Below are 228,450 nucleotides of genomic sequence, written 5' to 3' on the forward strand. Positions count from 1 at the left end.
GAGACGGAGGCCAACTTACTTTGTAGGCTGGCTCCAGGGACAGTTAAGCAGAACCACATTGATCGTCTCCATTACCAATGGTTTGTTGTAACATTTGGTTCAAGGCCTTGTAGCTATGGAGACAAGATGCTCTGTCTCGACTTGGGTTTTGTCCTGTGCTTTTTAGGAACCATACCAGGGGGCGCCTGGGTGGCTCAGTCGTTAAGCGTCTGCCTTCGGCTCAGGTCATGATCCCAGGGTCCTGGGATCAAGCCCCGCATCGGGCTCCCTGCGCAGCAAGGAGCCTTCTTCTCCCTCTCCCACTCCCCCTGCTTGTGTTTCCTCTCTCACTGTGTCTCTCTCTGTCAAATAAATAAATACAATCTTAAAAAAAAAGAAAGAAAGAAAGAAACGAAACCAGTAACAATGAGGTGCTTTTTAAAAAGAGTAGTGCAGCATCTCTGCTTCATTCCCGGGGTAAGCCCCAGTCACGGAGCTCAAGTGAGCGCTCCCAGCTGGTAAGGCCAAGCGAGATCCTGACCTTCCGCCCTGGCTCCCCTGGTCCCATGGAGCCCGCCAGTGGCAGCCCTGGTCAGGGCAGGTGCACAGCTCAGCGGGGAGCAAAGAGGGAGCTTGCAGGTGACACCTGGGCTCTGTTTAAACCCACAGGCAGTGGCATCCTGAGCCTTTGATGTATGTTTTATGACTGGCTGACTGGGTCTGTAGCTGGCTAGGGCTCTGTGGTTCACAGCTCCAGGGGAACAGCAACAAGCCCCTGGGGCCCCCCCGCCCCTGAGATTCTTACTCTTGTGCCGTGTCTTTCCTACCCCTAACACCCCAAAACTGGGGTAGGGGCTCCTGTGGAAGCATCTCCAAGGGCCCCCTGGTTTGGAGGTTGCTACGTTCCAGGGTGCCTGTTGAAGAGTCTTAGCTCTAGTAGAAGAAGACAGGCAGGCCCTCCTTGCCTATGAACTGGCAGAGCGTTTGTGGAGTGTTGGAGAGCTGGGATGCAGGGACCACTTGTTCACTTGGGGTGAAAGTGAGAACGACACGACCACTTGGGCAAATAGGTCATTCGTCCTCTGGTAGAGGTGAAGATCTACAGATGCTGTGACCTAGCAGTCCTGCTCCCCACGCACATGCTCTGCCTTTGGAGACGTAGAAGAATGAGCATAGCTACCCTCATCCTAATAGGCCCCAAACTGGAAACCACACACCGTCCCTCGCCACTTATAGCGCACGTGCTCTAAATGAACCGAGCTGAGCTGTACGATGGCATGCTCTAGTCTGTAAAGATGAACCAACCCCGGCTTGGTACAAGGACGTGGCTGCAACTCACACACACAGTCAAGTGAAGCAAATCCTAAAAGAATGTGTACAGCATTATTCCACTCATGCAAAGTTCAAAGACAAGAAAAACTGAATCATGTTTCTTAGGGATGTATATAAAAGCGGGAAACATATGAAAAAAAAAATCAAGAAAAACACGATTATAAAATTCAGGATAGGGTTGCCCCGGGGGGAAGGAGAGGAGTCAGAACTGGCCTGGGTTCCAGAGTACAAGGGGCTCCTGGGGTGTCTTTCAGCGTTCTCCCTCTTAGGTGGTGGTGACGAGGATGTTTGCTTTATAATTATTGATTAAACTGCTTACATTTCATGTGCTTCTCTGAGCATGTTATAGTTCACAATAACAGTGTTAAGAAGACAAAAAGCAAAATGTAGTAGAGGGATCTTCCAGGCTCCACGTCGAGAAACGGCCTCTTCTGTTACCCGTAGGCTTCCTTTATTTCAGGGACCCGAGGCAGCGTCTTTGTCCAAGTCTCTGACCAGGGTCATAAATCAATAGGCCCTTATTTACCAAGTTCTACTATGAGCTTAGTCTTGTACCAGATCCTGGCGAGGGTCAGGGTGGGATGTGTGCTGCTCCTGAGAGGACAAATCATTGGAAATAACGGTGGAAAACACTAGAGCAGGCTATAGACTTGCAGCGCCGGGGAAGTCCACAGGAGAAGGAGCTCTGTGAGGGTGGGGGTGGAGGTAGCAGTGGGCGTGGGAAGCCGGGGAGGGTGTCAGGATGAAGGAAAGGATGTCCTCAAGGGTCATGCATGCCGTAGCCTGTATCTACGTAGGACTCCAAGAAATTATGGAGTGTCAAGGAGGCCAAAGAGGCCTGCCTGCTGGCCCAGATGCCCAGGTCCCCATGGGTGAATACTGGAAACCAAGTATTGTGGGATTGACAGGGTGGCTCAGGAGGGTTTGGAAGACCAGGAAGTTGAGGCTTCGCCCCACCCCACCCTGTTGCTAGTCTGTCAGTGAATAGATCATCAGTCTGCTGCCCCCAGACACATTAAAGTCTAAACAGACAATAAAAGAGAATTGAACTAAGGAAGACCTGCAGAAAGCCTTGGAGAAACATAGATGAGTGAGTGTAAGAGAATTAACAAAGACCGTGATGCTCATGGCCAAACTCCCTTGGAAAACAGTCCTCAGCTGCCCCAGGAAAGCTACTGATCCTAAGTCCACAAATGCTCACTGTGGAAAATAGCATGACACTCCTCCAAAGAGTTAGACACAGGATTGTCGTATGCTCCCGCAAGTCCTACTTCTGGGTATATACCCACAAAACTGAAACTAGGGACCCAAGCAGATATCTGTACACCCGTGTTCACAGCAGCATTATTCACAGTAGTCAAAGGTGGGAAAAAGCCAAGTGTCCATTGGCAGATGAACGGATAAATAAAACATGATACGTACATAAAAGCAATATTATCCAGCCTTAAAGAGGAACAAGAGTTGATACAGGCTACGGCATGCATGACCCTTGAGGACATTCTAGTAAATGAGATCAGCCAGTCATGAAGTGACAACTACTGCATGAGTCCACTTATCTGAAGTACCTCGAATTGGCAAATTCCTAGAGACAGGAAGTGGAAGAGTGGTTGCCTGGGACTGGGGGAAGAGGGGTAATGGGGAGTCATTGTTTAACGGGTGGGTTTTTGTTTGGCATGATGAAAAAGTTGTGGAAATAGTGGTGATGGTTGCGCAACCTTGTGAATGTACTTAATACCATGAAATTGTACATTTAAGATAGTGAAAATGATGCATTTTATGTGTACTTTACCACCCACTGGAAAAAAAGTTCACAGGGGTTATTATGGACGGAATGTGTCCCCAAATTCATATGTTGAAATCCTAACCCCTACTGTAATGGTATTATGAGGTAAGACCTGTGGAAGAAAATGAGGTCATGAGAATGGAGCCTTTCTGAATGGGAGTAGTGCTCTAATCAGATAAGACAAGAGAACTGGCTTCTTCTTTCTTCCATGTGAGGATCCAAGAAGACCGTCATCTGTAAACCAGGAAGCAGGTGCTGACCAGATACCACCGGATCTGCTGGCACCTCGATCCTGGACTCCCAGCCTCCAGGAGGGTGAGAAATTCATGTTGTGTAAGCCGCCCCGTCTATAGCACTTTGTTTTAGGGGTCCAAACTGGCTAAGACTGGCTCAAAAAATTGTTCCTGCACGTTGACCTAAAGGAGAGAGCGAGGGCTGTGGAGTCATTTACCAAACAGCAGGGAAGGTGGAAAATACTGTGAAGCTTCCTCATTGAAGATCACAGGAGAGGAAAAGTGCTGTCCTTGGCCTACCTCTAGAGCTCCTCCCACTCTCGGCCATGCAACCTTGGAGATGCCCCCAGGAACCCCCAGGAATCCAGGCAGATCTTGCTGCTTCCTGAAAAGGAGCCCCATGCTCTCCTTTCTGCCTTCAGGCCTAAACAAAAGCTGAACCCCGAATACCCTCCAAGGAGCTGTCCCCTGGAAAAGTACCTTCCGTAATTCTTGGGATGTGTGAGCCCACCCTGGATGCAATTTGAAAAAGAAAACGAGTTTAAAAACTAAAGATGCTACAGTATGTTTACATATACACAATGGAAAATTTGCTCTCACACGGCTTGAGCAGAAAACCTCCTATCCCCATGGCAACCGGATTCCACCGTGAGCACGCATCTCTGCCAGGTCACCCACCCATTCGTAAGCCTCAGCTCCTCAGCTGCTCCGGGAAACACATGGGCCCCAGATGGTCCCACGCCCTGTGGTCATCCTGTGGCCCCGGGACTTCGGGCTGAGGGTAGGGGCCTTCCCAGAGACCCATCTAACCTGGGGCAGCAGGGGGCTCTGGGGCAATGTGAGCCTGTGGCCTACTCCAGGGTTCAGAGCACTGGGGTGAGTGGATGGAATTCAAAACAGTTCTGTGCTGCTGACCAGAAGATCTGCCCCTGGGTAATCACAAGAACTGCAGGTCCTGCATTCAGTAAAAACTCAGGTGACAACTAGATCCTTAACGCTTTATTCCCTTGAACACAGAGTTTCCATCATCTTCCCTTTGATCTTTCAGAACCAGAACTTCCTTCGGTGTATTTTTCTCAGTGCCATTTTCAGAGAGTGGTTTTGGAATGGCTGGCCCGCAATAACGCCACCGTGCACTCCCTTAGGGACCGGCTGAGGTCTCTCTCCCCTGTAGTCGCCCTCCCCCTGCTGACACAAGGAAAGCCTTGTGGGGGTGGGGGGTCAGGAGTTGTGGTAGAAAAGAAAGCCTGCAATTTTGATGTTTCAGGGCCCCCAGCCCCTGGCTGACCACATTCTCTTCTCTCCTGTAATACAGTTTTTATAATCAGCAGGTTTTGTTTGTAAATTCCAGACCTGAAGTCTTTTTTCCCCCACAGCATTGTAGAAAAATGTGGGCACTCCAAGAGCCGATTTAGTATGTTTGTCCTTTGGATTATATTTGACTGGGGGCCAGGCTTTTGGTACAAGGAAAACACACGCGAAAGAAAGCAACTAGCCGTGTTGTTAGTGGACCATATGGGTTTTCTGCCTTTCACCACTTTTCCTTGCCTTTGAGCTGCTTTACAGAGTGGGCGTGGGAGGACATGCTTCCTGCCTGAGGAAGCTTCCTGCATCTTGGGCTAAAGTTGGCCTGGGCCAGTTCTCTGCTGGACCGTCCCCCAGGCTTCTCAAAGCCCCACTGTCCAGCAATGCAGGGCCCTTGGGCACTTATTCCTTGTGAGAAATCCCCAGCTCCCCCTCAGAATGATTTTCCACTGAACCCTTTGTCTCCCCCCATCATAAAGTTGGAAAACGAAGAAAGAACAGTGGTTCACGGGGGTGTAGGCAAGGGAAAAAAAAAAAAAAAACTTTGGCATAATCCAAATTCAGCTCAGTAGACTTGGAGTGCGACGGACATTGTGGGATGAAAACCTCTGACTTCCCTCTGCAGAGAGACAGCTACGTGATCCGAGAAGTGCGCTGTGGTACAGGGGATCACATGGGGGTTGGGGGGGGCAGTGTCCCAGGAGCCCAGACCCTAGCCCAAGCCTTGTTAGGTAAGGTCTGGCTTGTCTTTCCCTTTCTTTCTTTTTTTATTTATTTTACTTTTTTTTAAAGATTTATTTATTTATTTTGAGAGAGTGAGAATGAGAGAGAGAGAGAGAGAGAGAGAGAGCACATGAGAGAGGGGAGGGCCAGAGGGAGAAGCAGGTTCCTCGCTGAGCAGGGAGCCCGATGCGGGACTCGATCCCGGGACTCCAGGATCATGACCTGAGCCGAGCGCAGTCGCTTAACCAACTGAGCCACCCAGGCGCCCTCTTTCTTTCTTTTTTTTAAAGATTTTATTTATTTATTTGACAGAGAGAGACAGCGAGAGAGGGAACACAAGCAGGGGGAGGGGGAGAGGGAGAAGCAGGCTTCCCGCTGAGCAGGGAGCCCGATGTGGGACTCGATCCCAGGACCCTGGGATCATGACCTGAGCCGAAGGCAGACCCGTAAGGACTGAGCCACTTCTTCCCTTTGGCAGCTCTGTGTTATCTTGCTTCACCCAGCTTAGAGCTATAAGGATTAAAGTCTGTCTTCAGATGTTTCCTCTTAATCACTATAATTAATATTAATGGTGATTAATTTTTAATGAGGACATATCAAGGAGCACACTGGCACAATGTCCACTGGTAATCTGAATAACCTTGATTTTGTGAGGCCAGTGGCCCTCTTTTCTTGGCCACCTGTTTCACAGACAATGCACTGGATCCTGGAATTCTCTGATCGTTTCTTAGTTTCTTCTCCTCGATCTGGGGCAAAAGCAGGGTTTTTCCAGAGAGGAAATAGCAGGGAAGTTAGGCTTCCCGACTGATGTCTCCTCCCTGCTCTGAGAGGGCTGTGAAGGGGGCAGCCGGGGATTTCCTGGGATCTTCTAGTGGCCCCACCAGGAGCAGGAACTGTTCTCGGGCAAGCAGGCACCAAGGCTCAAGCCCGGCTGAGTGCACCGGCTTCAGTGGCTTCGGGAATCCAAGGCAGGCGGGTTCAGTGGACGCCCTCCACACAGACCGGTGGATTCCAATAAGCCTTCTTCATCGATCATGTAGAAACCATTCATGACGTGGAAACTCCCCTCGCCAGGGCAGCCGGTTCAGTATGGAGGCTCTGATGGGCGGGTGAGGACACTTGCAGGAGGGGGAAGCCAGGGTGCCTCTCACTCACCATTAGCTTCTGGGTTATACTTTATATACTTAGTACTTCTTAATTTCTCTTAAACCATTCATGCCCAAATCAATGTTTTACAGGCCGATGTTGAGGGGGTGGGGAAACGTTCTTAGAGGAGTAAGTTTGCAGAAAAACCAAGGCTTCCTATGCACAAGCTGCTCGTTTGCTTAATATCCTAAAGTTTTATTTTTTAATCCAGAATTTTCAGAAACATTATCATTCTCACATGATTGCAATCGTCACGAAGGTAGAACTGGTATATAGGATTTCCCAAACTTGACTACAATAGAGCCCTTGGCTCTTGAAATCACTGTTGAGCTTCCTGATAAATTATCTGACTGCCTGCAACTAAAGCAAAACCAAGCTTGTTGGAAGCCAGGGTGCTAGTGGAGCAGGTCAGTTTTTATGGGGTTTGGGGGTTCTGGGTTCAATGGTTACGATGTGTCTTTCAAGGTGGGGGGGATATGGTAGTATAAGGCTGGCGAACACAGCAGGGGTCTTGTAGGGGGTCTTAATGGGTAAACTGCTCTTCGATTAGCCATCTGTTTGCCCAGGTGAGCAGCCCTTTGTCTCAGGTAGATAGATCTGCAGGAACTTCTGAAGCAAGCAGTCTCAGCTTCCTTGGGCAAAGGTCTCCTGGAACAAACAGCTGAGCCGTGTTCACACAAGAGGTCCCAACTCTCAGACCTTCTGGCTGGGTTAGGCTGAGGCGGGTTGTGTCCAAGTCCTCAGAACAATTTCCATTTCTTACATTTTGTGCAAGGCTAGTCTCATCAACTGCAGGCCAAGAAATCGAAATCCTTGATATGATTCATGTTAGAGCCCATCTCCTTTTTCTGACTTGACCTTTAATTTAGGTTAAGCTGTGTAGTCTAGAATAAACTTTAGTAAAAGGAAGTATTGAGGACACAGGCTTAGGTCATAAACTAGGAGGGGGAGATCCTGAAGGGAAGCAGAGGTAGCCAACTACTGACCATATTTTCTTATTTTTTGTATTCTTGATGCTCTGGTATTTGGGGTGTTGAACCTGGGAAGACTGCCCCTCTCAGGGGTAGCTAATTCCTAGAGGCAAAGGACTCCCGTGCAAGTGCACCTGTGATATACTAACCAACCACCCGAAGAGCCCACATCCCCGACAATCTCCTTTATCAAACTCACACACCAAACCAGAATCCCCCTGCTTATGTCACCCCAGGGCCAGGTTCCAGACAACTAGGGATCACCCCTAGAGTCCAGAGCCTGCTGAAATTCTTCAAACTATCCAATACTAAACCGACTCAGGGAACCTACCCTATCTCCCCGTTCCTTCCCAAGAGAACCCCAGGAGAGTTTCTGGGCTTTGCTCTGCCCTCCCCCGTCTGCCTGACTGGCCCATCCCTATGTGGCCCTGTCTCCTGTTTCTGGAGATCTGTGAGTATAACCTTTCTACTTCCTGACAATCCTGTCCATGTCTGCGAGTCGCACCATACCTGGTTAAAACAAACCCCGCGTGCATTTTAACACGCTAACAGAAAATGGAGCTGAGTTCCTGTAGCACAGCAGGGCCACGTGAGAATCACCTGGGGAGCCGCCTTCCCAGGCCTTGCCCGCAGAGCATTTGGTTTAACTGGCTTGCCGTGTGGCCCCCGGTGAGCCTCATGGGCAGCCAGGGCTAAGACTGAGCCAGTGGTTCCCCAAGCGTGACCCCAGGTGGCAGCAACAACATCACCTGGGAGCTTGTTAGAAATGCAAATGTTGGGGTCCCACCCCAGACCTGCTAATTCAGAAAGTGCAGGCGGGGCCTTTATCAAGTTCTCCAGGTGATCCGTGAAAGAGGCTCAGGTTTGAAAACTGCTGCCCTGGGTAAGGCAGGGTAGCGAGAGAAGCGGGCCCGCCGCGGACGGAGGGGCCGGGGCTCTACGGTTAGGGCTTACACCTTCCATGCCGGCTCAGTAGCATCCGTTCCTAGAATCTTGCTGCATCCCACGGATTTTGGTAAGTCATATCTCCGTTTTCACTTGTCCTGAGGTATTTTTTGATTTTCTTCTTTTTTTTATTTTTTATTTCTTCATTGACCCGCTGGTTGTGTAGTAGCATGCTATTTAATCTCTACATATTTGTGAATTTTCTAATTTTCTCAAGGTTGATTTCTAGTTTTATACCATCGTGGTCCAAAAAAATGCTTGATATGATTTCAGTCTTCTTAAGTTTATTAAGAGCTGTTTTGTGGCCTGACATATAGTCCATCCTGGAGAAGGTTCCATCTGTGCTCGAGAAGAAGGTGTATGATGCTATTGCTTTTGGGTCGGGTGTTTTATGTATCTGTTCAGTCCCTCTGGTTATATATCGTGTAAGGCTAATGTTTCCTTATTGATTTTGGGTCTGGATGATGTATCCACTGGTGAAAGTGGGGTATTAAAGTCCCCCAGGACTATTGTGTTGCTCTTTCTCCCTTTAGCTTTGTTAATATTTGCTTTATACATTTAGGTGTTCCTATGCTGGGTGCAAAAATATTTACAGATGTTATATCCTCTTGTTGGATTAACCCCTTTATCATTATGTAATGCCCTTCTTTGTCTCTTATCACAGTCTGCTTGAAAGTCTATTTTGTTTGATGTAAATATAGCAGCTCCAGCTTTCTCTGTGCTTCCATCTGCACAGAGTATCTTTTTCCATCCCTTCATTTCCAGCCTGTGTGTCCTGACATCTTAGGGGAGCCTCTTGTAGGCAGCATAGAGATGGCTCTTGTTTTTTTACCCATTCAGCCACTCTGTCTTTTGATTGGCGCATGTAGTCTATTTACATTTAAAGTAATTGTTGATAGGTGTGTACTTAGTGCCATTTTGTTAATTGGCTTCTGACTGTTTTGTATTCCTCTCTGTTCCTTTCTTTTGCTCTCTTTATGATTTGATGACTTTCTTTGTAGTCTGCTTAGACTCCTTCATCTTTATCTTTTTGTATCTACTATAGGTTTTTGCTTTGTGGTTACCCTGGGGCTTACATAAAACAACTTATATTTATAATAGCCTGTTTTAAGATGGTAACCACTTGAATGCATTCCAAAGCTCTACATTTTTACTCCCCCTTCCTCCACATTTTGATGTCACAGTGTTCCTAGACTCTGGGGATGGAGAGCTGATGTACTTGAACTTAACCTTTGTATGCCTGAATCATCTCCTTTCTCACATAGTTTGGATACAATTTTTTAAAAAGAAACAATAAGGTATTGCTCAATATTATGAATTTTCGTTGGCAAAAATAAAAACTGTCTTAGGAAAAAGTCCACTCATAGGAAGAGGCATCCAATGATCAGCCCAGGCCTTGATACTTTTTTTTTTTTTTTGGCACGGACAAGACTTGGCTTGTGCTCAACTTGTACTTATAGGCAATATCAAAAAGGAAACTCACTGGTCTAAGATTGACCCAGTGCAAACCAAAAGATTTTATGGTTTTAGAACATTCCAAGTTTACAACATTTTTACCTCTAAAAGATCCTTTTTGCTGATTTCCTTCAGTGAATCATTTTAATCTTTAAAACATCCCCTCTGCTTTTTGTGTTACCATAGTGACACAGGCAGCTAAGTAGTTGTTTCAGAACTAGAAAAACCACTCCTAGGATTTGTAGCCTCACCTGCTGATGTTAATAACTGTGACTGTGTGTGAACAACAGTAAAACCCCAACACTTGCAAGTGTTCACGAGAGCACCAAAAACTAGGTCAGCAGCATGGCGTTTGTACTGCTTGTGCTGTTTTGTGCTATTGGGTGCAATAAACAAAAAAGGAAAATCTTGCCATTGTGAAATATGTTACGACTGAAAGATTATTAAAATATATCTTCAGCGGAGAAACAACATGACTCATAAATCCGGGTTTTCCTTCCAATTTGGTGATGAATGAATCCTAATTTTTAGCTTAACTTTTCCTTGATTTTTGGTTCCAGTATGTGAAATATCAATTGATGTGAGATCCTTGTGTGAGATGCAGGACTAGTGAAATAATTTTACTTTAAAAAAATTTTAAGTATTTGCTGAGAGGTCCTGATGACTTGTGTTGAAACAAATGTTTGGAACTATGATAAAATATTAATATAACCTTTATTAATAAAATTGCTAGTTGGTCTTAAGTGGGACTTGGTATATGTGTTATGACCTAACTCCTTGACTGGACAGAACCAAGAGAAAAGAACAACTTTGGTTTTTTCCTTTCACTACTATTCAGTAAATATGAAAGATTGTCAGTCTGTTTTAGATGAATGGTGACTCTGAGCTGTCAGGTTGAGACCATCTCTTATTCCCGAAGGACCACCAACTAGGCACAGAATTGGCCAAAATCAATGCAAAGGACCACTAGCAGCGCTGCCTAGACTCGAGCGATGCGGGGACGTCAGGGGCGAGTGGACCTACGGCAGAGGATGGGATGGCGCTCCTTCGTGCTCCGCCGTCCCATTCCAGAAAACACACTCGCCCACAGGGACCGGCAGCTAAGACCTTAGGCTCTTGATGCTTCCAAGTAAGCTCATACTGAGTATGTGTGAAGTCATTTTCATATTTTCTTTGCTTATTGGTCAGATGAATGTTTACAGTCAACTTGAAAGTATCAGTGGTACTGTAAGAGTGTGGCTTGTGAACCCACGCTTTCCCCCAAGAAAGGCAAATAAATCCATGCTGTCTTTTTTTTTTTTTTTTTTTTAAAGATTTTCTTTATTTATTTGACACAGAGAGAGACACAGCGAGAGAGGGAACACAAGCTGGGGGAGTGGGAGAGGGAGAAGCAGGCCTCCCGCGGAGCAGGGAGCCCGATGCAGGGCTCGATCCCAGGACCCTAGGACCATGACCTGAGCCGAAGGCAGATGCTTAACGACTGAGCCACCCAGGCGCCCCAGCCATGCTGTCTTGTTTCAGCTTTCTGTTGACGTCTAATGCTGAGGCCCGTAAGAAATAAGATACTCGGTGAGAAAAAGGACAAAATCCAAGTCTGACGAGGCCACGTTGACCTGTTAAGTTCCCTGAGAACTGGAACTGACCTTGTTCCCAGGCCTAGCACAGTGCCTGGCCCACCGGGAGCAGGCAGGAAATGGGAGTGGAATGAGGAGCGTAGATACACCAGGGGACGCAGGACTGGGCTGCGTTTGGACAGAGCGTGCAAGTAAAAACTAGATCTCTAAAACTTAGAGAAGCTGACAGATGCCTGGCAATGCTGTCTTCTTAGGTGTCTTGTACATTCCACCACAGTGTGAGCCAATCAAGGGTCAAAACGGCCCAGACGCTCAGCGGGAGCGTGAGGTGGGATGATGATGTATGTGAAGATCACTATTACTTCAGCTCCTACAAGGACATGCCATTCACTTAACACTAATAGACAACTCTGAGTACCACATAGTTGTTACAGGCAAATCAGGTTATAAAGGTCCTGAGAGTTCTATATAGAAGTTGCCCTCCCAATGAGTAAGATGTGCAGTTGGGAGAATTTTGGGTATCCTGCTTTTCCAATGTGCATTAAAAAAAAAACAAAAACAAAACTTTTTCTCTTTAAATGGAATTACCAATAATACCTAATCAGCTCTGGGGCTATAAACTCTAAAATATTTTGTTAAATGAATAGTGTTGGAACCCTGAACCTAATTTATTCAGAGGCACTCCATTTGAGCTCATCAAGTAACCAGAAACATTTTGATAAACATCCATTCTTCCACTTAGCAAACATTTTAAATATCAATTCAGTGAAGAACGACTTCCTTTGGCCGGCCGGTATAACTGGCATTAAAAACTAACAAAATGTAAAGAAGAGAGATTGATTTCTCAATAATTTCTTTAAAACTATATATAGCAAATTCGGAAGAAATGGACCTGACATTCAGGGCAGAGTAGATAGAGTGCTGCCAGGTTGGTGGATGATCACGGGGAGGTTTATGTGCCCTCCTTCACTCCTGCCGTGGAAATCAATAGAAACTTTTGCCTCATCCTAAAAGGTCATGATTTAAGAACTCTCCCATTAGTCACAGATAGCTATGTGTAAAATCTTCTGGTAATTATTAAGAGCCTCCTGAGCCAACAGGGAATTGTTTCTTCATTTTAAGGAGTGCCACCCCACGGTCCAAGAATGCTCACAGATGATGTAGCTGTAATTTGAATCTGCATGTCCTGAGGGGATGAACTACACATCCGGGTCTTTAAAAACATACCAACTGTGCTTGTTCACAGACCTGGTAAACAAGGACCCTGTCTGAAGACTTGGAAGTTTACCTAAACATCTGCTGAGCATTTACTATGATCAGGCATTGCTTCTGCTCCAGGTATATCTCTCATTCTGGTAAGGGCCTCCTTGATTTCCCTGGCACCTACCTGTCCCCTGCACACACACGGAAGCTGTTTCCTTCAGGTGTGTGTCTCACTGCCTTTGGTCTGACATTGAAATGGGACTGATTCATCAGGTGACTCGGAACCTCCCGGTAATATTCACACTTAACCCTGAACATCTACTCAGTCCTGCTGGGGGAAGTCTACAGTGTTACCTCAGCACCCCAGAACTTACGTCTATACCTGTGGAAGACAGAAGTGATTTAAGTGGCATTTGTGTGTGTGTGTGTGTGTGTGTGTGTGCGCGCACATCATTCTATGGCCTTTTTAAAAATGTATCTGAGACCTCTTGAAGGAAGGCACAGTGTTAAATATTTCTGCTACCTGGATTTTCCTGGGTAATTTTATGGAATATTTTAAGTTTCAGTAAATCAGGACAATAAACGAATTTTCCCCTAGAAAAGAAAAAGTGCCCACTCGAAAGTCACCCATATCTGTTCCTTTTAGGAAAAGGACAGGGTGATTACATTCTAATAAAGCATAGTTCTTTACAACTGGATTTCTCCTTTAAAAGGACTTTGTACAAAATGAACATTAGCCGTGAACACATAGTTCAGTAGCCTTACCTGACCTGGGACAGATTTATGTGATCAGATTTCTCTGGCAAATGTATTTCATGAGTCAAGAGCATTGACTTAAGTGTATAGTGCCTTTTAGTGGCCTCCATTTTAAAGAAAGTTTTTATGTTATACAAATCTCTGTAGCCTCTGAATCTATGCATCCAATGTTCAGTGTGATGACATTTTCCGTGGGAGACTGGGGTTGAGAAGGCAGCAGTGAGGGACTAACCTTTGAACAACCGCACTTTTCTGAACACATACATTGCTAGTTAAACTATCCACTTCCTATTAGAGTCCAGGGGCAAAACTAGGAAAGACTCATTTCTGTCGGTTACTATTATCTTTGAGATAGTCTTCGTAGTATCAAGGATTGAAGTGGCAAAAACACAAAAATGTGCCTTGCATTATTATTATTTTTTTACTCTTAAAAGCAGGATAGAACTTGAGTTCTGGAAGGATGCTCATTCGACAGACAAGGAAACGGACCTGGAGGGTCCTTAGTGCAAAGGCACATGGGTGGCTAGTAACAGTAGCAGGCCCACCGCACGCACCCTGGCATCTAGATGTATGTGGACCAACTCCTCCCCGGCAGCCTCGTCAGCCCCACTGCGGCTGAATGCCAGCATTTCTGACAAACCAAACGTGGAAGAAGTCACTCTTTTTTTTAGTCTTTCTTCTTCTGGTGGCTTGAGAAGGAACTCCTTCCCCCCACCCCCCCCACCGAAAGTTGAGAAGATAGTCTAGCAAGAAGAAAAATCCAATGAATGGGGATTTTAATCCTAAGCAGTTTTAAATTATTTGAGGAACTGAGCACAAAACCTTACTCGGTATTAAATAAATGGCCAAACACATTTTCCCAGACATGCTCAATCATGGGGAAAAAAGTAAGCTATCAATATTTTTTGATTTCTGAAAGCCAAATTTAATAAATTAGTAAATGCATGCCAGATAAAAACACAAAACTGCAACTAAAAAACCAGTAATAACAGAAAATGTTCCGCATTGTACTTTTTTATTGGTGGATAATTGACTAAAGTAACAAATCTGAAAACACACTTTGCTTTTGCTGGAAAGAAAGGACTCTGTTAGAGAAGAACTAAGAGAAAGCAGGAGTGAAGCATTTGCGAGGAGCCGGCCTACGTTCTAGTCTATGGGAAGGCGGCACAGCCAGAGGTGCCATGTCCTCCATTGGTGTGCACGTTCATAGAAGCGTCAGAAACCAAGGACCTAGAACCCAAAAGCGAAGTCACGACAGATTTACTCTGCGAAACATGCTGAATTACGACCACAGACTACCCGGGACAAAGAGGCGGTGCAGGCTTGTTGTCTCCTTTGTGTGGGGTTCCCTTGCCAAAGAGGGGGCTAATCATGCAGTAGCTTGAGTTTCTCTTAACATGATAAACACCCAGGGTTACTCGAACTGGAGCGCGTGTGTTCACTGTTTTACAAGGACAGCTGAGCGGTGCTACGGAAGCAGTGGGAAGTTCCTTCATTTTAATCTGGCTATCTGCCCAAACTTCTAACCAAGAAATAATTCAGCTATAAGAGCCAATTAAATTACTATAAAACATTCCTTCATCTGTAAAACATTTTTTCCCCTGCAAACTAAAATTTAAAATAAAATGTCTTCATTTTTGATAAGCAGCTCCACCACCAGTCTCTGGTATCGTATATCGTTCAAGGCGGCCATGGCGTCTAGTTCTGGAGACCTCATCAGGGTCGGGCCGAACACAATGCCAAGGTTCTCGGCGTTCATAAGGTTCTCCTTCTCGTGGAGGGTCACTCTGGAAAATAAAAGCAAAGGAGCGCACCTTCGTGTGAGTGCTGGCACTCTGCACGGTGCTCAAGCACTAGAACAAAAACCAGGTTCACAGTCAAGGTTCCTGCCCACTTAACTCTTCGGCTACGTTCTTTCTCTGTCCCCCTCTTCACTTCAAAGTAAATCCTATGGATAAATTAAACTTCTGGTGGTCACTGAAGCCCCTGCCCGAGCTCACTGCTGGACTGGGGGGGGGGGTGCCTGCCCGTAGCAGACCAGGGGCTGGGTCGTCTCGAGTATTCCATCAGCCCTCCTTCCACATTGGCTGTCCTGTTCCCTGGATTTTTACTGAGTATCTGGGGAGGGTGGTGGCGGTGGCACGGAGAGATGGCTGAGGGCAAGCGACCTGGTCGGGGAGCTGAGTGTTCGTGTTTGCTCTCCTGCTATACAGCAAAGGCCCAGACTAGGATTTGAGAGCCGTTCCTTTGCTTTAGTGTGAAGGATTTAATTGCATCCGTATATGAAGCAAACTTGAATTTGCAAGTGAAGTTGTAAGCATATTGAACACAAGTTTTAGCTCATGCTGCTTTTAAGGGAGAAAATCATGTAAATGTTAAATGCGCCATCAGTTAAATATTCATTTCTGGGTGGCTCTTGCCGAGAGGCATACAAAATAGATGTCAAGTTCTGTCTTTTTTGTTTCTAATTGGCTTTATATTTTGAAACTCTAAAACCACTAAAACTTGATCACATAATTTAAAACAGTTTCCTTCAACTGGTAGAGAGTGAGAGTGACCGAGCAGGGAAATGAAGTTATACCACCATCAGTCTACTTAAGACATCAAACCAGAAGTAACTGAAATATTTTATTTTCTATTCCTCCCTCTACCTCTTATTTTACTCCATTTTTTTATAGCAGTTTTCAGTGTGGGAGACATTAATGCAATAATCTAAAATCCTGTCACCAAGTGTCAAGTGCCTATTTTGGAGCAAGAAGTAAGAAAAGTGAGCCTTCTGGCGAGTTGCTTTGCTCTTTATTATGCTAATGCTCATGTCCTTACAGCTACAACCTTTTCTCTTTCCACAAAAATTCAGTTTATGTCCTTGGCAGAACATCAGTATCTCACATATTTGCAAACAGACTGGAACTGCAAATACGTTTACGTCAGAATCCAGTCTGTATTCGGCACCGTAGCGCAGAATATTTTTAGCATTCCTTCAATAATCTGTCCTTTCTTTCACCTTTGGTTTCATCTGATTCTTAAAATTCGGTTGCAGTACAAGGAGAAGCTTCCGAGTCTGTTAACTTGCCTCTTGAGATGCGCCATGAGGTACCGCAGGGTTTCGCAGTGCGCGGGGGGCAGCAGCTTCAGTGCCTCGTGGAGGGTTTCTAATTGCTCGTCGGGATCCATAATTTCTGAGACAGCAAGGTGAATACCAAGGAGAAGAGCTTTAACAGACAACTTGTATAAATGCTTCACTGAATTCTATTCTTGTGGTGATCATCTAGGACCGGTAAGAAATGCTTTCTCACAAATCCTTGCCCACAGCTTTGGAAGATATTTTTAAGGTTCAAGTCTCAGATTGCCAGAAGGTTTAGTTTCAGTGCGGCAATACCACTTGGACTTTTGGGGATGGCACCCACTTGATTCACTTGAGTGCCTTAGAGTCTGGTCACCGTGGACCTTGGACACTGGATAGGTAGGATGTAACCACAAAGCGTTCAGACACATGTATCCACGGGCTAAAAACTTAGACATTCAAATGAGGTCATCTTACAACATTACAGACCTACTTAAGGGATGTTAATTCGTTCAAGATATTTTGAACATCCCAGTTCAGCGACGGTATACAAGCCCTGCCAAAGTCTTAATGGGTATTCATGCTCTTTTCTTTTTAAACCAAGAAAGGCATCACCCAGTATTTACTTCCTTGGTTTTAATTTACTTTTTGTTATATAAAAAAAGTCAAACCTACCCTCAGAGGACAAAAATATTCTACTACTTAGGACATTCAGGAGAAAGCAATAACCCTGTGGAGGCAATTCTAAATGTTGGGAGTGACCGCAGGTAAATGTGGCTCTTCCGAAGTGTAAACTTCAAAGGGAACCATCCTCATTTGGACATTTTAGTTCTGCTGTATTGGCCAAAACCCCAGCACGTTCCTTTGAGGTCACAGATTGCATTCAGTTCATCAGTTATTCCCATAATCAGAAACAGCAGACGTCTTTGAAATTCTGGGCTCTCAAAAAGAGCACCCTAGCACATTCCTGCTTCTCCTCCGATGGCAGGAAGATAGGGGGCCTTTCAATGTCGGGTTGCAGGGCAATTGCAAGGGGACCCCAGAGTGCTGAGTCTCAGTCAGGGGAGCAGCCTTGAAATGCTGGAAGGCCACAGCAGACCACAGTATATCACTGAAGACACAAGACTGAGAATCCTAGTTTTCTAATGTCTAAGACAAAACGATTCAATGGCAATGCATCAGAGTCCGGTTAAAACTGATAGAAAAATGAATGTGAGAGTTCCTAGCATTGGCAGTGCAGATGTGATAAATGTCAGAATGGGAAGAGTGAAGCTTTTTAATTCAAAGAAACTTTGGCCATTTTAGAATTTCAGCCCAAAGCTTACCCAGGGTTCCTGGTTCGTTTCTCAGTAATAAAGGATGTATTATTTGCCATGATAATTGATGCATGGTCTTTGAAACTTCGGGTCTTTAAAGAATGTCAGTTCATAACAGCAATACCATCTCGGATACTGAAATTCAATCATTTAATTTCTAGAATTAAGAAAATTCCATTTACTATAGAAACCATTACTTAGTATTTACTTATATTTTTTACCATAGGACTAATTAATTTGAAACTGTTGTTTTGGAAATTGAAAAAAGTAACATAGTTTCCTTTTAATTTTCACATTTAATCTTTGCAGGGAGAATCTTGAGATGGGGTGAAATTAGGGATAGTGTTGGTGTGCTAGCAAATAAAATTCTCTGCTCAAAGAGAGCTTATTTTCTCTCTTGGAGGGTGACTGACAATAATGAACACATACCTTCCGGTTTGTACTATATTAGAATGAGGCCAGTGCTATGGAAAAAAACAGCAGGGTAAGAAACACTGCAAGTGTGATGGGGTGCAATTTAAAATGGGGATCAGGGGCACCTGGGTGGCTCAGTCGTTAAGCATCTGCCTTCGGCTCGGGTCATGGTCCCAGGGTCCTGGGATCAAGCCCCGCATCGGGCTCCCTGCTCAGCAGGAGACCTGCTTCTCCCTCTCCCACTCCCCCTGCTTGTGTTCTCTCTCGCGCTGTGTCTCTCTCTGTCAAATAAATAAATAAAATCTTTAAAAAAAAATAAACGGGGATCAGCATAGACCTCAATGAGAAAGTAGGTCTTGAGTAAAGACTCTGAGGGTGTGGGGGAACGCACCACACGGAGATCTAGGGGAGGGGGTTGCAGGCTGAGGAGTAGCCATGAGAGGGTCCTGAAGGGCCAGTATGCCTGTGATGTTTGAGGACACGTGAGGAGCCAAATGCGGCTGCGCTAGAGGGAGCGAGAGGGAACCAAATGCGGCTGCGCTAGAGGGAGCGGGAGGGAACCAAATGCGGCTGTGCTAGAGGGAGCGGGAGGGAAATGGAGGGGAGTGACGTCAGAACGGCAAGAGGGCCCCGTCGTGTCCCGGGCCGTCAGGCTGTTGCGGAGACTTAGCGTTTACTGAGAGAAATGGGAAGGTGCTGAACAAGGGCATGATCTGACAGACATCGCTCACAGTATCTCTCCTCTGTCTGCCATGTGGGAAACAGACTGTGGAAGGGCCAGAGTAAAAACCATTCTAGTAACTATTTACAAAAATCCAGGTGAGCGGGGAGCCTGGCTGGCTCAGTTGGTTAAGCATCTGACTCTTGGTTTCAGCTCGGGTCATGATCTCAGTGTCGTGGGACTGAGCCTCCCAAAGGGCTCCTGTGCTCAGTGGGGAGTCTGCTGAAGATTCTCTCCCTCTGCCCCTCCCTCCATGCTCGTACATGCTTTCTTGCTCTCTCTCAAATAAATCTTAAAAACAAAAACAAAAACAAAAACAAAAACCCAACCCAGGTGAGGAATGACTGACTTTAGCTTAGACCAGGTGGTGGCAGTGAAGGTGATAAGAAGTTGCTGGATTCTGGAGATAGTTTAAAGGTGGAGTCCATGGGATTTCCTGATGAGGGATGTAGGAGAAGAAGAATCAAGAATGAGCTAAGTTTTGGGGTTAGGCAACTGGGAGGATGGAGCCTCCATTAAGATTATGGGTGGAAGAGATTTCATGGGAAAGATCCAGGGTTCTATTCGAGATGTCACTGAGACGTCCAAATGATCGTGCTGATGGTGGATTAATCTGGTGCTCAGGGAGAGGTCCAGATTGGAGATATAAATTGGAGGACCTATAATAAACTGCATTTGAATATTCTGACATCAAATTGACAGAGATTCTTCCCTGGAATTAATTTTTCTCTATTTTTTTCCTACTTAAAGGACTATTACCCATAATGTTTTCAGAGAACACAAATCTTTTGCCCTAAGAAGACCACAGCATAATTTAAGAGAGAGAAAGACAAAATGGAATATTTTTAGAGATGAACAACCACCATCGGTTGTTTTAAGTATGTGAAAGGCTTGCATGCGGAAGAGGGTGATATTAGGACCATTGCCAACGGGAGGGAGTTGAAAGCAGGCAGATCTCTGTTGCGCACAAGTAGGGTGACTGTTGCATCTGTCCACCAGCAGCTCCCTGCTGAGAGAAGCGGTGATCCTACAGTTACTGTGTATTTAAAAAAATGTGCTGTAGGAGGAAGTCTTGTTAACATGACCCTTTAGAAGATCTAGAAACTCTTAAGATTCTATGGTTCTCGATATAAAATTATGTTTACTCATTCAACAAGTATTTACTGAGCACCTATTTTGTAAGTGCGGGACTCTCGCAGGTGCTGTGAGAAAATAAACACGAGGGCGAGAACTCCCCGTCGTAAAGGCGTTAGTCTAATAAGGAGGACGAGACATAAGTGCAACCTTCCAGCATGAAGGAAGGAGGCTGTAGAGGAGGTCCTGGGGAAGTGTGATGGGGAGATGGAGGAGAAAGATGGCCTGGGGGCTGAGTGGAACAGAGGGGAGGAAGAGAGGGCATCGGAGGAAGGTCTGGAAGGATGTGGCAATGTGGACATGGTGCGGGCAGGAAATACGCACCTGAACCTGTATCAGTATCTAGTTAAAAGTTCTTTTTGAAGTATGTGCTGTCAATTCTTTTAGGGAGAAATTCAAACAGAAGAAGGAAAAAGACTTAGCCAAGCATAAGGGGTGACTCAGTGGCAGAGGTGAGGGAAAAACTGCAAATTCTCATCCCAGGCTTCCCTTCAGGACATTTTAAGTTGCTTGGGACAAAGAACCCTGGGTTTTATTTCTGAGTTTATCTGACTCACTCAGGGTTACACTCTGAGTCATATTTTCTAAGATCTTCTGGGAACAGAGGTTGTAGAGTCCTCGGCCAGAGAAAGATTCCCGCACACGTTCCTGGCAGCGCCGTTTTCGCCGTGGTCAGGAAAAAGCCGAGTGCTGGCTTACTGAGCAGGCCTGTGAGAGGCACCTGTCTTCTAGCCTTTGCACCGGGGGGTGGGGTGGGGGGGTGGGGGCAGCAATGTCTTCACTTGGGGGGGGGGAGAGGAAGCGAGGAAAAAGGGCTCGGTAGTCTGACACTTCCAGGTGGTTCAAGGGCAGTTTCCAGGGGATTATGAGGACCTTTGGGCCCTTAGATGAGATGCCCTGGCCTCCACCACCCATGTGTCCCTTTTTCATTTCCCGTAGTCACTCCCCTCCAGCTTCCAAGCTGCAGCATGTCCGAGGGAGGCTGCAACAGCAGAGCTCAGACAGCTTTTGCAGGAGAAAGCTTTAATGTGAACTCCGAGTTTCTGTTGGCAAGAAATGCTAATACATGCCAGAGAAACCCGAGCCCTAGAGAACAGGGCCCCTGTTTCCTAGGGACTGAGTGATAAAAAGGTTCAAGAACACCTGCATCAGGAAGGGTCAACTAGCCCTGACCATCCTTTGGGAAGACTTCCTGCCCTCCTGCCTTCCTCCTGTGGGTAAGTCTTCTGTTCCACCAGGGAAGCCAGGCACTGGGCTGAGCGGAGAGAGGGGGGGTTGGGACTAATTAGACAAAAGTGAGTTGGAATGCCAGGGCCACCTCCTCCAGCGATAGGACCTTGGGCAATTTACTTAAACCGTGTAACATCTTCCTAAAATGATATCCTGGCAGAGTGCCCGGCTGGCTCAGCTGGAAGAGCAGGCAACTCTTGATCTCAGGGTCATGGTTTGAGCCCCACGTTGGGTGTAGAGATTACGAAACTAAACTAAAACTAAACTAGAATGAAAAAAAAAAAAAAACAACCCTAAAACGACACCATGACTGTAAAGCGCCTAACATGACTCCCGGGACCTAGTATATGCTCTGTAAATCTTAGCTTCTCTCGTCTCCCTTATGGGCCCATAAAGGTAAGAGAAAGGCTGTATCTATGTGTCTAAAGAATGAAACAGACTCTACTGCTACAAGAGACGCAGACAAGGACACAATGTTCCATAAACAATTAGATCAAAAGCAAACACGTACAATAAACATTGATATTGTATATAAGTATTAGGCCATGGTTTTGGTGTCATGGCAATCACACATCAAAACAGTTGAAATTATAAGAAAGAATCTACCTTGATTTAGGGAAGTTTCTATCCTATGATGTGCTTTGAAGAGCTCTTGGAGGTAGGACAGGGGCTTTGCTGATGTGAGACAGGACGCCTGTTTCAGATACAAACCCCAGAACCCTGACAAATGGTTTGGAAGGTTAACCGAGGCAGCTGAGGTGGGTGTGGGGAATGAAGGTGAAACAATGTGTGGGTGTTGGGGGGCAAGAGGCCTTGAACCCCAATAAGGAAGGCTTGGGTTTTTCTTCTACATAGATGAGGCGGTTGTGTAGAGTTCAGAACCTGGGTTTGAAGGACTGCTTTGTCCTCTGCAAATGGGGTGCCCTTGGCTTTGGCACAGAAGCCAAGTTTCAGTTTTACTCCAAAGTGACACTGGGCACAGGAACACTGTCCACTTGGCCCTCAGTGTTGTCCTGGGGATCGGGGCAAACTGTGGACTGAGCACCCCTTTTGTGATGTAAGTGTGTGTCAAGTGCTGTCCATGTTCACAGCCATCAGACTTCTCTCTCTGGGGCAGAAACGTCTGGCCCACAAAACAACCATAAGCTCCCGCAGACAATTTTCAAGATCAGCACTGAATCCATCCCAAAATAAGAGGACTTAAATTCCGATGGAAGAGATCTAGAGTCTTTCAGGCTCCTAACATGGACATTTGTACAAATCAGTGTAATTCTCCTGGCTGTTCTCTACATGAGAGCTGGGCTGACCCGCAAGAAATCAGGGCTCCAGGGAACTAACCACAGAAATTCTCAACAAAAGCACTGAAGGGGAAACTAAAAATTAGAACAAAGCAAGTCTGTACTTCACGAAATTTCCAAGTCAAAAGCAAATCAGTGTTACTAAGAAAGTGATGTTATTATTTAAAGATCAAGACAACATATGGTTTTTAAGAGAGAAAAGCGAATGATAGAAATAGCCTATCTTTTCTAAAAAAGGGCAATGCTAACACTTAAAATCTGTTAAAAATTCCCTTCTTTAAAAAAAATGAAGTGTGAATTACAGGTATGAGTTTTGCACCATAAATAAAATTTGGCATATGAGCCTTTGCTTTTTTTCTCATTTGCATCTCAACTAGAACTTAAAAAACCACTTCTTGATCTAAAACAGTGCTCCTTAAAGTATGATCTACGGACCAGTGCCAGTTCACAAATTGCCTGCTAATGGTCTGTCACAGGGTAAGGACAGAAATTGAAAGTAAGAATTTAGAAACTTTTATGGGATCTCATAGAGCAACTTTTATGACTAGCTGAATCTAGTAACAAAATAGTTTGGTCCTGTTTTTCAATTTTATTTTTCTAGTTATTCATTTTTATTTTGTAGAAGTGTTGGTCCTTATCTAAGGAGCACTGGGAAAAGCCTTATTTTGGAAAATGAGGGTTAGCACATTACAAAGAGGCTTCTGATGGCAGAAGTCACAAATAACCGACATTAGAGAGGAGTTCAAAACTCTTGAGTATATTAGCCGTGCAGAGAGGTGAGGGGAGATATTTAGTACGCGTTCAAGACACGCAAAAAAACTGGAGAAGTGAGTACCAGGAGGAGGCATTCTGTGAGGTTATTCGGAATTCGCGCCTTCATACTTACTGGCGGACTCGATAAACTTCGGGTAGGCATCATACGTGATGAGTGGGATTGGGAGATCCCTGAAGTATAGTTTCAGCGCGCCGGTGATGATGTTGATGTCTTCATACATGTTCACAGAAATATCTGCCTTCTCACCATCTTGGAAGGATGTTAAAAACAGTAAGAGTTAAGTACCTGGATGCAGAGCACTGTTTTCATAACATCTCTTTGTATACAGTCTTTAGAGATTGGCAATGCGTCAGTTTTTAATATCAAATTCAGTGTGCTGATGTATATAAATGATCAATTTTCTGTGGAAAGCAAAACCTTTTTTTAATTTTCTATTCTGAAGTTATTTTTCCAGGTTTAACTGGGGGGGGGGTACAAGAGGACAGAGGTCAACAGCAATATTTGTAAATTCCAGCAGTACTTGAGAATTCCTAGGGGAATGATGTGGGATTGCTTTTTCTTTCTTTTTTAAATAAACCTAGAGGTTTGAAAAATAACAAGAAAGGCACTCCTAACTTAAAAAAGGCCACCTCTGACTCACCCTAGGCTCTGACACATGACCATGACTAGGGATGTTGTCTAAGCCCTGGGGGTAGGCAGATAGTGAGAAGTACGAGAATGAAGTGAAACAAAACTTCAGAGTGCTGAAGTAACAAGAGAAGTTATAAAAGAGAAGAGTATTTTAGAGGTGCTGCGCCTTCAGACTCGAGTTAAGCTGGCCTTCCTTTACTACCCTGCATTTAGTCACTGGTTAAAATACCTGAATTTTCATCTACAAAAGATTTAATTAGCGCCTACTCTGAGCTGATCTTATACTAGATTTCTTTTATTCCGTTTGGCTTATGAATGATTTCTAGCAATTAAAAAGCAGCCTCTTCCCTACACAGATATTAGAATGGCGAAAATCCAGAACCCTGATGACAAATGTTGGGAGAGGATGTGGAGCCACAGTACTGTAAAGTGCTGGGAACGCAAAATGGTACAGTCACTTTGTGGGGTGGACGGTTTCTTACAAAGCTAAACATACTCTTACCATATAATCCAGCAATCACACTCCTGGGTATTTACCCAGAAGAGCTGAAAACTACTTATGTCTTCACAAAAATGTGGTCACAAATATGTAACACCACTTTCATTCATAACTGCCAAAAAATTTGGAAGCAATTGAGATGCCCTTCAATAGGCGAATAAACTGTGATGTATCTAGACAAAGGAATGTTACTGAGCAGCAGCAAGAGAAGAGCTATCAAGCTATGAAAAGGCATGGGAGAACTTTAAATGCATATTGCTAAGTAAAGGAAATCAGCCGAAAAAGGCTACATACTCTATGATTCCAACTATATGACGTTCTGGGAAAGGCAAAACTATGGAGTCAGTAGAAAGAACAGTGGTTGCCAGGGGCTCAGGGGGAGAAAGGGAAGGAAGAACAGGTAAAGCACAAATGATTTTCATGGTAGTGAAAATTCTGTGTGCCACTGTAATGTGGATATATGACATTATGCATTTGCCAAACCCACAGAACTGTACAACATAAAGAGTGAACTTCAGTGTAACCTACCGACTTTAGTTATTAATAACGTATCAATGTTGGTTCATCAGTTCTAACAAACATAACTAAACTAATGCAAGATATTAATAACAGGAAACTGGGCTGGGGGGGCATGAGAGGAGAGCTTATATGGGAAATCTCTGTACTGTCTGTGAAATTTTGTAAGCTAAGACTACTGTTAACCTAAAACTGTAACCCTAAAACTACTCTAATGAAGTCTGTTTTTCTTTAAAGAAGTCTCTTTTAAATGCAAAATACCATGGCCTATCAGACACTCGCATTCAAGTGTTAGAATTAGATCACTGGTATCTGTCTTTCATACTTGGGTTGAAATCACGGGCAGTGGCAGTACAAATTGGGATAGACCACTTTCTGGGAAGAAAAGGCAATGAAGAATGCTTCAATGGGGGACCTTAGGCAAGTGTGTAGGTCCTGGGGGCCCAAAGACCTGGAGAAGAGGATGGGAGAGCACAAAAGGAAGGTAGAAGAATTAAGAAGGCAAGTATCACCTCTATCAAAATTTTTATTCAGGAAAAAAGAAAGAATACTGGTATTCTCTCCTGCCACACGGTTCCTGTTTCCATTATCTATTATTTTTCTATGAGAATCCAAATTTCAAATATCCTGTCTCATTATAGGGTACACATCCAATTTTTGGTTTGGAAAATAAAGTCGCCAACCTTATAGTTCAGTCATATGACAGGTTAAACCGAATTTGGAGGGTGATCTGAGAACCCTTCTACCATTCAGCTAGTTCTTTCTATAGTAAGATATTATATTCATTGTCTCTTAGTCCACTTTCCTTTCACTTCTTACGTTCTACGCCACAGCACTTTTCAGGGCCTTGACAAGGACAGCCTCAGGGTTTTTGCACACTCTTTTCTTGCCGAAGTCTTTACATATCCTGTTTCTTTGCTACTCAACCATTATCTGGTCAACCTCTATTCTCTGGAAAAGCCTCTTTTGATCTCCAGCATCCCCCCAACCCCAACAAACTAGGTTATGTTCCACAGTTACAATTTTCCTTTATGGCACTGATTAAAATAAAATCAGTGATGATTCTGTGGTGGGGGAATCTAAGTCATTAGATTCTGGCAGACAGCATTGTTGTCCTAAGTTAATGAACATGCTGAAGAACATACCCCTGTCAAAAGCCATCTTGACATCTTCAATTAAGTCACTAAATCCTGATACTCGATACAGTCCTTCAGAATTAAGACCTGTAAAAATAAAGCAAGGGAGCTAATTAGTTTCTTTGGAATTACGCCTTTTCTCCAGAGTTTAACTTCTTCCCATACTTCAGGCTGGGGAAGTAATGTGCCTGAAAGAATGATTAAATATACTTGTTTAGAAAATAAAACCATTGCACTCAGTTTTTAAACTCTGACCTATTGTTACCTGACTATTTGTAATTTGGCTCATCACTTAGTCTAATTAGATCACTTATGTTGAGTCTTAAGGGAAATAATTCATCGCCCCAATTATACCATAAATTCTTTTACATAACCGAAGACTAAGATAACCATATTAATAGGCCCATACCAGAGTTTCCCAAATGGGAAATAATAATGAGGATGCAGCTCTGTGTTTTGGCTTAGGATAGTTTTAACAGAGCATTTACACCTTTGCTTCTTGGACCTAGAAAAAAATGTAAAAAGTGAAAAACAAATTGCTATCTACATGTCAACTTTTATAGACTAGAAGATCCATCATCCGTAAAAATATTTAAGTATATTTCCTATAACTAGTTAAATGTACCTTAAGATCAAGCTGGTTCGTTATTTGCTAAATTAACTCATTTCAGACTTTCAGATCTTTTGACATCTGAAATCATCCCCCCCTAAACTTACAGAAGACAACTGGATTATGTCAATGAAGCACCCAGAAGGGCATTAGAACTTGCATTCATGGTGCATTACAACTGCTGAACCACACTGGAAACGCCTCACCTCTAGATTCAATTTCCCTGATGCACATGTCCACCACCATTGGTCGCTTAGTGATATGGGCTTTCACGAGTGTTGTAAGGTCACAACTGTATACCTTCTTGACATGTTTCAAGTCTGGCTTACAGTCATTTGGGACCATCTTGGAACACTGCTTATGAACATTCAAACCACAATCTAAAAAAAAAAAAAATAGAGAAAGGAAAAATTCATCAATGTTTTCAGAGTTTTGAGCATCCTGGATTGTTTATTTTAGCAAAAGACACTCCATCCAGCTTGAGTTAGGCTTAAAAGGGGACTAGCTTCCAGTAGTTTCTGCAGAGTGTAAAAACATTCTTCCCATCTTTTCTCTTGGAAAATTTTGGTTTTAAGTCAGCAGATGAGAATTCTAGCTCATGCTTCATCGCTTACTTGCTGTGTGATCTCAGGAGACATTCAACCCAAATAAAACAAAATTAATAAGTGTTTAAATGTCTACAAAATGTAATATTATGCCAAATAGGCAACTTAAAATTGTCCATTTCCTTAAAGTGACATAAAAATTATATTTGATGTGGGATATATAATTATATTTTAATATGTTGGATATGAAGAGGAATCAGATCTCCAAAAGTAAGAGTATCCCAGGGCCCTCTTAAAATCATGCTGCTCATATTCATATGTATTCATAAGCCTCGAGATATATATAAAATAATTTAGTGGCTAAAAATAGCCACAGTTGTTATTTACTATTAGCACCAGCTTACTGATGCCAAGCACTAGTCCAAGTGCTTTACATTATTTCCATCAAGCTCACAAAACTCTATGAAATAGGTACTATTTTTCTTCTCATTTTATAAATCTGATGAAACCAAGCACATAAGTGTTAGGTAATTTACCCAAGGTCATGCAATGAGTGTGTAGTGGAGCTGAGATTCAAGCATTATAGATGTTTCTATGGTCCACGATTTTAATACATATACCATCTTGCCTCTCCTGAAGTGTGGGCCTTTGCTTTGTAATTTTACAACTTCTAAGATGCTAGAACCCAAACATCTTCTAGTTAATGTTAGGAGATATTTGATTTTCAACAAGAGAGCAACGGAATTCTAGAAGGGACAGAGAGGAATTCAAATATTTTGCTAAATTAGAGTGAAGAGTGTTAAAACCATCGCTGAATAATTTAAAATAAATGTCATCTTTGTTTTTAAAAACATAACCCATTTGATGTTTTTCTTAAGAACTTGATGTTGACCCCTTGTAAATATGATTCAATTATATCCAGGTCTTAACGAAACAATTTGAAAATCCTACAAGTCCATGACCACTGCTTGTGGTCACTGGGCAAGCTTTAGTTTTGCTTGCTCTTTCAGCAAATGTTGGTGATTATCATTGTAATAATGACTTGGTAGAGCTGCGGTCTAGTTCTATACAGCAGTAACAATAAACAGAGATAAGGAACATTTGCCAAAATTTATAAATGGAATCATTCTTTCATTAACTATGTAGACACTGCCAACTTGCAATGAGTACGTAAGGCCCGTGTGACTCAAAGGGAGGAATTCCTATGTAGCGAGCACCTCCCATGTGCAGACAAGCTAGGTATCGAGGGACACTGAGTCTTTGCACACGTGTGTAAGAGAACAGCACTGGAGATGGCATGGCCAGTGCCAACAATGCCCAACATTATCATCACTAAAGAATAGCAGCTGCTTCTTTGAATACAGAAAGGGGCTTCCAGAGCACAGAGCTTGATCTATACTATCAGAGGAAATGACCCAACAACATTCTGTATACTTAGACAATGTCCAAATGACTACATTACCCAGACCCCCAATTCCTCTTTATATCTCTATTAGCTACAGATAAAATTTCTGATTCAATCATAAGGCATATCAATGGCAAAAGGTCCACTTAAAAGACCTTGTTTCCCCTGAACATTTTAATGTTTTCTATAACTTCTATAACTTAGAATTAGCTCTATCATCTATTAACTGTACGATTTTGAGTGATTTACCTTTCCTGTGCCTCAGTTATGTAAAATAGGGATAATATTTATTATTATCTATCCATTATTATGTTCATGTGAGGCTTTAATACTAATATATGCAATTTCTTATGTGTAGGAGGTTAGAAGTGTTTACCAGGACTATGCTGTTGTCATTATCAAGAAGAAACTTTTGAGAGGCCTTTTCTATGCAGCACCCCAGGGTCCGTTAACATGGTATTGTCCTAATCAACTTACGGTCAGAAGCTAGGTGGAACTCTGAGCCAGTTCTGTTTGTCACATGTGAATGTGACAGGACCTGGATGACTGGGGTTATAGCTGCTTCCTCTTTACTGTTCTCATACATTTCATTTACATAAAAGTGTCTCCAAATAAGTACTTCATTTTTCTTGGCTTTTACCAAATCTAGGGAGTTTTCAGCCACTCATTTTTCAAATATTTTTTTGGCCTCTATCCTCTTCTGGGGCTCCAGCAACGCAAATGTTAAATCTTTGGCAATTCTGCTACAGGTCTCTGAGGCTCAGGTCACTTTTCAAAATCTACTTTCTCTTGTTCAGGTTGGATAATGTCTATTGATCTATCTCCAGGTTCACCAAGTCCTTCCTCTGTCACCTCCATTCCGCTATTGAGCCCATCTGTCTGGTGAGTTTATTGTTAATAAAATTTTCAGTTCTAAAATTTCTGCTTATTTTTATCGTTTTCTTTTCTTTTTTCTTATTTTTAAAGATTTTATTTACTTATTTAGAGAGAGTGAGAGAGCACGAGGGGGGGAGGGGCAGAGGGAGAAGCAGACTCCCTGCTGAGCAGGGAGCCCGATGTGGGACTCGATCCTGGGACTCCGGGATCATGACCTGAGCCGAAGGCCGTCGCCTAACCAACTGAGCCACCCAGGCACCCTTTATCTTCATTTTCTAATTCCTATTTTTCATTTGTCTCAAGAGTGTTTATAATTGCTTGCTGGAGCAGTATTATGATAGCTGCTTTCCTTGTCTGAGAATTCTAGCATCTAGGTCATTTCAGTATCGGCACCTGTTGATTGTCTTTTCTCGTCTGAGTTGAGATTTTCCTGCTTCTCAATATGAATTCAATTTTGAATTGAATCATGCATATTTTTGAGTGTTACAAGAAGACTCTGGTTCCTATTGAAAATCTCCCTTTCAGCAGACAGCCCGTTGGTATTTAGAATGCATGTCCTTGGGCACTTCTGTAGGCCAGGGTTCAAACATCAACCTAGTTTACAGAGCCTTTGTAGTGCTACTGTAGCACTTTTTTGCCCCCCCCACTTGTATGTTACCCCAATGGCAGGACTGTACCCCACATTCTTTTTTTTTTTTTTAAGATTTTATTTTCCAACAGAGAGAGGGAGAGACAGCGAGAGAGGAAACACAAGCAGGGGGAGTGCGAGAGGGAGAAGGAGGCTTCCCGCGGAGCAGGGAGCCCGATACGGGGCTCGATCCCAGGACCCTGGGACCATGACCTGAGCCGAAGGCAGATGCTTAACGACTGAGCCACCAGGCGCCCTGTACCCCACATCCTGGGGAAGGAGAGGGCCACCTCCTAGTTACTGCAGGGTGAGGATGGAAGCCAGGGTTTGCCCAGAAACCTGCCTGAGAAGGAATGCCGAGCTGCGTGGAACTATAGGGTACATGTGGAAGACAAGTTAATGCTCCTGGTCTCGGCTGCCCCATTACTGCAGGTCAGCATCAAGACAGGGCTCCACCCAGACTTGGGCTGAGAGGGTGCTTTTTCTACTACGTGGTAGGGACAGAAGTCCAGGTGCCACCCACAGGCTCAGCCAGGAGGGGTACCACTTTCTTCCTGTGAGGCAGTGAGGAATGACAGGGCTCCACTCACTCCCGGGGGAGAGGCGCACCCTGGGGACTACAGGGCGGGGCGAAACCAGGTTCTGCCCATAGACTGCGGCAGTGGTGGGGCAGGGGGAGGGTGCGGTGGCAGCAGCACTGTGCCTTGTTCGTGATGCTTTCCTGGAGGACAGCAGGAAGGATGGAATGGTTTGGCTGGCTGGGCTACATTTTCCCAGGGCTTTGGCTAGGAAGAGCAGGCTTTTCTGTGGGTTATGTTTTTGTCTGTGCTTGTTGGCACTGATGGGCTGTGGGCTGCTCCCGTGCCCAGGCTGGGGGTACACGGGAGGGAGGAAAAAAAGCCAACCCCCAACCACCAGGCAACTTGCTGCTGAGTTCCTTGGGTTAGCCTGCCTGCTTTTCTCCATTTTCAGAGTCTTCTCATAGTTGACGTATAGATTTTGTACAGGGTCTTTTGTTACTAATATTGTGAAGAATAAAATGAAACCTATTTATTCATCTCATCCAGAACCAGAAGAACTCCTACACGGGATTTTAAATGTATAAAAGCAAAGCTTCATAATTTCATATTAGTGTGTCTTATACTTCGTGTACAAAGAAGCGACAGATCCAGTTGGAAAGGGCTGTTGGTAGCAGCCTATCCCAGTGCCTTTACCTTACAGATAGAGGCAATAAAGCTCCAAGAGGCTAAATGACTTGTTCAGGTTACTCAGCCAGAAAGTGCTAGAACTGTGATGTAGCCTTGGCCTCCGGATGCCCCGCTTGTGCTCTTCCCACCAAGTGATGCATGCCACTCCTCACTGGCAGTGTGTCATACACTCTGCGTTACGGTTTTCAGCCCTTAAGATGAATTTGCTAGTTTCAACCTCTTATTCAGTAATGTTTGTTGTACCCATTATTTGTTGTATATACTTAAGTTTAAAAGACATTGCTATATTTTACTGTTTTATATATATATGATTTGGCAAGGACTTTTTTATATCCATGTACTATTTTAAGTTTTTATTTTAATTCCAGTTAACACACAGTGTACAATAGAGTGATTCAACACTTCCATACACGACCCTGTGCCCATCACAAGTGCGCTCCTTCATCCCCATCACCTGTTTCACCCATCCCCCACCCACCTGCCCTCTGGTGCCCAGCAGTTTGTTCTCTATTGGTAACAATCTGTTTCTTGGTTTGTCTCTCTCTTTTCTTCCCCTTTGCTAGTTTATTTCCTAAATTCCACATATGAGTGAAATCACTGGCAAGGACCTTTAAAAAGCAGTGGTAGAAGCTACCCATTATATTCTTGTTATTGTCATATTCTTTCCCTATGTATAAATTCCATATGGAAAACCATTACAAAGCAAACCAGTAAAATTTTGACACAATATCAAAACCTGTGAATGGCACTAGTGGTCTAATATTAATACTAACCTTTTTACTTTCAATAATTGGAGTTACCTACCACTTTAAACATTAGGCTCCTAGGATTATTTGTGACTCAGTGAAAAGTGGGTAAAGTGATGACTGAGCTCAGATTTAGGAATTAAGGAAGAGGGAAATGTTTTCTAAACTGACATTCTTTCTTCTATTTGAATAAGATTGAACTATGGGACAACATTCTCAATTTTAGAAATAAATTTCAAAGGCCAAATTTTTGGCGGCATTGGATACGAAGTCCTTCAGACAAACACAGGATAGGGCAAAGTCATGAAAATAAAGCATCTTTAATACCCTTAAGTTCACGGTGCAATATACCAGCTCTGAGCTCGCTCTGAAAATCGCTCCTGCAGGGACTAGCCATACATCAATATTTCAGTTTGCCATTAAGACTTTATTTGGTTTTCATACTTATTTATTAACGTCATATAACACCTCTGTCGTTCCATTTCTCCCAAGGAAGCTCTAGACTATAAACAACAACAAAAGTCCATAGAAGATCATTTCCTTTGTTGCATCTCTTGGTTTAGTAGGTTATTTTTATGCTACAATTAAACCACATTTCCCCCTCCTAATCATTCAAGTTAATAAGCATGGACTAAACCATATGAAAGGAAAAATGAAAAAGCTCAAACTGCATTTTATTCTGTCCTTTATTAATGTTTCTATTAAACTACTGACTTTAAGCTACTCTCAGATTTCAGATTTCCTGGGGCTTGATTTCCCTAAAAAACATGTTTCATATCTAGAAAGCACAAAAATCTATCTTTTGAAAAAAGGTGATATTATTTACATTATATTGATAGACTTAAGGGGTAATGTTAATGTGTGTTTTGAAAGGAAAGATAATTGCTCATTCTTTGAGTGTTCATATTTTATTTATTTTTTTAAAAGATTTTTTTAAATAATCTCTATACCCAACGTGGGGCTTGGACTCACAACCCCGAGATCAAGAGTCGCATGCTCTACCAACCAAGCCAGCCAGGTGCTCCATGAGTGTTCATATTTTAAATAATTGTGAATGAAAGTTTTATTCTAAAACGTATCCCTTAGATGTCCCCCCTCCCTGAATCCCCATCCAGGAAAAGTGGGAATAGCCCAATTCTAATATGTATCAGAAGTCACTACTTTCATAAGCAAAATTAAAAAGAATAACTTGTTCTCTGGGATATTTGTGAAAATACTGCTATATGAAACTTCTAAGCAAGTCTAATCAATTTCTCACTGGTAATTTACAAGGACAGCAGGGGCACCTGGATGGCTCGGTTGGTTAAGCATGTGGCTCTTGGTTTCTGCTCAGGTCATGATCTCAGGGTAGTGAGACTAAGCCCTGTGTGGGGCTCTGTGCTCAGCACTGAGTCTGCTCAAGATTCTCTCTCCCTCTCCTTCCCCCTCTGCACCGCCCCCCCATGCTTGCTCGCTCGCTCTCTCTCAAATAAATGAATAAATATGATCTTTAACAAAAAAAAGGACAAACATAACTTTTTAGGTACAATCAAAGCAGTAATTAAAATATTATTTCCACTCCTTCTCTTCAACCTAAAAGCTAAGTCCTTGTATACTTTAAGCAATGAATATGCTTTTATTAGGAAAAAACTCCCATTCCGTGTGTGTGTGTGTGTGTGTGTGTGTGTAACAGCATGCTATTGACACACTGGAAAAATAGAGTCACTTGAATAACCAATACCAAGTTGACGTGTGATTTACAATTATTATCTGGCTTAATTCTTAGACTATTCTGGCAAGGCTAACTTGAAAACAACTCAGGAATGCTGGTGGAATAATGGTCTTTTTGATGGGAGGGGTGTTTGGCAGTCTCAATGATTATAAAACAACAGATTATTTTAACTTACAAGCTTACATTTCGTAGAGAAAGGACAAATGGTTTGGGGAAACTATTTTGTCTGAATGAGGCTCCTTTGAACTTTGCTGTTAAAAACTACCGGTTGTGCTCATAAATATTTTGGTCGGAGCCCCACTCCCAAGCTGCAGTTCCATAGCCCCCTGCACCCTCCTTGTACTCTTTCAAGCAGTTTTTTTTTTTTTTTAAAGATTTATTTATTTATTTGTTTGAGAGAGAATGAGATAGAGCATGAGAGGGGGGAGGGTCAGAGGGAGAAGCAGACTCCCCGCTGAGCAGGGAGCCCGATGCGGGACTCGATCCCAGGACTCCAGGATCATGACCTGAGCCGAAGGCAGTAGCTTAACCAACTGAGCCGCCCAGGCGCCCTCAAGCAGTTTTGAGGGAGGAAGACGTTGGTAGATGAAGAGGATGTTTCATGCCTGCTCCGGAATCTGGTGGCTGGTGTCGCAAAGGCCCTGTCTGCACTGACTGGCCCTCCGTGGCCCTCCGTGGCCCCCTTTGGCAGCAGCGAGCTTAGCAGCCGGCCTAGAGCTTGTGGGGCGGAAGGGACAGCTTGCCTCTTACTAGCTGGATTCCGTCTGCTTCCGACAGTAACTCTGCCAGCCTGGTGACTGGAACACCACCCAACACTTCACATGATGTTTAACAACAAAAAGTAGAGGGGGTGGGGAGATATAAAACTGAGGCTTGTGGGAAACACTCCCTGAAAAATGCCTGACGAGCTCTCTTCTGCCTTGGTGGATTTTGAAACAAGACAGCAGAACAAAGCAAGCTGTCTTAGGATCAAAAGCAGATAAATACATCTCCTCTCTGGTAGACAGCTAGCCTGCCCTCTGCCTTTGGAAGTGGTATGCTGAATGTTTAGTGGCTAGTGTGCTAGTTCCCTAGCGGTGCGGTGACAAATGACCACAAACCAGTGGCTTACAACATTAGGAGTTTATGCCCTAGTTCTGGGGCGCAGAAGTCCAAAGTCAGTTTGCCTTAGGTGGCTATCAAGGTGCTAGCAGGCCCGTGCCCCTTCTGGAGGCTCCAGGGGAGGATGTGTTCCTCTCCCCCTTTTCCAGCTTCTAGAGGCTGCCCACCTTCCTCGGCTCCTGGCCCCTTCCTCCCTCTCCAAAGCCAGTGGTACAGCATCTCCTCCCTTTTCTGACCCCTGCTTCTGTCCTTTTTTTCAGACTCTGCCTCTTTCTTGTAGGGACCCCCGTGACTGTGATTATACTGGGTCCACCCCAATAATCGAAGGTAATCTCATCTCAAACCTTTAACTTTAATCACACGGTTCCTTTTGCCATTAAAGGTAACATATTCACAGGTTCCAGGGATTAGCAAGTGGACTTCTTTAGGGAGCCATTTGTTCAACCTACCAGAGTTCTCTCTCTTTATAGTCTTAATTCTTTGCATTGTGTTTTAAAGTGGAAGGCTCAAAGGTCAGGATGAGCCATTTCAGATCTAAGGATTCGTTGTCAGAGAAAACAACTAATTCAAATGCCAACCTTCACATTTAAAAAAGTGAGTTGACTTGTTCTTCTACATTAATATGGTTCAAATCACAGAATATAAAATGTTTTTACGGACAAGGCATAAAAATGAAAAATTTCCTCAAGGCTTTTCTTTCAATTCCTGCACAGTTGTGCAACAAGCTGTAGAGGCAATTAAGGCGGATGGCTGTGGGAGGGGACAGATCACTTTCTCTTTCCTTTTCCTTCATATTATTACTATCATAAAGGTTCCAAAGCATTCTTTCAAACATGATTTGGGATTGTAGCATATTGTCAAAGATTATCCATACACGTACCAATTCTCTGCTAACATAGCAAACTCAGAACTCTTATGTAGATGGGCTTCATATTTCAAAACTTAAGTGATACACATCATTATTCCAGTAAAAGAAAAGCTTTTAAGTTAGTGACACAAAGTCTTTAAGAAACTGTTGCAAGGTCTTGGCTGGTCTGGCTGTGTCATAAAGGCAAAACATGCTGATTGAGACCAACATTCCTTAAGCAGGTGATACGTGCTCTGGAAAGAGCACTCCATTTACCTCTGAAAACCCACAGTGTAGATGGTCTTAACATTACTTTACGAATACTTGAGGTTCCAATGTGTTCTCCTCCAGTTCAAAGGCTTACGCCCACAGCCTCCTTAATCTCATCCTGACTCGGTAACCACCAGTTGGAGGCTGACAAGATTATCCTCATTTATTCTCCGGACAGACTTGCAAATGGGGTTGTCATCCCTCTAGGATGATGGAGGAGTCAGACTGACAATCTGAGCTGAGACACTCTTTGACAGATACCTCTACACGGTTCAAAGTCAACACATGGGGAATTCTTATCCGTGTGTGTGACAGGGAGGTCCTTGAATGGATTGGGCTAATGATGTATGCCTGGAATCTTATCATGCCTTAGTGATGCTAAGGGGATAATAACTGAAAGAAGGACTTGGAACATTAATGTGCAATGCATATTGTACCTTTTTTAAAAAATGCAGTTTAGAAGTAAGAAAAATCAGACCCTAGAAATTTCTGCACATAATGGGCAACAAAAATATTCCGCTAAAAATCATGCCATGGAGTTGGGGGTGGGGGCGCCTGGGTGGCTCAGTCCGTTGAGTGTCTGACTCTTGATTTCAGCTCAGGTCATGATCTCAGGGTCATAAGATCGAGCCCTGTGTCAGACTCTGCACTTGGCGGGCATAGAGTCTGCTTGAGATTCTGTCTCCCTCCACCCCTCCCCAAATAAATAAATCAAAAAAAATCTTAGAAAAATCACGCCGCAGGGGACTTCCGGGGAAGATGGCAGAGCAGGAGGGTCCTTACAGTACACTTAGCACAATGAGCACTTCGGAATGTGTAGAATTGCTGAATCACTATATACCGTACACCTGAAACTATAGGATACATGTATGCTAATTATACTAGAATTAAAAATGTTTTAAAAATCATGCCACAAAAGAAATGTGGGTTTTTAGCGATAAACTTGACAGAATTACTACAGTTACCGTTTTGAAATACTTTACTTTTAGTATATATTTTTAAGTGTTAAGCTTCATGCTAAAAGACATGTAAGAATGTATTTTTTAGTTTTACAATTTAAATAGCAGAAAGAAATGTCTTTGACCAAACACTGTAATTTAAATGTTTATTTTTAAGCCTATGTCAGAATTTAGAGTAGTTTGAATAAATGGCCAATTTTGGTATAGTTGTTTTATACAAATGAATTTCACATGATTTTGTGAATAACTTATTTTCATAAAGCATTTCAATAAATCCCAGAGTTGGTTATTTCTTTATGTGTAAATCTTCAAAGTTTCTAAATTTATAATCTAAAACTACTATGGTCATATCTTATAAAAAGGATTTGGCATATTCAAGATTTCAGAATGTCACAAACAAAATATTACTGACTAAGTGGTTTTTCAGAATTTGGTAACCATCTTTGAAGATAAATTCACAGATTTTTAAAGCTTCAATTTGATTTTGCAAAAAATGTAGTAAGGACAATCCAGCTTAACAAGTTATCTTTAAAATTCAGTTTCCAAGGCAACAATCATAGGTCCCTGTACACTGCTTTAAAAAAATCATTTTTATAAATTTAGTTACTGTAACATCAAAGGCAAGAGTTAAATATAACTGCCTTACTTTTATCTCCTTTTATCAGACTTTTTGAACAGGCCGACTTCTTTCTTTTTAATGGACTAATACCAGATCCCTAGTCTGCTGCCCACTAAGTACAAGAAGGTTAAGGGCAGATAAACTGCCAATTTCCAAAGTGGCTGTCTGTGAATCTAGCCTACTGCATGTGTGTTAAGAGCAAACCAGGATCCAGAAGCCCATTGTATATGCATAACAGCAAATCTTATAACTTACTCCTTCTAACTTTGTAACTCAATAAAGCAAAAACGGAAGAGCTCTTACCTGCACATTTCACTCCCTGAGCAATGAGACCCCACATGAAGTTGGCACAGTATTCACACCAGTGTGGCCCTCTGAATGTATGGACCTGAAAAAGAGTAGTGAGTGACAGAGTGGCCAGAGGGGAAAACACACGGACGAGGAGATTGTTTTCTGTCAAAGCACTGAAATACAAACCATAGTTAGTACCGAAGAGGCGCGGTGTGGCTACATTTAGAAAAACCTTGGTTGACTGGAACTGACAAGCAGTCAAAATTTCTGCCAGAGCTCGATTTCTTCTTTGTTTCATAAATGGTGATACATTAAAACCAGTATTCTGTGATTTACTTTGCAAAACAATTTCTACAGTGGTTTTCCAACTTGTCCCCTCCAGCTGTAAGCCTTATCTCTGAGTTACACAAATACTGGCATTTTCTGAGTGCTATGGCATGGAGGAGGAGGAAGCAGTGACGAAGGGTATGTCTGGGTCCCATCAGGATTTTGTTGGATGACCTACCTTCTGTGACCACAGATGGTGAACGTGATACTTGGTGACTGGTCACAACTGGATCATCAAAAAGGGCCAATTTCTGTTCAAAACCATTTGATACTTACTGTGTTAGTTAAGGGAATGAATATATTTTAGAAACTGCAGAAGCTACAGTTAATCAGAAACCCTATTTGAGTGTAGCAATTATGCACGAATCATTCCAGCCTCAGAAATGTTTTACTGCATTTGATTCCTTTATCCCTAAGAAAGGAATCCCCAAAGAGAGGATTCAAACACTAAGATACCTCTAGACTTTTCTGTATAGGAAAGAGAAGCCATTCTAGCTTAACTCAGATGAAAAAGTATTGGTAGAAAAGAGAAGCAAGGAATCCACACCCCAATATTAAAGAAAAAAAGAAAAAAATCTGGAATATTATCACAATACTTTGAGACTTCTAAGGAAAAAAAAATTTCTGAGCAAATATTGGCTGAAAACACACTCAAGAAATAAAAAGGGAGAGGGAACCAGGAAGTCACTGATCTGTGTGTCAAGGTACATTTACCTGAGAAAATTTCTTATATGTATGATTTCCTCCTGCAGAAAACAGAGTGAAAATCACAAAGTGTGGCGATTTGGCTCCAACATAAATATCTGCCAAAACAGCTACTGAAAATAATGAAATTCGCCATTAAGATGGTCATTTTTGCTACTGTTCTTTTTATGTATCAAGTAGGTAAATGATTTTTAAGATAATATATAACTTATTTTTTCAAACTTAAGATGCTATTGAACACAAGACTTATAATGAATGTAAGATGCATATATTCCATTTAAAAAAACCAAGCCAAGTAAATTATGACAAACCATTGATTATAAGAGAAATCCCAATTCCAAAGATGTTAAAATGAAAAAAAAAATCCATATTATTAAGATCAATGAGAAAAGGTATGTCAGAATTCAGAATACTAATACTGGCTAAATAAGGCTATCATGGATAACCTGGTGTTGGTTCCTTCCAAGGAGGTATGTGCTTGTGACTCTGGTCACTGCCAAGGGAGCTTGAGTACAAAATGTGTTGATTTTGAAAAGAAGGCCATAATCTCTTCTATGTCTTTTATGGAAAAGCATCAGGAATGCAGACAGTTGCTTCCGGATTGTTACTGATGCTCAGTGCCTGTAAATTGAAAGCATTTCCTAGAGTTTCTAAAGCAGAGCCCAGATCAACATTCAGATAGTCTGTGATGTCTTTGTGTTTGTGTTCCTCCGAGTGAATAAAACTGGATAAAGTATGCAGTCTTGCTTTGCTTTGAGGGGAATGAGTGAAACAGCACTGACTTGTATAAAAAAAAAAGTTACGTAGGGGCGCCTGGGTGGCTCAGTCGTTAAGCATCTGCCTTCGGCTCAGGTCATGATCCCAGGGTCCTGGGATCGAGCCCTGCATCAGGCTCCGTGCTCAGTGGGAAGCCTGCTTCTCCCTCTCCCACTCCCCCTGCTTGTGTTCCCTCTCTCGCTGTGTCTCTCTCTGTCAAATAAATAAAATCTTGAAAAAAAAAATTACATAATCACAAAGTAGTTATAGAAGCATGACGTTAGCTTTAGGGAATGTCTTTGGGATACCTGCTGGCTTAGATGGTGCCAGATCTCGGATACTCCAGTATCACTTGACTTGGTGAGGTTAATAGAAATGGACTAGAAGCAGAGAGGAAGTAAGTCCCAGTCTCGTACCTGCCAGGTATCTCATGATGAGGGATCGTAAAGTTCCATGTGGGAGAGCAAAAACAGAGTGGATGAGGTGAGGTAACTTAAAACCGGGCTTGTGGCAGACAGCACTGCATATTGAAAGGTTATGACGGAACCAAGTCCCTTCCCCACCTGTTTGGAAGGGTGGGTGTGGCATCTGGGAAATCTTGGGACGTTTCTTCATCTGACAAATACCGAAGGAAGGATTTGAACGGTCTGAGCAGGCTGGCGCTCTGACTGAAGGATCACGTGTGAGATCAGAATGCAATCTCTAGGAAATGGTTATTTATACCTTTCCCCCTTGGACGGTGCTTTATAAGGGTGTCCTGAGCCATGTGGGACTGCTGCGTGGTTTTCTCTCTGTTTAAACCACTTGGAAGGTAGCTTATACAGCTCTCAGGAAACGGTTCTAGAAAGGGGACTGAAGCACCGGAAGCTTATGAAACATCTACTTGTGTAACAGGGTTTGACTGGATTCCCTTTTGAATCTTTATAATTCAAAATTCTTAAATTTTGTTTTGTGACCTCTATGGCTCGACAATGGACTCTATTTGTAAAAATGGAATACGGTAGCCTTTTTTGTCTTTTTTATTCCCCTAGAGGTCATCAAAACAGGGACTTCATTCAGTGGTCATTCCTAGTCATGCATGAACATTTTTTAGGTAATGACAAACACAAAGATAAAAAGGATGCTGGCTCGAGGGATTCACTGTAGGTTTCTCCCATTACATACAGTGTGAAAACGCTCCGGAGAAAGTGCCTGCAAAGTGCATGGGAAGCTGGGGGAGAGGCACTGTGCAGGCTTAAGATACACCCCAAGAGATGGGTCAGCCGGGTGACCTGTGGGGCAGGACTGGGGTGTGTGTGTTGGATGGGGTGCATTAGGAAAATTCCTTGATTGTTCCAAGGAAATCAAAAGTACCTGGCTTGAGCCAAACAGTGGTATGTTTAGAGAGTCATAAGGAAGTTCAGCATGGGCACAGGTGGGGATGACCACATGGCAAGAGTCAAGAGAGACAGGGCCTTTCTTTTCCATGCCTACAGATTCATACTTTGCCCAGTGAACAATGCAGGGCCACTGAAGATTTTTAAGGTGAGTGACACAGGCAGGCAAGGCTGGCGGAAGACAAATCGGGTGGGAGGCCATGTGTGGCAGGAGTCCAGGTAACAGACGGTGTGGGCTGGAACTCAGGCAGCGGTGACAGAGGAAGTGGTAAAGGAGTTATGTAGGCGGCAGAATCAACAGGCCTTGGTGACCAGCTGGATCAGAGGCACAGCAGAGGGGAAGAGCGCATCAGCAGCAGGAACAAAAGCGGAACAGGCTTCGAAGTGAGGAGGGAGGGGGATGGCAGATTGCAGACTTCTGGGAAAGAGGGGGTAACTAATGGAGTAAAGTTCCTGAAGGTGGCAAACGGAGACAGGATCCAGGGCAGAGGGATTAGCTTTGAAGAAGAGAATTATTTTCCCCATTCCCTGAGTTGGGAAAAGGGAAGGAGGGGAGCGGATGGCTATCAGGAGTCATGGGGCCTGGAGGCCAGAAGGCTACGGGAGTTCACTAGCCAGAGTCTCTGCATTACAATGGGAGTTCGGGTACTAAGCAGATGAGGAGTTTGCGGAAAAGGGGGGATAGGAACTGGAACTGGCCAGAGATTCAGAGAAGGGCTGCTGGACGTGAAAGCAAGTTTCTTTCTTGGATGACTCGAAAGTCATACAATAAATGTCAAGTGCATTAAAGAAAAAGTAACAAATACTTTTTTATTTTTACTTATTTATTTAAGATTTTATTTGAGAGAGAGAGAGAAACAGCATGACAAGGGAGAGGGAGAGGGAGAAGCAGACTCCCTGCTGAGCCAGGAGCCCGATGCGGGACTCGATCCCAGGACTCTTGAGATCATGACCTGAGCCGAAGGCAGTTGCCTAACCAACTGAGCCATCCAGGTGCCCCAACAAATACTTTTTTTTTTTAAAGATTTTATTTATTTATTTGAGAGAGAGAGAATGAGAGATAGCACGAGAGGGAAGAGGGTCAGAGGGAGAAGCAGACTCCCCACCGAGCAGGGAGCCCGATATGGGACTCGATCCCGGGACTCCAGGATCATGACCTGAGCCGAAGGCAGTCGCTTAACCAACTGAGCCACCCAGGCGCCCCAACAAATACTTTTTAAAAGTGCTTTATCTGAATGTTTTATTTTATGTGCAGTTTTACATAATCCGTGATGTTTATATCATATATTTACCAATTCAGAAAAAGGTATCTTTAAAAATTAATCACAGAAATCATGCAACTTCAAGCAGGACAACTGGAGAGCTGTTCCTCCCAGCACGATGGAAATGGGGTGCTGTTCCTGCACACAAAGTTCTCGGGCACGGGTACCCGCAGATCATTCTGTTTGATATGGGTATATTCTGAGTACCTGTCATAAAAATGACTAAATCGGAATGTAATGCGCATTCAAAATATAATAACTAAAAGGTCAAAAGTTGCACCTTAAGGAATTTTTCTGCTTAGGAGGATTCTGGGGTGGAATTTGGGAGACAGTAGGCTTGGAGCGGTTCTCAAGGGGTCCAGGGCTTGGCCTGAGGCCCCACATTATAACAGATGGCAACTTTTGCCTGGAATGCCCTATAACATAGTAGATACCTTCTTAGGGAGCAGCCGCTGGTCAGCATTTAGGGTTCAGAATTACTGATGTCTTCACAACAAAAACAACTGGCAGACAATCATTAGGGACATTTTCCATAGGATTTTGATTCTAAATGGGTCCAGATTTTTTATGTTTTCAAAAGTTTGTGTTTTACTTTTCCTGTTTCTTATTCTCCAAGGCTGTCATGTCAGCTCTTTGTCCTTCTTCCTTACCCCCTTGTCCCTTTTCCCATTCACTGATTCTTAGATCCAGATGAGGTCATCTCAGAACTTGCTAGCACTGGATGTAAATCAAGAACATATGTAATCTATATTCCTTTTGAAGGCCTTTTAAAAGAAAAACACAAACTTCTGGCTTCTTGTCTGTGCTTTTTATAGGTGAGGCTGATGGACAGTGGGGACAGTGGTCTTAAGATTAAACGAGGTGTTAGTAGTGTCTTATTTAATTCTATGACATCCACTAATCTTAATGTTTCTTACAGTCTGTTTCTGCTGTTTACTGTGTGACCTTAATGACATATGCTGGCTTTATAAGGTGGGAAACTGACCATTATTTCTTCCTTAGAGTTATTTGAACAAATCACTTGATCAATTTACGCCCCCCCGAAAGGGGATCCCTTTGGGGAGGGTGTTTTGGTAAGATAATCCAAGAGAGCAAGCAGCTTCAGTGTGTAACATTATCAGGGAGGTCAAGGATGGTCCTGAGAAAAGCAACCTTGTAAATTGGCCACAGGTTTTTTTCTAGGCCACCTCCAAACCTCTGGTACATCTTGACAAATGAAAGCGGCAGAGTACACAGCATGAATTATACCTTCATGAACAAAGAGCACTGCAACTAGTTTGAAGGTCCTTTTCTATAACTGGAAAGAAGACAACTTTATTACCATGACATCTGAGATTGCTTTCCACCTGTGAACAACTCCCTTCATGTTAACATCACGGACATCACTGAGGAACAGAGATGAAAGACCGAGTTAATTAACGGATCCCAAAAGCCTATCCCAGAGAAGGAGCTGGTCAGAACCAGGCTGAGGACACACAGGGAGGGAAGTGAATGGGCTACTGAGAGGCCCCCGTGGCACAGGCTGAGGGCCAGGTGTCTCCCCGGCACTGACCTGGGTAGACACTGAAGCTCTTCACCACTGGGCCTACTGTGATACTGTCCCAAACCCTGGCTTCTGTAAGAAAGCCAGAACATCTCATCATGCTTCTGACATTCCCATCTTCAGTTTGAATGTCAATAATAAAAGGAGAGGAAAATAAATCTATGCGTTGGGCAAAGAAAATTTCAGCCTATCTTCATTGTCCCTTCCAAGCCATAACACTCCCTCTAGAAATAAGCATGAATGCAAACAGCCAAGGAGCATGCCTGCAAAGCCTGCTGCAAATGTAAACTATATTGGAGGCGATAAAAACATTTGGGGAGGGGCGCCTGGGGGGCTCAGTTAAGCATTTGCCTTTTGATCTCAGCTCAGGTCTTGACCTCAGGGTTGTGAGTTCAAGCCTCGTGTTGGGCTCCACGCCCAGCATGGAGCCTATTTAAAACACACACACACACACACACACACACACACACAGACATACACACATTTGGGGAAATGAAACTTTGGGGGAAGAGGACTGACATTTGGGAGGCTCTGGTGAGTCAGCTCTGCAGCCTGGTACTGGGCGATGATCCAAATCAAAACGAAAAGCAATGTAGGTAGAGAGGCAGCTGGGCAGGAAAGGTTTTTGCTCCTCCCCCCCCCCCCCCCCCCCGTTTTTATCTTTCGAGCAACCAGAATGTACTCTTTTATGTAACCAATTTAGTCTCACCAAGATGGCTTAATTTCGATCCAAAATATTTGAAATTTAGAATTTTAGGCCTGATTTTGCCACCTCAGTTAATGTATTTTGATTTATACTATTAAGTCATGAGCAAAGAATGCATAATGTTGGCTGTGATCATTAGCAACAAATATATAAAATTGTGTAGGGATTCCCTGCAAAAAGCAGTAGGGAGTAGGTACTCAAAATAGGAGTATCTTTAGTATCAAGACAATACCGTCTTGTCCTTTTATTAGTTAAATCTAGTCAAAATGACTCGACTAGTGGCTTCAAAAATTTTTTTTAAATTTTTTTATTTATTTATTCATGAGAGAGAGAGAGACAGAGAGAGAGGCAGAGGCAGAGGGAGAAGCAGGCTCCCTGCCTAGCAGGGAGCCCAGTGCGGGACTCGATCCCAGGACCCTGGGATCATGACCTGAGCCGAAGGCAGACGCCCAACCATCTGAGCCACCCAGGTGCCCCTAGTGGCTTCAAAATTCTTGACGAAAGATCTCTAACAAACAGTGAGGTTTGGCTATGGTTAAGCCCCCAGCACTGACATCACACTAGCCGTGCCTACGCTTCTTGTCCTGATGGAAGGGATGTGTACTGTAGTGCCCACAGCAGGGAAGGTGGAAGGAGTGCACCAAACACTTGCGGAAATAGTGCCTGGAACCAGAGGGGCACACCCGTCGCCCCATGCGGTGCCCCCAGCAGGCTGAATGGGGTACTGCATGGAGGTCTGGGACCTCGGGGGAAGCGGCCCAGGTGCGAACAGCTTCTCCACCTCGCTGCTTATAGAGGAGGACGGTACAGGGGAAAGCTCGCAGGGGCTCTGTGAGGCTACACTTAACCTCACAATAGTTAACAGTCAGAAGTACCATTTCGGAGAGGATGACAAATGACAGAAAATCAGTGACCCAAGGTTTTAAGAATGAAAAAACGGTGAGATACCATAAAAGTCTGTGAGACATACATTGGCCAGACCATTAATAAATGATGTCTCCTTGAATATGAAGAATAACAGTAGGAAAACGCTGGTATAATAACTGTCAGACTTTAATACTAGTCTTAATTAGTAGGGCAACTATTAGGGCAATATACTAAGGTAGTTCTTCCCCATCCAAAATATTATAAAAATGGTTTTTAGTGGTTGGTATATAAAATGACACCTTAAGTAAACATGTACAGACAAATAAGGGATTCTTACCAATTCCACACTCATACAGTCTATTTCCCCTAATTCTATGCAGGCCTTATTCAGAGAGTACATTTCTTTATGGCTTGCTTCGTGATCCACCTTTCTCTACCCCACCTCCCAAATGAACACGACCTCAGTGAGGGAGAAGTATCTCTAAAACTACAGCTGAGTTAACTGTGGTGTAGACCAAGTGAACTTAGAATCACACACAACCATATTCATGCTAGGACACACACACAGTTTCTTGGGTCTGTGTTATGTTCTCAGCTGCCAGAGTAGCTCCTGACACAGAGCCATCAATCTGAAACCTAGGATTCAGGCAGTAGTTTCAAAGTTACTTTGAAACAGCAAAGTTTTCCAGGGATTCCACTTATTTATTTATTTACTTTTATTAAGTTATAGGTACAGACTGTATAGTAAATAATATAAAAATAGATATGAAAAAATAAGACCAGTAATTTAAAAATACTTTGTTTCAAAATATGAGTGTTTAAAGTATTAGAAAACCCATGATTTTAATGTTTAGACTTCTTTAAGTTTCAGAAGCAAATTTCTTCCCCCCCACCGCCACAGGAGCTTTAATGAGAACCTTACCTTTAAACTGAATCATAGTTAAAAGTTTAACACTGTCAAATGCCATAACCTAAAACACTTCATATTGAAAGTTTAGTTTTATTACTTGGATTAATAGGTTTGCATTCAAGTACCAGTCATAAAAAGTCAACACAGTGAATCAATGATACTTCAAAATACCAATCTCCTAAAGTTGTGCTATGAAGGTATGACAGGAAAATGAATGAATCATACTTGGATGTGCAATAAAAACCACTGTACTAATCCATAGCTGACTGACAGATAATCTCTATACACACATGATAGCCAGGTAAACTGAATACCAAGAGACAAAGAACCCTCAGACCAATCCACATTATCTTATGATCCACAATTCCTTGAAGCCAATATTGTACTAATGTATAGTTCCACATAACCAGGTTTCAATTTCTCTTTGGCTTAGTTGTTAAGAATGTCACCTGAAGTTTACTGTTAACATACATTATGCATGGAAGTGTTTCTATAATATACTAGGAAAAAGGTTAGAATAAAATGCACAAGAAATTATTAAACTATGTAGTTAAAACCCTTTTTAAAGCTCTAGTGAAAGAGATTCAGATTTTCTCTTTCTCCTATTTCATTAATTGCTGCTCTCATCTTTAATATTTCCTTCCATTGGTTTAATTATGTATTTTTCTAGTTTTAGGTGGAAGCTTAACTCACTGATTTAAGATTTTCTTTCCTAAAATAAGCATTTAGTGGTAAAGATTTCACATAAGCACTATTTTAGCTGTATTCCACAAACTTTGATATGTTGTAGTTTTCTTTTTATTCAGTTCAAAGTATTTTCTAATGTCTTCTTTAATCCATGAGTTATTTAGCAGTAAGTTGTTTAATTTCTAAATGTGTGGGAAATTTTTCAGGTATGTGTTATTTTGAATTTAATTCTGTTGTGGTACAAGGATATGCTTTGTATGATTTCAGTCCATTTACATTTACTGACACTTGTTTTCTGGGCCAGAATACTGTCTATCTTGGTTAATGTTCCATGTTCATTTGAATAGTACATGCGTTCTGTTGCTGAGTAGAATACTTCTATAAATATCAATTAGGCCAAACTGGTTGACACTATTGTTCAAGTCTTCCATCTCATTATTAATGTTCTATTTGTCCGTTCTGTCATTGAGAAACAAGTGTGGAACTCTCCATCAACAATTGCAGATCTATTTCACTTTTTAGTTGTTGCTTTATGTATTTTGAACCTGTTATTAGGTGAATAAAAATTCTAAATTATGTTCTCTTGATGAATTTTACCTTCGCTACTCCCATTAATATTCCTTGTTCTGAAAACCACTATATTTAATATATATATGGCCACTCTATTTTTCTTTGAATTATTGTCTCCATGGCATATCTTTTTCTTTGGACTTCTCTGGGTCTTTATATTTAAAGTGGGTTTCTGTGGATAGCATATAGTTGGATCTTGCTTTTTTATCCAATCTGACAACTTTGCCTTTTAGTGGAGTGTTTGGGTAGTTTCCCTTTAAGGTAACCATCAATACGATTGGATTTAAAATCTGCCATCTTGGTTTTGTTTTCTATATACTTTGTTTGCTCTTTTGTTTTTGTCTCTTCCATACTTTTGAATAAATTGCATATTTTTATGAATCCCTTTTGTCTCCTATTAGCTTATAACTATTTTATACCACTTCATGTGTAGTGTAAGAATCGTATGACAGTATGCTTTCTTCACCCTGTACATTATGCTAGTGTTGTCATATACTTGTATAAACTATGTAATATTACTATTTTTTTGCTTTAGTCAGTTATCTTAAATATTCACTAAAACGAAAGAAACATCTTTTAGACTTATCCACATGTTTACCATTTCTGGCATTCTTTATTCTTTTGTATAGATCTAAATTTCCATCTGGTATTTTCCTTTTGTCTGAAGAACTTCCTTTAACATTCTTGTAGTATAGGTCTCGTGGTGACGAATTCAGTCAGCTTTTTTTTGTTTCAAAAAATATTTTTTGTCCTCATTTTTGAAAGGTTTTTTTTTTAGTTGTTGTTGAGTACTTTGAAGATGTCACTCTGTTGTCTTGCATAGTTTCTGATGAGAACTGTTGTATTTTTCATCTCTATGTAAAATGTATTCCTTCCCCTTCTCCCCCTGCCTTTTTAAAAAACTTTCTACAATGTGTAAGTGTACCAGTGACAAAGAAAAATAATTTGTTTCTTCCTTTGACTTATTTTCCTTACACTGAAATAAACTTTATAGATGTTAATAAAGAAAACAGTGTAAAAATCAATTCTTTAAAAAAAAATGTACATTGTGTTTCTGTGTATGAGTGTGCACATTTAAGATCCTATAAAGCCATAAAATTATAAACACATTCCGAAGCTGGAATATGAAAACAAAATTCAAAAGAAACTGATAGATGTTTAATTTCTGGATCCTAAATATGTTGTCTACACATTCTGATGTCATATGTGAGGGATGAACAACTTCCCCAGGCTGAGGTAAAGTACCACTTTAGGAATAAAATTTTCCTTTCCCATAACCTGGTTTTCTCCTCTCTGGCTACTCCTGTGATTTTTCTCTTTAGTACTGGTTTTTAGCCATTTGATTATGATATGCCATGGTGTTGTTTTCTTCATTTTTTTTTTTTTATTTGTAGCTTATTGTACTTCTTGGATCTGTGGGTTTTCATCAAAATTACAAACTTTTTGATCATTAGATCTTCAAATAACTGTACTGTTCCCTGGCCCCTCACCATTGCTCCTTCTGACTCTAATTACACTTCCAAGCTAGATTGCTTGATACTGTCCCCCACTGGTCACTGATGCTATGTTAATTTTTTTTTTAAACTTTCTATCCTACATTTTGGATGTTTTCTATAGTTGTGTCTTCTGGTTCACAAATCTTTCCTTTTTGATGCCTAATATGCCGTTAATATTATGCAACGTATTCTTCATTACTTCTTAAGATTTTAAAGATTTTATTTTTAAATAATCTCTATACCCAACATGGGGCTCACAACCCTGAGATGAAGAGTTGCATGCTCCACTGACTGGCCCAGCCAGGTGCCCCCATTTCAGATATACTTTCAATCTCTATAGAGATTCCACTTAGATTCTTTCAAATAGCTTCAATTTCTTTCCTCACTGCAGCCTTTAGTCTATTGCTAATTTAGTCATGCTACCAAGATGATATCCTTTTGAGGACTTTTAAACAATGCCTCAATATATTATCACATTTTCTTACTCCTACTGGAGGGCAAAAACTATTCTCAACCCTGAGTGAATTTCAGTAATTGTTCAGCCTATTGCTTTCTGGTGTGTGTGCTTTTTTTTTTTTTAATAGGCTCCATTCATGCATATATAGATAAGTACTTGCTCTAAGAGTCAAGAAGACCACTGTGCACATCCCCAGAGCTCTGTGTACAGCTCTGTCCCCGCAGGGACACTGCCCTACAAATTTTAGCTGCTTTGCCTCATCAAACTCCAATCTCTATGTCTTCAACTCAGCTAGACCAATGGATTCTCTCTCCATGTGTTGTGGCCAAGAAACTGCCTCCAAGCAGTAAATGAAAACAGTCTTTTTTTTTTTTTAAGATTTATTTGAGAGAACGAGAATGAGAGAGAGAGAGAGTACATGAGAGGGGGGAGGGTTAGAGGGAGAAGCGGGCTTCCCGCTGCGGGACTCGATCCAGGAATTCCTGGATCATGACCTGAGCCGAAGGCAGTCGCCCAACCAACTGAGCCACCCAGGCGCCCAAATGAAAACAATCTTAAGACTCCTCTTATTGTATTCCTTTTTTCCAGGTATCACAGTACTGTACTACCTGTTCAATATGAGTGTGATTTTATATATATTTTTTTCTGGTTAATTAAGATGGGAAGATAAATCTAGTTCTTCCATCATGGCTAGAAGTGGAAGTTCAGATTATATTATTTCTAAAACTGATCTTTCAGGTGAGCTTGAACCTGGGACTTCTGGACTTTAGTTTCTACATGTGCAGAATTAATCAGTAATTCTCAGTATCCCTTTGAACCTCTTGAGGATTCTTATGTCATCATGCTCTATGAACATGTCTCTCCTAGAAAAGTGTTACACTGTTGTATTCAGTAGGTTGTATACTAGGATCTTGAATTAGTCACATCATTTTGTCATTTAATGTTGTGGGCATTTATTTTTTTTTAGCTACACAGAATAAATGTCTTCTCTTTGGGTACCAATTTTCAATTCATATGAATTTTCTGGAACTGACCCCATCCCCAGTTCCAGGACAGAGTATATGACCTTGCTCTAAGCCAAACAGCACATTCCATTCTCCTGCCTAGGAGCTGAGTTACTGGTTCAGAGATGGGCATTTAAGATAATTGGGCAAATGTCTGCCAGGCCCAGACTTTTTTGTTCAGTCTCATTTTGAGCTCACTAGAATCAGAGACTATTTAGAGGTGGAGCCTCTGCAGGCCATCTTGTCACCCAGAGGAAGGCTGCAAATGAAGACAGAGCTAGAAGACAGGGTTCTGGTGTCATTTTAAGCCGCTTGGGCAAAGGATACCAACCACCGGCAGACTTTTCCTATGTGAGCCAATAAATTCCCTTTTTACCTTAGCAAGCATGAGTTAGGCTTTCTGACACTTGCAACGGAAAGTCTTCAACTGTTCCATCAAATGGTAAATATCAATCATGGGTTCCAAATAGATTTTTAAAAAGACACACTGAGGCAATGTGATTCAAATGGGGAGTAATGAGCTATACTAGCGACCACCAAAACAAAATCGCATGCTTCCTAGAGATGGACCTTTTCTTTATGAACAAGGGTACTGTGCACGCTCATTAGGCAGAGCCACGAGCAGTGCTCTGGGTGTGGCACGTATAAGGCTAGAGCTCCAGACAAAGGGAGTTCTATAAATGAGAAAGAGTGAACATGTTGGGCCTGATTTGGGCAAATCCATTCACATAACTAGCCAAAACATGTCATTTCTCATACAACAGACTGAAGGATATCACCTAATACAACAAGAGTCGTCAGACATCCATGACCTAAAAATGAATATATTTTTTTGTTTTAATTTTTATGTCTGCATAATACTTAAAAAATGCACCCAGCTCTATTTTTGCTCCCTAAGGAATATAAAAATATTTTTTAAATGAGTAGTTGATGATGTCCCTTAGAAGTGTAACATCACTGGGCTATTTCCCCTTTCCTTTCTAGCTATCCCTATTTTGCAACCCGAAGAATGTTAAGATAATTTAAGAAGAGGGGCTAAAAAACCTGAAAAAACAAAAACACTACTGGTGTGAGGTTTATTAGAAGAAGAATTTGTAGTGGTCTCTCAGATGCTAGCAGTACTTGATAAAATATTTAAGAAAGAAAAATCAATATTTTTGTGTATTCTCTTCACTTAAACATTTTTTTTTCCTAGACCTATATTCCACTTATGCATGTCTCTCTACTCTCTGTCCCTTGGGTTCTTTGATGAAGGTAATTTACTATTACATAAGAATAATGAATGCTGCCTAATGATGACTGTCAGTGTACTGAGCTATAGGGAACTTGGCAATACAGACAGTAACTGGGTAAGATGTTATGTACATATTCTTCAGTCATATACTTTCACTATCTTATTGCAGCCATGGTAAACTTCACTCCTAAGAAAGACTTTCCTCTGAGGAAGGCTGACATGGTAGGTCACAAAGAAGATGAAGTAGGACAGTGTAATTTGTGAATTAAGCAAGGTTTAAAAATTAGAGATCTAAAATATTACATAGGTATGCTATTAGATTACAAAATAAGCAATTAATACAATTAAGACTAAATCCTCAGTTAAATCTGGAAGGTGAGTAGGGATATGATACAAGTGACTACAAAAAATTGCCTTTAACATACCAATGTGTCCCACACGTGCGAAAAACTCATCCTTGAAGGTACGATTATTATGTGGACACATAAAGTATTAAAAGAACTGTGGCAGAGGTGACTTATTATTGTGTGTTCTTCCTATGGGTTTATATCCTTATCTTGTTATTGCAACGGGAGTCACATGCCAGGCCGATTCTCTACTTTGAGATAAATTTTGGAGATGCCATTATTTTTTAAATTGAAGAATAACCGACATACGATGTTGTATTAGTCTTACGTATACAACATAGTGATTCGGTATTTGTATATATTAAAACATGGTTGCCACACTAAGCCTAGTTGCCATCTGCCACTATACAAAATTGTGACAAGACTATTGGCTAGATTTCCTATGTTGCAGATGTCCCCATGTCTCATTTAGTTTATACCTGGAAGACTGTACCTCTTAACTGCCTTTACCTATTTTGTTCATCCTCACCACTGCTCTACCCTGTAGCAATCCTCTGTTTGTTTGTTCTCTGTATCTATGAGTTTGCTTCAGTTCCATTTGTTCATTTGCTTTAATCTTATTTTTATTTATTTTTTGATGTCTGATTTTATTTGTTACTTTTAGAAAATCTCATTGTTGACTGGCCTCAGAACTAGAGCTTTCTACCTCCGAGAGGACAGCCTCTGTTTCTTGGCAATCTGTTCCCGGAGTTTTTCTTTGGCCTCCTTCATTCTCTTGGCCAGAAGTTTAGCATGTTCTGTAGCCTCTTCCTTATTTTTCCTAGTACGCCGTTTCTTCAGAGTAGTATGCCGACATTTCTGTGGTAGAACACATGCAGTAACAAGACACACAACTGTGGGTGCTTCGGTTCTAGGTTTCTTACCTTCTTTGTTTAGGGGCTTTCTCACAACATACTGGTGGACATCATCTTCTTCTGAGAAGACTGAAAAGTCTGTGGATTCTGCTGGCCCTTTTGGACCCCAGGTGACGAGGCACAGTCGTATCAGTGAGTCCAGGAATATCCTTTTCTCTCTCTCTCTTTTTTTAACAATGACCAAGTTGAGAACACTGAGATTGGCGTCCACAATGCAACCCCAAACAGATCTGCACTCTCTTTCTCCAGTCCTCCTCGGTTTGTAGCAGGAACAGTCCTTGCTCAGCAGCAGGTGGGCATGGCCATGGATCAAGACACCCTGCTTCACGGGGAAGCGTGGTTTGTGATTGCCACCACTGATTCGGACACTGTAACCCTTTTCCTGTTCACCCAGAGCATCAGCCGCAATTTCTGTGGCCATACGCTTCTCATAAAAGGTATGGAGTTTGCGTTCATCATCCACTTCAGTGAGTTTCTGGCAGCCAGTAACTGAGAAAGAAAAGTTCAGCTTCATCCTAAAATAGCCTACTGCCTCCGAGGTGCCATGGAAAAGAGCTGTTTTGATTTTAAATTCCATATATAATGAAATCATATAGTATATGTTTCTCTGACTGACTTAGCATAACACCCTCTAGGTTCACCCATGTTATTGCCAATGGCAAGATTTCATTTTTTTATGGCTAATATTCTATTACACACACACACACACACACACACACACACACACACACACACACACACACACACACACACACACACACACACACACACACACACACACACACACCCTACCCCACCCCACCCCACATCTTCTTTAGCCATCTATTTTTTGATAGACATTTTAGGTTGCTTCCGTATCTTTGCTATTGTAAAGATTGCTGCACGGATCACGGGTTGAATAGGTCTTTCTGAATTAGTGTTTTCATTTTCTTTGGATAAGTACCTAGAAGTGGAAATACTGAATTGTACGGTAGTTCTGTTTTTAATCTTTTGAGGAAACTCCATAGTGTTTTCTAATGTGGTTACACCAATTTACATTCCCACAAACAGTGCACGAGGGTTCCTTTTTCTCCACATCCTCGCCAACACTTGTTTTTTCTTATTGATTCTAGCCAGGTGTGAGGTGATACCAAATGTTCTAAAACATATCAGTAGGATGGTTATAAATGTGAGAAATAATCAATACAATGTTAGATGTAGTTGTCTGTCAGACGGTCTCACATTAGGATATTGGTTGGGAACAAGCAGCAGAATTGGTTCTGGTAAGAAAGCCCAGATGTTTAAAAGTGACAACCCTAGGGGCGCCTGAGTGGCTCCGTCAGTTGGGTGTCTGACTCTTGATTTCAGCTCAGGTCATGATCTCAGGCTCATGAGATGGATGGGAGTCCCATGTTGGGCTCTGTGCCGAGCACGGAGCCTGTTTGGATTTCTCTCTCTCCCTCCCCTCCCCTCACTCGTGTACATGCACACTCTCGCTCTCAAAAGAAAAAAAGTGACAACCCTATATTTTAATTTCAAGGCTGGCCTGAGGTTCTCTTTTATTTGCTTTTTAATTAAATAAAACAAATAGTGCACTATCGACACTCTCCTAGTGAGAAAGACAAACTTCCAAATCTCTCCAAATTTTAAAACCGCATAAGCAAAAATAGACAATTGGGACTACATTTAATGATAAATCTTCTGCATAGCAAAGGAGACAATCAGCAGAGTGGAAAGGCAGCCTATTGCTGGATTATAAGGTAGTTTTTAATGTTTTGAGGAACCTCCATACTGTTTTTCATAAGGGCTATATCAATTTACGTTCACAGCAACAATGTACAGGGGTTCCTCTTTCTCCACATCCTCACCAACACGGGCCATCTTTTGCCTCGTTTATACTAGCCATTCTAACAGGTGTGAGGTGACGTCGTGGTTTTGATTTGCATTTCCTCAATGATTCGTGATGTCGAGCATCTTTCCACCGACCTATTGGCCATTTGTGTATCTTTTGAGAACTGACTATTCTCAGGTCCTCTGCCTGTTTTTAAATCAGGTTGCTTTTTCCTAGTGAGTTGTATGAGTTCCTTATATATTTTGGATACTAACCCCTTATCAGGTATATGGTTTGCAAATATCTTCTCCCATTCCATAGGTTGCATTTTCATTCCATCAATTATTTTCCTTTGCTGTGAGAAGCTTTTCAGTTTGATGCAATCCCACTTGTCTATTTTTGTTTTGGTTCCCTGTGCTTTTAGTGTCCTATCCGAAAAAAATCACTGCCCACACCAATGTTTTTTTCCTGTTTTCTACTAGTAGTTTTATGGTTTCAGGTCTTATATTTAAGTCTTTAATCCATTTTGAGTTGATTGTTGTATATGGTGTGAAATAAGGGACCAATTTCTTCTCCTCCCTTTTTTTTGGCATATAGATATCCAGTTTTCCCAACATCATTTATTGAAGAAACTATCTTGTCCTTATTTAGTGTACTTGGCACCCTCATTGAAGATCAGTTGACTGAAGACACATGGATTTATTTCTGGACTTTGTTTCATTAGTCTATATGTCTGTTTTTATGCCAGTGCTATCCTGTTTTGATTACTGTAGCTTTGTAATATATTTTGAAATCAGAAAGTACAATTGCCTCCAGCTTTGTTCTTCTTGCTCAAGACTGCTTTGGTGTTTTGTGGTTCCATGTGAATCTTAGGAGTGCTTTTTCTGTTTCTGTTAAGAATGCCATTGGGATTATGATAGGAATTGCACTGGCTCTGAAGATCATTTTGGGTAGTATGTACATTTTAGCAATATTCTTCCCGATCCATAAAACACGGGCTTCTCTTGGGTTAAGTATAACATTTTATTTTATCTTATTTTTTTTTAAAGGATTTTAGATATTCATTTGAGACAGAGATACAGAGAGAAGAGAAAGCAGGAGCAGGGAGAGAGGCAGAGGGAGAGGGAGAAGCCAGCTCCTTGCTGACCCCGATGCGGGGCTCGATCCCAGGACCCTGGGATCATGACCTGAGCCGAAGGCAGACGCTTAACCATCTGAGCCACCCTGGCGCCACAAGTATAACATTTTAAATTCTCTAACCTCATAAAATGGCTACAAAGAAGTATAAGCAACTACGGGCAAAGCTTGTGAAATGTTTCTTTTTGGATTATTAATGGCAGGCAGTAACCTTCTTTGTACTTGAGGCATCATAACCAGTTCCTCAGCCAACATTACAAACCATAAAAAGGACAGACAGGGCTGAGAGGGTCACGATGCTGAGGGGCAATGTAGAGGCCTGGATGGAAATGCATGATGAGTTTTTGTGGTCCTCTTCACCACCTTTAGGGACAGAGATAAAAAGCAGAGTAGCGTGTGTCCATTATTTTTGGCTTCCGTAGCATCTGGTAAGTACTATACCAAACAGCAACAGAAACAATGCCTACAGGGATCTTACAGACGATCTTATCCAGTCTCCCACTTTGCCTCCATGACTGCCCTAAGGAGAGAAAAACCCCTGCTCTGCACTGAGCTCTGTTATTTTTATCTTCTCTTACAAGTGACCCACATTAAGAATTGAGAATTTTGTGTGTATATACACAGACACATATAAATATATTTGTATAACTTAGAAATATATACGTATATATTTCTTTCTATAAAATAATAGAATATATATATAATTCAATTGAATCTTCTATTTGAAGGAAAACATTTATTCCTTTAAAATGTCTGTCACACACTCCATGCTCATACCCATAGGAAGAGCAATAATGTTTAATAATGAGACATTCTAGGTTGCCTTTTCCATTAGTCATACTGCATTTAACTTCTTTTATAATGCTATTAATTCAAAACAATATTCAAATTTCTGACACTTAAAATGTGAACAGATTCTCCAGTCAAATATAAGACAACATGATGATATTGTTTTACTGCATTTAAAAAACTCACATGAATTTGATTAAAAATTGTAACAGTGTGTGTCTTAAAATCATTAGAAGAACCTATTTTTATGTTAAAATATTCTGCTGTAGGAGAAGTGATTTCAAAATAACAATCACCAGCACCACAAAGAAAGTCCCTCCTGTCATATTGTATGCTCATTTAGTCATTCAGCAGATGTTTCTGGAACATTTGTATCTTACTAAATATAGGGACAGGGGAAGGAAGAGTGGAGTTGGGTAAAGAAGTGGGGGGGGGTGGTGTGATGGTTGGTGGGGCGAATGCACAGGTAGCCCCGTTGGCGAATATGATAGTTCACTGTTAATATAACCAGTTTTAAAAAAATATTCCTTCATATATAGGTTATTTTCTTTTTAAAAAGAAACATTAGTATCTTTTCCTCATGGGCCTTAATAAAGTTTTAACAGTGGAAAACCGTAATTATCTTAACAAATCTAATGCTTCTCAATATAATGTAATCAAGAGAACTTTAATTCTGGGACGCCTCGGTGCCTCAGTTGGTTAAGCGACTGCCTTCGGCTCATGTCATGATCTCGGAAGCCTGCTTCTCCCTCTCCCACTCCCCCTGCTTGTGTTCCCTCTCTCGCTGTCAAATAAAATCTTTTAAAAAAGAGAACTTTAATTCTGAAGCAGTCTCTACACCCATTGGAGGGCTCGAACTCACAACCCCGAGATCAAGAGTCACACGTTCCACCACCTGAGCTAGCCAGCCGCCCCAAGAGAACTTCAGAGCTGCAAAATAAGTTCTAGATCATGGAGTTTAGCTCCACACTTCATACTAACTCTATTTGCTGGTTCATTTTGTGTTTATTCTCAGATGGGAATCAAACGAGGACCACAGGTCTTGGATCTGTGTCCTTCGGAGGAAAGGAAAGACCACTTTCAGCAGGAGAGCTGGCCATTTCGATCGTCCCGTTTATCTAACAGCAGCAGGTCTGCTCTGCCAGGATCGACGGGTTCACTCTCATCGGTTTAAACCCAGTAGGTCTTGAATCAGTAATTTTAGTAAATATTACAAGGCTCATGTGATAGTCTTATTTAATTACAATACCAGTTCACATTTCGGGATTCATTGCTTGCATATTATCTTGGCAACATTAAATCTATTAATATATGTCACATCTTTCACTTCTAGGCAGAGTGCACGTATCTGAGACTCTAACATGAACCAGTCGCCGCTTCAAGACTACCTTAAAAAACGACTAAAGTCATATTTTAAAGTATTCTCTCACTGTAATTCTTACTGTTCTTTAAATTACTTAATTTGCCTAAGTAGCCAGGTTTCTGTGGTTTTCATTATATGGAATCTTGATTTTATAGTTATCTAAATTATACCAAACGAAACACCAAATAGTTAAATCTGGAAGGAGTAAGAGCCACACAGAGGATTTCACTGTACTCTGTGGTGCATGGAAATGCAACTGCTCTTACATAACCTCTAACTGTGCCTGGGAGCTAAGAAAGAAGCTAGGGCTTTCTTTAGCCCCACAGTCATGGCGGGGTTCTCAATTGCATCACGACCTCTGTACCTGGGCAAGAAAAAGCCTTGGCATGGATTCAGAAAAAATACCACCTAGGGGTAATTTGTAATAAGGAAAATAGTAGTTACCAGGTACCTAACACCTACCAGGAACTCAGTTCTTCTGATGTAGAACCAGTGGTTTAAAGACCAAGCAGTCTGCCCAAGGTCCTATAAATGATGAGCAAGCTCCTGAGGGCCAGGGCTGGGTCTCCGTTAGTCCGTCCAGAGAACCTCAGATGTAGGGTGTAAGGATATAATCACTGCTGCTGGAGTCCCTCCGTCTTAGTGTCAGAGGTGTTTTGGTTAACACTTGTGCTCTCGCTCGCTCTCTGTTGTGTTAGCACAGGGGCAGTCCTTAAAGTGAGAGGTTGATCCCAGAAAGAGTTAAAATTATTTTTGCTCTAAGTTATGTTGACAAATTATAATCAGTTTTAAAGGATGTGGTACATTTATATTTTAAATGATGATCTCCCTAAGAGAGCTGTTTCTTGTGATAGATTCTTTATCAAATCCTTATAAATAATAGAAAAAATTTAAAAGGCCATGTTACATAACAGTAAATGGGAAGCCTTCCTGCTTCATTTCATTTTTTCTATTTAAAAAAAAAAAAGGCAAAAACAAAACACCTGTCTGGAGTTAGGCCTAGTTGATTTTTTGTTGTTGTTGTTGTTGGGGGGGGGTCTCAGCTTGGTGAGTGCTTTCACTGAAGGCATAAGGTATTCTTAGCTTCTCCTTCTGAAATGTGATCTGGCAACTTTTCAACGCCACTGAGCAATGTTACAGAGCAAGGCAGTTCAAGAAACGAAAAAGAAAGCCACACTGAAATGAGGCTTTGGAGAGTGGGCTTGTGGATAGCAGAATCCACCTTTACCAACACAGAAAACAGTCAAGGGCAAGGCCGTGTGAATGATTATCATCACATAAATGCTGAGTTCTTCCCACCGTAAATCTGAGCTGTACATACTCACATACCATAAGCAGTGACCTTCTAAATGAACATTTGTGTGGGAGAGAAGCGCTCCTGCCACAAAGTCTGAATTCTTTGGGGGTGGGGATGTTCTCGGAAGTCAAGTTTGACTACCCCTCCCACCTTTCTTTTCTCATTTTTATAATGCCACCCCATAGAAACATTTTTTAAATAACAAAGGGTAATTTCAATGGAAGGAGTCAAATTCTGAGACTTCTGACCTTATTAGTAACTATAAAAAAAATATGTAATAGAATTTCACTTTCTAATATGAGTTCTTTCCTGAGCGTAAGTACTTTTTAAAAAATACAGCCCACTTGATTTTAATTGTTTAACTCCAGTGAAGGAAGCAGACTTCTTTTTATATGTGCCCCCACCCCCCGCTTTTTTAAAAACCACAAGTATCTTTATAACAGTTTGGGTACCAAGTGAAGGGTCACAATTGGTCCCAGAGTCAGCACTTTCTGGCTGTTCAAAACTTGCTCATTAAAACCATGTGTTAAATTAAAATTGAAAAATTACTGGAGGATACAACAATGAGAGAATGTGCTTGTTTGTGTAAATCCCTGAACGGACTTACTATTTGCTTTTGATCAATGAACTTGGTTTAGCACTAAAATGGCATCCTTAATAGGTCAGTCTGTTCCTGCTGAACACACCAGAGGGGACATCTTTAGAGATGTATTTTTAAATCTCAGCCATTTCTAAACAGTATGCATAGTTTCTTGCTTAGAAACCTCAATGGCCATTTTTTCGACCGAGCATGCATATAACTTTATACTTTGGGGTCATTCTCTTACAGGAGAAAAACCCCGTTAAGACTGATTTGTCATACAAGATGAAACTGAGGCCTAGTAACTTGCAGGTATTGTTTAGGTTCAAAAATGGAAGAGGTGGTTGAGACTGGATGCACATACTGAATTGGTCTCAGTTTCATTTAAAATCAAAGATACTAGTTGAAAGGTAAGGTCCTTAATAATATGTTTAAAGAGGGAGAAGAAAATGCTGTTTGGTTTACCTTGAAATATTAGCAATCTTTATATAGTCCAGTTTAGAATTTATCCTTTATCCCCAAATGATCTGAAGATAGTAAGAATCTATTCCTCGCTAAAAAAGTAGAGCATTTGGGGGGCTTGGTATTTAGCATTTGAGTAAAATAAATGCTAGTGTTAATCAGGATGAGTTGCAAATGTGAAGTGAGATTTTCTACTACAGAGCCTGGTACATTCTGAATGAATATATCTGCTGAAGAAATGCTGAATAAATGGAAGATCAGGGTTTCCAGCCTATCATATTTTGAAACCATATGCCCTCTAACATTAAAACTGATGACATCTTATCTAAAGACAGAAAACTTGATCATAAAGTTGGGTAACTCCTGTGAAGGGACTGTAGAAACGCCGGCGCATCCACCCACTAAGTGTACCTGGTGTATGTATGTACAGCCTCACACTGCGTGCTTCCCCAGTTAGGCTGCAAAGGACCCAACTCTGAGGCCTTACATCATGCTATGCATGCAGGCACCTTGAATCAACACACATATCATCTTGATGAAAGATGATTAAAGTATAGTTGGTAAAACACATTAACACAGTAATTAAACCCTCTCTCACACACCCCCGGAGAGCAATAGTCAGAAAGTGAAGAGGGGCTGCTTATATCAGCAGTACCGGTCCCGGAGTAGCCACCCTCCCTTCATCGTGGTCAACTCATTAACAGAGGAGAAAAGACAGAAACTGGGGGAAATGCAGGCCATCTGCTCAATCCAGATGCAATAACACACGCCTCTTATAGCCAAAGCTTTTTACCAGAAAGGAAGGGAGATAAGATCTAATCCTCTCATGAAATATCCGACAAAGGTAATCAGATATATTTGCATCCCAAAAATAATGCCAAAATCATTATTAAAGGAGACCTTTTAAATGTCAGCCCAGACTTTTACCATTGAGTGTATACTGATTAAGCAGAGCACTAAATCAGCATTAGATAAAATGGAGTTGGATTCTATTAGCTTTATCCATTCCTTAAATAAGGAATGAAGATGTTTTAAGCATGATTTTAAATAGCAAGAACATTTTAGTCCAGTCATCGTAGTTTTACAAAGACCTCAAAAGAGATCCCTTTAACACTGTATATTGCAAGCAATGTACATTTTCTCTCTTCTAAGAAAAGGTTAAAAACAAACATTCTTACCTTGAAATTGTGAACCTTTTCATATTTTGGAATTTGCTCGTTTTCTTTCAGAGTTGCTCTTCTAACAAGTGATGTCAACTGCGAATAAGCAAAGAGTTTCAGAGGTTGCCAGATTGTCACAGACGACTTTTGAGAACCCAGTTTCATTCCCAAGGCTGCTATCAATAAATCTTGCTGACGGCCCTCTGGTTTTGACTTGTGAACTGCAGCTCTATTAGCTTTCCTACCCGACCAAGACTCTTTGGATGGCATTTTGGAATTCAGGAAAGAAAGAAGACCTGTCCTGATCTACGTCTGTCGGTGAACTCTCTTCAGCTAACAGTGAGCATTCTGCCGGCCAGCGCAGAGCCCCGATCTACAGAGAGCTGCAGAGGAACACCGCGGAGAGGTGCAGGAGGATGAGGCACTTCTTAAAAAGAGGTCGACTAACCAGGAAAATTCTTCTTTCTTCTTCTTTTTTTTTTTTTTTAAAGGGCTCTCTATTTCAGCTTCTGAAAACTTAAGAGTCTGAACAGAAATAGAGAGTCGATGCTAACATACAAAACATTCAGCATCTCTCTATCCCTTTTTAAAAGCCATGCAATTTGGACAAATGATACATTTCTAAAAGCTTCCTTCTCTAGTCAGTCTTACTGTCCATTCTGGGTGAAAGATGCCTACATACTGCCTGCAAATCAGCTTCTAGCAGCAGACACCCTGTGGAGCCCCTAGCAGGGAGGGTGGGGAGGAAAGGGATTTGACAAGGAAGGCTGGATTAGACTGGTCACCGTAAGAAAGGAGATAACCAATGAGAATCGAGCAACAGTATTCAAGTATTGTATTCCTCAACTCTCTTTTCCTCCCTCCTCTAAGATTTTCTTGCTGGCTCAAGGAAAAGGAAAAAAACAAAAAACAAAAAACAAAACAGTGGGAAGACAATGAGCCATGAATGAGTCATGCATTATTACAAAATGGAATATTTCTTTTACCTATTAAAAGCAAAGGAAGATTAACATACAGCATCAGGTGTCAAAGGAGTTTACCATTACTGCCTGGTAAATTATGAAAGGCTAATCTATATCCTCCTTTGTGCATTATGGACTGAGGTTAGCAAACAAAAACCCAATTTTTTTTTAAGATGAGCAAAAGCTGGTAAAAAGAAAAGGCGTTCAACTAGATAGCACCCTATTTTCATGCAGAACAAGGAATGTGCATATAACACTGCTAACACCCTGCAGTGGTCAGTTTTGTCTCCCTATAAGGAGGATTTTGTTATAAGTAAATGGATCTGGTCTTTATTTTAATTATTCGTCTCAACATTCTTAATTCAAAGAGCTTGAGGCCAGATCATAGTGGGAGCCAGCTAGGAATAATTTCTCATGCACACAGGTCAGAGATGTAGTGTAACTGTGCTTATATTTGTTTGCTGATATAAAAAGGTGGGAAGGGTGCTGGGTAAGAGACAAATCCAGCTCCGTTTAAGAGCAATACCTGTACTTTTTGCTCAACTGCTATAAGAAGCTGAAGTTTTCCCATATTGGTTCCCTAAACATCTCCCATTTGTTTCCTCATGTTATAGTAATTAAGTTTAACCCATTATGATTCCAGTTGTTACACTACTATATTTAAAGAATCAAAAACTATATTTAAATGAATTCAGCCCATTTTCTGAGCACAATTTATCTCAGATTTCATAATCTATAGGGGGTATGTGCCCAATGCAGATTCTAGTTTAATTAGGACATGAAGTTGTTCTTAAACCATGCTAGATATTAGAAATATTGATGACTGATTTTCTAAACATCCCCCAATTTTTTTTTATTTACTTGAGTATATAGTCTCTTCTTTTAAAATATCTTACTCTTTTAAAAAAATTTCTAAGGGCATCTGGTTGGTTTAATCGGAAGAGCATGCGACTCTTGTTCTCAGGGTTGTGAGTCTGAGCCCCATGCTGGGTGTAGAGATTACTTAAAAATAAACTTATGAAAAAAAATTTCTAATAAAAGGCAGAAGTTAATATTTACATCTATAGATATTTCATTCCCACAAATTTATACCCTAATGTGAGCAAGACCAAAAAAAAAAAAAAAAAAAAAATGCTCCTGTTCTAAGAGAAAATACAATGGAAAGAACTTTCCTTGCCTAACCTAAATTACTTTTCAGTTTAGACCTAGTTTGTCATGTGATGACTAAAAATATAAACGCCAACCAACTCTTTAGTCATGCACAACTGAAGGTGAAGTTTATCCAATTCTCAGTAGACACTAGAAAAGATTCCAAAGGCAAACTGAACAGTAATTTTTTTCTCTCTACAATGTTTAATGCTTAATGTTTACATTACTATAACTTGAAGAAAACAATCACCCATGTAACTCAATAAAGCAGCTTTTTTCCTCCCCTGAGTATTTCTGATCAAGGTCCTTTATTATAAACCATCCCCAGTTCTTCAGCTGTAGTAACTTAAATTCAACCAATGCATAGAAAGACTGAGGGTAGAGAAAATTCATGGCTGGGCCAAAGTGCACATTTTGTCTTTGAGAGGCAAATCTACCAGAGACGCTGCACGGTCACTCTTCTTCCCAAATAATTTTGGCACCTAATCGAGACATACTGGATTAACTGCAATTTGGTCAGCTACCTAGGGCAACAGGAGATAGAAAACAATGGCACAGGATGAAGTTCTTAGCTACTCTCAAAGGGCTAGGGTTTTTTTGGTCACAGGATGCCTTCAATAACCTGCAATACTGTGCTTCTGCATTAGTTTTGGTGCAGCAGCTCTCAAGTCATAAGAACTGCTAATTCTGAAGTTCAGAACTAATATCAATGTTCTGATGTTCTAGACAAATATATACCACTCATCCTTATATTTATCTGGCCCTATTTAGATAGCTACAGAATCTATTAATGATGGCTATCATTTATTATTCAATATCCATGTTCCAGGCACCTAGCTAAGCACTTTACATACAGAATCCCATTAAATCCACAGAAAGATGCCTATGAGGTGTATTTTATCCTCACTTCATAGTTGAAAGAAAAGAGGCCTACAGTATTTAGTTTTTCATTTTGACTGTAACTTTTTGGCCCGCCCTAGACCTAACTCTGGCCATCCTCGATACTGATAGCACTTTTGTACATTCACGTAAATGAGGGTGACGAGCCTGGGAAAAAAAATGGAGAACAGGCAGATTCTACAACCGTCTCGGTGTCTACGTCTGTCCACACCATCTACAATATAGAGAAGTGGACTACAAAAATGGTGTGTGTGTAGCAGGAGGCAGCTGTGTGAGGAATAAGAAACAGCAGGGGGAAATAGGTGACCTTCAAAGGGAACACATTTGCTGTTTTTCAAATAAAGAGATTTCCACCACTGACCCCTCTACCCGGTTGTTTGTCTAGTAATAATACTGAATTTATGTGAAACTAGTCTCTCATTTTCACCAAGTGTAGTACGATAGGGTCAGGGGTCGTGGAGCCAGACAAAAGTGCTGATCTAACCCTGTCATCTACCAGCTGTGGCATGTCCTGGTCAAGTTACTAATTTCTTCCAGTCTTTGTTTCCTTATGTGTATAAAAGTACTTACATTATAGAATTAGATGAGATAATATAGGGGAAGCATTTTGTATTATTCCTGGCACCGACAGTAATCAATAAATAGAAGTTTCCCTCCTTTCCTTGTATCTAAGGACTTCTATTTCCGAGATCAGGGTTAAGATAGTGGGACTGTGAAACATGTAAACGGCCCAAGGCCACCGGCCTAAGCAGTATAAGCTTCGAGTCAAGCTGTAACCAGGTGCTTTAAGGACACGTCATAAGCATCACTGTTGTGCAACCCTTAGCTTATCCTACCCCGGCGGTCTGAACCCCAAGGCTCAAACCCTGAGTAATCCTTGTTCTGTCCACCTTCCCACCTCAAAACGTGCTTACAGGAAAGGATCTTATCAACTTATTCATGCTAAGGTACAAATGACTGATTATACTTCCTTTTCCACAAATATCTGGTTTTTAATATAGGACCAAGACTTCTGCCAAAGGAATAAATCTAATTATTGTATGTCAGAACTCGGTAACAGTAAGAGTATTCTGTAGGAAACTGAAAGGACCTCACACAGCCAGCCACCTCCTTTGACTGTCATCATGATACCACAGACTCATGAACACAATGTTCCAGTTAACTAAGTCAAGTCAACATTCCATCAGAAAAGCACCATAGAGGAATGTTCTAGCTGGCATGGCCCAAGGCTTGGAGAGATGAGGAGTAACTAGATTAACTATTGGGTAAACCTGGTTCAGGTTTAGCAAAATTCTGCAATTTCTATAAAATATTAATATTCAGATATTAAGAACACAGCTTTGATTTTTGGGGTCCAGGATGGTAACACAGGAAGACCCTGAACGCACGTCCTCCATGGACATAGCACATCTACACCTATTTATAGAGGAACCGCTCCTGAAGAACTGAGGGTTGAGTGAACAGCTCCTGCACAACCAAAGACAGACTTCACAGAGAACAGCCAGACAGACTAATGAAGAAAACCACCCCCCTTGAAACTGCAAACTGCAGTGGGAAGGGACAGTACTGAGGGGCTATGAGCTGGTCACAGTTTAACAAAACAACAAGAGGGGAGGTGGATGGGGGGATGGGGTAACTGGGTGATGGGCATTAAGGAGGGCACCTGATGTCATGAGCACTGGGTGTTAAATGCAACTGTATGAATCACTAAATTCTACCTCTGAAACTAATAAAAAAATGAAAATTAAAAATTAAAAAATTAAAAAACAACTACAATATGAAAGATCCAGCCCTAGAACTCTCTGGCAGGGTAGCTGCTGGAACTCTCCGAGTTGAAGGGGCTGGTGAGTGCCATGGCTTACGTTCCCCTCCACCTTATAGCCCAGACAGGAGCACAGCTGGCTTGCCATCTCAGTGAGCCTTGAGCCTCCCACACCAACCCAAGCTGTGCCACCAAGGTGGCTCCAGCACAGTGTATACTGGGCCATCCCCGGTCACTGTTCACTCTAGCTCCAGCTGTCTTACTAAGATGACACAAGCATAAAGTACCCTGGAGGCACACCAGGCCCACACTACTTCAGCTCCCAGATGACCTACTGGAGCAACCCCAGTGCAGAGTGCTCTGGGACCTCCTCGCTCCCACCTCCTTTAGCTCCAGCTGCCCGCCAGGGCACCTCCTTTGCTGAGCACCCCAGGACACCCCAGACTATACCCACTTCAGCTTCAGCTGTCCTGCCAGAGTGCCCTCTGTACGTAGAGCCCCAGGGCCCTCCCCTCCCCCCACCACTTGCATGCACTTTGGCTTCAGTTCTACTGCCAGGTTGCCCTTTGCACAGAGAGCCCCAGACCCCCTGGCTTACACCCATTTCAGCTTCAGTTGTCCTATCAGGGAGCCCTCTGCACTGACAGCTCTGGGACTGCCCCACCCCATGCCCTCTTCAGTTCCAGCCAGCCCATGAGGGCACCCCCAGCACGGAGTACCCCAGGACCCCCAGCACGGAGTAACCCAGGACCCCCAGCACATGCCAGCCACTAGGCACACACAGTCTACACAGGGGATGACCATACACAAGACTATTCTTGCAAGCTTAGAAGTAGCTGTTCTAATTCATAGAAACAAACACAGAAAGTGAAGCAAAATGAGAAGACACAGAAATATGCTCCAAATGAAAGAACAAGACAAAATATCAGAAAAAGAATTAAATGAAACAGAAATAAGCAATATGCCTGATAAAAAGTTTAAGTAATGATCATAAAGATGCCCGTGAACTGGAGAGAAGAGTGGAAAAACTCAGTGAGAACTTCAAAAAGAGACTGAAAATATTAAAAAGAATCAGAGTTGAAGAATACAATAACCAAAATGAAAACTACACTAGAGATAATCAGCAGTAGATTAGGAGATGGAGAAGAAGAGATCAGCAATCTGAAATACAGGCTAGGGCAAAGCACCCAAGCTGAACAGTGAAGAAGAGAAAAAGAATTTGTAAAAAGGAGGATAGGTTAAGAGATCTCTTAGACAACATCAAGTGAACAAGCATTTGCACTATAGAGGCCCCAAAAGAAGGAGAGAGAGATGCAGGGGCAGAAAACTTATCTGAACAAATGATGACTGAAAACTTCTCTAACCTGGGGAAGGAAATAGACATCCAGGTTCAGGAAGCAAAGAGAATTCCAAAGATAAATCCAAGGATGTCCACACCATGACAAATAATCATTTAAATGTTTAACATTAAAGGTAAAGAGAATTTTAAAAGCAGCAAGAGAGAAGTAAATAGTTACATACAAGGGAACCCCATAAAGCTATCAGCTGATTTTTCAGCAGAAACTTTAAAGGCTAGAAGAGAGTGGCATGATATAGTCAAAGAACTTAAAGAAAAAAAACCTACAACCAAGAATAGCCTACCTAGCAAGGTTATCATTCCAAATGGAAGGAGAGAGAGTTTACCCACAAAAACAAAAGTTAAAGGAGTTCATCACCACTAAACTGGCCTTACAAGAAATGTTAAAGGTACTTAAGTGGAAAACAAAAGGTGATAATTAGAAAAAAAAATTATAAATGAAAAGATGTAAAATAGGACAACATATACATAGAATGTGGCAGAGGAAATAAAGTAGTTTTTAAAGAATGTTTACTTTAAACTTAAGTGACCATCAACTTAATAAGACTAATACATCCTGAGGATGCTATATATGAACCTTATGGTAATCCCAAACCCAAAACCTACAATATCTACACAAAAAATAAAGAGAATGAAAGGTAAGAACAGTCAAGTGTCAATCAAAAGGAAAGGGAGCAAGAGAAGAAGAAGTAAAAAAACAACCAGAAAGCAATGAATAAAATGGCAGTAAGTATTTAGCTATTAATAATTACTTTAAATGTAAACTGTCTAAATGCTCCAATCAAAAGACATAGGGTGGTGAAGTGGATAAAAAAACAAGACCCATCTATAGGCTGCTAAGAAGAGACTCACTCCAGACCCAAACACACAACAGACTGAAAGTGAATGGAAGGAAAAAGATATTTCATGCAAATGAAAGTGTAAAAAAAAAAAAAGCTGAGGTAAAAAAACTTAGACAAAGAGACTTTAAAGACTGTAACAAAAGACAAGGGCATTATATAATGATAAAAGGATCAATCCAACAAGATATAACAATTGTAAACATTTGTGCACTCAACATTGGAGCACCTAAATACATGAAGCAAATATTAAAAGACATAAAGGGAGAAATTGACAGTAATACAGTAATAGTAGGGGAGTTTAATACCCCAATTACATCAATGGATAGATCATCCAGGCATAAAATCAATAAGGAAACAGTGTCTTTGAATATCACATTAGACCAAATGGACTTAACAGATATACACAGAACATTGCATCCAAAAACAATAGAATACACATTCTTTACAAGTGCACATGGAACATTCTCCAAGATAGATCACATGTAAGGCTAAAAAACAAGTCTCAATAAATTTAAAAATACTGAAATCATATCATGCATCTTTTCTGACTATAAAGCTATGAAACTAGAAATCAATTACAAGTAAAAAAAACTAGAGAAAAACCACAAACATGTAGAGGCTAAAGAACATGTTACTAAAAGACCAATGGGTCAATGAAGAAATTAAAAAAAAAAAAAATACATGGAGAAAAATGAAAATAAAAACACAATGGTCCAAAATCTTCGGGACACAATGAAAGCAGTACTAAGAGGGAAATTTATAGTGATATAGGCCTACCTCAAGAAAAAGAAAAACATCCAATAAACAATCTAAACTTACACCTAAAGGAAGTAGAAAAAAAAAGAACAAAGACCACAGTTAGCAGAAGAAAGGAAATAATGAAGATCAGAGCAGAAATAAATGAAATAGAACCTAAAACACAACAGAAAAGGTCAATGAAATCCAGAGGTGGACCTTGGAAAAGATAAACAAAATTGATAAACCTTCAAGCAGACTCATCAAGAATAAAAGGGAGAAGACCCAAATAAGTAAAATCAGAAATGAAAGAGAAGTAACAACCAACATCACAGAAATAAAAAGAATTCTAAGAGAATACTATGAAAAATTATATGCCAACAAATTGGGCAACCTAGAAAAAATGGATACATTTCTAGAAACATACAAACAAAACAGAATCATGAAGAAACAGAAAATCTGAACAGACTAATTACTAGTAATGGAAGAGAATCAGTAATCAAATAGGAAAATTCCCAACAAACAAAAGTCCAGGACCAGATGGATTCACAAGTAAATTCTACCAAACATTTAAACAAGAATTAGTACCTATTCTCCATAAGCCATTCCAAAAAATAGGGGAGACAGTTTCCAAATACATTCGATGAGTCCAGCATTACTTGGGTATATAAAAACCAGACAAAAACATCATAAAAAAAGAAAACTAAAAGCCAATATCCCTGATATAAAATATCCTTGAACATAAAGGCAAAAATCCTCAACAAAATATTAGTAAACCATATTATACAATACACTAAAAGGATCAGTCACCACAATCAACTGGAATTTATTTTGGGGATGCAAGGATGGTTCAATATTTGCAAATCAATCAGATGATGCGCCACATCAATAAAACGAAAGATAAAAATCATGATCATTTTGGGCCACCTGGGTGGTTCAGTCAGTTAAGCATCTGTCTTTGGCTCAGGTCATGATCTCAGGGTCCTGAGATCCAGCCCTGCACTGGGCTCCCTGCTTCAGCGGGGAGCCTGCTTTTCCCTTCTTCCTCTGCTGTTCCCACTGTTTGTGCTCTCTCTCTCTCAAATAAATAAAATCTTTAAAAAAATCATGATCATCTCAAAAGATGCAGAAAAAGCATCTGACAAAGTGTAACATCCATTCATGATTAAAAACCCTCAACAAAACAGGTTTAGAGGGAACATACCTCAACATAATAAAGGATATAAAAAACCCACAGCTAACACTATACTTAGTGGTGAAAAACTGAGTTCCCCTAAGATTAGGAACAAGCCAAGGATATCCACTCTCATCCTTTTGATTCATTGTAGTGGAAGTCCTAGCCACAGCAATCAGACAAGGAAAAGAAACAAAAGGCATCCAAATTGACAAGGAAGACGTTAAACTGTCACTATTTGCAGATAACACGATACTATACATAGAAAACCCTAAAGATTCCACCAAAAAGCTATTAGAAGTAACAAATGAATTCAGTGAAGTCACAGGATACAAAATTAATATACAGAAATAGGTTGTGTTTCCATACACTAATAATGAAGTAGTAGAAAGAGATATTAAGAAAACAATTCCATTTACAATTGTACCAAAAAGAATAAAATAACTAGGAATAAATTTAACCAAGGAGGTGAAAAACCTATACTCTAAAAACTATAAAACACTGATGAAAGAAATTGAGGATGACACAAATGGAACAATATCCCATGCTCATGAATTAGAAGAATATTGTTAAAATATCCATACTTCCCAAAGCAATCTATAGATTCAATGCAATCCTTATGAAAAAACTAACAGCATTTTTCATAGAACTAGAACAAATAATCCAAAAATTTGTATGGAACCACAAAAGACCCCAAAAAGCCAAAGCAATCTTGAGAAAGAACAATGCTGGAGGTATCAAAGCCCCAGATTTCAAGATATACTAAAAATCTGTAGTAATCAAGAGTATGGGACTGGCACAAAAACAGATATAAATCAATGGAACAGAACAGCCCAGAAATAAACCCATGCTTAGATCTCCCATTAATCTATGACAAAGGATATGATAAGAATATAACAGGGAAAAGACAGTATCGTCAATAAATGGTGCTGGGAAAACTGGACAGCTACATGTAAAAGAATGAAACTGGACCCCTTTCTCACACCATATACAAAGATAAACTCAAAATGGAGTAAACTCTAAATGTGAGATCTGAAACCACACAACTAAAAGAAAACATAGGCAATATCTCTTTGACATTGGCCTTAGCAACATTTTTGTAGATGTGTCTCCTCAGGCAAGGGAAACCAAAACAAAAATAAACTACTGGGATTACACCAAAATAAAAAGCTTTTGTGTAGCAAAGGAAACCATAAACAAAATGAAAAGGCAACCTACTAAATGGGAGAAGAAATTTGCAACAGACATATCCAATAAAGGGTTAGTATCCAAAATATATAAAGAACTGATACAACTCAACATGAAAAAGCCAAATAATCTGATTTAAAATGGGCAGAGGATCTAAACAGACATTTTTCCAAAGAAGACAGATAGATGGCTAAAAGACATGAAAAAGATGTTCAACATTACTCATCAGGGAAATGCAAATCAAAACCACAATGAGATATCACCTTACCCCTGTCACAGTAACTAGAGTAAAAAAGACAAGAAACAACAAATGTTGGTAAGGATGTTGAGAAAAAGGAACCCTCATGCTCTGTTGGTGGGAATGTAAATTTTTGGTGCAACCACTATGAAAAATAGTATGGAGATTACTCAAAAAATTGAAAATACCATATGATTCAGAAATTACTGGGTATTTGCCCCCCAAAAGTGAAAACACTAATTTGAAAAGATACATGTACCCTTATGTTTACTGTACCATTGTTTACAATAGCCAAAATGTGGAAGCATCTGTCCACAGATGAATGGAGAAAGATCACACACACACACACACACACACACACACACACACACATACACACACACTGGAGTATTACTTAGCCATAAAAAAAAGAATGAGATCTTGCCATCTGCAACAACATGGATGGACCTAAAAGGTATTATGCTAGGTAAAATGAGTCAGACAGAGAAAGACAAATACCATATGATTTCACCTATATGTGGAATCTAAAAAACAAAACAAAACAAAAGCATAAATAGACCATAAATAGAGAACAAACTGATGGGTGCCCAAAAGGGAGGGGATGGGCAAAATGGGTGAGGGGCAGTGGGAGACACAGGCATCCAGTTATGGAATGACTAAATCACAGAGATGAAATGTACAGCATAGGGAATATAGTTAATGGTATTGTAATACAGTAGTACAGTTACAGATGGTGGTTAAACTTGTGATGAGTACAGCATAACGTGTAGAGTTGTAGAATCACTATGCTGTATACCTAAAACTAACGTAACATTGTGAGTAACCATAATTCAATTAAAAACAAAACAGCTTTCCCGACCCCCAGTATCAAGTTATATCATGAAGATTTGTGGATCCAAGCAAAGCTCACCCTAGATACACAGATTATTCATACCTTTTCCCCTGAATTATAATCTATAACCTAATTTCTCTCCATTAGAGCCAAGAATGGAATATATTCCAAGGTACTTAGCGACAATATGTCACATTACATTAACTGATAACTGCATGTTACTGTACTAGGAAATGCTTCAAATGGATGATGTAGTTTAGTTGTTAAAACAATCAATAAGGTAGACATTATAATTCTCACTTTGTAGATGTGACAGAAGCTTAGAAAGGTTAAGTACCTTGCCCAAGGTCATTCAATATGTGGAAGGAATAGGATTTGAACCCAGGCCTATGGGACTTCAAATTCTGTGTCTTTCCTCTAGAACTGTCCTGCTTCCTGTATTATCTATTGTTAACATGCAATTCTGAAAGGCTATCATTTGAATAAATTTCTAGATCACTTAAATTCTGGTACCGTTCAGATCACTAGCTATTTTAGTACTGCTTATATTTGAATTTATAGTATCTTCCATATTCATCACTTAATCAAAATTTTCCAATGCATTTTAAGTCAAACAGTAAAAACATCCATACAGAACTTTATAAATTCCTTTAGTTATGTTGGGATAAATAACTTTTAATGTTGTAGAAGAAACCCTTACATTTTGCTAGGGCTCTAAATTTTTATGCTACTGGCATCAGTCACATTCCTAACTTGGTCTTCATTACAAAGCTCCTCTAGCATTAACATAATATCCATCTAAACAGATAATAAAGCACATCGGTGCATTAACATAATATCCATCTAAACAGATAATAAAGCACATCAGTGCATTCATTTCAGTGTATAATAAATTTAAATTATACTAACACTGACACCACCAAACTCTGTATACTCTAACATGTTCCCTAACAGACTCATATGTAATCATTTTAAACACAGTACTTTTGAAAACATAATGCAAACAAAAAAGTACAGCCCTGCATTCCTTATTCTTTCAAGAAACAAAAGAAATGATCAAATTTTCCAAGCAACAGTTTTGAGGGAGTGTTTTGCACTCTGCACGAAGAACACCAGGCCCTGAGAGGGAGTGGAATGGCGCACAGCCTGGTTTCCAAGCCTGGCTCTGACTGATACCAGCCAACTCACCGAACTTTTCTAAGTCCTCGACTAAATGAACTCTGTGGTGTTCTCTATATTTGTAATAGAAAGTCAAAGGAAAAAGGAAGGTTCATACTCATTCAGCACACAGGGGTATAAAGACTTGGGTGTGTCTACTGGGAAAGACCAGCTTGGCCATCTCCAGTTCCCCACAAGGCAGCTCTGGCTAATTTACTATGGGATTTTGTCTGGTACCCAGTCTTGTAGGCTCAGAAACTCAAGGTGATCATATCTATTTCTCAAGAGAGAGTGACCGTATAATACCAAGCTCATAAAACTGATAAGGTAAAAGCAGAATGACAGTAGTCTAGTTCATAGTAAGGGATGAGATAGAATTATCATAAGGTGGGTGACCAACGTTCTCTTTTCTGGTAACAAACCTATACTGGAAACAAAAAATAATTAGGGTGCTGATGAGAAAGGAATCAGAACAAGTGGAGTGGGTTAGATGAACTGGTACTGAATGCAGAGTTAAGCCATTTGTTCAATCCTATACAATTAGGATGGCCCTGCTAATAGTCAAGAACATTAATTGTCTAGTTGGTGGGGCTCCCTCACTTTAAATCAGGGCTTAGATGGACTTAAGCAACTTCCACTTCTTTGAGTCTTTTTCCAGGTGTCTCTTTATGATGGTTTTGCATATTTCTGCTCAAATATCATAAATGGCTATTTTAAAGTTAGTTCCTAAGACACAGTCCTAGGTTTTCACTTACAAGTTCTTAAAGGATACTAGACTGTAGCCCTGATGTACTGATAACAATTTATATAATAGGTACTTTGGGAAGATAAAATAAATGGAAGACGTTTTCTGAGGTATGTAATTACAAAGTAATATATACATGTAATATACATAAAATTACCCATTAAACATTCTAGTCTAACACTCTTCAAGATTCAGCCACTGGCAACGACTGGTTGGATGGTGATGATCATAACAACATTCTTTTCTGGTTCTTCCTAATGAAAAGCTGAAATTGACCTCCATGGGAAATTCTCAGTTCTTCCGCCTCAATGAACCTGAGGGGCTACGTAGGAAACGTATCATTGATATTTTGACTTTTGTTTTACCCATATTTTTGGTATCTTTTATCTGCAAGACTTAAAGAAACACTATTATTATTCAGTAACAACACAGATGAAATTAGAGGAGCACAAACACTTTATGAACAATTAAGGGACTTGAAATCCAGTGCAAAACTCTTGAATCACAGACGTTTCACTTTTACAGAAAGCTTTTAGTTATATATTTGGAAATTACAACTAAAATGCCAACTCAGATCGATATTATTAGGAGTATTTTCAGATTTTAAACTGCCACGTGAGGTTATTTCAAGCTATTGCAGTCCAGTAAACATTTTGCAGTCAACAGCGTATCACAATATAAGTTTAGTTTTCTCATTCCTCCAGTGACTTATATGGACTAGGCTGGGATGAAGTCCTTGTGTTTTGGTTATTTTAAAAAGGACCTGTTACCAACTTACTTAAACTTAAGGTATAAAAGCTTATTTCCTTTATGTGTAGTCCGATTAAAATATTCTAATTATAATTTATTTTAATATTTTTTAAGCCTCAATAAAGAAATTCTGACACATGGTATGAAGTATATTTGTGACATTCAAAGATATCTATTTTGAAACCCTGTTTTTATTATTTGAAAATGACAAGAGTGGCCTGAAGGTAAAAAATTTAACTTTCATAACAATTACCCTGAGAAGAAGTGTAAGCATGAGCATAATTCATAGATGTGTTCATTGTTCACCTCAGTGCTAGACATTAATGTGTGTTTTTTTGTAATGACCCTGCCATGTGGCGTGTTTTACATCAAGATAATGATGTTAAAAAAGTAAAAATAGCCTGTTTCTGGGCACTTTTAAAAATCAACCTTTTTATATCATGTCCACAGTATTTCATTTTCTGAAATTCTTGTTAGTTCAAAGGATCTTAATGAAATTAAGAGAAAACTTTAACACTCTCTAACTTAAAAAAGGTAGATTCTTTTACATATATATGTATCTTACATATTCTTTGTTTTTAAGACTTTATTTACTTGAGAGAAAGAAAGAGAGAGAATGCACACGAGCGGGGGCGAGGGACAGAGGGAGAGGCAGACTCCCCGCAGAGCCGAGAGCCCAACGTGGAACTCGATCCCAGGACCCTGGGATCACAACCTGAGCCAAAGGCAGACGCTTAACTGACTGAGCCACCCAAGCGCTCCATGCTTTATGTATCCTTATCTATGTATATTCATACATATGTATAGGTACGTGTGTATATATATGGTGTCCCATATGGAGTTGGACATCTGAAAAGTAATCTCAGGCATGTGGACCAGGCCCAGAAGTGATCAGTACATTAGTCAATAGGAGAAAGTCTGCAATTAACTTCCTGCGAGGAGGAAGAAGAAAAGATGAAAGGAGAATTTAACCTCCATCTTTTGGCAACATTTTCTTGCACTGAGAGGGATCTACCCTGCTCCTTTCCTCCTCCACAAAGGATAGGTTAGTGGAGAATAATTTAAGGAGCAGGCGAAGACCTTTGGTTGAGAAGGTCAAATATTATTTAAGGCTCTCTAGCTAGCTTGGGCTAGAGCTGTACTACCTTTCCCACCAAAATGTCCCCAAGAGCAACCAACAGTGAACAGGGACGTGCAGGGACCCAGGGGTGGCTCTCTAAGCTCCCCCATAGCGTACCCATATAAAAAATGTTTTCAATCAGTTACTACTGGGTAAAAGTGATGGTCTAGGAAAATGAGTCATATTTCTCTCTAGACTTAGCATATCCCTGCCTTGCAGCAAGAAGCTCACAGCTGGTTTCAGGAGAGCAGGCCTGGGTGACTGAGGGAGGCCCAGGAAGATCCTTTTCAGCAGCAGGCCTTGTTCGAGGGTCATTTCACATTGCACAATCTGTGAGGTAACTGGCTTCATGATCCTGTTCTAGTCTTACTTTACAAGAACTTTCATTACTGTATTCTTCTGTGTATTTTGGTTAAAAAAAAAAAATTTCCAAGTCTGGCTCTTAGGCTGTACCCAGCTCAGTAACACTTACACAGAGCTTTAGATTCTACAAAGTGCTTTGTCACATAGACTACTGCATTGCATCCTCACAATCCTGTTCTTCAGAAGGAAAATTCTGTGATGCTAAGGTATTTGCAGATAATCAGTAAGCAAAGGAGCCATGATGGAAACCCAGGCCTCCTGACTTCACACTCTATTCTCTACTCTGCTCTGCTTCTCTGACACCAGGGATATGATCACTTAACATGGCATGTGACTGACTCTCACCTTAGAAGGCCCAGGCTTACAAAGACCCAGAACCAAGAGCAAGCAGAAATATTTACAGCTGAAAATGACCACCCCCAATTCAGTTCTAAGCTTGACAAATGGTTTACAGATAAGTATGGTCAGCCTTGGTGATTAATTTCTGGCAATTAAAAGCCTTCTTCATTATTTAGATGGTGGTGAGTAAAGTTATATGTTGCTTTTAACTAGATACATGCAGACCCTTTGACAAATGTCTATCAGGGCTTCAAGGAGCATTATGGGGCAGCCCGCTTTTTTTGTCGTTGTTTTTATGTTTGTTTTTGCGTTCACTGGCTTTTCGTGTTCCTTAAATAAAAACAAATCAACAAAACCACCCTCCAAACCAATGGATTGAGAGACTAGGCTCCGGAGCAACTAATTAAGCTGTCTTTAGAAAGAGGTAATTAAGCTTTCCATTAAAATTCACCAAAAAGACATACATGATTTACAAGGTGGAAAGCCATTTCAATCTTATGGGTAAACAATTAACTAAGTCTTATATTGATTAAGAGAGATTCCAAACTGGCCAATGTAGTGATTGCATGATTAGATGCATTTTATCTTTAAAAGAATACAGTATAAAAAATTAAGAATCTGGGGTTCTGGACATGTGGCCTGAGAAAGTATAAATACTTCACAGAGCCCACTAATTCATTAAAGGAAAATACAGAAATGGCCAAAGTATATATGTACAATACAAAGTTCTCCTAAATAGCTTTCATTCAAAAAATATTTTATTGAATATCTAACTATGTTTTAGGCATTAGTGAAACTGGTGAGTACCAGAGAATAGACCTCTAGCTATTTTCACAAGGACCTGACCTGATATTAAACAAATAAATACATACTTAATGAATCAATTATAATTGGAATAAGTATTGGATGAGTAGTGGATTTATTCCATCGTGTTTTAATCCTGATGACCACATTCTTTAACAAAAGTTGAATTTATTTATGAAATCTACACCCATGTCCTCCTTCCAAGCTGCTTCCTCCTCCCCCATTCCTTCTGAGACTCTCTCAGGTGGCTTCTACACGTCGCTCCATCCCAGATCTCTTTCTTCTCCCAATCTGGGAGTGCCTTGGGCAGCCTCTAACGCTGAAACCACAGGGCAGTTTGCTGACCACCTCATACAGTCCTTTGATCAGAAATAATGCAAGCAGGGAGCTGCTGTTTATAAACATTCCTCCTCAGGGCACCTGGGTAGCTCAATCTGTTAAGCGTCTGCCTTTGGCTCAGGTCACGATCCCAGGGGTCCCGGAATCGGCCGCATGGGGTTCCCTGCTCAGCAGGGAGCCTGCTTCTCCCTCTGCCTCTCCCCCTCCTTGTGCTTCTCTCTTTCAAATAAATAAATAAAATCTTAAAAAAAATAAATGTTCCTCCTCAATCTGCCTAATAATTCCATCCATAGTTAATTAAAAAAAATTTTTATGATGTTATTTATTCACTTTAGATATATATAGAGAGAGATAGCAAATGGAGGGGTAGAGGGGCAAAGGGGGAGGGAGAGGGACAAGCAGGGGCTTGTCTAAGACACTGATAAAATATATTACTTTAGGCACCACAAAGGTGCCCCTAAAAAGTTTTTTTAACTGAAGTTCAGTGTTATCTACAGTTAAATAGGTAAAAGCTTGGCTCCTGAGTAAAGACCATCTGTAAAAGATCTCCGCTCCACTTACTATAGTTATGGGACCTTGGGGGGAAGTTTCAAGTTTCTTCATGTGTAAAACTGAAATGATAACAGTACCTACCTCACAGCGTTATTGGGAGGATGAAATGAAATAATGTATGTAGAATGTATGAAATATATGTAAAGCATGCATTTTCAGTACCTAACATGCAGAGAGCTCTCCAAGACTAGGTGTTGGCAACCATACTGATACTGCTATCTTCAGCAGCATCAGTCTTATCACCTAACACTGTGCTTGGACCGATGTAGGTGCTAAATGTTGAAAGAAGGGAAAGAAAGAAAGAGAGAGAGAGAGAGAGAGGAAGGAAGGAAGGAAGGGCAAAGTTCATGGCACAGTTGTAAGACTCAGTGAATTCTTCAGACTCATAAATGAATGCCTGTCAGGATGACTCTAGCCTCCTGCCCTTCAGATATTTGATACAAAGAAAATGGCTACTTTCTTATAATGATCATTCCTTAAAATATCTGATATCATGGGTTTTTAAAAAAGTAATGGTTGGCCAGGGGTGCAAAGAAGAGGGGCAATTTAAATACTGTTTCCCCATTTGACAGCCAAAATGTATGCAAATATGAACTGAAAACATGTTAGGAAATTTGTGACAACATAGGTATCTTAGCAACATAGCTGACTAGAGAATGAGACTGAATTAAAAACATTTGTTGTGTTAAGAGAACAGGGGCCACCTGAAACACAAAGGACGCTCAGGATTCATGACCTGCAGTTTTTGATTCTGAAGATGGTTGAAGCATTGTGTTTAAATGAATATGGAAGACCAAAACAATTATTATTGGAGGAAGAGTGCAAAGTGCAATGAAAACTTATGGATGAATAAACCCCCTCTGTAATGATGTTAGAAAGAAAAGGGAATTTGCACAGTATCTACCATTAGTAAGCTTAAAGTTCGATTATTTTCTTCCCAAGAACTCAAACCCACAACTTGTTATAAAACTGCAAGATGAAACTATTTTCAAACGCATGTCTTAATAAGGAAGACATTAAAATAAGAAGTATGATATTTAAAAAAATAACTTGCCTAAAATATCTCCTCCTGCAGGATCAGCTGTAGATTTTTTTCCTTTGGATGATTTTTGTTACATTTTTTCACTGTTAGAAATATCAAACCATGTCATCAGTTGAATAATGTTTCCTTGTTGTTTCCATTTTTAAAAGTACCCAGTCTTTGAAATATTAAGTACAGCATTTAATGCATTATTTTATACCAATGGTACTGCTTTTAATGAACAACAGCATGTTAAATTAGTTATTGCGGGTCACATATTTAGACTTTTTTCCTCCTAACTGTCTCCTCTGTTGTTTTTGCTGTAGATTACATTAAGTTTAGAGTTTTACATCTCCACATTTAAAAAACTCTCCAAAAGAGAGTTAGTGTCATTCAAAATGATGTAAAATGTATGTGGATTCCTTTTAGGGATGGTTTTCTTGAGGGAAAGTATTGTTTGAGTTGCAAGCTGAGGTAGCTGCTTTTCCATGCAATACCATTTTTAACTTGGAAGAATAATTAACATAAATATTATTTAGACTTGGCATTTTCTCAAAAATGAACAAAGTGAGCCAGCCACCTCAAGGAAAACAACTGTCAATGATAAAATTCAAACTTTAAAGTGAAAAAAAAGAATTTTGGAAATTCTCTGTCATCCTGAACATATCACCCGTTTCCCACCACTTAAATGACTTTTATGATGAGATCAATGATGATATTAACAAATGTGATTTTTTGATATCGTATAAAGAAATGTGTCCATGTTTAGAAGATATACAGAACTCAGTGAACCAATATTTTCCAAATGACCAATGCATGATACTACAAAATCATGCATAGTTGGAAGATCCAGAGTTCAAAATAGATCAATGGATTTTAGTGTAATAGAATAAGAAATCCTTATTGTGAAGGTTTCAGCTACCACCACTGTGAGTTAACTTTTAAGAAACTGTCACTTATCCAGGTATATATACACACAGACACACACACGTGTGTGTATTACATATATATATATATATATATATATATATATACACACCACTTATTCAGGCGTGCATGTGTGTGTGCACATGCACACACACACACACAGAGGCACATAAATATACACACACACAATGGAATATTAGCCATAAAAAAGAATGAAATCCTGCTATTTGCAACAATACGGATGGACCTGGAAGGCATTATGCTAAGTAAAATAAGTCAGAGAAAGACAAATACCGTATGATTTCACTTATATCTGGAATCTAAAAAAAAAACAAAATAAGTGAACAAACAAAATAGAAACAGATTCATAAATACAGAGAACAAACTGGTGGTTGTCAGAGGGGAGCAGGGTGGAGAGATGGACAAAATAGGTGAGAAGAATTAAGAGGTACAAACTTCCATTTACAAAATATGTAAGTCAAAGTACAACACTGAGAATATAGTCAATAATTTTGCAATAACTTTGTAGAATGAAAGATGGTGACTAGACTTTTCATGGTGGTCATTTTGTAATGTAAATAAATGTTGAATTACTATATTGTGCACTCGAAATGAATATTATTGCATGTTAACTATATACTTCAATAGAAAAACACATTACCATTTACGTAGTTTGGTGAGATATCAAACACAAATACCCACAAACATCTGAAAAGGCTATTTAAATACTCCTTACTTTCCCAAATGCACATTATTTGTATGAGGTCAGATTCTCTTCATATGCTTGAACTAAAATAACATATCACCACACGGCGCGCCTGGGTGGTACAGTCTGTTAAGCGCCTGACTCTTGCTTTTGGCTTAGGGAGTGATCTCAGGGCCCTGGGATTGAGCCCCGCGTTGGGCTCTGCACTCGGCACAGAAACTGCTTAAGTTTCTTTCTTCCTCTCCATCTGCCACTGCCCCCCATCTCTCTTGCTCTCTCTCTCAAATAACTAAATCTTTTTTTAAAAAGTAACATATCACCACAGATTGAATACAGAAGCATTTGAGAATCCAGTAGTTTCCTCAGTACTAAGACACTAAAGAGATTAACAGAAATGTAAAAAATACCACTCTTCTAACTAAATTTTAGTAAAATACGATTATCTTAATAATAATGCTATTACGTTAACATGCAATGGGCTTATTGCTTTTTAAATGAATTACCAGACATTTAAAAAAAATGTTTTAATTTCCAATATGGTAAATGTCAATAGGTATGACCCAAAATTGTTGAGGTCTTCAACAATTTTCAAAGTGTAAACAGCTCCTCAGTCCAAAATGTTTGAGAACCACTAATCTAATCCATTACTTATAATCTTTACTGTGCAACAGGATCTCACACACACAGTCTCAGTCTGTCTCTCTCTTGTTCTCTCTCTCTCTCTCATATAGAAAGACACATATATTGGGGCACCTGGGTGGCTCAGTTGGTTAAGAATCCGACTGTTGTTTCAACTCAGCTCATGATCTCATGGTTGTGGGATAGAGCCCTGAATTGGGCTCCATGCTCAGTGGGGAGTCTTCTTGTCCCTCTCCCTCCAGCTCTGTCTTTCCCCCACCCCCACCCCCACCTCCCGCTCACACACACTCTCTCTCTCAAATACATAAATAAAATCTTAAAAAAAAAAAAAGAAAGACACATATATTAATGGGTGTCCGGACCCCATATTGAATCTACTCAATCAAAATTTCTGCAGCCATCTTTATTGTATATAAAGTTTCATTTGTGAGAACTTTGATCTGATTTGACTCTGATCAAAAACTATTTATGACTGCATATTTTAGAACTTCCCAAGTTTATTTTATATTATTTTTTCACTTTCATTACTTTATTTCTCAAAAATATTATCATTAGTAATAGTATCTTTAATTTTTTTCTTTCATATTTATGAATGCTAATCCTTATAATTTGTTACTGGTTTCCCTGCTTCTAAGAGATACCACAGAAAATGATACCACTGTCAAACTGTGTTAAAAAGACAAGAGGGTTTTTGTTTGTTTCATTTTTCTTTTTATGTTTGCTTCTAAATTATAATAAACTCTCTATAGTTTTACATATAGTCTCTAGAGTATTGATTTGAAAAACACTTCAGCTGCCTTCACAATCTTATTTATTTAGGAGGCGACTGTCAACTCAGGTCTTTTGTCAGTTTCAAAGAGCTAAGTAAGCTTCAACTTTGACAAAGAAATGTTAATGAGCACTTTGAAGACTGAAATGATGAAAACCTGAAGATGTCAATGTAAATAAGTCAACTGTCGAAAATGTAAAAGTGTGCTGACTTTTCTTAAGTAAGTGCAACATGCTTATCCTAAATCTTAGTTGCAAGTATATTTCATTAATACACAAATAAGCTATGTTAATCACTTAATATGGTCCGATTATAAAAACTTTAAAGAAATTTATACAGATTCCATTCTATTAAGTATACTGTGTTTAAAATTCACACGTTGAATTATTGATGGTTTTGCACATTTATGTATAATTACACTATCATATAAGTTTAAAATCCTTTCTTACTTATTTTTGTTGTTGTTCCTATGAAAGGAACAAGACTTTGGATTTGTACCTTTTTGTGGTAAAGATAAAGAAAGGAGGCTAGTTCTAGGTTTTCTTATTCTGTAAATGGGAAGCTTTTTATTCTTTTGACATTTGATAAGTTTATTAAAAATAAAAAAGGTGAACCTAAGCATTGCAGTTCTAGTGTGATAAGCCTCAGTGGGTGAAGGACCCATCTAAACCGTGCTTCAACTGCCTTTGGGCAGGCTCCAAGGTGTTTTAATTTCTTTTTTGAGTAATTCAATTACTCAAAATATAGTGATCTACTTAGTTTAAATACTGACACAGTCCAGTGTTTCATCTCTATGATGACACCAAGGGACATGTGGTGGAAGGGTCTGGTTGTCCTTTGTGATTTCATTCTTAAAAATGAAGTATGCACTATTAAAACACACCCCCAGAATCCCCTGATAACTCTCCATAAACCTATCATCCCCAAAGATACCCATGTTATTATAATACCTACCCTCAAAAGGATTGCTATAAAGATTAAAGCAGATTATCTGGTGAAGTACTCAGCACACTTTCTGATGTATAGAGGCTCAATAAATGTTAGTTATTTCTATTATTATTTTTAGTTTTACAATCCTTAGACATGTTTATTAGGGAGCTAGAAGAGACCTTCAATTTCCTGAGGCCACAGGAAATTATGTCACTGGCTCAAAAACTTAACAATCCTAGTTAGTTTCAGAGCCAAGCCTGTACTTAAATCTGCATGTTTTCAGCCTGTCTTCCTCTTAGAATAAGTTCTCAGAAGTACAGAATCTTAAGTCTGAAAAATCTCTTGAGGGTTAACAAAGAGAACTTATGGGTTGTGAACCATGACAGCGGGAAGGAACCTGAATGTCAGCTATGAAGCTGAGTTCTTCGTCTCAGGCCTGAAGAGGTTATGATGTGCTTTATCCTGTTCCAAGTGGATGCCCAATAAAAAAATTGTTTTAGGTGTGTGCTGGAACGGCTGGATAAATAAGAGATAACACGATAATCAAAGCTCCCTTTGAAATACTTGTTTTTGAGGAGCAAAGGTAGATCTTTCTGGAAAACAAATCTCAAAAAATAAGGAATTAAAGAAAGAAATAGCATAAAGAGAACATTTGAACCAGATGCTGTGGACTGCTCCAAAGCTATGAGCAAACACTAGCATACATGGCTACAGAAAATCTTTCATGAGTCTTAACACTAGATCAAATGTTAAAGATTCATTACTATTTAAGTTCTTTAAAAAAAATTTTTTTACCTTAAAAGTTTAGAATATTTTTGTATGAAACCAAAAGTAAAAAATTAAAAACACTTGTTTAGAACCTATTATCACTGTGAACTAAAAAAATATATATGAAAAAAATGACCCCCTCCTCAGTAACAATAGACGCTGCTTCCAAATAAAAGCATCTGTCACATTCACTAATTAGGCAAAGGCATTTTAGGGTCTCTACCTATAAGGGACAAAGGGAATTCCCTATTCAAATTGAAATAAGTGATAATTAGAATGTTATGTACACAAGATACCAAAATAGTTCTGGCTTAAATAATAGTGAACATAGTTGTGGATAGTGGGGCTACGGGTAATCATCTCTTTTTTTTTTTAGTTCCTATTTTTCAAATTTTTTATAAAGAACATGTATTTCTTTAAGACGGGGGAAAAACGCTCATAAATTGATTAATTTGATATATCAACACATGATTCCTTTTTTAAATTTCAGAATAGTCTTAGGGGGCGCTTGGTGGCTCAGTCGGCTAAGCGTCTGCCTTCGGCTCAGGTCACGATCCCAGGGTCCTGGGATCGAGCTCCGCATCAGGCTCCCTGCTCTGCTGGGAGTCTGCTTCTCCCTCTTGCTCTGTGCCGCCCTCCCACTTCGTGCCCTCTCCCGCTCACTCTATTTCTCAAATAATAAATAAAATATTTTTTTAAAAAAAGAATAGTTTTAGGTAACATGATTGGACTTGTTCACACACACACACAGACACACACATATAGGTATAAATAATATATATAGGCATAACATGGTGAACTAGTCCGTGTAAATAAAACATTTCTACAATTCTCTACTGCTTTCACACTCTAGTACTCTCCTCTCTCCACCATTACACCCAGTCCTCCCAGTCTTAAGAAACACTAGACCCCCGCAAGGTGGCCAAAAAACCATGTGGAATTCCAAAAGAAGGTCACAAGAAACAAGTCTTTGAGCTCCTGAGATCCGTGTGGCTTAGAGAACAGTTCCAGATCACTGGAAAGCCTACTTTAGTCAAACTGCATTGAAATTGATTACTAAGATTAATATGCAAATGATTAAAACTATTTTTAGGAAATTAGAGTGAAGTCAAGGTTCTGTATCTATTAGCATTCCCCTCATTCACTCATATACCAATAGTTTGGGGAGACAGGAAAAAACTTAAAACTATTTCTCCAGGAATTTATACAACCCACAGTCCACACATGGGAGCCTGTTATACAAGAGAGTATCAATCTTCACTTGAGACTGGGCAGAGAACTCTAGTCTACAGGATTCTTGAGTGGGTTGTACCTGCAAGCTTTTAAGGATCATAGGGAGAGATATCTAAATGCTTTAGTGGTCTCAATAAAGCTGCAAAAAAAATAAATAAATAAAGCTTCAGGGGTATTCCACAGGGAATTCTGCAATCCTGCCACTGCCACACACAATGCCTTTTCCCTTCTGAGTAGACGGAAAGGAGGGAAGCGAAATGGTAGTTTTTCTCATTGTGATACTTGGTTCTACGTGGAAATTATGGAAGCAGCTCAAATGTCCACTAATGAATGAATAAAGAAAATGTTATACATATATATATGTGTATATATGTATATATACATATACGTATATATATGTATACGTGTGTGTGTGTGTGTGTGTGTGTGTGTGTGTAATGGAATATTACTCAGCCACAAAAAAGAATGAATCTTGCCATTTGCAACAACATGGATAGATCTAGAGGGCAAAATGCTAAGTGAAATAAGTCAGAGAAAGATAAATACCATATGATTTCACTCACGTGGAATTTAAGAAACAAATGAATAAAGAAAAAAACACAACCCAAAAAACGATACAGAAACTATCTCTTAACTATAGAGAACAAACAGATGTTTACCAGAGGGGAGGTGGGGGGTAGTGAAAGAGGTAAAGGGGATTAAGGGTACACTTATCTTTTTTTTTTTTTTTTGAGTGACAGAGAGAGAGAGCGTGCATGAGAGTGGGGAGGGTCAGAGGAAGAGGGAGAGAGAGACTCTTAAGCAGGCTCCATGCTCAGCACAGACTCCAACTCAGGGTTTGATCTCATGACCCTGGATCATGACCTGAGCCAAAATCAAGAGTAAGATGCTTAACTGACTGAGTCATCCAGGTGCCCCAAGGGTAGACTTATCTTGATGAGCACTAAGTAATGTACAGAATTGTTGAATCACTACATTGTACACCTGAAACTAATATAACACTGTATGTTAACTATACTGGAATTAACATTTTTTTAAAAAGAAAAAGCTTCCTAAAACAAAAAAAGAAATGATCAAAGATGATGCTTAAGTTGTAAAATTTAGGTCATCAGCAAACCTAGAGCATATAGTGAATTTTCACTGAATGGTTTTAGAAGCTAGGGAAATAGAGGATAACAGAGCTGATTCATTTGAGTTACTGAACAAAACAATGAACTAACGTAGCAGCACACCTAAAAGGAGACATAATCAAGGGTATGACAAACTGCCATTATAGATGTCTAGAATTTCTTATTGAAAGAATCAATTTTTGCAATATAATGCCCAGGTTTGAGCGTTTCTGACCACACGTAGTAACTCAGAGAAGATCCAAGAAGAGTTAAGGACTAACTTATAAGGCCAAATGAAAACAATTAAGTTCTCTTAAGGGCATGGCTATGATTTCAAGTCTCTGAGAGGTCTAAATATCAGAGAAAGAGAAAGGACTCCAAATATAAAGGGAAATAGGATGGAGCAAAAAACATAAGATGAACATTACAGATCCAAATCATTTAGCATGAGGTCTAATACAAGGATTTATTGAAACTGGCAAGTTTTATTTTAGAATTGCCCACAGAATTGGTGTGTGGACAACATGGGAAAGCCAGATTATTGCTTCATAATCTCACCTTGTTTTGGACCCCAGAATTCTGTTACTCCTAAAGCCACCAGAGCTGATTTCTGTTTCACAAAGTTAAATGGATGGGCCACCAATGATTATTTCCCCACCAAAATGCTAAAGACTACTTAAAAAGCTATTGTGAAAGAATTTCTAATAGCTTCCTTTTCCAACCCTCAAGCCAGTAATTTAAGATTTTATTTGTTTAATTGGCTCATGTACCCAAATCTTCCAAAACTGCAGCTGGCTCGGTAAATTACAATTTGGTCTTCTGTTGGCCTGGTTTTTGGAGCTGAGGAATTGATGTTTATCTTCCATTTTCATCTTTCCATCTGGTTTTCCCTAATAGCTTTCAATTACTAATTCTTTTTGTGGGTGATAAGATGGAAGAACAGATGAGATTCATGCAAAAAATGTCCTGGGCCCCCCATTTGAGTTTTAATTATTTTGAGATTCTCTGGTGGGGTCTAGGTTGTCTCCAACACTAAGTTTGGGGAGATGCCACTCTACCGTTGGCTTCTTTGCATGTATCCCTGAAGAGGTGCATCTAGCCACCACCTTTCACAAACTATTTCATGTCACAAAGACAATTTTTCTGTACCTCAGATGTTCTGTGGAATTAGGAACATTCTAAGGATTCTGAGTTCTTTTTTTTTTTTAAGATTTTATTTATTTATTTGACAGAGACATAGTGAGAGAGGGAACACAAGCAAGGGAAGTGGGAGAGGGAGAAGCAGGCTTCCCGCAGAGCGGGGAGCCCGATGTGGGGCTCGAACTCAGGACCCTGGGATCGTGACCTGAGCCGAAGGCAGACACTTAACGACTGAGCCACCCAGGCGCCCCAGGATTCTGAGTTCTTAAAGGAAAAAATATAGAGTAGGAAATCAACTTGAATTACTCTACTTTCCTTTCTCAGTCTCAGGACTGATTATATTAGGGCCTTGGATTTGGCTAAATTAAAAAAATATACTCATTTGTTCATTTGGTTAGTCAACAACTTGTATATAAAATCCAAGGTGCTGAATCAGAGGCGAAACAATAGGGGACTTAAGCTGGAGTGGAGTGGAGTGACATTGAAACTGGAGTGGAATGACAGAATGTCGTATTGATTTCTGATGCACAATTCTGAAAAATTAGTGTGCTTGTCTACAAAAGTGTTTTTTGTGATCTGCTGGGCTATTAGAGAAGCAAACTCAAATCAGAGTAAATCCAACTTAATACTTTCTGAACTGTAATACTATACAGATTATATAGGCAGGTTGCCTCTTGCTATCACTATGCCTAAGTGCTAATTAAACAAGGCAGAAACAATAAAAATATTAACATGTAAGTTCTTTGAGGCAGGGCTATATCACGTACATCTTTTATCCCTTCCAGAGCCTAGCCTGTTTCCTTACAAACAGGAGTCATGCAATAAATGTTGAATTAAATGCAATTAATTTTGACAGGAGATGAGTTAGTTCATGGAGACGAAAGAAGAAATGGGGATGATATTTCTGCAATGCTCTTTTTAAAAAAATATTTTATTTATTGAGAGAGAGCACAAGCAGGGCAGAGGGTGAGGGGGAAGTAAACTCCCCGCTGAGCAGGGAGCCCGATGTGGGACTCGATCCCAGGGTCCTGACCTGAGTCAAAGGCAGACGCTTAACCGACTTAGCCACCCAGGCACCCCTGCAATGCTCTTAACTTATTTATGTTCCAAGATAACTCTTGAGTAACAAAAAGAATTTATTTATATAGACAGCTCATGGAAGACTATCTATAAAATGAAGTGTGGAAGATGTTAAGGCAAAGGAAGGAGAGGGTTTGCCTAGCTGGAGTTAAGGGAATTGTTAGAAGTCAGGAGTAATCTGAGAGATGCTAATGGGATGCACATTTAATAAACGTTCACTGGCAGGCAAAGAAGCCAGGAGACTTTACTTGTCTTACATTCAGGGAAAAGTTAAAATACTGGTCAATACTAAAATGCAAATAACCACAGAAAAATAACATTTTAGCCTTAAAATCCTAAGCACATTATTGGGCAAAAACACATGCCTCTTGATTAGACACAATTAGATGTGTCACAGCATTACTAAAAGAGAATCTCCACTATTGGATGAAGGAATTAGGAGCCGTCTGATATTATCTTGTGAACCTGGAGGGCACTTTAAGCAATGAAAACATGCATCTTCAAGAGAAACCTGAACATGGTGTTTCCAGCATGGGCTGGGGGAACAGTACTCAGATCCACGAATGGGCATCTGGGTGGTGATCGCTCTGATCACAAAGGGCAATAATGTATCACATACAAGGAAGACCACTTCACAAAATTTCATGAATATTCATAACCACCAGTGTAATGGAATCCACAGTCCTCATTTTAGAGACTGAGGTGAATTGAGACCCAGAGAGATTTAGGGCTTGTTCAAGACCACACAAATATATACTCAGATACTGACTATGTAGGATTTTTTTTAAACTCTACTTGATTTTTTTTTTAAAGATTTATTTATTTATTTGAGAGAGAGACAGAGTGCAGAGGGTTGGGGCAGAGGGAGAGGGAGAGAGAAACCCAGGCAGATTCTGCGCTGAGCTCGATCCCATGACCCCGCATTCACAGCCTGAGCCAAAACCAAGAGTTGGGTGCTCAACTGACCGTGCCACCCAGGCGTGCCATAACTCTTACTTGATTTTTAAGAAGGATATTGACAGAGGACAAACCCACTATTAGAAGTTCTGCAGGGCAATTGCAGTCTTCCTCATAAATTACTAAACTGACTTCTTAATACAAATAGGTGATCCTGGGCACATCTGGCATCTCTCCAAGGGTCTATGCACTCCAGGAATGAACAATCCTAACCCTGAACAAGCCACAGGGGAAATGTGAGCATGGAAATTCAACTAGGGAAGAGAGGGATGGATGTGGATAAAGGCAGCGTTAGGAAGGAGATGAACAAGAGGAGCACAGGTTGGGGAGGAATATGGAAGGGGAAAAAAAGACAGGTCTTAAAGAGTGGGAAAGCACAAAATCAAGAAATCAGTTTTCTATAGATTGCTTCATATACATATAAATATATGTGTGTGTGTATATGTATATACACACACACACACACACACATATGTATATTTTAAGCAAAGTAAAAACATTTAGAAGAGTTGCTTTGTGGGACATAAGACAATTAGCAGACCGGACCAACTGTGCCCCATTCAGCATTCCCAGGGACATGGAGTCCCATCACTTTATGGAGGTACCCTTTGTGACAGGGCCCTGATTACAATTCAACTTCAAATTTCACAAGGCTTTTCAATACATTCTCAGTCTGGTGATCCCCAAAGAAGTCTTTAAAAAGTGGAATTTAAATGTAAAAGAAATTCCTTAAGAATAAATTAATATGACAGTATGCCAAGCATCGCAACCATCCCAAACTTCCAGGGGAAGAAAAAACTATACACACACATACACATACACACACACACACACACACACACACACACACAGGTTATTTGGCTTGGGTGCAGTTCCATAAAACCAATAAATGGATTCTGCACACCCTTGCCATCGCAGGTCATTCTAACATGTGAGAAAGTTTCAGGGCTTAGAAGACTAAATCCAAAAGTAAAGAGGTTCTGGCTAGATTCAGAGTTCTGACTTAGAGCACACATTTCTGAAATGCAAATTATATATTTGACAGTTTATATTATTAACAGTTATGAGGCATTTTTTAAAGCATGCCCTCAAAGAATTTAAAATTACATTAATAATAAGTATAAAATCATCATAAAAATTGTTGCATTCAGCCATTGGTCCAGTATCTGTTGAACATACTATATTTACTACTTAAAAAAAGAAACTATTCAAATATAGTTCCAAGATAAATTTTTAAAAAGCCACTAATAAAAGCTGAGCTCATGGCCAGTCTGGATGCTAAAGTTAAGCCATTTTTAGAAGAGAAGGAAGTCTGGCTTTTCAACATGCTACAACTTCATGATTAAATTTTTCTCAATGTTTTTTGAAAAAAATTTTAAGTTTCAGACTGATATTACAAGTTAGAGAAACAACTTAAACAATTAAAAAAAATGACAGAGATGTCACTCAGAAAAAAAATTTCCCCCCTCACAATAGGCCACGAAATTTCCGAGGGACAGCTAAGAAACTTCAGGATTCACTTCTTGTGGCAAAAAAACTTTATGGCCATAAAACCATCCTGACAACCTTCCACAAAGGTCAGATGCTCGGCTTACACTTTAAGGACTGAAAAAAAAAAATACACATGGAATTCTTATCCTTCAATCTTAGAACAAGTGAAGACCCTAAGAGATCATCTGGTTCAAAATTTCCCCAAGTGGATTTCATGAAACATTTTTTTCCTAAATAACTTTCTGAATAGTGGTGTGGTGATCCAGATGAGTTTGGGAACACTCTTGGAGAGTCAATACGTGTTAGGTTATTAGTGAAACTCAGAAGCCCAAAGAAAAGAAATAGGTAAGTTTAAAAAAGACCTATTTTTTATCAAACTTATTTGAGCACGGGGCCCTTTCTGCAGCAAGTATTTGTAATGAAAATCTTGTAAAATTACTATCTAATAGAAAGCCCCTTCTCTGTGAAGAACCTGAAGTCCAGACAGGCTAGGGGATTGTCCCAAAATGATACAATTAGTTGGTGAATAAGCTAAAAACAGATCTCCCTTTCAAGACCCAACTTCGGTGCTGTTTCTAGTGCCGTGTTCTCTCTCTCGCACAATACCTACACTCCTTGAAGGATCACAGACTATAACAAGAACCACATCTTGGAGATCATCTCTCCAAAGCCCTCTTGTTAAAGGTGGGGGAGTATCAGTCTCAGAGAAGTGAAGCAATTTGCCCAAAGTGACCCATGAAATCAATTCCTGTAGTAGAAATGGAAGCTCTTTAATTCCAATACCAGACACCTTTCCACAGCAGCATACTAGCTCCTGCAACATCAACACTTTTTGCCTCTGCAGAAAAGGCAAACCCCTCATGGACAAGAGGGGCTTTAGCTATTCAGGACCCAGTAAAATATTTATTAAACCATACTTGTGGCAAGAGATATTTTAAATCAATTAAACATGATTGTCTTTACTTACAAATGTCATCAACTGTGACAGGGAATCAATGTTTCAAGCTCTTGAACAGGTCATCATCCCTGTCCTGTTGGATGACACCTATAAATAAAATAAATCTATTTTTGAGTGAGTAGATTTTAAGCCAACTAGATTTAGCATGCAGTTTAAAGCAAAGAGTAATTTTTAAAGTGATTCTTAATCATGTACTGCTGGAGAGAACTAGTTTCCAATGCCAGCTATTTCGCTCTATGTGGCTATCACTGGTCATCAGCACAAGACAATCCAGGCGATGTAACATGTAATGTTACCAGAATACACGGGCAATCATGGATCCTAGAGCTAAAAGGGTCCTCTAGGCATTATCTACCTCAGTGTCTTTCCTTTGTGAATACTATTTTCTCTTTGTAGGAGGGACAACCAAGACCCTATGAGGTTAAATGACTAGCCCAGTGGGAAATAGCTAAGTGTCTTTAGCTGAAGTTTCTTGATGTTGAAAAGTATATCCAGAACACATTAGCAAAGGTTATCATTAGGCTGATCAACTCTAAAAAGCCCACTGCACACACTGTAAAAATATTTCACAAATGTTGACTTAGAATATTCTATCATAGCTGCGTAAAATATATTTTCAGTATTAGAGATATTTAAATACAAGCATTACTGAAAAATGCCATGAATGGAAAATAACCAAAAGTGAGAGAATGGGAATTAGAGAGTGAAAAGAACAATATTAAATATAGCATGCTTTTAGGATTCTAAATTCTGGTTGCTTCCAAAAAAGATCTGGGTTCCTAACAAATACGAATATATGAAAACCATTTTCTACAATATAAAATTTCAAATCTTGGTTTCTCTGTAGCCACAAAGTATCACTTTGAGTTAGATTTGCCAAAAACTAAAATTTAGGCTAAACAGTGATTATAGATTTCCATTCTGTACCTAAATACTTTAAGACGATTGGAAGTATTTTAGGATGCCATCTTGAGGTAATACTACAGCTGTTAAAATAACATTATCACCAAACTCAAGTGCTTACTATGTGCCAACCACTGTTTGATTATTTTACACATACTATCTCCTTCAATCAATTCTCACAACAATTTGATTATTACTATAATTTTGCAAATAAGAACATCAAAGCACAGAGAAATTAAGTGACATGAAGTAAGTTCACACAACAGGTAAAATGGCAGAATTTGCACACGAATCTGTTTGATGACACACTCCAAGCTCAAATCACTATGTAATACTGCATTCCTTTAACATGGCAACTGGAGAGTCTCAAAAATATAAGAATGGATCAACACAATTCCAATTAGAATACATAAAATTCTCCCACCTACAACCCACACAATATAAAACATCAGGAAATTCACTCTTTTTCTTGGGGATAAGGAGGCAGCTATGGACAATTTTCAAAATGAAATAATATTAATGCCAAGGAATTGAAACTTCTAGTGTTAACTTTAAATATATTACAAGATATGCCAAATGAAAAACTTAAATTGCCTTTTATAATTAAAATAAATCTTTCTGATTCAATTACTTCTTAAGAGTCCATAAGGAGATAAACGCTCCTGTTACTCAGGACTGACTGATTCTCTAAAGAGTGTAACTGTTATTGATAGACTGAATTTAATACTATGTATTTTAAAGTATGGATATATATCATTTTGCTAAAGAACAGAACTACTTACAAAGAACGAAAAAGTAGTCTTGATGGATTATGTGACCTCCTCAACTTCTCATGTAATACAGTTATCTTTTCTTGACCACAGTTATGTTTCTGACCCGAAGTCCTGAACTTTTTTTTTTAAATTAGGGGACATTTTTTTTTTCAACATAGTTTTGAAGCCATGAAACTGATGAAATAGGAAATAATATGGAACACAAACATATACCTGACATAACTGAACAAGAATTAGATATATGCAAAGCTCAGCACCACCGAAACCAGACATCAGGGAAAATGCACATCTTTTTCAAAGCTCTGTGGAGCCACCCTCTTCTGGAAGTCATGGCTTTTTCATACGGACCCCGAACGGAAGAAGATCAAGTGTGGTTTCATGGTAGCTTACCCTTTTCTCTGACACCCCATCCTGGCCTGTAGAATCTCTCTCATCATGTGTCTCTTTCAGGACTGGCATATGTTTTTGGTATGCTGGCTCTCTGTTTAAGGTTGTGTATCCTATGTGCTCATAAATTGGGTTTATCGTCATCTTGGCAATGTATTCTGCTGCCTTGGTTTCAATATAGAGAGTAATCAATCCATCAGTCACCAGATCGTGGATGGACTCAAAGCGCTTCTCCCCAACGAAGTGCTTTCCATCGTAGTACAGCCTGAAGTTTCTGGTTTGACTTCCAAATCTGCCTCAATGAAATGGGAAAGATGTTTTTAAGAAAAGCAAGCAAGTGAATTCTTTCTGAAAAAAAAGAACAAAAAAACCCTTTTGCTTTGTTTGTGTGTGTCTTCTTTGTTAAATAAACTGTGGCTAATCTCTATGAATCGCCTGGAATATAGAAAATAAAACTTTTGAACACAAAGAATGAACTTGCAACAACTAGGGATAACTAGCCAGATGCATGTCTCCTCTAGAAGGAAAAAAATGTTCTTGTTTATCTTTTTAAACCACTTCATTATCCTGTAGGAGAAACAAGGAAAAATAAAGCTCATATCCTATTAGAACACATTCTATATTCAATTGGTCAATTCCATCATAGATGAAATTTCTATATTAACATGTTCTCTTCAAGTTGATCAATAAAAATATTCAACATACTACAGACTCCAGCATTCATGTCTTTTAATGGGAAAGCTCCATTTAGGGCTCACCTAAGTATGATGCCAGTAATCATTTAAAGTAGAGCTGATTCCAGAACCTGAGCCATACAAACAGGACAGGAGGCAACAGAAACATAGTTTTGTGATTTCTAGCCACGGGTCAATGACTTGCTCTTCCCTATTACACAGTCATTTTTCTGTGTCTCCTTGTTGAGTCTAAGCAAGAAATATCTGCAATGTGTGTGTGTGTGTGTGTGTGTGTGTGTGTGTGTGTGTGTGTGTGTGTGTGTGTGTGTGTGTGTGTATAGGGCATAGAAGTCATAAACTATTGGACTCTAGAAATTCTGTTCTCACTTTTGGGTCATGTTTTGGAAACATACTTTAAAAATTGGAGAATAATGGTTTAGTTTTATGATAATTTCAGTATTTTGCTTCCTGACTTTATGAAAGCTGATGTCACAAGGCACCAAGAACCAGTATCATGGTCTCCTAAAGGCAGTCCCAAGTGAGCCTAATTAAAAACTAAACAAATCAAAAAGAGTATATTTAATTTCATTGTTTAAAATACACAGAACAACAAAAACAGAACAGAGGTGAACTAAAACACTAAAATAATACCCTGTTTAATACTAAAATAAAGTGTTTAATTAGGACCGCAAATGTATGCAACAATATTATTCTGGTATAGGTTATATTCCAGAAGGACAGGACTTAGCAACTTAAGATTCTACTTTTAACGTATCCTTAAAAAAAGAAAAAAATTTTATAATGGTTTGAGGGTATCTCTGTTTCTGCAGTTCAAACTGAACTTTAATAATTATTTAATCTAGAACCTGACATTCTATGGTCCTTCTACTAAAATAAAATTTATCCACCTTTTGGTTCTTTAAAAGCAATTACATTTTGATTTATACTCAAGTAAATGATCCATATAATTGCAATTTCCCATTCTCTATTTTCCTGTAATGTTACAGACATATTTCTCCTGAGTAAATTTTAAGTCTGAAAAATTGGAAGGTAAAATTTCTACACCAAAATTAAATATAAAAGTTTTTTTCAGTTTAAAATACTACTTTTATAATTTCCTTTTTGCTACATATTATCGGGTTTTGGGAAATAAACCATGGAAAGCCACTTTATAATTTTTATAAGATTCTTAACAACAATAATCAGTCATAACACTGTTTAACAGGAAGTCCTTTTATATTTCAATTGTATTCAGAGGCATTTCAATGAAAGATTAGACAATTTTACTCCTTCAGGGGTTTATGATTTTACAATGCATATGACACTTAAACCAAAGACTATCTGGGGCGCCTGGGTGGCTCAGTCGTTAAGCATCTGCCTTCGGCTCAGGTCATGATCCCAGGGTCCTGGGATCGAGCCCAGCATGGGGCTCCCTGCTCAGCGGGAAGATTGCTTCTCTCTCTCTCACTCCCCCTGCTTGTGTTCCCTCTCTCACTGGAACTCTCTCTGTCAAATAAATTAAAAAAAAATCTTTAAAAAAAATAAAATAAAATAAAGACTATCCAAGCAGTGGTGGCAGGAATTTGTCACTCGAATTTCTTCTAAAATCTGAGCAGTATGGGAATGTCGGGCAGAAGGGAAGATGGCTGGCTTGGCCGCAGTTAGACTGAAAGAACAGAGAAATCTAGGGTGCTTCACAACGGGCCTATTCCTAATCCAGCCAAGGGAAGTATTTCCTGGCTACCTCTAGGTACTGGGCAAAAGAGACTAAGTAAATTTGTCCTTTCCTCTTATCATAGCAACTTTAAGAGATCCTACAAACAATTCCCAATTTCTCCTGAGTCTGCACTTCAGCTTTGGACTTCCAGTCCAATCAAAGCTCAAGTCTTAGGGAAGGTGATCAGATAACGAAAATAACTCATAATATGGGTTGATTTAAAACTTAACCTCAAAGGACAAGAAAATGAATTTCCATTTCGGAATTATGATTGATTTTTTAAGAAAGCTGCATTATTTTTACTTACAGGAACTGTACGCTTTCTTTGCCTACCCTGTGCCGCCCTCTCTTTACTTTGGAAGTTACATAAAGAACAACATCACAGCACAGACCGACAGAGTCTTCTTCTCTTCTGTGATTTGAAAGGCATGATAGAAAAATCTTTGAGGATGAGGAATGGATGTGTCTCTTCTACAAAAAAAGAGCCATAAAAGGAGAGATGCCAAATCTAAGGGCAAAGAAAGAATCCTTCCTTGTAAAAGTTTACCTCTTACAGATTGTCATTTGTGCAACATTTAACAACACACCCAGGAACTCTGTTAAATATTGGTGCTTCATAATAAAGTTCCTGTTCCCTTGATTACCTCAATAGGAAAAGGATATACATAAAAACAAGTCAATACAAACACAAGATGAAATGCTGAATTTTATTTATTTTTAGAAGTCTGTTTTGGGGTGCCTGGGTGGCTCAGTCGTTAAGCGTCTGCTTTCAGCTCAGGTCATGATCCCAGGGTCCTGGATTGAGCCCCGCATCGGGCTCCCTGCTTAGCAGGAAGGCTGCTTCTCCCTCTCCCCCTCCCCCCTGCTGTGTCTCTGTCAAATATTTATTTATTTGTTATTTATTTAAACAAAATCTTTTTTAAAAAAGTCTGTTTTAGTATTTTTTTAAAGTAAACTCTACCCCCAACATGGGGCTTAAACTCATGACCCCAAGTTCAAAGTTACATGTTCTACCAACAGAGCCAGCCAGGTGCCCCAAAATGCTGAATTTTAAAGACTTCATCTTTAGTTTGATTCCTAAAAAATGATTATAAAAATGTGTATAGCCTTGGTCTTATATGGAAAAGTTACATTTCTGTGCAGTGATTCATGAAAGCAAGTGAATCCAACGTCTCTCTCAACACTATGAAAACGAAGGAACTCACTGCTTAATAAGGTCTCAGAGCTATACTGCTTATGTCCAAGTGCAAAAGCACCATTGCATCTTGAATTAGAGTTTAACCAGGGAAAGGCAACCGTGGGGTCCTGTGTTTTTAATAGAAAACCTTAGGCTTTGGGATCAGACAAAATAAGTTTAAATCCTGGGACTGCCACTTTTTAGCTGAGTGATTTGAGAAAATCATTCTTCAGATTCTGCATCTAGAGAACAGGAATAACGTTACTTCTCTCCAGAAGGTTGTGAGGATTTCATAAGCATATTTAAGTCAAAGCTAAGTACATAATAGGTTCACGGAATGGTAGTTCCCTTTCTCCTTCTCTGTTAGGTAGGCTTCTGCAGAGGATGACAGAACATGTATCAAACAATGAAGGAAAAGAGAAAAGAGAATAACCATGCACTGAAGGGGGCTGGATGAATGACTGCTAATACAAATAACTTGTACAGGCCCATCTCTGCACCGGCTGCTTCTACAGTCAACCCAAGGCAAGGACAAGCACTCTGTGAATTTCTTTCGTGTCCCTGAATAAGTTTATAGCACCTGATTGAACAGAGTGGAATCACAGCAGAATGCAGAGAGGGGAGGAAGGGAGAAGCAATGAGTCTTTGCACTACGGCCTGCGAGTCAGGTCTCTGAATTCAAAGACCGTAGTCAGACCGAAGGCAGGACATGTGAAATGGATCTGGTGACACCAGCTGAACTCCACAGTATGGAGAACTGACTTGTAAAAACTGTTAAAGCTAAACCATTTTCCTCCATTTTTATAGGAAAATCTTTCTTTTCCTCTTTTCTTATATTTATTACCTGCATCTGCCCTTGCTTTTTTATAGCCGTTCCCTCTTTGGTGAACATATTTGAGACGAACTCTCACCTAGTTAGAGTTCAACAAAATTCACTGTCTCCAAAGTGGTACTGTGGTTAACAAATAGAAAAGAGAGACTGGGATAATGTGCTTTGAACTGCTACTGTTGTAGTACATAATTACCACTTTCTAGAAATGTCTTTTTCTCCAGTGATTTCAGGTTTGGGTTTTCATGTTTTAAAAAGCTGTTTAATGCTGTGCCCAGTTGCATTCAGATGAATTTCAAAATATATAATTCCAACATCTAGCTTTAAACAGCGAACAAAACCCTTAATACCATCCTTTCTATTTTTTAGAAGTAAACTGTACTCAAAAAATTCAGTCTAGAGGTACAAAGTGATGAAAATATGTACAAGGAATAGCCTTTGGGATTTTACTTTACTTCTTCTAAAACCAAGAATCAGTTCTGATTTGAGGTTAAAGGATTTGAAAGTATCTCTTCAAAGGAAAGCTCCAAGCTAACAGATGTTTTCTCTTAACAAAGAAACATATACAACGCACTTGTCTAAGTTAACAATAAAATGTTAGAACTATTTCCAGAAACCAAAATGCAAGAACAATTTTATTTGTCATAAATACATATTTGTGTACTGTTTACCAAAGTTAGAGAAGCTAACCAAATGATGAAATACAAGAATCTCATAAATTTAATAGTATACACACCCTTGAAAGAAAGGTTAAAACAGACACAAGAATATGATGAGGTGGGGCGCCTGGGTGGCTCAGTTGGTTAAGCGACTGCCTTCGACTCGGGTCATGATCCTGGAGTCCTGGGATCGAGTCCCACGTCGGGCTCCCTGCTTAGCAGGGAGTCTGCTTCTCCCTCTGACCCTCTCCCCTCTCATGCTCTCTATCTCATTCTCTCTCTCAAATAAATAAATAAAATCTTTAAAAAAAATAATATGATGAGGCATTGAGTTAAATACTAAAAAATGAAAGGCTGAGGAAGAGAGAGTGTAGCTATATGCAGTTTAAAAATACTTTCTCCATCAGAACCTTTGTTAGGGTATTGTGTTTGTCTATCCGGTCCTAGAAGTTTGGATGGTGGAATGAGGCAAAAGTATTAAAATATGTGAACTCATGATGATATTCCCTTGGCACAGTAAATCATCTTCAGCGAACAAAGCAAGCCAATGTGCCTAACTAAACCTCAAAAGGTGGCACCAGGCAAGCTCTGGAAGGTGGAACTGATAGAGAAGAACGAACTGAAGGTCTGCTTAAGCAGCAGTAAGATCGCTCCGCCAACACACACCTTTTCCAATCCTATCTCCAATGCCACCCCTTCCCCCACGCTGATGGATAGGGTAAAACAAGGACACTGTGAGCTGAGGGACACCAGACAGAGTTGAAGAGAAAGGTGCTATCCTGAAAATTAAGTGAAAGTTTTAAATATTGAAGATTGAATCCCCCATCTTTCTTTGTTGCCAAATTCTCAAAAGGCTTGCACTTTTCACGATAGGAGACTGGGAGATTCTGCTCTGGGAAATCTGATCCACCCAACTGAAAAGACTTAAGATCACCCTCTACTTGGCTGGTTTCTTTCAAGCTCTTACAACTACCAGTCAGCTTTTTAGTGCCAAGTAAACTTAAATATGAACAGTTAGCCAAAGACCACCTGACATCTGAGGAAAGACTCTCTCACGAAGGACAAAGACAGATAAACAGAATGGGAGAAAACTGAAGGAGAAACACTAGGATGCTATAAAAGAGAAATAAATATAAAATGCATAGAAAAAATGAAGATAGCATAAATGAGAACTTTAAAGGAAGAAATGAAAGAAAGTTGAGAAAATTTTCAAGAACAGCAATAAGATGGAAATAGAGAAAAAAAATAAGATAATCAATCCAAGAAGTCCAACATCTAAATAATAAGAGCTCTAAAAACAGGGAGCAGAGAAAATCGAAAGGGAAGAAATCCAAAAAGATAATTAAAGAAAATTCATTAAAGTTGAAGGATACAAGTTTATACAATGGACAATTAAAATAGGCTCACACCAAGAAGGGAAATATGCAAAGGTCTTCAGTGAGTAGTCCAGTAAATGCAAATCACATCTTCAGATTGGTAAAACCTAACAAGTCTGAAATACCATGCACCAGCAAAGATATAGAGTACCTACTATAACTGGCCCCTGGCATACTGTTTAACAAAAGGGTTTTATATTATCTGGTAAAGTTGAATAGATGCATTCCCTATGACATAGCAATCCTACTCCTAGACAATGCCCTAGACAATATGATTATATGGACTAGGAGACACATACACATGCACACTCACACCCTAACAGTAATGTTCTTAAATGCCTAAACCTAAAAACCACATATCCCCAGTAAAACAGAAAAAAATGTAGTACACATACTGTGATGGTTAATTTTATATGTCAGCTTGAAGGGTGTTTTCTGATGATATTAACATTTATAAGTGCACTTTGCATAAACAGACTGATCTCCATAATTGGCAATTGGGTGGGCCTCATCCAGTAAGTTCAAGGCCCGAACAGAACAAACAGATTGGCCTCACTGAGCAAGAGGGGATTCTCCAGCACACTGCCTTTGGATTTAACTGCAACACCGATCCTCCTAAGTCTCAAGTCTACCAGCCCACACTGCAGATTTAGACTCGCCAGTCCCCATAACCACGTAAGTCAACCGCTTATGATAAATCTCCTTCTCTGTATGTGTATATCCACACACATCCTATTCATTCTGTTTCTTTGTAGAACCTTGATTAATAATGAAATACTAATATAGCAAGGAAAACAAATACATGCAAAAACATGGATGAATTTTATAAATATAATGTTGGGAAAAAAGAACAAGTTACAAAAGAATACACACAATATGGTCTGATTGTATAAAGTCCAAAGGCAGGCAAAACCCAAATGCTATATGCAGTATATGTAGTACACAAAATCGTATGTCTGGATAGTAAGACTACAAAGAAAAGCATGAAAAAGATTAACTATAAAGTGACCACAGTCGTTAACCATTGTGTGGAAGTGGGGGACAATGACAAGCAAGGGAGATACAGGGAATTTCTAGATTACCATTAATATATCTTGATGTGACAGGGATTATATAGATTTACATATATTTATGTGTAACCAATTTTTAAATTGTATTTAAATTTTACATGCTTTCCTATATGTTTTATTTTATAATAAATTTGTTTTTAAAAATATACCATCCAAATGACAAAGAACCTTAACCTGGAAGAAAAAGCCATCAGAAACAGATTCCCTCCCTGTAAGCCCTTTACACTACAGAACTTAAGAATATAAATTTAAAGATTTTATTTATTTTATTTTAGGGAGAGAAAGTACGTGTGTGAGTGGGGGGAGGGGCAGAGGGAGAAACTCTCAAGCTGACTGCGCTGAGTGCGGAGCCCGACCTGGGCCTTGATCTCACGACCCTGCGATCAAGACCTGAGCCAAAACCAAGAGTCAGACACTCAACCGACTGAACCACCCAGACGCCCCTTAAGAATATAAATTTAATAATAGAATTCAATGATGAGTTTTTAAAAGAATGAGGTAAGATTATAGAGCTAAGAAAAAAAATGAGTACCTACACAGTTACTACAAATCTAATAAATCACTAGAAATGACCAGAAATACAATCAACAGGACTGAAAGGCCAATCGAGGGTGTAGAGATAAGGGCTTAAATCATCAACTGCATGGCTAAAGAAAAATCAAAGAGTAAATCAACTGCAAGTACCTGATAAACATAGACGACTAAGACAATCCAACATAAAAACTGTGCCTCAAGTTCAGATGCCAACACATGGAACAGAAAAATTATTCAGAAACAGAATTTGGGAAATACTCCAGCAAGGGGAAAAAGGAACTGAATCTCAAGACCAAGAACACACTGTTTCATGGATGAGCTTATAAAAATACTATCAACATTAAGACAAATCCTGGTTTAAATTACTAAATTTGAAGAATAAACAAGGAATTTCTCAGATAACCAGGCAGGAAACTGTCACTTTCCCTTATATAAGGGGGTGGAAAGCAAGATTGTTCTCAGACTTCTCTACACTCACAATAAATGTCAAGAAACAGTGGATTACCATCAAGTATTGAGGGTAAGAAAAAAATACACTGAAGATATTCTATCCAAACAAGCTGTTGTTTAAATTAAAGACAACAGAAGACAATCTTGTTATAAAGTTATAGCTTCCCTAAGTCTTTAGAAGCCAATGAATGAAGATGTCAGTTTTTTTGGTGCCCCCCCCCCCTTTTTTTAAGCAATACTGCACTTAGGAGGAGCAATTCAACATTTTAGAATACTGATGCCTTTAAGAAATGCCTAGAATCTTACTTAAGCTAATAAATGACCATTCTTTACAATAGAACTAGAGTTATTAGAATTTCACTTCCATGAAATGCAGTGACTCTCTTGATCATGCACTGGTGAATGAGCTTGCTATGTCTTTAGGATACAACAGAACTGTTGTAATGAAACCCAATTCAAGTGAAAGCCTGGTGAGACCTGTTCCATTACACTAAATGGTCTTCATAGAGCCCGAAAGGCTCAAGCCTTAAAGGTGTCTTAAATTCAGGGAAGAGCTTATTCACTGGTAAAATCTCTTGTTAACAATTTTAATGAGAGTGCCTTGCATCTTGGAATTCATAAAATCTCTCCTACTCATGTTTTCTTCCCATTACCTACTCATTCTTGCCAACACCCAACTCACAGCCTTCCTCATTTCTATCATAATCTCTTAAACAACAATTGTTATATAGAATGTCAAGGATAAGTTAACGGATGTCACAGTCAAAAACATGAATAAAAACTCACTGCTATACTGTACTTGTAACACAGTCAGATTTTTTTAATTTTTTATTGTTATGTTAATCACCATATATTACATCATTAGTTTTTGATGTAGTGTTCCATGATTCATTGTTTGTGCATTAACACCCAGTGCTCCATGTAGAATGTGCCCTCTTTAATACCCATCACCAGGCTAACCCATCCCCCTACCTCCTCCCCTCTAGAACCCTCAGTTTGTTTATCAGAGTCCATCATCTCTCATGGTTCGTCTCCCCCTCTGACTTACTCCCCTTCATTCTTCCCCTCCTGCTATCTTCTTCCTTTTCTTTTTTCTTAACATATGTTGCATTATTTGTTTCAGAAGTACAGGTCTGTGATTCAACAGTCTTGCACAATTCACAGCGCTCACCATAGCACATACCCTACCCAATGTCTATCACCCAGCCACCCAGTCACAGATATTTTTTTTTAAGATTTTATTTATTTATTTGAGAATGAGAGAATGAGAGACAGAAAGCGCGAGAGGGAAGAGGGTCAGAGGGAGAAGCAGACTCCCCGCTGAGCAGGGAGCCCAATGTGGGACTCGATCCTGGGACTCCGGGATCATGACCTTAGCCAAAGGCAGTCGCTTAACAAACTGAGCCACCCAGGCGCCCCTCCGTCACAGATATTATTTTATTTGACCAGTGATTCAGTAAGGTTAGAAAAGATCATTTATTTGAGCAAGTATATGTCAATGTCATTCCAAAAAAGATGTTTTGGGTCATCACAAAAACACACCTATTTCAGTGTACTGTTCAATTTGATAGCTAACTAAATTATAATAAAAAGATTTTAAAAATGAGAATGACTATGTTAAGATAATAAAATGCATATGGCCCAATCAAACCTTTATGGAAGAAGAGAGGATGGCTTAGTTTTCTGGAACTATAATGCCTGGCGGAGCTATTAATTAATAATGTGCTTTGGTGAACTTTACCTACAGCTACTGGCTCATCTACCAATCATGAGATAAAACTGTATGTTGAATGAGTGAAGTACAAGAATTCTGTCTTCTCTTATTTTACAAAAATCTTAAGTCTGAAAGATGAGACTCTGTGATTATCTAATTCTTTGCTATTGCTTGTTGTAGATCCAGGCCCCTAGGCTCTACCCCAGACCATCAGATTCAGAATCTCCGTTGGTAACAAGATCTTGAGGTAATTCCTATATGGCTTGAAGTCTGGGAAACACTAGCCTAATTCGACCCCCTCACATTATCAATGCAGCAATGAAGACATTCAAATTCCTAAACGGTAAAATAGAGAGGCTAATAGAAATAACCCCGAAGCTCAAAACAATACAAAATTAAAAAAAAAAAATTCAACCCACTGTTTAAAATAAAATGGTTCTTTTTCTAAATTAGTACCAGCTGCTTTTTAGTCTCTTTCTGGAAAGCCTCCCAGTCCAACATGAGTCCAAGTGCACTGTGCTCCCCAGTACTTCTAAGCACTGCCAGAGCAGCAGGTCCCCAACCAAACTAATCCATCCTGTCATCTCTTGAGAAAACCATTCCTTCTCCAACATCCCTTAATGGAACCACCACCCACCGTCAACCCCGCCTAAACGTTCATAATTATTTGAGATTCTTCAATCTCCCTCTACATTTAAACTTTTATTTATTGACTGATCTTTCTGAGTCTATGCAAACTCTGCCCATTCTGCCTACAGCCATGAGCCTTTGTTCCAGGAAAGATCTTATCACACTACCTTCCCTTTTGAAAACTGTTAATGGTTCATTACTGCCTATAAGAAAAAGTCCAAACACTGTAGCAAGTCCTGAGCCCTTGAGAATCAGTTATTAGTTTTACTTTGAAAGCAATGGAGACTGGCAGTATGTGGCACATATTAGACCCTAAGTGGCAGCAGAAAAGAATTAGTAAAGGGTCCATTAATACTTTCCCCTAAGTTGGCCAGCTGAATGTAACAAAAAAAAAAAAAAAAACACAAAAAAAACCGCAAACCCAAAAAACAACTATTCTAAAAAATACATGTATAACAGAGAATTGCCCAAATAGAAGCAGATTACTAATTTTGTGATAATTACCGTGATATAGTATTTGTCATGTATAGAGCTGTAATGTTTTCCATATTGTTAACTGGGAGTAAATAAATGAAGAAATAACTTTTCTCATGCAGTGAACCAATTATAATAATTTCTCCTACCTTGTTTTCATTTTACCATCAAATCGGAGAAACAACAGTATGTCTAGCCAATAAATAAATGGATGTGCTTACTTATGGAAAAGTATTATACACACATTTTAATCTTTTTAAAACAAGAATAGGTCCAGAAACGAAGAGTGTATTTGTATAATTAACAACATATTTGGCTTCTTCAAGAGCTGGTAATTAGTCCCACTAACAGCTTATTAAAGTCTTGTTTTTGTGAGTATACTACTTCAGGATAAAAAGTCACTCTATGATAGGAGTTTATAAGAGCATGGAGTTATATATGTGTGTGAGTGCTTATAGAATTCTATACATATACATAAGGGCATAAACACACACACCCCCACATTGTTCATATATAGGTTTTTCAGATTCCTACTATTTAATTCTCTTAAACAACAAAATGTTTTATTTAATCCTTCCTGTGTAAACTATACAATTCTAAATATCACACATGGACTATAATTTAATATTTAAAATATTAAAGTTACTAATAATTAACAATAGTTTAATATTTTCTTAAATATTAAGGTTCATTATCATGAATATAACTAAAATTCTAGTGTCTGAATATCCCACAGGCTATTTGTAATGTATTGAGTCAGCCTTTCCTTGGATCTACATTGCCCCCAATCACTGAATTTTTAGTTCTTGAATCTAGTTTTATATTTTTAAATCCTCTTTGTAGGTTACCACCTGTGTTCACCTTCTAACTTGCTACTTTTTATTGGCTGTAAGCTTGGGGAAAAGATACGAGGATTTATTAATATTTTATATAAAACTATATTAAATAAGACTCTAATGGGGATTACTGACCATTCCTTTGCAATCAACACACAGGCTCCATGGTAGCTAGGTAGCCACTCAAAGACATTTCCCCTGATTTCCAGCCTCCTGGCTGTATTTTAGAGATCCGAGGTTGCCAACAATTTGACTTCCAGACAAATAGGATGTTACTGTAGCGGAGGTAAGCCTAAATTTGACTAAATATATACCTTTAAGTTTGTTATCTAGTGGTCATTAACAATCAGATATTACTAAATAAAATGGATCATAAAAATGCCTCACTCTAAAAAGCAATTTATTAATGTATATTCTATAAGAAACTGCATCCATTTGAAGTGCACAATTCAGTGAGTTTTGACAGATCCTATCACAGATTCAGAATATTTCCAACATCCCCAAAGCATCCCTACATCCTTTTGTGGCCTACCCTTTTTTTCCTTATCCTATTCAACCACTTACCTTTCTTGAACTATAATTTTCTACCATTTTCTGTAAATGGAATCATACAGCACATATTCTTTTTGTGTTTGGATGTCTCAGCTTTTATAAACCATCACTTTTAAACTGATGGATACTGTTCTCATTGGATTTTAATTGCAACTAGACCAGGATTTCAGGCTGCGGAGAAGCAATAAATGAAATTTGTAATTGCTTTTTTGCTTCTAGGGTTGTTCTTAAATAGCCAATTACATCTGATTAAGATGTAAGTACCAAATATAATCAACCTGTTAGTTGGAAACAAAGAATTATCAACATAGCCATGGTTGCAAATCACTGACTTTTAAATGGCTAATAAGCAAAAGGCTTAAAATGTAATGCATGATATATCTATGTGTGTACATTCTTTTAAAAGATTTGTTTATTTGAAAGAGAGAGAGAGAGAGAGCACAAGTGGGGGGGCGGGGGCAGAGGGAAAGAGTCTTAAGCAGCCTCCGCGCAGAGCCCTACGTGGGACTCGATCTCATTATCTTGAGATCACAACCTGAACAGAAACCGACTGCACCACCCAAGCGCCCCTATGTATGTTCATTTTTATAATACTATTTAATATTTTCGAGTGTTCTGTGCTAGGCACTATGCATGCCTTCTCCCAAAGAATCCTTCCAATAGTATGAGGTATTATTACATTCTCATTTTATTGATAAGGAAACTGAGACTTAAGGGAGGTAAGTAATTTGCCCAAAGTTTTACAGAAAATGCTGGAACCAGAGTATGAATATATCTAGAACTGTCTGACTGCAAAGCCACGTTCTGAACCACTGACCATATATACTGATTTAAAACCACAGCATCAAAAAGTTCATCAGAAGCTCAATAATTGGGTTATGTACGTTTTAGAGCAGCATGGCAAAAGACTCATGAATACCTATCCACTTAAGAGATCCTTAGATAGGGGCGCCTGGGTGGCTCAGTCGTTAAGCGGCTGCCTTCGGCTCTGGTCATGATCCTGGGGTCCTGGGATCGAGCCCTGCATCGGGCTCCCTGCTCAGTGGGAAGCCTGCTTCTCCCTCTCCCACTCCCCCTGCTTGTGTTCCCTCTCTCGCTGTGTCTCTCTCTGTCAAATAAATAAATAAAATCTTTTAAAAAAAAAGGGAGATCTTTAGATAAGAGCAATAAAGAAAATGAAAAACGGTTCTTTAGTTCCTACTTCAACTGTATCACAGGGAGGCATTCTAAGTCTGATAATTATCCAATGCAATTTTATTAAATAAGCCAGTATATTGGGGCACCTGGGTGGCTCAGTCAATTGAGCATCTGCCTTCAGCTCGGGCCGTGGTCCCGGGGTCCTGGGATCAAACCCCACACTGGGCACTCTGCTCAGCAGGGAGGCTGCTTCTCCCTCTCCCTCTGCCCCTCCCCCCTGCTTGTGCTCTCTCTCTCTCTCTCTCTCTCTCTCGCAAATAAAAGCTTTAAAAAAATAAAAAAATAATAAAAATTAAAAAAATAAGCCAGTATACACCAAGCAGTGCAGGAGGTTCAAGGAAACCAAGAAGACTAGTTCCTGCGTTGGAGGACGTCAATTTACTGTAAAGACAGACATGTAAATAGATGATAACTGTAGGTGGTAACTTGTTCTTAGGTATACTCTGGGAACATGTGAAGAGCTTTTCCCAAAATAAATGAATAACCATGTGATCAACAGTACAAGGCATAAATGTATTCAGTAGAAACTCAAATATCATCTTGCACATTAGGTACCATCCCTAAAAATAAAAACACCTGAGTCATGAACAGATTTCTAAGTGATCCTAAAAACCTGGCAGCAAACATCTAACGGAAACCTTAAGAAAAATTTTGAAAGACCTAGCAGGATGAGTCAATCTGCAGCTTGGAAAATGACCACAACTGAGAACAGAAGCAGGGCCAAAAGCTAACACAATTGTCTGAAATGAGCAGATGAGGAGCAGAAGGACAGAGAAGCACTCACTCAGAACAATGACAAGAGCCATAGGGCAGCTATTTTAGCCTAAGAACATCATGAGATATTCATAGGATATCTGTTCTACTAGCCTCAGGGAAGATAGGACAATTTGAGGGGGTAGGGATGGAAAGAGAAACCAGAAGAAATATTCAGTACACTTAATAAGATAAAGGTAATGTATATAAAAGATATAGAAGAGCAAGATGGATGAACAGGAAGTCCCAGCCCTCCTTCCTCCATAGAACCATTGAATTAAAAACATATGGACTAGAATTCTTTTATGAAAACTCCAGAACCCATTTAAGAAACTGCATGCAGGGGCGCCTGGGTGGCTCAGTTGGTTAAGCGACTGCCTTCGGCTCAGGTCATGATCCTGGAGTCCTGGGATCGAGTCCCACATCGGGCTCCCTACTCAGCGGGGAGTCTGCTTCTCCCTCTGACCCTCTTCCCTCTCGTGCTCTCTATCTCTCATTCTCTCTCTCTCTCAAATAAATAAATAAAATCTTTAAAAAAAAAAAAAGAAAGAAAGAAACTGCATGCAGTACTGCCAGGCAAGTGCAAAGCCAAGACAAGCCTCACTGGAACAGCTAAGAAGGGCTATTTCATGTTATCTATGACTGTTCCTTCCCCAAGACAACACAGTTCAGCTTGGCTTGTGGCTTCTCCCCTAACGGTGGGTGTGGAGGAAATAGAGTGGGGCATTCTGGCGTTGTGGAGGGCTGCCCAAGGGACGGGTTAGTATCTCACACGATTCAGCGTGCTAAGGTAACTGGCATGGTTTGGATGCCTGGGGGCTTCTGAAAGCAAGGGATAATGGGAGCAGCTTGCTGCAGCATCAGAGAGCCTGCAGTGTCACAGATGGGCTGGCAGGGCTTGGTGCAATCCGGAGAAGGTGCCCAACTTGTTGTTTCTCCCTCAGAAGGGAGAAGGGGCATATATCCAATGTTCTGGCTTTTCAGAGAGCTTCCCAAGGGAATGGTGTCTGTCTTGCCTGATTTGGGAAGCTTCCAGGGAGCTAGGATGCTTCAGATGCCTGGAGGCTAGTGAGAACAAGGAGAATAGGGCAGCTTGCTCCTGTAGCACCCAAGAACCCGCAGTACCTTAGACAGATACCAGATGGTACAAGAGTACAAGGTCCTGAAAACGAAACTGACAAACCTCTTTAATTGAGAAATCATATGAGCTTCTCCCCTATGGGGAGAAGTCACCCCCCCACCACCACCCAAAAGGTGTCAGAGACCTCCAAAATCTATACATGTGCTGATTGGTGAAGGCTTCTTCTGTATGAAACCAGTCCATAAAGCCTGGAAAAAGTGGGTATATTTACAAATGGAAAAAAACTCAGAAAAAAAACAAATACAAACCACATAAAGAACCAGGGAAACATGTTCCAATCAATGGAACAAAATAAATTCCCAGAAACCAACCCCAAAGAAACAGAGATCTGTTAATTATATGACAAAGAATTACAAATAATTTTCTTAAAGAAGCTCAATGATCTAAAAGAGAGCACAGTTAGACAATTAAGTGAAATAAAATCAGGAAAAAGATGCATGAACAAAATGAGAATATCAAGAGAGACAGAAACCCTTAAAAACAACCAAACAGAAATTTTGGAACTAAAGAATAATTAGAAAAATTTGGTCAACTAATATTCCACAAGGGATCTAAGAATACCCAACGGAGGAAAGCACAGTCTCTTTAACAAATGATGCTGGGAAAACTGGAGAAAACACATGCAGAACAATGAAATTGGATCCCTATCTCACACAACAAACAAAAATGAACTCAAAATGGATCAGAGATTTAAACATAAGAACCAATAACATAAACTCCTAGGAAAAAAAACATAGGGAAGAAGCTCATTGACACTGGTCTTGGCAATGACTTTTTAGACATGACACCAAATGCATAAACCCCAAAAGCAGAAATGACAAATGGGACTACATCAAATTCAAAAGCTTCTGTGCAGCAAAAGAAACAATCAACAAAATAAAAAGACACCCTACAGAACAGGAGAAAACTTTTGCAAACCACTTATCAAATAAGGGGTTAATATCCAAAATATATAAAGAACTCATAAAACTTAACAACAAAAAACCCCAAACAATCCAACTTAAAAATGGGCAGGCGAACCAAAAAGACATATTTCCAAAGGGGACATCAAAAGGGCCAACAGACAGATGAAAAGATGTTCAATATCACTAACCATCAGAGAAATGCAAATAAAAAAACCACAATGAAGTATCACTTCACACCTTATAGAACAGCTGCCATCAAGAAGACAAGAGACAAGTGCTGGTGAAAATGTGGTGAAAAGGAAACTCTTATACACTGGTGGTGAGAATGTAAATGGTCCAACCACTACAGAAAACAATATGGAGTTTCCTCAAAAAGTAAAAATTGACCTACTGTACAATCCAGCAATTCTACTTCTGGATATACACCCAAAGGAAAAGAAAACAGGGTCTTAATGGGACATATGCACTTTCATGTTGATCACAGCATTATTCACAATAGCCAAAACATGGAAACAACCCAAATGTCCATCAATGGATACATGGATAAAAAAGATGTGGTACATATACACAATGGAATATTATTCAGCCACGAGAAAGGAGGATATCCTGCCATTTGTGACGACAGGGATAAACCTTGAGCACATTGCACTAAGTGAGATAAATCAGAGAAAGACAAATGCTACATGATATCACTTATATGTGGAATCTAAAAAATTTAAACCCATAAAAAACAGTAAAATAGTGGTTACCAGGGGATAAAGAGTGGGGGATAAGACTGACAGTGATTAAGGGTACAAATTTGTAATGAGTAGTAAATAAGCCATAGAGCTCTACTGCAGTGTACTGTACTGATGTAATGTGATAAATATCACTGCCGTGGCAATTATATCACAATATACAAGTGCATCAAAGTAATAACTATACACCTTAAATTTATACAATGTTACATGTCAAATTTACTCAATTTCAAAAAAGGTTCAGCATCAGACTTGATCAAGCAGAAGAGCCAGCAAAACTGAAGGCAAGTCATTTGAAATTATTGAGACAGAGGAACAGAGAAACAAAAAGAATGAAGAAAAGTGAAGCTCCTAAAAGACTTATGGTAGATCATCAAATGGACCAATACATGCATTACAGGAGTCAGAAGAAGAGAAAGAGAAAGGGACAAAGAACTTATTTGAAAAAACAATGACTAAAAATGTCAAAAATCAGAGAAAGGAAATGGATACTCAAATTCAAGAAATTCAAAGAACTCCAACCAGGATGAACCTAAAAGAGGTTCATACCAAGATTCATTATAATCAAAATGTCAAAAGTCAAAGACAGAATATTAAAAGCAGCACAAGAAAAATAGCTCATCATGTACATGAGAGCTTCCGTGATACTCCCAGTGGCTTCCTCAGCAGAAACCTTACAGGTGAGTGGGAGCGGGATGGTATATTCAAATCGCTGAGAGAAAAAAAAATACTGCCACTAAGAATATTAGATATGCTAAAAATGTCCCTCAAAAACGGAGACAAACAAAAGCTTTATCTTTCCCAGATAAACAAAAGCTGAGCGAGTTCACCATCACTAGACCTGCTTTATAATAAATGCTAAAGACTTGCAAGTTGAAACAAAAGGACACTAGACAGCAGCATGAAAATATATAAAACTATAAGGCCTGCTGGTAAATGTAACTATACAGACAAACACAGAATGCTGTGATCCTGTAACAGTGAAGCACAAAGCACTATTAATTTTGATATAGAATTTAAAAGACAAAAGCTTAAAAATAATTATGACACTATGTTAATGGATACACAATATATAAAGATGTAATTTGTGAAATCAGTAACATAAGTGGAGGTGAGGAGGTATAAAAGAGCTTTTGTATAAAACTGAAGTTACGTTTTATCAGCTTTAGGTTATAACCATAAGATGTTTCATGGAAGCCTCATGGTCACCATAAATACCAAAACACAAAAAATCAAATGAAAAAGGAATCAAAGCATGTCTACACAAAAACATCAATGAAACACAGAGAAGGCAGCAAGAGAGTAAAAGGGAGACAAAATAGTTCTAAGACAGAGAAAACAATTAACAACGTGGCAATAGTAAGTCCTTCCCTATCAGTAACTGCTTGAAATGTAAATGGATTAAACTCCCCAATCAAAACACAATGAGTGCATATAAAAAGCATATGTAGCAATTTCTTCCTAGAAACATGGCCAAAGGCAAGGGGAGCAAGGGCAAAAATGAACTATTGGGATTTCAGCAAGATAAAAAGCTTTTGTACAGCAAAGGAAAGAGTTAACAAAACCAAAAGACAACTGACAGAATGGGAGAAGATATTTGCAAATGACATTATCAGATAAAGGGCTAGTATCCAAAATCTATAAAGAACTTATCAAACTCAACACCCGAAGAACAAATAATCCAATCAAGAAATGGGCAGAAGACATGAACAGACATTTTCCCAAAGACATCCAAATGGCCAACAGACACATGAAAAAGTGCTCAACAACGCTCGGCGTCAGGGAAATCCAAATCAAAACCTCAATGAGATACCACCTCACACCAGTCAGAATGGCTAAAATTAACAAGTCAGGAAACGACAGATGTTGGCGAGGATGCAGAGAAAGGGGAACCCTCCTACACTGTTGGTGGGAATGCAAGCTGGTACAGCCACTCTGGAAAACAGTTTGGGGGTTCCTCAAAAAGTTGAAAATAGAGCTACCATACAACCCAGCAATTGCACTACTGGTTATTTACCCCAATGATACAAATGTAGGGATCCGAAGGGGTACGTGCACCCCAATATTTATAGCAGCAATGTCCACAATAGCCAAACTATGGAAAGAGCCAAGATGTCCATCAACAGATGAATGGATAAAGGTGTAATATATATACATACACACACACACACACACATACATACACACACAATGGAATATTATGCAGCCATCAAAAAACCAAAATCTTGCCATTTGCAATGACGTGGATGGAATCAGAGAGTATTGTGCTAAGTGAAATAAGTCAATCAGAGAAAGACATGTATCATATGATCTCACTGATATGAGGAATTCTTAATCTCAGGAAACGAACTGAGGGTTGCTCGAGTGGTGGGGGAAGGGAGGGAAGGGTGGCTGGGTGATAGACATTGGGGAGGGTATATGCTATGGTGAGCGCTGCGAATTGTGTAAGACTGATGAATCACAGACCTGTACCTCTGAAACAAATAATACATTATATGTTTTAAAAAAAAAAGATAATAGGAAGGGGAAAACGAAGGGGGGGAAGTCAGAGGGGGAGATGAACCATGAGAGACTATGGACTCTGAGAAACAAACTGAGGGTTCTAGAGGGGAGGAGGTGGGGGGATGGGTTAGCCTGGTGATGGGTATTAAAGAGGGCACGTATTGAATGGAGCACCGGGTGTTATATGCAAACAATGAATCATGGAACACTACAGCAAAAACTAATGATGTAATGTATGGTGATCAACAACATAATAAAATAAAATTTAAAAAAAGCATATGTAGTCTACTAGACACTCACAGTAGATGTAAAAGACACACATAAGCTGAAAATGAAAGGATGGAAGAAGATTTTCTATGCAAACAGTAACCAAAAGAGCAAGGTTGACTGTACTTATTATATCAGACAGACTTTAAGTCAAAAATGGCCACAAGAGACAAAGTCATTATATGATGATAAAAGGATCAATTCACCAGTAAGACATAACAATTCTAAGTATATATGTTCCTAACACCAGAGCACCCAAATGTATGAAGCAAACATTCACAGAAATGAAGAGAGAAATAGACAGTAACGCCATGTTAGTAAAAGATCTCAATAATGGACAGAACAACCAGACAGCAATAAGGAAAGGGAGGACCTGAACAAAACTACAGACTGACAGGACCTAACAGACATATACAGAACACCCACTCAACAGAAGCAGCATGTATGTTCTTCTCAAACACAAAGAGAATATTCTCCAGGATATATTACATGTTAGTGCACAAAAGAAATCTTGACAAATTTAAGAAGATGGAATCATACCAAGTATTTTTTTCTAATCACAGTGGAATGAAACTAGAAGTCAACAGCAGTAGGAAGATGGGAAAATTCACAAATATGTGGAAATGAAATAACCTACTCTTGAAAAGAAATCACAAGGGAAATTAGAAAATAGTTTGAGATAAATAAAAACAAAAACACAAAGTACTAAGAGGGAAGTTTACAGTAACAAACACCTACATTAAAAATGAAGATCTCAAATCAACAACCTGACTTTACACCTCAAGGAGCTAGCAAAAAAGAAAAAAGAAAGAAATCAAAGTTAACAAAAGGAAGGAAATAAAGACTAAAAGATAAAATAATTTAAAAACAACTGAAAAACAATCAATGAAACTAAGAGTTGATTTTTTTGAAAATATCAACAAAATAGATAAGCACTTAACCACACTACAGACAGACATATAGGCAAATGGAACAGAATGAAGAGCCCAGAAATAAACCCCCATGTATGTCAAATGATCTTTGACAAGGGCGTCACGATGGGGCAAGGATGGTCTTTTCAACAAATGGTGCTGGGAAAACTGGATATCCACATGCAAAAGAATGAAGATAGACCTTTATCTTACACCATATACACAAAATGGATTAAAGACCTAAATGTAAGACCTGAAAATATAAAACTCCTTAAGAAAGCATAGGGGAAAGCTTCATACAGTGGAACAGGCAATGATTTCTTGGCTTTAACACCGAAAGCACAAGTAACAAAAATAAAAATTGACAAAGGGGACTACATCAAACTTAAAAACTTCTACACAGCAAAGGAAGCAATCAACAGAGTGAAAAGGCAACCTATGGAAGGGGAGAAAATATTTGCAAGCTGCATATCAAATAAGGGGTTAATATCCAGAATATAAAAAGAATCCATACAGCGTAATTTAAAAAATAATAACCTGATTAAACAAAGGACTTGAATAAACAGTTCTCCGAAGAAGATACACAAATGGCCAACAAGCATATAAAAAGATGCTCAACTTCACTAATCAGAGAGATACAAATCAAAACCACAATGAGGTATATCGCCTTATACCTGTTAGGATGACCGCTATCAATAAAACAAAATGACAAGGGTTGGTGAGGATGTGGAGAAACTGGAACCCTTGTGCAATGTTGGTGGGACTGTAAATGGTGCAACCACTATGGAAAACAGTATGGAGTTTCCTTAAGAAATTAAAAATAGAACTACCACATGACCCAGCAACCCCACTTTTGGGTATATAGTCAAAAGAACTGAAAACAGACTTCCAAGAGATATTTGCATATCCATGAACACTACAGCATTATTCACAATAGGCAATATGTGAAAGCAACCTCAATGTCCATCAAAGGATAAAAGGATAGAAAAAAAATCTGAGCCAAATACAAAAGGCAAACACTGCACAATTCTACTTACAGGAGGTATCTAAAGTAATCAAGCTCATAGAAACAGAAAGGAGATTGGTGATCGCCAGCAGCTAGGGGATAGGGAGGGAGAGTCACTCACTGTTCAACAGGTACAGAGTTTTGTCATGCAATATGAAAGAGTTTAGAGACCTGATGTACAACAGTGTGCACAAAGTAAGCAATAATTTAATCTACACTTGAAAATGAAGAGGGTTAAAAAATACATGTATGTGTACATAAATATAGTTCAGGAAAATGAGGGTGTGGTTTAGGACTACCAAAAAGACAATCCAGTGAGACAGATTAGTAACTGCTCTTTCCTGAGTAAATCCAAATATAGTTCTTCATACAAAACAGCAGAAGTTATGATTCTTAATCTATATACCGTACATGTGGCTATTTGAAAACAGTCATCCCTATCCACGGCAGAGGAGGTTTCTGAAATCTTAAAAGATACTACTATAATTATTACGTATACATAAAGTTTCCATTTTCCCCTCTGAGCAACTCATGGAAATTGTTTATTTTTATTGACAGTGGAAAGTTGAAGGTGTATTATATTTTCAGTCAACAGAGGATAGAAATGAATATGACTGAAATCTAGACATTGAAACATTTCTGGTACAAGGGGAAAATGAAAGCCTTCACCAATTAATTAAAAACAACACCCATACTGGACTCTAAAACCACATCCATGAATGCTTACATGACATTTATAAAGTCCTTAACTATTTTTGGCTTCACTATTTTTTACTCATATAAGTTGGAAAATTAAAAATTAAGTTAAAAAATAAGAAGTCACTAAAGTCAAATCTAAAATGAAACAAACCAACCATATTCTTTTATATATGATTTTATTTATTTATTTATTTATTTATTTATTTATTTACTTACTTACTTACTTCTACTTGCCTGCCTGCCTGCCCCAATAGCATATAAAGAACCTGGTTTATATTCCTGAGATAGAACTGGATACTGCTACAGAATTCATTAACTTCCCTCTATATTGAATATAACAAAGATTAAGTTTGTAAAAGAAAAACCCACAAACCTCTTTTCTTCACATCTTCGTCTGTGTTCTCTTTCTTCTTCCCAGTCAAAAGTACATACTTGATTTCCTTCTGTTTTCAAGATATATCGTCACCTACTTATCATCTCTTTCTAAACTTTGTTGGAAGGTGATATTTGCCTGGGGCAGGGAGTGCAGTTTAATTACGTGCAGGAATTTAATATATATCTGCTTTTAACATCACTGTACTTAATTCTGCTTACCAATAAATCTTCAAAACTCATTTGTTGGTCAGCTGTCGGGCTCAACTAGTTAAATTCTAATGTATATCACCAACTATATATATAATATCACATAATGGTATAAATCATACTTTATCCACACTACAAATGTCATATCAACATTCAAATCACACATATACTTTAATAAAATGGTTTATAAATATGAAAAAATAGGAGAGGGAAAAGGGAAGCAAAGAAAGATATTTTCTTTTCCCATTTTCTTTCAATATATTCTGGCAAATTCTAAAATTGGTGTGTTATGAAATTCTGAAATCTGTGTTCTGGCAAAATCTGACTACAAAAAGTTGGATAATTTCTTGGAACTTTGTGCTTATTCAAAGAATCTTTCTTATTCAAAATGGATCCAATTTCTGAAATCCGCTGAAATTTGGAGAATGGAAAGATAGTTTTTCTTGAAATAATAAACACTTTGTATACTTATTGAATTTCTATTATTTTGTACATTATAATCCGAGAGAATACGCATTTATTCTTCTGTATTTTGGCAGGGCAGAAGCGTATTGTTGAACAACTGGCAGGATAAATGACGGAAGATCAATATTTGTCTTAGGATCATGACAAAATTATCTTTAGAGAAAGAAATCTGTGTGGGGAGCGGGTAAGTGTGTGTGAGTGTGTGAGTGTGTGTGTGTGTGTGTGTGTGTGTGTGTGTGTGTGTGACATACATATATATGTACTTCTATTTTGGAAAGAAAAAACCCCACATAACTTGATAAAAAAAAAAAAAACACAGAAATAACTGCAGTGGAACTGAAAGCTTACTAGATGAAATAGCTCTGGCAATCTACAGAGAACAGGCTCCTCTGAACCGATCACAAAATATTCTCTTCTGGGATTAATTCTTCCGGGATCAATAAAAGGAGATGTGTAGTGAAGCAGGCAGGTGGTGGGGTGGAAGGAAAGAAAACCCAGCTTTTACTATTTCTCAAAAGGAACAACCTGCCTCTAACTAAGACAAAATCTGACAAAAACTCATCTTATGCTTCTGCATCAGAGACTGATAGTCTTCCAATTATCTGATTGTTAAGCTGTTTAATATCTTCCTCCATAATAGACCCTTCACCCTTCAGCTGTGAACCTGGCTCCCTAAACTGCTGACCCCGTTTCTCAGCTGCCTCTGCCTTGCTTTTAGGAGCAGCCAATGAGAATTAAGTGAAAGTGGCACGAATCTTCACCCCTTCTGCCTTATCAGCTGGAATGTGGATGTGAAGTCCGGTGCCACCATAAGATAAACTGGGAAGCCACACACAGGAAAGCAACAGGATGGAACTAGTCTGGATCTCTCACCTTGTTAAAAAGGGCCACACCAGGGCGCCTGGGTGGCTCAGTTGGATGAGCGACTGCCTTCGGCTCAGGTCATGATCCTGGAGTCCCGGGATCGAGTCCTGCATCGGGCTCCCTGCTCGGCGGGGAGTCTGCTTCTCCCTCTGACCCTCTTCGCTCTCGTGCTCTGTCTCTCATTCTCTCTTTCTCAAATCAATAAATAAAATCTTAAAAAAGGGGGGGAGGCCACACCAGCCTCAAAATACCTCCAGATTTCTTGAATGTGGGAGAAAAAGAGCCACCTATTTTGTAGAAGGAACCGTCGCTTCTTATTCAGTTACTTACACTCAAACCTGATCCCAGTTCTCATTCTCCACTGCACAGAATAATCTACTTTTGTTTCTGTTATTTGGGAATCCTCTCATTTGAGGTCATGTTTTTCTGGGCATAATATAAAATTTTTAAAAAGTAATACTATCAACAACTTTCTTCTAACAGCTGCCACTAGCGAGCCTTGTCTAAGAATTCTACAACAGTAACAAAATAAGAGCTAAAATAACATGTAAATAGGAAGTCCCTAAAATATTTTCTGCTACCTGAATGTTACCACCCCAAAATATGCTTTCCCTTGTCTTTTATAATAATATAGTAAAAATCAACAGCATAATAACTTATTTTGCTGGGGACTGAACTTGCTTGTTCAATTCCTAGAGAATTCCAGGGGAGTCAGAGCTTTAAGCTTCTTGGCTTGCCTGTGGGACAGGCTCCTTTCCCTCCTACGCTCCCACACTGCGTGTGGTTGCCACCTTTCTCATTTCTTTCTAAATGTTCATTTTAAGCCAGTAGGATCTTTTTGGGGGGGGTGGGGCTTGAACTCATGACCCTGAGATCAAGACCTGAGCTGAGATCAAGAGTCAGATGCTGAACCAACTGAGCCACACAGGCACCCTGGATCTTTCTGAATGAAAGTGTTACAGGAGGCCTAGCAGCAGAAAAATTTTGGTAACTGAAAAGGTAGGCCCACAGGAGAGAAAAGACATGGTACACACAAATTAGAAAAACAAATTAGAGTCATGGTATGGATGAGTTTTCAAATCACTAATAATTGGTTTTCAAATAACTGATAAAAATAATAGAAATTATATTTCAACAAAAGCAAAGCAAAAGTAAAAACATTAACATTCTATGAATAACTTCTCCTTGTGGCCGTGACCCAGTACATGTGTCAACTCTAGGACGCATAAGGAGGTCAAAAATTTGCGAAGTAGCAGTTACACAGAGAGTAGTCTACACAGCGTCCAGCAATTTCGTTCACTGGCTAAATCCAGGCCACTACCTGTTTTTGTATGGCTAACAAGCTAAAATTGGACTTTATATTTTTAAATGGTTACATTTTAAATGGCTATATAAGTACCTACATAACAAAATACTCTCGATTGGCCTGCAAAGACTTTAATATTTACTATTGGATCCTTCACAGAAAAAATTTGCCAGTACTTGATCTACATGACTAATCATGTCTTTCTGACTAATACTTAAGGACAGAACAAATAAATTCAAATTCGAGAAGCTTGTGAAGCCCCACAATACTATAGTCAATATGATGTTAAGAATAATCGCCACAGGGGCGCCTGGGTGGCTTAGTCGGTTCAGCAACCAACTCAAGATTTCAGCTCAGATCATGATATCATGGGTTGTGGGATGGAGCCCTCTGTTGGGCTCTGCGCTCAGTGGGGAATCTGCTAGACACTCTCTCTCACCCTCCCCCTCTCCCCTGACTCACCTGCGCTCTTTCTCTCACTCTCTCTCTCTCTCAGGTAAATAAATAAATAAATCTTAAAAAAAAAGTTCCCACAGTTGGAAAAGAAAGGTCTATTTAGAATTTGAACCACTGGTTAGCAATTAGCAAATAAATTTACTTAGAATTATATCTTATGATATTCTGTGAGATGTTAATAAGGGCTATTTGTGGTCAAAAATTAGGAAAATACAGAATGTTGAACAAATACGGTTTGTATGTGTATATGTGTGTTCATTCTGCTTTACTGTAAGACTTCTCAGAGCCTTAAAAAAATCTCCTAGATAGGGCTATATAGTGTACACCAGTTCCTAAATTTATTTTACTTTACTTCTCTGGCACCTATTATCTTGAAGAAAGTATAGATACAATAGAGTTTGGGAAATATTTACCTCATATGATACCAAAATAAATTAGCTGGAGATTAAAAAGTTAAATGTATAAGATACATCATAAAATCCAGAAGAGAACCAATTTAACTATCAAATCTCTTGTGGAGTTAGTACTCTCTTGGCTAAAGAAAAATGGAGTTAAGTCATTAAGAAAAAGATTCACTGAAAATGTGACCATGAAAAATTATTTTTATGTCAAAACCAACAAAAACAGAAAAAGCATACACAATAAACACGATAAACGGTTGCATATATAATACATTAAAGAATTTATAGGACAGTGGACATGAACAAGTTGCTAAGGGAAAATATAACAAGTAACTTGCTTGTGGGCCTGCACTAGTGACCCCCTTTAGCTGTTTTTCCTACTGAAATCTTAAAACAAATTCAAACTTGGGTCATATGACAGCCTGGCTTAAAACTTGGCCCAGTTGCCCATGGCCCTTAGGATAAAGAGCAAACTCCTTAACACGGCGGACAGGAAGCAGATGGGGCAGCCTTATGCCTTCACTCTCCAGCTTCCTCTTCACAACCCCCCCCTCCCCGAGCCACAGAGCCACGGTATAGGACACTCCTTCTGCCAGGTCATTCTCTCCCCATCCTCCCACTCTTTTATCTTAGTTCACTGGCACATAGCCTTCAGTTCTCACTGAAGAGCCTTCTTTGACTGCAATTTCGTGGACTTAGATCCGATTCTCCTTTCAATAGTCTTGGCACCCTGCCTTTTCCCTTCACAGCGCTCACCTCTGGTTTTAATGGTACAAGTGTGGGACAACTGCATTAAGGTTGAACCCTCTGACTACTTGATAAACTCCACAAGGCCAAGGATCTTGACTGTCTTGTTCATCTTTGTACCTCCAGCGCCCAGAAGAGTATCATAATAATTTTTAAAAAACAAAGCAACAACAAAAATACTTCTGAAAAAGGATAAAAATACTACTTGTTTTGGGGACAATGAGACCATAGGTAACATTTTTCTTTTCCTACTTTTCTGCATTTTACATATTTTCTATAGTGCATGTTAATAAAAAAAGTTTATGATGGACCCACATTTAAATAAGTAAATATAATAAGTGAAAATCAGGCTTTTAAAAAAATTGAGGGGGGTAAAACCTGATCTTATGCAGAATTAATTCAAACAGAAAACTTAGCATGTATTTATTGACAAGGTAAATGTTCCCGATGTACAGCTAACTGAAAAAATATCCCATAAAACAGTGTGTATTTACATATGAAAGCCACACAACCATTATATGATTATTTTATGATTTATGAAACCTTGGCAAGTACCAGAATTTCATACACTACAACCTTTAACTGTGATTATCTCTGGGTAGTGAAACTAAAAGGTTATTTTTTGCTTTTCTACATTTTTAATGTTTTTTGTTTGAATACATGTTAGGAAAAAACTAATCTCTCTACAAAGCTACTTCTCTTCTGCATTTACATTTTGGTTCACTTTGCAGCCCATTTTTAGGAATACATCTACTTTTTTCAAGTAAGAAATGCCTTACATTAAATTACCTACTCCTCACTGTATCATATCAATTATTTTCTATAGTGTGTTTTATTAAAGCATACTTGACCCGAAGTTACTTCATATAAACTGGATTATTACACCAATATTTTTTAAAAGCTCATGGCACTGATAACATGGTATTACATGTTTAAGTAAATTATGCTAGCCTTTTAATCAATATCAATTTTCTGATATTGCAAGCCTTCTAGATTCTATTGTTGTCATGTGAGTTTTCACCTACCCTTACATCCAGAAAACTTCCCCAAAGTGATCATAATCTTAACTAAGAGAAGCAGAATAACATTTTTGAAAAATTATTCTGCAGAACATTATTTTCCACTTATTCCAAATAGCACAAGGTTTGCAGGAAATGAAACAAAACCATGGTAACCAACTAAACCTATCATGAGCTATCAGATCAAAAGAACACATAGTACATTACACGTCAACGCCTACCAGCAGCATAATCTTTCCCCAGTTCTTTTTGATCCTTCTTCCTTTACATGAAAAAAGCTTTCAACCAGTTTTTATCTTTTAAAAAAATGTGAAAGCCCCTTTACCAGTATCTACTGTAATTCTCTGACTTTAACCAGGAACTCTGAGTTTACCTTTAAGAGTCAACCTAATGCTCTGAGATTCAATTAAGAATTACTGGGGGTTTTTCCCCCAATCATTAGCAAATTGAATTTTTTACTTCAATGAATTTTATCATTTTTTTAAATGCAGGAGCAATAGTCTCTTCATACTAAATTTTCAGGACTGTAAAGATAAAAACACATTCTCACAGGAATTTCTTCCTTATTAGAATCTTATCAGCATTCCAAACTCAAAGCCACAATAAATTAAATCATAACTACTGCACATAACACAGAAGAGCCCCATTTTGTCCTCTTGCACATTCTATCACCAATCATCAACCCCCATCACAGGAACTGAAGCTAAATCCACAGAATCTAGCTCAACATGTTCTTAAACTACCAACCATCAGTTAAAACTAAATAAACAAGGTATTGATGGCTTTTGTCAGGCATTAACTGCTTACTACGTAACTATTTAGCCAGACAGGCAATAGGGCAAGCCTCTGTAAAGACTAGAGATTATCTTTACTGCTATGGTTAGCCACTCTCTAATAGTGATCACTTAAAATATTTTCTTTTACATAAAAATATATGACTATGTAACATGTCACAAAATAAAATGTATACATGCCATAAAAATATGTATATTTTATGCACAACGAGTTTCTGAAATGATAGACACCTAATTGTGAATGATGTCTTTTCTAAGGAGTGGAACTAGAAGTATGTGGTGGAAAAGAAAGGTAATTTGGCATTATATAAACTTCTCTTATTTGAAAAAAAAATTTAACCACATCCACGTGTTGGTTTCATAATCATAATAGATGTAACAAATTATATAAATGCAAATATGCTATTATTTTTATTGATGACTACTGCTGTTTTTCTTTATCCAAGCTCACTTACAAAATTATTTTTGTAAGTACAAATGATCAAATGATTTTATAATGAACTTTTAGCTTAAATAATTAAACTTTATATATACTTGATTTAGCTTTTTTTTGGGAGGGGGGTCAAAAGTTAAGGATTAGTTAGAGTAAGTCTTATCCTAAAAGGCTTTAAACAGGGTTGGTAGGCTTTATAAAAATCATAATGTGTTAACTTAAAAATCTTTATTAAAAAATTCAAAAGCTAAGAGTTTACTTTTGTGCCACACTCCCTGTCAACTTATAGAAAGTGCTGCATGGTTTATTGTTATTTTGGATGTTGTTTTTAACAAGTTATAGCCTCTATTTCTTAGCTTCTTGTTCTTTAGCAAGTTAAGCCTTGGTTTCCTCATCTGTAAAATGCAGAAAATACAATATATACCACATGGGCTTATTTCGTAGATAAAACTCAGTTTTCCAACCTGCATGCCCCGAATAGAGGTTGCAGGTTAAAAGATACCAAAAATGTCCAGCCTTTTTAAAGGCTGGGAAGGCATGGTGCAGCTGAAGTCCTTGGACTGGTCATGCTGGGCCACACTAAGGTAAATATGGCACATTTACCTTAGTGTAATGTGCTATATTTACCTTAGTGTATCATAGAACATCGTAATTCTCAATGGGTGCCACAGTATGAAAAAGTATTGGAAAATACTGAAAGATAATGCACATAAAGTATTTACCATAGTGTCTGCCTGACTCAGGAAATACTCAGTAAATGTTAACTCTTATTATATTTATAAAACTGTTAAGTCCATTAATAAGATACTTATGTATGCCAAATCATTCACAGGAAAGGAACCACGTTATCAACACATTCTGGGGCAGTATCTGGGGCAACAGGTCTTAAATTAAGAGAACCTGGTAGGTTTTCTACTGCACCTTAGAGTAGATACATAAGTCATATTCCAGTTTCCCTTTACAAAGCAGATAATCAGAGTCAGAGTTACCTCTCTCATATCAAAGTTCCTGTCAATAAGCCCTAAAACGTACTTGAAATTCAACTCCATCCTCAATGAAATGCCCAGTGGAATTTGCCTTATGTTGTGCCTTAAGAATACAAAAACCAAAAATATCTTGAAATCAGCTTTTTTTGATTTCTCTACCTTCTGTTTTAAATCCATTGCAATGTATGCATAGTTTTGAGACGGAACTTAAGTTTAAACAGACAGTATACAAGTGAATAAAAGCCATATTGAACATAAAAACATGACAAATGAAGTACCATTCAAGAGTAAGGTGCACATCAAAACCACAATGTGGTGCCACTTTACACCCATTAGGATGTCACGCCTACTGTTTAAATCAAAGACATAATAACAAGTGTTGGCAAGGAGTGGAGAAATTGGAACCCTCATACATCACTGGTGGGATTGTAAAATGGTAAAACTACTTTGGAAAAAAATTTGGCAGTTCTTCAAAATGTTAAACATAGAGCCACAATATGATCCAGCAATTTCACTCCTAGGTATGTACCCAAGAGAAATGAAAACTTGTACACAGCATTATTCATACTAGCATATTTATAGCAATGTTATTCATAATAGTCCCAAAGTGGAAACAACTCAAATGTTCATCAACTGATGAGTGGAGAAACAAAACGCAGTATATATCTGTACATCAGAGTATTATTCAAATATAGATTAATAAAAAGGAAGAAAACAGTGATACATGTGACAACACGGATGAACCTTGAAAACATGCTAAGGGAAAGCAGTCAGTCACAAAAAAAACCACATATAATACATGTTCCATTTTTATGAAATGTCCATGATATATAAATTTATAGAGACAAAAAAAAAAAGGCCAATGGTTCCCCAAGGCTGGAAGGGTTGGGAATAAGACAGAAGTGACTGCAAATGGGTATGGAGTTTCTTTTTAGGGTAATTAAATGTTCTAAAATTGATGATGTTGCATAACTCTGTGAATGCATCAAAACCCACTGAATTGTACAGTTTAAATGGTGAATTCGTATGTTAATTATAATTTTAAAAAATTTTTTAAAAAGAGTAAGATAAAAATAACATGCAAAAGCCAAGCTTGTGAATAAAATTAGGGAGGAAAAGTTGCAATTTTGTAACATATAGAAACTAAGTGGTTGCTATAGGTAGAAGTTTCAGAATACTCTTTGGACAAGAGGTATATCTTTTTCGGTCCAAGAAAAAATTTAAAAACAGGAAGAAAAAAAAATCAGTTAGTCAATTAGCCCTTAACTTCTTTTCTCTATCTAATACCTTAACAAGAAGTCTTTTAGGCTCATTTATCAAAAAGGGGTGTGAAAGGGACATCTATGTGGCTCAGTTGGTTAGGCATCTGTCTTCAGCTCAGGTCATGATCCCAGGGTCCTGGGATTGAGTCCTACATCCCGCTCCTTGATCAGCGGGGAGCATGCTTCTCCCTCTGCCTGCCCCTCCCGCTGCTTGTGCACTCTCTCTCTCTGACAAATACGCAAATAAAATCTTTAAAAAAGGGCAGGGGGTGGAAAAGAGAAAAAAAAGTGGGGAGGGATCTATCTGAACTCAGCAAACAGAAGAAACCTGGTAGATTTTTCCCCTTCTTTTCCCTTCTCTGCTCCCAGCGTTTAATTCTAATTTGTTGACTGAAAATGAGAAATATATCAAAGACTCTTAACACTCAACCTATATATTTAAAGTTTTCTCTCCCTGTAGACAGTTCACTTGAAAAGCCATTAATCAGAATGCTTGGTGAGCATGGAGTCTGGAAAAACAGCAAGTGAGTAAATCAAATGTTTAATGGAATATCTCTCAAAGAGTGTTGCACAGAGAGATTTCATGAGGAACGTCTCATAATCAAATGAGTTTGGGAAATGCAGTATAGTTTTTAAACAGTATTCATAGGCTCTGAGAAGTACTGTAGGAAAGAAATCTGATTATATTTAATGGCAGGACATTCACGGGGTTCCTCAAATTCACCTCTCTACTAGACACAGTGCTGCCAATGTTGGCCAAGACTCCCCTGTTCCACAGACCCTGAACTCTAGAACACTGTCCTCTGTGACTTCCCTTTCTATTGCCCCCAACACTGACCAATTCTTCTCCTAACCAATTATTTAAATAAGTTGATACATTCCATTTAGAGTTAAATCTTCAGAGATTTGGGAGTTATTATCTTCCATTTTGACCCTAGGTTGCAACTAATGTCTTTGATTCTTCCCAAAATGAAAATCACACTATTGAATTTTTTGCGTGGGATTGTAAAAATGATACACATGCACTGTAAAAAAAAAAAAAAAATCAGGCAACTCAGATTCTTTTAGACATCTCTCTGCTTACATCGATACCCAATAGATATATAATTTTATCTAAGTAATATAATACCATACATACTGTCCTATATAACGAATTTAATTTTCAGATTAACACAGACCAGTACATATTTCAAAATTTATTGAATAAGAAATAAGATATTTTTTTTAATTTTTAAAAAAAATTTTATTTAAGTAATCTCTACCCCCAACATGGGGCTTGAACTCATGACCCCAAGATCAAGAGTTCCATGCTCTTTGAACTGAGTGAGCCAGGTGCCCATATAAGATATATTTAAAAATATATATATATAATAAATATATCCAAACATATTTATAATATGCTTTCTCAGTCTTTAAATTCTCATTTGTTGGGGTGCCTGGGTGGCTCAGTCGATTAAGCGTCTGCCTTCGGCTCAGGTCATGATCCCAGGGTCCTGGAACCGAGCTCCTGCATCAGGTTCCTGCTCAGCAGAGAGCCTGCTTCTCCCTCTCCCTCTGCCTGCTGCTCTGCCTACTTGTTCTATCTCTCTGTCAAATAAATAAAATCTTTAAAAAATAATAAAAATAAAAATAAAACAAAAATAAATTCTCATTTGTTCTCCATTATCTAAAATTTTCCTAAATAATTTTAGGAATTTCCTAAATAACAAAATAAAAAAAGTTTTATTTATTTATTTGCCAGAGAGAGAGAGAGGGAGAGTACAAGCAGGGGGAGTGGCAGGCAGAGGGAGAAGCAGGCTCCCCGCTGAGCAAGAAGCCCGACGTGGGACTCAATCCCAGGACCCTGAGATCATGACCTGAGCCGAAGGCAGATGCTTAACCATCTGAGCCACCCAGGCACCCTTCCTAAATAATTCTTATCTTAGTGGTCAGCACTAAACTAACAGGAAAGTTCTAAGCACTGTGGGTGTAAAGCATTCTCTGGAATATCCACATACAGAATTTAGGGATTATCAAGACTCTTGCACATACGTCATCTTGCTCTTCTCCCAAATTTAGAGAAGCTAAAATGAGTCAGACTCAAAAGAAATGTCTTTGGAATTGCCAAATCTGTAGTTAACATTTCTCCTCATCATGAGCCCTTCAAAATCTACTAAGATATCTAGAAACCCTTTTAAAGGTTATTTTTCAGTAGCCAAAGGAAAACCACTTACTAAATTAATTACCTAAATAATTCTGGTAAAACATAGGTTCCACTACCCTTTCCACTCATTATTCTTATTGCTTTCACAATGATCTTTCCAAATTACAACTGTAATCATCACCCTCTTCTACTGAAAGTTTTCAGTGACTCCCATTTCCTACAGATAAACTCCAAATTCTTTTTTTTTAAGATTTTATTTATTTGACAGAGACACAGCAAAGAGGGAACACAAGCAGGGGGAGTGGGAGAGGGAGGAGCAGGCTTCCCGCTGAGCAGGGAGCCCTATGTGGGGCTTGATCCCAGGACCCTTGGATCATGACCTGAGCCAAAGGCAGCCGCTTAACAACTGAGCCACCCAGGCGCCCCCACACTCCAAATTCTTAAGGATGAAATACCAGGCTTTTCTGGTACACTTACTGCTAAAACTTACTGCGCTCCCAAGCCCTACCAGCCTGCCATACACCAAATATTTCACTCTGTTCTATATATTCCTTCCTTGGCTGTTTATTCCCCAAATGCTTATTTTTCATCACATCTTATTCTTCTACCTGGCAAACCTCTACTCTACCTTTAAGAGCCAAGTTAAATGTCTTCTTTCTTGACCCTTGTAGACAGTACTGCAGAACACAAAAGCTCAATAAACGCTACTATTTTTGATGAGGCAGTTATCTGAGAGATTATTTTAATTACCCAATTTAACAGTGAAGACCAAGCTTCTGACTTCGACAAAAGGCCTTGACACATTTATGACACACCAGGGATAAATATTTAAGGTATGTATTAGTCAAAGTACAATGGATTTTGCTGTGCTAAAATTATTAACATAATTAGGTTTTCCAATCATCTTTAAAATACTGAATTATTTTAAAGTCAGATTGGAAAATATTTTAAATCAAGTTTTGAAAAAAATTATAGGTAAAAGAACATCAAAACAGAATTTATAAAACTATGGCCTCATATACAACTTTCTTAAAAACTAATACCAGATTTTCTCACTATTTATCAAAGCTAAAATTGGATATACTACTTTAATCAGAGGTTGAATAGGACTAAAAGATTTGAAGAATTATACCATAGATGGATCCTCACTGTCAAACAAGGAAACTACTTTAATGAATATCCACTATGTTATACTATGTGCCTGGTATCCATTTTCTCTCCTCACTCAACCTCCTTCCTTCTTTAAAACAGGAAAAGAAAACCAGATTTTGTTTGTTCATCCAGACTCCCTCTCAAGCCTTATCTTCCAGAAGAAACTTGACCCCATCTCTCAGCTCTAGAACCACGTGCTGGTTAGACAAGCAATCAGTAAATGCATTTCCCTGCAGACTGTTATTGGCTCAGGGGTGGGAAAGGGAGAGCGGCGGAGGCCTGGTCAACTTGAAGGGAAGGAGGAATAAGAGAGGCGAGCGTATGACTCTGATTGCCCATGGCAACCACTTTTTGAATGTAAGAAAAGCCAGCCTTAGACAGGAGCTGATGCTGTGAGTGGCCATGAATAGACACAAAATAACAAGTCCTTGATAACATCAATAGGGTACTGATCATCCATGTTATTGCATTTCCAAATTTCTCATTATGTGAGGTATTTCCTTAAGTAGTTTATTGTCTGAGCCAATAGAGTTTGCCTATTTTGAATATCAGATAATATCTGCAGCTGAACAAATCTCAACTGATAATTTGATTCTTAAAAAAAGGATGCTAATTACAGACTTTTAAAAGGTCTCTTTTGCAAACTAATGGGATTATAATCCCCACTTCACACATAGGAAACTAAAGCTCAAAGAGGTTAAATATATATAATAAGGTCAGGCAACTAGAACTCATGTTTGTCAGGCTCTAAGCTACTACAGCTATTTCCAAAGTTCCACAGTGAGAGTAGATAATTGCAATTATATTTTGTGACAGATGTTTTAAAATCTCAATTCCTGATTCTCTCTGACCTTCTTCTCTTTCAACCTCTTTGCTAACTGAAAGGTTTCCTGTTTAGGTGATTAAATGTTTCTTGTTCCAGGAACACTTGGGTGGTGCAGTCGGTTAAGCGTCCAATTCTTTGTTTCAGTCCGGGTCCTGATCTCAGGGTTCTGAGATCGAGCTCCACGTGGGGCTCCATACTCAGCCAGGAGTCTACTTGGGATTCTCCCTCTGCCCCTCCCCCTGCTTGCTGATGCACTCTCTCTCTCTAAAATAAATAAATCTTAAATAAATAAATAAATCTTTTAAAAAAATGTTTCTTCTTCCAACTTTCTTTCCTAGTTTTAGTAAAATACATACTTACAATTACATTTACATTTTTCTCGTCAGTAAAACTGAACAAATTTAGCAGATCAGGCCACTGAGAAAAAGGGATATTTTTATATCAAAGGGAACCAATGTTTTCAAAGATCACAATAAATCAAAGTAATGCATAACTTTAGTCCTGACATATTAAATGTGCAACATCAATATAAAGAGGTGTTTTAATATTTCCAAGAAAACTCTTGGATGGAATCCAAGCAAGTATGCCCCACATTAAATGAATGGCTTAGGAAAATAATAGTGAAATCCCAGAGCTGAGCTATGATTCCACCTATTAGCACACTTAAGGCAGAAAAAGTAAACAGCTATTGAAGATCACAATGTTATTTATACATTTGTTCAAATAGGAAAGCACTTTTTGCATTCATATCAATTCCATAAAAATATGAAATTTTCAGAGAAATATAGCGAAAAAACTAGTTTTGAATGTGTTGTGATTAGACCTACATGCAGAAATTGTTTAGACTCTTATCAGGTATAGCAGTGGCAATAAGAAAATAGCAAATATTTAAAAGATCATTTCATATGATCACTTATATTAACTCTTCACTGGTCTTTTCACCTTATTTCACTATTTCCAAGAATTCATGGTGCAGTGCTTATGTAACTCCATCAGTTATTTACAGTGAACAAATGTTTTGATAGGTCATTGTTCAAGAAAACACAGGGAAAGATGGAGAATTTCATCAGAGAATTAGAATCTAAAAAAAAAAAGGAAAGAAAGAAAGAAAATTCTGTACCTAAGTAACACAAAATATGAAACTAGAAACTCAGTGGATGGGTTTAACAGCAGATAAAAAATAGTAGAACATAGGATGAGTGAACTGAAAGATAGGTCAATAGAAAATGTCCAAACTAAAGTTCAGAGATGAAAGTCGGAAAGTTAGTCCAGAGGGAAAAAATTTTAGAAAAGTCAGAAAATAATTTATCCCGAATAAACCTGCAGTTAGAGAAATACTAATGGAGTTTTTCAAGTTAAGGGAAGATAATTCCAAGAAAATGCAAAATTACAGGAAAGAATGAAGAACAATGAGGGGGTAAATATCTGAGTAAATATAGACAAATACTGACTTTTCTGTTTAAACAGTAACAATAAGGTATTATGGAGTTTACAATATATGGAAATAAAATATCTGAAAATAACAAGAGAAAAGGTAGGAGGGAGGGAAATGAAATTTAGAGTGTTCTAAGATTCTAGCATTATCGGGAAAAATGATAGAAACAATCATTTATACTAAATATAAATGAGTCAAGGCCACATGTTTTAACCTTTAGTTTAACCATTAAAAGAACAGTAAAAGAATGTATAACTCAAGTTAGGTGTAAGGAAAAAATGGAATAAAAATTGACTTGTAAAATAAGTCAACAAAGAAAAAGAAACATAAAACAGGAGAGTTATATAGACAATAAGACAGTATTTAAACCAAAATGTATCAGTAATTACATTAAATGTAAATGCATTATATACTTTAGCTAAAATTAAAAACTTAAAAACACCATAAATAGAAATACAGGACAAGTCACGAACTTGAAGGAGACAATTCAATTCATATATAACCAAATGATTAGTATCCAGAATAAATGACTTTCATGAATCAACAAGAAAATGCCAGGGTAAGGGATCTGAATGCAAATTTCACAGATGAAAAAAATATGAATAGTAAATAAACATGAAAAGATGCTTAACCTCATTTGGAATCAGACACATTCAAGTTAATCAGCAGACACCCTCAGACTGACATAATGTCTGACAGTATTAAATGAAAACAAAAAGGAAAACAACATGAATTCTTACACAGTGTTGTGGAATAAACAGTGCAACTACTTTGGAAAAAATTATTCATTATCTAAGAAAGCAAAAGCAGCAACTTTACATCTAAGTAAATATTCTAGAGAAAATTGTAAGGTATACCTGGAGATATTTACAAGATTATTATACATGGCAAGACTGTTTTTAACAGCACCAAACTAGAAACCACCCACATGTCCATCAATAATAGGATGGATAAATAAATTATGCTATATTTATTTAGTGGATATATAGCAGTGAAAATAAATGAATTATAGCCATGTTCTACAATAAGGAAAAATCTCAGGAATATAATGTGGAGTGAAAAAAACTGAGGAATACATTCTACATGTCCTATTTATTTGAAGTTCAAAAATGAACAAATCAAAACAATGTATTATGTAGGGATACAAACATATGTTATAAACCTATAAAGAAAAATAAGAGAAAGATAATCAGGACAGGTTAGCCAGTGTGAGGGACAGGAGGAAGAAGGAAAGATTAGGGGAGGCATATACAGTATAAATAAGACTCCAAAGGCAATAGGTGTTTCTTAAAACACAGGTTGGGCACATAAGAGTTATAGTAACATGTTATTTAATAATTTTTATATTTCTTGTAAGTATTCCTTTGTATATTCTTAATATTTAATAAAAAGGACAATACAAAACATGCACTAGTCCTATCCTTTTTCATTTGTCACTCTTTATAACACTGAACCTAATTATTTTTTTCTTCTAGTGAGAAAAATTATGTAATGACAAAAAATATTTTTAAAGAATTAGTCCTAAACTATGAAAACCATAAAAAACATTTTCAAAACCAAACTCCTTAGATTATCTTAGCTTTTTTATAACTCATAGTTACAATGTATACTTAAACTACAACTAATCCAAATGTTGTCAAAATCAATACACAGAAAATCCCAAAGTCACTGAACTACTTCATGCTACATGAGGTATAATCTAGTGCTTGGGCTAGCATTTTATCTTCAACTACACATTCTAACCATGTGGATGCCTGTCTGTATGCTTCTATTGAATAAAAAATTTTCAGTGAGCAACAATCATTTTTCTTGAACCAAGGGGTCAATATGAGCAAAGCAGAAAAGCCAGAAAAACCTGGCCTGAAATTCAGGCTGAGATCGGGTATGGGAGAAGATGGTGCTCAAGAGAAAAGTAAGATGTTAATTACAGAAGACCTCCCATGTTCAAAAGCAACTTATATTGTTTAAAAAACTTAAACAATCTTAACACCAAAAACATATTTGATATGGGATATAGTGTCTGATATGATGTGAGGTGAAGGCCTCTAGATGCAGTAGTGCCAGGGCCTACAAACATCTTAAAATAAAACTAAGAAAAAAGAAGAGTGAGGTCTTAGTTTCGGTCTTGTGGCTAACTAAATAATAGTGTCATCAGCTAATAAAGGGAATATAGATGTTACAGCATATTTGGGAGGAAAACTGATGAGTTCAGTTTTGGACATCATGAGGTTGAGCTGCCAAAGGAGCAACCTGACTTCAAGGGCTTGTTGTTCCTAACATTAGGGCCTATGGTTAACACGGTAAATGCATAATGAACATTGACGGCTATAAATTATGAATCTGGCTCCCCCAAACAGATCATACATTATGTTGAAAACAAAACAAACTGATGTGAATTGGGAGAATCATCAGCTGAAATGGGGAGTATCAGATATATCGATATGACTTCTTTTCATATTCTCTTTAACACTTCCCTGCTACACATCTAGTTCAAAACAAGGAAGATCATATTTCAGCATATAAATTACTCACAATGTGTATTCACAAATTCCCTACTCCCACTATAGCCCCTTTTACTCATTACTATTTTTTTTTTCCGTTTACAGTTTTATGGTCATTTTCAATAACAAAAGAAAGGCTGTATGTTTCCTCCAGACATATGAATTAAAAACATTCCCATCAATCTCATGCTCATCTATGCTCCAAATTCTATTCTCAGATTTCCTGGACTGAAGTGGATGGGAAGTAATTATAAAAATACAGTGACTGTATTCCTACAGTTCCTACAGGTAGGAAGGAGGAAGAGCTTGGGAGCTTTGTGTGCTACTTTTCTCCACACTTAACCCTTGACCCTAGGGTGTTCACTGATGTCATTCAGTGAAAAGTGAGTGACAGCCACGCTAGAAGATGAGTGGCATTATGGTATAATGGAAAGTACCTGAACCTTGCAGTGAGGCAACACCGAACTCAAATTCAGTTCTGTAACTTACTATGTGATCTCGGAGGGATTTAGGGCAGATGGCAAAAAAGGGGAAAGGAAGAGAGTGTTGGGCAGATATCTCTCTCTCCCTCACCCCACTTCCTTCTTCACTATTCTGGTCCCTAAGTCTTTACATGTATACTCATTTACCCCAGACACACAGACAACCAGACTATTTGGAAATGGGGTGTTGCAGAATCCTAGAATTACAAAATGTTTGGCATAGAAAGAGGAAAAAACTGACTTCAGGAAATTCTGTGATTTACACCGAATCTGTCTTTAGTTCATTTGGTGGTAAAATGAGTATCTGAATTTCCAGCCCAGATTTTTTCCCCCTCTATACCATAATTTAAACCTGAGAAACAACATAATAAGTGAAGAGGAATTTATACTTTATAATTTGCCATAAAAAGCAAATTTCCATGCCTGCAACAAGCTTTATTCTCCAAGTATACAACTGATGCCGAATTCGGTAGACAACAGTACTGGATTATATCATCCTTTTCATCAAGAAGATTAAGGTTTGTGAATGGGATTAAGAGCAATCCCTGCTCAGACAGGCATAAGGGATTGGAGGAGTTCCACATGGTCATACTAGAGCAACAACATCATCTTTCCGTTCTCTCCTTGTGGCTACCAAAAGAAACTGCCATGTCTATGACCTCCTTCTTAGGAAGTTTCTATTTTTAAGTCTTTTTCAAAGATGAATGAATGCACAAAGACAATGGATAATTATTCCAAGCCTTTGGAGAGGGCGCAGTGGAGAGTGACTAAGAACACAGACTCTGAAGCCAGATTATCTGCGTTCAAATATCAGCTACACAAATTATTCAATGTATGACCCTGGCCGAGTTTTACTCAACCTCTAGGTCCTCGGTTTCCTTCTCTGTAAAGTGGAGACCGTTAACAGTACATACATCCTAGAGTTGCTGAGAAGATTAAATAAGGTTGGAGGCTTGACATGAAGTAAGCCCAATGGATACGCATGCTATTGTATTACTGTTCTGTTGTTATTGCAGGGCTAATGGAAATATTTGTTTCTGGGCACTGTTCTTTAAGATAAGAACGGCCAAATACTAGGCAAAGTTCAGCTGACAGGAAAGAGCCAAGAGCTCCCAAGAAAAGCTGCTTCAATCAAAAGCCAACCTAAGAGAAATGATATTGGCTTTAATTTCATGAGTTACAAAGATCTTTTCTCTTAGTTTCTCTCCTTATTCAAGAAGTATATGGGAGCTGACACAGCAGGACAGATGGGAGAAAATGGGTAAGATGAAACAGAAGAAAGCAGCTACAATAAAAATGCTTTAAAAGTTTTTCAATTCTTAATTACTGAGTGCTACCATTCATGAGGAATTTTTTAAGGGTCTCAAAGCTATTAAAATGGTAATTAGGTCCCAAGAAAACAAGAACCAATTCAATTACATGCTGGATGCTTTTAAAATTTAAAGCCCTCTATTAAGAGAGTTTTAAATGAAGCACAGTTATAATTACAGGTCCATGACCAACCTTAAAGCCAAAGTGTAGGTTCCCGGCTGACGCTGGCTCTCACGAATAAGGTAACTCCCCTCAGCCACACTCAAGAGCTGGTCTGCTGCTTCTCGGGAGATCATGCCGTGAAACCTACGAGAAAAGTCAATTCAGAAACTGAATGCTTTCCACCTTTTGTCAGTAAAGCAAGATAAAACAAAACCCTCCACCCTCTCTTGTTGTTTTCTAGACAAAGTACTGCCATATAATCGAAGGGGAGCAGTTGGGCTTAACTCTGCTTGTGTTTCTCTGGGCCTGGCCCCTGGCCAGCTTCTCTGCGGTAACAAGAACCGCACCAAAGTAGCTCTCCAATCCATTTAACAATTGTGAAATCAAAATTCACATCCATCTAAGGGAAGATCAACCGACTCTCTCAAGAGGACAATTCCCTTCTTATGTAGCTGTCTGACCATATGGACATACTAAAAAATATACAGCAATGTGCCCATTTCCTTCCTTCACGCTAGTGGCACTGCTCCAGAATTCTGGCTCACAGTCTTAAGTTGGCAATTTTCCAGGACCCTGGGTTGCCCTTAATTGGCATCATTGCCCAATAATGTGCATAATCTGCATCACTGGATACTCAAGCCAAAAGCAAACAACAGTAATACCTGCTTTCACTCCCTGATAAAACCCTATTTTTGATTAACAGGGGAAAAGGCATGAAGAAGAAAAAATATAAATAACACATTCTTTACACCAAGACAGCAGATTCATCTATAGCATTCTGACATGAAACACTGAAAAAGAAAAAAAATGTCAGTGGTGACAGATGATTACTATTAAAAAGAAAAAAACCATCTTATTTATATGGTGATTTACAATTACAATTTACAAAGAACTTAGACATAATGTCCTTTCAGTAATTCAAGGATAACTGAATTGAGGGATTGCTCAAGTGAAACTTTGTGGTTTTTACCGGTACGAAAAAACAGCAGTCACTTGATTTTGGAATGATATATTTAAAAGGCCCTGAAGTGGCACCTTAATAATTTAGGGACTTTACTAGAGGGCAAGTGGCAAGCTTTTGAAAGGTTTTGCTCATGAGGATGGTTCAGTCTTTCTCAATTTAAGTCCCAAGACAGTTCATGGTACGTATGTTCAAATCATGACAATCAGAGCAGCTAGGTTCAAAAGTGGACTCTGGGAATTTCTTATCTCCATATATTTCTCAATCGTTTAGAACCAGATCCCTCGGACTCTGCCGGAGGCAAGAAGACAGTAACCTACCGCTGGCGGTAACACATATCATTAGATTAGCGTATTGGCATATTGTTTTAAGTTTACATGACATCAGTTAATAAAGTTAGTAAAATTTAATATTTGCTTGTTTTTAAAAACTCAATTAATTTAAAAGAAAATCACAATCAAGGACGCAAACTTTGGAACAGAACTTGACAAGGATATTTAAAGAACTGTAAAACTGTTCATACCATTTGAACCAAAATTTCTACCCCAGAAAAAGCTTTATGCGCTACGATGTTTCTGATGGTATTATTTTTAATAATATAGTTTAGAAGCAAACTAAATGCCAAAATGCAGCAAAGTGATTAAATTATGGTACAACCATAAAAAACACCAGTGGCTCCCCGCCAACTCCTAAGGGCCTATGTTCTATTCACAAAAGTGTTGGAAACTTAAACAGAATTTTTTAAAAATTTAAAAAACTTGCTATATGCATCATTGTGTATCTGATACGATCTTAAGTCTTGAGAAACAAAGGACTTTATTCGAGGAATGATGGGATTATAGGTGATTTTTTTTCTTCTTTCCCAAGGGCTATATTTCATTTTTTTAATAATCAGAAAAATTAAGCATTTAAAAAATTATTACATTTTTCACAGAATAGAAAAATGTTCATTATTAATATTAAGTGGAAAATCAGGCTATAAAATTATATGTATAAAATCTCAATTTTGTAAAACCATTAGGAAAATAGATCCTCAGAAGGTAATACTTCAGACTATTAACACTAGCTATTTCTGCATAGCATAAATTTACTTACAAAAAATCTGGAAAATAAAGAAAAGTATAAAAATACACTGAACCACCCCCACCCTGCTGTATGTACCTACATGAATATACACTGATATGCTTAGTATATACATATACACACAAATACATACATTTTCCTCATACACATCTAGGATTATTTATTTATATTGCATCTTTCTTTTAACATCATTCCATACATACATTTTTCCATGCTATTTTCTTCTCTATACTTGTCTTTATTTTCCATTATTTTCACCAATTAGAATAATTATATTTGTAATCAAAAAAAATAATTTAACTCAAACTTGAATACCTCCTTTATCTTGCTTTTATTTTGAGCAGAAGCATCCATTTACCTGTCTCTCTCACATATTCCAATCTATAAAATGTTTTCTCATAATCCATACTTACTCTCTTCCATAATACTTTGGTCTGTTCTCTACCTATTTGGGAAGAAAAAAAAAGATATTTGTGAAAATGCAAATGTTCAGAACTTAACCCAACATTTTGTATATGTGGCAAATTAAAGCATATACTAAAGAAAAAGAATTAGAATAAGATTCAGAACATCAGAGTCTGGAGTCCCATGTCTATCAGCAGGTTATTTGTGCCATTTGGACTCGTCACTTCATCCCTCAGACCTATTTCTTATCTACAAAGGGCTGTGTATGTAAAAATAGTTGGATTAAATTTAATCTTTCATTTTGAGGATTTTATGAAGGTGAAAAAATATTTACATCACTTTATCCAAAAAGTAAAATAAAACATCAAAAACTTAATGCCACAATTGTGTCAGAACAGATTGTGGCTTCCTCTCCCTTCCCGTTACTCCATATTTTCCATTCTGTTCACACCTCAATATAATCTTGTCCGTTTTTCCTCCTATCAGCTCTTTCCTCACCAGAGTTTATCCCTGTCCTCCCCACGGCATTCCACGGCAGGTGTACTGGCTGTGGCTAAAGAAAGACCCTGCAGAAAAGATTCTAAGGAATTTGTACTGGGGTAGACTGAACGAGAGTATGTGGCCCATTCATTCAAGAAACATTTACTGAATGTCAAATGTGTGACAGGCACCGTCCTACCTAGAAGGGGACATACTGCTGCAATAAGACAAAAACTGTCATTACTCTTTTGAAACTTAGAGACAGGCAAGAAGTTGCAAGAAAAAAAAGGGAAAATAGAAAGTAGTAATAAGTGCTATAATACAAATAAGAATGGGTAATGTAAAGGGGAGGGCTAGTGAGGTATTTAAGTTGGGTGGTCAGGAAAGGCCTCCCTGAGAAGGTGACATTTCAACTGGGCTCTGAATGACCCGAATAGATATTTTTCCAAGAAGACATACAGATGGCAAACAAACACATAAAAAGATGCTTGACATCACTAATTATCAGGGAAATGCAAATGAGAACCACAATAAGATTTATCACCTTACACCTGCCAGAATGGCTAGACTAAGAAACACAAGAAACAAGTTTTGGTGAGGATGTGGAGAAAAAGGAAACCTTGTGCACAGTTGGTGGGAATGCAAACTGGTGCAGCCACTGTGGAAAACAGTATGGACGGTCCTCCAAAAATTAAAAATAGAGGGGCACCTGGTTGGCCCAGTCAGTAGAGCATGTGACTCTTGACCTTGGGGTCATGAGTTCAAGCCCCATGTTGGGCATAGAGCTTACTTTTTAAAAAAAATTAAAAATAGAAATACCATAAAATCCAGCAATTCACTACCAGGTATTTACCCAAAGAAAATGAAAAACACCAATTCAGAAAGATAAATGCACCCCTATGTTTATTGCAGTGTTATTTACAATAGCCATGTTATGGAAGTAGTCCAAGTGTCCACTGACGGATGAATGGAAAAAGAAGATGAGGTATACACACACACACCCCCCCCACACACACAAAGGACTACTACTCAGCCATGAAAAAGAATGAGATCTTGACATTTGCAATAACATGGAGATATTATGCAAAGTGAAATAAGTTGGATAGAGAAAGACAAATACCATATGATTTCACTCATAAGTGGAATCTAAAAAACAAAACGAACAGATTATTAAAATACAGAGAACAAATTCCGGGTTGCCAGAGGGGAGCACGAGGGAGGGGATGGGTGAAATATATAAAGGGGATTAAGAGATACAAAATTCCAGTTATGAAATAAGTCATGGAGAAAAAAAAGTACAGCACAGAGAATATAGTCAATAATACCGTAATAACACTGCACAGTGACAGATGGTGACTGCACCTACTGTGGTGAGCACTGAGTAACCTATAGACTTGTTGAATCAATATGTTGTATACCTGAACTAATATAACAATGTATATCAATTATACTTTCATAATTTAAAAATTAAAAAATAAAATTACAGATTAAGAAATATTTTAAATTATTAAAATTTAAAATGAAAATAAATACATTTACACCAATGTACACCAGTAGGGGAATAAGTAAGCTGATTTATAGTAGATGAAGTCTGGAGGAATGATGATCAATAGGGACTAAGGTGAAGAAGTCACCAAAACAAACCACTGAATACAAACGTAAGTTATGGAATAATTATACAGTATGACACCAATTAGGAAAAGCCCATGTACACTAAGACTTTTATATTTATAGACTAGAGAGATATCTGGAAAAATATATACCAAATTCAAATGGTTTCCTTCCAGGAAGGTTGGGGAGAACTGAACTGATGGGCCCACTGGGAAAGCAAAAGAGAGACTTCAGTATTGACTGTAATATAATTTGTTAAATAAAGAATGCATTTATGCATTGCTGATACAGCTGATATCACCTTTAAAAAATAGAAATCGAGATTAACTTTTGTGTAACTTAATATTAGAGTCTGAGGCACATTAGGATATAGTCCCCCCAATGGGGTCCCTCAAATCGTAAGATCTTTGCAGGTGGCTGAAAGGAAAAGCACTTTATCAGGCCTATGGGAATGAGGTAAAAAGAAAGTTCTTGAATACACCCTACTCAATGATGAAAATTCTGGACCAGTACAAAGAACTGGTGTGGCTGATGTACTGGTGGCCTTAAATGGTGCAGCAGTCCAACGGTGTTACAACCCAAGACAATACTGATTAGTTGATAGTCCCGCATTAAGTGCACAATGTGCTTCCATTGATTGCCTAAGTAGTCATCTTCATAACACAACTGATTAGGTCTTACACTGATGAATAACTATTTTGCTTTGCCCAAAAGAACTCTGAATTAAAGGAAATTAGGTAAACATTGGATGCTTAATACAGAACTGTTGTAATAGGCAATAAGTCCAAAATAAATTGACAAACCAATTGCCTCTTTTTCTGCTTTTCTATAATGGAAATATCAAATAAAACAAGTTTAAACTAACTTTTTTTTCTCTTTTATCTATATAGTCAAGGGGAACAGAATATACCACTTCAGCATAAGGATTATTTTGAGTTGAATGCGATTAAGAAACCCCAAACAGGGAAGGAACAATGAGCCCTCCCCCTTTCACCTCAAAGCAGGGCATAAATTTCCCTACGTAAAGGTTTCCCCTCCCATAACAGGGAGAGAAGAACACAATGACTTCAGGGACAATTCTTATCAACTGAGCTAGCTGGAGTCTGCATAATAAACCTTACCAAAAACCCCTTATTTACTAAACAGTTCCTAATCACCTTTCCACAACTCACCCTAACCCTTCCAAGGCCCAAACCCCTTTTGCTCTGTCTGGTCTCTTCAGCATCCTTTATCACCCCTTGTGAAAGTGGTATATAAGCGCTGGATGAAACTGCCTCTTTGGGGTTTTCATGTATCTGCTGTGAGCCCCTCCTCCCCTTTGTGCATATGAAATAGACCTTTTCTACTGTTGATCTCTCTTTTTTCAGTTTGACTTGCAGGCCCCAGACACAGAACCTAAGAGGATAAAGGAGAAGTTTTTCCTTCCCTACAACAGCATTTAGATTTTTGCTGATGTGTCAGATATCATTACTTAAGTAGTGATCTGGAATAGTCTTTTCAAACTCACAGACAGGACAGCATTACTCTGATATCATCAATTAAAAAGGGTTAATAATATGAACAATGATTATTAATGATCCCAAGTAATTTATCTGCAAATACATCCACCTGGGAATTTAAATGTTATATGGAATAATAAAAATATATTTGTGGGCGCCTGGGTGGCTCAGATGGTTAAACGACTGCCTTCGGCTCAGGTCATGATCCCAGGGTCCTGGGATCGAGTCCCGCATCGGGCTCCCTGCTCCTTGGCAGCCTGCTTCTCCCTCTGCCTCTCTCTCTCTCTCCCTCTGTCTCTCATGAATAAATAATAAAATCTTTAAAAAAAAATAAAAAATAAAAATGTATTTGTGCTTATACAAACATTTTATGCTTGTTTCTAAATTTCAAAAAAAAATAAAGTTCATAATAAAACAGACTAAAACTGGCTGAAGTCAATGTGACTACGTGAGAAAGGATTTTAAATTAGTACTTATGTTGAATTACATGCTTTAGCTTTCTCTAATTTTCTACATTTAATAGTTAACATTTTTTTCATGATACCATATCATGGGTAGGAAAAATGGGAAATGAGGGGAACAAAACACATTCCAACTAGAAATAAAAGGTGCTGTAGTTTGTTTGCTACAATGTAGGTCATGCTATCAGAGAAAGAAAACTGTAAGTTAATCTACCATTACTGAATATGACAATATGACATAAAGTGCACAGTAAATATAAGAACTCAGTAAGTAGTAGATACCATTTTACAATATTTTAAATATCAATGGAATTTGTTAAATTAACATTTACTGTAGTTTTGGTAACTAATGAACTATTTTTTCTTTTATTGTTATTTTTTAACATAGTGTTATAAATTATTTTTTCATATATAAAATATTTTAATCAAATTCACCAACCACATTCTTTCCAATTAAAGAAGTCTTATTTCTTATCTTATTTTCTACAAAAACAAGAAGAGCTTGTTTAATATATGTTTCTTGCTCTGCAAAGGAAATCTGAAAACAGGAAAAAATAAAAGTATTATAAATGTTAATTCCCTTCTCTCCTCACGCACAATGTTGTAGATTCAGCTCTCAGGCTATTATTTTTTTTACTCTGTCCCATGGCTTTAGTTCAGAACAGTTGCTGCACCCCCCACCAAATTTTTCTAATTTAAATTCAAATTTAAAGAATATATATTTCTAGAGACAATGCTACTAAAACAATGAAGCAGAACACTCAGAAAATTTCCAAAATGTTTCATGCTGCTCTTTTCTAACAGTGGTATTGACCTGGTCAGAAGTCACATGAAATCCTTATCTCCTTCTTGTTCCCATTGTAAAAACAGTACTTGGAGGCAGGTACTTTAAACCTAGTCTGGAAGTCTATATGAGGCTTATAAAAATTAGGGTATATATACATGAAATTGTAAGAAATAATAGAACCCTAGTCAAGTATTATTATTTTTTCAGGCAGCAGTCTAGAATATGTACATAAAGGCTACACACAAAAGTACAAATATTTTCAAGTGCCAAGATTTTGTTTTACATTGTTTTTTAAAGTGGCTCAGTATGCAGGAAGAAAAGGGAGAAAAATGCACATTTCCTTCCTACAGTGGTAGATTCTGAATTAAAGACTGAGAGTAAGTCACTCAGTACTCAACTCTAGCTTTTAAAGACTTACAGTAAGTAACTCAGTACTTAACTCTAGCTTTGGTTCTATTTTAGCTTCCTGTATTAAAGTCAGGAAGGAGAACAGGGAGGGGGGGGGGAGGGAGGGGAGGGAGGGGAGGAGAGAGAGGAAGAAGAAGACGAGTTTTACAACTGCTCAGACAATGGAAGACTGGAATTGGATAACCGGGAAGGATGTGCTACGTGTAGACAATGCAGCTTTCCATGGAAGCACAAATTTTTACACTACATTTTCTAAATTACTGGGTTTTTTCCCTCACTGCATTGTACACCATAGAAAATATCAAAATGGATAACAGTTAAGCTTCAACAAGTCAAAAAAATTTAAACTTACAGAAACTTCAAAACAAAACAAAACAAAAACAGAGCAGAGCCAGCATCGTGGAAGAGTAAGTACTCATCAGAGAGCTGGAAATGAATTTTAGGGAAGTGGTGACAAAAAAGAGATCAGAAATGTTATGGAACTTACAAAGATTGTTTAACTTTTTAACCTCCATTAATAGTAAGATAAACTTCTAGGTACCTGCTTTCCTCCGCAATTCTGCAGCATTCTTGATGATATTTAGACCAAAGTTATAAGTGCTAAGAACGCAGCTTGTTTTCTACCGTATTTTAGACTTAACCTTCAGCATGCCAAATAGGTTAGCTCTCTATTTACCGTCACATTTCACAAATTCAAAAAAGAATACGTATTTACAGGGACGCCTGGGTGGCTCAGTCAGTTGGGTGTCTGCCTTTGGCTCAGGTCATGATCCCAAGGTCCTGGGATTGAGCCCCGCATCGGGCTCTCTGCTGAGCGGGGAGTCTGCTTCTCCGTCTGCCTCTCCCCCCACCCTGTGTGTTCACGCTCACTCTGCTCTTTCTCTCAAATAAATAAAAAATCTTAAAAAAAAAAAGAACATATATTTATGGAGGTTTCTTTTAAGCTCTGTAATTACTACTTAGTGACTTGCTGAAAACCAATTCAGTTTCCTGATATCAGTTAATTTTTTCTTTGTATTCACTATTCTTCGAATTCACTATTCTCCCACTTTAGATTCAAGTAACTTCTGGGTTATAGTAGTAAAGAGGTGGAAACCACCAATCTGTTTTTTAACAGTTAACTGGTAAAGGGGTTCTTTTTGGAATTGTAGCTGTGGTCTCCAATTTTATAAATACACTTCTACATTAAGGTATAGATTTTGACATCAAAACATACCTTACTACCCCATTGCTTACTGAACACTGAATTTTAAACAACAGCAATAGATGACCCAAAAGGGGGGGGGGGCGGTGCATTTCAAAAGTAAAATAAGGTGAAAACAGGCCTTTGAATGATAGGCTGATTTTAAAATAAATAGGTGGTTTTAATAATTCAATATTACTTCTCAGAATTCATAAAAAAAATGCTCTCCAGCTGCAAAGTATTCTGTAAGTGTTAAGTAACCGATCATCACAACATCGAAGAGCTCTATGAACATGATAATCTTTATTTTTATAGAATCAAAATTGAGCTATAGGCTGTCAATATATTGCGGTAATCAGCAGTGAAGCTATGATTTCACCTTAATTGCTGCTTTCCTCTCACTTCTGAAACAAACTCTTATACTCCCACCTAGCAAAATATGTCCTCTAAAACAGAGTAAACATAAAACGAATGCTTCAAACCTCCCATTCATCCACTTAACAAGTCTCTATTTAAGCACCGTAATGTGTCAAGCACTGTTCAAGGCGCCTGGGACATACTGATGAACAAAACAGATCAAGACCCTACCCTCATGGAGCTTATATTCAAGGAAGAGAAGATCACAATAAACAATAAACATAATAAATAAGTAAACTATATATTATAGAATGTCACAAAATGAGAAGTCTTATAAAAACAAAATAGAGTAAGTAAGACTTGTAAATGCTGGGGGGGTGGTAAAATATAATTTTAAATACAATGGTCAGGACGGGCCTCATCGAGAAGGGAGGACTTGAGAAGACCGGAAGGATATGAAGAAGTAGCCATCTGGATATTAGAGAGAACATTCCAGGGAGAGGAGATGATGCAAGGGCTTGGAGAGAAACACAGCTAGAAGATGTGGAAGAACAAGAAGGCTGGAATGCTCGAAGCAGGGGGGAGAAGGAGAGGAGAGGAGATAAGCACAGAAAAATAAAGTGCTGGGGAGATTATGTAGGGCCTTGGAAGTCCTTGTAAGGACTTGGCTTTTACTCTGGGTGAAATGGGGAGCCAATGCACAGTTCTGAGTAGAAGAGTGACAAGATCTGACTGAAATTTTAAAAGGAACATTCTGTGATGAGAACAGACTACAAGGGGAAAGATCAGTTAAGAACTACTTCAGTTACACAACTGAGAGATTACTGTATGTTGGGGTAGAATAATTTACTATGACCAATCGATTGAAATACATGCTAACTAGACATAACAGAAGTTTATCGCTTGCTTGTATAACATCAGGAAGACAACTGTCCTACATCCAGACAGCTTCCACCTTTTAGCTCTGCCACCATCTTTTCGAGGTCCCCTGTTTTTATCCGAATCCAAGCAGGAAGGAACATAATATGGAGGAACTTAGATGGGAAGTTTTAATGGGTCCAGCATTCAAGTTCACTTCTACTCCACAAGAGAAAACTGTCATATGGACATAACTATATAAATGAAGATGGAGAAATTTAGTCCAACCAGGTTTCTCAAGAAAGGAAGAATGGATTTTGGTGGGCATCTAGCAGTTCCCACAGTTCATACCCAAATGGTAGCCAAGGAAATAGTAAGAAGTGATAGGATTGTTAACATATTGTGCACGTATTCTGAAAACAGACCCCGAATGATTTCCTGATGAATTAATCATGGGACGGTGAGAGAAAAAAAAAAAAAAAATCAAGGACGATACCTGGTTTCTGATCTAAGCAACTGGAAGGAACTGCCATTAACTGACATGTGGACACCTTTTTTGGTAAGAGCAGGTTTTGGGAGGAAGATAAATGTCAGTTCTGCTTTGAATGTGTTACATTTGAGATGGCATCAAGGGAGGATGTCGAGTAAGGGGCAATTGATTACCTGGTCTGGAATTTGGGGAAAGAGGACTGGACTGGAAACATAAGTTGTATTAAAATCTGAAACTGGCAACACTGTCAGGGAATAAATACAAGCAGAGAAGAAATGAAGATCAAGGACTGAGCCCTGGAGTATCTGAACATCGAGGTCAGGGAGAAGAGGAACCAGCAAAGGTGACTGTGAACGCAGGAGAAAAACCAAAAGACTGTAACGTCCTAGAAATGAAGTGAGAAAAGCGTATCAAGGCGAGAGTCATCCTCTGCACCCCGTGCTGCTGACAGGCTAAGCAAAAGAACTGACCATGAGACTGAGCAAGGTGGAAGTCACTGGCGACTTTGCCTACGCAGTTCTGATGGAGCGGTAGTGGGTAACAGCCTGGCTTAAGTGGGTTTAAGAGAAAATAGGAGGAGCAGGATTGGAAAGAGCAAGTACTGACAGTACTTTCAAGTGTTTTCTACAAATTGGGCAGGGCAAATGGATAAAGTAGGGTCAAGATAATTTTTTAAGATGGGAGAAATAACAGGATATTCATGGGCTGATGTAAAAAGAGAAAAACCGTTGATGATGAAGGAGAGGGGGCACTGCTAGGATTAGGTCCCTAAGTAGATGAGAGGAAATAGGGTCTAGTGTATTGGGAGAGCTGGCCATGATCTATGATAACAGGCCAAGGATGCAGAAAGCATGGACCCAAATGCTAAAGGTTGAGTCGATGTGGCATTGAAAGTTTGTGGAAGTTCTCTTCCAGTTGCTTCAATCAGGAATAAAGTAGGATATAAATTATAGCTGAGAAGGAGAGGAGGAATAAGGTAGTAAAGGTTTGAGGGGAAAGCACAGTATGCCTACCAGGGAGGAGTAAGTATCAACTCGAGGTTCATAAATTTAATGTGAAGCCTGTTCAGCACTTTATTTTTCTCCAGCCATATTCAATTTCTTGGGAGTACATGCAAAGTAGGCAGGAGTGGATTTAAACAGGGTTGTGGTTTTGCCAAGCAAGTATGACATTAGAGAAGATCATGAGAGGGAAGCAGACTGGTTCATCAACATCTACTAGACTTCTCTCTCTCATTCGACCCCATGACTATATACTCACCAAAGTCCTGTGAATTCTCCCGCTTTATGTATTGCCATTTCCTGCCCCTCTTGGTTATTCTCAGAAACAGTTTATATGCCTTTATCACTTTTCACTAGGATTACCGTAATCCCTCCTAAACCAGTTTTTTTGTCTCTAAAATGTCCATCTTCCTTTCTAGTCCATCTTCCACACTGCAGACAGAATGTGCTTTCTATGCCTAAATCTGATCACATTAACACTTTCATTTCCCATAGCTATCAGGATAAACTCCAAATGTCTACGCTTATACACAGAAGTTTTTATTAGTGATGCCTGCTTAGCTCTGGGGTTGCATCTGCCATGCTCCCACAAGTACTCTGCAGTTGCCCTTAGGAATTGCACACACGTAATGAGGGAATTACCACCGAACCTGCTATAATGCCGGATTCACTGCTCCATCCTCCACCTAGACAGGAAGATCCTTGAGGAGGAGGGACTTGTTTTATTTGCCTCAAATTCTAAAGATTTAGCAGAGAGAAAACCCTCAGAGAATACTGATTCAATGAATACACACATGCCACAGAAAGGACCGGAGCCTAAGAGCTACAGACATTAATACACATGTTTTTGTAAACCATATAATAAGAGCATTATGTTGTAAAATAAGTTGCACAACAATATTCATTCATTCATTCATTCATCCAGTAAACATATAAGAATCTTTATTACATACAAGTCTTCATAGCCAGGTGCTGAATATAATCTACTGGAGTGAGACAGTAAGTAAAGAAACGTTTACAGTCAATTTCCTACTTATATGACCAGACTTGAAGAGAGACTTTTTAAAACATGTGCTAGCAAAATGTACATCAAATATACATTTAACTGGTACTGTGACTAGAATTAGAATACAACATGAAATGTGTAACTTTCTCTATATTTCTCATTACACTAACAGCACTGAACTTGAGTTTGGTGCATTCTGTCCAGCCTCAGTCTGCTTTACCCATTTACCCTAGAAAAACACAACTGTTGTTGTAATAAGAAGCTTCCTCAAAAATGCTTTCTAGTTCCCTGAAACGTTAGCTTCAAAAATATGTCACAGAGAGGAGAGATTTGGTTTTATGCATTTAAAAAATCGTAACTATATTCCCACTATTTGGCTGCCAGAAAAAATAAGTGTATCCATTTTAAGGCTCCATGTTTAAGGATGCTCAAATACCAAACTAGTTTGATTTATACCATATTAGTATGAATCAACTAAAAATATGGAAGTTCTTTGATATCTCTGCATAAATATGCATATTGTATACTCCCGTAGTGTATACTTGTGTCTGCGTCTCTATATACACACATATGCACACGCACGCACGCATGCACGCACACACACCCCATATGTATATACATTTGTTTCAATTCAACCAGGTACTTGACATAAACTAACAAAATCACTTTTTACATAATTGAAAATCATCTAAGTATACATTTTATATTATAAACTATATTTCATTGAATTATATACTTATACAGTTCTATATTGACCCAGAGTTGTATACACAAACATATGTACCATTACTTTATAGGTGATAAGGGATTTCCAGGGTAATTCTGATTATGTAAGACTTCCACTTCATATGCTAAATTCAGAATTAACTCCCCCATAAGATAAAACTGCACTGTAACAATATTATTAAGAATCATTTTCAAGCTTTTACGTATTTGCTTAGTCTCTAAAGCATGCCTAAAGTACTTAGTCATGGACCTGGATATCTTTCCCTTTAAAAAGATTTATTTATTTTAAATTTCAAAATTTTCTCCTAACAATAGCTTTTAATAAAAAAATGTTCTGTATTTTAACATGGCAATGTTAAACTCACAATGGCAATTGGTAAGATCTTCTGAAATGAGAAAAAGTATATTAGTTACAATTTTATTTTCTGTCAAATTATTCTACTTCTTACTATTAGATATATTGTGTTTTAGAGTTCCGTCATCAATAATTTATGATTTAACAGTTGAATAATTCAGGTACCCACAGAACTTAATAACCTTTGTTTAAAAGAACCATCAGTTTATCTACTGCATTAACTTTTCTCTTTTCTTCTACACATTTCAGTGGTAATTAAATCCTGTTGCCTTTTCCCCCTTGAACACAGTGACCACTTAGTGTTTAATGTCCCAAATCCAATTCCTCAGTTAAATATTTGAGGTTGAACAGCAAGTGGTTGCTCAGTACAGTTTTATTTTTAGTGCTCATCACTCCCAAGAACCTTTAATTCTCCCAAACCAGCTATTTATCATTTAATCAAGACTAAAACTGAAACTTTCTTTATTCAATAAGTATTTTATGTTAGCTCCATCTCACTGATGATTAATGCTTTACTTTCATTTCAAATAGATATCTAAGTTATTTGATTGTTTTTACAGGCATTTAATGAGACTGAATATTGCTCAAAATAAGTAGATGAGCAGCACTAGCGACATACTCTCAATATCTATATTTATAAATTCAACCATTAGAGCAATATTGAATGGGGATGTCATTTCTTTAAAATGAGACCTTTCCTGCTCTTTATTAATTGCCCTTTAGTTATCACCAGGTAAAAACAGAAAGACATTGTTGAGTGTTATAGAGATTGGTCAAATATAGAAACAAGTTGTTATCACTAATTTGCTAATTAAATGTAAATACTTTATTCATGCATAATTAATCTTTATTAAGCTGTCAAAGTTGAGTAGCTAATAGATTATTAGTTTTGAACAACATGAGAAGGTGGTTACAATATGATAGGAGAGCCAGTCCACGGTAAACACTTTGCCCACAGAGCAGAATTCTGTGCCCACCAATTTGCCCTTAGAACATGATTACTAATTTCTTGTGAAAGAAAACTAAGCAGAGTGAAAACAATTTAAATAAGAAAATCTCAATTGTACCCTTTGTTTCCCGGTGCTTCTATGCCTTCCTTTAACCAACAGTGCAGAATACGACACTCTTGTTTTTCAGTGGATGACAGTATTCAGTCAACTGCATCACAAAACTAAATCAAGAGAAATTATTTTCAGAGACTCTAAGAGCCAGCCAGTCTCCTAGCATTCCATGTTTGTATCAAAGTGGAGCACCAGAAGCCTATATACTTGGAACTTTCAAAATTAGCTTCAGTGACTGTTGTTCCTTAATGTTATGCCTGCTGCTATGAGAAAGGATCGAAAGTCTACTTCTGCACGGGCTGTGAAACTACAGTTGGTCAACGTAACATCAATAAATGCACTTTATATAATAAGCCACATGATTTTTTTAAAAGAATTTAGTTCAGGTAAAAACTGGATCTTATTAGCCTTTCTGGTCCTCAAGGGTTACGTACTGTTATTACTGTAATTCCCTTTTCACACAACGTTATTGATCCTCAATCAGCAATGCAATCAATTTACACATCTGCTGTTTCTTTTTTATCTTCTTCAACTTTTCTCTTCTTCTTCCTTTTATTATGTCTTCATTTGTGTGGCCTCAAATTCTTTTGAGAAAGGCAAAGTATAGATATTTCTCAAGAAAGATAATTGTGTATATGAGCCATGGAACACTACATCAAAAACTAATGATGTAATGTATGGTGATTAACATAAAATAAAAAAAGAAAAGAAATAAATATAAGTTCTTATCTATAAAAAAAAAGAAAAAAGAAAGATAATTGTGTTACTAGTACTTTCAGACTTTTCACAGAACTACCGCCAAAATCTCACTTTCTGTTAAAAGTTTAAAAGGTTGTGTCTGGTCAGAGTATAAAACAAAATGAAACTTTTTTTTTAAACAGCATTTTAAAAAAAATTCTCACTACACATAAAATTATTTCATCATCCTTGATCATGGCACAGTAGCAATAAAATGCCACCATTAAACACTACATACTTATTCCGTACATACATATGTGCAGACTGGACATCTACAAATATTTAAACTGCAACATGACATTTAAAAGATAATCTCATGAAATCCCTAACTAATTTGATAAATTAATACTCTTTATGACTCTATACTTTCAGAGCTATTCAGCGTTTTTTAACCAGTTTTCATAATAACAAGATTCATTTCAACATTTTTTGAACAATGGAGAAGCAATTCCTTTAAATAGTGTATCATCTAAGAAAGTTATTATGATTCCATATTACCTAATATAGTTCTTATTCAAATTTCTCTAATTATACCCCAAATATGTAGCTTTAGAGAGAGAGAGAGGGATCTCTATTTCTAGGACCCTATCAAGGTACCTATACAACAGTTGGGTGGCATTTAGTCTCCTTCATTGTAGAATGGTCCCACCACTGTTATTTCTTTTACGAAAATGACATTTGCAGGACAGATGTCTTATAGAATGTACACATTTTGGATTTGTCTGATTTATACTTCATAAAAAGACAGAAGTTAAGCATTTTGGCAGAAATACCATATAGATGGTGTTGTGTGTGCCTCATTACATCACTTCTGGAGACATGTCAGTTTGACCCATTACAGGTAATGCTAAATTTGATCACATGGATAAAGGTGTGACTGCCAGATCTCCACTATGAAAACATATCTTTCTCTTTGCAATTCATAAATAATTGGTAGGCTGACACCTTGAGACCATGTATATATCCTCTTCACCTACAATCTTTCACTCAATTTTAATGGTCAATGATGATCCTTGCCTGGCTCAATTATCAGCACAAATCATTATCACTCTACACATTTAGCCACCCTTCTGCTGTAAAGGACAACTTTACATTCTGCCCCTCTCCCCTGTTTTTTCTTTGTATTGGGGTAGGGTTTTTTTGGTAAGTACCACTATGGACTAACATATTATCTTTTCATTCAGTGTGTTATAATTCATTACTATCATTTTTCTTTTTGATTATCAAATTGTCCCAAATTTGGCCTGTGAGAACCCTTCTTTCAGGTGGGCTGCTAGGTCTTTTGACATGTCCCCATCCATTTCTGAGCTCTCCTTGCTTTCTGATATAAAATGTTCTAGGATCTCATTGCCCCATGTTCTGGAATCAGGAATTTCTCTAAGGAGCGTTGGCTCCTTTTAGGAAATAGTGTTTGGAAACCAGCCTTTGGGCACTGAGTGTGTTCATTCTTACTAGGGCATCATTGCTTCTAAGGCCTTTCCATGGACTGACATAGAAAATACATTTTTAAAAATCTGTGAGTTCATATTTATACCTCCAGTTCAAATTCCATACCAATCTGTACTTCTCAATTTCCCCCTACTCCATATTTGTATCTCCTCAGCACACTGGTTCCCCAAAATCCAATATAGTGACTCATTTGCTCTGTCCTGTATTACACACAAAATCATTTCAGAATTACTATACAAGTACCACTAACAACAACAAATTGCTAAGTATAAAGATCTCTTTGTAGGTTATGATTCTTAGAATATTTCCCCCCAAGTCTTTACAGTCAAAGTATTTATAAGCTACTTAAATTAATTTTGGGGTATGTTATGAATTTGTTAGGTTCATTTGTTTCTATTTGTATTCAAATTTAAGATTTGCTCTTTTTATCATTTTTTGCTTAATTTTGTTGTTTGAATATGTGAAATACTTGCACAGTTCAAAAGTCACAACTATAGAAAAACATATCCTCAGGAAGTCTAACTTCCACCCTCATCTTCCCCACACTGCCCTCCCCCCACCGACACTCCTTACAGATAATTATTTCATTGGTCTCTGGGTTAATCCTTCCTATGTTTCTCTTTTGCAAAGATAAGCTTTATTTTTTTTTTAATTTTTCCCTTCTTCATTACTAAAAATGGACCATAATTACCATACAGGCATACCTCATTTTATTGTGCTTCACTTTACTGTGTGTCACAGATACTGTGTTTTTTTACAAGTTGAAGGTTTCTGGCAACCCTGCATCAAACAAGGCTTTTCCTGCCATTTTTCCAACAGCATTTGCTCACTTTGTGTCTCTGTGTCACAACTTGGTAGTTCTCAGAGTATTTCAAACTTTGTCATTATTATCATATTTGTTATGGTGACCTGTCATCAGGGATCTTCACTGTCACTATTGCAATTGTTTTGGAGCGCCACAAACTGCACCCGTATAAGACCGCAAACTTGATTGCTACATGTTCTGTATTCTGACTTCTCCACCAACCGGACATGCCCCCATCTCCCTCCTACTCCTCAGATCTATTCCCTGAGACACAACGATATTGAAATTAGGCCAATTAATAACCCTACAGGAGCCTCTAAGTGTTCAAGGGAAACAAGGAGTCACACATCTCTCACTTTAAATCAAAAGCACGAAATGATGAAGCTTAGTGAGGAAGGCACGTCGAAAGTGGAGACAGGCCAAAAGCTAGGCCTCTTGTACCAGTTAGCCAAGCTGTGAATGCAAAGGAAAAATTCTTGAAAAAAAATTAAAAGGACCATAGGGGTAGGGGGGAAGGAAAACTGAACGGGAAGAAATCCCATATGACAAACCATATGAGACTCTGGACTCCAGGAAACAAACTGAGGGTTGTGGGAAGGGAGGTGGGTGGGGGGATGGGCACTGGGTGATATACTCAACTAATCAACCACTGAACATTATATCAAAAACTAATAATGTACTATACCTTGACTTGTTGAATTTAAACTAAAAAATGGTTATAATAGTAAAGTTTATGCCATGTGTTTTGCCACAATAAAAAGAATTAGAATCATGTAAGAAAAAAATGTGCTACTCCAGTGAACACATGAATGATAAGAAAGCAAAACCACCTTATTGCTGATAATGGAGAAAGTTTTAGTGGTCTGGATGGAAGATCAAACCAGCTACAGCATTCCCTGAAGCTAAAACCTAAACTAGACTAAGGCCCTAATTCTCCTTAACTCTAAGAAGGCTGAGAGAGGTGAGGAAGCTGCAGAAGACAAGTTGGAAGCTGGCAGAGCTGGTTCATGAGGTTTAAGGAAAGAAGCCATCTTCACAGCAAGGGGAAGCGGCAAGTGCTGACGTAGAAGCTGCAGCAAGTTCTCCAGATGATCCAGCTAGGATCATTCATGAAAGTGGCTACCCTAAACAACAGATGTTCATTGTAGATGAAATAGCCTTGTATTAAAAGACGATGCCATCTAGGACTTTCATAGCTAGAGAGAAGTCAATGCCTGGTTTCAAAGCTTCAAAAAACAAGCTGACTCTTGTTAAGGACTAATGCAGCTGGTAACTTTAAGTTGAAGCAAGGCTCCTTGAACATTCTGAAAATCTTAGGGCCCTTAAGAACTACACTCAATCTACTCTGCCTATGCTCTATAAATGGAACCATAAAGTCTGGATGACAGCACATCTGTTTACAACTCAAATTATGGAATATTTTAAGCCCACTGTTGAGACCTACTACCCTGAAAAAAAGATTCCTTTCAAAATATTACGGCTCACTGACAACACACTTTGGGTCACCCAAGAGCTCTGATGGAGATGTACAACAAGATTGATGATGTTTTCATGCCTGCTAACTCAACATGCATTCTACAGCCCATGAATCAAGGAATAATTTTGACTTTCAAGTCTTATTGTTTAAGAAATACATCTCATAAGGCTACTGCGGCCATAGATAGTGATTCCTCTGATGGACAACTGAAAACCTTGAGGAAAGGATTCACCATTCTAGATGCCATTAAAAACATTCATGATTCATAAGAGGTCAAAATAGCAACATTAAATATAGGAGTTGGGAAGAAGTTGATTCCAACCCTCATGGATGGCTTTGAGGGGCTCAAGACTTCAGTGGAGAAAGCAATTACAGATGTGGTGGAAACAGCAAGAGAACTAGAAGTGGAACCTAAAGATGTGACTGAATTGCTCCAATCTCATGATAAAACTTGAACAAATGAGGAGCTGCTCTTTGCATGAGCAAAGAAAGTGATTTCTTGAGATGGAATCTACTCCTGATCAAGATGCTGGGAAGACTCTGGAAATGACAACCAAGGATTTAGAGTATTCCATAAACTTAGTTGACAAAGAGGCAGCAGGGTTTCGCTGACTCCAATTTTGAAAGAAGTTCTGCTGTAGGGAAAATGCTATCAAAGAGCATCACATGCTACCAAGAAACTGTTCATGAAAGGAAAGAGTCCAACAATGCGGCAAATTTCATTGTTGTCTTATTTTAAAACATTGCTACAGCTACCCGCACCTTCAGCAATCACAGCCCTGATTAATCGCAGCCATCAGCACTGAGGCATGGACCTCCAGCAGCAAAGAGATCACAATTCACTGAAAGCTCCCATGACGGCATTTGTAGCAATAAAGTATTTTTAAATTAAGGTGTGTACATTGTGTTTTCAGACATAATGCTATTGCATGCTTAATAGACTATAGTGTGAACATCACTTTCATATGCACTAGAAAACAAAGAAACTCATTTGACTCTCTTTATTGCAGTGGGTCTAACCGAAATTATTGTATTTCCAATGTTTATATATATATTTTCTATTTGGAAATCATTCCAGATCAACTCATAGAAATCTTCCTTATTCTTTTTAATATCCCAGTTTATTCAATCAGGCTCCTATGGACAGACATTTAGGCTTTTTTTAATATTGTGCTGTTACAAATAATCCTATAATAAACAACTTTGGGCATATGTAATTCCCTATTTGTACAGGTAATTGATCAGGGTAAATCACTAGAACTTGGACTGGGAGGTAAACGCGGGCAGAGTTTTGTCAGGTATTACAAAACTCCCATAAGATTGTAGCACTTCACATTCCTATCAGCCATGTCAGAATGTGTTTGTTTCTTCACAGACTTACCAGCTAAGCATATTCTAATCTTCTGAACTTTCGCCAATTTGAAAAGGTGACAATGGTCTCTCTCCGTGTATTTTAATTTGCATTTCTCTTATTGTTCATGAAGTTGAACCTCATTTCATATATTTTGATAAGTCATATCTTTTTTGGTGAACTGTTCATGTCTTCTGCTCATTTTTAAAACCACAATTTAAATCTTTTCTTACTGGAAAAGTTACTTCAATGCCTTCAAACTTTGTTTCAAACAGAATAAAAAATAGGGTGCCTGGGTGGCTCAGTTGGTTAAGCGACTGCCTTCGGCTCAGGTCATGATCCTGGAGTCCCGGGATCGAGTCCCGCATCGGGCTCCCTGCTCGGCAGGGAGTCTGCTTCTCTCTCTGACCCTCTCCCCTCTCATGCTCTCTCTCTCTCTCATTCTCTCTCTCAAATAAATAAAATCTTTAAAAAAAAAGAATAAAAAATAAAAATTGGAAGAATATATGACTTAACTGAGAATATTAAACTATACTGTCACCATTCTATACTGTGTTCTGAACCGTTCATTAAAAAGGGGCAGTTACAGAGGTACAGATCTGTGATTCAACAGTCTTGCACAATTCACAGCACTCACCATAGCACATACCCTCCCCAATGTCTATCACCCAGCCACCCCATCCCTCCCACCCCCCACCACTGCAGCAACCCTCCGTTTGTTTCCTGAGATTAAGAATTCCTCATATCAGTGAGGTCATAGGATACATGTCTTTCTCTGATTGACTTATTTCACTCAGCACAGTACCTCTGACACAAGTAATACAATATATGTTAAAAAAAAAAAAAAAAAGAAGAAGATAGCAGGAGGGGAAGAATGAAGGGGGTAAAATCGAAGGGGGAGAAGAACCATGAGAGACGATGGACTCTGAAAAACAAACTGAGGGTTCTAGAGGGAGGAGGGTGGGGGGATGGTTCAGCCTGGTGATGGGTATTAAAGAGGGCACGTTCTGCGTGGAGCACTGGGTGTTATACGCAAACAATGAATCATGGAACACTACATCAAAAACTAATGATGTAATGTATGGTGATTAACATAACATAATAAAAAAAATAGGAAAAAAGTGGCAGTTATTTTAATTGAGAAGAATATTAAGAAAAATGCATTCAAGTACAATTTCTTGATGCTAATATAACTGGCTAACCCCACAAATAACATGCTACTGAGTAAGGTCAAAGTTCAGGAAACAGATGACTGAGAGACATTTTGTTGTAACAGTTTCATCATACCCACCTCATTAGTACAGGTAATTCTTCGAGGATGAGGGGCTTCCTGTTGCAACTGATACACTGTAAAGACAGAAAGTAAACCATTCCATATGGGCTCACAGAAATTGTCCTTACTCTTTTAAGCGTTATAGTTTATTCAATTGGTCTCCTATGGACAAACATTCAGGTTTTTTCTAATATTCTGCTATTACAAATAATCCTAAATTTCCCTTTCGTAGAAGTTTGAATATATTAGGAATCACAAACTGGCTGCTTTTTCACATTCCCAAGAAAACGGGTACAGTCCTATTTGCTATTAAATTAAAATTTGTTAAGAGCAATGCAAAGAAAGTAAAACAAACTAAACTTAGTGAAAGCCCAAAAGCAAGCATAAATAGAAAAATCATAATCCATACAAATGTCTTTTTACCTTGTAACAAATCAGTACTGGGTATTTGGCTGTGTTCTCCATAATCTGGTCTTTTATTTTCCCCAATTCTTGGTGGATGTATTGCATAAAGCATGTCTCTCATATAAGCCAATAATGGTTATATATTCTTAAAGCACATTATTACATGTCAAACTTGAAACTAAAATTGGGACTTATGTTAGAAGTAACAGATGTGCTGCTTTTCTCCCCTATTTATACCGCAAACATCTATCTTGAAAGATAATCTCCCCTAAAAACAAAATTTCTGAGCCAAAGTTACCGCCACTTCTTCAACTAGAGCCACATGCAGCACAAGAAAGAATTCAGGTACTGAAGTAACTTGCCAAGGAGAGGGTAATTTTTAGGGTATCTGAAAATGAATCCATGAAAATGACACCAATACAATGACATTCTAGCCTCACTTCAGGCTTTCTGATTTGTAATGAAGAATAAAGAACAGAAAGTGGTAGGTAGTCATCAGAGAGAGTATGTTTATGTATATCTAACTTTATCTCTTGGAGGGAGTTTTTCTTCTATTTCTACATATATAATCACATATAACTGAATGTAAGTTAATAATGTACTTAAATACTTAGGCATTCTGTCAACATAACATCAAACTAACCAGACTTCCGCGATTGTCAGATAATGAACGACTTAAATTTCAACTGGACATCATTATATAGACTCCACTTCTGATCATATTCTTTCATATTTATCATAGGGACATATGGAAACACAATTAGTTACACTATACATATATACACAAAATACACACCGAGCACATACAGACACGCCTCGCTGTGCCGTAGTGCTTTGGGAAAGGGATATGTACCACGGCAGTTAAGAATCTGAACTCTTGAAACAGATCACCTGGGGCTTGAACACGGGGGCTCTGCCACTAACCCTGCATCCTGTGCCTCAGTTTCCCTCATTTGTAAAATGGAGATAATAATAGTTTCTACTTCACAGATTACTGAAAGAATTAAGTAAGTTATTATACGTAAGAGGCGTAAAATAGTTGCTACCACCTAGAAAACACCTAGGTATTATTATACATAGGTGACTGATAATACATACAATTTTTTACGTTAATATTTGGTTGCTAGGATGCATCTTGAATACATCACCAAAACCAGGAGAATGTTAGAATTTAAAAGGTACCAAAAAGACACAGCTTTCCTACTTAAAAATCAAAAAACAAACAAAGCCCACTCTCTCATTTAGTAATGTTTGAAATTCTACTGATAGAAATGAATTCCTTTGTCTTTCCCTCCTGGTTGCAAAAATGCCCGAGATGTCATATATTAAAAATAGTTTCAGACATCCATATTTTACCGTGAAAGTCAGTTTTTCAAAAATATCCCTGTGAATACACTGTTAAGGATAAAGAGATGATATGGAGGGAGTGGTCCTGAGACCTCGGAGAAGGGGAAGAAAGAGCACAGAGACCAAGTCCATCCAGCCCTGAGAGTGACAAAACACACGCAGCACCACATACGCTCAGATAAATCTCCATCCCCCTAAGAGGAGCCAACACATGATTTGAAAAAAGGGAGGATTCTTCAGGTCCACTCCTCCATATTGGTAACTATTCCATGTGAAAATCCAGTTCACATTTCCACGTTGATCAGTAATCCTCAAAAGATCAGTTGTGTTCCTTTGTCAAGAAAATGCTTGGGAAAGTACTGTCACCTATGGAAACTCCATTATGAGAACTGAATGGTAGCCAAGAGGACATTAAAAGTTATTAGAGAATATAAAACATTGATTTTGATTCAAAGCACAAATACTGAAGTATATGGTTATCACCAGTAATGGATTTACCTATTCACTAAGCAAACATTAAGATAAGCCAATTTGAAAAAAGGAGTTGACAATATCCTCACATGAGAATTTTAGCCTTTGTTTTTTTTTGGTGGGGGGGGTTTAGCCTTTGTTTTAATCAGCATTTCAAAGGGTATAGCTGGGCTTCATGGAGAGGAGTAATTTTTACACAAATGCTTCCTCATTTGCTACCAATGGTTAGTCTACCTTTAAGACACATTTTTAACAAATAACAGAGAAAGGGGGGCCTTCAGATATTGTAGAACTGAATGTAACTATATGAATTCAAGGAATACCTATCAAAAAGATCATTAAAAAGATCACCGTAATAAAGACTAATTAATTCAGGCTCTTCTCAATTTAGAATTCTTGGTAATTTAAACTGGAACTCAGCGGAAATTTAAATTGCACAATCATTAAATGATTCACCAAAAATTAACTGCTAAATTCAAGATGAGAAGATATATGATTAAAGTACTTAACATTTTTCAATCGCCTTAGCAGTATCAACGCTTATATAGTTATTAATGAATTTCTCAGTACCTGGAGACAGTAACAAAACATTGTTAATGAAGTTCAGAGATCACAAATAGGTATTTTGAGGTCAAAATTGGCCCACATGTTTGGTTTGCTGTTTTCTAAATTTAAATTTGTTTTTAACATTTAAAAAAAGAGATTTAACAGTAACAACAAAGGTAAAAGAGAATTCCACTTCTGAAAAATAAGACAACATCAGAGCAAGTGCTCAATAAAGGGGAGCTAATTATGAGCCACTCCCTGCAAACAGGGGCATCCATGCTCTACTCGCCCTCCGTTGGCACTTGGCTCACTTGCCTCATTTATTACAGGTTGGGGGCCTGGTTAAAGTCAAGCAATTCGTATCAAAAAGCCACAAAACTAGGGGCGCCTGGGTGGCTCAATCAGTTAAGTGTCCGACTCTTGATTTCTACTCAAGTCACCATCTCATGGCTGTGAGATCCAGCCCCGCATAGGGCTCTGCGCTCAGCGGGGAGTCCGCTGGAGGATTCCCTCTCCCTCTGCCCCTCCCCCCATCCCCCCCGGTTAAGCTCTCTAAATAAATAAAATCTTTTAAAAAATGACAATAAAACTATATTTATGTAAAAAGAGTCCTCAACTTAGACATCTTGCTAGTTCTATTTTCCTATTGGTTCATATTTTTAAGTTTTTAGAATTATGTGGGGTGGAGCTCAGGCATTGAGGTTACTAAAAGAAACTATAAAATTCAGTAGAATTGTCACCCAAAAAAAATGTCATTTTTAAGAACATGATAGCTACTGTAAGACATGTAGAGATGCAGAAAATACAAATCACCTATACATTTAGTGCTCAATATTCTTCAAGGGGAAAAAAATTACCACCACGGTTTAATAACAATGTGATGCTCTTACACAAAAATGTGCAAGGTACAAGTCAGAGCAAAGGGAACAAAGGTAAACTGAAAACCAAAAAATGCAGACAAGAATTTTAAATAGGCTTCTAGCCAATGAGATTATGAGATAAAATCTTTAAGAAGTAAAGAACATTAGTCATTTTTATACATTCTTTGAACTATACTCCCCAGAAATAAAAAGGCACCAGCAGGGATGGGGGAAAAAGCCTCTATGGCAATATTTTTAGAGACTGTTCATATTTTGCTTACTATAATTAGCCCAAAGTAGCAACCTATTAAAATAAAACTATCTGTTGTTCTGGGAACATAAAGCCAAGAATCTGAATTGCTGCTCCTTCAGTCAGCAAATTGCAGCAACTTACAAATACCAAATTTAGGATAACTCAACATTTACAAAGATGTTAAAAATGTATATTTAAAGTACAGGTTTCTTAGGTTGCTTATCCAAGTCCAGAGATAAACAAAAACTTCCAGTACGGGTGTCTGCAGTAGTGCATTCATGGATTGCCTCTCAAAGCTACTCTCATTATACTAATCCTATTTCCACTTTTTAAAAATCTGAAATATCTTTTACTTGAAAAAATAATATTCTCTAGGAAGCAAGGAAGGGGAAATAAAGGGCTGAGAACCTAGACTCTTTGGAAAAGATTTTTATTCTAACGCAAAGTTTAAAGAGCAATACAGAAAATGGGTTAGCCTGGTGATGGGTATTAAAGAGGGCACGTTCTGCATGGAGCACTGGGTGTTATGCACAAACAATCATGGAACACTGCACCAAAAACTAATGATGTAATATATGGTGATTAACATAACAATAAAAAAATTTAAAAAAAAAAAAAAAAAACTAATGATGTAATGTATGGTGATTAACATAACAATAAAATTTTTTTTAAAAAAATAAAGAGAAATATAGAATTCAAATGTCTCTCTTTTGTATTCGGGAAAGCAATTCCTAAAAAACCAAACACACACAAAAACCCACTCTTTTCACCCACACATTCTATCAAGATAGCCTCCTGACTTACCACTTACATAATCCTTTTGCATACAAAGAATTAGGATGTGAGAATAATTGCATTGCCTGAATTCTTAGTTAGCTTCTCCTCCCATTAGTTTTTATCAGCCAATGTCAACAAGTGTTCTCAAGTTCAATATGGAATTCCACGTAAACTCAGAGGGATGAGATGCATTCCAGACATGCAAACCATAGACCTTACGGAAACACGCCTGTTTTCCCAAATCTATGCTATTCCCAAATCCTGCTGTAAATTAACTTTTCAATAATGTGTATAAAATGAAATGAATCTTCCTATCTAATGATCTTATTATTTCTCTATCACTTATAAAGCACTATAACCCACACAATTTAAAATTGTTTGTATACTTACAGTAAGATTTCCAAACAGGAGGTCTATATTCATCTGTATCTGGAAGAATAAATACCAAATTAACATTATTGATATTTATATTTTAATCACATATATTTAATATAATTAAGTTAAATTAATATATATTTAATCATATCTTAATATATATTTGTTGAGGTCTATGTGTCCTAGGCATTGTGTTAGACTCTAAAGGGCATTCGGAGGTTTTTTGCTCTTGGTCCTTACTTTGTGGAGTACAGTTTCACAAAGATGTTCAAAGAAAGTTACTATATTTATTCAACTGGTTATCACATAAAAACACCAAGGTTAATTTTTACAACAGGCACTCATTTCTCACAGTCACTAACAGTCAATAAGTCTTTATATCTTTGGGCATAACTCTATAACTATTTCACTGAAAGACCCCTGAAATCATTGGAATTTTTCTTTTTCAGTAATATTGACCAGATAACACTTTTAATCCTCAGAAATGTACCTCCCCCATCACATTTGGGGGATTCCAGTGTAAATGGTTTTATTAACATCAGGAGAGAAGAGAAGCAAGGTACTTCTTCATACGTCATGGACAATCAAAACCAAGAAATGAGAAACATTCCATTGGAAGACAGTGCATCCAGGGAGCCATAAAGGACATGAGGTGAACTTCTGCTCTTCAGTCCATTTGCCCTCACTGCTTGAAAGAGGACATAGGAGACAGTGTAAAGAGGAGGTGGAAAGAGCTGGAAATACAAACACATGAGGGAGATGGGGAGAATAGAAAAAGGAGAGGCACCGGTGTGGTCTGGCATCTCATCAGTAAAGTGCAGCTCAGTAATAATTCTGCTGCTCAAAAGCGCTGCCTACAAGACCACGTAGCTAAATTGGCAGACACAGCAACTTGGTGTGGGAATATGTGGCCAGCTGCACCACCTCGTTCTGCTGGTACCCCACATAAACCCATTAAGGAATCTGGTCCAAAAAAATCCTGGTCTCCAAGGAGGCAAGAAAATTTCTGGAAAGTTTATTGAGAAGGCTGAATTTAGCATATGTAGATTAAGTAAAAATGATAATAGACTCATCATTCCCCTCAACCTTTAAAACACTAACAGTTCACTTATAAACCACACAAATATTTGGAGCCGCAAGACTACTAATAATAGGCATAAGAATAAAAAAAGGAAATTCTAAGTCATGTAGAAATTGCTTGGCCCTCAGTAGGAGGGCTCAAATATGTTTTTTAATGAATAAAAGATTACATGAATAAATGAGTAATGAAGTAATGCAACAAATACAGTTGACCCTCATTATTTGTCGTAGTTATATTCTACAGAGGCACCTTGAACACTAAGTGAACACTGAACCATTGCTCCTAAGGAAAAACACAAGATTAGGTTCCTGGATGCCTCTGGTCACAACATTCTCATCAGCCGATCAATACATAACCTTGTTTTATTTGTGTTTCTGTTTAAAGACATCTTAGTTATAATAAACAGTGTGATTCATTAACACCGAACTCACAGTCAACAGCACTTATAACTCATGTCTCAGGGAAGCTCATCTAACACATATATCTTTCTCCATAAGATACATCACAGCCTTCTTGAGCTTAGCAAACCCAGACATCACTTCAGTACTATGTGGGGGGCCCGTTTTAAACAGAGAGGACAAGGGAAGCTCCACATTTTATACTTCTCGTGGACCCTAACTTATGGGCTTCTTCCCTTGGCAAATTTCAATTTGCACCTTTCCCTGTAATAAATCATGATTGTATTAACAGCGATTAGAGGGTTCTATGAGTCCTCCCAGTGAATTATCGAGCCTGAGGGGAGTGTGAGGGAACCCCCCTCCAACTTGCAGGTGGTGTCAGAATTAAGGGAAGCCTTTGGGACTGCGCCCTCTAACTTGGTAATTGGCCCTAATTCCTCACAAACCCTGTGTAGAGCCTGGATGGAAGCAGTGAGAGCCTTATGTAGATTGCTTTGACGTTGGAGAAGGTGAGAAAGAGGCTAATTCTCAAAATCCTGCCTCTGGGGAATTGTGTATCTAGTCCTAGATAGGGCTTTCTTAGGGAGCATCAACTTTTACTTAAAGGTGTGTGACTTCAGGAAATTTACTACCTCTCTGAATCTTATTCTTTATCTATAGAGTAACTTCATCTAAAATGGGAATAGTAACAACACAGGTTTCTTGTGAGGATCAAACTAGGTGTCATACGTAAAGCACCCTGCAATTAGGAGGCCTTTAGTAAATGGCCTGCCCTCACCAAAAGTGAATTTAAAAACACAGTGATGTTACCATATTAGCCTCAGGCCATTGTCAATGATTTCAGCTGTGCATTCTCTTCTTATAATTTGTTCTTCCCTGTATACCTACTGTATTATAGAAAGCATTATTCAAGATGCTACAGATCATAATTTTGTGACCAAATAAAATAAACATTTAGCAAGTAACCAAGAAATAGTGGGAGAAAAGTTTAAGTTTCCCTTAATATTAAAACAATTCTAATGATTAGGGACTTTTAAGAGTGAAATTTGGGTTTTAAAAGTCTTTTCCAGGGTGCCTGGGTGGCTCAGTCATTAAGCGTCTGCCTTCAGCTCAGGTCATGATCCCAGGGTCCTGGGATAGAGCCCCACGTCAGGCTCCCTCCTCAGTGGAGAGCCTGCTTCTCCCTCTCCCTCTGCCTGCTGCTCTGCCTACTTGTGCTCTATCTCTCTGTCAAATAAATAAATAAAATCTTTAAAATAAATAAATAAATGTCTTTTCCTAGCAATCTATTTTTTGCTGATGGGAGTGTAGACTGGCACAACTTCTCTGGAGTGCAATTAGCTATACAAATCCTAAGCCTTTAAAAGTGTTTAATGGGCATCTGTTGCGGCAGAGTTCAAATAAGATTCTCTTTAAAGGAAAACTTAAAAATTATGACAATCTTTCTTATGTTTAAGGGTAGTGACCTTAGGTCACCTTGGTCTTTTTGTTGACCAAGTTAGGCAATGGGTAAGCGCACCACTGTCCTCAGAACTCAGGGGAAAGGAGCCCATGGAGGGAGCATGGTTAGATGGTTTAGAAAAACATGCCCCAGCCTCTTGGTGAGCAGAATTAGTTGCTAGAGTTGGGGAGACTGATTTGCCAGGACCCTAAGTTCTTCTGGAAGGGAAGAAACAATACCCTAATCTTTGATTGCTCAGACTCAAAGAGTTCTGTTACAGAAGAAACTCATAGCCCAAACCAAGTACGCTGGCAAGAAAAGACAAGGACACTCCTGAAATAAAATGACCTTGAAAATGGGTTAACTGAAACTGGTGATGTAGGGCCACCCAAAGGTCTTATGGGTTTATTAGGGAAGACAGATTCTGACCCAGTATGGGGCTGATGAGAGAAGTGTCCTCAACCTCCCTGGCATTGAATCGTTGAGTATAAGAAAATGAACTAGTTGCAATCTGGACCTCCCAAGTGGGGTCACTACCGTGACCTGGGCCAAGTCTGACCAGAAACAGCATCCTAGCAGCAGTTAGACAAGCAACTGTGAACAAACAATATGGGGCTGGTCTTTAACACTGACAGAGTGTGATAAAGATAAGGAAGACAGACGGCGTACTATTACCGTGCAGCTCTCTTTCCGGCATTTGGAAGAGGGTGGGGCCACTGTGGGGCTGAGTAAGACTCCTGGAGCTCAAACGTGCAAGAGGAGGAGGCTGCCTAAAGAGGAAGACACTTAACTTCCTGCTAACTGGGCACTGATTAACAACAACAAACAGGGGAGCAAATCTGGCCCCTGAATTTATATAACAAGTCAGGCCAATTCCTTCTGGATACCTTTTGACCCAGCAGTTCTGTTCTCTTTCTAGGAATTTATTGTAAAACAATTAAGTATGTTTGGAAAATAGCAATATAGAAGAATATCACTGCAATATTACTTTTAAGATTTTATTTATTCTTTGAGAGAGAGTGCAAGCAGAGGGAGAGGCAGAGAGAGAATCCCAAGCAGACTCCATGCTGAGGGCAGAGCCTGACGTGGGGTTCGATCTCATGACCCTGACATCATGACCTGAGCCAAAATCAAGAGTTGCCACTTAATGGACTGCACCACCCAGGTGTCCCTGTAATATTACTTTTAAGACTAAAAACCTGGGGGGCATCTGGGGGGGCACAGTCTGTTAAGCCTCCAACTCTTGGTTTCGGCTCAGGTCGTGATCTCAGGGTCATGAGATCCAGCCCTGCATTGGGCTGCTTGGCACAGAGTCTGCTTGAGATTCTCTCTTCCTCTCCCTTTGTCCCTCCTGCTCATGCTCACTCTCTCTCTCTCTCTCTCTCTCTCTCTCAAAATAAATGAATAAATCTTAAAAAAAAAAAAAAAGACAAAAAACTGTATTCAACCTAAACACCCAACAACTGGAAACCAATATGATCAATTATTACATATTCCAGTATGAAGATACCTTGACTACATCAAAAGGACTTCATCTTGTACTCTGTTAAAAGCCTGTTCTTTTAAATATTTTACATCTTTTAAACCAGTGGTTCTCAAACTTTTGGTTTCAAAAATCTGCATTCTAAGGAGCTTTTAATATCTACTGATATTAACCATATTAGAAATTAAAAGTGACATAATTTGTTTTCATTTGTTTTAAATTTTTATTTGTTAAATTTTTGTTAATTTGTTAAATATAAAATTATATTTTAACACTTTTATAAAAGATAACTTTATTTTTCAAAACAGAAAATTAGTTTTACATTTTGCAAGTCTCTTTAATGTTTGCTCTAATTGAAGACAGATTCTCATACCTGCCTCTGTATTTAATCTATTGTGATATCACTTGCCATGTACGTTCTGGAAGATTCAACTAGACACCTGTGAGAGAACAAGAGTGAAAAAGGCACATAATGTTGTCTTCTTATTCGTCTGTTTTGACTTTTAGAAACTCAGAAAAAAACTTGGGGACCCCAGCGGTTTCCCCAACCACACTTTGAGAATAACTTATTTTTTTATTTTTTACTTTTTTAAAAGATTTTATTTATTTATTTGACAGAGAAAGAGAGAGACAGCGAGAGAGGGAACACAAGCAGGGGGAGTGGGAGAGGGAGAAGCAGGCTTCCTGCGAAGCAGGGAGCCTGATGCGGGACTCGATCCCAGGACCCTGGGAACATGACCTGAGCCGAAGGCAGACATTTAACTGAGCCACCTAGGCGCCCCAAGAAGGAATCACTTTTATCCAGAGTTCCAAAAAAGGAAAAACAGAGGTGGTATCCTCTGATGAGGGCTTTGAAAGACAGATGATTTTTAAAGTCAAGGGGCTAAGGGAGTAAGACTGGAAGTAAGAGGGAGAACAGCATTCTGAACAGAGGAACACAGTGAGTAAAGGCACAGAAACAAGAAAGTTCAGGAAGTGTTTGAGGAACTGCAAATAATGCATACTGGTTGAAATAAAAGACATGTGGAGGAAAGCTTGAGACTCAGGCACTGGAGGGGTCCTAGGCTGAGTTGTCCAGGAAGCATCCAGAAGTAATGAAATGTGTTTTCTTCTGCTTGCTACTTACTTCCCACTAAATACTCTGATGTCTACAGAGAGAGGAGTACTGTAGTCAGGCCCAGACCAATTCTCATGAGTTAGAGAAAAGGAGCCAAGCAGCAGGAAGGCCAAAGGTAGAAGAAAGAGCCAGTAAAACAGATGGGGCAAAGACTCAGAGGAGGTGTGGAGTAATGAGCTCAGAAGTCACAGGTGGTGGGTGAGGTCTGAGACGGACTGCACTGTGTCTAAGCAAGTGGGAAAGTAAAAAGACAGGTTCTGTTGGAGACCTTCTCCTCTATGACTGAAAGCAAATTCTAAACAAATACATGCAGGAAAACAAAGGAAAAAAAGAGACCAGTGAACTGTATGGAAAATGAAGGCCAAGTTGATTAGTATGTACAGTCCGATCGCACTTTTATTATTTTTTTTTAAAGATTTTATTTATTTGCCAGAGAGAGACACAGCGAGAGAGGGAACACAAGCAGGGGGAGTGGCAGAGGGAGAAGCAGGCTCCCCGCTGAGCAGGGAACCCGATGCGGGGCTCCATCTCAGGACCCTGGGATCATGACCTGAGCCCAAGGCAGACGCTTAACGACTGAGCCACCCAGGCGCCCCTGATCGCACTTTTAAGAAATGAAAGAAAAGATGTATGTGTGTGTATATATGGGGGCAGAGGGCCAATGAGAGAGAATATGAAAGATACAGAACAGCATACACTCATTTAAATAACAGTCGTGCTCTCTAGATCAGCCTTTCTCACCCAGGTTCCTCATCCGACCCACAGAGCACAGAAAATGTTGTGAGTGACTCTTTTCTCAGTTCTCCCCTGGACAGGTGTCTCTCTAGAAGCACAGGAGAGAAGTTAACTTAATACATACAATGGATCCCCTAGGCCTTTGGGCAATTTTTTTTCCCCAGAACCAGGAGGAGTAAGCCTTCTCTAGATGGTGACTTTACGTGCCTTATACGTCTATGTGGTCTTAAAAAAATTATACAATGAATATATTACATTTGTTTTTGGTGTTTTTTTAAAGATTTTATTTATTTGACAGAAAGAGACACAGCGAGAGAGGGAACACAAGCAGGGGGAGTGGGAGAGGGAGAAGCAGGCTCTCTGCTGAGCAAGGAGCCCGATGCGGGGGTCGATCCCAGGACCCTGGGATCATGACCTGAGCCGAACGAAGGCAGACGCTTAACCGACTGAGCCACCCAGGCGCTCTGAATATATTACATTTGTAAGGAAGGAAAACACTATTAAAAACAAAAAGTATAAGTTAACTATCTGTAGGACAGAAAACGGGGAAACTGATTCAGATAGAGAAAAGTCCCATTTAACAAACCCCACTGGCTAATTTTTTGAGTGGGCTCTTGAAATGAATACACTACCTGAGAAATCTTATTCCCAGTCTGAGAGGCCTGGAAATCAGATACAAGTTTTGTGGCAACTTTAGACATCATAAGGTCCCATCCTCCTACAGAGTCTTTGAATTCCCCTCAGAATCTCTATGCAGGTCTTCATTTACCTCTTCTCCCTGTTCTAACTGAATCTTCTGAATGGCAGGCATTCATTAAGGAAAAGAGAACAGTTTCATAATGGAATTTTCTTTTACTTTTGGTTAATTGCTAGAATTGTGAGTCAAAGAGATCTTACTTTTACATATTTTATCATGTCTATGAAAAATTATTCCAATTTTTTCTCACTTTCAAAACTCAAAGATTCAGATTTAAACAAGTTCTAGTGTTAAAATTGCTTTTGCCTATAATTTTCTTCTGTGCTGCCTTTTTCTCTAAATATTAATATTTTCAGGATATTCATTTTTTCCTTTAATATTAAAAATTCCAAAATGCTCATCTGTATCTTTAAGCAATGATTTCAAAATCTTAGTAAAATATACTTAGGATAATATCTTTGATAGGATATATTATAACTTATAATATTAGGGCTATTTGGGAGGTACTCAAAGTGTGCATTTATTGATTGACAAGATTAAATTTATTTATAAATACCCTAGTATTCTGTTTTTATACTAAACCTAAAACATTGTGTGATTGAGTAAATCTTTATGCTCTCTCCGGTTGGATCCTATTTACATCCAATATATCTATGGATGTTGTTGAAAATGATTGACTTTAGAGAACAAAAAAAAATTATTTCATTCTTTTTATCACATAGGTTGTGTATTATTATATAGTTATACGAATTCTTTGGTTTAGAACAACATTCTTGTGGTTAAGTTTAAATCTGCTTGGCTTATTTAAAAAAATAAAGAGTTCATTGTAGAACAGACTAGAATGTTAAATTTAAACTGTTTATTGTTTTAGGCTCAAACCAAAAAGGCTTTTGCAACTTTTTAACAATATGATGGATTTTTCTCAAAAAGGACTATGTTGCATTTTAAATGAGGTTTAGACTAATGAGGCATGAACCCTCAAAAACTGTGATTAATGTTTTAAAGCAATTTGTTTCAGATTGCCTTTGGTTTGAAAATTAACAATTTTGATTTCTGTAAAAAGAATGACATTTATTGACAAGAAAAAGAGCTTTTCTTCCCTTCAAATGAAGACTCACCTTTCAACCAACTGGCAAGAAATTCCCTGTCCTGCTTTAATCAGAAAATGAAAGGCATTAATGACATGTTGCTATTCTGTTTCTGTAGCAAATTTTGGCATACTAAAATAATGAGATGCTTGTGATCACAAAACTCTATTTTACTATAAAGTGATCTTTTTAAAAGAACAAGGCATAAAATTCACAATAAATAACAAATAATTCTTATTGTTAATATTTGAGAGAGTCACAAAAGAAAACAGTGAAACTTCTTACTCTAAAAGAAATATATTCTGGGGGGGAATAAAAATAAATAAAAGAAATATATTTCTTGGAATACAAAAATTCAGAGTAAAAATTAAAAGGCTCATAATAACATATACAATTTTAAACAAATGAGGAAACAAAAAAGTACTTCACTATGTTTCTAGGTATCTCATATCCTGACTAAACTTCTTTCCTAGAAAATGCTTCAAAACGTGGGAAGTAAGCATTTCAACTAAGATAATTAAAATTCACTCTGCAAAGTCATGGTCAAATCAGGTCAGTTAAATTCACCCTTAGAAGAAACAAAGTCATTTAAAACTGTTCCAAGTTGAAAACTGATGTGTCATGATACAATTCTGACAGAAATAAACTATTTTTTTTAAAGATTTTTATTTATTTATTTGACAGAGAGAGACACAGCAAGAGAGGGAACACAAGGAGGGGGAATGGGAGAGGGAGAAGCAGGCTTCCCGCCGGGCAAGGCTCAATCCCAGGACCCTGGGACCATGACCTGAGCCGAAGGCAGACGCGTAAGGACTGAGCCACTCAGGCGCCCCAGAAATAAACTATTTTTAAAACCAAAGATAATTGTTTTCAATTCTTCAGAGAATAATGACCCAGAACCACTAATACATGGGAGAAAATTTCTGACTACAACCACAGTGCTCACATGCAGCTTCACCAAAGATCTCCAAACACAAACATTTTGTCAATGCAGTGTTCATCTCTTCACCATGGACCCGTAGCTTGGGCCAACAAAGCCTCCTGAATGAAATGTGAACCAAACATGGAAACCTCTCCTTTTTAAAATTCAAATTTGGCTTTTTATTAAAGACCTAAGCAATGTTTCCTCTAACCAACTTGGCAGACCTAGCAAACAGACTACACAAAGTCTTTCTGCTGACTGAAACTATACACTAGGAAACAAAAAGCTATACACAGGAACTGGGTCATTCAACTCAATTCAAAGGTAAGGGTTGTCATTTTCCAACCTACTATTTTTTCTTCTAGACAGCAAGTCCTATCTCTCTGAGGTTCTCTTTAAAAATCTGATCATTTCTGATACTGTTTATCCTAGCATGTTGGCACATTAACAGAAAGTCCTCAGATAGGCGCACTTAACCACAAGGTTTCTAACAGAGAACTTCAAGAGGAGATTTAACTCCTGCCAAGCCATCCAATAACATCTAAACATTCTCAGATGGCTTTCATTTGGATTTTATTAGGTAAGTAAAAAAATTCACTTCTAATAACATGACACATTTCCTAAAACCCTCTCCCACAAAAAAACAGAACACACAATACTCAACAATAGCAAAAAAAGTATATCCTTCTACTTGATTTTTCTATAGCTCACATTTCTAAAATCAGACTGCAATGAGTTAATTCTTTATGAAGTCCTTGTAATTCATCCTACCATGTGGTATAGACATTTCACCACACACACAAGAAGAACATACCTGATTAACACTCATCCAAATCCAACAACTTAGACTTTTAACCATCCAGAGCACTTGAAGTTACAGATGTTAAAAATGTAACCACATGAAAACTCTTGGCAGGATTTTTGCTTTTTATAAATATAAGTTCTGGAAAACCATCAACTAAAACTCTGCTTTTAGTGGGGAGCTTCCTAGATAGTCATCTAAGAACCATAACTCTCGTCTCAAATGCCCTCACTTCCTTCAGTAGAAACAGTATACAGCTGACCCGTGAGCAGCGCAGGTCCACGTATTTGTGGATTTTCTTTGGATAAACACAGTAGAGTACTGTAAATGTATTTTCTCTTCCTTATGATTTTCTCAATAACATTTCATTTTCTCTAGCTGACTTTCTTGTAAGAATACAATATATAATGCATTTAACATGCAAAATATTTGTCAGTCGACTATGCTATTAGTAAGGCTTTGTAGTTAAGTTTTGGGGGAGTCAAAAGTTACACTCGGATTATCACCCATGTGGGGAGGTGGGCACCCCTGCCCCCGCAATGTCTGAGAGTCCACTGTATATCCTCCTTGCTCTTGTCTCACAGGAAAACTTGTACAGTATTTTTCCCTTTGTTGTTATTCATCCTTTGAGACAATTATTCCTAACCCACACCTTTCCCATAAACCAACATTGTTTTGTAGCAAACGGAATCTATCGCCATATTCTCAGGCTTAGGAGTTGCACTAGAATGTGTTTATTAAAATGTGCATTATTTTTTTTAACACAGATTCCTATAATAGTTAGGATTCTCCAATGATGAGAGTCAACATCTCATTTTGCCAGCAAGCACTAAAACAGCAACTTTTCAAAGTCTCGCTTTACATCAATGTTTCCAAGCTTCATCAAGAGGACAGGTACTCAGAATAATGGATATATTAAACCTTAAATGACATCTATGGGGAAAAGAGAGAGAATGCTTCCATTATTAATACTTTAACATCACAGGTAACTGGGATGGGAAAGGATCACAACATGTCTCATCTTATCACTGATAATTTCCTAATGCACTTCTTTTAAACCGGACTTCTCTGGAAAAAACAGTCCCTTAAAAAAAAAGTGGATTGTGAAGAACACAGAGAAGTTTGCTTTAGATTACAAGATGTGGAGCCAAATATGGAATAAGGCAGCTCAAAGCTGTGGGAAAGAAAGCAGAGTGAGATATGGAAGTAATATTGTGTTAAGCAAAAATGAGCAGAGCTGGATCATTCTAAGCACATGCTAACTGTCCCAAGGTATAATAAAATGCTCAGCCCGTTTTAATTAAATGTGCTTTGACTGCACACATGACAGTAAAGGCTGCCAGGATGTAAAAAAACTGTTTGGAAATGAGAACTTGTGTTCCAAATTGATAGGTACCTATTTTTCTTCTTTTGAGAGCAGGACCCAGGGTATGAAAGCTCTCTCTTGTGGACAGCTGCATCTAACGAGGCCTAAAATGAAAATGTAATGGACTTATTTGTCTTAAAAGTTCCTGCAGTGTGGGGATAGGAAAAGCAACTACCTGAAAGTATAATAGCAACAAAGGCCCACCTTTTCTCAATCCTAAAGTCCAAATGCTTTGAAAAGTAAAAGTATTTTTATTACTCATTTGGCAACACACACTGGTCTGACCTGAACCTAAAAGTATTTTCATAATTCCTTATAACTCATTTGATGGCCAAAAAAAAAAAAAAAAGCCTCACCTGAATGGCTATAAGAACATTTACAGTCCTTACTTATTCCATTGAGTGTGACTGTTCATTTGTTTCATTGCAGAACTATCAATGTATGATTACAGATTGCAATTTCAGACAATGCTGGGGTGTTATAAAATAGATTACATATATAGAAAATGTATTACCTTTCTAAAATCTGCAAAATTCTACATTCTAACGCACATCTATAACCAGAGGTTTTGGATAAGGCATTCCAAATCCACTACTGTTAGTAATATTTATAGCTGACCATGGGAAAGCACAAGTCGGAACATGACACTGTTCTGTTAGATTCTCTCCAATGGCTTCTTGGGTCACTCAGACTAAAGCCGAACTCTTTACAACTGCCTACAAGACTGCTACAAAGAGAACCACAACATTGACATCAGCTGGTAATTTCTTAGAAATGCAGAACCGCAGGACCCGATTCCCTATGAATCAGAAACTGCATTGTCACAAGCCCCCTGGCTGTTGTGCATGCCCTTGATTCGGAAGCAATGACCCCCCAAGATCCTAGAGGACTTGTCCTTACCTTGAGGGGTTCACCTCCTACTTCTCTCCCCTCCCCCACTCCTCTCCAGTCTCTGGTGTCCTTGCCATTTATCAAACACACAAGAAACACCTCCAGCTAGCTGCTTCCTCAGACTGGCACGCTCTCCCCGCAGGTATCTCTCCTGACTTGCTCCTTCACCTGTTCCGGTTCTTTACTCAAAAATCATCTTCTAGGGCGCCTGGGTGGCTCAGATGGTTAAGCGTCTGCCTTCGGCTCAGGTCATGATCCCAGGGTCCTGGGATCGAGTCCCGCATCGGGCTCCCCGCTCCTTGGGAGCCTGCTTCTCCCTCTGCCTCTCTCTCTCTCTCTGTCTTTCATGAATAAATAAATAAAATCTTTAAAAAAAAAAAAATCATCTTCTAAATGAGGTCTCCTCTGTCACCCTATCTAAAATGTTTAAAATCCCCTGGCAATTCATATTCTTCTGTTTTCATTAGTTGTCATCGTTTTTTTCTTTAGTACCTATCACCATCTAAAATACGAACATTTTACTAAATTTTGTTGGTCTTTGTTCGTCTCTTCCCGTGAGATGGAAGCCTCATGAGGGCAAAGATTCTTGTCTGTTTTTCACACTGCCTGGAACAGCAATTCTCAGTGTGGTCTGTGGACCCCTGCAGGGGATGCACAAGATCAAAACTATTTTCATAATTATATTAAGAAGTTATTTATTTTTCTCACCATCCGTGCAAAAGGTGTGGTGGGTAAAACTGCTGGGCTTCAGCACAAAACCATACAGGGGCACCAAACTGTTTCAGTTGTCACTGTATTCTTCATTGCCACACACGCTCATGGCTTAAAAACAAATTCAGTTTCATTTAAAAATGTCCTTGATGAAGCATTTTAAAAACCATTAATTTTATTAAATCTTGACCCTTGAGTATGACTTTTTTAAGATTTTATTTATTTGAGATAGAGAGCGCGCACGCATGAGCAGAGGGCAGAGGGAGAGGGAGAAGCAGACTCCCCGAGGAGCAGGGAGCCCGTTGCGGGGCTCAGTCCCAGGACCCTGGGGTCATGACCCGAGCCGAAGGCAGACGATCAACTGACTGAGCCACCCAGGTGCCCCAGTATGTGCTTTTTAATATTCTATGTGATAAAATGGTAAGTGTGCATAACACATATCTACAGTATGATGTTATCTTGGGGAAAAAAATATGTGCGATTATTCAAGTTGTGAGCTGGACTAGCTGCAATTTTCATAAACACAGTTTCACTGGAAAGAATGACTGACAAACTGTCTATTCAGAGTTGGGTATCTGGTAGATATTTTCCTGAAAATGAACAAAGTTACCTTGTCACTTCAAGGACAATAACTGACAATATTTATTGCCAGCCATAAATTCAAGCTTTCAAGTGAACATTAGAATTTGGAGAAAACTGTATCCACTATCATGAGCTTGACAGTTTGTTAATATTCAAAGACTTTCCTGATAAGATTGATAGTGATATTAAAGAATGTAATTTATTAATACACTGTATAGTGAAATGTGCTCACGTCTGTAAGATCTGCGTAACTCAATGAGCTAATATTTTTTGAAATGACAAAGGCATTATAGTATAAAATCGTGCATGGGTCAAAGATCCAGTCAGAGTACAAGGTAAACCAATGGATTTTAACGTAACAGCATGAAATGTTCACTGATACAGTTTCAGAGGCTACATTGCAACTGACCTTGAAATACCACTTGTCAAGTTTTAGTGTAGTATCAAAGAATAATCACAACTATTTTAAAAGATCACTAAAATTCTTCCCTCTTTTCCAACTACATACTTGTATAAGGCCAGATTTTCTTCATAGACTCCAATCAAAACAATACATTACAGCAAATGATTCCAGATAGGAGCTTTCCTCGGTTTTCTTCCTCATTTTTTAAGATTTTATTTATTTATTTGACAGAGAGAGACACAGCGAGAGCAGGAACACAAGCAGGCGAGTGGGAGAGGGAGAAGTAGGCTCCCCACCGAGCAGGGAGCCCGATGCGGGGCTCAATCCCAGGACCCTGGTAACATGACCCGAGCCAAAGGCAGACACCCAACAACTGAGCCACCCAAGTGCCCCGAGTTTTCGTCTTTTAAGCTAGACATCAAAGAGTTTGTAAAAATGTAAAAGAATGCCACTCTTCTACTTTAAAAATAATTATTTTCATAAAATATGTTACTTATGCTAACACGTAATAGGCTTATTATCAGTTTTAAATCAATTGATAATTTTTTTTAGTTTCTCAGTTTTGTTTTCAAATACAGTAAAAAGCAACACATATAACCCACATAAACAAATGCTTTTTTAGGTTCCTCAATAATGGTTAGTAGGGCAAATGGTTCTTGAGCTTAAAAAAGTTTGAGAACCACTGGCCTAAGACAATAACTACTAGATAGCATAAATTTTGTTGCGCTGACCACTTACAATGTGCTCGGCTCTTGTAAAATGCTTTGACACTTGTTTTGCTTATGCCTCAACAACAACTTTATAAAATATTGTTACTATCACCATTTTATAGGTAAGAAAACCAGTACCTGAGAGAGATGAGGGCATCTGCTTAAAGTTGCAAGCGGTGGAACCAGCACTTGTGCTGGGATTTTATGACTCCGCACTGTATGCTTCTAGCCACTGCTGATACTATAATAAAGGCATGCTATGTTAGAAAGGAGACCAACAGCGCAAACCCGGGTCACTGTGCTTAAAAATATCAAGGCACTAAGAAGGAGCCAAAAAAAAGTGAAGTGCATTGGGGATTGAAGGGAGACAATCTCAGGAGATTCATGTGGGCAGAAGAAAAGCCAGGACAATTTCTCAGAGGCAGAATGCAAATGTTTCAGGAAATATTTCAAGTGTAGCCTACAAGGGTACGACAGCTATCACAAGCTGAGGAATCAACAATAAAAATGCTGAGATGTCTACTTTGCTTTAAGAGCAGCTTCCAAGGATAATAAATCCCTTATGGTCAGCTTCATTCCTGACGCTATTCAAGTCCTCTTCCCGCTGTTGGCTTCCCTGTAGCTCAAGCTTGAGTATAATCTTCACTGAAATGTTAAAGATGTTCTTTGGTTGCCACATCCAAAGAAGAGTTTCCATCTATCAACTTTGGTTTCCACCTATCAGAGTTAAATCAGGGCACCTGGCTAGCTCAGTAGGTACAGCATGGGACTCTTGATCTCAGGGTTGTAGGTTCAAGCCCCTTGTTGGGTGTAGAGATTACTTAAAAATAAAATCTTAAAAAAAAGAAAAAAAGAAGAGTTAAATCTGTCAACTCCAAGAAGTACCTCCTCTCAGGCCTACAGTAGGGTGATATCCTAAAGTTCTGTTATCTTGATTGGATTAGTGACAAAAAGGGCATCTAATGTCTGTATTTTATGAAGGAGTCCTATAAGGTCAAGAACAGTAATCCTTCCCCAGCTTCGAATTTTCCTAAGCTAAAAATTCCTGCTAGAATATGCATATATACTTTCTACAATTTTGAAATTTCTACTTCCTGTAATATTTAAACCATGAATCACTTTTGCTCGGGATGATTAAAAGATGAGTGACCTAGGATTGGGCTGGAAAACAGAAGATGAAGTGGGTGGTGGTAGAGCAGTAGGCATGGTTTAGCAGTGCAACATTCAGATCAATAGTGGGAGTTAGGTCAAAGAGAATAGAGGGAAATCTTGAAACTCTTCTCCTCACTCTATTGGGAGGAAGGTCACAAAGTCAGGTTAGAGTGTTCGTCTATGTGTTAATGTGTTCAGTGTTGAGACCGTGAGGAATTAAGGTACAGAGCCCTAACAGAGAGAAGGTTTGAAAAATTTTGACTCGGCTATGCATATGGAAGACCTGACATAGAAACACAGAACCTCTTAGTATGCACAATATGTACAACAATGGGAAAAAATGAACTTGCGAGCAAATTCTCAAAATTTGGGGAGATCCTAAAATGTTCCTAGGATATAAGGATATAATAATCACTGATATTCTCTTTCTCTAGTCTTCTATCTTCACTTTTATTTCAGTGACTATAAGAAGAACATTAAGAGGGCTTCTACAGCTTCACTAGTGATCTAGGATTATCCTAACACTAGAACCCTTCAGTTCCTCAATCACAAATTCTTGTACGTGGGACCATCAGACTAAAAGTCTAAGGTCAGAAAGAGAATACTGGAAAACAGTGATTATGCTCACTGGTATTTTCCAGAGTTGAGTGGGATGCTGTCCAATGATCATGCCTCCTTCTACCACAGCCTATGCTTCAACATATGGTGTACAGAACTGTAGTGATTCAACATTTTGCTGGATCATAAAACAGAAAACATGTATATGAAACACAGTTATTAGTATTTTAGATTCCACAGAGCACTGCGGTCTTGCTGCATGACAGCAATGGGCCAACTTAGGCCGCTCAAAGCCCGGTCCCAAAGAAACTAATTTTCTTAGGAAGGGCAGAAACCAGGAGAAGTTGACAATATAGCCACCAGTGTCTGGAAAATTGATGACTGAAACAAAGTTGCAGGATATTCCTCTAAAATATCTCAAACACTCAAAAGAACCAGGATGGCTGGGCTCTTCACCCTTGGGGAATCAGGAAGAAGAGGAACTGATGCGTGGTCGGCCAGGCAGGTGTCAGGTTTCAGAAGGGACGGTGAGGACCAGCCTCACCTGTGCTACTAGCTTTGGCAGTACTGGTACAGGTGTGGGCTCTGGGCGCTTAGAAACCCACCTCTTCTACTAGCGCTCACTAATTGTGGGTCTCACCCTGGGCAGATGAATACTAGCTGTTATTATTAGCAATAAACTTTCAACCTGATTCCCAAGGTAACTGATATTAAAGACATTTCTAGGGAAAGAAATGTGGATGTCACTAGTAGGACTTTCACAGACGGTCTTCAGAACATGTGAGATGCCATAACGTAAGCCACTACACAACAATACTCCTTTCTGTCACTCTGCCATGAGCATTTCCGAAGCTACTGAGCACCTTCCGTAGCATGAGTGGCAAAGAGTTTAACAAAAAGTGACTATCTGATTTGGAGTCAAAGTTGTCTAATTCAATTCCAGCCAACATTTATCTGATAAGATGTCAACCCCCATGCACATGACAATTACATATATGACGATATATGACATATATGACGATATATGACATATATGCCGATATACCTGTTCATAAGGATGATAATAGGCAAGTATATAAAATCAAGCATGGGGCACAGGGGAACACCAGGGCCTGGTTAAAGCTGTACGGACAAACGTCTGAGTTAAAGCAGTCGAGGGCTTTACATAAACACAGCTAGAACTCAGTGAATTCCTACCAGCTCTGATAGGTGAGGGCTGTGACCGCGTCCACAGAATACCTGGAAATCTCTCAAGGTACCATACTTTAACCGTCCTTATGTAAAAAAAAAAAAAAAATCATTTGGTTTTTCTCCTCACTTCTCCCTCAGAACTCAGAAAGAATACCGTGCCAATGCCCAACACACTTCACACATGAAATGTTACAGCCCGATAGTTATACCAAAATGAAAAGCCAGATAATCAGTTTATTTTAAAATATCTAAATAGTCTTCCTTTGTTTAACCCCAGACCTGAGGCAGCTTTCTAATAAGCAATAGTATTTGTTACTCAAAAAGCAGACTGAATGATTTATGTCCTGCAGCTGTGAACAAGCATTTTGTTTGAAATACGGTCTGCATGCTTTACTGCACTAACATTGTTAGAATGCCCTCAAGGATGCTGAATACTATGGATTGGAAAACAAAAGGTCACTGTCACTGGAAAATGAAAAAAGACTTATCTGATTCAAGGCAACATCAAGCACAGAGAAATGACAGCCACGGAAAAACCTTTTCATGTGCCTTTTTCAGTCTGTAAGGGAGAATTATTTATCTTTAATAAGACTTAAAATTCTTGTAATATATCATAACAAAAATAAACGAATTTTTACAGTTCACAAATGACACTTAGATCAAATTGTTTTCTCATAATTTTAAAATGTTTGGTGTACCTTTGAAAGTCAATGCAAAAACACTGGTAGTAAATGTTTTCCCAACAACAATGAAATGCTCGAAAATATTTCAGTATATGTGCTGCCGAAGCAAGCACAAAATGCTCAAAAATAAAGGTAAAGTAATATAATTTCATTCATATCATTAATACATACATATACGTGAGACTAGATTCTTTCATGCATATTATATATATACATACGTATATATATATATATGAAACAAACCATTTCAGAAAATTTGAGTTCTCAGTATAAAACATGTGCCTGTAATTTTAAGGAAAATTCTCTTGATTTTCTATGTAAACAGGCCATAAAAAAATGATAAAAGTGACAGGTAACATATTGACACAAGCTGACCTGCCCACTGGGTATTAACTGTTCTAACAAACTTGCATCATAGATAAGGAAGATAATTTCTGCATTTTACTGGTAAATGTAATATTTTCTGAAAGCACAAGAAATTCTAAGAAAACTCCTAGTGGCAAACAAAAGCATATTATTAACCTCACCATTTTATTCCTCTACTCCTCAGCAGTTAAAATGTTGATACAATCAGAAGCAAGCTAAACTATTAAAAATATATATATATGTTTATAGTATAAATACAAGTCTTTCCCCTAAAAGAAAAGGGTGGGGAGGCAAGGGAAATGGTTCTTTTTTCGCCTATTTGAGAACCCAATTTTAATTTCTGTGTATTTTTTTCTCAATTTTTTTTTATTTTGAAAATATCCAGACCTACAAAAAACTGAAAGAATAGTACCTTCTTTGGTGCATCTTTCATCTAAATTCACTAATTGCTAACCCATTTGCCCATTTGTTACTTCCTCCCTCTTCTCTCTATATATCCCCAAGATAATTTTAGAGTAAAACTTCACTCATAAATAGTTCAGCATGTATATCCTGAAAATAAAAATATTCTCCTACACACACACACACACACACACACACACAATACTGTTATCACACACAAGAAATTAACCCTCTGTAAGCCAGGAAAAATAATCATCACTATTTACTATCTGGTCCATGAAACTTTTTTATTTTTGTATATGTAAGTCATTTATGAATAATTTACTGATTCAAGATTAAAAGGATAGTGAAAAACAACATATTAGAAATTTAATGAAAATTGAAACCCACAAACCCAAATTTTATTCTGTATTTTCTGTTTTGAACACACCTCAAACAGACATCACTGTTGAATGCAACTAACTGCTCACCAACAGTCATTCATGAACTTACATATCCATGTTATAAATACAGAGTCCGGGTCTCAAGTACATCTTTAATAGAATTTGGCTTATTTTGCGCTGGTTCTTTTTCCTGCACTTGCATTGTCAAAATGCAATATTTCATATTCTAAGAACATCTTCTTAATGTTCTAGCTTATAACTATTTCTGGTTTTTCCTCTTGCACTTACATCTTCAAAACATAACACTTTTTGAAAACTCAGATGGCTCAGAATTTTGTCGAAGAGAGGAGAGTCATCTACTTTGCTCCATAACTGCAAAACTTGTTAGATTTATAAAAACTAGGGCTCCTGGGTGGCTCAGTTGGTTAAGCGACTGCCTTCGGCTCAGGTCATGATCCTGGAGTCCCGGGATCGAGTCCCACATCGGGCTCCCTGCTCAGCAGGGAGTCTGCTTCTCCCTCTGACCCTCTTCCCTCTCATGCTATCTCTCATTCTCTCTCTCTCAAATAAAATCTTTAAAAAAAAAAAAGATTTATAAAAACTAATTAAAATGACCAATCCAAATAAGTCTGTCATTTCTACATCATCTATTTCCTTCCTGTCACTTCTGCACACACACCTGTCTTGGGCATTTGTCCACTTAAGAATTGTATCAGGTATATTTTGGTAAACAAGCCTCAGGAAAGATGAAAAAATAATGTCCACTGTCCTATTAGCGAAATGGGACGGGCCGGATTCTTGCTACAAAATATGCAATGAAATTCTTCCTGTTGAATGACTAACTGGTTATGAATACCTTATTTCCTTTTTCCTTAGACACATATATTGTTCATCAATTCCTGAGTTTGAGAAAAATCACCTAACATATTCGCTGGCAGTTTTCTTCCATAAGGCTATAAGGAGCCAAGTAAGGAGCCAAATGTTTTCAGCTTTGCAAGCCAAACCACCTCTGTCTCAGCTATGTAACTCTGCCTGTAGAGTAGGAAAGTAGCCCTAGACAATATGTAGGCAAATGGGCAAGGCTTTCCCAATAAAAATGTACTTATGAAAACAGGTGGTAAGCTGGCTTACTGATCGTGGACCTTGGATATCATCACTTGATACTTGATATTCTGAGACTTCTTCTGTATGATAAATTTAACCATTATCATTACAGTCTAGAGTGCTGTTATTCTCTTCATCTTCCTTCTGATTTATCTATTGTGAAATGTCTTCCTCTGTCAAAATATTTTCCTTTGCCATTATGGGCAGGAAATAAAAAGTTCTAAATTTCTAACTGTGTTCAGTGAAGTGTGTTCAATGAAATTTAACAAAACACAACTACAAAGATAGTGTCTCCAAGGTTCTTTTGTATCTTCTTAAAAGATGATGCAATACTTTGGGCAGCAACATAAGAAAACTGGACAAGGACAAAATAGTGAGCATGTATTCCACCACCACAGTGCTCTTCTGTTTTCTTATTATTTTAGGGGGTATTTCCAGCATAATTGAGAATAACTGGTAAGTAATGATGAAATAATTCCTAGAATGATAAAGTGGCAAAATGTTTCCAGATGCAGGACAAATAAGATCATAAAAACCCCTTAATGTATCTGAGATTTATAGAGAAACCCCACATGGTAATTGCAAGATACTGTTCTATTTTTCTTCTAAGGTAAAATTTCCTTTGTTCTTTAGAAAACCCCTAGCAAATAGTTAGATCTTCTGAAAAAAGAAACTCAAAAATTAATACTGAATAAAAAGGACCCTGGTGGTATACCAAGATTTAAACATATCAAATATACCCAAGTACATGAAAAATGTCTTTTTTGTTTTTTGTTTTTTTGATACAAGATCCAATCAAGGTTCACCCATCACATTTGGTTGCCATGTCTTCTTAGCGCTCTTTAGGCAAGAGCATTTCTTGCTATCTTTTTAAAGAATATTTCATGACAATGACATTTGTAAAAAACTTGTACCCCTTGTCTTGGAGAATGTCCACAGTCTGTATTTCTGTGATTATTTCCCCATGAGTCACAGCAGGCCCTATTACCTAATTTCCAAGTGCCTTGTTCAAAAATTATTAAGAATTTCATGATGGCAACAGCAGAGCATTAAACTAAAAGCAAGGTTCTTGTGAGTGCGGAGCCACGTGCGACTGCACAGGTGCAACATACCCACGAAGGCAGCCTGGATTCAGGGTAAGCATTTCTGCAAGCCTACTACTGCAGAGATGATGATTTATACTCCCCACTGCATCACATTAGGAGATACAGCCATTTTGTAAACATTATTTCCAGGCTTCAAATACATCTCTAATCAGTTCTAGTTTATCATTACTTCTGGTTCTTTTTCTTACACTGGCATTTGTTAAAATGCAATAAAGATTCTAGATTTCAAATACATCTGATAAATTCTAGCTAGTGTGAAATGTAGTTAATGATACACAATAATTTTAAATTGTTCTCAGTATATTATCCCTTACTCTCCATACTGACTAGAATAATAATAAATTCATAAAATATAACAAAATGGTTTCAAAATATCCAGGAAATCAAAATGATAGCCAAACTTTCAATGACTCAAAAGAAGAAAATCTGCATTACTTGCAATCAGATAAAATCTCATTCATCCACCCATCAAACATGTACCAAGTACACTACGGATGAGACCTAGGGCTAAATTAGAAATGAATGTGAATAGAACACAGTCTGATACTTGAGAATTCCATAGTTAAGGCCTGAAAAAAGACATTAAATAATCACAATGCAGTGTGAGAAATGTTACCATAGAGTTGCTAATGGATACCAAGAGAGCCAATTTCAAGCCCACTTTGCCATTTACTAAATTTTACGAACATTCGGTATATTTTACATAGGATTCAGTGGGTCTACAATGAAAGAGGAAGAGAAACAAAATTGTGAGAGGTATTATCATTATCAACCAAAATAACGTGTTTTTTTTTTTAAGATTTTATTTATTCATTTGACAGAGAGAGAGAGAGAATGAGTGAAGGGAGAGGCAGAGGGAGAAGTGGACTCCCCACACAGCAGAGACCAACGCAGGACCCGATGCCAGCACCCTGAGATCATGAGCCGAAGGCAGACGCTTAACAGACTGAGGCACCCAGGTGCCCCAATAACCTGTTCTTGATACACAGAGTAATTACCTCATTTGATGAAACACTCATGAGCAATGGGAGGTGTTCTGGATAATATGCTAAATATTTATTTTAGGGCGCCTGGGTGGCTCAGTTGGTTGAGCGACTGCCTTCGGCTCAGGTCATGATCCTGGAGTCCTGGGATCGAGTCCCACCTCGGGCTCCCTGCTCACCGGGGAGTCTGCTTCTCCCTCTGACCTTCTTCCCTCTCGTGCTCTCTCTCTCTCATTCTCTCTCTCTCAAATAAATAAATAAAATCTTTAAAAATAAATAAATAAATATTTATTTTAAAAGAAGACCAACTTAATGTCACTCGACCTAAAATCACAGTCCTCTCCATTCTTCTTTCTCTACAGCCAGCCCAGGAAACTGGCAGGCTCTGGTCACCTGTACCCCACCGGGTACAAAGCAATATTTAGGCTGTACACAGGATTGACATAGCACCTTTTTTTAAAGCAATTTTATGCCAAGATTTATAATTTTGGAATTTTTCTATTCCCAGAGGATTCTTGTTCTTCCCTGGGGAAAAGGGAGGTTACAAAAGCCCTAAGAATAGAAATGCTTCTGTACAAAAATGTAACTGGGACCATTGGCACTTTTATGTTATTAGAGTATTATTCTTGCTGTCAAGTCTAAGTGAACAATAAAAGCTAGTGCTCTGAGAAAAAGGCTAGTAACACTGAGCAACATCATCTCTGCTATCTTCAGTCCACCAAGAGAACAGGAGGACCCAACAGCAAGATTTAGGGGGAAAAAAAAAGCTTTCACCCTAGGAATCCATGTTTGTTTTGCTTGCTTATTTACTTGAAACAAACAAACGAAAACCCTCAGGAACTCCCACACATCAGTTCAATTTCCTGCTGCAACTGCACACGGTCAGGTTTATAAACACTGCATTTAGTCCCACTTCTCTGGCATTTCGAGTTCCCAGAACATAAAAATACCTGAAATTCTGTTTCTGCAGGTGAAATTTTACAGTATTTATTATGATTTTAAGACTGTTTTCAAATGGGAGCATGATTTTTAAAAAAAAAGGGTGCATAATTAAGCTTACAGTACATTTTGAAGTACAAATGATTAGAAAAAAAGAAATTCAGATGAGGTATACACCTAGTTTTATTATGCTGATTAGGATGCTATGTTTTTCCTCAACCGCATCTAATGAATAAGCCATAGTCTGCAGTCATCATCCAAAAGGCATAAGATGCACTAAAAAATAATTTTTAAAATAGACAAATTGTTGTGAACAAATTAACCCGAACCTTTATATTTTTTATATACAGACACTCCTTGACTTAAGATGCTTCAACTTACAATTTGCCAGCTTTATGACAATGGGCATCGTTCTACTCAATATGCATTGAGTAGAACCATACTCTTCAGTTTTGAATTTGGATCTTTTCCTGGGCCAGCCCTGTGTGGTAGGACCCTGTCCCGTGATGCTGGGCAATGGCAGCCACAGCTCCGGGCAGCCAGCGATCATGAAGGGCAAAGAATCGATATGCTCACAGCCATTCTGTCTCTCACTTTCAGTACAGTATTCAATAAAGTACATGAGATGCTCAATACTTTATTATAGAACAGGCTTTGTGTTAGAGGATTCTACCCAGCTATAAGCGAGTCTAAGTGTTCTGAGCACATTTAAGGTTAAGTAGGTTAGGTGTATTAAATATATTTTCAACTTGTGATGGGTTTACTGGGAACATAATCTCATCTTAAGTCAAGGAAGATCTGGACAAGAAATACCTGCAATGCAATTATCACTCATGCGGTGGTTTGCAATCATGTAAATTTGGAAGGAAAAACCGCAAAGATATTTTGCAACTAAACAGTAAATACATTTTAGCAAGGAACAATAAAGTAAGAAGCTCGACCTCAAGCTAATTTGCCAATTTTAAAACTACTTAAAGCTTTCATAAAGGTCAGTTTAAGAATCACCTTGAATGAAGAATTTGGCCAAATTTTGTTTTGGGTATACAGTTGAATCCATATGTGGCAAAAGGAGGAGACCAAATTAGAGAAAGACGCCCTCATCAAATGATATCCTTTAATGTGCTCAACTATCTACTTAAGCAGCTGATTGAGGAAGCTAGTCTGGCTCTTTAACTTCACGTTAGAAAAGAATTTTAATAATTTGGTCTTTGTTCATTTACTTTTAATAATAACATCTATGTAGCCATGTCATTTTGCAAAATGCTTGATGATAGAGCAAGAGTTTTGAGATGAACTGAAAAATTCATGGGCATATATCCAGAAATTGAGCTAAAAGGAAGACAGGCAACACTGTGGACGGTTGTCAGCAGCAAGGCCACCAAGCACCCCAGAAGCCACTGTATCTTTCACAGAGCCATTATCTTTCGTCACAGAAAGTATTCCTTTAACGACTATTTTTGAGAGAACAAAAGATGTTAACTCATGAATAAGTGACTTTCAGTTTCCCATACAACAAAGCAGTTTAGCTTCTCAGATGACACACCTATTGAAACTCCCACTAAGTGAAGCACAAAAACAATGCCCAAGCTATTCAGCATCCCTCCTAACGACTGCCTGAACACATCTCACAAAGCAATAAAAAAATTCATTCCTGGGGCACCTGGGTGGCTCAGTCGTTGGGCGTCTGCCTTCGGCTCGGGTCATGATCCCGGAGTCCTGGGATCGAGCCCCGCATCAGGCTCTCTGCTCGGTGGAGAGCCTGCTTCTCCCTCTCCCACTCCCCCTGCCTGTGTTCCCTCTCTCGCTGTGTCTCTCTGTCAAGTAAATAAAAATAAAATCTTTAAAAATAAATAAATAAATAAAAATAAAAATCTTAAAAAAAAATTCATCCCATTTGAACACATGTATATGAACCTGAACACTCTTTAATTCAATGCAGTTTTCCAAAAAGGTCAATTCATCAGCATTTTGTCCATTAATTAAGGAAAGCAATTAATAAATACTTCTTTTCTAATATGGAAGAACAATAAAAATGGACAAATTATGGAGAATATAAAAATTCCCTAATTTTTAAGATAACATTGAGTTCGAAGAAATATCATATTTATAGTTATATCAGCTTATGACACAGAAATGTCCCCCAGCAATCTCTAGCCCCATGCATTTATTCTCCTCTGTCCCTGGTGGCAGGTGGGAAAATAAGCAAGCATAAGCTTATGTTCCCTGCTGTAAGTCACTTTTCCTATAGGCAACAGCACATACCTTCACCTGTTACTGTGATCTCTCAGGAGTTTAAAATAGTTTTATACGAGGAAATTGTCTTAAGTTATCATTAAACACGTATTTTAAAAATACAATGTTCTCTTACATATACAAATCCCCTCCCATGAGATTCAGAAGTGTTTTACTTGGTTAATTGGATTCAACTAAAGACTTCAGTATAAAAAAGCATTTCATCATCACCACCAGAAAGAGGGTAAAAAACAAAACAAAACCTGTTTTTAAAAAATGGGCAAAGCTAGTCTCTACTGTTAGATGTCAGGAAAGTGATCACCTCTGGGGAGGCAGGACAAGTCAGTCTGGGAGGAGCTCCAAGGGGGGGGAGGGGTCCTATCTAGGATGCTTGACCTAGTGTACTAGTTACATAGGTGTGTTCATTTTGTGGCAAATTATCAAGCTTAGGACTTCTGTGTTTCACTTATTTGTTTACTTATTTGTGTATTTTACTTAAATATGCCTGTGTATCTTGTATTTTTCTCTCCGTATGTTACACTTTAAAAATGAAAAAAAAATTCCTTGAGGAATAAATAAATACAGCTCCTTAAAATTCCATTGTTCTTACTATAACATCAGTAGTTCTACTGACCACGTCTGAGGAGGGTGCAATAATTATCTCAAATAGTGCTTGTTATAGGCCAAAAATCTCAGGGAGGTTTCAAATGTAAAGTTAGCATTCCATAGTTTGAGGAAAGAAGAAGAAATAACTAAAATGTATCTAAGTCTAGAATCAAGCTTTAGAACTCATGGATTCAGAAGAAACAAGTCAATCAGTTGACCAACCGAAAAGGGGAATCCTTTCCTTGACATTTACATACATGTCTACAATTTCTAAAAATGATGGAAAAGACCCACAAAGAACACCTTTCAGTTTAAGCTCTTTAAATTTCCTTTGTTCTCAAACATATAGTATGAATGTAAAGACAGAAGAAAAGAATTCTATTGTGGTTTCTTTTTTTTTTTTCATTTTCAGAATTTTTTAGAATTTAATTCTAGGAAAAAACCTGGTGTTTATTTTCTTTTAAAGACTTTATTTATTTATTTGACAGAGACAGCGAGAGAGGGAACACAAGCAGGGGGAGTGGGAGAGGGAGAAGCAGGCTTCCCGCTGAGCAGGGAGCCCCCAATGTGGGGCTTGATCCCAGGACCCTGAGATCATGACCTGAGCCGAAGGCAGACGCTTAATGACTGAGCCACCCAGGCGCCCCAAAACCAGGTGTTTAAAAAAAAAAAACAAAAAACCCAACAGGCCCAAAATGGAGTGGCTTGTGCTGAGTCCACATCACCAACCCGAGGCTTAATGCCTAACCTAACTGCAGTTTCAACCTTCCCCAGGAATGAAATCTTGATGGGTTATCAGTCTGGAATTTCCCTGGTCAGCACTAGTGAGGTAATCCACCTGATAGCCCCTTAGATACATTTTAGTTATTTCTTCTTCTTTCCTCTTTACAAGAGGTAACCTTGCCCAAAATAATCCTTCCCCCCCCACCCCCATTTATGACTTCCTGGTCCTATCCCTTTCTGTCTTTAAAAATCTTTCCTCTCCTGCAGCCCTTTGGAGCTCCTTTGTATTTGCTAGATGGGATACTGATTCATGAATCTTTGAATAAAACCAAGTAGATCTTCATATTTACTCAGTTGAATTTTGTTTTCTTAAGACTGGAAAGGGGCACATTTGAAAGTGCAATCTTCATTTTATCAATGGAAAATCAAAGCACTTTAAAAATAAAATCTTAAGATCTCAGTATTCAAAGATGCCAGTGGATGAATCAGCACTATGCGCTGTGTGTGCATCCGCTTTATCAGCTCCTCTATTACATTTCTCTGACCGATGTTTCTCTTTAAGTTCCTTAGCTCAGAAACTAAATTAGCTTCAATTCAATGTTCACATAAATTCAATGAAAATTATTGACTTTAAAGAGATGGTGTTTTATAAGCCCATTTAAAGCAGATCCTGTGCCAAACAGCATGATGGAAATGATGACAATATGAAACTGAACACTACACCCTTGATACAGAAAAGGGCAAGCTCACAAAGGAACGGGTTCAATGTGCAGCCTCCCCAGAGAACATATTTATTATGCAAGCTTAGCAGCCAGCACATACAATAATTGCTTAAAAAAAGAAAACTTTAGTGATTCTTTCTTTGTATATAATAGATTCCTTCTTCCCAAAACCTTCATAAGAATGGTGAAAGAAATGACTACTTTCACAACCATCTAAAATATTTGGTTATAAGCTTCAATTTAATTTTTCAAAAAGTCTGACTTCATTTTCAACAGAAAGTTCCTTTTACTGTTCGTATTCCATAATATGCCTTGGACTCTATTGCTTGACCATTTTTATGATGAGCCTGAGAAAAATCAGGCCTATAGAATGCTACAGACCTAAACCTAATTAGCTCTAAATTTTACTGGATATATTTTCCTGTCTTATTCTTTTATGAATATAGCTCTGTTCATTGAAATTATGATTAGGATTTCAGAAAACAATAAAAAAATATAAAACTTCCCTTAGCAAAAATAAATAAATAAAACTTCCCTTAGCAACCTCAACATAATTTCAATATAATTCCCTTCCCTAACAACGATGTTAAAGTAAACAGAACCATGAAAATAGTGTTAATTAAATGCTAAATATACAGGGGTAGAAAGGAAGCCTAATGTAATCCACATATGACTGCATGGATTCCTGTTGCCCTTCATTACTGTTCCTTATTAAATCTCATTCTTGATTAGAAATTCTAAACTATATTCCAAGTATACCCTCCTGATTTTAAACAAACAACAGAACAATTATTTTAGAACAATTACTAAATGGCCAGGTCCTTATAAATGTCAATATTTTAAATGTTTAGGGGCTACACATATAAACTACATCTCCTAAATCATATATATTCTTTTTTTTAAGATTTTATTTATTTGAGGGAGAGAGAGAGAGAGAGAGAGAGCGCACCAGAGGAGAGGAGGGGGAGAGGGAGAAGCAGGCTCCTGTGGGATGCTTGATGTGGGGCTTGATCCCAGGTCTCTGGGATCATGACCCGAGCTGAAGGTAGATGTGTAACCAACTGAGCCACCCAGGCGCCCCAATCATATATATTCTTTAAAAATAAGTGTTTAGAAGGCAGTCCTTTGTATTACACAGATCCCAGCGTTCTCAAAATAGCCTTAAAATCTTCAACAAAGACTCTTAACTCCTGTAATAGAAATGAACACCTTTCAAAATGTTAAATTGAAGCTCATCAATTTTAAGGAGTCAAGCTTTCTGTAAACCTAAACTCTAACATTTAAAATAAATAGTTAGATGTTTCTTCTTACATTATTGCCGAATTTCCTTAGGTTAAAGAAAAACAGAGGACAGGTTGGCAAGCGCCATCTCGTGGGCTTCCTAGGAAATATTTTTACTATATTCATCAGTACAGTTCGAGAAGCAAATTTTTATACTTATTCAATACCATATTCTCTATGTTCAAAATGTTACTTTAATTTAAATCAAAGTATTCACTAACGGTTAATTTTCCAGGGTCCAAATACTAATATAAAGTGTATTTGCGGATTTGGGGTAAGAGCTTTCTTCTAAAGCACTTGATATATTTATAGCCAAATCGTCACATTTTATCTTTACAACATCCTCAGGAGTTAAGGCTGCAGAGATATATTACACAATAATGAAGCTTGAGAATCTATATACCAAAGGAATTAAAAAAGCATGTAGGCAAAGGAGAAGTTGGAATGAGTTTTGAGGCCTTTTGTTGTTGATAAAAGCTAAATCAAAAAAGTTAGCAAGAATTCGAAAATTCAGTGGAATTTACTGTGTGTGTGTGTGTGTGTGTGTGTGCATGCATGTACATGTGCCTTATAAGTAAAAGTTTACAAATTGAGTTAGGAGTATGTTAAAAAAACAAAAACAAAAAAAATGAAAGACAAATAGGAAAGGAAATGCCCCCAAAGTCATGTTTACATGATTCTCTTTAGACTTTAGAAACAGTATGATTTTATTATTTTATATATTATTAAAGAAGAAATATTAATATTCTACATTTTCAAGTAGTCTGGAGTTGCCTCACCACCAGTCCAAAGATGTGTTTTCTTTGCCTCACGGTGTTTTTTTTTTTTAAAGGCCCAAGTTAAATACCAACATTTAAAATCAGGAAATTCCTCAATATCTCCTATTGTCTGCTACCTATGCCCACTGCAGGCATCTGAGTTGTGGGCCTTGGTTTACATTTTTTCTTTCTGACTTCCTTAATTTTTCCTTCAGGGTTCTTTTTCCTGGTACTCTTTTTTGGCGGGGGGGGGGGGGGGCGGGCATAATGATATCCAAGCTCATGCTATGGAGCAATGCTATCTGCTTGAGGATTCTCCCCCAGTTTCCTAGGTGAAAGATGCTTAATTCCAGTTCCGCTATTGGCTGATGATGCAGCAATGCCTGGAGGTCTATAGAATACTCATCTTTTTTTAACGACATTCTGAGATGCAAAGCTTTGTGAGAGCTTTCTGCTTTGCAAAGGGAAACCCAAGCCTACTAACGGTGGGAAGAACTAGGGAGATATGCGTTATGGTTCGACATTTTCTTTATGGGAGGAGGGAAAAGACTAAATACTTGGGGGAGATAGGGGAGAATATTACTTTGGTAAAGTCTAGGCTGATTTATTTCATAGCATTTTTAATTTCTGTAGCCTCACACATCTCTTTTAATAAAATTAGCTCAGGGCATACCATTTTGCTAGTGTTGCTAATGATTTTTTTCTTATTTGAGTTTTATAAGTGATTATTTACAACATAACCACCATAATATTTTTAGTTGCCTTGTGACAATATGATAGATAATATTTCTATAGAGGCTTTCTCAGGGGCTGTGAATCTTTTTATAATAAGGCACTGGAAAAAAAAATGTGAAGCTTATTAAACTTACTCTCTGGTTTGAGTTCTTTAGAAAAGAGAAAGTATGTAAAGTGATAACAAATACACTGTTAAATATACCAGTTCATACAAGGTTCGTGGGGTTTTTTTTGTATTTTTAGTAATTAGGAAAAATTTGAGATTATTTTGTAATTAGGAAAAGTCTGTGATAGATGTAACCTAAGGAAATAGATTTGAAATACAGAACACAAGAGTTTAAAGTGGCAGACTTCATTCATTTCAGTTTATATTACCATTTCTAAGTCTGCCTTAAAATCAAAGTTTTTAAAAAGCGCTACTTGATGATATTTATTATTAAAAGCTGCTGCCTTTTCTCAATTAAAAAAATTTAGATGAAATTCACCTACTATAAATTCTTAGTCTCTTAATCTAGGAATTGTTACTTAAATGCAGTTTAATTATATTTCCATAAGCCTTCTGTTTAAATTTTAAAACAAATAAATATGTCAACTTTTAAAAATTATACCTTGCCATCTAATTATAGCAGCTGAAAATACATGGTAAGCAACATATTAAAACTCCATACTTATTTTAAATGTAATTTTATCAGTGAAAAAACTACCTTGGAATGTTCTTTTGCAAACTAATATTAATACACTTAACATACCTTAATTTTCCTTCTTCCCTTGGCAACAGAAAATAGCTTATTTTAAGCTGAAAATATTGGATGTTTTCTACTGAGACTTTCATTAACTTTTAATTAAGTCAAAATTATTTCTAAAAATTGTTTTTCAATTTTCAAGTGCCTCCGTTTTCTTAACATCAATTATTATACTTGAAAAACAAGATGAAAGGAGAAAAGTTTTGATTAGAAGAGTGAAATCCAAAGGCACCTGGAGCCGAATGAGGTCTTGCCCCAAAGGAATAAGTCCTGAGACCTGTTTGCCCCGTCGAGAGAGAGAGAGAGAGAGAGAGAGAGAGAGAGAGAGAGAGAGAGAGAAAGGAGGGGGCAGGGGGGGGAACTGGGGGACAGTAACAGAGAGAGAGCAAGAGCTCCTCCATCCGGAGAGACCGAGAACAGCAGGGGAGGGGTGGTGCAAGAAAGAGGCTTGGGTCCCTCCAGAGAGCTGCAGAGCCATCTGTCTGAGAAATTCAGGACGACAGGCCTCTAAGTATTCTACAAGTCTCTCCTGTATAGCGATGTCTGTTTCCTTCTTTCTATTACTGTATTATTAATCCCTCTTGTTTCTTTTTCTTGTTCTTTTGAAATAACTTATTAATTTCGACTAAAAGAGGGAACAGACAAGTTGAGAATCATTTCTCATTCAAGGAAAATAACTGAAAGTGTCTGGTCAATTTCTAAATATTGTGATGGGGTGAAAAAAAAGGAATTGTTTTTTTTTTTTGGCTCTTATGTTTAACTACGTATTTTGCACACATAAATAATGAGCATCCTTACAACATCCAAACCTAAGAATATTAACAAATGCCATTCAAAGACTTAAACAGGCTGTATGTATCACCAAAAAAAACTTATAGGAGTGGCAAAGTCAATTTCACCAACTTTTTTTTCCACAATTAAATATTATCAGCAATATGTGAAATGTTCCATAAACCACTGACTTCCTCTTTTTGGGTTTCAGCTCATTCTGAAAAACTATCACTAGCGTTAGCTTTTTACTCCATTGTTTTGTGCCTTCTATTCAGCAACTTTAAAGACACTTAATGAGCCATTTTTCAAACAGAGGACTGGAGCACCTGGGTGGCTCAGTTCGTTGGGCATCTGCCTTGGGCTCGGGTCGTGACCCCAGGGTCTTAGGATCGAGCCCCATGTGGGGCTCCCTGCTCAGTGGGGAGGCTGCTTCTCCCTCTCCCGCTCCCCCTGCTTGTGAACTCGCTCTGTCAAATAAATAAATAGAATCTTTAAATAAACAAATAGAGGACTAATATCCAAACATCCTGTGAACCTGGCTAAGCCATCAAGGTCTAAAAGGGAGGCTGGAACAAAGAAGGGCATCCCTTCACCACCTCCTTGCTCATAGCCTGAAAAGATCTAAAAGAACAGAGAAGAGCGATCAAACCAGAAGTACCCAACATTCCCCTTACATTTAGTCTGGTCTGTCCAGAAGGAGGTTTTGGTTTCCAGTTGAATACTGGACCCCCAACAACATTAAAAGGACCAACCAATGAACCTGGATTAACAAGTCCTGTGTTTGCAGATCCTGTTTAGTGTTTCTTCTCCTCCGCTTCGAAAGTTGGAAAAAGGATGAAGAAACTTTTTTTTTTACAGGATATAAAGCAGTATAAATTCAACCAGAATTTCACCAAAAACTTTTCAAAAAAGTCAAGCTGACAAAAGCAACCAATCCCTAAGTAAATGATGTGTCCTGTCCTCAACGTGCAATATTGCAGGAATACATATTTATACACATATTTCTTCCTTTAAAGACTGAAGATAATTAGACAACAAAAACAATATAAGAGAGATTTTGAGATGTTTACTACTGCTAACTTGATTAACACATTGTAAAGTCATAGGAAAAATTAACAAGTGCTCTATGTTTCTACCCTGGAAATTGTTAAACTACAGAGGTACCGGGGCACCTGGCTGGCTCACTGGGTAGAACACGGTGACTCTTGATCTCCGTCCGGGTTGTAACTTCAAGCCCCACATTGGGTGTAGAGATTACTTAAAAATAAAATCTTCTAAAAAGATAAAAAATAAACTACATGAGTACCATGGTTTAAGAACTACTTTATTCACTTAAATATTTTTTGAGCACCTACCATGTGTGAAGCACTGTGCTAAGCACTGTTGAGTACAAAGTGAGAAAGAATGAGTCTTACCTTACAGACATCATCCGCCTAGAAAGATATAAGGATACGTAACTACTGTGAAAGGAACCCACCAGCAAATGTCACAAGAGATTTGTAGATAAAATGATAAAGAATGCGGAAGGCCGGGGCTTCCTTTGGAATGGGGGGCGGGGGCGGGGGGTACCGACTGCAGCACTGAAGGAAGGGCAGAGCGAGCGCCAGAAATGCAGACAAGGGCACAGACATGGAAGCCGGAGCAAAGCAGAATGGGCACGAGCTGACAGCTCACTGGGTACAGAGACAAGGGAGGGAGGACGGAAGAAGGAGAGCTAAGGATCTGGCACTGGGAACGTGCCGTCTGGAGTGCGCAAGAAATCCTGCCGGAGATTTGGAGCGGGGTGCCAGGGCAGGGCTGGAGATGGAGACTCAGGAATCACCCGCCCGGTGCGCACTGCTGAAGCCTGAAGACTCCCTAGCGAGAAAGGGAGGCCGGTTCTTGAAAAGCAGACATTTCAGGCGGCAAAGAGAAGAAACCGAGGAACAAAGGGAAGAAAAGGAGTATCAGGGGACACAGTGTCTTGAAAGACAAGAGAAAAAAGTTTCAAGAAGAAAGAGGCAGTCAAAGATAGCAGAGACTGCAGCAAGATCAAATATGGGGACTGAGGGGAAGCCACTGATCAGGGGCTACTCACTGAGAAAGTACTTCCGGCCAAACAGAAGCCGAACATGAGGTGGTAGCTGTGGCAGGAGGCTCTCCTTGACCAAACCCGAGTCAGGCTCCTCCAAGCCCTCTTCTTGACTAGCCTCGGCCTTGACCCCGAGGCCTCACCAGGCCTGCAAAGCCATTTGAGCAAGAAATCCGCTAAGTGGCTTTAGAGAGAATCCTCCGACCTTTGATATCTGATCAAATTCCTCACCCCCGACCCTTGATATCTCATCAGCCTCGTCTGCCCTCACCAAGAATCCTGTTGGGTCAGTTTGGCAAGAATTCCCCCTACCTTGTCTCCTCTTAATAATTTTCCATCCCCTAACACCTTGGCTATAAATCTTCCCCTGTTCTCAGATTCAGAGTTAAGCCCCATCTCTTGACACCTGTCACGACAGTCCTGAGTAAAGTCTTCCTTGTTCTTTAAACAAGTGTCAGAAATTTTTTTTTTCCTTCAGAGCTGCCCACCTTTCTTTTCTCCGTGCTGAATGAAATTCCCAAACACCAAACTATTACAATCAAACAGTGGCTGAGAAGCGATGGTGTAGACAGGCCATGCAGGAAGAGGCAGTGGGGCATAGAGAATGCTCCTTCCATAACCCTCCGCTAAGAGGTGGAGCACAATTCTCATGCTGGTACGTAAGTGGGTCCCAAAGCTGAGGAAAGGCTTTCTCACACTGAGTAGGAAAGCATGGCTGTGATGTAAGGGAGACGATCCAGGGGAGAGCAGGAAATAAGACAAGGAAATGAGACAAGACAGAGAAAAACGAATTCCTACGCTTATTGTTTTCAGTCCTCTTGCATTATACTTTTTTTGTAAATCACCCCATTTCTTTCTGGAGTAATGAGAGGTGTTAATGACTAACAAATAAAAATTTTCTTTTATCCATTAAAAACATGAATGTTTGAACTGTTGTTTGTATCTGCTCTTCTAATAAACTTATGACAACTAATAGGAATGCTTATGTAGCACCCAGATTTATTATTATTATGGGAGAAAGACTGTATGTTTTCATTTTCAGACCTCTAAAAGGTTAAGTTAGCCATTTTCATACTGAATTCCTATTCAATTTGATTATGTTCCCTACCGTGAGGGTAAAACGTGAACAAACCAAGCTAATTTATGTGCAATTCCTTTGTACTACTGAAATGAAAAGGAACAATAGTTTAATGAAGTGGAATTTGTTATCTAATTATGCCAAATAATTTAGAAACATCTGCCGATGGTTAGTAATACTATAGTTAAACCTCAAAGAATCTGCTCCCAGAGAGATTTCCATTTTATTCAAGCCCTTGCGAGCTTCCACTTGGGAAATCCATATTAGAGTATGGAACCAAAGGATGACATAATGGCACATTTACTGCATTAAAAAAAAATTAACAAATGAACAAAGAAATGAACAGTAGAGGGTGTGTATCATATAGATTTAGACCTTAATATTAACTCCCAAATTTAAGAAACACAGCAGCCTAATGTAAAATCCAAAATTCATTCAAGTATTTATTGAGTAGTTGGAATGCATTAGACACTGTGGTGGTTGTTAAGGACACAAACAAGAAATCCATAGCTTTCGCATTAGGGAACTTCATCTAACAGGGAAGACAAGAGAATACATCTAACCACTATATCACCACATGATAAGTGGTAGGACAGAGATGTGTGCGGGGCACAATGGATGCAGAAAAGGTGTTACTAACTCATAAAGGAAGACTACTTAGAAGAGAAGACTATTCAAGTTGAGTTTTGCAAGATGTGTAGAGGTGAGTGAGTGCAAAGAAGGACTTGGGAAATGACTGTGCCAAAGGCACACTGAGTGCAATCCCTTCTGGAAACTTCAAGTAGTTCAGTATAGCTGAAGAGCAGCCCCTGAGGAGGAGACAGTAAGAGACAGGTAAGCAGGGGTCCTATCCTAAAAGCCTTATATGCAAACTAGGGAATTTGGACTTAATCTTAATGGTGATGGGGACCCACTGGAGGAGTGGAAAAGTAAACTGTTAGACTAACCAAATTCTAAGAGGCAGGTTTAAATTTCCAATTATGGACTCTAACATATTAAGAATAATTCAAAATAATAAAGGAAGAAAAAAGATAAATGAAAGCAAATGTTTAAACGGATTCAAGGTGGGGCACCTCAGTGGCCCAGTTGGTTAAGTGTCCAACTCTTGATTTCGGCTCAGGTCATGATCTCAGGGTCGTAGGATCAAGCCCCACATCAGGCCCTGCATTTAGCAGGGAGTCGGCTTGAGATTCTCACTCTCCCTCTCCCTCTAAAAAATAACCTAGGCAATGCCCCCACTTCACATGACTCACTCCCTCACGTCCTTCAAGTCTCTGCTCAAAATCCACCTCGACTGTGAGGTCTTCCCTGACCATGCTGCCATGTAGCTAGCCCCATCTCCTCACCCTGTTTTATACTTCTTCATAGCACTAGCCACCTGGCACACTATACATTTTTTTCAAGATTTATTTATTTTAGAGAGAGAGGAAAAGAGAGAGAGAATGCACATGCGTTAGCGTGCAGAGGGGAGGGGCAGAGGGAGAGGGAAATAGAGAATCTCAAACAGACCCCACGCTGAGCATGGAGCCAATTCGGGGCTCCATTTCATGACCCTGAGATCATGACCTGAGCCGAAACCAAGAATGGGACACTTAACCAACTGTACCATCCAGGCACCCCACACAATACATTTTTTATTGTCCTGTCTCCCTCAACTGCAAACATAAATTCTTTGAGGGCAGAAACTAAGACATATGTGGCACATTTTAGGTCCTCAATTCATTGAACAGATGAGTAAACAAATCACAAAAGATGACCCATCCTAAGCCTCAGAGCTATCCTTAGAAAAGAATTAGGAAATAGTACACCTCTTGTTCCTGCTTCCTTCTCTCACTCTATGGTACTATCCATTCCTGCCCCTAATCCCAAATGCCCTGGGCTTTTACACTGTTCTTATTCTTAATACACCAGCCCCCTTCAGGTCCTTCTTAGTAGTGTCTCACACTCTACATAAAACCCGCCACTTTCTTTTCTCTTACAGTGCAGCTCTCTCAGTCAAAATGCTTGCTCTACTTTAAGATCTTCGGTCCACAAATTAAAATCATTCTCTCTTGCTATATGAAGATAAGTATCTGTATCTAGCATGTCATTCCTCATAGGTAACATGCTAAGAATCCATGCTTCAATTGTAGTACAATGGTATTAAATTCATTCACTATGGAAGGTCTGCAGGCGAAATACTTCAGTCAGGCAGTTATTTACATATTGCTCAAACGGATACCTACACCACTTACCTACTGGGCTCAGGCCCTCCTCTCGGGGACGTGAGTTCGAGCCCCATAGCAGGCTCTGTGCTCAGTGCAGAGTCAGCTTGGGTTTCTCTCCCTCTGTCCCTCCTCGCCCCCCCCCCCCCCGCCACCAGCGTGCACATGCTCAGGCACGTACTCTCTCTCTCTAATAAATAAACAGACCTTTTAAAAAAAAAGAGATTAGCAGCTTAAAGAAAAGAAACAGCTGTTTTTGAAATGTCAGGTCTGTGGTCATGAAAATCTATTCATGCAGAGATATGTTTCTTGGACTACATCTTTTCTTCTACTTGTTTTACACCATGAAATAGATAGGGTCCAATGAAATCCAAAGGTTAAAAAGTCAGAGTGGAAAGGGAAAGGACAACCTTCAGTGCAGCTAGAAGAAACACAATGAGGTGGCCCCCTGCCAGGCTACTAAGCAGCCAGCCACACGGGGCGGGGCGGGGGGGGGGCTGACTCATCTTCCCTTCTCCCACTAACCCAACTAGTCTGCATTAATTCTTTCCAAGAAGTGCTTACTTTTCTAAATTTAAAACAACTATTCAAAACAGGCTTGGGCATTTTTAAGCTATCAATTTTTTATTTTGTTTTTTGTTTCTTGGAGAATAAAAGGAAAAAAAAAAAACTTTCTAAAAATGTGAAAGCTCCAAAAGGTTCCTGGATATAAAACCATTATTTTAAAAAATAGTAATTTCGGGACGCCTGGGTGGCTCAGTTGGTTAAGCGACTGCCTTCGGCTCAGGTCATGATCCTGGAGTCCCGGGATCAAGTCCCGCATCGGACTCCCTGCTCGGCAGGGAGTCTGCTTCTCCCTCTGGCCCTCTTCCCTCTCGTGCTCTCTGTCTCTCATTCTCTCTCTCTCTCAAATAAATAAATAAAATCTTTAAAAAAAAAAAATAGTAATTTCTGGGGGCGCCTGGGTGGCTCAGTCATTAAGCATCTGCCTTCGGCTCAGGTCATGATCCCAGGTCCCCTGCTTGTGTTCTCTCTCTGTGTGTATCTCTCTGTCAAATAAATAAGTAAAATCTTAAAAAAATAATAAATAAAAAACAAAGCTTATGGGAATCATTTTCTATGTAAGAATGACTTATGACTGGTAAGATCAGGCTCAATGACTTGTCTTGAGTTGGGTTTGCACAGAAAAGTTCAGTGACTTCATTTAGTTTATATATTGCAGATAAACAATAAATTTTTTTAAAGGTGCTGTTACCAATACTTTATATAAGACTGAGAAAACATCAATTACCCATATCAAAGTATATTATTATTACTAGAGGGACTTTGAGAAAAGCTACACAAACCCTAACCTGGCAAGGAAATCGCCATTATGGCCGTTCAAGATGATAGCAAACTGCTAATTCTTAGGTTAATCCAATCTGATAAAAAATGTACAACTTCTACTAATGTCATTCCTTCAAAACTATTATTATCCGACATACAAAGCATGACCAAACAGTATTTTTCTGCCTATTTTTCTTATGATTGTTTTAGTCTAAAACACATTATTCTCAATGAAGGTAATAGTGCCTTCAAGGGAGCAAAAACTAGTTTATGGGGATCAAAACACTTACTTTTGTGCATAAAGCAGATATACACACAGTGTGTAAACAGAGAGACAGTATATCTCTGTTATTAAAGTTTCATGGAGAAAACAACTAAGAAAAAATGCCTAGGGGCGCCTGTGTGGCTCAGTTGGGTTAAGCTAAGTTTCTGACTTTGGCTCAGGTCTTGACCTGGGGGTCCTCGCCGCTCATCAGGGAGTCCGCTGTCTCTCTCCCTCTCCCTCTGTCCCACCCCGACTCGTCGTGTGTGTGTGTGTGTGTGTGTGTGTGGTGTGTCTCTCTCTCAAATGAATAAATTTTAAAAATCTTTAAAAAAATAAGAAAAAATGCCTAAAAGTCTCATGAAGGGTGATTTTTAAAAAGGTAGACAATTACAGATATAAAGAAATTGAAGCTCTTATGACAGATGTGTCAAATTTTTATAATTATACATGTCACTCTATCCTCAAAGATTAGGATGCTAATAGGATTGTTACTTGCAGGGACAGATGTCACTCAAAAGACTGCATCACCAATATTCCTTTTACACTGTACACAGATGGTAACCATCAGTTACAGCAACTAGAACTCTTTTCTCTCTCTTACATAGTACCAAATCTCCACACATTAAAAGAAAAATTTTAAAGCTGAGATACTAAGTTTTTGATACCAGTAAGAGAATATGCACAAGTATTTAAATAGGGATGGTGACTTTAATGACAGCTGAAAAGATGAAACATTCTCAGAAAAGTAACTGGGCTCTCACTACTGGACCACCCTGCTGCTTAGGTAAGTCCTTCTCATATTCTTTGATGAGCAACATCTGAAAAAAAAAATGTGAGCAGAGACTAGTCAAGTAGTTTCCTATAAAATTGGCTTTTGGTCAAATAAATCATACTGAAAATGCAGTTGTCTTTTTAAAAACAAATTTTAGGGGCACCTGGCTGGCTCAGTCAGTGGAGCATGCAACTCGTGATCTCGGGGTTGTGAGTTCGAGCCCCATGTTGGGTGCAGAGATTACTTTAAAAAAGAAAAACGAATTTTAATGCTAAGACAGTCGTAGGAAATCAGAAAGTTTCCTAACTACATCACAAAGAATGCACCATTACCATTTAACTGCTCCAAAGGATCTCTATAAAGATGCCCAAAGGTAGGTGCGTTGGGCAGCATAATGAAAAGGTTTCCAGGGCAGTACCAGAGTCTACGGAAAGGTTAGAAATTACAGCGAGGCCTTGGAAATCCCTTTTACGAAGATGGCGCTGAAGGCTAAGAAGGAAGCCCCTGCCCCTCCCAAAGCCGAAGCCAAAGCAAAGGCTTTGAAGGCCAAGAAAGCGGTGCTGAAAGGCATCCACGGTCACAAAAAAAAAAAAAGAAAATCCGCACGTCACCTACATTCCGACGACCCAAGACACTGCATCTGCAGAGGCAGCCCAAATATCCTCGAAAGAGCGCCCCCAGGAGAAACAAGCTTGATCACTATGCCATCATCAAGTTCCCCCTGACTACTGAGTCAGCCATGAAGAAAATAGAAGACAACAACACACTTGTGTTCACTGTGGATGTCAAGGCCAGTAAGCACCAGATTAAACAGGCTGTGAAGAAGCTCTATGACATTGACATGGCCAAGGTCAACACCTTGTTCAGGCCTGATGGAGAGAAGAAGGCGTATGTTCGACTGGCTCCTGACTATGATGCTTTGGATGTTGCCAACAAAATTGGAATCATCTAACCTGAGTCCAGCTGGCTAAATTTTTTTCACCAAAAAAAGAAAGAAAGAAATTACAGCGAAATCCTAGGTATTGGATCATAGATCAGTGGTAGTGAAGATAGTGACTGGTAAATGAAAGGAAAAAGGAAAAAAAATGGGAGAGGGGGCCCTGCCAGAGCTGGTTCTACCCAGATAGTTACTCAGGATTCAGCGAGCCTAGCTGTAATGGAGTTCCCAATCTCAGTATCTGAGCTGTAAATCACAGGCCCATTTAGCTATAAATGACAGACATTCTTGCCAAAGGATAACCTGGCAGGATGCTTTTTCACCCAGCTCTGTCAAATAGGGCTTTATCGGTGTGGCCAGTCAGGGCGTTCTGCTAGGTACACAGGCTAAAACGTCCTAAATCATGACCTGAGACTTTCTGTCTAGCCCAGCAATTATTAGAGAACATGTGTTTCTCTGTCAGGGAAGTTGTAACAAACCCTATTGGAAATAAGTAGTTAGGGACATACACTATAGTTTTGGAAGGTAAGCTCTAAGAAGACAGGGCCATGTCTCTTGCACACTGCTATAGATGTATGTTGAACAGATGAGCAAGCTGAGTGAGCAGAGTATGAATTACATTTGGATAATTTTTAGGATTTGAGGATTTAAAAATTATTTGTATTGATGCAGATGATTGAGAGGTGTATTCATCTGCAAGCTGGAAAAAAATGCTGGCAAAGTCCTGAACCTTCAAAAATGCATATTTTCAACTCCCAAGTGGGACTGTAAAATCAGGAAAAATTGGAGTCTAGTTCTCCTATCACAGATAAAAGAGAAATTTGCCTTAAAAATATCTTTTTAAGCAGCAAAGGTGATTAATAGTAAAGATAAGACATAAGACAGTTTTCACTCTTCAGCTTAATTTGACAAATATTTTGAGTTGCTACACCATACTTAGGTGAAAAAAAGTTAAAAGTCTATCAATGTAAAATTGTACTGGGTAATTTTAGTGGCTCTCACTTTATTTTTTTAATATTTTATTTATTTATTTGACAGAGAGAGAGAGAGAGAGAGCAAGAGAGGGGACACAAGCAGGGGGAGTGGGAGAGGGAGAAGCAGGCTTCCCACTGAGCAGGGAGCCCGACGCAGGGCTCGATCCCGGCACCCCGGGATCATGACCTGCGCCGAAGGCAGACGCTTAACGACTGAGCCACCCAGGCGCCCCTCATTTTTTTAAAACGAAGCTAACTTTCACTAACATCCTATAAAAAGAACATTCTTTACAATGATAAAAACAAAACCTGGATGGAAGCATAAAACATAAAAAAAAAAAACGTAGGGGTGTCTGGGTGGCTCCATCCGTTGAGCACCCCCCTCTTGATTGTGGCTCTGGTCATGATCTCAGGGGTTGTGAGATCAAGCCCCGAGTCGGGCTCCGTGCTGTACATGGAGCTTGCTTAGGATTCTCTCTCTCTGCCCCATCTCCCCCTACCCACACTTGCGTCTCTCTTTCTAAATAAAATAAATTTAAAATAAACAAAAGCCCTAGACTACTGCTGGCTGCTATGCACTGAACTGTGTCCTCCAATGAACTCTTATGTTGAAGCCCTAATCCCCAATGTGATGGTATCTGTGGAGATGAGGCCTTGGAGGGGAAATGAGTTTAAATGATGTCTTGAAGGCAGGGTCCTCATGATGAGATTAGTGCCCATAGAAGAGACCAAAGACCTTCCTTTCCCATCTCTCCACACAGCAAAAAGATGGATGTCCACAATCCAGAAAGAGGGCCCTCATCAGGAAGTGAATCTGCTGGCTCGCTAGTCTTAGAATTCCCAGCCTCCAAAACTTCAGGAAAATAGATGTTTGTTGTGTAGGCCACCCAGTTTATGGTATTTCACTACAGGAGTCCAAGCAGACTTAAGACACTAGCCTCACCGACTAACACACCCATGATACACAAAGTAGGGTCCTGGCAGTGGTTGCGCTGGGAAGGCTTTGGTAGAAACTCTCCTGAGCTCTGACTCTGACGGCTATTTGGTTAGGTTTGTCCTACCCGCTCTTAACTACCATCACACAAAACCTTATTATCTCAGTGCTCCTCTGCTCTAAGTTGGCTATTAAGAGGAAATATAAAGGGATATGAGATAATTCTGACTAACCCAGTTAAAAAGTAGTACAGTTGGGGCTCCTGAGTGGCTCAGTTAGTTAAGCATCTGACTCTTGATTTCGGCCCAGGATCATGAGATGGAGCCCCGTATGGGGCTCCAAGCTCAGGAGAGACTCTGCTCAAGATTCTCTCTCTCCCTTTGCCCCTCTCCTGCCACCCTCCCCCGCACCCCCGTGAGTTCTTTCTCAAATAATAAATAAATCTTAAAAAAAAAAAGGTAGCTGACTCTCGAAAAACAGATTGGAACTGCATGGGTCTACTTATATGTGGATTTTTCTCGATAAAACCAGTACAGTACTTATAAATGTATTTTCTCTTATGACTTTCTTAATACCATTTTCTTTTCACTAGCTTACCTTATCATAAGAATACAGTATATAATACATATAACATAAAAAATACGTAGTAATCAACTGTTTATAGTAAGGCTTCTGATCAACAGCAGGCTATTAGTTAGGTTTTTGGGGAGTGAATAGTTAAAACTCAGATGTTGGACTGCATGGCGGATCAGCACCCTTAATCCTCATGTTGTTGATGGGTCAACTGTTATATCTAAAATGAAATCCATTTCTTCTAACCATCGGGGACTGCTCCTAATAGATACAAAGGTCATTTTGAATTGGGCAAATTTGAGCAATCTCATATTTTTATCTTTAATACAATGGTTCTCAAATGTGAGGATGACAGAATCACAGGGGAGTCCCTTTATAATCCCCTTCTCCTAGAAGTGCAGATTCTGTGGGTCTAGGGGCATAGGAATCTACATTTTGAACAGAGAGGCCTGATGAGTGGTGTTCAATGACAGCTACTGCTCTATCATTACTGAAAAATAGCCTCTGCACACAGCTGTACTTTCCTTTATAACAGGGAAATATTTTTAAAAATTGTAACCAAATTTGATTTTGTAAATTAAATTCTATTTTCCCACATGTTGACTTTAAAATGCTAAAGACACTTTATTCATTCTGAGAGGTGGGACTGGCTTATCTAGTAGAGGTCAAATCCGTGCCCTCCCTTTCCTCATCTCTACTTCAGTAGTTAAAGATTTAATAATTTAGGAATCCTTTTGAAAGTATCTTATCCCTCACTCCGTCTCTCTCCAATTTATCTGTTTAATCACTGAGAATGTCAGCATTCGAAAAGTGGCTGTTTCGTAAACCTTACCTTTGAAAACAAACCTAGAAATACATACTCTCTTTAGAAAGGAAAATGAATTTAGCAAAATAAATAAATAAAACTAGTTTAAGGGGAAATTTGCCTGTAGAGAAAATACCAACCAAGTCTTCCACCATTTTTAACTTTGGTACAAAAGAAAAATCCACACTTAAGAAAAAATGCTCTACTAGATGATGCAGATTAGACACAAATTATTGAAAAACAACAGTGAGATTTTTATTTCTTTCAGAGAAAGAAGAAACATTTTTTTAAAGCACCTATGAAGAACCAACACCAAATAAGAAATGTCATTTCTAGTACTGTGGGTATTCTGGCAAAGTAAACATACCCCTCACTGCAGACTGGCAAATTGTGTTCTAGGCTCAGTTTTGCCACAAAAGGGCCATGTGACCTTGGAAAATAGTCTCCCTGCATCTGAATTTAATTTATAAAATAAGATGATTAAATAAATGTAACTCTTTGATTCCAGAAGATTAATTCACTCTAATTTATATGAAAAAGCATTTGTGGTATGTGATGCCTATAACTTGCTTGATCAAATGACATAATTAAAACATAACTGGAAACTTGATACTGTGAGTAACTTACTAAGACCGTCGGTGTAGCTATCAGTTTCACATTAGTACATACCATACTACTTTGAACATCCACATTTTCACATACTGAGTTTTCTTAAAGGGAGGTACATGTGTACCATAGTCTATTTGGGTAATAGGACACAATTTATCTTTTCAGCCCTTCTTCCCAACCCACTGTCATTATAGCTTCCAGGGGGAAAAAAACAAAAAACACCTTGAAGTCTTAACCACTGAAACAATAGTGTTGCAGTAATTACATCACAGAAATAACATTTCTTTCCTAAAATACTCAAAGTTATTCTCCCAAGATCACTTATCTTCCAGGAACGAACTTTCTTCTGTCTGCTCTCGTGTTTGTTAGAGCAAACATTTTCCATCTTAACAAATATTCAGTTCACCACTTATTCTTGTTTCCAACGAAATACACCGTCTCCAAAAAATCCGCCCCAAAATCCGACAAGACTCAACACATACATTTGGCAATTCCGGGGAGACTGGGATGCACAGACATCTTGTTCAAAATAAATAAACTTTCCAGGATCTTTATTTACTGACTTGAGAAACGTAGGTTTGGAAACAACCAGCTAACTTCGCTCCCAAGTTGGCATCTTAAAGAATCCTGCGTTTACAAAACACCCAGTACCTCACAGACTCCCAGCCCAGAATTGGCCAGGGAGCACACGCCCATCGGCCCTGCCTGGAGAGGAAACAATGGGAGAGGCGCGAGGGAGCAAGCCCGGCGCCCGGGGCGCCCCAGCTCCCCGGCTCGGGCCCGCGCCCGACACCGCGCGCCGCATCCCCTACCCGGGCGTTCCGGGCCCCCGCCCCCGGGGCGCGGCCCACCTGCAGGGGCGCGGGCAAAGGGCTGTACTCACCAAACAGGGTCAGGGCCATTGTAAAGGCGCTCGCCAACTGCTCGCCGCCGCCCGCAGGTCCACGCGCTCCTCCCGGGCGGGCCAGAGATCACCGCATCGGCCCGAAGCGCTCACACCTCGGAGGGAGCGGGGAGTCGGGAGGGGCGTGGTGGGGCGCGGGAGCCCGGGGAGGGTGCAGGCCGGGGCGCAGGGTGCCGCTGCAAGAAAAAGTTATTTATGCGTTATTGTCAGGCGCACCCGCACCGGGGGAGACCCGCTAGCCCTAGGCAAGCCGGCACTTGTCGCTGCCATCTGTGCACGACGCGGAGCGCGCGCGCGGGCGGCAGTACCTGCGAGGCGGGAGGCTTGGCCGCGGTGCAATGGCAGGCGGAGAGGCGGCGCCGCAGTGGCGGCGGCGGCGGCGGCGGGGAGAGGAGCAGCTTCGCAGGGCCCCCGGCGGGGCGCGCTCACTCCGCATCCCGCGGCCTCGCAGACGCCATCTTGCGATAGCGTCTCCCACTGGATCTGCCCCTGCGCCTCCTCGTGCCTCCCCCTCGGGCGGCCGAACTCAGTGCGTTCCCATAGCAACGGGCGCGCGCGGGGGCCGGGGGCGCGCGCCCCTCCTGCCGCGGGCCGGGAGGAGCCGCCCCAGCCGCTGGGGAGGCGGCCTCCGGGAGCCCGGCGGGGGGCGGGGTTGGTGTGCGTTTTAGCTGAAATCCCTGGGATTTTTCTTGAATGGGATTTGAGGAGGCGCGGAGAGGAGAAAAACGGAGCTGTTACTCGAAAGAGGAAGAGTCACAGGAGGATGCTCCATGAATCCAAGTCTCCCAAGCAGGGTCATCCGGGGATCGGGTTCGTTTGAGGATAAATCTCCCGCCCGGCGCCCTCGGGGTTAACGGAGAGTCTGGAGCCGGTGACCTGAAGCTCCGGGACTCGGAAAGGGAGCCTGGAGTCGAACAGAGACCCTGACTGTTGCCTTCCCTTACACTCGGACTTGGGAGCCCCTGGGAGTACTGATCAGATTGTCACATCTGAGGAATCCAGGAGTCGTTTAAAAAGCATCAGGGATTACCTAAAAATAATTTGATACCAGGCCAATGCTTAAACCTAATTTTCTTCCTTTTACTTTACACCTCCTTGATACCGTCTCAGGAAAAATTAACGTTTCGCACTGATTGGCACTTCTATACCACAAAAGATTGTTCCCCTGAGCTTTCTGCATTTATCTGATAATCACTGGCAACATCCTTCTTTTTGTGATGTTCTTTGCTCGCCTCTGTCTTTGCCTTAATTAACGAAAAGCCGTATAACTCCTTGAGATTATCAGCCGAAAGATGTTCTTGAAAAGCTCGGTTATGTTTTTGTGTCGTTTTCATTTAGTGTATTCAAAAATTCAGTTTTCTCTAGTTGCTATGTTTGTTCCCTTGGAAAAAAAAAATTCCCCCTCTTTCTTCTTTCGCTTAGGGATTGGATACTGTTGCAGCATCTAATCATGTAGATTTTCTCTTTGGTTCTCATGTCTTCCCGCGTGCATCTTTCCTCTTACAGTTCCTCAGACTCCCTAATGTCATTTTCTGCTTCTCTCTAATTTTCAACTAATTCTTTTTAGATTATTATATAAATATCTTCTATTTAATGTATCTTGAGGATCAAATCGTTACAAAAATGAAAATTACCACTACCAATAGAACCAACAGTTAATTCATCATCATTTCACAACAGACTCTAACATCAAGAAGAAAAAGAAAAGCCCGTTGGAAGGAGGAGCCAAGCCTTTTGTTTCATGCCAGTTAACTCAAGAAAAAAGAAATAGTAAAATAATTCAATATGAACAGGCAAATGTGTAAGATGCTGAATGCTTGAAATTTTCCGATGTACTAAAATGGTTCTCCTTTAGCTACTAATATCAAAATAAATCTTGAAATCCCCACAATTTTAAATCTTTAATGAAAAGGACTCTTGATTTTGAATGGCCTTTCTGCTGGTGAAAAATTAGAAACACACAGCTCATGAAGATAAATGAGACCCTTGAGAAGGCTTTGTGGGACAGATTTTACAACCGTGTAAAGATTGCTGCTGATCTGCTATGCAATCAGATAAGTCCAAAACTAAAGACAGCATTTGCTGCCTCAACCAGTGATCTTCAACCTTTTTTGCAACTTAATTTCCCTTTAAGGCTCTGATAAAGATACTCTGTCCCTCTTCCTGGAAAATGCTTACATAAATATATACACTCACCAAATGTCAGGGGGTTTATGGCCTACTCAGGGACCCAGATGCCCTTTGTAATTTCAGAAAGTTTTACATTTATAATTAAAATTTTTTACTTTTCACATGGAAGCATGGAATTTTGGAACAGGAAGGTACCAAACTCCCCTAATTTAAAGATAAGGAAATTGAGGGCCCAGTGGTCAAAAGATTTTCCCAAATGTGTACACCTTTTGGTGGCAGAACTAATAGAAAAATCTGAGGCATCTGGTGTTCTCCCTGACCACCTCCCCCACTCTCCATCCCCCACCAATTTAGAGAATACATGGTTTGAATTTAAAAAGAAAAATCTGTTTAGTATTAGAAGCAGAGTGGCAAGGGGAGCATTTTGTCCTCAGTCATTTTGCATGTTTGGGTCTTCTTGCATTTTGGGAAGCTGAATTTTGTCTCAAAGGGTCTTTATTCACATGCTCTTCAACTTAGAACTATGTGTTCAATCAGGTTGAGAGAAAAAGTGCTTTTCTCTTCTCTTTGTGAAACTCTCTTTAGAGAGGTACCAGAGCATCAATGTTTTGCTGGTACAGCTCAGTATGCTGGTAATTCTCGCTGCCCCCTGGGGGCTTATCCTGCACAGCAGAGGGAAATTAACAATCCTGTGGTCAGACTCACACTCCCATTATACAGCCAAGCTTTGGTTATCAGACCAGGTTTGCACCCACTAGTTGTGGCTTCACACAGCTGAATCTTAGTGATAGATCCAACTTAGGCTCAGGTGGGGACATTCTTCCCTCCGTTTCTCTTTTCTATACAAGTCTGGGCCCTCCTACCCCAAAACACACAGACACACACCTCTCCCAAGAGAGTTTTTTAGGATACTATTTGAAACAATACAGCTCAATGTTACTATGTTTCCCTTTTTAAACATCTAGCTTTCTCCACAAGTGATTCAACTGACTTCCTAATAACAAAATGCTTTCTATACTTACTTGAGCAAAGTGCTATGTCTTGAAAATAATATTGATTTTTATATTATTGTATTATCTAATGAGAAATAGAGAGTGTTGCTTTTCTCACCTAGCTGGAAATAAAGCAAAAGCCTTTTCAGCCACAAACTCAATGTAAGGAAGGGCGTTAACCAATTAGGGATGATTATTATGGGTGGTACCTTAGACTGTTTATTTAAAAGGGTGAAGAATGAGTTGACTTTTAAAACATTTATGTTTTCATTCAAAGATTTAATTTTGTGCTTAACAAGAAACACCTAGAATGACTGGATTTGTTTGCTCTGTTACTTATTTGTTAGATTTTTAGACGAATGTTTTACTCTTTCTGGTTCTTCCTCATTGGTAAAATGAAGGGATGGGACTAAGTTATCTCTAATGTCCTTTTTAGGTTTAGCTGTCATTCTGCGATATTTTAAAATATTTAAATTAACTGGATTATGGATAAAACAGAAGATATTTTTATTTGAATATTCAATATATCATTTATGTATTCAGTATATTTAAGGTGCTGGTATATCTGGTAAGTCTGAGTCATAGGTTACATTTTCATAAAGACCTAGTACCGTAAAGAAGTCATATTTTATTAAGATATCAATACTGTGATTTAATCTGCAGTATGTTACACTGATGTTATAATTATTATATTCTCTTCTCAGGTTTAACAGGATTAAAATTTAAAGTATGTACTGAACGATCTATGTCAAATTTACTAAAACAGTTTCTTATTTTTATGTAAGTTTTGTGGACTAAACAGAATTTAGGCAGCCCTTTAATATTCTTTTCTACATTTTAAACTAATGACATATTGCAAGTGTTTTGGGTTTTCTTTTTGTTACTCATTTAGCTTTGTTCCCACTGGTAAACATTGATTTGTTCCTCAGTTTTGAATGAAGCAGAAATTAATGAGGCGGTTTCTGCTTCACGATAACAAGTTGAAATTATAGCACTTTATCATGTCAACACAGCTTTAAACACTAGGAATACCAGTGCTATTAGCACTGTTCCCAAAATAGTGCCGAAGTTTGCTGGTGGTGAAAAACTCACAGAGCATATTTCTGCTAATGTGATAGAAACAATCTTCAGACTGATTAAGGTTTAAATTATTTATTTAAAATAATCACAATTATAACATTCTCTCTGACCTATATTTATGTTACCGGAGTATTTATTGCCATAGTGTGAATGTGCTTAGAGTGGATTTGGTCTGTTTTTAATAATGTTTTCCTAATATGGTTTTCCTTAATGTTTCTAATAATGTTTTAGTAGTATTTCCCCTAATCCGGATGAGTCCCCTGCTTTTATCTTTCTGAAGATAAAGTAATCTTTATCTTTCTGAATTAATATCTTACCTAATATTTGTATGGCATTTCATGACTGATAAATAGCACTCTCATAGGGCAAGGCATCTACATACAAGTAATGGAAGCAATATTTGCTTTGAATGTGAAGATTTAGTTGACAAAACTACTCAAGAAAAAAAATTTAGGTCATAAACGATAAATTTGGCCTTTCAGCTTAAGCAATTCAAAGTAATGTTTAGGAGAGTTAGTTGTGTTCTAGTGACCACCAGAGGGTGCCTAAATTATATCCATAGGCGCAATTGTGGATCTTAGAAATGAAGTAACATTTGAAAAATACATAAGAATCCTTAAGAATTGAAAACTTTCTCCATTCCCCTGCAGTGTTCCTTATGAAGTAGCAGAAAATAATCCCACCAAAATTATGCTAAAACAGGAGGTGGCTTTTGGCTCATTAGGCACAGATTTGGAATTGTATATTACCGAGCAGTGTTTGTTCAGCCCTTATTATATCACTTCCAAAGTGAAAGTATTTGTAGAAAGGCTGTGTGTGTGTGTGTGTGTGTGTGTGTGTGTGTGTGTGTGTGTAGGTATGAAGGGAAGGGAAATTGAAATTCAAAATCAGGCCATAGAGGTCTTCTATCCCTGACCCAAGATAATTGATTTCTTGTTAACTACTCAGCTTGAAGAGGAAATTTTAGTCCAATAGGTGATGGGACCATAGGTATTACTATGAGTCCTAGGTTTGAACCTTCTAAATGCCACAGGTCCTTTTTTTTTTTTTAACTTTGTGATGGGATTTTTTTTGAAATGTCAAAATGACCACAGGTTTGGAGTGGCCAGGGAAAAAGAAAGGGTAAAAGCGGGCTGTTTTCAAGACACGTTTAAGAGAATACTTATTTCCTGGTAAATAGTATAGGAGATCTTTTGGAATTTTTTATAGGCTTAAAAGCAAATACATTTTCAAGTGCACATTAGCTAAAAGTGCAGCAATTATGGCTGCCCTCAAGTAAAAGTTCTTGTCTGAACTCTAATCATATTATAGTACTTTAAGCCAGCATTTCCATTTGTGTGTGTTTTTCTGAGGTCACCAGGCATATCTAATGCACAGTGTAAGCTAAATGTCTATTTGACTTGAGCAGTTGGATTTCTGCCAGATTTTGTTTTCAAGAGGGTATAAGGAGATTTGGCTGCAAATCAAATATCCCTAATATGGCCATGGCTCTTCTGGTTAATGTGGGTGTCCACAATAAGATGACTTATTCAAGTTGATTACATTGTGAGTTATAAATCAGCTAAATAGCTGTGAACTCTGGGTGAGAATTACACAATCTCTAATTAAATAACAGAGCTAAAAAAAAAAAGAGAGAAGTGTATTTCCATGATTAAAACCACAATCTGGGCTCAAATCTTGTCTACCCTGTGATGGATTTTTCATAAAACTCCTTTGTATACTGTCGTAAAAGAGAACTTATGTCAGACATTTAGGACAATGCACCATTGGAAACCATCCATCCATCCTTCATTCACTCAACAAATATTTACTAAGGACCTATGATATATACCAGGCATTGTGCTAGAATCTAGCAAAGGAGTCAAAGATGAACCAAACATGTATTCAGATCTTTAAAAATTTGCAGTCCTTGGGGATAATCCTTATAAATGGGACAATGACAAGGCCATAAGACGGATACAGATTAAATACTGTGGAAGTTCAGAGCAGAGAAAAATTATTCCCAGCTGATAAAATGGATGAAGTCTTCCTTGAGGATGAAGCTAGGCTTTGAGGTATGGACAGAAATTAGGCAAACAGAATAGAGACAGGGAAAAGTAGGGCTTAGGTAAGAGAAAAGAGCATGACAAAACTCTTGGGGAAAGAGGTGGGAAATCATGACAGAAGAATCACAGGCAGGACAATTTGGCTGTAGCAAGGACTTATGGGAGGAGAGGCTAGACATGTAGGTCAGGGACATATATAGAAGGCCAACCTGTTGCCTCAAAACTTATTATGTTATCGGAACCCTGCTGGCTTTCTACAAGTACTTGAGGCAACTGGGAATTTGGATTCGTTTTGCAAAGGTCTGGTCTCAAAATTTTTAAGCCCTATTTTCCAGTAACAAATTTTCTACTACCCACCAATATATGAAAATATATGAATATACATACACACGTACACAAACACACACGTGCTAGTGTTATAAGCTAATAACTCGAGGCACAATACACCCTGAAGGTGAAGTTTATCATTAATAACATAAACCCACATTTTAAAGGCTCCCTGATAATTTCTGGATTTTTAGTCAGCTTCTAGTCAGATCTTATATCATCATCTCTTTACTTCACAACTTGACTGACAGAGCGCTGTGGCACCAAATGTAGGACTCATGTCAGTTCTGCCATTTCTTCTACAGTTACTTGTGCTTGTATTATTAGGATGATTTTCAATGCCGGATTTCTCTGAAAGGATCTTTTAAAGGCATCTGTTCGTTTGGGAGGATTCAGTTTAGTTAAAAAGCATATACTATAACCCATAAATCCAACTAACTTGGCTATGTAAATTTCACTAAGTTGCAATGAGCCAAATGGGAAAAGATGAGTCAACGGTACTGTCAACCCCACCCTAGAGGAAAACTCCCTTTCTTTCCCCAGGATAACTTGCACACGTTGTATGGGATGCGGGATTTTCCAACATACAAAGTGAGGAAGCGAATCTCTGTCAATCTGTACATGAAATACTAATAAAGCTTAATTTTCTTCTCACTTATAAAAGTAATAACTATACATAGAAGTCTTACTTTTTCTTTCCATAAAACAATGAAAGTCTTGGCGGTGTGTACACTCTACTTTGGAGGTTGCTGGTATGGACAGGAAACCAGGGCAAGTATTTGTAAAGTGGTATGGTCAGAGCTGACCTTCCGAAAGGTGAATCTGATTATCTCTGTAAAGGAAGAAAAACAATGACCGTGGCTCTTACTTCAAGCCCTACCCACCTATTATTGCAATTGTTCCCAAGTACTAAGAATTCTGTCTGAACTTTCAGAGAGCCTAGCCTTTAAACAGTTACAGGAAATGTCACCCAACACCTCTGATATCCTGGGAAAATGAGGCTAACTTTTAGAGAGTTAGGAATAAAGAATACTAGCCATAAAGAGAAGAAAGGCTGAGCACTAGAGTGGACCTTTCTACAACTCAGAAACCAGGCATGATGAAAGAAGTTTTCTGAACCTTTTGTTTCTTCTTAATACTGAGTGGAAACAACCTATAAAACACATAACTTATAAAACACTGGATTTGATGGAATCTAGGGGTGAGAGTGGGGAGTTGTTATCTGCTACCTCCCTAGACTTCTCCAATGCCACAGTACACATCTTGAAAAACACTGGTCAGAAAGATCTGGCTTCCTGGGCGCCTGGGTGGCTCAGTTGGTTAAACATCTGACTCTTTTTTTTTTTTTTTAAGATTTTTTTTTAAAGATTTTATTTATTTATTTGAGAGAGAGAGAATGAGAGATAGAAAGCACGAGAGGGAAGAGGGTCAGAGGGAGAAGCTGACTCCCTGCTAAGCAGGGAGCCCGATGCAGGACTCGATCCCGGGACTCCAGGATCATGACCTGAGCCGAAGGCAGTCACTTAACCAACTGAGCCACCCAGGCGCCCCTAAACATCTGACTCTTGATCTCGGCTCAGGTCATGATCTCAGGGTCATGAGATCAAGCCCGCATCAGGCTCTGTGCTGAGCACAGAGTCTGCTTGGGATCCTCACTCTCTCTCTCCCTGTGCCCCTCCTCCTGCTTGCGTTCCCTCTCTCTCTCTCTCTCTCTCTCTCTCTCTCTCAAATAAATAAATTTTAAAAATCTTAAAAAAAAAAAGGAAGATCTGGCTTCAAATGTTGGCTTCTCCTCTCACTATGTGACTGGAGGCAGATTGAAATCTTTCAGGACTTCAATTTCCTCCTCTGCAAAATAGAGGTACTCACTGTATCACCTGGTTTGCAACCTTTTGATTGCAATTGACAGAAAACTTAATTCAAATTGGCTTAAATAAACAAAGGAAATTTACTGGCCCTGACATGGACCAACCCAGAGTCAGGGTGAGTTTCAGGGAAGGCTGATTCAGTAGCGCAAAAAATATCCCCAAGGACTTAGTCTCTCTATTCCTAGTCTTTATATAACACAGAGTCCCCCCTGCTCATGGCATCTCCCAGAATCTCCCCTTGTGGTAGCAAAATGGCTTCAGAGGTTCTAGACATTACAGAGTCCTACCTCTCCATCCAAGGGAAGAGAAAGTCCTGGAATATCTCACTCTTGTTGGCTTGAGTTGGAATATGTGCCCATCCATGAGTCACTGCTGTGGCCAGGGAGAAGGGGTGAGTGCAGGCCAATCACAGGTTACCCCAAACCAAGTGCATTAACCCTTCCAAACCTCATGGCTGAAGTGAATTCCTTAAAGAAAACCCAGTACAGAGCTTGGAGGAAAGAGAAGGGGCTGGGCAGGCGACTCACACATGTCTGCCTTTTAGGGTCATTCTGGGGATTAAATAAAGCACAGAGTGGACATGTAATAAATATGGTTTTCCTTCCTCTCTCTCTCTTTTTTTTAAAGATTTTATTTATTTATTTGACAGAGAGAGACACAGCGAGAGAGGGAACACAATCGGGGGGAGTGGGAGAGGGAGAAGCAGGCTTCCCGCTGAGCAGGGAGCCCGATCTGGGGTTCAATCCCAGGACCCTGAGATCATCACCTGAGCCGAAGGCAGACGCTTAACGACTGAGCCACCCAGGCACCCCTTTTCCTCTCTCTACGAGGATTATCTTCCTCAATGTTTAGTAAAAGCCCGATTTTCTCTGAAAGTAAGCACCCAAGTCTTGGGCAAACCAATCCTCTCCTCACTAAGCCATCTTTTCCCACATATAAAAGCAATGCCCAATTCTTGAACCTCATATATATCTGCTTCCCAGACTATTTATAGTCGTGGTGGCATCACCAACACAACCTGTAGGAAACAAAAATTGTATTCGATTATTTTGCAAAATGTGCTTATCTATTAGGTACTGCCAACTAAATAGTTGGATTTCTTTTTCATAAAATTGGTCACTTGTTTTGTCACTAATTTTCCAGTTTTAAAATAATTTCAATCTCTTTCAAAATACACAATTGTTCAACATCAGGAAAATTATTTTCTGTATGTTTTAGGATTTCCAGCTGACCCTCAGCTGGGATTCCAAGTCTGGTCGTATGTGATGAACCAGCAGGCTTTATATTTATATAAACAATATTTAGGGATGGGTAAGTATTCATTTATGTTAATAATTGGCTAAAAACTATAGAGCTAATCATAAGATGAATCTACTCCTGGACCCCAAATGGCCTCAGCTGCATTCTGAGCAAGACTCTGTATGGCAAAAGTAACTAAAAAGGAGCTATAGTCTTTATTTGCATTTCACGAAGAAGATTATAGGGTATCCACTGCAAACCTCTCAGGAACACTTCTTGAAACCCCCTTTCCTCTTTTATCATCATACCCTGTACCTGTTTTGGAGCAGAGCACTCTTGAGCCTCCGAAAATCTCTCCCAGCCCTCTCAGTCTATGGCCTCCCTGCCCTCTCCCTCTTCACTATTCCCTTTGTGCACACTGGTCTCTGGGTTTCTGTTTACTCTCCTGAACCTCCACCTGGTACCTAAATTCCTCACTCTTTGGAAGATGCAGGAACTAGCCCAGCAAGCAAGAATCTTGCTCCCTGTCCTCTTGCCTCTCAGTTCTAGTCTTTCTCTGTCCACTAACCTTGATTCTGAACCAAAAAAAAAAAAAAAAAAAAAGCTGAGAAATCTGGCCTTTCCATTAGAAAGTGAGATGGTAAGAAAGACCACCAAGACAAAACTCTTTTGTCCCCAGCCTAAAATGAGTGTGGGCAACTGTGTGAAATGCTTTGCGTACATTTTCTCATTGTTTTTTTTTTTAAAGGTTTTATCTATTTATTTGAGAGAGAGAATGAGAGAGAGAGAGCACGAGAGGGAAGAGGGTCAGAGGGAAAAGCAGACTCCCTGCCGAGCAGGGAGTCCCGACGCGGGACTCGATCCCGGGACTCCAGGATCATGACCTGAGCTGAAGGCAGTCGCTTAACCAACTGAGCCACCCAGGTGCCCACATTTTCTCCTTTGAACCTCACAGCAACCTTGAGGGGTCAGGGGGATCTCAGAGTCCAGGATTTCCACCTCCGAGCTCCAAAGCTTGGTTAACTAGAGCACGCCACCATTCTCTATAAAAAGGTCTAGCCACAGATAAATTTTTACCATTAACATATTCATTTACTTTAGTATTAGTTTGCTCGTTGAGGACCCTATATTATAAAAGTTAGTCTAATACCATAAACAAATATTTTGCTATTTAAAAAATTGAGTTTAGAGTTGATGTTCCAATTTTACTCCAGTTTAGGAATTATACCTGTCTTCATTTATTGATGATGATAATGTGCCAGGAGGTCAGATATCCAAAGAGACAGAGTCCAATTAATAAGGCAAAACACGTGTATATCCAAAGCACCTCTTATGAACTCAATATTTTGCAAAGTGCTCTGAGAGAAATTTTTCATATATGTTTTGGGCAGACCAAATGAAAGAAACATCATATAATCGGAGGGGAGTTAAATTTTTAAAATGCTGGGAGAGGGCTAGCCTGCCCAGAAATCTCTCTGGATGATGGTGACTGGTGGGAGGCAGCTGGCTAAGCGGTAGAAAGAAGAGGAAGAAGGAAAATGGCCACCACAAAGCCCAGACATTGCTCACCCGGGAATTACAAGCAGTCAAAAGAGGAAAGGTTCTGGAGCAGATGAGTGTCAGGATGAAATTTATTTTCCTGACAAGTATGATTTCAAATTTTTAATCTGAGGTAGAGTAAATAACTCCCTGTTCAGTGTTTATTGTATCCATGAGTGACTTCATTAATGCTCCTTATTTTCTGGGTTACTCAGTCTGATTCCTAAGCTTTAAAAACGCTATAAACACCTAGTAGCTCTGGAGCTGTGAAGGGAAACCAGCTGTCTTAGGGTATGTCTTCCTGTGTTTCCTGTGTTTCTTCTGAAGAACAATGCGAAGTGGAGAAAGATAACCTCTAGAGACAGACGGGGTGAAGTAGAGCTCGAGTCCTAACAAAAAGGAGAAAACATCCAGAATGTGAAACTGCTCTCCTATCCGGTCCTCACTCAGCGTGGCCATGCCCGTTGCCCCCCACCTCTTCCATCCCCAGCGCATTAGTGCATTTAGTTTGTCCCTGCAAACTGAAGCAAAGTCTCCTTTTAACCCTAAAAGCCTTTTTTCCCCCCTCCCCAACTATGATGGGAAACATTAGGCTTTCTACCATTCAACATGCATTTTTATCCCATTACTTAATGGAATAAAACAGTTAATTCATTTCTCCAGCCCCCCCCCTTTTTTTTTAAACAGTACAATCTCCTTCAGGGAAGAACTGGTGTTTGCCTCTCTTACAGTAGTCAGGGTCAGCTCCAGGCATCTCTCAGAGGGAGAAAGTCAGGCTTGACAGCATCCACATTTCACAGTCCTTTCCACACTCTCAGACCCCCCCCCCCACACACACACACCTGGAGCCTTAAAACGCCACCTTCTTTTCCCTCTCCTAAAACTGGAGTTAGAGTTTCATTTAACTGGAAATATTTAATGCCAGTTCTTCTTTATGGCCTCCTTTTATTTTTATTTTTATTATTATTTTTTTATTATTATTATTTTTACAAACCCTTGTGTCGAGGGCTGACTTTCAATAGATCGCAGCGAGGGAGCTGCTCTGCTACGTGCGAAACCCCGACCCAGAAGCAGGTGGTCTACGAATGGTTTAGCACCAGGTTCCCCACGAACGTGCGTTGCGTGACGGGCGAGGGGGCGGCCCCCTTTCCGGCCGCGCCCCGTTTCCCGGGACGAGGGGCTCTCCGCACCGGACCCCGGTCCCGACGCACGGCGGGGGACCGGCTATCCGAGGCCATCCGAGGCCAACCGAGGCACCGCGGCGCTGCCGTATCGTTCCGCCTGGGCGTATGGCCTCCTTTTAGTTTGCAAGCCTGTGCAGAGACCATGGCAGTAGAGGGATATGCTAATATAGATGTTTGTTTAAAACAAAGAAAACCATCCAAACAATGTATAATGATATTGTTCAGCTGAGATCCCCAAACAATCATTTAAACTGAAATTCTCCAAGCCACCCACCCGGAAGTAACCAATCCTTTTAATTCCCAGAGAACTCTGTCCTTCAAGTCCAGGTATGGGTCTCAATACATTTTTACATTTTACATTTTATTATAATTATCTGAGTATATATATATACACCCATATATAACATATATATTTGTGAATATATACTTATGAATAACACATACATGCACATGCTTTCTACCTTTCTACCTATTGGATCCTTAGCTGATTAAGAGTAGGGTTCTATTGGGTTTTTCTTTTTTTTAAAGATTTTATTTATTTATTTATTTGAGAGAGAGAGAGAGAGAGACAAGCAGACTACACCGAGCACGGAGCTCAATGTGGGGCTCAGTCTCATTACCCCAAGATCATGACCTGAGCTGAAACCAAGAGTCAGGCGCTTAACCAACTGAGCCACTCAGCTCAGGTGCCCTGTGCTTTTCTTTATATTTTGCAGCACACAGATACTCAGCAAACATCAGCTGAATACATTAATGTAAATATAAAAGCTAATACAGTGATTCCAAATAGGCTGTCTATGTGCTGGACCTCCTAGGGGGCAGCATGCTAGGATATTGATAACATTCTCATCAATGGTTTACATTCTGGCAAAAGCAAATGGAAGGTTTTAAAACTGGTGCTTACAGTGTGGTCACATGATAGAGGATTAAGGAGCACTGAGATGTTAAGAAGGTTAATTATAACGGCTAAGTATTTGGCTTTTCCATGCTTAGTTTGTTTGCAGTTCAGCGGAATAAGCTTTGCAAAGTCAAGCCAGATTTTTTTTTCACACCAGTTCCCAGAAAATCTTACTTTATATGAATAGTTTTTCTATACCCTATGACTAGTGGCCCTTTTTATGCAAAGGGCCAGAGACAGGTGCTGACTTCTTCCTTTTAAAAACTACTTTCCTTCTTTTTAAATGTTTTTTTATTTGGTTATTTGAAAGAGAGAACCCTGCAGGGAGGAGCAGAGGGGGAGGGACAAGCAGACTCTTCACTGAGTGTGGAGCCTGATGTGGGGCTCCATCCCAGGACACTGAGATCACGACCTGAGCTGAAAACAGAGTCAGATACTTAACTGAGTGAATGCGCCCAGGAAGCCCCCAAAACTATTTTCAATTACAAGAATATTATTTCTCTACATATAACAGTTACAAAGACATCCACCCAGAAAGAAAAAGCGGAAAGAGAAACCATTGTTAATTCCACTACCACAGTTAAAAAATAACCACTGTTTATATTTTAGTTTATATCCTTTGAGAGTTTTTTTCTGACTCTATAGATATGGCACATGCAGGCATGGATTTGTCCATTTTTCTACCTCCTCAAGTCCAAATGGTTACAACATGTTTGTACCGTGTGCCTTTCCCCTCTACTGTAGTCATTGGTAGGTCAGTGAATGGACACCGACCCAAGCTGGCCCATTCTGGATTACTCACCCTCTGAGGATGAAGCTGTAATGTTGAAATTGGGGGCTGCTGGAAGCAATCTTTGACTATGTGCAATAAGAAAGAGAAAACAGTCCAGAGTGAAAGAGATGCATCAAAAACAATAAAGATGAGAGAGAGCCCTGTTGGCATCCAAGTGTCTGGTTCCAATTATTCTAAGGCTTGGAAGAATGTAAACTTTCTATAAGTTCTGTAGGTAGAGTACATGCTGTGGTGTACTGTCCAGATCCTCCCACCGGGATGGAGGTATCCGTTCTCCCAGATACCAGGAATGTCTATTTGCTGATGGCTCACAGCTGAGTCTCTTCCCAGGACTTGCCCTTGGGCTGAAAGAGTTGCTTGGACCAAGGTCACACATCCTCTGTAGGGGCAACCTATATCCAAAGATTGTTTGATATGTGGGTATAAAAGCCTGGCTCCTTGCCTCAATATGGGACAACTCCAGAGCTCCCCGTGCCACTGACTGTGGCATTGATCATGACGGAATCACAGTTGGGCTTTGCCCTCTGCCAGTCCTCCTTTCCCCACTCGCTTACAAGTATTGATTCAAAGAACACTGCCCACTAAACTTTCTGCGTGCAAATCTCCATCTCTGAATGTTTCCTGGGGAGCCTCACCTAAGCCTGTGGGTGTGGCAGAGATGACTAAAGTTCCCACATTTTGCATTCTCCCTTTCTTTCTTTGTAATATGGCTTATAATGTAATAAATCCTGTGAAATAAATCACTTCACAATTATTACTTAAACTAGCCCAAGTGGCTTCTTGTTTTTTGTAACCAAAAAGGTTCTTTTTAAGATTTTATTTATAAATAAATAAATCAGCTGAGAGACACAAAGAGAGAGAGAGAGAGAGCACAAGCAGGGTGAGGGGCAGACGGAGAAGCAGACTCCCAGCTGAGAAGGGAGGCCGATGTGGGGCTTGATCCCAGGACCCCGGGATCATGACCTGAGCTGAAGGCAGACACTTAATGACTGAGCCATCCAGGCGCCCCCCAGAGAGGTTCTAATATATTATTTCCTTATGATAAATTTCTAGAAGTAAAATTAATGTTCTACAAGAGATACACATCTTTAAGACTTTTGATCCCTCTTGCCACATCATCCTTCAGAGACATCCCACCAATTCACATTCTTATCCACAGTGTGTGAAAGTAACCACTTCCCAGACTTGGCAGAACACTGATACTATGCTTTTAAAATTCATTCGTTCATTCTGCAAATATTTTTTGAGTGCCTGCTATGTGCTTGGCTGTGTGCTAAGGGTTGGGGTAAATCCCTGCCCTCGCGGAGCTTGCATTCTAGGTATGAGGAGATAGGCAATTAATGAAATAGGTGAGTAAGTTATGTGGTGTACCAGAAGGTGGTAAGTGCTACAGAGACATATCAAACAGGGGACGGAGGCGGGAGTGCACGGGGGGAGGGGTGTCCATTGTAAGTACAGGGGACAGGGAACCCCTCACTGAGATGGTGACTTTTCAGCAAAGACTTGAAAGAGAGAGAAAGGAACGGGGCATGAGGATATCCAGGGGAAGAGCATTTTGGTCAGAGGGAACAGCAGGTTCTAGAGGCTGAATCACACCTCATGTGTTCAAACAGCAACAGGAAGGAAGGCAGGAAGCTGGAGTGGAGGGGGCGAGGGCGAGAGTGGGAGATGTGGTTAGTGAGGTAATGGGGGCTGCCATGTGGTCCTGGGGTGATGGATTTCTCCAGACAAGACGGGAACCAGACGCGGGATTGGAATAAAGGTGTGACTTGTTCTCGCTTATGATTCAAGAGGTGCCCTTGGGCTGCCGTGTTTTAAAAAACCACAGTGAACGCAAAATTGGAAGTGGGAGGCCCGTTAGGAGACTGCTTACCTACTCCGATACACCAAAAATAGTATTTCATCATTGTTTGTTTGTTTGTTGCACTTGAATTTTTTATATATAAATCGGTTGTTTGTATTTCTCCTATGGGAAATGGCCTATTTTGAGGTCTTTGTTGATGTTGCCATTAGCATATTTACCTTTCGCTGTGGATTTTCAGTGATAGTAAGAATGTAGCTCTTAGTCATATATGTAGTTCTCTGTTCCCAACTGCTCTTCTAATTTAATCCTGTGTGTTATTTTTTTTAGGTAGAGAGATTTTTAATTTTTATGAGGACAGATTTTTTTCAAAGAAATTTTCTGTTACAGATACTGCTTGTGATAGCATACTTAGAATTTTGCCAAGACCATTGCTTCAGTTTAGGCTTTTTTATTTGCAAGCCATAGAAGCTGGCTTAACTAAAGGGAAATATGTCTTAATACTTGGGATCTAAACTGGAACCTGGAGATAAGAGATTCAACCAGGCCACATAAGATTCTGGAACTCGGAACTAAAAACCTTACCTGGAACCAAAGCATCTTTCCCATTTGTCTGAGTTTACCTGCTTCACTCTCTTCACTTCTCCTCTCTGCTTCTCTCTGAGCGTCCATGTCACTCTTCCCTCTTCTTCTGTGATACTCTGTTCATCCATATTGTGGCTACCTCCGTTCTGGCACGACTGATGAGCAGACTAAGCATCTCTTCACCTCAATTTTAACACATGGGAAAGAGAAGCGAATTACACAGTCCACCCAGTAGATTGGCCTATTCTGCGACCTCCCTCCAATCCAAAAACATAAATTGTGTCCAGGGAGTGTTGGAGTCACAAACTCTAAGGGGCTCATCTTGAGAGGGGCATGTGGAGAACGGGCAGTTCTCATTGGGAATAGGGAACATGCGCTGAGCATATACCATAAAAGAAGTATAATCCACATTCATCAATATTTTATTCTAATACTTCTATGGCTTTAAATTTTCCATACTTCTGAAAGCAATTTTTGTGTAAGGTATGCTTTAGAAGTATCATTTTGTCTTATTTTATATTGCAAAAGGTTAGTTACTTGTCCCCAAAATATGAAAGAAAAAAGGTTGAACTTGTGCCAAAATTGCTATTGAAATGAACCAGATGTCTTATATCTCAGATTGTTTAAAGTATTTGATGAGTACCACTATTTAAATAATGTTGATCTAACTGTGGGAAACTCCTCTCGGTTATATGTTTTGTCATTATTGTTGTTCTTTACTAATTAAAAAACATGCCAAAGGAACACACACACACACACAAAACAATCTGATTTAAAAATGGGCAGAGGAACTGAATAGACATTTTCTAAAGAAGACATACAGATGGCAAACAGACACATGAAAAGATGTTCAATATCACTGATCGTCAGGGAAATACAATTCAAAATAACAACGAGATATCACCTTACACCTGTCAGAATGGAGCTAAAATAAAAAAGACAAGAAATAAGTGTTGGCGAGGATGTGGAGAAAAAGGAACCCTCGTGCACTGTTGGTGGGAATGCAAGCTGGTGCAGCTACTGAGGAAAACAGTATGGAGGTTCCTCAGAAAATGAAAAATAGAGTTACCCTATGATCCAGTGATGCTACTACTAGAAATTCACCCAAAGAAAATGAAAACACTATTTTGGAAAGATATATGCATCCCTGTGTTTACTGCAGCCCATTATTTACAAGGACAAAGATATGGAAGCAAACTAGTGTCCATGAATAGATGAATGGATAAAGAAGATGTGAGATATATATATATATATATTTATACACACAATAGAATATTAGCCATAAGAAAGGATGAGACCTTACCATTCGTGACAACATGGATGGACCTGATGGGTATTATGCTAAGCGAAGTAAGCCAGACTGAGAAAGACAAATACCATACGATTCCACTTAAATGTGGAATTTAAAAAAACAAAAAACAAACAAATAAACAAACAGCAGATTCAGACCTAAAAATACAGAGGACGAATTCATGGTTGCCAGAGGGAAGGGAATGGGGGGGTGGCCATAAGGAGTAAAGGCCAGTGGGAGATACAGGCTTCCAGGAATGGAATAAATAAGTCAGGGGAATAAAAGGCACAGCCTGGGGATTATAGTCGGTGACATTGTGCTACTGTCATATGGTGATAGATGGTGGCTACACCTGTGGAGAGCATAGCATAACGTATAGAGAAGTTGAATCACTATGTTGTACATCTGAAACTAATGTAACAATGTGAGTCCACTATACTCAGATAAAGAAACATTTTTTTAAAAACAATGGAATCAGGAAACGTGATTACTCTACCTTATGGTTCATTGACACAAGGAAGATGGGAGCCACCATCAGGCCACCATGTTTGAGGAAGCTTTGTCCAGACCTTGGTGGAGAAACAGCTGAATTCAGAAAGGCATTATCAGTCAAGTGACTTCCACATCTTTTCCAGCCCTATTCCCCCGGGGGAAGGAGCACCTCTAGACTAGATAAGTCACAGAGATTACTGAAGAGGCAGAAACTGACCAAACAAACAAAAATCTGTCAAGATTGTTGTTAGTAATTATTTTGTCATTTGCTCAGTAAGATCATTTTTAATTAAGTAATTATACCATGATTTTTTTTTTACTGGCCAAATAAGTGTCAGCAAATTACTTCTTTGATTCTCAATTTTTTCACTTGTTAAATGTCACAATTGAACTAGATGATTTCTAACGTTTCTACAAACATAAAAATCCTGATTTACTAATTTACTAGTTTTCTGTGTAGAAGTGTGTGGGGCTGTATGAAACCATTAGAGAAATGCGGTCTTCGCCCAAGGCATTACACACTCAGTAAAGCCAACACTCCAAAGACTAACCTACCAATGACACGTTAAGAAATTAGCATACGTTTAATAATTTCTCCAATAGTGGTGACTGGGAGAGGAAAATTATCATCTCTTTCTTTAAATCTTTAGTGTAGACTTTGTAGAGAACATTTTTAATAGCTTTTTTGAGGTATAACTGACATGTGACAAACTATGTATTTATACGCTCAGATACGATGAGACATATACCCATGAGACCATATCACAGTCAAGATAGTAAACACATCCGTCACCTCAAAAAGTTTGCTTGTTCTCCTTTCTAATTTCTTCTTCTAGCCGCTCTCCACAGAAAACCACTGATCTCCTTTCTGTCACTATAAATGTTTGCCTTTTTTTAGAATTTTATTTAAATCGAATCAGATATGTGTAGCCTGTTTTGACTGGCTTCTTTCATTCGGCATAATTATTTTAGATTCATCCATGTCATTGTGTGCATCAATTACTCGTTCTTTTTTATTGCTGAGTAGTATTCCAAGGTATGGATATAGCAGTTTGTCTAT

General features: G+C 38.9%; 2 protein-coding genes and 1 pseudogene across 5 annotated transcripts; 1 reads left to right on the top strand and 2 right to left on the bottom strand.

Moving 5' to 3' along the window:
• Positions 1 to 14,401: 14,401 nt before the first annotated feature.
• CHN1 (chimerin 1) lies at positions 14,402 to 209,618 on the bottom strand. 3 transcript variants are annotated; one of them, XM_027589622.1, is made up of 14 exons: positions 209,435 to 209,618; positions 209,106 to 209,302; positions 163,825 to 163,863; positions 158,794 to 158,849; positions 139,408 to 139,439; positions 136,981 to 137,094; positions 94,817 to 95,105; positions 61,732 to 61,809; positions 37,967 to 38,051; positions 26,955 to 27,128; positions 26,148 to 26,225; positions 23,469 to 23,606; positions 16,479 to 16,584; positions 14,402 to 15,192 (listed from the first exon to the last, which is right to left on the bottom strand). In XM_027589622.1, the coding sequence occupies exons 2-14, from the start codon at positions 209,122 to 209,124 to the stop codon at positions 15,021 to 15,023; spliced, it is 1,380 nt and encodes a 459-aa protein (XP_027445423.1). In that variant the 5' UTR covers positions 209,125 to 209,302; positions 209,435 to 209,618; the 3' UTR covers positions 14,402 to 15,020. The 3 variants fall into 3 exon arrangements, with proteins under 3 accessions (XP_027445423.1, XP_027445424.1, XP_027445425.1); XM_027589623.1 differs by lacking the exons at positions 209,106 to 209,302; positions 209,435 to 209,618 and adding an exon at positions 178,375 to 178,408; XM_027589624.2 differs by lacking the exons at positions 94,817 to 95,105; positions 136,981 to 137,094; positions 139,408 to 139,439; ... (2 more) ...; positions 209,106 to 209,302; positions 209,435 to 209,618 and adding an exon at positions 92,760 to 92,829.
• LOC113919836 lies at positions 203,867 to 204,342 on the top strand (annotated as a pseudogene).
• An 11,705-nt stretch (positions 209,619 to 221,323) lies between the features above and the next one.
• Positions 221,324 to 225,763, bottom strand: LOC118356817. Of its 2 annotated transcripts, XM_035726668.1 has the most exons (3): positions 225,646 to 225,709; positions 223,231 to 223,286; positions 221,324 to 221,659 (listed from the first exon to the last, which is right to left on the bottom strand). In XM_035726668.1, exons 1-3 carry the CDS (start codon positions 225,692 to 225,694, stop codon positions 221,426 to 221,428), a joined length of 339 nt encoding a protein of 112 aa, XP_035582561.1. In that variant the 5' UTR covers positions 225,695 to 225,709; the 3' UTR covers positions 221,324 to 221,425. The 2 variants fall into 2 exon arrangements, with proteins under 2 accessions (XP_035582561.1, XP_035582562.1); XM_035726669.1 differs by lacking the exon at positions 223,231 to 223,286 and having other exon boundaries at positions 225,646 to 225,763.
• Positions 225,764 to 228,450: the final 2,687 nt, after the last annotated feature.

The sequence above is a fragment of the Zalophus californianus genome, chromosome 3 (assembly GCF_009762305.2).
Source record: "Zalophus californianus isolate mZalCal1 chromosome 3, mZalCal1.pri.v2, whole genome shotgun sequence".
Classification (NCBI taxonomy): domain Eukaryota; kingdom Metazoa; phylum Chordata; class Mammalia; order Carnivora; family Otariidae; genus Zalophus; species Zalophus californianus.

Coding starts and splice junctions, on each gene's coding strand:
- CHN1 (XM_027589622.1), bottom strand. Junction 139,440..158,793: donor GAATTACCTGTACTAATGAG/GTGGGTATGATG, acceptor CTTCCCAAATAG/GTAGAGAACAGACCAAAGTA. Junction 16,585..23,468: donor GAAGTTTATCGAGTCCGCCA/GTAAGTATGAAG, acceptor TTGCTGTCTCAG/AAATTATGGATCCCGACGAG.
- LOC118356817 (XM_035726668.1), bottom strand. CDS start 225,694: ATGGACGCTCAGAGAGAAGCAGAGAGGAGAAGTGAAGAGAGTGAAGCA. Junction 223,287..225,645: donor AAGTGAAGAGAGTGAAGCAG/GTAAACTCAGAC, acceptor TATTGCACATAG/TCAAAGATTGCTTCCAGCAG. Junction 221,660..223,230: donor TACAGCTTCATCCTCAGAGG/GTGAGTAATCCA, acceptor GTCTCTGCACAG/GCTTGCAAACTAAAAGGAGG.